The 288,358-nt window shown below is 44.4% G+C and overlaps 8 protein-coding genes and 1 pseudogene across 15 annotated transcripts; 4 read left to right on the top strand and 5 right to left on the bottom strand.

The window, feature by feature from the left end:
- Nucleotides 1-13,768: 13,768 nt before the first annotated feature.
- LOC122482670 (olfactory receptor 1030-like) lies at nt 13,769-14,781 on the bottom strand. Its single transcript, XM_043578984.1, has one exon. The coding sequence runs from the start codon at nt 14,773-14,775 to the stop codon at nt 13,840-13,842; it is 936 nt and encodes a 311-aa protein (XP_043434919.1). The 5' UTR covers nt 14,776-14,781; the 3' UTR covers nt 13,769-13,839.
- Nucleotides 14,782-33,594: 18,813 nt separating this feature from the next.
- LOC122484288 lies at nt 33,595-36,653 on the top strand (annotated as a pseudogene).
- Nucleotides 36,654-44,841: 8,188 nt separating this feature from the next.
- LOC122482669 (olfactory receptor 10T2-like) lies at nt 44,842-45,786 on the bottom strand. Its single transcript, XM_043578983.1, has one exon. The coding sequence runs from the start codon at nt 45,784-45,786 to the stop codon at nt 44,848-44,850; it is 939 nt and encodes a 312-aa protein (XP_043434918.1). The 3' UTR covers nt 44,842-44,847.
- Nucleotides 45,787-66,002: 20,216 nt separating this feature from the next.
- On the top strand, nt 66,003-66,959 carry LOC122482668 (olfactory receptor 10T2-like). The gene has a single exon (XM_043578981.1). The coding sequence runs from the start codon at nt 66,003-66,005 to the stop codon at nt 66,939-66,941; it is 939 nt and encodes a 312-aa protein (XP_043434916.1). The 3' UTR covers nt 66,942-66,959.
- Nucleotides 66,960-81,773: 14,814 nt separating this feature from the next.
- Nucleotides 81,774-87,957, bottom strand: LOC122483523 (olfactory receptor 481). The gene has a single exon (XM_043580556.1). It carries the CDS (start codon nt 85,249-85,251, stop codon nt 84,319-84,321), a length of 933 nt encoding a protein of 310 aa, XP_043436491.1. The 5' UTR covers nt 85,252-87,957; the 3' UTR covers nt 81,774-84,318.
- An 8,709-nt stretch (nt 87,958-96,666) lies between these two features.
- On the bottom strand, nt 96,667-99,863 carry LOC122484287 (olfactory receptor 481-like). Its single transcript, XM_043582267.1, has 2 exons — nt 99,839-99,863; nt 96,667-97,373 (listed from the first exon to the last, which is right to left on the bottom strand). Exons 1-2 carry the CDS (start codon nt 99,861-99,863, stop codon nt 96,667-96,669), a joined length of 732 nt encoding a protein of 243 aa, XP_043438202.1.
- A 1,126-nt stretch (nt 99,864-100,989) lies between these two features.
- Nucleotides 100,990-117,270, top strand: OVCH2 (ovochymase 2). Its single transcript, XM_043580555.1, has 14 exons — nt 100,990-101,234; nt 103,549-103,658; nt 105,312-105,403; nt 107,354-107,526; nt 107,897-107,992; nt 108,237-108,388; nt 109,010-109,199; nt 110,295-110,318; nt 112,424-112,514; nt 112,628-112,752; nt 113,501-113,641; nt 114,019-114,149; nt 116,469-116,562; nt 117,029-117,270. Exons 1-14 carry the CDS (start codon nt 101,147-101,149, stop codon nt 117,217-117,219), a joined length of 1,698 nt encoding a protein of 565 aa, XP_043436490.1. The 5' UTR covers nt 100,990-101,146; the 3' UTR covers nt 117,220-117,270.
- A 15,173-nt stretch (nt 117,271-132,443) lies between these two features.
- Nucleotides 132,444-141,137, top strand: LOC122483521 (NADH-cytochrome b5 reductase 2). 2 transcript variants are annotated; one of them, XM_043580553.1, is made up of 9 exons: nt 132,444-132,595; nt 133,439-133,579; nt 134,096-134,168; nt 136,728-136,834; nt 137,111-137,240; nt 137,839-137,922; nt 138,650-138,735; nt 139,853-139,952; nt 140,858-141,137. In XM_043580553.1, the coding sequence occupies exons 2-9, from the start codon at nt 133,505-133,507 to the stop codon at nt 141,028-141,030; spliced, it is 828 nt and encodes a 275-aa protein (XP_043436488.1). In that variant the 5' UTR covers nt 132,444-132,595; nt 133,439-133,504; the 3' UTR covers nt 141,031-141,137. The 2 variants fall into 2 exon arrangements, with proteins under 2 accessions (XP_043436488.1, XP_043436489.1); XM_043580554.1 differs by lacking the exon at nt 132,444-132,595 and adding an exon at nt 132,806-132,939.
- Nucleotides 141,138-144,145: 3,008 nt separating this feature from the next.
- On the bottom strand, nt 144,146-287,007 carry PPFIBP2 (PPFIA binding protein 2). Of its 7 annotated transcripts, none has more exons than XM_043580544.1 (27): nt 286,639-287,007; nt 255,377-255,473; nt 236,946-237,148; nt 207,098-207,190; nt 202,504-202,617; nt 191,388-191,519; nt 177,857-177,949; nt 173,421-173,532; nt 172,148-172,209; nt 170,909-170,984; nt 169,772-169,875; nt 167,750-167,817; nt 166,104-166,161; nt 165,156-165,197; nt 161,641-161,779; nt 160,409-160,441; nt 159,842-159,983; nt 159,068-159,196; nt 152,948-153,098; nt 152,581-152,692; nt 152,250-152,338; nt 151,820-151,942; nt 150,540-150,665; nt 149,690-149,878; nt 148,183-148,359; nt 145,887-145,952; nt 144,146-144,618 (listed from the first exon to the last, which is right to left on the bottom strand). In XM_043580544.1, the coding sequence occupies exons 2-27, from the start codon at nt 255,438-255,440 to the stop codon at nt 144,547-144,549; spliced, it is 2,769 nt and encodes a 922-aa protein (XP_043436479.1). In that variant the 5' UTR covers nt 255,441-255,473; nt 286,639-287,007; the 3' UTR covers nt 144,146-144,546. The 7 variants fall into 7 exon arrangements, with proteins under 7 accessions (XP_043436479.1, XP_043436480.1, XP_043436481.1 ...); XM_043580545.1 differs by lacking the exon at nt 286,639-287,007 and adding an exon at nt 265,921-266,016; XM_043580546.1 differs by lacking the exon at nt 160,409-160,441 and having other exon boundaries at nt 286,639-287,005.
- Nucleotides 287,008-288,358: the final 1,351 nt, after the last annotated feature.

The following is a 288,358-nucleotide window of genomic DNA, read 5'->3' as shown; positions in this document are numbered from 1 at the left end:
GGGGTTGTGGGAGGGGGGATGGGCTAAATGGGTAAGGGGTATTAAGGAATCTACTCCTGAAATCATTGTTTCACTATATGCTAACTAATTTGGATGTAAATTTAAAAAAAAATTAAATAAAAAAAATTCATGTTATTGACACACTGTAAGAAAAAATGGAAAGAATTATTCAATATTCGATATTATTACAATGCTCATTCTGGGCAGATGAGATTATAGGTCATTTATATCATTTAAAATACTTTCTGATATTTTCAAGTATTTTCCAGCAAACACAGGTAACTATTCCAATATGAAGTAGAACTTCAAGCAATACAGACAAGAAAGGGATGCAGAGTAACTGAGGGCCATGGGTGTGGTGAAGACTGAGGCATTTCTGGAGCCCCATTGACCATACAGCTCTTTCCCTGTCACTTTTAGCTCCTCTCAGAATATGTTTGGGTCCATTTCTCCCCTTTCCTCTCTGTCTTGATATTTCCCTCTGGCTCTTTGATTTCCTTTTTCTTTGATTCTTTTTTCTTTTTGTTTTTCACTTACACCATTGTCCTTTCCTTCATGCCAGTCCCCCCGACCTTTCCTTTCATTTTCTTTTGTTTTAAAGCTTATTTGTTTGAGAGAGAGAGAAAGCATGAGCAGGGGAGGGGCAGAGAGAAGGAGGAGAAAGAATCTCAAGCAGACTCTGCACTATTAGTGCAGAGCCCAATGTAGGGCTCGAACCCACAAACTGTGAGATCATGACCTGAGCCAAAGAGGGACGCTTAACCAACCCACTGAGCGACCCAGTGGGTGATAAGGCAAGAAGGCTATGCATTAAGTAGCTTTATCTTGTGTTCTGTAATCTGCAAGACTACAGAGGCCAGCAGCCACCCTTCTGTGTAAAGTGGGCACTTACTGAGGGCTTACCATGTGCCAGGTTCTTCTGTGCTTTACACATGTTCTCTCATTTAATCCCCAGGACACCTATGCAGTTGGTACTAGTGTTGGCCTCATTTTTTGAAGCTGAAACACAGAGATTACATGACTGGTGGACCCAAAATTCAAACTCAGGCCGCCTGACTCTAGAGCCTTTAACCACTATGTAATCCCAGTAATACCATCCCTAATTCTGGCCAATGGGCTGCTGACTCCTGGCCCCACGCCTGGCCAAATGTTGTGGCATTATTCCTCATTACGGAAAAGAATTCTACATTCTTACTTTTCTGGGTCCTCCATTCACGTAATAAAAAAAGGTGCTCCAAGATTTAAAGGCATTTAGAGACTCCAGAAGTGTATTTACTATACATAAACCCTCTAAATGCTTTCTGAGGTTATTTGAAACATTCACATTCTATCAGTCTTGTAAAACCATTATTTGATCAATAAAATCAGTGAACCTCAAGGTTTCCTGGTATTTTCAGTGGCTCCCTATGTTTTCTTTAGTTAGTACCTCCTCCTGATTGCCTTCTAATGAATCTTGTCCTATTTCTGGAGGGTGTTTATGGGAAACACACCTTTCTCCCAAAATGTAGATGGCTCCTCTCCTACACCCAGATAGAACAAATGGTTTTCTTTTGCTCCCACGGTGCCCATACAGTCTTCTACCATAGCACACAGGACATATTTCTTCCACTTTTCACTTGTGAGACTCTTGCGATGTGGGATCATGTCCAATCCAGCCTATCCACTCAGCACTGAGCCTGGGGCTGAGGACATATGAGAGAGAATGGTTTTGGAGGTAGGCATGTTATCCAAAAGGGGCCAACTTGTGAATGCACTATCATCCTTGCATAGGAACTCTCCCTTTGTCCCAGAGTTGATCTGATTTGTGGATTCTGAGTCACTCTAATAAAGCTCACAAAAGGCTTATGGATATATGGTCAGATGCCACTTTACTTAATTACAAGAAGGAAAATTTGAAATCTAAGTTCAAGTAACCTGGAAACCTTCCTCTCCCCTAAGGCTGGAATCAGAGTAGGGGAGTTCTGCTATGATGTAGCCATTAAATGGCTAGAGGTCCTGGTGTCTTGATGCATCCATTCTTTAAATCAGGAGGACCAGATATTAGGGTTGGATCCACAGGGCTCCTCTCCCATAGATGTTCTATGTGTTGTTGTTGTTGTTTTGTTGTTTTGTTTGTTTGGAGAGAGAGAAAGCAAGCAGGGGAGATGGGCAGAGGTGGGGGGAGAGAGGGGTAGGGGTAGGGGGAGAGGGAGAGGGAGAGGGAATTTCAAGCAGGGTCCACACTGACTCTGAGATCATGACCCAAGCCAAAATCAAGAGTCAGACACTCAACTGACTGGGCCATGGATAGTTTTTAGATGGTACTATTATTGGTGGCTCTGAAAACCTTTTTTCTTCCTTTGCTGATACATTCTCCTTTTAAATGGCACACTGTTCTGAAGTAGGAACAATCCTGTGTACTATTCATTAAGGACCAGGACCATAGGATATGAATGGAGGATGATGTAAACATCAACAAAAATGAGAGAAACTGAGCATCCACATGAGATTATGATGCATTTCTTGTCCTCAAGGAGCTCACAGTCTGGTGGGAGCCACAGGCACGTCAATGACCATTGCAACGTAAGTGGTGGGTGCAGTGGGGGAAGCCTGTGGAGGAGAGAGTGGACAGTTTTCTTCTGGCCTGCTCAATCTTTTGTTTTTGTATTATTTCTACTGGATTCTTTTAGACTGTTACTGCTTTTATAACTAATAAAGGCATACAAATAAAACCACTTACCAAAAGCAGAAATAACATGTGACTTGATGTAGAGTTTACAAAGGCTACAAAGACCAGGGGCGCCTGGGTGGCTCAGTTGGCTAAACAAAGGCTACAAAGACCAGCTCCTTTTCAAGAGGGTCCAAGTGCTGTAACTTTCCTAATGATATCCTCATAATTTTCTCAATAGCAGGATTAGTATTAAATCCCGGGGGAAAGTTACAAGAACCCATTTTCTCAAGTTATTTAAAACTCAGACTTGACAGACTCCCCCCATTTATACCACAGTATGAACCTGGAGACCAGACATTCAAGGTAGCAAGGACATGCATGTACATGGCTGCTAGCTACAATGCCCCAGATCTTTTTTGAAAAGTTAATTTAAAATTATACAGCCCATAGGCATTATATCTGGCTTAAAGAAGATTAAAAAGTTAGATTTGAATTCATCAGAAGGAATGTGTAATATATCTGACACTTAAGCTCAACTTGAATTTTAAATCAATATTTTAAAATATTTTTATTACAATATGCTTGAATTCTACAAAGTTTTTAAGTTATCATAACTTGGAACATTTTTTAAACAATGCTTTAAAGGCTCTTAATTAAAATGTTTCTTCTTAGTTATGGGTTTTTTTTTTTTGCAGGGGCTTATGAATTATGTGTTGCTGCTCTACTAATCAAGCAAAGGTTTGTAAGGTTTTAGAGGCTGTTCCTTTCTTTTCTTTTATTCTTAGTCCAGAATGTTAGCAATTGTTAGGTGCTCATATATCACATCTCAAAATTTGATTTTCATTACAAAACTGGGAGGTTTAAATGGGATTTAAATTGTCAAAAAAATTGGGTCCACTCTCATGCTTTTTGAATCATGCCAGTAATTTGATCCTGTAGCTTAAGAATATTGAGAAAATGAGAGTATAAAGAAATATAGGGCTCAGACATCTCCTCTGAGGCCAATGATTTACCAGAATGGCCCATAAGAGGAGACCCACCTCTTACCATAAGGAGCCTGAAGTGAGTGTTCTTTGGAAGAGAGGAGGTAAAGCCTTCAAAAAGCCTGCAGAATATAATAACTCCTTATTATATTTTGGTCCCTGAGAACACTTGGGACAAAAGAACACTTCTGGAGCAGAGGGCGGACTGTGTATGGAAAGCTATGCTGTGCTAGGGTAACCACCAAGAACAGTCTCTGGCCAGGCCAGCCGGGCCTCAGCTTTCCTGTGTTCTCAGCACTAGGCTCTCCCACCTGAGCCGTGGGGAAGCAGGTCAGTCCCACCAGGCAGGAACAATATGTCACAGCCCACTACCACGCTTCCGGAAAGCAGTATGGGGTCCAAAACCAGCACCACCCTTTACTTTTGGGTTATACCCAACCAGCATTCCAATAACATGCCTGCCATACTGCTAGATTTCTTCTCCCCACATTGGAATCTGACCTCCATCAAATGCATGCTCTGTGATCCAGGATATGTCACTTAGCTTTTCTAAGTTCGCTTAAGTTACATCTGCTATTGTGATGATGAAGGGAGACAGACCCTTGCAAGCAGAGTGTCAGCGCTGCCTGAGAGCCCAAAGCAAGGTAAGTGCAGGGGGTTAGACCCTTGAGAAGGGCCCACCTCTTTGAGGCTGATACCCTGGGCATTCTGAGCAGACTTCTTGGTGCATTCTATATGTTAGTTAAGTCCAGCACACAATAAGGAAACGAAATATGCCAGTGACAAGTCCAGATGAGAAGGGCAGAGATTTGTGCTTTCCTAGGCACCAGCTGAATTCTGACAACTAGACAAGTGAGAACAGGAGGACTGGACTTCCTTCTTTTTCTTGAACGTGGAAGTCAGGGAAGACCTCTCTGGAAAAGTGGCATTGCAGTCCCAGGGCAGAACCCCCAGACAGAAGAAAGGCTGAGGTGACTGAGTAAAAGAGATCCGATTCCGATTGCAATGTTTTCTTTATTGTTTTGAACTGCCTTGATCAGTCTCTTCTTGGAATCTCCAGAGAATATTGCCAATAGAGTACTGATACATCAAACTATAATAAGGATCATATGGAACCACGTTCATCCATTAAAGAAACATTCAATCACCACTATGTTCAAGGTTCTGTGTTAAGTGTCTAAATACCCAGCATCTTCCAGCTAAACCATCTTCTCTTTTGGCCAAGGGCCTCCCTGTCAGACAGATATGAAACTCCAGCATCATCTTTAACTCCTCCTTGTCTAATTTCCCCCTTTTCCTGCTATCCTTACTCACTATATATCTAGACTGTGGTAGCATCCTTTAACTTGGCTCCCTGACTCTGAGCTTGAAATTGGGTATTAGAAAGGTAATTTGGAGTTAAAAATGTAGGATAGAATCTTGGCTAAGGGTTTAAGACTATATCTGAATTCTTATTTTTTTATTTCTAAACAGCCAGTAAAAAGAACCTGGAAATGACCAATACCAACAACTGCTAGCAGTTTGTATATCTCTATATATTTCACATAATTTTTAAAAATAAAATGACATCATGTGCATAATTGTAAATCCTTTATACATAAACCATGAGCATTTTCATGAAAATAAACTATACCCACATTTTAATGGATACATTATTATATATACTATTGTATCACTATTCCTTAATTTATTTAGCAAATCCTTCATTGATTTACCTTTATATTGCTACTGATGTTTTACTGTTATAAACATTATTATAGCAACTTAAAAAATGCATAGATATTTGTACATTTCTTGGTGTATTTTCATCAAATAAAATCTCATATAGGAAGTTGCTGGATCAAAGAGGTATTTAAGGCTTTTGGTAAATAATGTCAAATGGCCCTCTGGAAATTTTATACCAATTTACACTCCCAAAAGTAGACTAGAAACATGGCTCTTTCCTATACTATCACCCAGTTATTAATATTCTTTAATATCTTTGCCAATCTGACAGGTGACAAGTGATCTCATTATTGTGTTAATTTTATATTTCCTTGAATACTAATGAGATTGAGCAATTTTTGCATATTTTAGGCTATTTATATTTCTTGTTTTTTGAGTTTTCTGCTCATATCCTCTCATTATGCTGTATTGATTTACCTGATTTGTCTATATTAATTCTGTTATGTATATATTAAATATTCTCCCACTTGATGTTTGTGTTTACCAATTATTGGAATAGAAATTTAAAATTTTGATTTCACCAAAACTGTCACACCTTTTATTTACAATTTGTGACCTTAGGCTTTTCCTATTTCCAGACTAGCAAATAGTCATCTATTGTTTTATTCCAGTATTTTCAAAGTTACATTTACTATATTAAAATCATATTGATATTGGATTTATTTTGATATAAGGCATAAGACAAAAAAGTATATGTATGGCATCATTTGTTCTAATTTATTGATAAATCCATCATTTCCCCGCTGGTCTGAAATGCTGATATTATCACTGACTATACTCACGCATCTGTGAATCTGCTGAGGATCTTTGAGGTGGGCAATTAGAAGCAAAGACACAGGGAGGTTCAGATACGAAGTTATGATAAGGGCGGTAATAGGAATGAAAGGATGGGGATTATGAATGAAAGGATAGATTAATAATAGATAAATCTTATCTTCTCTTTGAAATGTGAAGATAATAAGGAGAGCTAAAGAGTAACAATAGCTTTTTTTGAACCAGGAAAGTGTCATGCATAAAACTGTGAAAAGCAGGAGTTGGTTGTGAAATAGAAGATGATGATTATTTGATCATTAAGATTTTGAGCTTGTGGACTCCATGGAGCATCTATGTGATGGTGATGATGATGATGATGATGAGAGAGAGAGAGAGAGAGAGGAGAGGGCCAGGGAGAGAGTGAGGGAGAGAAAGTAAATTAAACTAAGATTCAGATGAATTTTATTGAGCATCTCCTGTATTTCATAGGTAGTGCTGCAATTTCCTGGATGGTTCATGGGCACTTGAAAGATTTTGCTTTCTTCCTCAGAGAAGTAAAGCAATAGCCAGGGGCACCATGGAGTCTGAGAAATGGCACATCAGCTACTCCCTAGTCCTCCCTCATCCTCCTCCCTCCCCTCCTGCCCAGCCTTAGAGCCTCACATCTCATGTCCCTAGTCACCCTTCTCCTGGTCTGAGAGGAGGTGGAAATCCCATCCTGGAAGCCCACATGGAAGGTAGAAAACACTGGAGAGGAGATGGGAGGGGAAGAGGACTGGCACTCTGGGGTTATCTCCCCTAAACTTCCTCCAAGTCTACGGCCAGGGCAAGCAGAGGTTGAGGAAAAGGAGGAGAAAGTGAGCGAGAGCCCCAATGCTGCTCCACCACACAGTCTGGCCTCCACCCCACAGCTCACTCTTAGTTGCTCTTTCACAGGCTGGGGTGCAGCCAGAGAAGCTCAGGGCAGCCACATTCGTGGGCATGAGAACGCTGCCTTCCACAACAGTAGGTGTAACAAGTAAAAGTGGAGTTCCCAGTGGCCTGATTTGGAACGTCAGACCTTTGTTCTATGGGAACATGTGAGCTGAGTCATTCAGGGTCAAAGAAATGTCTGTGGAGATTTATATGAATGAAGAAGACTTTCATGGTCTGCTCCCACACGCAACTGTGTTTCCTTGGACAGTGTGTCCATGTTCCAAGTCACTGACTTGTGAACAGACATTAGGACTGAGGCTCCTGGAAGTTGGAAATGGGCTGTACTAAGTTTCCCAAACAAGCAGATGAAATAAAGAAAATCAATCATTGGAGACATACGCAAACTTCCATACTTCATAGAAACATTACAGGCAAGGATTTTCCAAATTCTTGCTTCAAATCAGAGATCCTTGAAGTTGAATACTAGTCAGAAGTAGTAGAATCCGGTTATTAAAAATAAATGCTTTATACTTTTAAAATGTTTTTATTTTTATTTTTGAGACACAGAGAGACAGAGCATGAGCAGCAGAGGGGCAGAGAGAGAGGGAGACACAGCATCTGAAGCAGGCTCCAGGCTCTGTGCTGCCGACGTGGGGCTCGAACTCACAGACTGTGAGATCATGACCTGAGCTGAAGTTGGACGCTTAACCGTCTGAGCCACCCAGGTGCCCCTAAATGCTTTATACTTTTAAACATTTCAAATATACTTTAGCATACCTCTACTGTTTTAACCCATGGTGACCCTGCAAGAGATGATTTCCCCATTTTCTAGATGAAAGCTGAGACTAGGATGGACCAACGCACTTGACTAATACCATGGTTCAGAGCAGACCTAGGACTCATGAGGACCTTGTATTCTATCCCCACTCTCTATTACCCCACCAACAAGCTGCCATCCTTGAAACTCTGCCTTTTGAGGCCACTTTTTTTTTCAATAGCAAATCTTCACCTCCCAGACCATACATTTTTTTCAGGCCTCCGCATGGTTTATTTTGCTTGTTTGGCATGCAGGCATCCGTTACATATCCCAAATGTGAATTTACAGATATGATCCGAAGTCTGTTATAAATTTAGCGAAGTGGTCACACAGACAGAGCCTCCTTTTGATAAATGTAACAATTTAATGTCCTGGGAACATGGATAGGCCTGGATATAAAAGCTTAGCAGATCATGTTTTACTACCTAATCAATGAGAACAGAGAACGTTGTACTCTTAGATAAATGCGTATAGTGTTCTTCTGTGCCTATGGACACTTTAGGACATACTTGTGATTTGTGGTAAATATAAGAAGGAAAGATAGCCCAATGTTTGTGAAAGATACTTTAACATTTTTTATAAAAATCACTCCTCTCAATATAAATAGCATTAATCAGAATTTCTTTTCAAGTTGCTCCTCTATGGCTATATTAATTTTGCCATTAATTTAAACTCCACTCATGAAAGATTTTTTAGGCAGGCTTCTCCCTAGTTTTGGTGAGCAGATGATAAGGAAAATATACTATTTATGATATCAGCCTTCAGATGAAATAGGAAATGATATGATAAGGAGAGTTAAAAGTGAGTCTACTAGGAAAGACACTAAAAATGGAATAAAAACTTATGGGAAATCCAGAGATTAACCTAGGAGTCCTCCCTAGTCTTGCCCAAGTATGAGAAGCCTGTGTTCATGCAGAGTTGAGTCAGACATGGGCTGGAGAGTGCAAGCCTGGCTGGCCCCTTGCCCTATCCCTTCTCCTCATACCATGTCCCATGTGGTCAGAAACAGGACTTCCTGTAAAGAGGGGAAGATGCCGCAAGTTGTTAGGTGTCCAGGTGCCAGAGTGGTCAACACACCCAAGCGAAGAAAATGATCTTGTAAGCATAAAACATTCTCTTTCAGGACACAGAATAAAACCATCTGGGAAGTGTCTGTTAGGGCAGGTAAGCTGTTGCAATGGTGAAAGAGATAATTATTTGACTTTTATTTAATTTTTAAAAGTTTACTTATTTATTTATGAGAGAGAGAACATGAGAATGAGCAGGGGAGGAACAGAGAGAGAGGGAGAGAGAGACAGACAGAGAGAGAGAATCCCAAGCAGGCTCTGTGCTGTCAGTGCAGAGCCCAATGCGGGGCTGGAACTCACTAACTGTGAGATCATGACCTGAGCGGAAACCAAGAGTCAGAGGCTTAACTGGTTGAGCCACCCAGGTGCCCTGAGATAATTATTCGTTTTTTAAAACAAAAGATTATCATTTCCTCACTGCAATTTGCATTATATCACCAGAGATGGAAGTTCTAGTTATTTTTAGAACATTTGTAGGGGCGCCTGGGTGGCGCAGTCGGTTGAGCGTCCGACTTCAGCCAGGTCGCGATCTCGCGGTCTGTGAGTTCGAGCCCCGCGTCGGGCTCTGGGCTGATGGCTCAGAGCCTGGAGCCTGTTTCCGATTCTGTGTCTCCCTCTCTCTCTGCCCCTCCCCCGTTCATGCTCTGTCTCTCTCTGTCACAAAAATAAATAAACGTTGAAAAAAAAAATTAGAACATTTGTATTTTTACAGCAAGAAAAGAGCTTGGAGGAATAGGCTAAATCTGTCACCTTCCCAGGAGCCTAAAGTCCCTAAGTTCTGACATTAGCGGTTCCCTATCTCTCTGGTGGATGTGCCACTTAATTGTAGGCAGAAGCCACTCTGAAGCACTGAATTAACATTTTCCTGTCTCACCTTGCTCTCCAAAGAATGCTGGAATTGCACATCCAGGGCAGAGTTGAAGATTTGGGGGCACACATTTGAGATTTTAAAATTCTAAGTTTTTGAAATACTTACTATACTTCAAATAATACAAAAGAAAATGAATAGTATTTGCCTTCTCATATTTCCTTTTTCATGATCAACATCATAAAAAATCCTCTTGGTATGTTTCTAAGTATGATAAATTACTAGCATAGTAAATGATGATAAATAAGACATCTAAAATTAAGCTGATTAAAAATTCAGCATTTTATATGTGAATCAGTATAAATTTATAGACACATATGCAGGTGTCCAATGTTTCGGTAACATATTACAATTATTAATGGAAGTTGTCTATATGGTAAACGTTGGCAACTAATACGTTTTTAGGATTACCATGAAGAAAACAGATTTCCATTTTATTTATGTGTGAGAGAAGTTTTATTTTCACTTTTAATGAAATGTTGGACTCTGAAAATCCAATGAAGATAAAACATTTTTATTTTGGCAACATTACATATTGAGTTATTTATTTTGGGCTGAAAAATTAGTATAATTATTATGAGTATTGATTGAAATAGTTTCACTTTATAAGTGAACAAAGATCGTATTGGTTTCTTATATGGCTTAAATATTGTCATGTTAATACTACACATGTGTATAATGTGCTATATATATTTTTTAATGTCACTAATTGACTAGAGAATTCTGCATCTGAGACTTTTCTTACCATAAGGCCCAAATCAGGGAGATAAACTTTTAAGAGTAAGGAGCCCCAATGAGAAAGGAAATAGAAAATAGTATCTCAAATTCAACTAATTCAGACCCTTCTTCATAATCAACTCTTTGTTTTATAGGTCTTCAGGAAATTTGTGAAAACATAGATTCATATCCTTCATAACCTATGAATATATTATTAAAATTTTTTTAATGTTTACTTTTGAGAGACAGACAGACAGACTGTGAGCAGGGGAGGGGCAGAAAGAGAGGGAGACACAGGATCCAAAGCAGGCTCCAGGGTCTAAGCTGTCAGCACAGAGCCTGATGCAGGGCTCGAACTCACAAACTGCAAGATCACGACTTGAGCCAAAGTTGGATGCTTAACCGAACAAGCCACCTAGGTGCCCCACTATGAATATATTATTACTAATTTTCTACTTTGTTTTACAGAAAATCAAGGAAGTACTTTGAACAAAGTCCAGAAATTCAACAGCTGGGAAGGCATTATGGAGAAAGCAATTATGATGGGTTTTCTTCAATTTTCTCTAAAAAGAGCCAAAGAACTGATGAAATTTACTCTTAGACCAAATATTCCTTTAAAAACATGAGTAAAATACATTCTCCAAGAGACACGTGTTAAAACATGATATCTACTTACTATTTTTTTGGTTTCTAAACTAAACTGACATGAAACTAGTTCTAAAAATATTTAAGAAATGGGTATGATTTTTTATAGGAAACATAATTTTCTCATTTGAGTGTTGGTACCTGCTCATTTTCTTCACCTAAAAGCAACCTCTTCCTATTGTAACGGTCCCTTGCCTGTCACTGTCCATTGTCAGCTCTAGCTATTGCCATCTTCCCAACAGACCAACATCCTGGATGCATCTTTTTCACTGGCCAGGATGTGTTGCATTCATACATCTTTCTGCCTTAAAGATGTAGCCTCCTTGGGGGGACATTAAAAAACGGTGTTCCTGTCATGACTGCTGTAACTTCCTTTTCTCTGTTGCTTCCCAACCACAGGGCCATTACTGGGCACCATGTCCTCCCATCCACCAGAATCAGGAATAAGTATGGAAGAGTTCCTTTTGGTAGAGCAAACAGATACGGTGTTTCTGTTCTGCGCCAGGAACTGTGGTAGGTGTTGGGGTGCAAAGTGAAGAAATAATGTTTAGTCAGTCTCAAGGAGCTTATGGTTCAATAATCTGTCTCAAATTATCCTTCAGTGTGATCCTATCCACTTTGCTTGCTCCTTTCTTGTTCATTACCTGTGCAAGCTCTCCTGGGCTTGTTTCATATCTTTCCTCCCTTTGTTCTTTAATCCTGTAATATCTTTCTTTTTAATCCCATTCCCAAGTGTTCAGGAATACAGCTTGCAATGGAGGTCTCAGAAAGGCTTTCTGAGCTAAATAAAAGAAGCTATAAACATTTAACTGTTTTTTTTTTCTCTAAATTACCAGATCAAAAGCAGCAATAAAGTAAAAGTTCACATCACATTATCTGAAGTGTTAATCTGGGGACAATAGGAACCTCTTAGTTTCTTGATTAATTTAAAATTTCTATGTAATTGATTGACAATATATGATCTTAGCTACTTAAAAAAATTTTTTTTAATGTTTATTTTTATTTTTGATATAGAGACAGAGCACGAGCAGGGGAGGGGCAGAAAGAGAGGGAGACACAAAATCTGAATCCGAAACAGGCTCCAGACTCTGAGCTGACAGCACAGAGTCCAACGTGGGGCTAGATGTGGGGCTGGATGCAGGGCTCGACACAGGGCTCAAACCCACAAACTCAGATCATGACCTGAGCCAAAGTCGAATGCTTAACCAACTGAGCCACCCAGGTGCCCCTGGTCTTAGCTACTTTTTAAAAAATCAAAACAATAATCACATTTGAAAACAATTGAGGGAGAAAATCTAATGGTTTATGGAAGATTTGTACATCTTAAGAATTATTTTGGATGAAATATTAAAACTGAGACTTGGAAAAACCAGAGAATGCTCATATCCTTGCTTAAATAAAAAAAAACATTAAAAGAGATTTTTCTTGTGCCTATCCCCAACAACAGCAAGAACCTGTAGATTTATAGTTTCAACTCTAAGGAAATTGGACTGTCAGATCTGCAAAAACAGAAATAAAGAACATGGAAAATGTTGCAAAACTAAAGTATTTCTCTAAGATTATTCAAATTATGTAAGACAATAATTTTATTTCTCAGAAACATGTATACTCTGGCCTGGTACCTTAGGAGACTCTCTCTCTTTCCCTTTCTTGAACTCAGGTAGGACTCCCTCCCTTGCCCTGTAAAATCACTGTAGCTGTGGTTTCCAGAGACTAGAAAAATTAAGCCCTAGATGTTGAATAAATGACCACTTATAGCATCTCTGAAAGTAGCCTAAACCTTATCTCTTCTTTTTTTTTTTTCAAGTTTATCTATCTTTGAGAGAGAGAGTGTGTAAGTGCACATATTCTAGCATAAGCGGCAGGGGGTCGGGTGGGGGGTGGGCAGACAGAGAAGGAGACAGAGGATCTGAAGTAGGCTCTGGGAAGTCAACACAGAGCCTGATGCAGGGCTCTAACTCACACACCATGAGATCATGACCTGAGCTGAAGCCTGACGCTTAATGACTGAGCCACCCAGATGCCTAAAACCTTATCTCTTCTAATTAAACAATTTCACTGATTTCCCCATATTCCCCCAGTTTCCCCATATTTCACTGATTCATGGTTTTTCTGTTCTCCTCTCCACTTATTCTTACTATAATACTATTATTTCTATTGTTCATTGTAAGCATGTAGTATTTCAACTACATTTAGAATAAATAAGCTTCTCGCAACCTGGTCTTGAAACTTAACCACGATCTATAATAATACATTATGAAGAAGTATATTTAAGACCAACAAGTGATTTGCTACAAAACAGTGTTTTCAGCTGGAAAATATTTCTAGCACTATAGATATTCATGTATGGATTTTGTACTTAGGTTCATTAATTTATAGTTTTACCCAGAATATTGCTTCTTAGGATCCTTTAAATTTTAGAACTCATATTATTATGTAATTGGTAATAAGTCACTTCACATTCAACATACAAAAGAAGTAGCTGTTAACAGTATAGCATGTAAATCAATTCTGATTAGTCCATGATAATTGGTTGGATTCAATATTACTACATCAAGCAAGTGGCCCAGTACATTTGCTCTTAAAAACATGCAAATTGGATTGACCAAATGGGAATGGGCTGCTAAATTTCCATCATGTTGGTTATACTATGTCAGAGTATCACACTTCCCCAATGCTACCTTATGACAACTCACTCACTATGGCTCTTTGCCTTCTAGCATCTTTTTCAGGGTGTCCTTTACTTCTGTGTTCCTCAGGGTATAGATCAGGGGGTTGAGCAGGGGAATGACAAGACTATAAAACACAGAGACCACTTTGTTGTACTTCCATGAATTCCCTGCTTTGGGTTGCTGCATGTACATGAAAAACAGCGTTCCATAGAAGACGATGACCACAGTGAGGTGGGAGGCACAGGTGGAAAAGGCTTTGCACTTGCCTTCAGAAGACTGAATTTTTATAATGGAAAGGAGGATGCAAATGTAGGAGATGAGGACAGTCAGGAAGGATCCACTGAGATTCACTGCAGAGAAGATCAAGAGCTGCTTCTCTTTGGTGCGGGTGTCAGAGCAGGAAAGGGCAAGGAGAGGAGGGTCAGCGCAGTAGAAATGGTGGATGATATTGGAGTCGCAGAAAGACAACTGAAAAGTCAGAATTGTTTGTATTACAGAGTTCAGGAAGCCATAGGTATAGACGCCTATCACCAACTCCTTGCAGACCCGCTGAGTCATAACGGCTGGGTAAATCAGGGGGTTGCAGATAGCCATGTAGCGGTCATAGGCCATTGTGGCCAAGAGGAAGCATTCAGTAGTGGCAAAAGCACTGGAGAAGTACAGCTGGGCAAAACAGCCTGAAAAGGAGATGGTTTTTTTCTTTGCCAATAAATTTTGTAGCATCTTGGGCCCAATGGAAGATGAGTAGCAAACATCGATGAAAGCCAGGTGGCTGAGGAAATAGTACATGGGGGTGTGGAGCCTTGGCTCCACCTTGATGAGTAGGATCATGCCAAGGTTTCCTACCAGGGTGATGAGATAAATTACCAGGAATACCACAAAAAGGGGAAGCTGCAGCTCAGAACACTCTGTGAATCCCATAAGGACAAATTCTGTCACTGTGGTACGGTTGCTTCTTGCCATTTTGTTCTCTCTCTTGTTGGAAAAAAAAAAAAAAGAAATATGGCTTCAAAATGATTAGACTAAACAAAAAGGTTCTTACCTCTTTGTTCCAGTACCAGATGACAAAAATTTGGCTTCACAATTCCAGTGGCTAAAGGCTGTCATTAGTCATGGGGCTTTACTCTGTTCACTCAGAGGGTTGGAATTCATTCACTTTCTTTTTTGATGGAAATTGACCAATTGACCTCCACGTAAGTTGCACCAAGTTACACTCCCAAAAATGTTGTACAAGAATGCCGAGTTTCCCACCAACCCAAAATCTTATCAAATTTTAAACCTTTGCCCCCATGATGGTGAATACTGGGCAACTCAGGTACTCTTGATTTTTAAAAATGATGAGTAGGGATTAGTATTTTCTCAAACAATTATTTGCATGCGTATTTCTTTTCCATGACCGGTATGTTCAGTTCCTTTGCTAATTTTACTATTAGGTTCTTGATCTTCTAAGCATTTTATTTACAGGGCCTCTGTTTATTAAGGAGATTAGCCATTTGTTTGCTACATGTATTGCAAATTAATTCTTAGTTTGTCACTTAACATTGGTATGGTATTTTTTTTTCTTTCTGCTACGCAGTAAATTTTAAAGGGTTTTTGCCAACTTTATCGATCTGCTTTTTGAATTCTGATCTTTGTGACATAGTTAGATACATTTTTCTCTATTTAAACTTATTTTAAAAAATGATCTCTTGCTCTATTCTAGGGCTTTACGGATTTCATTTTTACATCATTATCTTTGCTTTATCCAGAGTTTAAGTTTGATATAAAGAATGAGGTAGTCAACTCATTTTACTTATTTCCCCAAATAGCTAGCTGGGTGTCTGTCCTAAGGCCGTTCGTTAGTGAAACAATTTTCTGGTTGATTCTGCTTATTTAAAACTCCAGCCTTAATGTACAGTAAAACATTCATAAGTACTTGGGTCAATTTCTGATTCTTTTTCTTTGTCCTCTCTTCTAGAACAAGGACCAAACATTTAAATCCGAAGCTATAAATTTAATTTTAATATCTGGTAATACAATTTCTGGCTATTTTCACACGTATATTTTCAAGATGAGCTTTGGCATTATTTTATCAAGTTCCAAAAAAAAAAAAATCCTGTTTTCACTTAGAGTGCTATTGCATTGAATCGATATGTTAATTTGCTGAGAATTGACAGCTTTACAATCAAAACTTCTATAACTAAGGAATGTATGTATTTATTAATGATGTCCCTAAATAGTCTTTCCTTAGAGTTTTCTTTAAACTTTCCAGATAAATATCTTATATTGTTCTTTAAAGTCTATTCACGAATGTTTTATTTTATTAACTATTGTAAATGAAGCTTTTTTTTTTCATTTTGTGGTTTATTTAAGTACTGTTTACATATGGAAAAACTACCAATTTTTGAAAAATTGATTTTATAACTATCTTCTTTACCATAGTTTCCTATCATTTAAAAATGGTTCTTAGTTGATTCTTTTGGGTTTTCAAATATAGATTCATATAATATGAAAAGGATATGAACTTCTTCCCTCATTTCTGTAGAGCATCTCTCATTTTTTTCACTTTTCAACTTGTATTGGCTAGTACTTCCAGAGTATTACCTTTCAACCTTTTAAAGCATGCTCTAAAAGTGCAAGGAGACCCCCAGGTATATAGACATACAGCATAGCCTATGTAATATAACTGATGTTTGAGAAAGACAAGGCTTTAAAGAACTGCACATATTTGGTGTGGTTAAAAAACTGACTCCCCAGGAGCAAGCCCACCTTTGACACTGGAAGAGCCCAGGGCAAGAATAACAAATGGGGGCTCACATATCTACGCCTTAGTAAGAAAAAGTTAAAAATGAAAATAGCAAATTAATAAGATATGTTCTAGATTTCCTCCTCAACAAATATACCCTCATAATAACCTGGATGATGGAATCCTCAGAATTCCATGCTGGAATGAGGTGGTGGGAGAACTTGTCTCCAGCTCACATGTGCACAGCCACACGTGTGTGTATCTGTTCACACCCCTGCAAATAGCCATCCCTTGGTTACCCCTAAGGCCTAAGCATGTGAATATCAGCACTGTGGTTTACCCTTACAAGGGTGATCTTGGAAAGTGACTCTTGTAGACTCTGGAAATAAGTTGAGGGCCATCTGGGCAAGGAATTTTAGGGTCCTGTTACCTGGAAGATGGTCTAGAAGGGGTGGATAGGATGAATGCTGTGTGGGCACATCCCTTTGGCCTTGTCCATTGGAGTGTGGTACAGTAGGAAGAGGCCCAGAATTTCCTTAAAGAATGTGATCAAGGCAGTGTCTCTTCTCTTTGGCTCGAAGGGTAACCAAACTTATAGGTTTGCCTATAAGTAAACGCATGTCTGGACTAGATAATTGAGGGTCTCACTCATTTTAAGGAGTTTGGTCTGTATCCTATAGGAAGTGGGAAGCCTTGAAATGAACTGAGATGGTGACTGGAAAATGAAAAGAACCTCAAAAGATGAAAGATGGATTCAAGGAAAGCATTTTAGGAGGGGGGTTGAGTCAGAGCAGCTCAGAGCATGTTTGGGAGACTGCGCATCCCTTCTGTTAAGAAAAGTACATCTGATGGGGCGCCTGGGTGGCGCAGTCGGTTAAGCATCCAACTTCAGCCAGGTCACGATCTCGCGGTCTGTGAGTTCGAGCCCCGCGTCAGGCTCTGGGCTGATGGCTCAGAGCCTGGAGCCTGTTTCCGATTCTGTGTCTCCCTCTCTCTCTGCCCCTCCCCCGTTCATGCTTTGTCTCTCTCTGTCCCAAAAATAAATAAACGTTGAAAAAAAAAAATTCTTAAAAAAAAAAAAAAAGAAAAGTACATCTGAAAGAGAGTACTGAGAAACAAACTGGAGGGGGGTAGGGGGTGCCATATTGTTCAGAGCTTCCCATGTCAGGGAGATTTTAATGACTAGATCAGCAGTGAATGTGGACACAGTGAACATCTGAGCAGTAGAATGACTTGGCCAGTGTTCAAGGGAGTTACTGTGGGAGCATGTGCAGGATGGGTTGAAGGGAGAGAATAGTCAGAGGGATACCAGCTAGGATGTTAGGAAGGAGAGATAGCCCAAAGGCAGAGTCTGTGTCACTTGGCAATTAACTGGGATTCAAGTTTTAAGTCTGAAAGACCAGGATAATGGTAACCTGATAATTGGTAGTTTAATTAAATTTTATCTTTTATCTAAGGTGATCTGACACAATTTAAATACACACACACACACACACATGCACCAATAATATTGAGAACATATTAAGGGGAAGATAAAAAGATTTCCCACTGTATTTATAACAAGTCCACTGTGAGGTGGTGCTTTTAGTAGGAACAGAAAGTCTGGGCTAGGAGTGGAGTAGGAGGGAAGGAGGTTGAATTCAAATTGAGAGGATTGTGGATGGCTATCACACAGACACAGTTGGTGACATTGATTTGGGAGTCATCAATGGACAGAGGATGGTAAAAGCTAGGGAATCAACGAGATGGTTCAGGGATAGGGAAAAAGGTAACAGAAGGTTCAAAGACAGACCTTTGGGAAAATTGTATCTTTAAGGTTTGGGGAAAGGAACAGCAGTCTTAGATGCCTGAAGATGTTCAGGTTAGCTCATATCAGGAAATAGTAAGGGGTCTTTTAATATGGCCTTTCTAGCTCTCCTGGTGTATTTATAGTAGACAGGGCCTGTTTGGTTGTGGTTTTGCTTCTCTCATTAAGAGCTTAAAGCAAAACCAGACATGGAGATCTTCAGGAGTTACACATAAGCAATTTTTTAAAAATATGATTTATTGTCAAGTTAGCTAAAATACAGTGTATACAGTGTGTCCTTGGTTTCAGGGTTAGATTCCTGTGATTCATTGCTTACAGACAATACCCAGCACTCATCCCAACAAGTGCCCTCCTCAATGCCCATTACCCTTTCCCCCCCCTCCCCATCAACCCTCAGTTTGTTCTCTGTATTTAAGAGCTTCTTATGGGTTTGCCTCCCTCTCTGTTTCAAACTGTTTTTTCCCCTTCCCTTCCCTTGTAGTCTTCTGTCAAGTTTCTCAAGTTCCACATATGAGTGAAAACATGATTATCTGTCTTTCTCTGACTGACTTATTTCACTTAGCATTATACCCTCCAGTTCCATCCACGTTGTTGCCCATAAGCAATCTTGCTCAGTAAAATGTTTGTTCTTCTGGATTCCGTGCCATCTAAAGGCAGGAAGACACTCTTGCAGATTTCTAGAATCAGTCAAGACTTTCCGCCTCCATTTAAAGTGTGACCGTTCTCACTTCAGCTGTGACGCAAAGCAGTTTAGTAAGTCTGGAAGAACCCAAAGAGCCAGTAGATTGACTCTGGCTTTATTCAACAGCTATTGTGTGATAGAATATTTTTCCTATGTTAGCTATCATTGATATAATTGCACATTTGCCTATGAAGTTTCTAAAACATGGTTCATGCATTCTAATTTCTAGATTTAAAAAGTTTTCTTTTTGAATAGCCATATATTTATTCATCATTTATCCTATAGAAATTTTTTTTTTGCATCCAAAAGACCTCTAATTGAATGCTTTTTTTTTTTTTTTTTTTTTTTTTTAACAGTTTTCAACCCAGTACATACTCTGACTTTCTTCCTGGACAATTAAGTTTGAGGCTTACTGATAACATCATTGTTTAGCCTATTAGTTCTTAGAATATAACTAGACCTTATGATAAATTCAGGGAAAAACAAAATAATAAATTTCTCATAAAAAATATTTGACCTGTAATTTTCTACCTAAGAGAAAACGTATGGTCCTTTTAAGAAATAAAATACTAATGGAGCACCTGGGTGGCTCAGTCCGTTAAGCGTCTGACATGGGCTCAGGTCATAATCTCATGGTTCATGAGTTCAAGCTCTGTGTTGGGCTCTGTGCTGATGGCTCAGAACCTGTAGCCTGCTTCGGATTCTATGTCTCCCTCTCTCTCTACCCCTCCCCCACTCATACTCTGTCTCTCTCAAAAATAAAACATCAAAATCAAAAATAAATATAATAAAATACTGAGGATTCTGATTTAACTACTCTCAAATTTGGTGAAAATAACCAGTGATTAAATACTTTTTCATGTGCCAAGAATCATTCAATTTTACACATTATTTTATTAAATATGTCATTATCATTTCCCCATTTTCCTAATGAGGAAACTGAGACACAGAAATATTCATTAGTTTTTTCCAAATTCACAAAGTAGAGAAAGTAGATGAGCCAGGATTTGAAACCAGGTAGGCTGATTCTAGAGCCCTCAGCCTAAACTATACTGCGTCCCCATTTATGATTCCCTTATGATATATGTATATATAACATTTATTGTGTTTAATATATTCAATGTCTGATGATTCAAAGTATTGGTTTGTGTTTTACCACTCATTATTTGAGTAATTCAAGTAACTTTGTTGAATGACCTAAGAAATCTTCTTAGCCCCTGGGAAGGGAGGGGCACATGAACTACTTTGAGAATCTGGTAAAAAGTAAGTATCTGATCCTAGGAAAGTTTCACTCAGACAACATCCTGCATGCAATTTCAGAGGTTTCATGAGTTTATCAGGTCTAGCCTATGGTTTCCTCATAGAATGATACACTGACAAAAAATCCCAGCTTTCCTAAGAGTCAACCAATCCTCTCCCATTGGCTTCTCCGACAGAAGGAAAGCATACCTGTCCTAAAGCCCTGTACTCTTCACAATCCCAGAACTAAAACCCTTCTTTTCACTGCCTTGCTTTTACTATAGCAGCCTTGGAAATGAATACAACGTACCAAGCACCTATCGGGCAGTCAGTCAGGGTTTCCAACCTTCTGGAAGCATCCACCTCGAGTATTTCCAGTGAGACAAACAGACTTCTTCATGTCTGCCTGGAGGACTTGGTTTCTATGTTCCGCACCGGCAAACCTATGAGTATTTATAAAATGTAATGAGTCTGTTATGTCTTGTTATTCCAGAGCTTCCTGGGTACCAAGGGAAAGGTGTATACAGAGTTTCTATGAGATACTTTACATTTGATTGAAACCACCCTTGGGAATGAAATCCCTGAATCATCCTGGTAACATAATGATGGCCTGGGTTATGATGCTTTGGTGCATGTACTCAGGATGACTCTCAAGTCCAGAACCTTCGGTGTGATACTTGGAGACAGCCTTTCTGCCCTTGGCAGGGCATATGCAGTGGGGTGGCCTTGAAACTGTGGCTGGGGTGGGTGCCCAGGGAATGTGTTTTAGGGGACAAGGTAAGATTATGCAGATTGTAGGACCAGGTTGCACATGAGACATTTTTTGCTCTCAAATAAAAGGTGGCCTTGGCTAGCATATTTATCACAACAGACAATGAAAGGGAAAAGCAGTCTTCATTTTCCCTATGGCTATATATTTCCTGTTGAACCAAATTAAGGAATAAAATCATATGCAAAGCCAGGTCAGCAACTAAATGTTCTAATGGCTCCATAGACCTCCCTCCCTTTCTCTCTCCCTTCCCCATTCCCCTCTGGATTGAAATTGGGGCAATCAGCACACCTGATATGGCCAGAGGCAGTTTTCCGGTTTTTGGATCCTGGCCCTCTAGGTCATTAATTGTAGTGATTTGGTACATTCTGTAAACTATTGCTGCAAAGAACATTGCCCTCAATGTTGGCACTCAAAGCAAGGCAGAGCTAATGTGAGAGTGTTCTCCAACTGGAAAGTGCATTTGCTGTCTCCGGGCATTTCCCAAGTTCATTAACTCACCACACAGGAGGAGGAAGCTGGAAGAGAAATGTGTTTGTGTCAGACCTAGAGACATGGTTCTAGTGGCCATTCCTAGTCAATTTTTGCCATTTTAAGTAACTTACAGCAGGTAAATATATGGCTTTTCATTCTGGTTAGAGGAGAAAATTTCTAGGCTATAGAGGGCATAGACTGAAACAGAAGTTTGATTTGGTAATTGAAGTAGTCCATGATTTTGCAAATGCCATATCTGATCACAAGCAGGTTACCCTGACACTAAGAAACCAGACTTCTATTTTGAGATTCCCTAGGACTGCTCCCCTATGTAGTGACCAAGAGGGCTGGAGAAAGGAACAAAGCAAGAGTCAGCTGAACTACTTCCTGTTCTGTCACATCTCATGTTTGGTTCCAGTTCAAATGATAATCAGTGTCCTTTTTATCAAGAATTGTTTTTTTCTAAGGATTTCTCATTCCCAAATGAGCCAATTACAGGAATTAAATATCTGGATGTGGGAAAAGCTAGGCCTCCTAAAGGCTGTTCTTGCAGAAATGCAGGCGACATTGTACATCTTGTCTGAGCAAATGCCTAGCAGGGGGAAGGTGAGGAGAGAAGCCAATACTGACAGAGCTGAGGGAAAGTGGGTCATGGCACTTTTGAGCCAGAACTTACACTGTGCCCCATTCTTCAGCCCAACTGGGAAAGAAGTTCTAGATCTAAGACTAGCGGATAGTCTCCAGTGAGATTCTGAAGGGGAAGGCATCTTGAAGAATCTGAGTCATGAGATTTCATTGCAGTTTTTAGGAAGGACTCGTATTAAAGGAAGGTGCACATATGATTCATGCATTCAGCTGGGGACAAACTTTAAGAAAGAGCATTGTCTGGGTGGGCAAGAATCTTGGTAACATTTGGATCTAAGGGTGGTGACTAGTAAGGGCATCAGAGGCATAACTCAAAACCGTTCATATTTTTTGTTCTACCACAACCAGGAATCATACAGGTTTGTCGATTCTTTCACCGAACTGTGAATCAGTGGGTGCTCTGACTTACCATGTTTGCCTCAGAGTAGCGTTGCACTTGGTTTGAGGCTTAAGTATACATTTAGATTTTCCTTGGTGGAAAGTCCCCATGTTAATAGGGTGGAGTAAGTTAAGCAACTGGGAGTGTTCACTTATAATTCTGTCCTACTGTTACTAAAAATTTAAATAGGCCTGAAAGAAATGTGGGTGTTATCATCTGAGTGGAAAAAGCTCAGCTTTCAGAGTAAAGAAAGGCTTCTTCACTCGTATATTTACTTTCTTTGTGAGTCATGCTCGTGCTGCGACTTCCCATCAGTTTGGCTTGCTTGGCCTTTTTACGATCTGAGGAAAGAGACACAGTGGCCAGTGATTCTACTGGGGGTATTGCAATTCAGGTGCCTGACTGATGACATCCACCTGTGGCCAATTTGAGTGGTATCAACATATTGACCTATAGGATTTGTTCAATAATGTGCTATCAAATAATTTTGCAATAAAATGAGAACCCTTGGAAATGACAATTAATTTGATATGTATTTTCCTTCAGATAGAAAAGCCTGCAGATGAGAGTAACTCAGGATTTTCGCTGTTTACTTTGTAAGCTCAAAATAAACAAGGTACGTTCCACAATATGAGAAATGAACCCCTTCTGTATTTACTATCCACAGACCCCACAGTGTGCAACAGAGAAAAAAGGAGTGGTATAAAGAAAATTTTTATTTGAGAAAGTAATAAATAAACAACCGCTAACCAAAATTTCTAATATGGACTGTTACTCTTGTTTTATGCACAACATTTTGGTTTTCTGCATTTGATAGATTTTGTAATTCAAACATTGTATCCCAGTTTCCAAGGCCACTGACACCAGTTCAGCTTAATTATTAGCGGCAAGAACTGCTTTCCTTTGAAGTACACTTAACAATCTTTCTCTTTGGTGCTGTCCCTGAGAAATTCCTTCCCTAAGAAAGCCTTGAGGTGTGTGACAGGGGAGCCAGAATACTTAGGGCCAGAGTTACCTGGTCCAAGTCAGGACAAGATTTGAGCCAGTTTGTTTTAGAATCTCAAAGAAGAAAGTTGGATAGACCCAGGAATGAGAAGTGGAAGATGTAGCTAAAAAAAAAGTTTCAGATGGGAGAATTGTTGGGACTAAAGCCAGGATGGATACCTGAGAGATGAAGACAGTCCTAATAGCACTAGGGATCTTTACAGAGACAATAAAAAAGTAGGTTTTCTGTTGAGTAAAATTCCTAACATCCAAGAGCTAGAGTCTGTGGGACTATATAAGACAAGAGGTGGATGATGGTCCAGTCAGCAAGCAGCAGTAAAAAAGGCTATGATTGCATGTGCCCTTGAACTCAAGTGAGCCCTGGCCAGCAAGTTATTTTGGATTTCTTTAGACAGCATGATTGCATAGTTCATAAGGTGACCGATGGACATGCATTTCCCATAGGATACTCTGGCCAGGAGACAATCATTCCTGGTGAGGGGAGCATGTAAGAAATGACATCTGTGTGAAGGTGCCCATAGTAACAATGGTTGTTCTCTGTAACAGGAGACTGTGCAGTAACCTGAGGGAAAGGCAGCGCCCCCTGCAGACTAAAATGTGCATAAGACAAGAGAAATTCCAACCAAAGGGGTTTATCAGGATTGTCTCCTGTTTCCTTGCAAGGATGATGACATTCAATGCTAAGAAAAACACAAAGAGGGACCTTTGATGTTCTTGATTTTTCTGGGAACTAATGTGGGAAGTGTTTGGGTCTGGTACACTGAATTTCTTCAGTCATTTTGTTTGTTCTTGAATTTTTTTCTTCTGGAGGGGAGAATGAGAAAATAACAGACATTAAGGGAAACAATGAGTGATTAGAAGAATTGAGATTAGATGTCAACAGCGATCCCTCACCACCCCTCCCGTATCGTTAGTGTGGATAAAGAACATTGAACATAAACTTTTAAAAAATGACATTTGCTCCTATGGATCTTCTCAGTCATATTTTCTTCACTCCTTCCTTGAATTAAGCACTACAGGCTTGCATTCAGATAACATCCCACTTACATTATAGACCAATTGTAGCAATTGATTTCTGAAGAATAAAAATGTCCGGGTAAAGAGATGATCTAAAAATCTTCAATGGAAGGAATTCTGATGATAGATCATGGTTTGATCTTTACCCAAGAAGATATTAAAATAACAGCTACCCAGCATAGTAAGTGCAAAAAAGCCACACACCAAGTTATACCACCATAAAATTTCAAATCCTAAAAACTTTTCAGAGAGAGAGATTTTTAAAAAGGTGTTAGAAAAGCATCAACACACCTCACAACAGCTATGCTGAAAACTGGAAGACAATACATTGGTTCAAAATGCTAATGTAAAAGTATTTCTTTCCAGCCAAGAATTCAGTAACTAGCCAAATTGTTGCTCAGTTGTGAAAGATAGAATGTATTTTCAACCTCGAAAAAAAGAGGATATTAAGATATAACTGGAATGGGTACTGTTGACATCTTCATATGGTTTAAAGAGCGATGGTAAGATAAATAAAGATTGAATGAATCAGATAATAAGATGTTGGTATTTGGTACTCCATTTGTGTCCTCCTCCCCTACGGATAGATACTCAAAGAGCTCACAGTAGAGTTCATTGCTAGACTAAACCATCACATCCGTTTCTTTCTGCTCTTTGCAATACCAATTTATGTGAAAAATGTCCCATATTGACCAATTGAATTCCTAGAACTATAACATTAAATAGCTAATTCATATTTCAAAGCTATTGTTGCATACTCAGCTCTATTGTCTCTAGCCATTCCTTTTTTCAGAGTTATTCTAGCTTATTCACAAGCACATGGAGTTAAATAAGAGGAACGTTTTGCTTCAGTCCATGTACTTACTTGTGCCCAATATGAAATTTCAAATTCCTTTTTTGTGCGTCCATATTGCTTTTGCATTTGTTATTGTACTATTACTATATGTTTGGATATTCTTCCCCCAAGTACTTAAAGTTAAGTAAATGGACAAGCTTAAAAATACACTTTGCATGTATTTTGAAAAGAAAAACAAAAATTAAAATATTCATCTCCTTAATTGTGAGAGAACCCAGCTGAGAAAGGCAATTTGATAAAACAGGGCAGAATATGACATCTGTGAGGACAGAATATGAAGATGTCAGTAATTCTTTTAAGCGTTTTATGGTGCAACAAAATGGTGAAAGATTCGGTATCTTTTTGGCCATGGGTTATTTCTACAAAGGCTTTTTTTTTGAGAGAGAGAGAGAGAATGAGAGCATGCTAGTGGGAAAGAGGGGCAGAGGAAGGGAGGGAGGAAAGAGAGAGAGGGAGAGAGAGAATCTTAAGCAGGCTCCATGCTCAACACAGAGCCCAATGCAGGGCTTCATTCCACACCCTGGGATCATGACTTGAGATGACATCAAGAGTTGGACGCTCAACTGACTGAGCCATTCAGGCGCCCCCAAAGGTAATATTTTTATGTGAGTTTTCAAATGCCTTCGTTAGCCTCATTTATGCTCTTCTAGCTTCACTGTAAGTCAGATTGTATTTGCTCGAAACCTAGATCCTACCATACCTAGAATCTTTCTCATCTCTTGTTTAGTCAGCATGCACACATTTGCCCAGAACGTGGCTGATGTAGGAGAGGATTTTCAAGCCTGTGTTGATTCCTGAATGAAACCCAACCGGGTGTCCCCTCTCAGTGGTGGGGCAAGCTTCAGGTTCAGATGGTACTTACCAGTCATCCATGAAGTCGTTAACAGAGATTTAAAAAAAAATTTTTTTTAATGTTTATTTATTTTTGAGACAGAGAGAGACAGAGCATGAACAGGGGAGGGGCAGAGAGAGAGGGAGACACAGAATCCAAAATGGGCTCCAGGCTCAGCTGTCAGCACAGAGCCCGACGCGGGGCTCGAACTCACAGACCGTGAGATCATGACCTGAGCCGAAGTCAGACGCTTAACCGACTGAGCCACCCAGGCGCCCCAGAGATTTTAGAGATTTTACTAGAAATGCTAGTTTTGGGGGCACCTGGGTGACTCAGTTGTTTAAGTATCCAACTCTGGATTTCGGCTCAGGTCATGATTTTACAGTTTGTGAGTTCGAGCCCCATATCTGGTTCTGGTATTCTGTCTCCCTCTCTCTACCCCTGCCCCACTTGCTCTCTCTAGCTCTATCTGAAAAAAAAAAGGCCAGTTTTGTTTAATTCCAAAGAGCCAGGTACTTTCAGGCCTCAAGAGAAGATGAATTTCTCTAGTATTTGTAATTTCTGTTTGAATACATACACATATATGTCTCTTTCTGTGTGTGTGTGTGTGTGTGTGTGTGTGTGTATATATATATATGGAGAGAGAGAGAGAGTTAAGAATTAATGACATCCCCTGTTGGTCTAATGCCCCTGTTATCTGGGTAAGTGCTATGATTTGTAGATGTGTTACCTTGAACTGCTGGGGAGACAGAGATAGGCAGAGACTGTGTCTCACCTATGAGGCCTCTGGGACCAGTCTTCAGTTCTGTACCTCAACTTCAGCTCCGAATATAGGAGATGTGAATCCCTGAACTAATCCTCAGACACAGCGTGTTTTCTAAAATTGACTATGAGCAAAGGCTGCCCTGCTCCCCGAGGAGTCATTAAAGCCATCTACTCTGAGCCATCTAATCCAAACCCAAAGTCTAGCTTCAGGAAAACAACTTCCTCATCAAAGGCAAGTTGTTGTTCTAATGAGCTTGAAAACTTATTTGCTTATAATTGCAGTAAGTAGGCCTTGGTTTCAGATCCGAGCCAGCATCCTTGTAGGACTGAATAATAATGCTAATAAAAAATAAGAGTAGCATCATAGGTAGTAGTGGTAGCAATAAATTAATTCTAGTGCAAACATTCTTTCTTCCTTTGAGAGTGGAAACCAGTGAGTGACAGGCATCTGTTACAGCTGGAGCAGTGAGGGGGCCAGGGTCCTAGAAGCAGAACAATGCCCATTATAAACTGGGTTACTTCTGGCACGCCTGGCTGGCTCAGTAGGTAGAGCATGCAACTCTTGATCTCAGGGTTATAAGTCTGAGCTTCACACGGGGTGTAGATATTACTTAAAAATAAAATCTTAAGGGGTGCTTGGGTGGCTCAGTCGCTAAAGTGTCCGACTTTGGCTCAGGTCATGATCTCGCAGCTAGTGAGTTCGAGCCCCGCGTCGGGCTCTGTGCTGACGACTCAGAGCCTGGAGCCTGCTTTGGATTCTGTCTCCCTCTCTCTCTGCCCCTCCCCAACTTGCTCAAGCACGCGCTCTCTTCTCTCTCTCTCAAAAATAAACATTAAAAAAATAAAATCTTGAAGAAATTGAGCTATTTGTATTAAATTGTAAGTGTTCTTTATAATTTGATACAAGGCCCTAATCAGATGTATGACATGCAAATATTTTCTCCTCTTCTGTGTGTTGTTTCTTCACTGATTGATAGACTCCTTTTAAGCACAAAAGTTTTAACTTCAACAAAGCAAATTTACCTATTTTTTCTTTTGTTGCTCATGTTTTTGATATCATCCCTACGTGTCCATTACTAAATCCAAGATCATGAAAGATGGAAGGAGTGGACGATATAGGAGCGTGTATGTGTATTAACGTGAATGGCAGAGGTGTTCAGAATGTCAGTTGATGACTATATAAAAACTTTGGCCCAATTAAAAAAATGGCATAAGCTATAGAAATACAAATTTTAACCTCCAAGCTATTTAATTCAGCCTTGACTAAAGTTAGAGTTACAGTCAGAGGGCTCATATCACTAGCTGCAAACTTGAAAGATTAAGAAACTGAAGTTTTAAGTAACACAGACTTTGAGATGAAAATGAACTGAACTAGCCATTACATCTTGCTGTATAGATATGAGTAAAATGTTGGAAAAATACTTTTTACATATACATAATTAAAGAAACTAAAGACCCATTTTGAGGGAGTAAGATTTGTATTTCTTAGCTAGAATAAAGTTGAGATGCTTATAGGATAGGGAAAGATAGGATATAATAGCCAAGAAGGGAGGCTGCCTGGGTGTTGAGTGTCTGACTTTGGCTCAGGTCATGATCTCAGGGTTCATGTTTGAGCCTGCATCGGACTTGCTGCTGTTGCCCTGTCAGCACAGAGCCCACTTCGGATCTTCTGTCCCCACCCCTCCCCCACTCACTCTTTCTCACAAAAAATTTAAAAAAATAGGCAGAGAAGGAAAGGTTAGAAGTTGAGGTCTCTGGGTGGGCAAAAACACATATTTTGAAACAATGCTGGGAGCATCTGACCACAGTAAGCTTAAGGTTCCTCTTTAGAATGTAACAGTCACTCCTTGGAGGATGGAAAAGAATGAAATCTTGCCATTTGCAGCAATGTGGATGGAACTGGAGGGTATTATGCTAAGCAAAATAAGTCAGAGAAAGATAGATATCATATGACTTCACTCAGGTAGAATTTGAGAAACACAACAGATAACATAGTGGAAGGGAAAGAAAAATAAGATAAAAAGAGAGGGGAGATGGATGGGGGGATGAGCTAAATGGGTGATGGGCAATAAGGAGGGCACTTGTTGGGATGAGAACTGGCTATTACATGTAAGAGATGAATCACTGGGTTCTACTCCTGAAGCCAAGACTACACTGTATATTAACTAACTTAAATTCAAATAAAAAAATGCTAAAAAAAAAAAAAAAAAGAATGTACAGACAGCACCTACTCTCCCTCCCCCCCTCAGGTTCCCCTCAGGAGTTTGACAATCAAAATATCTAACCAAAATAACTAAACCATGAAACTCATGTTATACAAGGGACGGTATGACCACAGTGTGACTCCTCACACAGCGGAGTCAGGCCAATCAAGAATGACAACCCAGCACCTAGAGTTATCAAGCCAATAAGGGTAGAACCTGAGAAGGAACAAGGGGGAAGGGAAGTGGGGGCAGGGGGTAGCTCAGAACCTTATAAAGCAAAGACCCTTGCCTATAGTTGGGGGTATTCAGCTTCGAAAGCCCCCCTCTCTGCAAAGAGAGCTTTCATACTATTCTTACTTTCTAATTTTATACTCTAATAAACTTTTGCCTGCTACCATTTTGTTCTGTGTCCACCTCTTTGTGGGACCCAAGGAATTTAACAAAAATCCCCTACCCCTGGACAAACAGAGCAAGACTAACTCCATTTTATGCTACACCCACCATCTCATGTATAACCCCCACATGACCTACTTATTGCTTAAGACACTCCCCCACCCTAGTCAAGCTGCTGAGCACACCCTTACTGGAAACCGGCTCATATAGGAATGTGGAACCCCTAACCGCCAAAGAATGTAAACCCTGCATTTTGTCCGCCAAACTTGCACGCCAATTCTTAAACCCCACCTTTTGCCCGCCAAACTTTCAGGCCAATTCTTTTTTTTTTTTTTTAATGTTTATTTATTTTTGAGACAGAGAGAGACAGAGCATGAACGGGGGAGGGGCAGAGAGAGAGGGAGACAGAATTGGAAGCATGGACTTTTTCGCGCTAATTCTGACCAGAGTGATAGGCTAGTTCAAACAGTTACTATAGGGTAAATTGTAATTCAATTGGCCACCTGCGTGTGGACTGACATGACTATGCAACTTTCTGTGTGTGTTACAATCCCATTGGCCACTGGCCCCTATAAAACTGCCATGCCTCTTAACCTAGGGGTCCAAGTCCCTGCTCCGCTGTGTCGGGTATACTTGGGCCCAAGCTCGAGCTTGCAAATAAACCCTCCTGCGTTTCCATCGGTATCGGCTCCTTGGTGGTCTCTCGGATTCAAAATCGGGGACATTACACTCTTCATTCTTTGAAGTGGTGAGACAACGAAACCCGGGTATTGAGGTAAAGGATCCTGCAACACTTGCTTTTAATAAACTTGCCTGTGAGATTCATTTTACCTCGACTTATTGATTGCTATGTATCTTTCAAACTTGACACCACCCCATTCTAATGCTTGTCAGCTGTGAGAAATTATTTTTGTGTTTTATCTTTGAAAAATATTGAACTAAATGTATTCTTTCTTGATATCCAATCCTTGATTACTCTTGTCTGACCTAGTTTTAATAAACTTAATGTTAATAATATCTGTAATAATTCTTAGACTTGGAAAAACCACTGTTTTTCTTCTTGTAACAATTATGTTCAAATTAAATAAGTAGGGAAAATAGCAGTAAAGGTTCTGGTCATGAATTCCAATGTAGTGGGTGGGGGAGCCCCCATAACCACCAAGTAATTCTCTGGACGTTGACTGAGTGTCATACAATTCAACTCAATTCTGACACTATCTACCTGGAGGTAACATCAGATCCTACAGTTTAAGGGCTCAGTCCCACAAAACTACTGCCCTATTATCCAACTTCAGCTGCCAATACCAAGCACAGGTTATCATCTGTGCTTCTGACCCACCCACTATAGATTAGAGGTTCCTACAACCCCTGCTTGGACTTCAGACACCAGTCACAAGTTCAGGTTATTACCTGTATTTCTGTCTGACTGGCTCTAAATTAGAGGTACCCACACCCCCATCTTGGATTTGATCACTTTGCTATAGCACATCACAGAACTCAGAGGAACATTTTACTTATGAGATTACTGATGTATTATATAAGGATACAACTCAGGAACAGCCAGATGAAAGAGATGCATAGGGCAAAGGATGGGGAAAGGGTGCGGACCTTCCCTGCTCTCTGAGCAGGCCAATCTCCCCAAATCTCCATGAGTTCACCAACCCGGAAGCTCTCCCAATGAAGCTTTTATGGAAGCTTCATTTCATAGGCATAATTGTTTATGGTGGCTAATTCAATATCTCGCCCTCTCTCCTCCCCAGAAGTCAGGGGGTAGAACTGAAAGTTTCAGTTCCATTCCTCCGTCTAATCACAGGGTTCATTCTGAGGGCAATGAGCGCTAATCCCCACTCAATCCAAAAGTCGCCTCATTAACATAACAAAAGGCACTTGGTTGCTCTCACCATTTAGGAAATTCTGAAGGTTTTAGGAGCTCTGTGCTAGAAACCAAAACCAAGAAATATATATATTTCTTATTATTCATCACAATATCACAAACAAAACACAGAAATCCTAATTATTCTTTAGGAACGCTCTGATTTACAGACACTGATGAATCTCAACCATGAAGTAGTTTAAAGAGTCCAAAGTGGTTTCCTACTGGGAGTGGGAATTTGGATTTGTAAAGAACTGGTCAGTGGGCCATTGTTTTCTTTATGAGCCATTTTAACTAAGCGCATGTAATTATGTGAAAGTACAAAAAATGAATATTAAATTCTTTTAATAAATAACTCTCTCTGGCTGCTGTGTGGAAGGCCAGATGTGCATGTCGGAAAATCAATAAGGACAGCTAGTGTAGTGTTGAGATCCAAAGGGAGTGGACACATTCGATAGGAATTTAGGAGGTAAAATCAACAGGAGGTGCCCACTAATGAACACAGGACAGGAAATGAGGGTCCTGAGTTCTGGCCTGTAGGTCCCGCCAGTTTTAGGGAATTGGACAGAGTGTCAAGGGCAGAGAGAAAAATGTAAATGGAGGACTAGCTTGGAACCAGTGGTCATCATTGAGGCACTCAAGTCTTGAAGTTCACTAGATGACAATCCTATTAAGAGTGCACATTTTAGCATTTAGTCTGACCTGGATTTTGAACCTGGGTTTAGTTTTACCATTTGAGCACATTTGGACAAGTGGCTTAATTTAAACCTCAGTTCTCTCTTGGTGAAGTTGAAATAATGCAAATACTTGGTTTACTAAATTATCATGAGGATTAAATGAGAAGAGGTAAGTAAAAAGTAAAGCACAGCGCTTGGCAAGGAGTTAAGTCTGGATGAAAGTTGGTTAGTATTATCACTGGAAACCCATCAAGGTGCATCAGGAGAGCGAGATAGGACTTTCTCCAGTTAGGATTAGCAAGAGAATTAGAATGAGTCTCAGGTTGAAGACAGCTGTTTCTACCATTATTCTTCTAGTCAGATAAGCCACTAGCCAGCTCTTTGAGGCATGCAGGCTAAATCCAATCTGGAAGTCATCCCAAACATCATCTTACTTCACAGCTCCCTGTGTATACAATTTTAAAAGATACTCATTTCATACTTTTTGCTAGAAAAAAATGTATACATGTCTTTAAAATTGTGTTATTTAAAATTCAACTTTATATGGCATTCCATCCCAAATTACCCTGGGTAGCTAATGGAGTGCCTTACCTACATCACTATAAAATGCTTACAAAATGAACACATGTTGAATGAATGGAGCTAAAGTTATATATTTTTTAGTATTCCTTAACCTGAAATATCAAAGTAAACTTAGAGCCAATATTTAGCCAGGAGATTATTTATTATATTACACTCCCAGTAATTATCAAATGAAAGTGCACCAATACCTAGATAAAAAGAAAAAAAATAAAGAGATCATTTGAGAACTGACAGAACCTTTAAAGATTAGCTGTGTCTGTGTGAAGGGAACTGCTCAATATTCACTGGAGAATGTGATAATGACCCTGGTGCTTGTGAATTCACATTTGAAACTTCAGAATCTTCTGAGAGATTTATCCCCAAAGACAAACAATAATATAAGATAGCATGGCTGCTAAATAACAATGACTTTGAATTTATTGCTCTAGGATGAATGAATTCTTATTTCAAGAGGTGAGGTTTTGGCTTTTACAGCTTAATACTATTTTCTAAAATTGTATCATTGTGGAGAAACAGGGCAGATGTAACCCAGCAGTCAGCTAACAAGTGACCTGAGCTGAATTAACCTAAATTTCTGTGGTCTATTTAGTGCATATAAACAGGCATACTTCAAGGTACCGGGATTCATCATTTATCCACTCATAAGATCAGAAACTCACAAGGTCTTTTTACTCTATCCAAACTTGGAACTCAGCCATAATGCTAATAAATTCACTAGATTTGTGATGCTTTGTGGACTTACTGTTTGTAAATATCTCGTGGAAAGATTTCCTTTGTTTATTGTTCTGAATGCTTTAGCTTACAGGAAAACAGATACTTTGGACAAAGTCTAGAATATAAAACCAGAAAGCAACGGAGATGAGGTTCAACCTGACCACCGGCTGGGCAGACCTGGGTAAACTTCTTAACTTTTCAGGCTGGAAATTTATTCAGGTGTTTACTATGTCAAAAATAAAATTATTTCATTCTATAATTCTCCAGTGAGAAAACATTGCTACATCAGGAAACGATTTGATTTGTTTGAATAAATGTAGTTTAATTATGTCCTAGATATTAATCATCTATATTGCATAGTAATTAGGTTGATATATCAATCTACTTGGTAAAACAATATTTTAATGGTGATTACATGTACATAACAAATTTACAATAGATGACTTCATTTATAACCTTAACTTGAAATTCCCTTCTATTTCTTATTTGTCCTATCAAGAAAATTGTATTTCTCCTTTAAAAAAATGGTCTTGTTTGGGGGTGCCTAAGTAGCTCAGTCGGTTAAGTGTCTGACTCTTGATTTCAGCTCAGGTCATGATCTCACAGTTCGGTTCATGAGTTCAAGCCCTTATTGGGCTCTGTGCTGACAGTGCTTGGATTCTCTCTCCCTCTCTCTCTCTGCCCCTCCTCTGCTTACTCGCACGCGTGCACGCATTCTCGCCCTCTCAAAATAAATGTTTAAAAAAATGGTCTTGTTTTACTGGCACTGTAAACTTTGTGATTTCCTAGTACCTTTTTTATACGATAAATAAATAGGCCTATATCTACATATTATTATCGTTTCTGTTATGCTTACCATTCCTTTTGTTCTTTTCATAAATCTTACTTTTTTTTATCTTTAGCTTTAAAGCTACTTTAAATACATTTTATAAATATATAATATAAAGACAAGAGTGTACCCTGTTTGGAGTTTCCCTAGTATTTCTGCTGAGAACTATTCTTAAGATATAGAATACTCATATAAATATATAAACTTTTGACTCTAAAATCATATATAAAGTGTATACGTTTTGTACTATAAAATAAAAAAAAAGTCCAAACTTAGCTTCAATTTTAACTTTGTTATTGAATTTTTTTAAATGTTTATGTATTTGAGATAAAGAGGTATGAGAGAATGTAAGCATGAGTGGGGGCAGTGAGAAAGAGAGAGAGAGAGAGAAAGAGAGAGAGCGAGAATCCCAAGCAGGCTCTGAGATGTTAGCACAGAGCCTGGTGCTGGGCTCAAACCCATGAACTGTGAAAACATAACCAGAGTGGAAATCAAAAGTTGGACACTTGGGGCGCCTGGGTGGCTCAGTCGGTTAAACGATTGACTTCGGCTCAGGTCATGATCTCACAGTTCGTGAGTTCGAGCCCTGCGTCGGGCTCTGTGCTGACAGCTCAGAGCCTGGAGCCTGCTTCGGATTTTGTGTCTCTCTCCTTTTCTGCCCCTTCCCTGCTCATGCTCTCTCTCTGTCTCAAAAATAAATAAAAACATTTAAAAAAATTAAAAAAAAAAAAAGTTGGACGCTTAACCAACTGAGCCACCCAGGCGCCCTGAATATTTACCTGTTTATAATAACCTCTTGGTGTCTTAACAAAAATGAAACCATCAAACTTGTAACTTCTGTAATGTTTTCATCAGAGCTTCAGTTTGGTAGCAGCTCTGTGGCCTCGTGGATTCCCTGGGGGATGGGAACCACACTGCAATGACAGGGTTCATTTCATCGGGCCTAACTGATAACCTGTCTTCTGAGCCATCCTCTTCATAACCATCCTTTGCATCTACCTGGCGACCATATCTGGCAACCTCAGTACAATCATTCTTATCAGACTCGCCTCTCAGCCCCACCACCTTAGGTAGTTTTTTCTGAGCTGCCTGCCCTTGGCTGATATAGGCTCTTCATCTTCTGTCACACCTCATATGCTTGTAAACTTCCTGATGGAAAGACATACAATCTCCTGTCTTGGACGTGCTGTCCAGGTGAGTTCAGCTGTTTTCTTTGGGTCAAGTGAGTGCCTCCTTCTGGCTGCCATGACGTCTGATCGCTTCATGGCCATCTGTGACCCGCTGCTTTATTCAACCAAAATGTCCACACAGGTGTGTGTTCGCTTACTCACGGTGGCTTGTGTAGGTAGTTTTCTCAATGCTTCTCTTCTACTATTTGCTTCTCTTTTTTTACTCTTCTGTGGAACAAGTCAAGTCCATCACTTTCTCTGTGATTTTGCTCCTTTAGTTAAACTCTCCCACTCTGGTATCAGCACCTCTGTAAGTGTCCCCTCGTAGACGGCTGGCTCCATTGTTGTGGTCACTGTGTGTCAGAGCTGCCTCCTACATCCGTATCCTCATCACCATCTTGAAGATGTGCTCCACCAAGGGACGCCACAAGGCCTTTTCCACTTGTACATCCCACCTCACAGCGGTCACTCTGTGCTATAGGACGAACACGCTCATTTATGTGATGCCCAAGTCCAGCTACTCAACGGACCAGAACAAGGTGGTGTCTGTGTTCTACATGGTGGTGATCCCCATATTGAACCCCCTCATCTACAGCCTCAGGAAGAGTGAGATGAAGGCGGCTCTGAAGAGAGAGCTTGGCAAAGCTTATTTTATGATACTTGATATAATAATATGCTGTAAATATAATAATTAAAAGGATAGAGAATGTTTGTGGTCTAAATATATCAGTCCGTATGTCAGCCAGCATGCAGCTTTTTAGTCAAGTAAAATTTGTAAATCAGAGGCTTATAGTGAGTTACCTTTAACAAAATTAATTTAAATCTAAGTTATAAACACAAATTGGTTCACATGAAAACATAATCAACTGAAAATCCTTCATAACTTGTATTCATATTTCTTCAAAAGTTGTTCTCTGCATTAGTTAAGGTTATTGTACCTCTGAACCTTTAAGACTATGTCCATTTCAATCACAGCTTATCTTGAAATGAGCGTGATAATTACTAGGACTGAGTATATTCTGAGGGGAAATGACTAAGGGGAACCAGACAGTAAAACAACTGGAAACATTTTTGCAGTAAGGTTATCTGCTGGGGACGGGCTCTGTGGACCCATAAATGCTGGCCTGTTTGTGGACCCTGGCTCCAGCCTAGCTGCAGAGGGCCTCATAAAAGAACAGGACGAGATGCCCCGGCCTAACCTGTGAATGCCTCTGTCAGGTCAGACAGGTGACTTCTCTGTGGGAGTGAGTGTGACTCCTGAACTCCTCAGAGACTGAGTAAACAAACAACTCTTAGAGTGACTTGTTCATGGAGAGACTCACAGCCTGTGAAGGCAGCTGGAAGCGACTGGGTTGTGTTTCCCCCCCCATAAAGCTTAACTTTCCTTTATGTGCTGACCACTATCATGCTTATTTCTCTTTCCTAGTCCTCTCTTTAATGTTTTAGACAAAAATATTTTTGTCTAATAAAAGCCAAGCACAGCTTATCTCAAACTAAAGTATTATTTCCCACCCCAAATTGCTCCCTCCGATATTCTGTAACCCAGTAAGAGGTACCTCATTCAATCAGCTTATGGATTCCAAACCCCAAAAAGAAATTGAATTCTTTCCCCACCCTCACATTCCTACATCCGATCACAAAGTGTGATACATTCAGAGTCCAATATTTATTCCTACGTCTTTTCATTTCTGTTGTCAGCAATCCTATTTCAAACTACTACCTCATACATTTATTGTACAGTAGAACTACTGTGATAGCTTACTTTTACCTGGCTATGGTGATCAGTTGTTTGGTCAAACGCCAGTCTATGTGTGGCTGTGAAGGTATTTTTAGATGTTAGTAATATTTAATCAGTAGAATTTGAGTAAAGTACATTACCCTCCAAGGGTAATTCAATTAGTTGTCCAATTAGGGTTGTTCAATTAGTTGAAAGCCTGAAGAGAAAAAAACTGAGGTCCTCTGAAAAAGAAGGATAATACCTTTGGACTCAAGAATGCAACATCAACTCTTATGGAATTTCCAGTCTGCTGGACTGCCCTGTGGATTTTGAAACTGCTGATTGTAACAACTGTGTGAACCACTTCCTTAACATCTTTCTCTCTCTCTGTATACGTACTTACATACTCATATATATTTTTTTACTGGTTCTGTATCTTTGGTGAATCCTGACTAATACAACCCTGACTAGCTTTCCTCTACCATCTTTTACTCTCTTCCAATTCATTCTCCATACACCAACCATGACCATAAACCTAAACAGATTACTTCTTTAATTAATATCCCCCAGAGAGCTTAGAAAAGAGGCAAAATTTATCCGTTTAATTTTAATTCCAGTTTGGTTAACATACAGTGTTATATTAGTTTCAGGTGTTCAATATGGTGATTCAATACTTCCATCCATCACCCAGTGCTCATCATGACAAATACACTCCTTAATCCCCCTCACCTATTTCACCCATCCCCCACCCATCTTCCTTCTTGTAGCCATTAGATTGTTCTCTATAATTGAGGCTGTTTCTTGCTTTGTCTCTATTTTTTCCTTTGCTCCTTTGTTTTGTTTCTTAAATTCCACATATGAGTGAAATCATATGGTAGTTGTCTTTCTCTGATTGACTTATTTCACTTAGCATTATACTCTCTAGCTCTATACATTTTGCAAATGGCAAGATTTCATTCTTCTTTATGGTTGAAAAATATTCCACTGTATATATATACCACCTCGTCTTTGTCCATTCATCTATCCATGGACACTTGGGCTGCTTCCATAATTTGGCTACTGTAAATAATACTACTGTAAACATAGGGTTGCATGTATCCCTTTGAATTAGTGTATATCTTTTGGGTAAATATTCAGTAGTGCAATTACTGGATCATAGGGTAGTTCTATTTTTAACGTTTTGAGGAACCTCCATACTGTTCTCCAGAGTGGCTGCACCAGTTTGCATTCCCACCAACAGTGCAAGAGGGTTGTCCTTTCTCCACATCCTCACTACTACCTGTTGTTTCTTTGTGTTTTTGATTTTAGCCATCCTGACAGGTATGAGGTGATATCTCACTGTGGTTTTAATTTGCATTTACCTGATGATGAGTGATGTTGAGCATCTTTGCATGTGTCTATTGGTCATCTGGATGTCTTCTTTGGAGAAATATCTGTTCATGTCTTCTTCCCATTTTTAAATTGGATTATTTGTTCTTTGGGTGTTGAGTGTTATAAATTCTTTATATATTTTGGATACTAACCCTTTACCAGATGTTATTTGCAAATATATTCTCACATTCAGTAGGTTGCCTTTAAGTTTTATTGATTGTTTCCTTCATTGTGCAGAAGCTTTTTATTTTGATGAAGTCCCAATAATTTATTTTTGCTTTTGTTTCTCTTGCCTTAGGAGACATATCTAGAAAAATGCTCCTACGGCTAATGTTAGAGACATTTCTGCCTGTGCTCTCTTCTAGGATTTTGATGGTTTCCTGTCTTGCATTTAGGTGTTTAATCCATTTTGAATTTATTTTTGTGTATGGTGTAAGTGGTCCAGTTTCATTCTTTTGCATGCAGCTGATCAGTTTTCTCAACACCATTTGTTAAAGAGACTATCTTTTTTCCATTGCATATTCTTTCCTGCTTTATCAAAAGACTAATTGACCATATAAGTGTGGGTTTATTTCTGGGTTTTCTATTCTGTTCTATTGATCTATGTGTCTATTTTTGTGCCAGTACCATACTGTTTTGATTACTGCAGCTTTGTACTATAACCCAAAGCCTAGAATTGTGATGCCTCTGGCCTTGCTTTGCTTTTTCAAGATTGCTTTGGATATTTGGGGTAGCCAAATTTTTGTGGTTCCATATAAATTTTAGGATTTTTTTGTTCTAGTTCTGTGAAAAATGCTGCTGGTATTTTGATAGGGATTGCATTAAATGTGTAGATTGCTTTGGGTAGTGCAGACATTTTAACAGTATTTGTTCTTCCAACCCATGAGCATGGAATGTCTATTTGTGTTGTCTTCAGTTTCTTTCATCAGTGTTTTACAGTTTTCAGGGTACAGGTCTTTCATCTCTTTGGTTAGTTTTATTCTTAAGGTATCTTATTATTTTGGGTGCAGTCATAAATAATACTGTTTTCTTAATTTCTTTCCGCTGCTTCATTATTAATGTATAGACATGCAACAGATTTCTGAATATTGATTTTGTATCCTGTGACTTTACTGAATTCATTTACCAGTTCTAATAGTTTTTTGGTGGAATCTTTAGGGTTTTTCATATAAAGCATCATGTCATCTGCAGATAGTGAAAGTTTTATTTCTTCCTTACCAATTTGGATGCCTTTTATTTCCTTTTGTTGTCTGATTGCTGCGGCTAGGATTTCCAGTACTATGTTGAATGAAAGTGGTGAGAGTGGACATCTTTGTCTTGTTTCTGACCTTAAGGGAAAAGCTCTCATCCCCCCTCCCCCCCCCCCCACTGAGTATGATGTTCTCTATGGGTTTTTCATATATGACCCTTATTTTGTTGAGATATGTTTCCTCTACACCTACTTTGTTGAGGGCTATTATTCTAAATGAAGGCTGTACTTCATCAAATGCTTTTTCTTCATCTATTAGATGATCATATGGTTTTTATCCTTTCTCTTATTGATGTGATCACATTGATTTATTTGCAAATACTGAACCACCCTTGCATCCCGGGAATGAATCTTACTTGACCCCTCGGTCTTCTTTTAAATCCTTAAACAGGTGCATATTATTTTTTCCTTTTAATGTTTATTTTATTTTTGAGAGAAAGAAAGAGACAGAGCATGAGTGAGAGAGGAGCAGAGAGAGAAGGAGACACGGAATTTGAAGCAGGCTCTGAACTGTCAGCACAGAGCCTGACATGGGGCTTGAAACCATGAGATCATGACCTGAGCCGAAGTTGGACGCTTAACTGTCTGAGCCATCTAGGTGCCTCAAATATGTCTATATTCTTTGCTGCCGCAGGACCCTCTTACATGCAGTGCCTCTACCTGAATTCATTTTTCCTCTCACCTTGGTAACACCTACTTATGCTATAGATACCAACTTGAATGTTGTTTCTTATCCTGAGAAGCCTCGTTGAGGCTCCAGAACAAATTAACTATACCTGCAGAACTCTGTATATTTTCTTCAGAATACTCAGTGCACTTACAGTTACAGATTTAATATTTGCTTTCTCCACAATGCTGGAAGCTTTCCACAGATACTACAGTGTCTTTGCTCTTCCTCCATGCATCTAGTTTATACACAGCCAGCCTAAATGCGTATTTGAAATGGGTGAATGAAAAATTAATAAGTGAATGGATGACTGAATGAGCTTTTGCTCTGGCATGAACCGCTGACTCCACTGCCTTACAGTCTTGGCCACTGAGCTGCTGAATGCGTCACACCGGCTCAAGTAAGTGAACATCTGGGTCAGATCCTGCTACGGTCATGAGAGGCTTTTACACAAACTCATGCTCACCACAATTATGCCACTGCCTCCGCATTGTTTAACAGACTGGCAACTAGAATCTCATCCTAGTTTAGTAAAAGTTTTGTAATCGCCCTCCTCAGTCAAATGATATCTCCCTCATGTATGTGCATGGCTGCAGAGTTAGAAGATCTAGAAATCAAATGTTAGCGAAAGAAGTAATACCAGCTACGGCGGTATTTGCAACAGGAGCTAACACGATGGGATTGTTTACTACACTCCAGGTACTGTTCGTGATTTACACGTATTCACCCAATTAATCCTCAGAATAACCTTATGAAGTCTTTTTTCTAACCTGTTTTGTTTTTGTTTTTGTTTTTGTTTTTTTACAGAGGCTGTAACTGAGGTGCATAAAGGTTAAGCAAAAGCTCAAGGTCACAAATATCCTCTAAATATTTTGCCTTCTTTTAAGGCATATACTCTCTGGAGGGCTGGAGTGAGGGGCTCCTTGAAACATCTTCACCGCTAGAGGATTTTTTCATCTGTCCCAGGTACATTCCTTTCCAGCCAACTCTTTCTGTTCAGAGTTTAGGGTAGACATTTCTGTGTTAGATATGTCAGGCTAGCTTGTATTAGACCAGCTTGTCATCACAACATAAATAAGAAGGTGGATAAATATCTTTAAATGTTTGAAAGCATTGACTTCTGGTTCTCTTAAAGATGAAGTAGCTCCATTCCTCTCAGGGCCTCCCTCTTGTTGGCAAAAACAAAAACAAAAACCCCCCAAAAACAAAAACAAAAACAGAAAAATCCCCCTAAACACTTACAGATAAAACAAATAAGCAAAGGAACTGAGTAACAAACAGCAGTGAGTCCCTGGGTTTCCTTCTATCCTGGACAGGATGCTACAGAAGCCTCCAGTCCAGAACCACCAAGAGACTCAGACAAAAAGGACGCTAAGAAAACCCAGGTTCTCCTAGCCAAAGTGGAAAAGAATGGCCTTAACAGAACAGAAAACCTTTTGGCAATACCTGCCCTACTCCAGACAAATACCTGTGGAAAATCATACCTGCTACCCACCTCCAGGTTTCGGTGGGGCCAAGCAGGTTGCTGATGTTCACCCCACCCACCCTCTGAATCCCTTGCCAGGGTAATGTCAGCGGAGTCCAGGGGCAAAATGAGCCTCCACTGTCACCTGGCAGCATGAGACTTAATGAGGGAGTGTGAGGTGACTGGTAATGGTATCTGCTCCTTGTGCCTCCAGCCCTACTTGGGAGTGCACCAGTGGGTAGCTGAGCTTTCCCCCATACCCTGCAACAATAAGGCAGCGTGAACCAGCTCTCTGCTCCCCTGCTTAGTAGCAGTGGAGCCCAAAAAAGAGCTGAGCTTACCTGGAGGCAAGGAGGCATGTGCCAGTGTCAAACTCTCGAGAAAGAGCCATCAGGGCTGAAGATGGCTTCATCATCAGGGATGAAGATCAGGGCTGAGATGGATCTCAGCCATGTGTAGGCAGGCAGCGTGAGTTGGCACTCCATTTTGCTAGAGTTGTGTCAGTAGTGCCCAGTAGGAAGCTGAACACACACACTCACATAGTGCTTGCAGCTACACTTCAACAGGGCTGAAAACGCGTTTCATATGCCTAACTGCTGGAAGCCAAGCTATCCAACCAGCCTGATGGCAGAGCCCGGGCAGTGGACGGATCGGCACTGCATGGCGGCCCACTGACAGTGAAGCTTCTTGTACTCCTGCTTTTATGTAATGTGGCCTTAGCGTTGGTCAGGGCAACCCCCCCTACCAATGAAAGTACCTGGGGATCTGTCGGTTGGGGAATTGCCCATGACAGACCCCCCAGGAAAAGAACCATCGGGGAAAGAAGAAGATTACGCAGGGAAATTATGCGGCCCTACATCCAGCCCTTGCCACTCTCCTCTACCTAAAGGAAGGATAGCCCCATATATTTCCCAGCCAAGGAGGGGGACAAATGGGTTCAAAATCCCCACTCAGCAACAAAGGAATGTATCTATGGATACAAGTTACTCCAACCCCTAGGCCCACTTGGCCCCCAGGAGGCATTCCAGATGATAACTGGACCTGGTGGGTTAAGGTACAGAATGATTCATTAGTTCCTAGGTATACATTGTCTCTCTGGGAGCACATAAGGCGTGGGTTCCCAGGACCCTCCTGGCTCCCTCCCGGCACCCCAAAGTGAATACTTTTGTCCCTTGTACTGCAAATGGTACAAAGGAACAATTAAGAAGTCATGTCCTTGTAAAACATTCCACTTGAGGTGTTGAGAGCTAGATGACCTTGAAAGGGCAGGAGGGAATGTTACAAGAAAATAACTATGTTGTTCCCTAATGGGTGACTACACAAAGGAACATTTTTAGAATTAGGTAATGACGAGAAACATAGATAACACATGCTACAAGGATTTTGCTAACAAATATAATGCCACGCTTGCCACAATAAAGCGGCCAGTCTAACACACTGCTGTTGTCTGTATCCATTTATTTTATTTTATTTTATTTTCGCCAATGCTGTTCATCATTCGGGAACCCCTGGACCTGCTAGGGCTGGACCCCGGCACCTAACCTACAGAACACCTAGCCCAGCCTTCCTTACACATGCTCAGAACACTAGCATTAGCCTACAGTTGGGCAAAACCATTTGACACAATCCTATTTTATAATAAAGTAGTGAGTATCTCATGTAATTTATTGAATGCTGTACTGAAAGTGAAAAACAGAATGGTTGTGTGAGTACAGAATGGTTTTGAGTGTTATCGGTTGTGTGTTCTCCTGTTGTAACTCCATGCCGCCACCCAGTATCACAAGTGCCAGGAAAAGGTCAAAATTCAAAACTGAAGTATGGGTTCTGTTGAATGAAAATTGCCTTCACACCGATGTAAAGTTAAAAAAAAATTACAAGCCAAAACTGTCGTAAGTTAGGGACCATCTGTACTAAAAGCAAAGAATTGGCAAATGTATTTACAACTGGCAAGATATAGCCTTCAGAAACGAAGGAGTAATAAAGACATTTCAGATGAAGGAAAGCTATGAAAATTTGCTCTGTTTAACAAAACTACCTTTGAGTGATTGCTAAAGTAATTCTCTAAACAAAAAATAAATGATAAAAAAAAAGACCTGGGACCTCAGTATTTAAAAAATAACATACAACAGAATGAAAATAAAAAGGCAAATATCAATACAAGTGAGACTCAACTAAAGCAGTACTAAGAGGAAAATTCACGGCACTAAATGCTAAGCACTAAAAAAGAAAGGTCCTAGAATATATAAAATAATTTTTAAAGAGAAGAATAAAGTGAAGGATACTGATGGAAGTGTGGTACTGATGAAAGAATAGATGTATAAACCACTGAGGCTGAAGAGAACCCAGAGAAAGACCTATACAAGTGTGTTCAGCTGATTTTTTTAAAAGGTACAAAGGAATCCAGTGTAAGGAAGGGCTTTCAACAAATGGCTCTGGAGGAATGAGACATCCATGGAGGGCAGAAGCACCTCAACATAAAACCTCACAATTTATATAAGTATTAACTCAAAACACAATAAGGACCTAGATGTAAAATGTATAACGATAAACCTTAAGAATAGGAGAAAAGAGGAGAACATATTCAAAATGTACAACTAGTCAAAAAGTTCTTAGAAATGACACCAAAACAATAATCCATTAACAGATTCATTCAGCTCCTACTGTGAAAATACTGTGTCACAAAACATGTTTTGATTCACTCATGCATTCTTGTATGTATATATGCATACACACATATTTACACATATTTTAAAACTATATATAGTTTGTACTAGAAAAAATGCTGGTGCCAGGATATATTAGGTAATTAGTTAATACTTCAAATGTTTTGTACACAAAGGGTTGATTTGATTAGAAATACTCCACTTTTTCCACTTATATTTATCAACAGTCTGTACATTTTTAATGTCCGGTATTCTTCTACTCCCCATCTAAGGGATGAACCTATTTGTCTTGCCTAATACCTTCCTTAGGGCTGTCTGCATGTCTTTGTTTCTGAGACTGTAAACGATGGGGTTAAGCAGAGGTGTCAGCACTGTGTATGTGACCGCCATCAGCATGTCTTCACGGAATGAGTCCCTGTCCTTGGGCCTCAAGTAGACAAAGCCAGCAAATCCATAGTGTATGCACACCACAGTGAGGTGGGAGGAGCAAGTGGAGAAGGCCTTATACTTCCCCTTGGTAGAGGGCATCTTCACAACTCTGGACACAATGAAGACATAGGACATCATAATGAAAACAAAGCTGCCCACCAACACGAAGGCAGAGAGCACAAAAATAGCCATTTCGTGATGGGAGGTGTAATCACAGGCAAGGCAGACCACAGGTGAGATGTCACAGAAGAAGTGCTTGATGATGTTGGAGTCACAGAAAGACAAGTTGAATACAGTGATGACGATGCACAGAGAAACCAGGAACCCAGCCATCCAAGAGGCCATCATGAACTGAAAGCAGATCTTATGGGTCATCAAGACCTTATAGCGCAGTGGGCTGTGAATGGCAGTGTAACGGTCGTAAGACATGGCAGCCATGATGAAGCAGTTATTGGCTCCCAAGCCAAAGAAGAAAAACATCTGTGTGGCACACTCAGGAAGAGAGATGGCCTTGCTATCTGATAGCAAGTCCACTAGCATGCGGGGGATGATTGCCATAGTGGTACAAGTTTCTGAAAAGGACAGACCACAGAGGAAAAAATACATGGGGGTGTGAAGGTTGTGACTCAGCTTGATGGCCACCATTATGCACACATTTGCAGCTAGGATGATCACATGGGAGAAGAAAATCATCACAAAGAGGAGACCCTGCAAGTCTGGGAAACTGGAAAACCCCCACAGAAGGAATGTGCTCGCTGTGGTATGATTGCCCATCATCCTAATGCAGGCAGCAACTTTCTTCCAAAGATGCAGAGCTTCTTGAGGTTAAGACTCTGAGATGGTTATAAAAACCTGCCACTGCACAGATCTCACCTAGACTTTAATCAGGGGAACTGGAGGAAGTTTCAGGCAACTCTTCAGGGGAGAGTCTGAGAAAGGGATGCTAAATACACTGGATTGATGTCAAGTTCAGGAGTTAGAGTGATCAGAATGATTCTAGTATGAGAATCTGTATGAATAACTGAGGATGGGCCCAAATATCTTCTTGGATCCTACTCACAAAAGCACTCTTATCTCTCTCTTTTCCAATCAGGATCTGAATGTAATCAGGAAAATAGGAATAAAATTGCTTTGTTCTCACCGACTGGATTTTGTGATGACACATTTTCAAATACTTTTTGAGATCTACTGGTAACTTGGTAGTTTGGTGTGCTTAGTAAACTATTGATTCAGTGAGCAATATAATTCAAAAATTTAAATTGTATAAAATGAATATGTCATTTAAAAAATGTAAGGAGGTTAATGCAATACTTTTTCATCAGTACATCACCATGACCCAGCTCCAAAGGTGATAACTGTAGCAATGACTAGACCATAGAAATGAAGATAACATGTTGTAACTTCTGCTAGATTTCTATCCATAGCAGTATTCAGTTTACAAAGATTAAAAACAAAGAGATATACAATATTATTTGCTTTTTAATACATATCAATAATTTTAAAGTTCTTAAAAACTTCTCATTGAAGTTTTTTTCCATTGTGTATATATAATATAATGGAGTAGTTTGAACTTAACGCGATTTTGAAAGTACTGTCTCATTCTAGAATGGCATATTCTGGTCATAACATTCTAGTCAACTTTTGAGTGTTTAGCAAAACATCCAGGATATTTTCTAGCAGGTATAGTTGTTATGTGGTTTGCTCTGAACTGCAGATCTGAATAGAATCAGCTCAAATTTCTCAGATCAATTTGGGAAATCATATTTCTATTTAGATTTTTCATTAAACATCTGGTCTTATAACAGGTGAGGACAAAGAAGTGATAGGAAGACACTTGATAGAATTTTAATTAAAAATTTTTGTATTATTACGTTTATTTGTTTTGAAATGGGGGGGAGAGACAGAAAGACAGACAGAGTACAAGCAGGGAGGGGGCAGAGAGAGAGGGAGACACAGAATTAGAAGCAGGCTCTAGGCTCTGAGCTATCAGCGCAGAACCTGATGCAAGGCTCAAATCCACAAGCTGTGAGATCATGGCCTGAGCGGAAGTTAGACGCTTCACCCAGATGCTCCAAGAGAATTTTAATTTAACTTCAGTCACTGTTAAAGGTGAAGGGAAAGAAAAATAGTAAAGTATCAGCAGTGGAAAATGAAGGAGTGTACAAGAGAAAGAAATAAACACTGTCTGGAAATTATTCCATCGGGTTCACAAAGATTAAAAACAAAAGAAGACAAGAAGAAAACAAATATATTGTGAGTTGAAGAGTTGCTGTTTTCTATTTGCATTGTCGTTTGTAGGCAAAGAATACAAGAGGAGTCAGGCCAGGTAACCAGTACCTGCTTAATACTTATAATGTACTGGGGTTAGATAGAGCTGTCTCACATAATCCTCACCAGTCTATATGGAATTCTCATTCTGATTTCTAAAAGATGAAACCAAAGCACAGAGTGGTTAAATGACTATAGAAGTCATGAATTCATTCAATACATATTGACTAAATGCATATGATGTGCCAAGCATTTTTCTACATGGGAAACAACATGGAACCAGACCCATAGGATCTCTGTGATGTGAGAGTGAATGACTGCTTTTGTCTGTGGAGTCAGGGAAGTTCCCTCTCTGAGAGGGTGACATGCTTAAATGAAAACTAGAATGGCAATATGCCACCAACAGGTGAAGTCAGGGGAGAGAACATTACGGGTACGGTTCAGAGCCAACACAAAGATCCTATGTGGCAAACTCATCCACCCAAGCGATCTTTAACCTAGACCCATATGGCTTGTCTTTGAGACCACACCATGCTGCGTTTCCTTGGAAGGTTCCCTGTCTATTCACCTCTAAAGGAAATGTTTTTCCATTCTCATTGCTTCAGCTACCACTTACCTTGTGTGATTCTCCAATTTCTGCCCCCACCAAAAAAGAATCCCCAATGTCCTCTGGCACATTCCCAGTGCCAGTGTCCCCTCTAAGTATTGAATGCAGAATTTTCATATTTCCCCCATCAGACCCAATTTTGACTCTTTCCTCACCTTTATTTACCGTTAAGCCACTTCCAAAATTCCAGATGTCTGATTGCCCTCATCTTTTTTTTTTTAATTACCCCTGCTATTGTTCTGGAACTTTCCCACAGGGTGGATATGGTGCCTGCATAGTTGTTATTAGGTGTAAATCTGTTGCATCTTTATTTCATTCACCACCCTGTAACCAGATGTTAGATTCCTAAACACAGGATATGTTAAGTCACTGATAGCATCAAAAATAGTGAATAGCTGTGTATTGGAGGAAATCAGTATACCCCAGCATGATGTCCAATCCTCATCACAGTTGATCCCCAAATATTGCTCCTGCCTCAGTTTCTATCATATCCTTCCATCTACCCAATTAGGCAAAGTACCCTCCATTTTCCATGCACCTCACAATCCTTATGCTGCTGTGCCTTTTCTCTTTTTCAAATTTTTTTAAGTTTATTTATTTTTGAGAGAGAGAGAGAGAGAAAGACAGTGCACGTGCATGGGAGAGGCAGAGAGAGAGGATCCCAAGTAGGCTTCGCACAGTTAGCACACAGTCCCACCTGCCAGTTGAACCCACCCACGAACTATGAGCCAAAATCAAGAGTCAGACGCCAAACCCACTGAGCCACCCAGGGGCTCCTGCTCTGCCTTTTTTACATGGTGTTCTCTCTGCCTCCATTTTCCCTGCACCATTTTATTTCCTATCAGACTTTTGCTCATTTTCCAGGCCCTAGTTTAGATTAATTTGACTCCTCATTCTCTCTTGTTGTCCAAATTTTCTAGGTTCTACGATCCTAACTAAAAAGTGTCTCCTGCATTCTACTCTACCTCTCATTTGGATTTTTATAACAGCCTCACGTTTTCCTCTCCCAGTTCTATTCTTCGTCTACCGCCAGCTTTTCTATGTTCTACCTACAATCATGCTACATCTCTTCAGTGTAGACTTTAGATCTCCTTTGCTTACACACCAGATAATTCTAATAACTTCTAATCTTTATTGCACGAGTCAGTTACACAACCTCCTACAGCCTCATAGCTATCCTAAGAGATAAGTACTATTACTATGATCATGTTTGCAGTAATAAAACTATGGCTTAGCAAGGTACGTAATTTGCCAAAGGTGATAAGGCTGTAAGTGTGCACGTACAGTGTGTTTACAGCAAGGCAGTGAGTCTGGAGACCTATTTGCTTGATAATAGGGCTAGTTGATAATAAAGCCTCCCTCACGAAAAGTGCCCTGGCATGGCATTCAAGGTCTTACCTGTCCAGCCTCATTTCCTGCTGCTAACCTTCTCCATATGGGGAACATCCCACTGTTTCCAATAGTATGTCCCTCAAGGCTCTCCTACTTTGCATATGTTTTTTATAACCTGTAATGTTCTTTCTTCCCTTCTCTGCCTGCTAAAACTTAGCTCTCAGGAGCAAATGATTCAATGTCTCCTCCCTCTTGAAGCCTCCTCAGGCCTCCCTGGTTGTGTTGGTCATATCTTCTTTCAGATTCACATCTCATTTTATTGTGATGAGATGAGGCTTTTTTACATTTTAAATTAAAAAAAAGTTTTAGCTTGACTCCTATATTTGATAGGGCAGAGATTTATTCTAAAATTTTGTCTCTGCCAAGTTACAGGCTAAGCCTCATGAATGCAGTTTTTGCTAAGATTTGTTCACAATCTGAAGGAACAAATGGAATAGCATATTCTCCAGAAAGCCTCCATGGTTACCACTTCAATGTACTCATCAATACACTACTTGGCCGACTCAGTATTTATTTTATTCAGACATGTACTGAAGATAATTAGTTGCTCTCTAAATAGATTTTAAGAGTAATGTTACCTAGTAGTGTGAGTGCATATTTAGATGCTTTATACATTCTTATTTTAATTTACAAGAGGTGAACAAAAAATTTCTCAAAATTCTAGCAGTGATTGCGGAAAGTCCAGGAGAAACCACCATTTGTGAAGTCTGGACATAACCCCTATTTACTGTAGTATTGAATCACATTTGACCCACATAAGTGATCATCTACTAAGGGGCATCCCAGTATTGCTAGAGGAGCTTTCTGAAAACAACACATCTCCACTCATATCCACAAGTTTTTTGCAAGCTTCTCCGAGAAACGTCCAGGGTGTGAGGGTATATGTACTCTGCACAATCTTTCTCGTGGTTTTTGGTTGAAAAGTTTTGACTTTCATGATACATTGTTTTAATATATGTTGATGGTAAATTCTGTTTTTAAAATACTATTCTAGTACATTAGTGGTAGAAAATTATGTCAATATGACATTATTTCCATTCTTCCCGATGACTTTGTTAGGTGCTGGAGAGCAAGACGCCTATCCAATTTCTCAGCCCTTCTGTTTGTTTTCCCCAAGCCCTACCCTCTTTATTAACCTGGCTTTTGCCTTGAGTTTACTATCCTATTCTCTGTTTTCAGTTCTCCAAATCTTCCCTTGTGGGGTTTTTGGATTCCCTCTCTACCCAGAAGTAGGGAGTTGACATTTTTGATTTCTAGCTTCTCTGAGGCCACAGTTTCTTTAATACCTCCTAACATGCTATTAACCCCATGGGTACTTAATTATTAAAGAATATAGAAAAATGTTCATTATAGGAAGTAAAACAACTGTAAAATTCCTACCTTCCACAGAAAGATCACCTCCAGTCCTTTAAAATCACAAGGTATTAAGCTACAAGAACGTACAGTCTTGCAACTCAGGTGATTTTCTACAGTTCTTGCTGTGAGTTCATGTGTCTCCAAATTCAGGAATAAGTTTTAAGGCTATTTTTCCCTTTGAATGCCTGTGATGAGTCCCCTCTGACACTAGAGTCTCCTATAACATAAAAGGTTGAGTTTTCTCCATTCCTTAAGAATGGAACTCTGTACCATGAAGATTTTAATGAGAGTTCTTGGGCCACTGGAGACCATTATCTTGAGACCACTGTTTTTGACACCAGGAGTCTCGTGCTCTATGTATCTAGTACCCAGTGTGATGTCCTCAAAAATATTTTTAAATCTCGACATACCATAGAGACTTTCCAGTGATGTGTACTTCTTCTGAATAACAATCAGAATGATGGAAATCCAACATGTTGAAAATATATCTTGGGATATAGATATTCCCTCAGGGATGTTTTACTCCCTGTCAAATATCATTTATTTTGTAATTCTGAAAATTTGCCAAGTTCCTCAGATCTCCTCTGCCCTATACACAGGGCAATGGGAGGACAGGTCTGGAGAAGCTATTGCCTGGGGAAATGTTCAGAGGAAGGGGAGTAGGAAGAAAATGAACACACAGCAGGAGCACTGTGATTTTCTCTCATGAGGCAACTCTGCTGGGGAAAAACTTGCTAAAAAAGAAACTCCCAAGCACTAACTGCTATTCATGATATTCACAACAGCTCCTAATTGCCTCTCTCATCAGCTTGGACTTCCAAGTCTTCTTCCACCATCAGTGCCATTGTCCACCTAACGTGCAATCAAGTCTTTTCTCCAATATCTGCTATCATAACCCTCAATAATTGTGGCAAGCCAGTCACTACCCTGTCTCTTGATTACATTCTGTGCTTTCCTCATTCTGAAGTCTATTCTGTCTGGAAATTCCTTTCCTGAGTTTACCTATCCAAACTCTTGCCCATTCTTAAAGGTTCAGAACAAATACCTATCCAAGAAGCCCTTTATTTGTATAAAGTTAAAAAAAACAAGAGAAAAACTAAGGTCATTAAGAAGGAATTCTATTAGGAGAGATATTTTTATTTCCAAATTTTTATTTAAATTCTAGTTTCTTAGCATATAGTGCAATATTGGTTTCAGGAGTAGAATTCAATGATTCATCTATTACATACAACACCCAGGGCTCATTATAACAAGTGCCCTCCTTATTACACATCACCCAGTTAGCCCATCCACCTCCCTCCATCAACCCTCACTTTGTTCTCTATCTTTAAGAGTCCCTTATAGTTTGTCTCCTCCTCTCTTTTTTCCCCCTCCCAATATGTTCATTATCTGTTTTGTTTCTTAAATTTCACTTATGAGTGAAATCATATGGTATTTGTCTTTCTCTGAATGACTTATTTCTCTTGGCCTAATACATTCTAGCTCCATCATGTCATTGCAGATGGCAAGATTTCATTCTTTTTGATGGCTGAGTAATATTCCTCTGTGTGTGTGTGTGTACACACATACATACCACCTATTCTTTATCCACTCATCAGTTGATGGACATTTGGACTTTCTCCATAGTGTGGCTATTATTGATTGTGCTGCTATAACCATCAGGGTGCATATACACTTTTGAATCTGTATTTTTGTACCCTTTGGGTATATATCTAGCAGTGCAATTGCTGGATCACAGGGTAGTTCTGTTTTTAACTTTTTGAGGAACCTCCATACTGTTCTCCAGAGTGGCTGCCCCAGTTTGCATTTCCACTAATAGTGCAAGAGGGTCCCCCTTTCTCTGCATCCTCAATCTTGTGTTGTTAATTTTAGCCATTCTGACAGGTGTGAGGTGGTATCTCATGGTTTTGATTTGTATTTCCCTGATGAGGAGTGATGTTGAACATCTTTTCATGTGTCTCTTGGCCATCTGGATGTCTTCTTTGGAAAAGTGTCTATTCATGTCTTTGAGAGGCACTTTTTTTAAAATTTGTTTTATTAAAAATTTTTTTAATATTTATTTATTTTTGAGAAAGAGAGAGAGACAGAGCACAAGCAGGGGAGGAGGAGGAGGGGGAGGAGGAGGAGGAGGAGGAGGAGGAGGAGGAGGAGAGAGAGAGAGAGAGAGAGGGAGACACAGAATCTGAAGCAGACTCCAGGCTCTGAGCTGTTAGCACAGAGTCTAACACGGGGTTGGAACTCAGGAACCGTGAGATCATGATCTGAGCTGAAGTTGTATGCTCAAATGACTGAACTATGCAGGTGCCCTAAGAGGCACTTACTTTGGATGTCCTCCACTGCATTCCAGAACCTCAGTCCTAACAGATGTGATGCAACAGTCTAGTGAGCTGTAGATAACAGTACGATGGAACTTTTAAACCAGAGAGACATTTTTTATGTCTTTCCTATATGTCTCTTGCCAAGCCAGTGAACAGCTTCTTTGAGAGCTGGCTGCTAATGTTCACAGACACACTCTTTTGAAAATTGCTCCCCGCTGAAAGGAGACTGGAAATATCTGGGGGTGCATGTTCTCACTCCCAGGGTGGCCCATAGCCAACAACTGAATGAAACAGTGATTTAGGAACAATAATGACAAACACACCCTATTGCTGCAGGGTAGGACAACTCTGAGGTGCCATTCCTTGCTCCAGTGCTCCCTGTGGGATCAGAATGAAGCTACACTTCAGCAGAGCCCACAGCTTTATCTGGCTTCTCCTGCTTCTCTCATCCTTAATAGTTTTCCCTAGAGATCACTCCTCACTAAACCACTTGCATAAGAAGTGGTCTCTAAGGCTTTGCTTTTGGAGAACTTGTCATAAGACAGTCTCGATGCATATGCAGGAATGAGGGCTGTATATACTTTACTATGCACACATAAAATAAAAAAATATAAACATCAGGTTCTGATTGCTGCCTCAGATTCCTCCTCCCTGAGAGACTAGTTCTAACACCCATCACTGACAGTCATGTCGGTGGAATTTCTGTCTATGAGTCTTTTTGCACTTGCTCCTTGCTGTGGGGATTTCTATTTGCTGCAAACTGGCTCTGATTAGTAGAGTCTGGACTAACTCAAGTCAACCATTTTTTCTGTGATTTTGTTCCTTTAGTTTAGTTCTCCTGTTATGATATCAGTATCCCTGCAGTTATCCCCTCATTGACAGCTGGCTCCATCATTGTGGTCACGGTGTGTCAGAGCTGCCTCCTACATCTGTATCCTCATCACTATCCTGAAGATGTGCTCCACCAAGGGATGCCACAAGGCCTTCTCCACCTGTATGTCCTACCTCACAGCGGTCACTCTGTGCTATGGGACCATCACATCCATTTATGTGATGCCCAAGTCCAGCTACTCAATGGACCAGAAAAGGTGGTGTCTGTGTTCTGCATGGTGATGATCCCCATATTGAACCCCTTCATCCACAGACTCAGGAACAGTGAGATGAAAGGGACTCTGAAGAATGCCCTTGGCAGAAAAATATTTTCTCAATGCAATCTGTTATTTTATGGTATTTGATATAATAATATACCATAATAATAAAAGGAGGGGTGCGTGGTGGCTCAGTTGGTTGAGCATCCAACTTTGGCTCATGTCATGATCTCACAGCTCGTGAGTTCAAGCCCTGCATCAGGCACTATGGTGACAGCTCAAAGCCTGGAGTCTGCTTCAGATTCTGTGTCTTCTCTCTCTCTGTCTCTCCCCACTTGTGTTCTGTCTCACTCTCTCAAAAATAAACCAACAGTAAAAAAATAATAATAAAAGGAAATAGTGCCTATGTTCTAAATATATTGGTCCATATGTCATAAGCCAGTATGGAGTTTTCTAGTAAATGAAGGGGGTGGATTTTTTTTATATCAAATTGTAAATCAGAGGCCCATGGTGAGTTACTTTAATGAAATGAGATTCATAATTAGAAACACACATTGATTCATGTGAAAAATACCTTATCAAAGTTGAAATTCTTTCAAAATATAATTCACATATTTTCTTCAAAAGTTGTTCTCTGCCATAAGGTAGGGTTCTTGTACCTCCAAACCTTTAAGACATTTTCTATAACATTTTATCTTGCAATGAGTGTGATAATTCTAAGTATGACCGAGTACCTCTGAGAGGAAATGACAAAGTGGAACCAGATAGAAAATTGATGGAACTGTTTTCTTACAGGAAGGTTATCTGCAGAAGATGGGCTTTGTGAACCCATGACATTCTGGCCTGTGTACCTGATCTCTGGCCCCGTAACCATATGGTGGTACCAAGAGAAGAAGAGGAAGGAGTGTCCCTGACTGACCTGTGAATTATATCAGGCCAAAACAGGTGACTTCTCTGTGGGAATGAGCAGGGTTCCTGGCCTCCTTAGGGACAAGGAGTGAACAAACTCTTGGAGTGACTCATTCATGGCAACCCTATCCTGCTCAGGAAACTGGAGAGAACTGGATTTTGACTGCCCCCTGCATAGACTTAACCACTTTCATAGGCTGAAAACAACCACACTTATTTACTTTTCCTGTCCCCTCTTTAGCGTTTCAGACACACAATCTCTTTTTGCTGACAAACTCAAAGGGCACTAATCATTTCATTCATTCATCTATTCTTTCATACATTCAAAAATTATATTGAATGATCTTTTTGAATGCATGAAAGAAATATAATTATACTGAATGATCTTATATTCCAGGGATTGTCCTAGGCTAGGGAATATATATGGCAAGCATGCAGAGATACCTGCCTACCTGGAATGTATCTTCTAGCATGGGAAAGGCAATAACATAAAGAAGTTGGTGATACAGATTACTAGAAGGTAATACAGATTATTATAAAGCAGAGTAAGGAAGACTAATGTGTTAGGAGATGAGAAGGGTCAATGCAGGTCTCACTCGGAAGATAACATCTAAGCACAGATGCAGGAGGTAAGGGCATTTCTTGTCTTGTCAGGCCATATGGTTACCTGTGTGCATATGTGCAAGTTTAGTCTTCCACTCATATGCATATAGTTTACCTTTGAGGCAATGACTAGCTTGACCAATCCAGTGGTGAGCACAACCAAAACAAATGATACAATGTTAAGCATATCTTTAACACCACATTAGAGGATAACAAGGAATTGCCTCACCAGCGACTGTGAGAACCCAGAGAAGTAGACCTAACACTCAAAAATACTTTTGGGGGTGCCTGGCTGGCTTAGTCAGTGGAACATTTGACTCTTGATCTCAGGGTTATAAGTTTGAGCCCCACGTTGGGTGTAGAGATTACTTAAAAAAATCTTTATTAGGGTGCCTGGGTGGCTCAGTCAGTTAGGTGTCTGACTTCAGCTCAGGTCATGATCTCACAGCTTGTGAGTTGGAGCCACATGTCCGGCTCTGTGCTGACAACTCAGAGCCTGGAGCCTGCTTCAGATTCTGTGTCTTCCTCTCTCTGCCCCTCCCCCGCTTACACACTCTTTCTCTCTCTGTCTCAAAAATAAAGAAACATTTAAAAAATCATTATTAAAAAATGCTTTTGCCATGAGAGAATTTGACAAGTCAGAAGGAAGTGTTGTTATCAACCCAGGCTGTGGATTTAGTGTTCTTTTGGGACGAGAGGAGGATAAGTCAACATCTAGGACAACGTCTAGGTGACAATTCTGAATGAAACACCTCACCTGTATCCTCAGGATAAAGGGAAAACTGAAGTGAACAAATTTTGTGCAGATCTGCAGCCCTGGAGATGTAGAGTCTCAAGCCTTGACTTGGATAGAAGATGGCCAAGGGCAGGTAGTGCCTCAAGGTGAACTGAATAAGCAAAGAACTCAAGCCTCAATTATTCCTATCAATGACTATTCAAATACGATAACTAGCACACAATGAAAGATAACGACTAGCAAGAAAGGAAACAAGGTACCAAACGTGGGAGGCAGTGCAAACAACAAACAGCAGAAACAGAACCACTCAGATTTAAGATATGGGAATTAATAGACACAGACTGTAATAATACTTTCTTTACAAAAAAAAAAAAAGATAAAGAAGACGATAGTAATGTCAACATCCTAGATATAGTATTGTACTATAGTTTCACAAGACGTTCCCATTAGGAGACATTGGGTTGAGAGTACACAAGGGCTGGGAAACGGACAATGTCCTCATTAAAAATATTGAAGGCATACAAGAGCTACAAAAGCAAAAATGGCTTGAGTGCCCATGATCCTGGAAAGCAGAAAAAGCCCATTCTGGGGGCTCACCATCCTGTATCACTTTTCACCTTGAGGAATTGGCTAAATGTAAAGTAGTGTCTGAGAGGCTAAAAAGCATACAACCAAGATTACTTGCTGATAAACCAAACAGAGATTTTTGAAGCTGTAAGAGGCTGGGGAAGTTATAGTTCAAGCTCAAGCAAGGAGGGAGGGTCCCAGTAAAAATCCTATGTTTTCAACTGGAATACTCAGAGCATTTGACTTCGGCTCAGGTCATGACCTCACAGTTTGTGAGTTTGAGCCCCATGTCCGGCTCTGCACTGACAGATCAGAGCCTGGAGCCTGCTTCAGATTCTGTGTCTTCCTCTCTCTCTGCCCCACCCCCCTCACACTCTATGTGTCTCTCTGTCTCAAAAATAGGTACACAAACATTAAAAAAAGAGTTCTTAAAAAAATAAAGAAAAATTAATAATGAACAGTGATTTTATAAGTACCACCTTTCAAAGTTCTCTGCACAAAACCCAGAACTCTTACTTCATAGACAGACAGAACACAGAATTTTTCATGACTGTTCCTTGTTAGCATACAGAGACACAACTGATTTTTGTATGTTGATATTATACTCTGCAACTTTCTTAATTTGTTTATCAGTTCCAACAGTTCTTTGGTGGGTCTCTCGGATTTTCTATATGTAAGATCATGTTATCTAAAAACAGTGACAGTTTTGCTTCTTCCATTCTGATTGGATGCCTTTTAATTCTTTATGTTGCCTAATTGCTCTGGCCAGGACTTCCAGTACCATGTTAAACGAGGGATACTAAGAGCGGATATCCTTTTCTTATTCCTATTCCTGGAGGAAAGCTTCCAATCTTTCACCATCGGGTATGATTTTAGCTGTGGTCTTGTCATCTATGGCCTCTATTATGTCAGGGTCCGTTCCTTCAATTCCTAATTTGTAGAAAGTTTTTATTATGAAACTATGTTGAATTTTGTGGATTCTTTTTCTGCATCTGTGGAGATGATGAGATTTTAATTTATTTTATTAATGTGGTGTGTCACATTTATGACCTGCATATGATGAACCATCCCTATACGCCAGGGATAAATCTCAGTTTATTATGGTATCTAGTCATTTTAACATGCTGTTGAATTAGGTTTGATGTTATTTTATTGAGAGTTTTTGCTTCTGTGTTCCTTAGGGAACTGGCTTCTAATTTTCTTTTCTATAGTGTCCTCATCTGGCTTTGGTATCAGAGTAATGCGGGCCTTGCAAAATGAGTCTGGGAATGTTCTCTTCATTCTTTTGGGAGAGTTTGAGGAGAATTGGTGTTAACTCTTCTTTAAATGTTTGTTAGAATTCATCAATGAAACCATGTGGTCCTCAGTTTTTCTTTGAAGTGATAATCAAAAACCTTCCAACAATCTCTTTACTCATTATTGGTGTTCAGATTTTCTAGGTCTTCATGTCCAGTTTTGTTATGTTCTTTCTAGGAATTCATCCATTTCTTCTAAGTCCTCCAATTTGTTGGTGTTTAGTTGTTCATAGTAGTCCCTTATGATCCTCTGTATTTCTGTGGTATCAGCTGTGCTGTGTCCTTTTTCATTTCTAATTTTGAGTTTCTCTTTTTTTATTAGTTACTCAAAGATTTGCCAATTTTGTTTTTACTTTCAAAGAAGCAGATCTTAGTTTTGTTGCTCTTTTCTATTGTTTTTTTTTTTTTGTCTCTTATTTATTTCTGTTCTTATCACTGTTATTTCCTTCCTTCTGCTAACTTTGGTCTTAGTTTGTTCTTCGTTTTTTTAGTTCCTTGAAGTGTAAAGTTAGATTTTTCTATTTTCTTAATCATTTTTTGTGGAGATGTAATTGACATATTATATTAGTTTCAGGTATACAACATAATGATTAGATATATGCATGTATTGTGAGATGATCATCACAATAAGCCTAGTTAACATCCAGCACCACACATAAACAAATTTTTTCTCTTGTAATGAGAACTTTTAAGATTTACTCTAAGCAAATTTCAAGGACACAATACATTAACGATAGTCACCATGTTGTACATGAACTAATAGTTTGTACTCTATGACCAATATTATCCCATTTCGAACACCACTTAACCTCTGATAACCACTCTTCTACAATTTGTTTCCCTAAGTTCAATTTTTCTAGATTCTACATAGATACCATGCAATATTTTTCTTTCTATCTCTTGCTTATCTCACTAAACTATATGTCCTCCAAGTTCATACACAGTATTGCAAATGGTAGGGTTTCCTTTTTTGAAGGCTGACTAATATTCCATTATGTATATATGTAAGTTTCTTTATCCGTTCATTTATCAATGGATGTTTAGGGTGTTTCTTCCACAGTTTAGCTATTGCAAATAATGTGGCAATGAACATGGAGGTGCAGATACCTCTGTGAGATATTAATTTCTTTTCCTTCATATATATACCCCAAAGTGAGATTTCTGTTCTATTTTAAATTTCTGAGGAACCTCTATACTATTTTCAATAATGGCTATATGAATTTATATTCCCACCTACTGTGTACAAGGGTTTTCTCCACATCCTCACCAACACTTGTTATTCCTTGTCTTTTTGATAATTTTCATTCTAATAGGAGTAAGATGATATCTCATTGTGGCTTTGATTCACATGTCCCTGTTGATTAATGTTGAGCATTTTTTCATAAACCTATTGGCTATTTGTACATCTTCTTAGAGAAATATCTATTCCATTCCTTTAACCCCTTTTTAATCAGTTTGTGCTATTAATTTATGAGGTTCCTCATATATTTGGATATTAATCCCTTATCAAATACATGGTTGGCAAATATTTTATCCCACTCCATAAGCTATCTTTTTGTCTGATAATGTAATACACTACACCAAAGTAATGGATAAAAATCATATCTCAATGGATGCAGAACTAGCATTTGACAAAATACAACATCCTTTCATAATATAAAACTTCCAAAAAATTATGTGTAGAAGCAACAATCAACATAAGAAAGACCATGTATGACAAGCCCACAGCTAACATCATTCTTACTAGTGAAAAGCTGAAAGCTTTTCCTGTAAGATCAGAAACAAGTTGGAGATGCCTAAACTTGCTACTTTTATTCAACACAATTCTGGAAATCCTTGTCAGAGAAATTAGGCAAGGTAAAAAAAAAAATAGAAGGAACATGAAATGAAAGATATAAAATAGTCTGTTTTTAGATGACATGATCTTATATAGAGAAAATCCTAAAGACTCTACAGAAAACTGTTAGAACTAATAGATGAATTCAGTAAAGCTGCAGGACACAAAATCAACATACAAAAATCAGTTGCATTTGTATACAAAAAAAGGAAAACTAAAATCTTATAAAGTAGAGGGCATATGATTTGATTCCATTTGTATGAAATTCCAGAACCTACAAGACAAGCCATGGTGAAAAAAATAATCAGAACAATGGGTGCCTCTCTTAGGGGGAAGCTAGGACTCGCTGGGGAGGGGTATAAGGGATACTGTTCCCAGGCTGATACTAATATTCTTTTTTTAATGTTTATTCGTTTTTGAGAGAGAACGAGCGAGCATGGGTGGGGGGAGGGGCAGAGAGAGAGGGGGACAGAGGATCCAAAGCAGTATCTGAACTGATAGCAGCAAGCCCAATGAGGGGCTCAAACCCATGAACTGTGAGATCACTACCTGAGCCGAAGTCAGATGCTCAACCTACTGAGCCACCCAGGTTCCCACTAATATTCTATATAATGAGAGGTGTTTGAGTTACACAGATGATGCATTTACCAATTCATAGTGATCATACATTTAAGATTAGCATATTTTACTTTATATAAATTTCCATAAAGTTGCATAGAATAAAACATGTAAGAGGTATTGAACTCTAGTTATTGATATGTGTACAAAGGTATTAAGGAGGAAGTGTACTGATGTCTGCAATTTCCTTTGTACCGTAAGATGGATTAATGCATGGATAAGGTACAAAAAGACATGTGATAAAGCCAATATAGTAAAATCTTAATGTGTGGCATAATGTATTTTCCAAAAATGGTGACAGCAATAATTCCAGTCCCACATGTTCTTCCAGAACTTTGTCACTGTCCCATCAAGGGCCGTAATCTCTTTTTACCTTCTAGAACCTGGGTATTACTTGCAGGCTGTCTGAATGAAAAGAATTCAGTACAAGTGAGGTGGAATATAAAAGTTGATATGGCATCCATTTGGCTCTCATGGAATGCTCACCCACTGAACCCAGCCACCATGCACATGCAGAAAGGTTCAATCCCAATGTAAGGTCTCACACAACAGCTAACCATCAACAACCTGATTAGAGTGTGCAAGATGTTTGAGATCTCTGTTAATCCCTGTTGAACCTCTCTGCATGAATTTAGTTAGACCCACTAAGATTTGGGTTTGTTTAATACAATAGTGGATACTAAGAACAATTTAGGTCCTGGATACACAGATGCCAACAAGATAATTATTGTAGCATGGCTTTGTGTTTCAAAAATTTCAGGGATCCTGGGTGGCTCAGTCAGTTAAGTGTCTGACTTCAGCTCAGGTCATTGATCTCGCCTGAGTTCAAGCCTCCAAGTTGTGCTCTGTGCTGGCAGCTCAGAACCTGAAGCCCACTTTGGATTCTCTGTCTCTCTCTGTCTCTGTCTCTCTCTCTCTCTTTGCCCCTCCCCCTTGTGTTCTCTCTCACACAAATAATCATTTAGAATAGATAGATAGATAAGAATTTAATTACATACTGGGAAAAATTTTTGAGTGGCCCTGCAGTCAATGGAGGTTTCAATTACAGTGGATTTTCCTCTTCAGCAAGAGTTATTTCACAAGGAAGCAGTCACAACAAACGTTCTGTGTTCATTATTTTTTTCTCCACCTTTCTTCTGGCCAATTCCCCAGGCAACAGCCTGTATGACAGGCTCCTCTCCCTTGCCTTGCTCATAGGACAGAAAGACTTCCAGGACTTGGCACATTTTCAAAACTAAAAAAAATAATGGTATTGAATATGAAGTAAAATACTTGAGGGACTCCTTCATATTCTAAAATGTATTTGAACAAGTTGAATTTCAAATACTTGATTTGTTTTTTCATATAAATAAGAGCAAACTTCCCTGAATAATCACTAAGTTATATCAAAATAAAAACAAGGTTTTGTGGACATCACAATGAGTTCTAGGTCCACAGAGAACAATCCTCCTGGTATCTAATGGAAAGGAAGAAACTCGGAGTAGTGTCAAGGGGTAATGGTCTCAAGTGACCACAAACCTCTCACTGGAATGTGCATGGAACTCAGCTCCGACCATAAGTAATAGAGAAGATGCTGCCCTAAGGTTATAAGAGACTTTGTAATTTCAGACAGAGTGAGCTCATCACAGTCATTCAAAGGGCAAAATGGCTTAAACGCTAATCTTTAAAGGGCACTAGAGAATTATAGAAAACTGTACATGAGCACAAGTTCCTCATACAGCTTACTGTTTTCTTCTTTTTAAGAGTTTGGAAGTGATTCCTCTTTGACATAAGGTGGGAATTTTATTTTATATTTCTATTTATCACAAACATTGTGCTCTATCCACTAATAATGAAGTAGCTGTGGAGGTTAATCAGCAGTTAAAAGTAATGAATATACTAAGGGTACAACTGGATGGAGAGAAATGCTGTAGTTTTCCTATTCCTGGCACAATTAGCACACAGACGAAGCTATGAGAGGTTAGAAAGCTGCAGAGAACAGGACTGCAAACTCCATCCCAAAGCCAAGTGCGCAGCCAAGAGGGAATGACTCCACACAGCCAATAAGCAGAAGGGCAAGTACAGCATCACAGGGGACTTGTGAGCAGGCAAGTGTTGCTGAGCCCCTGTTGGAAAAGTTGTCTCTACGCCATGTGATGTTTTAGCAAACGGGAATGGAACCAGCAGGTACTTGTCACTTATTATCTGATAAGATAAGGATATGTGCATAGCATTGTAACCCTGCTAGGAGGCATATTTAGGGCCATGGATAAAAGTAGCTACTTACACATATGTAACAGAACAGGGTTTGGATGTGAACACAGGTCCCTCTAATTCTGCTCAATACCCCACCCGCCCCCACCGCCGCCGTACAAAACAGACCGCAATATAATTCCAGGTCTAATCTCAAGGCTAATTTGGTGTTTTCATTGTATCAAAAGAATTAGGCAGGAAAGAGTAAAGAAAAACATTTATAAAATCCTGCATTTTCCATATTTTACACATTATTTCATCATAAATTTCACTGTGAACCATTGGCAATTTGATTCTTTGTGGGACTCCCCCACCCTACATACCTTTTTCCCTTTGACTACTTGGTGGACCATTTGATTTCATATTTAGCAGTTGTGATATTTAAAAACAAGTATTTCTTTGGTGGATCTAATATATAGCTTCATTAAAAGAGCCAAGGAGGGGCGCCTGGGTGGCGCAGTCGGTTAAGCATCCGACTTCAGCCAGGTCACGATCTCGCGGTCTGTGAGTTCGAGCCCCGCGTCGGGCTCTGGGCTGATGGCTCAGAGCCTGGAGCCTGTTTCCGACTCTGTGTCTCCCTCTCTCTCTGCCCCTCCCCCGTTCATGCTCTGTCTCTCTCTGTCCCAAAAATAAATAAACGTTGAAAAAAAAATTAAAAAAAAAAAAAGAGCCAAGGAAATAAGTTTTCTCATACACACACACACACACACACACACACACACACACATATATGAACTCAGAAAGCCATTTACAACTAGAGAAAACATAAGCCTTGTGAAACTCTATGTAAATCTTGTTAATTTCCTATAAGAATTCAGACCTATAAATCAATAAAGCACTCCTTTATTTTCCCATTAAAAATATCAGGGGTGCCTGGGTGGCTCAGTGGGTTAAGCATCCTACTCTTGATCTCAGCTCAGGTCTTGATCTCAGGGTTGTGAATTCAAACTCTGCGTTGGGCTCTGCGCTGGGCATGGATCCTACTTAAAATTCTAAAAATATCCCTATCTTCTCTGAAAATTGTTGAAAACCTAAAAGCTGACTTTTCTTCTGATTGGGTTGAAAGAAACTTAAATGCACTTTTCCAAACACTTGGTTGTAAATATTCACCTTTGAATGTTGCCCTATGATCACAAATTAAGCGTAGCTGTCAGGAAAATTCTCCAGTTCAGGCTGGTGAGGAACAATAGTGACATAGTGATCCCAGCACTCCCCAGACTGGCCAAGGTTTTGATGTACCTCTTGGGAGGTAGATTGGCTTATGGTGTCCACTGTGCAGTGTTTTGAATGGTAGTGGGACAAAAGAATCTGCCAGGTGGCTTACATCGAGATGCAGCCTCAAATTATGTAGGCCTCACTGCTAACTCAGAGAAATTAGACATACTAAATCCACCTGCAAGGGTGGGAGCACGGATAAACCAGAAAATGGGTTTTTCAGAAAAATAAATCACTTAGGTCCCTTTCAGTCTACAGAAGTGTTATAGCCCAAGGAGGGTGAGTTGATCACAAAACATCTCCTTCGAACTCTGCCCTTGGAGAGTGATTGGAAGTAATGAGAATGATGTCATACTGACGTATTCTCAATCACTAGCTCCCTTGAGTATTAGGAGGAAAGCAGGATTTATTATCACTACAAAGGAAAAAAGAAAGTAACAGAGTCATAGAGTTTCAAATAATCCCAATTTCTCCTTATGTTTTTCTTTTCTCCTCTTTGAAAAACATGCCAGAAACCTGGGATGGATGTGAGTGAGGTTATATAACTCCCAAGAATGCTTCCCTGATGACCTAGATATGTCCCTATTATAGGAGAAGCTGTGACAATTGTGTGCTATTTGATCAAATAAATATTTGTGGAATTCATGAATTGGCTTTGGATAGCCAGTTAAGCAAACCTATACCTTAGAGTCCATGTTTGTAACATTAGGACCGACATCCCTACCACAGAGTCACAGGAAGAAATTTAGTGAGAAAATTCTATCAAACGCAAAGCATATTGACCAGCATATTTCAGATGTGAGTAAATACTGGTTACCTGACTTGCCTCCTTGTATATTTTTGTCCCAGTAACTGACTACACAAGGATTATACAAACTTTACAGCTAAAGGTATATTTTCTTTTTTTTCTCTTCAAGCTTTGTGGATTCTACAAAACAAGTGTCTCTACCATTCTTTCCCCAAACTTCAACTGCACACCAATGTCTTCTCAATGTTTTCCTTTCCTTTCCAGACAATAGTGCCTGAAACCAAAACCCACAATGTGTGGGAAGTACCTGTGTTACTTTCATCATGTCATCTAAAACACAGAGTGGATAGTTTAAGAAGCTATGGAAATGACCTGAAGAACTTGAGTTCCTCTAAGAGCTGGGCTGCAAAGAAGCTCTTGCCACCAGTGAGCCCATTAGAAAATGTCCTGGAAATTTTCCTGAAAGTTCAAGAATTCAACAGGGTATCATGGACACAAATGAGCCATCCAGGATGGCATAGCCTCTCCATAACCATTTTGTCTCTAAGATATGCCTGAATGGGAGACAGGGATTGGACACCTCCAGCCTCAACTTACTGTCATAAATAGGAAACCAACACAAATTTCAAAATGGTAAGTTCATTTATTACATCTATTCATTGGCATAATTGTTAGTCAAGCAGCCACTGCCTTCTGGGGAATAACTCTAGAGATTCCAGGAATGTTTGGAAGCCATTCAAAATCTTTTCCTTACTTCTTAAACTAGTAGTGATTCAGTCAACATTGTTAGGCACTTCCGTGTGCCAAGCTAGGACTAAACCACATAAGCATTTTACGCCTGTTACTTCTCATACTCCTGTAGGTGAGAAAGTAACATTTTTTCCTTCATATTTCCCTCTTTCATGCAGATTCTCACTGTACAGGACAGAAAGGGGTGATATGAGGGCGTTCCCAGAATATATTTTAGCCTACTCTGTGGCATTTAGGCAGATTCTTCTACTAGAATCTTTCTCCTCATCACTCTGAACTTGAATTCAGCCAGATGCATTTAGCTCCCATTGCTTAGGTTCTCTCATTAACATTTGTCTTGCTGTTGCCCAGGAGCCCTTGATTAAAGGTCAGGTGACCTCAGTGCTTTTTATTATCTTGAGTATTGACCTCAAGAATGTCTGCACCTGTGGGAGAAAGTTACTGAGCCTAATGAATGATGGACAATCATACCACAGTGAGCACATTCCTTCTGTGGGGGTTTTCCAGTTTCCCAGACTTGCAGGGTCTCCTCTTTGTGATGATTTTCTTCTCCCATGTGACCATCCTAGCTGCAAATGTGTGCATAATGGTGGCCATCAAGCTGAGTCACAACCTTCACACCCCCATGTATTTTTTCCTCTGTGGTCTGTCCTTTTCAGAAACTTGTACCACTATGGCAATCATCCCCCGCATGCTAGTGGACTTGCTATCAGATAGCAAGGCCATCTCTCTTCCTGAGTGTGCCACACAGATGTTTTTCTTCTTTGGCTTAGGAGCCAATAACTGCTTCATCATGGCTGCCATGTCTTACGACCGTTACACTGCCATTCACAGCCCACTGCGCTATAAGGTCTTGATGACCCATAAGATCTGCTTTCAGTTCATGATGGCCTCTTGGATGGCTGGGTTCCTGGTTTCTCTGTGCATCGTCATCACTGTATTCAACTTGTCTTTCTGTGACTCCAACATCATCGAGCACTTCTTCTGTGACATCTCACCTGTGGTCTGCCTTGCCTGTGATTACACCTCCCATCACGAAATGGCTATTTTTGTGCTCTCTGCCTTCGTGTTGGTGGGCAGCTTTGTTTTCATTATGATGTCCTATGTCTTCATTGTGTCCAGAGTTGTGAAGATGCCCTCTACCAAGGGGAACTATAAGGCCTTCTCCACTTGCTCCTCCCACCTCACTGTGGTGTGCATACACTATGGATTTGCTGGCTTTGTCTATTTGAGGCCGAAGGACAGGGACTCATTCCATGAAGACATGCTGATGGCGGTCACATACACAGTGCTGACACCTCTGCTTAACCCCATCGTTTACAGTCTCAGAAACAAAGACATGCAGACAGCCCTAAGGAAGGTATTAGGCAAGACAAATAGGTTCATCCCTTAGATGGGGAGTAGAAGAACACCGGACATTAAAAATGTACAGACTGTTGATAAATAAAAGTGGAAAAAGTAGAGTATTTCCAATAAAATCATTAGTTTGTGTGCAAAGCAATTAAAGTGTATTCTAATTGTCTGATATGCCCTGGTCTCACTTCTTTCCTATTACAAAACCAGAGGTAGTTTTACAATATTTTAAAATGAAAAAATATTTTAAAATGTTATTACACGTATGTGTACATATACACATATAAATGCATATACATACAGGCACACACGCATGTAGTAAACATATCAAAAAGCAGTTTGGAAAACTATTTTCATAACCTTTGTTGTCTTTGGAAGAAAAAAAACTACTAAAATGGAAAAGGAGAAAAAATGAAAGAGCAATGGAGAAGGAAAGAAAAAACACGAATTTACTTAGTCAAAAGAGGAAAAACTATAAGCACACAAACTTAGACTTGAAATGAGTGAAAGGCTACAAATATAGAGAAATTTCCAGGAATTTTAAGAAATACCTTGCTCAATTCTATTCAAAGAAATAAGGAAACTAGATGGGAATGGAAGAATTTCTGGAAAAATAAACTCATGAAAATTGCTGCAAAACAGACATTTTTAACATACCAAATTTCAGGAATAATATAGAAAAGTCTGTCAAAGAGCTATTCTTCCTATTGCCCAGCAAAGGAGTAGGCCGGATGGTTTCATAATTAACTTTCTCAAGCCCTCAAAAAGCAAATAATTCAAACGCTATTTGAGTTAGAGCATAAAGATAAATAGCTTCTAATTTATAAAAATCAGAGAGGTGGAAGGTGCTATATATAACTGAAGAATCTAACTGAGGCCATTGTGGTAAGGTTCTCATGTGGACTGTGGAAGATGTTAGATGATGTCAGGAAGTCTAAGCATTTTGAAGTCACATTGTCTGATGGCACAGCCAGATGATATGAAGTTGCCAAAGCTGAAGGTCTGAGATGGGAAAAGATCAAGAGGTTGGTGGCAATTTGCTAATAAATAACAAGAAGTGGGGTGGTCAGTAAAAGACTCTGAGGACAACAGTGCAGTTGACCCTTGAAAAACATAGGTTTTAATCCACTCAAATGTGGATTTTTTCAATGTAGTAGAGTAATGTAAATGTCTTTTCTTTCCTTACGATTTTCTTAACATTTTCTTTTCTCTACCCTACCTTGTTGTAAGCATACAGTATATAATACATATAACATGCAAAATATGTGTTAATCAACTCTTTATGTTATCAGCAAGGCTTCCCGTCAACGGTGGGCTATGAGTACTTAAGTTTTGGGGGAGTCAAAAGTTTTTGACTGTGTGGGGATCAGTGCCCTAAACCTCTGCATTATTCAAAGGTCAACGATATATTATTTCTTAGCTGGGTAAGATTGGTGCCAATGAGGGAAATGTTTTGTCATAAATATGCAAACAAATGATTTAGAAATATAGTAAGAAGCGAGGAGAATGCCAAATTGTGGCTGGCCTATAGAATAAGGAAGTGAGAGACTTCTCTTCAACAGAGCTGAGAAGCAATTGTGCCCTTCTCAGACAACAAGGTTTAGTTAAAATGAAGAGATAGAGAATGAGCTCTGTGTAAAGTCGATGGGTAGAGTGGAGAGAAGATTCTGGAATGGAAGCAAAACGTCTTGGGAGAAACCCCTGAAAAGAAAGAAGAATCTCAAGAGAGGAAGCATGAGGTTGTGCTACAGTGAATACAGGTGAGGAGAGTTCCTGCAGGGCTTGAAACTGAGACTCAAATCACAGCTTCATTGATTATAGGTGGTGTCACAGCCTATTGGGTCTCCAGGTCTCAGTCTTTGTTCAGCACTGAATTAAAATTTGGCTAGAAGTTCTCTGACCAACCATTTCACAAATTTCACCATTGCATCTTCACAAATGTCCCCTAATTCACACGAAAGTCTCTGTTTCCTCATACGATCATCTTTACCTTTTTCATCTCATTAATTAAGTCTCAATTTTGACTAAAAGGGATTTACCCCTGGGATGCAAGGTTGGTTTTTTATTATTATTCTTATTACTAAAGTTTATTTTGAGAGAGAGAGAGAGAGAGAGAGAGAGAGAGAGAGAGAGAGAGAGAGAGGGCACTCATGAGCAGGGGAGGGGCAGAGAGAGAGGGAGAGAGAATCACAAGCAGGCTCCATGCTGTTAGCATGGAGCCCAATGCAGGGCTTCATCTCATAAACTAGGAGATCATGACCTGAGCAGAAACCGAGAGTTGGACGCTTAATCGACTGAGCCACCCAGGTGCCCCAAGGCTGTTTTAACATATGCAAACCAATCAATGTAATACACCACATTAATAGAATGAAAGATGGCAGAGCAGCATGGAATTTTTTTTTTTTGCCTCTCTCATCCCTGAATGCAGCTAGATCAACACAAATCACCTTGCACACCTAGAAAACTGATTTGAGGATTAACATAACAATCTGCATAACTTGAACCACAAAACTTGGCAAGTACAGTACAGAGAGGTGAGCTGGGGGAGAGAGAAGGCTCAGAGGGTAGGGGGCTGTTTTTGCTTGTGGAGAGAGAACAGAGACAGGGGGGAGAGTACAGGAAAAGCACTCCCCCTCAAAAGCAGCTGGAGAGAAAGAGAGAGAGTGGACTGAACAAAAAAGGGAGAAAGGAGAAAGGGACTGCAAGGGAATGAACAGAGAAAGGACAAAGGAGAGGGTTTAAATTCCATTAAAATGCTATAAACAGGGGAGTGCAGAGTCTGAAACTCCACAGCTCATACCTGGTGGAGCTCTGGTGGGAAGGGCGAATCCCCCAGGAGCAGACAGCGAGATCTGAGGGGTCCATGGGGAGAGGTGGTTTCCCTGCTGGGATGACATTTGGTAGAGGCTGTGTGGTGTCCCCACAGGTGAAGGTCCCAGCGGACCTGGAGAGCAGCCACATTTGGTGGCGTTGGAACAAGGACGTTAAGGGTTTGCTGAAGTCGGGATTTACCATAATCTCTGAAACACTGCTGCTACGTGATTGCACAAACTTTTTCTGGGGCGGTCTGGCACCTGGCTAGTCTCTGGGCATCAGCAGCAGCACAGTCGTGCAGACTTTCCAGGGGGCGGTCTGGCAGCAGCCACTGCCTGGCACATCTCTCCCCGAGAGGGTCTGCCCAGGTCAAAGCTGCAGAAGCCTCAAAAGTGAGGCATTTGGAAACACAGTCCCATCTGAGATAAAACTTTGGAGGAAGGTACCGCCTGGCAGACTAACGACTTGATCATGGACAGTGTAGAAGCAGGGAGTGGACAGAAGCCGGAGACAAAGGAGGAATACTTGATTGCGGGTCAGCAAGAGCACAGAGTTCTGATACCAGAGACTAGAGAGTAGATGACACCATTTTCACCCCTCCAGCGCATGCACATACATGCCTTCACACACCAGAATGATCCACACCAGTAAACTAAGCAGCACCATCTAGTGGAGAATGGAGCTGTTACACTAAGTCCTGCCCAACTGAGCCAAACTTTCTCTTGAGGAACACAAGTCTCTCTGCCTGCTAAGTTTACAGACTACAAAGTTCTTAATAGTTTGATTTCTAGGGGAAACTGGATGTAATTTCAATCGTATTTCATTCTGTTTGCTGGTCCATCTATTCAGTTTTTCTTTTCTTTTCTTATTCTTGAATACAGAAATAGAAAAAATTTATTTTTATTTCCGGTTTTATAAAAAAATTTTTTTTCTAATTTTTCTACTATATCTTTAACTTTTTTGTAAATTTTTATTTTTTTTTATTTTTTATTTTTTTTAAAATTTTTTTTTCAACATTTATTTATTTTTGGGACAGAGAGAGAGCATGAACGGGAGAGGGGCAGAGAGAGAGGGAGACACAGAATCGGAAACAGGCTCCAGGCTCTGAGCCATCAGCCCAGAGCCTGACGCGGGGCTCGAACTCCCGGACCGCGAGATCGTGACCTGGCTGAAGTCGGTCGCTTAACCGACTGCGCCACCCAGGTGCCCCTTTGTAAATTTTTAAAATTCTATTTTACTTTCATCATTTCATTTTATTCTATTTTACTGTATTCATTTTTTTAAATTTTCAATTGTTTTCCTTCCCCCCTCTTATTTCCCTTTTTTTATCTATTCTATTATGCTTCTTTCAACAACCAGACCAAAACACACATAGGAGCCAGCATCCTTTATTTTACTTTTTGTGTTGTTTTTAACTTTTTAAAATTATTATTTTATTAACTCTTTTTCTTCTTTCAAAATGATGAAACAAAGGAATTCACCCCAAAAGAAAGAACAGGAAAAAATGACAGTCAGGGACTGAACACAGATACAAGCAAGATGTCTGAACCATAATTTAGAATCACGATAAGGGACACCTGGGTATCTCAGTTGGTTAAGCATCCAACTTCAACTTGGGTCATGATCTTGCGGTCCATGAGTTCAAGCCCTGTGTTGGGCTCTTTGCTGACAGCTCAGAGCCTGGAGCCTACTTACTTCAGATTCTGTGTCTCCCTATCTCTCTGCCCCTCCCCCACTCACACTCTGTCTCTGTCTCTCAAAAATGAATAAATGTTTAAAAAAATTTTTTTTAAATCACGAAAATAAGAATACCAGCTGGGTTTGAAAAAAGCAAAGAATCCCTCTCTGTAGAGATAAAAGAAGTAAAATCTGGTCAAGGTGAAATTAAAAATGCTATAACTGAGCTGCAATCTCAAGTGGTTGCCATGGCAGCAAGGATGGATGAGGCAGAGCAGCCAATCAGTGATATAGAGGACAAACTCATGGAGAATAATGAAGCAGAAAAAAAGAGGGAGACTGAGGCGAAAGAGCATATAAGAATTAGGGAACTCAATGACTCATCTGAATCATAGGGGTCCCAGAGATGGAGAGAAAAAGGAGTAGAAGGTTTATGCGAGCAAATCATAGCAGAAAACTTTCCTAATCTGGCAAAAGACCCAGACATCAAAATCTAAGAAGCATAGAGAACTCCCATTAGATTCAACAGAAACAGACCATCAACAAGGCATATCATAGTCAAATTCACAGAATACTCAGGTAATGAAACAATCATGAAAGCAGCAAGAGAAAAAAAGTCCTTAACCTACAAGGGAAGACAGATCAGGTTCTCAGCAGACCTATCCACAGAAACTTGGCAGGCCAGAAAGGAGTGGCAGGATATAGTCAATGTGCCGAATTAGAAAAATATGCAGCCAAGAATTCTTTATCCACCAAGGCTGTCATTCAAAATAGAAGGAGAGATAAACATTTTTCCAGACAAACAAAAACTAAAGGGCATCGTGACCACTAAAGCCCTGCAAGACATTTTAAGGGGGACTCTCTGAGGGGAGAAACGATGAAAAAAAAAAAAAAACAACCCCAAAGCACAAAGTCTAGAAAGGACCACAGAATACCACCAGAAACTCCAACTCTACAAGCATGATAATGGCAATAAATTCAAATCTTTCAGTACTCACTCTAAATGTCAATGGACTACACACTCCAATAAAAACATAGGGTAAGAGAATGGATAATAAAACAAGATCAATCTATATGCTGTTTATAAGAGATGCATTTGAGACCTAAAGACACCTTCAGATTGAAGGTATGGGGATGGAGAATCATCTATCATGTTAATAGTCACCAAAAGAAAGACGGAGTAGCCATACTGGTGTCAGACAATCTAGATTTTAAAATAAAGACTATAACAAGAGATGAATAAGGGCATTATATCATAATTTAGGGGTCTAGCCACCAAGAAGATCTAACAATAGTAAACATTTATGCGCCAAATGTGCAAGCACCCAAATATGTAAATCAATTAATCACATACATACAGAAACTCATTGATAACACAATAATAGTAGGAGACTTCAACACCCCACTCACAGCAATGGACAGATCATCTAAACAGAAAATCAACAAGGAAACAATGGCTTTGGATGAGACACTGGACTGGATGGACTTAACAGATACATTCAGAACATTTCATCCTTAAGCAAAAGAATACACCCTCTTCTTGGGTGCACATGGAACATTCTCCAGAATAGATCACATACTAGAACATAAATCAGCCCTCAACAAGTACAAAAAGATCGAGATCATACCATGCAAATTTTCAGACCACAATGCTATGAAAGTCGAAATCAACCACAAGAAAAATTTTGGAAAGATAACAATACTTGAAGACTAAAGAACATTCTACTAAAGAATGAATGGGATAACCAAGAAGTTAAAGAGGAAATTAAAAAGTACATGGAAGCTAATGAAAATGACAAGACCACAGCCCAAAACCTTTGGGACACAGCAAAGGCAGTCATAAGAGGAAGTATATACCAACTCAGGCCTTCCTAAAGAAGGAAGTAAAGTCTCAGATACACAACCTAACGTTACACCTTTAAAGAACTGGAAAAAGAACAGAAAATAAACCCCAAACCATCAGAAGACAGAAAATAATAAAGATTAGAGCAGAAATCAATGCTATTGAAACAAAACAAACAAACAAAAAAAACCCAGTAGAACAGATCAATGAAACCTGGAGCTGGTTCTTTGAAAGAATGAACAAAATGGATAAACCCCTAGCCAGTTTGATCAAAAATTAAAGGGAAAGGACCCAAATAAAATCAAGAATGAAAGAGGGGAGGTCACAACCAACACTGCAGAAATACAAATAATAGGGGAATATTATGAGCAATTATATGCCAATAAAATGGGTAATCTGGAAGAAATGGACAAATTCCTAGAAACATATACACTACCAAAACTCAAACAGGAAGAAATAGAAAATTTGAACAGACCCATAACCAGTAAAGAAATTGAATTAGTAAGAAATCTCCAAAAAACAAGAGTCTAGGGCCAGATGGCTTTCCAAGGGAATTCTACCAAACATTTAAACAAGAGTTAACACCTATTCTCTTGAAGCTGTTCCAAAAAATAGAAATGGAAGGAAAACTTCCAAACTCATTCTATGAAGCCAGCATTACCTTGATTCCAAAACCAGACAAAGACCCCACTAAAAAGGTGAACTACAGACCAATTTCCCTGATGAACATAGATGAAAAAAACCTCAACAAGACAGTAGCCAACCAGATCCAACAATACATTAAAAGAATTATTCACCATGACCAAGTGGGATTTATACCTGGGATGCAGGGCTGGTTCAATATCCACAAAACAATTAACGTGATTCATCACATCAATGAAAGAAAGGACAAGAACCACATGATCCTCTCAATAGATGCAGAGAAAGCATTTGACAAAATACAGCATCCTTTCTTGATAAAAACCCTCAAGAATGTAGGTATAGAAGGATTGTACCTCAAGATCATAGAAGCCATATATGAAAGACCCACCACTAATATTATCCTCAATGAGGAAAAACTGAGAGCTTTCCCCCTAAGGTCAGGAACATGACAGGGAAGTCCACTCTTGCCACTGTTATTCAACATAGTACTGGACAATCAGAGAATACAAAGGAATAAAAGGCATCCAAATTAGCGAGGAGGAAGTCAAACTTTCACTTTTCACAGATGACATGATACTCTATATGGAAAACCCAAAAGATTCCACCAAAAACCAACTAGAACTGATTCATGAATTCAGCAAAGTCACAAGATATAAAAATCAATGCACAAAAATCGGTTGCATTCCTATACACCAATAATGAAGCAACAGAAAGAGAAATCGAGAATTGATCCCATTTACAATTGCATGAAAAATCATGAAATACCCAGGAATAAACCCAACCAAAGAGGTGTAAAATCTACATACTGAAAATTACAGAAAGCTTATGAAAGAAATTGAAGAAGACACACACAAAAAATGGAAAAATATTCCATGCTCCTGGATTGGAAGAACAAATATTGTTAAAATGTCGGTACTACTCAAAGCAATATATATATTCAATTCAATCCCTATCAAAACAATACCAGAATTCTTCACAGAGCTAAAACAAACAATCCTAAAATGTGTATGTAACCAGAAAAGATCCCGAATAGCCAAAGGGATCCTGAAAAAGAAAACCAAAGCTGGAGGCATCAGAATCCTGGACTTCAAGCTGTATTACAAAGCTGTAATCATCAAAACAGTACGGTACTAGCACAAAAACAGACACTAAGATCAATGTAACAGAATAGAGAACCCAGAAATGGACCCACAAATGTATGGCCAACTAATCTTTGACAAAGCAGGAAAGGATATCTTCTGGAATAATGACAGTCTCTTCAGCAAATGGTGCTGGGAAAATTGGACAGCAACATGCAGAAAAATGAATGTGGACCACTGTCTTACCCCATATACAAAAATAAACTCAAAATGGATGAATGGCCGACACATAATACAGGAAGCCATCAAAATCCTAGAGGAGAAAGCAGGCAAAAACCTCTTTGATCTTGGCCGCAGCAACTTCTTACTCAACACGTCTCCAGAGGCAATAATGAACTGTTATGATAGCCAACCACTCGGACTATATGAACTACTCGGACCTCATCAAGATAAGGTGAGGCCCAAGGATGCAGAGAAAGAGGATCTCTTTTGCACTGCTGGTGGGAATGCAAACTGGTGCAGCCACTTTGGAAAACAGTATGGATTCCTCCAAAAATTAAAAACAGAACTACCCTACAACCCAGCAATTGCACTACTAGGTATTTATCTAAGGGATACAGGTGTGCTGTTTCAAAGGGGCACATGCACCCCAATGTTTATAGCAGCACTATCAACAATAGCCAAATTATGGAAAGATCACATATATCCATCGACAGATGAATGGATAAAGAGGATGTGGTGTGTATACACACACACACACACACACACACACACACACACACACACACACTGGAGTACTACTTGGCAATCAAAAAGAACGAAATCTTGCCATTTGCAACTATGTGGATGGAACTAGAGGGTATTATGCTAAGCGAAATTAGTCAGTCCGAGAAAGACAAATATCATAGGATTTCACTCATATTAGGACTTTAAGATACAAAACAGATGAACCTAAGGGAAGGGAAGCAAAAAGAATATAAAAACAGGGAGGGGAACAAAACAGAAGAGACTTTTAAATACAGAGAACAAACTGAGGGTTGCTGGAGGGGTTGTGGGTTTGGGGATGGGCTGAATAAGAGGCATAAGGGAGGATACTTGTTGGGATGAGCACTGGGTGTTATACATAGGGGATGAATCACTGACATCTACCCCTGAAATCATTATAGCACTATATGCTAACTAACTTGGATATAAATTAAAAAACAAGTTAAAAATAAAAAAAAATAAAAATAAAAAAACAGAATGAAAGATTAAAAACCACACGTTATCAATAGGTGTGGTATACATACACAATGGAATATTATTCAGCCATAAAAAAGAAGGAAATCTTGCCATTTGCTACAGCATGGGTGTTGTAGACATTATGCCAGGTAAAACGAGCCAGACAAAGAAATAAAAGTACTTCCTGATCTCACTTAGACATGGAATCTAAGAAAGTCAAATTCATAGAAGCAGAGAGTAGAATAGTAGTTGCCAGCACTGGGGAGGTGGCAGACATGGGGAGATGTTGGTCAAAGAGTACAAAATGCAATTATGTAGAATGAATTTGTTTTAGCGATCTAAAGTACAGCATGGTGAATGTAGTTAAAAATACTGTATTTAATACTGGAAATTTGCTGAGAGAGTAAATTTCAGGTGTTTTCACCACACCAGAAAAAGGTAACTATGTGAGAAAATGGGTATGTTAATTAGCTTGACTTCATTAATCATTTCACTATGTATATGTATGTCAAAAATCATCTTGTACACCTTAAATATATACATTAATAAGAAAATTAAACATTTTTACAGATTAAAAAATGGCAACTCGTACTTTATTCACGTCATCTGAATGGAAACTATTGTATTTTTAAGAACCATTTCTTTGTGAACTTCTTGAAAGAAAAGCAAATGGCATACTCAACTTTGTGTTCTCAGTTCATAATCTAGTGTCAGGAATAGAGACTAAATAAATATTCACTGAATTCGAATTAATGTTTAACCAACAGATATTTGTCAAATGCTCGCTCTGTACCAGACATTGTACTTTGAGCTAAGGATAATTCATTCAACCTCCCACATCACTACTTTCACCCACCCAAGTTTCTGCAACTGCATTTCCAACTAGAAATAATCATTCTACTCCTATCTTTCTGTATGTCTCAGTTTAAGTGTCATTTCACCAGTAAATCCTTCCTTGAGCCTCACAAACAAATGCATTTGCAAAATGATATCAAGAGGGATAGAGACTGAGCAAAAAGCTACAGCCTGGGGCTTTAGGCGGCATGGCAGGGTGAGTACATAGAAGTTTGAGGTCGGGGCGCCTGGGTGGTGCAGTTGGTTAAGCCTCCGGCTTCAGCCAGGTCACGATCTCGCGGTCCGTGAGTTCGAGCCCCGCGTCGGGCCCTGGGCTGATGGCTCAGAGCCTGGAGCCTGTTTCCGATTCTGTGTCTCCCTCTCTCTCTGCCCCTCCCCCGTTCATGCTCTGTCTCTCTCTGTCCCAAAAATAAATAAAAACGTGGGAAAAAAAATTAAAAAAAAAGAAGTTTGAGGTCAGAGGGGCGCCTGGGTGGCTCAGTCAGCTGAGCGTCTGACTTCAGCTCAGGTAATGATCTCACAACTTGTGAGTTCGAGCCCTGCATCAGGCTCTGTGCTGACAGCTCGGAGCCTGGAACCTGCTTTGGATTCTGTCTCCCTCTCTCTCTCTCTGCCTCTCTGTCTCACTCTCAAAAAATAAATAAACATTAAAAAAATTTTTTTAGGGGCGCCTGGGTGGCGCAGTCGGTTAAGCGTCCGACTTCAGCCAGGTCACGATCTCGCGGTCCGGGAGTTCGAGCCCCGCGTCAGGCTCTGGGCTGATGGCTCAGAGCCTGGAGCCTGTTTCCGATTCTGTGTCTCCCTCTCTCTCTGCCCCTCCCCCGTTCATGCTCTGTCTCTCTCTGTCCCAAACATAAATAAACGTTGAAAAAAAAATTTTTTTTTTTAAATTTTTTTTTAAATAAAAAAAAAGTAGTTTGAGGTCAGAGATGCCAAGGTAGCTAAGACTTTCGAGGCCAAGATCCTGGAGAGGAAAAACTGAAGAGATGTGAGCCCCAAATCCTTTGCGTAATTTCTTTTTAAGGAATGTGACTACTTCCAAGTTGCTCAAGGGCTGGCGAGAGATCAAAACACCAAATGGAAATCAGACTGTGGGAGGCAGAAGATCTTACCAGAGATTCTGGCATTTTGTAGTGCTGGCTTGATAGGCTGTTTAAGGTGGAGGGGACCTATAACACCCTTATGCTTTTACTTGAGAGTCCTAAAAGACCATACCTTAGGGGTAATTGCTACATGCTAGAAATAAGGTCAAATCAGAATTAGGTCCTTCCCAACAAAGCACAGCGCCTAACCTACACCGGGAATACCACCACTGTTTTACTACGATGCAAGTTTAGAAGCTATTGTATAAGACTACGTAGAGTTGTTTTATTATGTGAATGACCCATTTGGGGACTATAATTCCATTTCTTCAAAGGGATTAATCCAGTGCTCTATCTGCCTGCTAGAAGAATACTGAATACACTTTGGAGGAAGATAATCTCATCCAGAAACTCTACAATTTTTTATCTATATTGCCTATCATTCAAAACAAAACGATAAGGTATGCCAGTGATTTGCCAGGACCAAATGAATAAAAAGCAGGTATTTCAAAATAAATGTTAATAACATATTTAAGAAAAACAGAAGAGTAACATGAAGAATCACACCAGAGAACTAAACGCAAAAACTTTTTTTTTTTTAAAGAAAAACAAAATAAAAAGAATCAACTTTAAATCTTGGAAATGAAAAATAAATTAGGACTTCAGCAGATGAATTCATAGTAGATTGGATACAGCAGAAAAGAGGGTTAGTAAACTGAGAGGTCAGCAGAGAACATATATGTTACTGGATGAAGAAAAAATAATAATAAAAATACAAAAAGTGTGAGAGCTATACTGGAAGTTGTGAAAAGATCTAACGCATGTGCAATGAAGTCCAAGCCAAAAGGAGAAGAAATTTCTGAAGAAATATTCAATGATAATATTCCAAACACAAAAGACCATGAGCTACAAATTCAAGACATCCTGCATCTTTCAAATATGGTAAATGTAGGAACAATCACACTTCCGGAAATCATAAGGTCGCCAAAAGCAAAATAAAGTGTGAAAAGCTTGAGGGTGCTGGTTTGCAACCCCCTCCTGGGAACTTTCAAGGTAAGATTTGAAGCCAGCCCCCTAGACAGAGGGCAGGGAGAAACCAAAGAAAGATTGGACGCCACGTCCAGGTTAGAAGGTGGCAGTTGTAATAAGCAAGGGGAATTTACATACCAGGCTTGTCTCTGGCGGCAGCAAGACGACGAATGGATCCCCACACCCACCAGAGGAACTTTAACAGCTTGTAAATAGGCCTTAAATGGGTGCAGTCACGCAGACCATGCAGGTGTTTTCAATACCACGTTACTATCTCAAGGCTGTGTTCCTTGGAGCAGCCTCTGGGAGCGAGAAAGGAGAGCGGAACCCACATTCCAAGGACAGGGAAGGTGCGAGCAGCCCCTGAATGCCCGGGTCCAGCTCCAGGGTCAGTGGGAAGTCATCCTTTTTTGATGACTTTTGATGTTCCCCAACAAGAGGGAAATGAAAGACATATTCCCTTTGAAAAAGAGGAGGGGAGAAGGAGGGAGGAAAACTGAAAGCTAAACTTTTTAGAGAAATGGTAGAAGCACGAGAACAATTACATCTTAAAGGTGCTTGAAGATATTTCACGGATAACCTAGAATTCTACCCAGAGTTATCTTCAAGAATGAAGGTGCACAGAAGGTTACCAATACATTGTATCAATGTCCGTTTCTTGGTTTTGTGCGGTACTGTAGTAAGCCCTGGGTGAAATTAGATAAAGGGTTCACAGGACCTCTCTGTACTATCTTTGCAGCTTCCTTGAATCTAGAATTACTTCAAAATTAAAAAAAAAATTAAGGGGAAAAAAACGAAGGTGGAATAACTTTTTGTGACCAACCCCCCCCAAAACAAGCAGACAAAAAACCCCCAACCCCAAACCCACCTGAAACTGTTAAAATTCATCACCAGCAAACCTGTATTAAAAGAAGAAATAAAGTTTTTTAAGAAGAAAGAAAGTCAATGCTAGTATAGGCGTAGTGCTAAAGAAAGGAATGAAGGGCACAGAAAGAATGGATGTCTGGGAAACTCGAGCAGGTGCAGTAGTTGAGGGAACAGCTTTGGGAAATAATTAAGAAATAGAGTTGGTCTACATTAATAGGCAGATGATAATCCTATCACCTCCACTGCCTGAAGCCTCAGATTAAAATGAGAAAGAACTGAGTACTCTCTTGTAGAATCTTCCAAAATAGCAACTTTATTGAAGTATAATAATCTACATACACACAATTTAAATCTACAGGTTGATGACTTCTGACAAATGTAAACACTTATATAACCACCACCCCAATCACAGTACATGATGATTTCCTTACCCCCAAGAAATGATCTCTTCTCTTCCCCTTTGCCTTCAATCTTCTCCAATACTCCACTACAGGTAAGGTTCACAGAATGGCAGGAATGTCACTGACTTGCTAAATCCCAATCTACTGCAGAAGAAAAATTTCCTGAAACTTATATAGACTATTTTAACAATACAACAGTTTTGGATCTTTAAAATTTTTTCCCAGGTCATACTTATTTTTTTTAAGATATTATTTTTAAGTGATCTCTACACACAACATGCTCCAACTCACAACCCCAAGATCAAGAGTCCCATGCTCTTCCAAATGAGCCAGCCAGGCGCCCCGCCCAGTTCATATTTCTGCCTTCTAAGTAGCAAACTACAATCTATAGTGATCAAGAAGCTTCCAAAAACATTTTTTTACAAAAGGAGTTTTTGATTGTTCCCAGTCTACAATTCATAGTAATCAGGAAACTTAAAAAAATAAAATTCTTGGGGCGCCTGGGTGGCGCAGTCGGTTAAGCGTCCGACTTCAGCCAGGTCACGATCTCGCGGTCCGTGAGTTCGAGCCCCGCGTCAGGCTCTGGGCTGATGGCTCGGAGCCTGGAGCCTGTTTCTGATTCTGTGTCTCCCTCTCTCTCTGCCCCTCCCCCGTTCATGCTCTGTCTCTCTCTGTCCCAAAAATAAATTAAAAAAAAAAATTAAAAAAAAATAAAATTCTTACAAAAGGAGTTTTTAATTATTTCCACAGGGATATTCTTTTTTTTAATTATTATTTTTGTAATGTTTGTTTTTATTTTTGAGAGAGAGAGAGAGAGTGCACGAGCAGGGCAGGGGCAGAGAGAGAAGGAGACACAGAATCAGATGCAGGCTCCAGGCTTCGAGCTGTCAGCACAGAGCCTGATGCAGGGTTCGAACTCATGAACTGCAAGATCATGACCTGGGCGGAAGTTGGATGCTTAACTGACTGAGCCACTCAGGTGTCCCGCCACAGAGATATCCTTGATCCTTATTTTTTGATGTGCTGTTTGGGGAAAATGCTTTTGACCATTCCTAATATTCTCTATCCCCCTTTGGAAGAGATATCTACTAGCATAACACACTTAAAAAATTTTTTTTAATGTTTATTTATTTTTGAGAGAGAGAAAGAGAGACAGACAGAGAGAGAGCACAAGTGGAGGAGGGACAGAGAGAGAGAAGGAGACACAGAATCCAAAGCAGGCTTCAGGCTCTAAGCTGTTAGCACAGAGCCTGATGTGGGGCTCAAACTCACAAACCGTGAGATTATAGCCTGAGCCAAAGTCAGACACTTAACCAGCTGAGCCACCCAGGTACCCCCATAACACACCTTTCTTAGCCTTCACTCCTTCCTTCCCTAGAAGTCATAAATTAGCTGATGGTAAGTTTGGAGGGGAAAACTAGATATATAGTAATATTAGCTCGGTAACTTAAAGTACCATAAACTGAGTGGCTTAAACAACAAAAATTGTTTCTTTCACAGTTCAGGAGTCCAAGATCAAGGTGTCAGCAGGGTTGCTTCTTTTTGAGGACTGTGGGATTCCTTCCATCTCTCTCACTTAGCTTCTGATGGTTTGTGGGCAATCTTTGGTGATCCTTGGCTTGTAGAAGCATAACCTACTTCTCTGTTTTTATTTTCATATGAGGTTCCCCCTGTGTGCTGTCTGTATCCAAATTCTTCTTTTAAAAAAAAAAAAAAATAAGGATACCAGTAATATTGGATTAGAAGCCCAGCCTCCTCCAATATGACTTCATCTTAACTAATTACACCTGTAACAACCATATTCCCAGGTAAGATCACATTCTGAGATACTGGTGGTTAGGATGAATTTTTGAGGGACACACTTCAACCCATAACAGAAATCCCAGCCTTTTGCCTTCCCCTTTCTCTTGGGAGTGAGTCTGCCCTCAGTGCTCTGGGCTGCTCTTGGCCATGCTATAAATGGATGGAGACAGGCCTACTCTCACTGCAGAGACCAGGGACAGGGAAGGAGAGTGTCAGAGTCTGGGATTCAGAACATGAAAGCACGTGTCCACAAATATGTGTCACATACTCTAATATCAGCTCCTTCATTGATATAGGTTAATATTTTTGCTCTCCCATATGCCTTCTCTTTTTGTCATCTCCTCGGTTGATTGAGAACTTGGGAGGGAAAAGATAAGTGTTGACGCCTATCCTCTCCACTAAAAGTTGTAACAGTGCCACACACCCTACATCTGGGTGATTGGATTATTGAATCCCTTCAAGTGGAAATATGAAGGAAAAAATCTCAGTATGGACTTACCACAATCAACTGGGGAGTCTTTACGTGCCTAGACAGAAGAGACTTAGATATGGGAGACGCCAGTATGCAACATGTCTTCCATCTGACAGAAGGAATGGGGTGGAGGGAGGCAGACTATTTTGATGGGTGTGCGGTGAGAGTTGCCCCAAATCTCTTGCAGTACTAGGCCTTACAAAGAGTTGTCACTAATTGGGAAAGAACCAGAGGAAAAGGAATAATTTTGTGAGAAATACGATAAATACAGTCAGGGCACACTGAGTTTGAGAGTCTTGGGGGAAAAGGCCAGTGAAGAAGTTCATCTGTCCTTCAAGGAAGGTGTGTAGGGACTCTCACCACACCAGTGGCAGCTGAGCTCATGGGAGAAGATAAGATTACCTATGGGGATCATGGGGAGGAGGAGAGGGAAGAGGGCTGAAGATGAATCCTGGTGAAAAGCAAAGTATAGGAGGAAAGAAGAAGACAAAGACTTCCAGAAACACTCAGCGAAAAACTTCAACCACCAGAGTGCAGATCTCCCACCGTGACTCGAACATGACCTTTTCCAAGACTGAAGTCATACCTTTGGGAGCCCTCTCTTTGCAAAGGGCTGTGTCCGTGCTGACTTTGGCGCTTTACCAGCTCAGCTCGCAAAGTGGTCCCTCCAAAGTGTCTCAGAATTTGTCTGACATCATTCATATGCTAACAAAATATATCAGCTAAAATATTAATCATAAATCATTGTGAAAGGCATACAGGAGGCAGGGAATCAATTTAGAGGCAACTGCCATAACCAGACGGGATCATAAGTGCCAAAAGTTCAGTGGAAGAAGCAGGGACAGTGGACGCCTCCTTGAGAGACATTACAAAATGTGTGGCAAACGTATTATTTGCCTGACCCATAATTTTGTGCCTCCTACCTATAAATTATTGCTGAAACAAAGTCCCAATGTCCCAGTCTCCCCCTCCAAAGAAACCTCAGCTTCTGAAATCTTACCCTAGACTCATCTGGTAAGACTTACATTGTAAAAAGAGTCAGCACAGGTGTATACAAGGTCTCTTCTGTGTTATCTGGGTTGGATCTCTTAATGGCCAAGCAGAGGAATCATGATCTTTGCTCTAGCTTCAATAAAGTGGACATAGAGGCTTTCTGGAGACATGAACATCAATGTTCCCAAATGTTTAAATATACATTGACAAAGGCAGGGCAGTACCTTTAAAGGAAGTGGCCTGAACATCCTGACTTGTCAATATTATCTTTTATTACAGATCTGTTGGGGACAAATTTTTTTCCCAAATGTTATTTAACTAGATGGAATTCAATTAAATTTGATCTTTGGTGGAAATAGCTCTCTGTATTTAATATAGGACTCACAACTGATTAATGAAACTATTTTGCAAGCAGGTATTCTTACCTTGAAAAGTTCATATTTAATTTGAATGAAACAGATTTCCACATTAAATGATACATTTAACTTTCTATATGGAAGTAAACATTGGCTTTTTACATTTATAGGAGTTCTTCACTATCAAAGTGATGAAGTTAATGGTAAATATCATTAAAGTATCCAGCACAAATGTTTCCCCAAATCATTGCTTTGTTATTTATGGATTTATATCTGATCTGATTCAGGAAAACCAGTGTGTTCTGGCCATTAGTTTTCTCATGGCCCCTTTCACCTCCTTGTTCCTCAGACTGTAGATGAGGGGATTCAACATGGGGACCACCACTGTATAGATGACAGAGGCCACTTTGACCTGATCAGCTGAATAACTGGACTTGGGCATCACATAAACGAACAAAACTGTCCCATAAAACAAAGTGACGGCAGTGAGGTGGGAAGTGCAGGTTGAGAAGGCCTTCTTCCTCCCCTCAGTAGAGCGCATATTCAGAATTGAGTGGAGGATGTAGCTGTAGGACACAATTATGGTAAACAGTGTGCTTATGAGGACGGATGCAGAAGAGATGGCGGGAGATATTTCAGCAATAAAAACATGGCCACAAGAAAGCTTCAAGAGTGGAAAGAGGTCACAGAAAAAATGGTTGATTTTATTTGGTCCACAGAAAGATAGATTCATCAGACAGCCTGTAAATGATGAAGCGTTCATGCATCCACCCAGGTAGGAAGCCCCCAGTAGGAGGAAGCAGACCACTGAGGACATCTGGGTAGAGTAGAGTAAGGGAGAGCAGATGGCCACATAGCGATCATAGGCCATGGTAGCCAGCAGGAAGCATTCTGTAGTCCCAAAAGTGACATCAGAGCCAAGCTGGGCTATACAACCAGTGATAGGGATAGTTGTTTTCTCTCTTAAAAAACTCATTAGCATGATTGGCGTGACTGACGTGGAATACCCAATGTCCACAAAGGCCAAATGGCTGAGAAAAAGGTACATTGGGGTGTGCAGCTGTGGGCTGCTTCGGATTAAGATGATTATACTGATATTTCCCACTATGGTAACTACATAAACTCCCAGAAAAATCACAAAGAAGATGGCACATAGTGTGGGATTATCTGTTAATCCCAGAATAATGAACTCTGTCACTGCTGTGTGGTTTTCCATCTATTCATTTAATGGTGGCTATTGAAATCAGAACCAGAGATTAAAATGGTTGAAATTACCCCACATTAATGGGGTATCTTAATTTAATGAAGATACCTGTAGAGAACCCTACAATTAAAATTTTTAAATGGTAACTTTGCCTCACTTCTAGAATACTTTGTGCACACAAATTTTCTTTTCAAATTCCATGAATATATTAAAATTAGAGACTCGATTACCTTAGAATTCAGCTATTTTACTCCTATACTGTATAAAATACTGTAGAGTAAGTCTTCCCCATGTGTACAAGAATATGTAAAATGATGTTACAGCAATACTGATTGTAATAACATAAACTGTAAATAACCTGATTATAGAAATGTCAGCTCTTGATTTTCTACCCTCATCCCAAATGTGCCTCTGCACCAGTATTCTCTTTTCAGTAAATACTATCACCATTTATCCAATTACTGGACCAAAAAGTATCGAGTTGATTTTGACATGTTTTTCTGACTTGATCCTTTTCCTGGAATGAAAAAAAAAATCACATCCTTAGTTATCATTGATACCAAGGGCTGGAAAGTGTCTATGTTCAAGCTGAATGGGCCAAACACAATTTTTCTTATTGTTATGAGCTAAATCCAGTATATTTTACAAAATCTTCCAAGATTTATCTCTCACATCATACTTTTTCATGCTTCTTGGATTACATGAAGCAGAGAAGAGTCCAGGTATTTTTATGGACTGGGATTAATTGGAAAGTGAACTGAAGCATTTGGAGACCTACATTGGTAAGTGATGGTTTCATCGGTTGTAGTATGAAACTATAGGGAAATAAGAAGTGGGGGCATATGATGGTGATGGGGGGAGAGAGTAGTTAGAGAAGTATGGATGGAAGTAGCCAGCTAGGGAGGCTAGGAAATTGGATTGGAAGAAAAACGATCATTTCAGAATAATATTCCCTTGGTTCAAATTAGAGCACATAATCAAGGACAGGGGAGAGTATGTTAGTTACATTCGGCCATTTCCATGGCTTTTCTAGATTAAAGAGCAACATATGCTTCTGAATAATTTGATTTTTCTTGAAGAACTTCAATCTGAAGAATTAAGAAAACATACATACATAACTATCAGCAAGCATGGACATTTCCCCAAAAGTTGTGTGTGAATCATGACCATGATATCCTACAATATGAGCAGTACTAGGGTTATGTGTCTGAATTCTCACATTCTGATTTTTTTTTTTTAAATAAGACAAAGCCTCAGCCTGAAAAGAATTACTTTAGAAAAAATAAGTGTATGAAAGACACAAAAGCTTTCAAAGTTGGATATGAGTGCCAGGAGGAAAGGCAAAGTGATGTGCACAAAGACCATGGACTTTGCAGCCACACAAACTTGATATCAGTTTCTAGCTCTGCCTCTCACTATCTATGGAATCATAGGCACATTGAAAGACATTGTTGACCTTCTGTTTCCTCTCCTATAAAAAGGAAATAATGATACATACCTTATGTGATTCTTGTGTTAAATGATATGATGTGGATGAAAATACCAAGCACTGTGCACACAACAAATAGATGCTCAATTACTAGTGATGAACTTGAAATAATCGACTTGTAACTTCTGGTACATATAAGAGAATCAAATATTTCAGTATCCCTTAACAAAGAACAGTATAAATTAGGGACACATCCACTACAACACTAGGGATAGGCTCCAAGGAGTTGTCACTGTAAAGCAGTGCCATATTTAAGTGAGGCTTATGTCATTTGAGATAAGGCCCAAATCACTTATGTCACTTGTAATTACAAGTTAATTTCTTTATTTGTCCTGGAAAACTACACTGAGAATCCACTGGGATAGAGAAATTACATGTGCATATCTACTGGGACAGAGAAATAGCATGTAAACCTGATTATGTAAAAGTGTGTGAATGAAATACTTTCTCAATACTCTGTGGTTCCTTTTATTTTTTTAATTAAATATAATAATTAAACATTTCAATTTAAATAAACTTAAAAATATTATAATATTTTACTACCATTGAAATTGATTATTAGATCAACATGACTAATATGGCTGTGACAATTTGTGACATTTCTGAAGTATGGCTATATTCAGTGGCCCAAGTTTTCATGTCACCTATGTTTAGAGATAATGTGGGTTTCCTAGTACAGTTTAACTTATAAACATGAGTCCATTGGAATTGCAATATTATTTTCAACATAAGTGATGTAACTTTTAAAAAATCATATGTATTTTTTACATGTAATGTGGATCTAGGACACTTCATATACATCCTATGCTTATTGGTGGCAGAGATTCTCACGCACATGCTATTCCCTCTCCCCTTTGCCAACCTTAATCCATCAACTCTTAATAAAACAATGAATCTCACACTAACATTTTTCTTAGAACCCTGCCTACCACAACTTCCACATTGACTGGCAGATTGTCAAAGATACATGGCCACAATCAACTCTGGTTGTATTCTTGAACCATGGCCACATAGCAGAACATTCTCTAAGGTTGAAGGCCAGGTACCTTTGATTCTGGGCTTGAAGAGCCCATTAGTCAATAACCTTCAGAACAAAGCTAAATGTGATAATTCATATTAGGAGGTTCTAACAGGTCAAACACCTCAAAGCCACCAAATTAGGAAATGGGCATACTATGAGACTCCCTCTGTCCTAGAAAGATACTATTCCTTTAGGTTTTTTTTTTAATATGAAATTTATTGTCAAATTGGTTTCCATACAACACCCAGTGCTCATCCCAAAAGGTGCCCTCCTCAATACCCATCACTCACCCTCCCCTCCCTCCCACCCCCCATCAACCCTCAGTTTGTTCTCAGTTTTTAAGAGTCTCTTATGGTTTGGCTCCCTCCCTCCCTAGCTTTTTTTCTCCTTCCTCTCCCCCATGGTCTGTTAAGTTTCTCAGGATCCACATAAGAGTGAAAACATATGGTATCTGTCTTTCTCTGTATGACTTATTTCACTTAGCATAACACTCTCCAGTTCCACCCATGTTGCTACCAAAGGCCATATTTCATTCTTTCTCATTGCCAAGTAGTATTCCATTGTGTATATAAACCACAATTTCTTTGTCCATTCATCAGTTGATGGACATTTAGGCTCTTTACATAATTTGGCTATTGTTGAGAGTGCTGCTATAAACATTGGGGTACAAGTGCCCCTCTTCATCAGCACTCCTGTATCCCTTGGGTAAATTCCTAGCAGTGCTATTGCTGGGTCATAGGGTAGGTCTATTTTTAATTTTTTGAGGAACCTCCACACTGTTTTACAGAGTGGCTGCACCAGTTTGCATTCCCACTAACAGTGCAAGAGGGTTCCCATTTCTCCACATCCACTCCAGCATCTATAGTCTCCTGATTTGTTCATTTTAGCCACTCTGACTGGCGTGAGGTGATATCTGAGTGTGGTTTTGATTTGTATTTCCCTGATGAGGAGTGACATTGAGCATCTTTTCATGTGCCTGTTGGCCATCTGGACGTCTTCTTTAGAGAAGTGTCTATTCGTGTTTTCTGCCCATTTCTTCACTGGATTATTTGTTTTTTGGGTGTGGAGTTTGGTGGGTTCTTCATAGATTTTGGATACTAGCCCTTTGTCCGATATGCCATTTGCAAATATCTTTTCCCATTCCATCAGTTGCCTTTTAGTTTTGTTGATTGTTTCCTTTGCTGTGCAGAAGTTTTTATCTTCATGAGGTCCCAATAGTTCATTTTTGCTTTTAATTCCCTTGCCCTTGGGGATGTGTCAAGTAAGAAATTGCTGGGGCTGAGGTCAGAGAGGTTTTTTTCCTGCTTTCTCCTCTAGGGTTTTGATGGTTTCCTGTCTCACATTCAGTCCTTTATCCATTTTGAATTTATTTTTGAATGGTGTAAGAAAGTGGTATAGTTTCATTCTTCTGCATGTTGCTGTCCAGTTCTCCCAGCACCATTTGTTAAAGAGACTGTCTTTTTTCCATTGGATATTCTTTCCTGCTTTGTCAAAGATTAGTTGGCTGTACTTTTGTGGGTCCAGTTCTGGAGTCTCTATTCTATTCCATTGGTCTATGTGTCTGTTTTTGTGCCAATACCATGCTGTCTTGATGATGACAGCTTTGTAGTAGAGGCTAAAGTCTGGGATTGTGATGCCTCCCGGTTTGGTCTTCTTCTTCAAAATTACTTTGGCTATTCGGCGTCTTCCGTGGTTCCATACAAATTTTAGGATTGCTCATTCTAGCTTTGAGAAGAATGCTGGTGCAATTTTAATTGGGATTGCATTGAATGTGTAGATTGCTTTGGGTAGTATTGACATTTTGACAATATTTATTCTTCCAATCCATGAGCATGGAATGTTTTTCCATTTCTTTGTATCTTCTTCAATTTCCTTCATAAGCTTTCTATAGTTTTCAGCATACAGATCTTTTACATCTTTGGGTAGGTTTATTCCTAGGTATTTTGTGATTCTTGGTGCAATTGGGAATGAGATCAGTTTATTTGTCTTTCTGTTGCTTCATTATTAATGTATAAGAATGCAACTGATTTCTGTACATTAATTTTGTATCCTGCAACTTTGCTGAATTCATGTATCAGTTCTAGCAGACTTTTGGTGGAGTCTATTGGGTTTTCCATGTATAATATCATGTCATCTGCAAAAAGTGAAAGCTTGACTTCATCTTTGCCAACTTTGATGCCTTTGATTTCCTTTTATTGTCTGATTGCTGATGCTAGAACTTCCAACACTATGTTAAACAACAGCGGTGAAAGTGGACATCCCTGTGGTATTCCTGACCTTAGGGGGGAATCTCTCAGTTTTTCCCCATTGAGGATGATATTAGCTGTGGGCTTTTCATAAATGGTTTTTATGATGTTTAAGTATGTTCCTTCTATCCCGACTTTCTCGAGGGTTTTTATTAAGAAACGGTGCTGAATGTTGTCAAATGCTTTTTCTGCATCGATTGACAGGTTCATATGGTTCTCATCTTTTATTAATGTGATGTATCACGTTGATTGATTTGCGAATGTTGAACCAGCCCTGCAGCCCAGGAATGAATCCCACTTGGTCTCCTTTAGGTTTTAAGGAAGCCCAACTGTGGCTGATAAATGACACAAGTAGGTGGCCATCAATTCCACAAAAATAGCTCAGATCATATCTGCGAGAATTAAATTCCCTTCATTCCTGTCCTCCTCTCAACATTTTGTTCACACCATTTGATTGGTATCCATTATAGTTGGAACATCTTGCTCTTTCCTTGTTTGAAAGTGCAGTGTCTATGACTATTTTTGTATCCTTTAACGGTGCAATGCTGAGAATGTAGGAGGCACTGAATACGTTTGTTGAATTAGTGTTAAACAATTTTTAGAAAATCTTTCTGTGTATCAGATACTATACTAGGACCTAAAGATAAATAGGTACTCCCACAACTAAAAACCATCTTATGGTTATATTCATCACTCCACCCCCTTTCAACAGAAGATCAATTCCTAGTCACCTTAGGTCTCAGGTTTAAATTTATTTCACCGTTCAAACTTCCTCTGACACCCTGGACTAAGTCATAGTCTCATGGTGTATAGTTTCAGAGAATCCCGAAATATGTTCTGCATCTATTACACTTTTAATTATGATGATACTAGTGTAAATAATTGCTCCGGGTCTTTTTTTTTTTTTTTTTTGGACTACTTTCCTACACTTACATGAGGGAAGGATCATGTCTGCTTTGTTCCACACTTTATGCTTAGGACATTGCAGAGTGCCTGGTACATAGCAGTACCAGACTTGACACGAGACATCTCAACAGGCTTTTAGGTGTACAATACGGTCTTGTTGACTACAATACAATGTTCTGCAGCAGATCTTTAGAACGTATTTCTCTTGCTTAACTGCAACCTTATGCCTGTTGGTTAGCAACTTCCCATCTCACTCCAATTCCAGCCTCTAACAAGCATCATTCCACTCTTGAGTCTGTGACTTTGACTGTTTTAGGTACGCCATAAAGTAGAATCATGTAGTGTTAGTCCTTCTGTGACTGGCTTATTTCACTCAGCATAATGTCTTCCAAGTTCATCCATGTTATCACATATTGCAGAATTTCCTCTTTTCAAGACTAAAAAAGATTCCGTTGTATGTATATATACCAAATTTTCTTTATCCATTTACCTGTGAGTAGACATTTAAGTTGCTTTCTCATATCTTGGCTATTGTCAATAGTGCTGGAGTGAACATGTGAGTGCTAATATCTCTGAGGTACTGATTACAGTTCTTTTAGATAAATATTTAGAGTTGGGATTACTGAATGATACGGTAGTTCTATTCTTAATTGAGCAACCTCCATACTGGTTTTCATAGCAGCTGTACCATTTTGCATTCCCAGCAACAATGTATAAAAGTTTGCCCTCTCTCCACATACTCACCTACAATTACCTTTTTGAAAAAAAGTTTAAATTTTTTAATGTTTTTAGTTATTTTTGAGAGAGAGAGAGAGCGAGCGAGCGAGCATGAGTGAGGCAGGGGCAGAGAGAAGGAGACACAGAATCCAAAGCAGGCTCCAGGCTCAGAGCTTTCAGCACAGAGCCTGACGCAGGGCTTAAACCCACAGATCGTGAGATCATGACCTGAACCGAAGTTGGACACTTAACTGACTGATCCACCCAGGTGCCCTTCACCTACACTTACCTTTTGTTTTTTTGATAATAGCCATCTTGACACATATGAGGTGATATTTCATCATGGTTTTGATTTGCATCTAGATGATGATGAGCGATGTTGAGTATCTTTCCTGGTACCTCTTGGCCATTTCTTGTTTTCGCTATTGAGTTGTCTTTGCTGAGTTGTTCCTTATATATTTTGGAAATTAATGCCTTATCAGATATATCGTTTGCAAATATTTTCTCATTCTGTAGTTACCTTTTCACTTTGGTGATGGTTTTCATTGCTGTGCAGAAGCTTTAAGTTTGATGTAGTCCCACTTATCTATTTTTGTTACCTGTGATTTTGTTTGCCTGTGATTCCGTTGGTTTTGTTGCCTGTGACTTCAATGTCATACCAAAAACATTATTGCCAAGACCAATGACATGAAACTTTTCCCCTGTTTTCTTCCAGGGGTTTTCTTCTTGTAGTTTTATTTCTTACATTTAAGTCTTTAATCCATTTTGAGTTGATTCTTTTGTTTATTTTAAGATAAGAGTTCAAGGGACGCAAAAATAATATAAAAACAGAGAGGGAGATAAGCCATAAGAGACTCTTAAATACAGAGAACAAACTGAGGGTTGCTGGAGGGATGTTGGGTGGGGGCATGGGCTAAATGGGCGAGGGGCATCAAGGAAGGCTTGTTTAGATGAGTACTGGGTGTTATCTATAAGCGAAGAATCACTAAATTCTACTCCTGAAGTCATTATTTTTTTTTAATTTTTTTTAACGTTTATTTATTTTTGAGACGGAGAGAGACAGAGCATGAACAGCAGAGGGGCAGAGAGAGAGGAAGACACAGAATCGGAAGCAGGCTCCAGGCTCTGAGCCATCAGCCCAGAGCCGGATGCAGGGCTCAAACTCACGGACCACGAAATTGTGACCTGAGCCGAAGTCAGACGCTCAACCGACTGAGCCACCCAGGCGCCCCCTCCTGAAGTCATTATTACACTATATGTTAACTAACTTGTATTTAAATTTAAAAAAAAAAGAGTTCAATTTCATTCTTTTGAATATGGATATCCAGTTTTCCCAACACCATTTATTAAAGAGACTTTCCTCATTGTGTATTCTTGGTGCCTTTGTTGAAAATTATTTGACTGTATATGCATTAACATATTTCTGGTACTCTATTCTATTCATTGGCCTAGACGTATGTCTTTATGTCAGTACCATACTATTTGAATTAATGTAGCTTTGCAATATTATTTTGAATCAGGAAATGCGATGCCTATAGCTTTGCTGTTCCTTCTCAAGATTATTTTGGCTGTTTGGGGGCCCTTTGTGGTTCCATATGAATTTTATAATTCTTTTTTCCATTTCTATAAAAATTATATTGAGATTTCGTAGGGATGCACTGAATCTGCCTGGGAGTTATGGATATTTTAACAATATTAAGTCTTCCAACCTAAGAACACAGGATGTTTTTACATTTGCTTGGGTCTTATTTAATTTCTTTTATCAATATTTTATAGTTTTCACTATACAAGTTTACAAAGTAAACAAAGGAAGTTTCACCTCCTTCACTAAATATATTCCTAGATTATCTTATTCTTTTTGGCGTTTTGCAATGGGATTGTTTCCCTGTGAGCAGAGAACTGTGACAGGTTGCATACCTGAGGGCAGGCGAATAGTCTGGCTTGCATTATACTGAGAGACCTTGAAGGGATGAGAAGGAATCAGCCAATCCTTAGATGACATCGTGGACTGCCTGGACAGACAGAAATCAGAAGTAACCCTAGTGCAAAAGTAAATCATTTCACCCCAAAATTCCCTTCCCCTACACTCCAAGGAGTTTATCTAAAAAGCAGTCTTTCATGAAAAGACACTTCTCCAAACAACCCATCCAGATGGCCAACCGACACATGAAAAAATGCTCAATATCACTCATCACCAGGGAAATATAAATCAAAACCACAACGAGATACCACCTCACACCTGTCAGAATGGCTAACATTAACAACTCAGACAACAACAGAGGTTGGCGAGGATGTGGAGAAAGAGGATCTCTTTTGTACTGCTGGTGAGAATGCAAACTGGCGCAGTCACTCTGGAAAACAGTATGGAGGTTCCTCAAAAGATTAAAAATAGAACTACCCTACGACCCAGCAATTGCACTACTAGGTATTTATCCAGGGGATACAGGTGTGCTGTTTTGAAGGGATACATGCACCCCGATGTTTATAGCAGCACTATCAACAATAGCCAAAGTATGGAAAGAGCCCAAATGTCCATCGGTGGATGAATGGATAAAGAAGGTGTGGTGTGTGTGTGTGTGTGTGTGTGTGTGTGTGTGTATATATATATATATATATATATATATATATATATATATATATAATGGAGGATTACTCGGCAATCAAAAAGAATGAAATCTTGCCATTAGCAACTGCATGGATGGAACTAGAGGGTATTATGCTAAGTGAAATTAGAGAAAGTCAGAGAAAGACAAATACCATATGACTTCACTCATATGAGAACTTTAAGATACAAAACAGATGAACATAAGGGAAGCAAAAAGAATACAAAAACAGGGAGGGGGACAAAACATAAGAGACTCTTAAATACAGAGAAAAACTGAGGGTTGCTGGAGGGGTTGTGGGAGAGGGGATGGGCTAAACGGGTAAGGGGAATTAAGGAATCTACTCCTGATACCTTTGTTGCACTATATGCTAACTAACTTGAATGTAAATTAAAAAACAAATAATTAATAAAATAAAATAAAATAAAAAACAGTCTTGGAGGAGGAGCTGGTAATACAAGCAAAACCACATAGTTTCACACATTCTCTCAGTAAATATATGTGTTGGCTCTGCCCTTTTTAATTCATACGTGAAACAAAGTAAAATTACAGCCCAACTCTGAGTTTCAAAAGTATAAAACCTTTAGAATACATGAGAGAATATTTTTGTAGCCTTGGATTGGGAAAAGATTTCTTGAACTTGTCACTAAAACACAAAACAATAAGGAAAATGTTGTTACATTAGACTTCATTAAAATTAAAAACTTCCGTTCATCACGAGACAATTAAGAGAGTGATAAGGCAAACCGGAATGGGAGTATAACTTCCAAATGCAGAAATCTGACAAAAGAGTTGTAGACAGATTATAGTAAGAACAAATCGATAAGAAAAGTACAATCTGAGCATAAAATTGGCAAAGGACTTGAAGAGACATTACACGAAAGGAGATATACAAATGGCTGACAAATGCTTTTTTAAAATGCTCAACATAAGAGGTCCAGAGCGATGAGGGGGAATGCCACCTGATTACTTCATTGTAAAACCTGGTGACTTGGGGCGCCTGGGTGGCGCAGTCAGTTAAGCATCCGACTTCAGCCAGGTCACGATCTCGCGGTCCGTGAGTTCGAGCCCCGCGTCGGGCTCTGGGCTGATGGCTCAGAGCCTGGAGCCTGTTTCCGATTCTGTGTCTCCCTCTCTCTCTGCCCCTCCCCCGTTCATGCTCTGTCTCTCTCTGTCCCAAAAATAAATAAACGTTGAAAAAAAAAAAAAAACACCTGGTGACTAGCCTCGGACTCTCTGGTGTTATCTTTCTAAAAAACTGTGGATAAATAACATCATCCACAGGAGACCTGAGTTACCAGGACTTCCTGAAGCTATTCCTTCTGCAAGTTGTCTTCTTATCCCTGACTGTAAAGAGTTCTTCTTTCACCAATTTATATTCTGGGAACAGTGGATTGGGGAGAATTGGAATCCACATTTACTCTAGGATTCATACAACACACATCACTTTTGTAATAATTGGAAAACCATATTTTAATCTTTCAACATGATTAATCAAAAGGTTCTGGAGGCAGGGAAGTAATTCAGGAGGGTGAAAACTGTCCAGGTTCAATCATAAACACCTAAAATAAAGTCGTGACAGAAGTGGTGGCAATGAACACTTCGGGAGATATTTGGGAGAAGGATCGCAGGTAGAGTCCTTGCCTGCATCAGCCTGGGTGTCTTAATCCATAATTTTATACCAATTGGCTTGCTGAAAGAAAGTTCCACTGTACCTTAGCCTCCTCCCACCAATACTCCCCAGTAGTTTTTCCTACTATTCAAAAGCTTGTTAGCAAAGGTTCAAAGACAAGTCTTTGGAGACAAACTTTTGAAAAATATGAAAAATCTACTGGGAATTTTCAAAGGAACTCTCAAAGGCTCAGCCTTCAGAGTTCTTCTGTGTTACCTGGATTGAGTTGCTTTGGTGGCAAAAGTATGGAATAAATTCTTTTGGTCTCTTATTCTAGGTGGAAATAAAAATTTTCAAGACTCCATTTCAAAGGTTATGATAACCCTGTATAAGACAGGCCAAGGCTTCCAGAGAAAGTGACCTGGACTGACACTACTATCAATTGCATTTCCATTGAGTACACAATGCTTTCTAAGATACTAACTTACAAGAAGATATTTTAAAAATAATAACCTAACAGAAGAAAAATAAAACACTCTGTAATCATGGACTCTAACCAATGAGCAAAGCAGAGAAAAAGTAAAACTATATTCTCTAGGTCTCCTAATGCTGAAATGTATACATTAAATCGAACCCAGCAGAATTTCATGAAATGATATATTTTGTGACCTAGAAAATTATAAATTAAAGTTGGTACTAATTAACATACTGGCATTGTGTATTTAAGATAGTTCTTCACATAAAGTGATAAGGCTAATGGACAACATAAACATCTATTACATATGTTCCTGAAACTATAGTTTTTCAGTTTCTGGAATCACACTGAATTTCTTTCAAAATGACCTATTTTTTCTAGCCATCAATTTTCTCATTGCCTCTTTCACCTCTTTGTTTCTCAGACTGTAGATCAAGGGGTTCAGCATGGGGACCACCACTGTATAGAACACAGACACCACTTTAATATTGTCGGATGAGTGGCTTGACTTCGGTATGACATAAACAAATGTGACTGTGCCATAAAACAAAGTGGCTGCACTGAGGTGAGAAGTACAAAAAGAGAAGGCCTTGTGTCTTCCCTCAGTGGGGTGCATATTCAGGACCAAGTGCAGGATGTATAGATATGAAACAGCTATGATAAACAATGTGATTACAATGATTGACCCACCTAAGATGGCAGGAGATACTTCAGCAACATAAATATGGGTACAAGAAAGCTTCACTAGTGGTGGTAGGTCACAGAAGACATGGTTGATTTTATTTGGTCCACAGAAAGTCAAGCTCAATAAACAGCCAGTAAATGATGAAGCATTCACACACACCCCCAGATAGGAAGCAGCCAATAAGACGATACGGACTCTGGAAGACATGTGTGTAGAGTAGAGAAGTGGAGAGCAGGTGGCCACATAGTGATCATAGGCCACGGCAGCCAGTAGGAAACACTCAGCCAAAGTGTTGTCCAAAGTGTGTCCAAAGACAACATCAGAGCCAAGCTGAACTATGTGGGTGCCAGTATGATATGGAAAAGCGTGATGTACTGTTGCTGCAATGAAAATAAGAGAAGACTTCAGAGCCAAAAGCTCTGGGGATAAATTTAAGGTCTGCCACCTGGCAGGTGACCTTGAAAATTATATAATCCTTCTGAGACTCAATATCCTTATTTTTAAAATTAAGATAATATTTGCCTCACATGGTTGCTGTTAAGTGAGATGCTGTATGTTAACACACTTAGCAATAGATAACAGTAGACAAATAATTCATAACTGAGAATCTATTTCAAATAAACAACTACTAGCTCCTGCTACAAATGCATGGACATTAATAAATCAATAACAAAGAATGACTGTTACCTGCTGGTCAAGTATTATGACAGAGACAAACTCTAGGAGTCATCTCTGTATGACAGGGTTTATTTATGCAGGATTTAGGACCATTTAGAATATAAAACTTTTACCTCAGGTCAGAGAGGCACAGGTTTGTCAACATCCCACTGAGAATCCAATGGGAGAAAATCCAATGAGACTGAGAAAATTAGGTGCGTTTATGTATGCCTACACCATTATGCTGTCTGAGGTTCATAAAGGTCTCAGGGGCTTCGTTTAATCTTCTCATTATTTGTATATAAGTATAACAATGGAAAACATCAAATTTGTTTTGAAACTTGATTTGGACAACACAATTAATGTGGGCTATCCTTTGGTCATCCGTGATATTTCTAAGAAGCAGCCTAGAACTATTTTCTTAAACACTATCTTGTGACTCACAGTTCCTGAGGAGTTGCAGAAGAGCCACAATGCTCCATGTGAAAGTGACCCATGATTTAATGCAGCATTGGCATTTCCCACTTATTATATAGATCCCCCACCACATCTCGAACTCCTTAAATAGACAGAGATGAGGTTATTGAAGATGCTTCTTCCTTTTCCTGCCCCATATTTTTCTCTACCCCAGTCCTCCCTTTGAATAACCAAGAATCTCTTCCTTGTTCCTGATTTCCATATGGTTTTTCATGAGTGATGTTACTGTTTGTATTGCTCTGAAATTGCTTTCTTTTACTCAAAAATATTTTTTAGATAATTCTCTGTGGGCATGCACTAATCTCCTTCAATCTTTGTAATGATTCATAGCATTCTAAGTGTTTGATCAGTATTTATTTAGCTATACCCTGTCAATACTTACATACCAGTAGTTCTCTTGGGTATGCTCTAAGAAGTGAAATTACTGGGTCAAAAGCTTTTCCCAATTTAAATTCTGATAGATAATGCTAAATGGCACTTTTTCATTTTTTTGCATAGATAAGTATATGATATTCTGGGTAATTCCTAAGATCTATCTTCCAGCTCATTAATTCTCTCTTTAGTTATGTATAATCTACTATCTAACCTATTTTTTCTGGGTATATTTTTTATTTCTAGACTATCTCTTTGTTTGTTTGTTTGTTTGTTTTTTCAAATTGTTGTGGTCTTTTCTAAAACAAAAACCCATCTGAGGTTTCTTATTCTTTTATTCCTTTGAAAATATTAACCAATATGTTATACTGTCTTCTAGCTCATTCTATTATTACCTGATGGTCTAAATCTGTTCTTTGATGTGTCTACAAACATACCTTGTTTTTTACTGTTTGCATTTGGGTTTGTTCTTTTATAATTTCAAATTTTGAACACATCTTTTTTTAGTAGGGTTTTGTCTGCATTACTCTTGTCTAGCCTGGGTTAAAAGTATGTCCTCCCAAATAAGTTTTGCTCTTTATTTCTGTCACTTGCTTCTATATCACGGGTTCAGGATAAATTGTGATGCCATTTTCTCAAATTGAAGGTTTACAGATGAGGAAGACAGTGTAAGACAGTATACTGACAGTATAAAGACAGTATTTTGAACCCCAAACCCATATTTGGTACAGATTTTGCCCCAGAATTCCCGAGAGACATTTTTATCTCCAAAAGATTTAACAGTTTGATGGATGAAAAATTGACTTTATACTACCATGTCAAGCAACAACACTTCAATATATCCCTTTCTGCAAGCAGCTACAATGTACAGTTATTATAATCCTTGGAATTCTGGGAGGCTTGGGGACCTGGCCTTATGGAAATTTAGTGTTCCAGAACCTGATACAATCTCCCTAACGATTTTAACAGCAAGGAGTCACAGTTTACACTCTCAAGAGATTAGATTACCAAACTTTTAATGACCAGCTTCATGTTGGGAAAGACTGTGTTGATAACACTGATAATTATGATATGTGTTGATACAAGAGCTTAAAGGGAATGTCTTCCTCTGAACTGCAGGAACACGCAGGATCCCATCACATTTCTGTGTGGCAGTCAACAAAAATACCCGACTCTCACACGGCAAGGGAAATCTCATCATTTTTCATTTTGGATTTCTTTTTTCATTTTCATTTTCATTTCATTTTTCATTTTCAATTTCTTTATTCTGTGGTACTAGAAACTGACATTAGTTTGAAAGCTCAAACGCTCTATGGTTTAATGGGGACTCCATGCCTACTTGAGGCCTGTCCGCCCAGGCACATCCCTGGCACATCCCAGGCACGTCCCAGGCTAAGTCTTCCTGCAATTTTTTACACTAGTATCACACAATAAGTAGACAAAATATAATGATTTAAAGTCAGGAAGGCCATATTCCTAGTCAAATTAAATTGGTCTGGAAAGTGATTGACAAAATATAACAGGACCTGAAAGATCACTTGTACAAAAAAAAAAAAGATTGAGATTTTGATTATAGTTTAGACATGGGTTGACCACTTCTTATTGTTGATACCAATCCCCATACCAACAGCCAAAATTTTCCAGCTTCAGGATTAATGTATTTGTGGAAATGTCTCTGGGGATTTGAGTGTCCTTCATTTTGCATTTATATTATTTGCACGTGATGTAGTTTTATAGAATTGTGTGGTACAAGGTCAAAACTTGTCACAAGGACGTTAAAGCCTTCTGATTTGGCATTTGCTCTTTGGGGCAGTTAATTTGTAAAAGCTGACAGAAAAAATCTCATATTCCCGTGTGGGCACACATGGCACTGGCCAATCCACAAGGGTTTCTCACACACTGACGATGTGCCAAGAACTCAGTCAAGGAAGAGGAAGACTTGTGTGTAATCAGAGCCACTTTCCTGTGCCACATCGTCTACCAGGTGTAGAAGTGAAAGCGATTTAGTGTTTGCCTTCTACAAATATAAAACACGGTGAGAAAAATGTAGATTCACAAATGCCCCAATCGACAGTACCCCAAATGACTGTTTGGTAGCTTGACTTGGTTCCTGAGTGTGCTATCAAATTATCTTTCCTCTCCTCCCCTCTCCTTCTCTAACACATAGCTATAACTACCCATTTACAATTGGAAAATAAGAGAAAGAAAAATGTTTTAGCATATTCTGACAGGTTGTTTGCAAGCATGTAGTATAACCTTGCAAATAAGGACAACTTTGATATTCAATCCTCTTGTAGAAAGTGGTAACCTATATACTAAGGAGCAAGTAATGTTTGCATATGAAACCTTAGACACCAACCACTTGGCTAGCCAATAAACTCCGGGGGAAGCAACATACTGATGTGGGTGTAATGGGACATGTAATATTGCTGGATCAAGACTATGCTTCTGTGGTCGACTCCCCACATCTTGTGAAGATCTTTGCAAGAAACCACATTTAGAAACATTGTATGGACATGGTTGAATGACTCAAGTCTTGGTTAATAAATAACTTTCTTTTAAGCTGGTTTATTGCTGGTCTTACAGGCTTTCTATTTGGTGCTCTTTCATCTCTCTAAATTTTCAAGGAAAAACTCTGAGTCTCAAAATGCCTCTAAGCAAGAATAGGCTGATTTTACTACTTGGAATGCTCTGTGTGGAACAATGTAAATCTGCAACTCTCTCTCTCCCCAAAGGTAAGTTCCAAACAAACACTATCACTGCCTTTGTCTGAAGGAATAACCTTTGCTGGCAATGGACATCACAACCCCAACTCAATATTCCTTTGGGAAAATAGAAGCATATAAATTTTGGAGATCTAATTGTTTTTCATGTAATTATTTTGAGCTTCTGTCCTGTAATCAGCATATGAAACTGCATAAAACATTCACGGGATACAATTTGAACAAGATGCATTGATCTGGAGAGAAAACTGGGATGATTCACTTATTTGGACATATCCCACAATCCCATCTTTTTTCATGGAGCAAATTCTGGAAATCAGCATCTATTGGTACATCTATTGGGAAGCACTGGAAATCTTTTGGAAAATTCTCCTATTGGGAAATATGAAGTCTATTTACTGTGGTGCATTATGAATGATCTTTTTTTCCTTCAAGTACCATAAGGTGAGAGTAGTTCTTGGCAGGCTTCTCTATAGTCAGAGTCGTGCCAGCCCCAAGAATCATCCTGTTTTCTGTCTTTGCTTCAGCGAGTTCAGGAAATAGTCAACTTTGTGTCTAATTTACTTATGATCCACTCAACTGAAACAGTTAGAAAATAAGTTTTTGATTCAATGTCATGCCTGCATTGGGTTCAGAACCAAAAAGGCTCAGTATTACAGCCATACTTTGCTGTTAATTAGCTGTGATTTTCTTTGATTCTTCACTTTCTCATCTGTAATGCAGGGGCGATAGTGCTTGATTCACAGGCATTGAATGGGGATTAAATGAGAAGTTATTTGAAAGAACTTTGTATATTTTACCATGTTAATCCAAATAGCTATGTTCTCAAGGATATGCTCTCAAGAAAAAACATTTGTTCATCTATCCAACTTTTCTTTTTTTTAAAAAAAATTTTTTTTAACGTTTATTTATTTTTGAGACAGAGAGAGAGACAGAGATGAATGGGGGAGGGTCAGAGAGAGGGAGACACAGAATCTGAAACAGGCTCCAGGCTCTGAGCCGTCAGCCCAGAGCCCGACGCGGGACTCGAACTCACGGACCGCGAGATCGTGACCTGGCTGAAGTCGGACGCTTAACCGACTGCGCCACCCAGGCGCCCCCATCCAACTTTTCTAAGTGTCTACTGTATGCTAGGAATTGTGCAAAACCTTGGAAATACAGAGATGAATAAAACATAGGGGTTTTTCCCTCATGTAGTTTATAGTCCAATGAGAGAGACAAACAACTCGTTATCACAATACTGCATGGCAAAGTCTATAAAGGTGGGGAGGAAAGTGTACTACACAATACAGGAGAGATACTTACCACAGCTTGAGGAAACGAAGGAAGACTTCTCAGTTGAGGTGTTGCCCAAGTTGAGGAATAAGGATTAGAGGGTTCAGCCAGGTAAAGAAGCAGGGTGATTATCAGGCAGGGCTTTCTAGGCTCTCCTTGAAAACATGCTGAAAAGAATGACCTGCAGAAGGGACAGAATTACCATCCTCGAATTACCAGGGAGTCCTAAACATCTTTAATCTATCTCATCTGCTAATTGAGGAGTCAAAAAACACATTGAGGTTAAATAAGTAAATGAAACCTTTTCAGGGATAAAGTCTTCTCCACAAAAAGGAAAGAGTTCTTTTTGCCATTACCTGGCAACCCTTCTAGCCTAACACCACTGTGGTGTGTGAATCAGGACATCTTCTCTCCACCCCACTCTTCTCGAACAACCTGCCACTTTCCACTTGCATAAAGATTTAAATCCAATATCTGACAATGTGTCAGGCAGCATACACCATGGTCTCCACTCAGTTTCCTGGGTGGAGCAAAGAAGATGTACACACAATTACAATCCAAGGCAGAATATGGCATCATCCACTTCACTACTTAACTGAGCAACTTCTATGCGTAATGAACTGTTCTAGATATTTTGAATTTAGATATTTCTAAGGTTAAGCTCCTATATTTGAGAAGACCACAGCCTAGCTGGGTTGAATGATGTAAAATTAACCATAATGGCATGTGATAAATCCTATAGAAGTACAGAATGCTGTAAGGAGCCTCTAAGAGGGCAGGTTGCTCAAAACCAAGGGGGCTATAGTCCTGCTAACCCAGTGGAGATCTACCTCTGAGTCCCTTCACCTTCATATTAAAAAAAATAGGTGTCTTCATAATGTGCCCGTTCTATGTGAGAAAAGCTGAAGCAAATCTCACAATTAACATAAAGCCATTTTATAATATATCTACATGCTCAATGTCCTACAGTTGCTTGCTCAGTAAAGTTTCCTGTATCCCTCATTTCCAGGAGCTATCTAACCACTAAATTTTTGTCTTCTCTCATTCCCAGCTCCCACTTGTGGGCAGAGTTTGGTGAAGGCACAGCCTTGGAATTACCTTAACATTTTCAGTCGCATTGTTGGGGGAAGCCAAGTGGAAAAGGGTTCCTACCCCTGGCAGGTGAGTCTCAGGGAACATTCTCTGGCAGGTAGACTATGAGCTGTCTCAGGACTAGATCTCCCAGAAACACATGCTACTCATCAGTGAACTCCATTCTGCCTACCTCATAACCAGATATCTCATGAGTGTGGGCCAGGATCCAAGTCCCTCAAGATGTCCATCGATCGAGTTCCAGAAAATGTGTGTTCAGAATAATCATATGCACTATTGGCTTGCTCCAAAAATTGGAAATGCCATCCCAAACTTTCAGCCCCTAAGACAAAAATTGCACTTCAATAAGCTAAAAAAAAAAAAAAAAACACCTCGTGAGTTTACAATTAAAAAAAACAATTTTCTTAGTCAATAAATATATTATATTGTTATAGTTAAAGATGCTCAGGAAAGTCAAAGCTGTCATATCCATAGGTCTAATTTCTGTTTGGAGATTTGTACCTATACCATAGGACATCTTAGGGATGTCCTTAGAAGCTGATATCCTAAGAATTCTCTCTCAATCTAATTTCCTGGTCTTCCCATGCCATAGAAATGCCTTTGTGTTTCTGTCTCTAGCCTACAGTGTTCGCATTTATTGTCTTTGACATTCTCCCAGCTTTCTTTACCCTGAGAGCCATGTTGTATTCTTGCCTCTTAATTTTGTGAGCAATAGCCCCTTGCTTTTACTTTAAGTCAGTCACATCAATTTTTGCTAAGTGGCTATTTAGTAATGATTGGTTGATTGAATTTGTGCTCAGTAGGTTGACTAAACAGCTGAGTCATTGTCATTTGATTAACTGATGAATTAATTACTTGGTTGAAGAGTCGATTTGATCAGTTGCTTATCTGGTCAATCGGTTGACTAATCAATTCAGAAGTTCATATTCAAGTCATAGTGGTTTTACTTCCTTTTACTTACTATTCTTCACTGTATTAAACATTTTAATAGTTTATTGAATAATTTTTGGTCAAAAAGAGACAGTTCTAATAAATTGATTTTTTTCTAATTTTGACAATGGAATTAACAGCATATACTTGTACCCATTTTAGAGTCAAATCAAATATCATGAACAAGATAAACCAAAGATAGCAAGTAATTTGTAGAGGCAGATTAAAAAATAGGCTTGAAGCAGTGGTAGTTAAAAGCAAATAGTTAAAAGCATGAGGAAATTGTAGATACACACTATTCTCTAAGAGGCTTGGAGGAATTGAAGCATGTGTCGAAAGATTACCTTAGCCCTCACCTTGTTTTTCTCCCAAACCTCTTCATCTGGACTCTGCTATATCTTATACTTTTCTTTCTTTCTCTTCACTCACAGGCATTGTTCATATTATTAGGGTAACAGTCTGGGCCAACAGTATTATGAAAATAAACAAACAAACAAATAAATAAATACCACCAATTTTACTACCAATTCTACTAAACTCTTACAGCCAACCATCTCAAATTAACTACCTCTTCTGTAGACCAGGGTTGGAAGTATTCTGGTTCCAACACTACCCTTCTGAGCTGTAATGGGACAGGTTTTACTCCTTCACACTCCACAACTTCTAATATTTGTATATAAGACATCTGGGCCTATTTTTCAGAATATGCTCAGTCTCCAGGTTTTGTGTGTGTAGGGGGGGGGGCGGTCACAGGGCATTGACTTGCTCCCACTTAAGCTCTTTGTAATCCAGGTGTCTCTGAAACGAAGGCAGAAGCACATCTGTGGTGGAACCATCATCTCTGCACAGTGGGTGATTACGGCTGCTCACTGCGTTGCAAACAGGTAGGAAAGGCCTAGTTCATGGATGAATGCCAGATTATCCACCTTCTCCTTTGGAATCAGCAGCAACAACTCTATTACGACATGGAAATGTGTGATGTATGCATTAGCATGGGAACATCCTAAATGCATGACACAAAAAGGGCTAAGTGACACTGTCAGAGGGTACTTAACTTGATAGAAAACATACTTTCTTTGCAGGAGTAGAAAATTTTATTTACTCAAACATGACTGGAAGTAATTAAAGAATAACATCCAAGTGAAAACAAAGGATCATAAAGATACATTTGTGAAAAGCCTCTCCTACATTTCAGTGAAAAAAAAATCTGGTTCATTATGCATCCTAAAAAATTGGTAAAAGAACCCAGTGCTTCTAATTATGACTTTGTTTCATACAATACAGTCTATATACAAAGTGTGTATTCTGGAAAATATTGCTCCTACCAGTATTTTGCTTTTATAACACATGTCTGATCATACTGATCCCATTTTTGGAAGATTTATTTGTGATTTCTGTCCTTGTAAAGGAGCTGACATTAAACATTAGTAATAGAGAGCCATACCCAGGTAGCCCCTGGCCCTGACCAGCATTGTCCATGTTTAGTCATGGGCTCACTGCAGCTGTTGGAATGCAACTTTATATTTCAGTAACTCACTTCTTGATCCAACTTCTCTTCTTCCTTTTCCAAAAGTGTAAAAACAGTTCTCCCCCAAATGCAAAGGTCATTGTTGTTCTATTTTTTTTTCTTTGAAATCAACTTACAGCATTTAAAGATTAAGACAAAATTGATAGAGGAAACCAAAGGGAGGCCAGTAAAATGTAAAGAAGTCTCTCATGTCCGCTTTTCTACTGGTCATGCCTCTCTGAGCTTCAGTCTAACAACTTCCATCTTTTATCCACTTTCCTGTGTGCTCTAAATGTTCTATTGTTTTTAGTGCTCTGGGTAGTCACTAGGCTGCAATCAAGTCCCATATTTGTCCTCTTTCATTTTAAGTCAGCAAACATCCCCTGGATATTCACTTGGCATTAGACACTTTGGTGGCTACCAAGATACAAAGGTAAGTAAGATGTAATTCCTGCCCACAGAGAGTTGATAGTCTAAAGAAAAGTTAATTGATAATTTCACTGTAGTGTGGCAGGTGGTTAGGCTAAAGAGACGCTGTGTATTAGGTTAGGTACCCAATATAGCCAAGAGCTGGAGGAAGTATACCAAGAGAAAATTACAACCTTTTCAGTTCTATATAAAAAAAATCATTTCTGGGAATAAAGGGTGCCCAAAGACTGTAAGCCCAAAGTTCTTAATACAACTCAATGCATTCTACCGAGTTCCTTTTAGATAACTTTGCTACAGAAAGAATGGCAATAGAGTGGTCTTTCCCATCTCACACTATGTCTCTAAATTACAAACATAAAGAATGTAAGGAGAAGATCCTCACTTCCCATTGTGTTCATCAGTCCCAAAGCCTTAACTGTGCATACTCGCTGAGATACCAGAGTTTTGGTGTTATTACGTCTTTCACAATGTACACTGAGCATTAGATCTCTGATATTAAAGCAACATACTTAGGGGAATCACAAGTAATTCTCACAGAATCTCACTGCTATTGAAGCCAGGCCAGCCAGTTAGGGTAGCTGAATAAAGTCCACTATGGCTTCAGACCTCTGAGTTACAATATAAATGCATTTTTAGACATTTAATGAATAACATTGCAAAGTATTCAATTTATCATATTATTGGCTCCATTTGAGGCCACTCTTTACTAGTTCCCCACTTAAATCGGGAACTTTTGCATTTTTACTAGTAGTGATGGAATCATTCTCACTTTCTCTGTTCAGTATCCTCACACTCATATCATCCATCCATGTGATTTGAAGAGGCCAGATTGTCAACCATTACGAGTATACTCAGAGGCTAAATGAAAGTCAGCCATTTTACCGCTTCTTCTTCATAGAAATATCGCATCAACTTTGAATGTTACTGCTGGAGAGTATGACTTGAGTCATATAGAGCCAGGGGAGCAAACCCTCACCATTGAAACCATCATCATACACCCCTACTTCTCCATCAAGAAGCCAATGGACTATGATATTGCTCTTTTGAAGATGGATGGCGCCTTCCATTTTGGTAAACATTAGAGGTTCACTCTGAATTGTCTATCCCATGTGCTCTATAACTTCTGTTCCATAGCACATTTCCTACAGCGTATGTTATGTAGCATATGTCCAACAGTTCTGGGTCATGCACATTGAGACAGGAATTTGAGGTGGAGGGTCCCCTATGTGAAGCTCTTTTTGCTTGTGGCTTCAAATATAGGATTATGTGGATTCAGGAGAGAGTCTTTCTTTGTCTGATAAGTGGCCCCTGGAGGTGCAAGGCATAGATATCACAACTCTCACAAGGTCTTTGGGGAACCACCTACATACCAAATGGTGAGTGGCTTAGGGTGTCCTCTCCTCCGTGGATGAGACAAACCCTGTCCTGCTCTTTTCTTCAGGCCAGTTTGTGGGCCCAATGTGTCTTCCAGAGCCAAAGGAAGAATTTGAGGCTGGATTTATTTGTACAACTGCAGGCTGGGGCCGCTCAGCTGAAGGTAAGAACTTGTATGCCACTTCTCTTAATCAGATGTCAAAACTTCCTGGTGGGTAATTAGAAAATACAGTTGTTTTTAATCTATTTTAAAAAAACAACAACAATGGTGTAAGCATTTCAAAAGAGAATATTCATTGAACATAGAAATTCAGGTCTTTCCAAAGGACACAAACCTGAATGTAGCATCTTCAATTGAGGAAGTGCGAGGAGTGCCTCACTGGGGCTCTCATCTCTGTGTTTTCTAGATGGCGTTGTCTCGCAGGTATTACAGGATGTGAACCTGCCCATTTTGACCCAGGAAGAGTGTGTGGCAGCTTTGTTAACCCTAAAGAAACCCATCAGTGGGCAGACCTTTCTCTGCACAGGTTTCCCAGATGGAGGGAGAGATGCATGTCAGGTAGGTGGGAGTGGTCAGGCTGAAAGGTCCCTGGCTGGGCTTCCCTCAGCTTTGCCATCAGGTGAGGGGCTGAAAGAAGGCTAAACTGGATTCTTGTCAGGGGTGGCAAGGGAGGTCAAGTTGAAATAAAGTGACAGTTTTTACAATCTGTTTTTACTGGAGAGTGTGAATTCAGAGGAGGTCTTCTCCTTTTTCCAAAAGACCAACTGACAGAGATAGTGCCATCAGTGAGCTTAGGGTTCTCTACAGCTGAAGGATGGCTGGGGTTTTCCTACTTAGAAGTTTCCATCTAGTGGATAATCACTTTCCTTCCATTCCTCCCGCTGACCAAGATCTGGGATCAGTTTCACTACTGGGCAAGACTTCTCTGAGTCTGCAGGATGAGATAGGAGATGGAAGAAAGGGTGGAAGGGGAAGGATGGGGAAGAAAGAGGTGGAATTGATAGGCCCTAATGATATTTGAAGATTTAATGTGAATTGTGCTTGGCTGTTCTCCTGGCCACCGAGTCCAAGTTATTAGAAGTGAAGAAATATCATTGATCCTCCTTTAGCATATTCTTGGGGGGAAAGAGTGAGCACAGACACTGATAATGATGGTAATGGAGGCTTTTCCCCCTGCAGGGAGATTCAGGAGGTTCCCTCATGTGCCGGAATAAGAAGGGGGCTTGGACTCTGGCTGGTGTGACTTCTTGGGGTTTGGGCTGTGGCCGAGGCTGGAGAAACAACATGCAGGAAGATAACCAAGGATCCCCTGGGATCTTCACAGATCTTAGAAAAGTGCTTCCCTGGATCCACAAACACATCCAAATTGGTAATAAATCCAGCACATAAGGTCAAGAAGCTAGGGCCAGAGAGAGCGTCAGCAGAGTCTAGGCAAGACAGGACCACTGAGCAGACAGGCTTGCTTCTGTTTTTAGTGTAGTACATAAGAATTGTGACATTTATGAAATTTAAAACAAGAGTAAAATATGGTGTGCAGTACAGTATACAAATATATAAAGAAACGTGAATCCATTCATCCTAGACTTTGTCAAATTGCCTTTAGTTGAAACAATCAGCTAGAGATGTATTTTCACCATTTACTTCTCAACTGTGCTAGCAAGATTTATCAAGCTATAGAGAAATTTTGCTCCCCAGAGGACAATGTCTGCATTGGTTTTTGGTTCTCACAACGTGGGGGTGCCACCCACCTAGTGGGAAGGAGGTATGGATGTTGCTAAGCATCCTATAATGCACAGAACAGACCCATGACAAAGAATGGTCCAACCCAAAATGTGAGTGATGCTGTGGTTGAGAAGGCCAGGCACAGATCTGGGTACCATACGTCTGCAAAGATCAGGGTCTATAAACACCTTCTACTAGACTGATCAGGGAGTTAATTGAAACTTCGGTTCTGCCTCCACATCCAACGTAATTGTTTTCTAACTAGTAGCTTCCAGCTTCAATAGGGCTTCTGTTCTGTCCCAAAGGAGTTAATTAAAATTCATTTGGTAAGAACTTGGGTTTGTTATCAAGTGTACAGTGGCAGGCATCCAAGCCCTCAGCTCAAGTGGTAGCTACCCCAGTAACTCTTTTTTGGTTGCGGGCCACTTATTCTCATCTCCAGCATCCCTTCTCATCAACAATGGGAGAAGTAGACCAGACAACCTCTTCCTCTGTGTAACCCCCCAGCTAATCATGGCCTGATTAGTGCACTTAATAAAGAGAGTGAAATTTCATTAAAACACCGAGACCACGTTCCTGTTTTGTCAAATTACGCCTTCTGTTCTTTCCAGAGATCAGATTTTCATTAGTTGCATAGTGACTTAAAAATCCCTGCACTTTTGAGCCAGGGAAATGCTAACTTGTTGAAATATTGTTCAGGATACCACAAACCTTGAATAGCACGCTTCTTTTTCTTTCCCAGGGAAGCGGAGGAAGAGCTCCAGAGGTGGGTATTTCTTACAGCCTGCTCCACCGGGAGCAGGAATTAATATCTAGTATTTCTGAATATAAGTTCCTTTTGTAATCGAAAGTCTTAGGAAGAGCTCTCTCTGCTCACTAGGTAGAAAGCTACCCACACTTGGGGCACCCACAGCCATTTCCTGCCAGTCAGGGCAGCCCATCACCCAGAAGGAGCTCTGGATTCTCTCCCATTTCACTTCTTCAAGGCCTCCATCTCAACTCAGCAAACACTTGCCGAATCCTAGCTTTAGATCAGACACTCGAGAGGGAGCGGGAGGTGAGGTGGTGCAGATGGTCACTAAGCTACATGCCTTACCCTGAAAGTGTCCTCATGTGTACAGGGGACTCTCCCCCACATTGCCAAGTCTTCAATGAAGCTGCTCTGTGACTTTGGGAAAGCTCCTTCCTACCTCTGGACCTCAGTTTCCTTGTCCATAAAGAAAAGAATCTGGGAGCACTTGGGTGACACAGTCGGTTAAGTGTCCGACTTCAGCTCAGGTCATGTTTTGCAGTTTGTGAGTTCGAGCCCCGCATCAGGCTCTGTGCTGACAGCTCAAAGCCTAGAGCCTGCTTCGGATTTCGTGTCTCCCTCTCTCTTTGCCCCTCCTCCACTTTGCGCGCGCGCTCTTTCTCTCAAGAATAAATAAACGGTTAAAAAAAATGTCTGGATCAGATAGTCTCTAAGGCACCTTTGGCTCAAATATTCAGTGTGTGTCTGTGAGTCTGTGGAACTAAATACAAAGATAGTTTCAGGAAAAAGAGTACCTTGAGAGCTGCAGGAGTAAGTGGCTGGGGGAAAAAGCCAGAGGAGGCTTTGGAACACAGATGCATTTTAAGCTGAATCACAACAAACAAACAAACAAACAAACAACAAAACCACAAAGAACCAGTAGAATGTTGTCAGGTGGAAATGGGATACAGATAAAGAAAAATACTGCAGCTCTAGGAATCCTCTTTGTCGAAAGATGGATGCTAAAAGATGGAGATAGGAAAATGTTGGGGTAAGAGACCAGCATGTCAGTCAGAGCAGCTGAAGTGAGGGAGATTAGAAAATAAATGGAGACCAATTTGTAGAAATTTTGGATGCCTGTCAAAAAAAAATTTGGATTTACTGAGTAATAGGAAGTTGATTAATTAAATAGATGAGAGCAGTACTCTGGCGGTATAAGAACAGCACATAGGGGATAGGATGGAGGGGAAATCATTCAAGGTGGACTTATGAGATTACACATTAGTTCTAGAGGCTTAGGGCAATGGCCGGGGAATGAAAGGATGGGAATGGAAACAAGAAGAATTGGCACCTGGCAGTCACTTAGATGAAGGGGGGGGGGGGGGGGGAGACAGGGAAGAACCAAGGATAGTACCAAAGTTCTGAGCCTGAGAAACGAAGCAAAGGGCACCTAAAAGTAATCGAATCAGAAGTGGAAGCAGTTTTTTGCAGACCATCTGTAGCATGTTAAGGGGATATCTAGGAGATGGTTGGAAAACGAGGTCTGAAGTTCAGAAGGGTAGAATAACAGTTGAAACTCAGAGTATGGATGAGACTAGTCAGAGGGCTCGTGTAAAAAGAGATGAAAGCTAAGGATAGAGGGGCGCCTGGGTGGCTCAGTCGCTTGAGCATCCGACTTCGGCTCAGGTCATGATTTCACAGTTTGTGAGTTTGAGCCCCACATCGGGCTCTGTGCTGATGGCTCAGAGCCTGGAGCCTGCTTCGGATTCTGTGTCTCCCTCTCTCTCTCTGCTCCTCCCCCACTTGCACTTTGTCTCTCTCTCTCCTCTCCAAATTAAATAAACGTTAAAAATTTTTGAAAAAAAAAAAGAAAGCTAAGGATAGAACCGGGAAATACATGTATTTATAGAAGCAAGTTATGATGGAGTGAAGGAGAAGGAATCATTGAATCTCAAGGTTAAGCAGGATCTAAAAAGAACAAAAAAGAGTAAGGCATCACAGAAGCCACGGCAGAGAAATATTTGGCAAGAGAGGAACCATGCATCATGAAGAACCAGGCACTTCTGTACAGGTTCTAGAAGGAGAGGACTATTGTGGCCAGTCACCACTGTTACCCTGATTCTCGTGGCTCTCTTTCCCAGCCTCATGCAGTGAGCAGGATCGTGTGCTCCGTGAGTCTCAGGGGGAGCTGCACTTCCCAGAAAGCCCCTACCTGTACTATGAGAGCAAGCAGTGAGTAGCCTCCCTGCCACTCTTCCCCCAGCCCCCACCTCCAGTCTGGCTGTGCCCACTAACTGGACACTTTCTGTCTCGAAATAATTCCCTCTTAATGTATCTGCCTGCAGGCTGTGTGTCTGGATCCTGCTGGCACCAGAGAAGATGCATGTGCTGCTCAATGTTTCCCACTTGGATGCAGAGTCTTGTCACCACACTTACCTCTCGATATATTCCTTAGAAGACAGACTTCTTGGTGAGTGGATGCTGACATTGTCAAATGGATGTCGTGCTGCGAGGACTTAATGGGGCCGGGCTGCAGGCTGTCTGGCACTGAGGCATCTGTAAATACCACACTTTCTGTCTGCAAGTTTCAGACTCAGAATTGACAGGAAAGGAACTGATGTGAGCCTGTGTGGTGGTTGTAAGGCCACAGAACACTTCATTGGCTCCATCTGCTTCCCATGGAACCAGACTTCCTAGATTTATTTGCCGGGTCTGGGGCCCGTCAGAGGTAAAATATAGACATACTGCAGGACCTCTCAGACAGAATGCTGCTTTCGTAGGCATGAAAATGACTTTTACTGCATCATCCAGCTAAGAAGGAAAATACCGATGGATAACCATGAGCAGGAAACAAAGGTTATTTAGGCAAGAAACAGAAACAGGGGAGCATTTCTGTGGTTCTTAATAGGAGATTTTGCCCCCAGGAGATATTTGGCAATGTCTCAAGCATTTTTCGTTGTCATGACTAGAGACAGTATTACTGGCATCTGATGAGTATGGCCAGAGATGCCACAAAACATCCGATAAATGCACAGGACAGCCTGAACACGAAGAATGTTCCAGTTAAAAAATATCAGCAGTACCGAGGTTGAGAAACCCTGGTTTAGATAACCCTATACTGTCTTGACAAATCCAGTTCAAGGCCAGTTCTCCTGAAGTCTCTTAATGGATGCTGTTTTCTAGACTCTGAACAAAGACTCTTGATTCTTACATTCCAGGGAAGTTCTGTGGAGAAAGCCTCCCTTCATCAGTTCTTATTGGCTCCAACTCTGTACAGCTGAATTTCGTCTCTGATGCCACAGACCATGCAGCTGGGTTTAATCTCACCTATAAAGCTCTAAAACCAAACTACCTTCCTGGTAAAACCATTTGCTTATATCACGTACTACCCAGGCCTTTTAGAGAAGTTGAGGCCCCGCAGGGATGAAGTGAGGGGCAGGGAGCTCCCCAACAGGGTCTGTTTGGTTTCATCACGGAGGGGGCCACAAGGCAGGTGAGAGGCCATGAAGGTGCTCCTTCTTCTGTCATGCTGACTCGTGTTGATCACATACCCAAGTGAGCTGAGAGGGCTGAACAAGTTCTGGAGAATCAGTGCACAGACGTGTTCCTTCTTATTAGCTCTGCCTGAGGAGTCAGCTGATGAGCCATTTGTGGGAGACAGGTGGAAGCACACAGAGGATTGATTCCTCTTGGCTTGAGTGATGCCATTGTTAGGACGTTTTCCCTTGTGTTTCAGATTCAGGTTGCAGTTCCCTTACTGTCCTTTTTGAAGAAGGCCTCATACAGAGTCTTCACTATCCTGAATACTATAGCAACATGGCCAACTGTGACTGGGTTTTTCAAGCCCCCAAACACTACCTAATGAAGGTACTGACCTTGGTTACCTCAACTTTGCTCTGGTATCTCCACAGAAGACCTAACATAAACACCATGAGGGCAGAGGTTTTGTGTTTTGTTTTGTTTTAATCAGATCTATTCCCTGGTACCCAGCATACAAAGTTCTTTGATATATACGTGTTGAGTAACAGACCAGCCTATTTTCCCTGTAACTACCCACATATACCACTAGATGGCAGCTGTGCACTTTACTCTGTTGAAGGGCTGTCTCCATCTGGATCTGGTAACTGGTTTAATCAGTTCCTGGTCCCTTCTAGAAACAGGCATTTCTTCCTTATTAATTAAACTGCTAACAAAACACTTTGTAAGTAATGGCTAACAAAAGTCAATGCCAATAAGACCTCAAACATCAAGCCTTCGATGCAGAGGGAACAGAGCAAGCACAGAGGAGCTAGCATAGAACAGGCTGAGGGACTGGCTGGCCTCGAGTCAGAGCTGTATTGGGAAGGGTAGTGGAAGAGGAGCTGAGTTAAAAGTACAGAGGTTTTTGAATATCAGGATACGGAGTTTATTCAGCATTTGATTCGTAGCTTTTGTGGTTCGTTAAACACTAGTAGGCCATCTGCGGAGAGATGCCACCAGAGAGTTGAAGGTAAGACTGCAGCCAGAATGAGGTTGGAAAGAGGCATTTATTTAGAAGTCCTTCTCTTAAAATAATAATTGAAAGTGAGAGAGGATATGAAGGAGAGAAAGTAGACTAGAAAACAAAGGGGGAGGAGTAAGGATGGATAAGACCTCCAGGCTCCTATATATATGTGTATATATATATATATATATATATTTTTTTTTTTTTTTTAGAGAGAGAGAGAGAGAGAGACAGAGAGACAGAGTTTGAGTGGGGAAGGGGCAGAGAAAGAGGGAGACACAGGATCCAAAGCAGACTCCAGGCTCCAAGCTCTCAGCACAGAGCCTGACACAGGGCTCAAACTCACGAACCACAAGATCATTACTGCAGCCAAAGTCAGACGCTTAACTGACTGAGTCACCCAGGCGCCCCAGGTTCTCATATATTTAAGAGGCAAAAAGAAGTCTGAGACTCAGGAGGAAGTGTGGAGTTAGAGCAGCCCAGAGAACAGAGCCTTTAATTTAAAACACAAAGCAAGCAAACAAACAAAAAGTTGTGGCCGAGTTTGGATTTACCACAAAGTTAGGGTTTAAAAAGGAGGATTGAGAGTTTCAGCCATCCAGCCCTCAGCTCATCTCCCAGCAAAAAGGTAAAATAATTGGATTGGCAAATGAACAATAGAGAGCAGGTGGGAGTGGGGGGGGGCACCTGAAATAGCAAGTCTGATGTTCGGAAAAGAAAAAAGATCACGCAGGTTTTACACATGACGGGAGAAGAAAACACAGAGGAAATAAGTAGAGAATTTCTCTTTCTAAAAGCTTCTGGAACCCAAACATTCAAAAGAGAAATTTCAGGAGGAAGCAGCACTAAGGGAAGATTGGTTATGAGTAATGGAGGGTAAAAGTTTAAGTATGAGCGGATTTCTGGAAGGAGGAAGACAAAATTTAGTTGAAAATCTGAACGTGCCAGAGCTAGAAGTGATTCAAAAACACACCTATTCAATAAATGCGTACTGAGTGCCATGCATCAGTGAAATAATGATTTCACACCCTGTAGTCAGTGACAGCACCAGTGTGCAGGACCCATTCAAGATAGAAATTTGGAGATTAGGATTACAAGTCAGAACTATGTGCATATCATTTGACTTGGAGAGAAAAGGGTTTACTACTGGAAAGTATTGTAGTAAGGATGTAGAAATGTTTGAATGGAACCTACTTCTGATACTCTCCTTTTCCCTGTGCCTACATTCACCATTAGTGATCACTTACCTCCGCTTTGTCCCATCCATGCAGCTCTGTGTCTTTTGCTGAGTGTTCAGGCTCCATTTAATCCCCATCATCTGTGTGTTTAAAATATACATCCCCACCTCATCAGCCCTATTTCCCACTGCTCCACTCTTCAAAGTCAGTTGAAGGCCGGTACTATCAAATTGCTCAGATTGTTTTTTGCTGTTTCTTTGGTCTTCCTAGGAGGGCATCAGGGAGCTCAAATATTTACACCTTTACATTTGGTCCCTGTTTGGTAGCTTAGATGCGTCTAGAGTTTAGGAGTCTGTGGTACAGCATCTTCTCCTAAGTAATTTAACCTACTCATGAATGCCCCATTCACTTTCCTCTTATGGTCACACCCCAGAGCAAGCTGAGCACTCCACATTTCTCAGCTTACTCAAAATCAGGTCAATGGTTCATTTGATTTCCTGTGGCTGTAATGTGGAGTCTTGTCAGCTTTCCTTTCAGAGTCTGGAAATAGAAGAGAATGGAGATTGTTCTTCTGACTATGTGGCAGTGCACAGGGATGTGGAAGGACAGGAGGAAATAGGTCTGTGCCCCTGGAGCCTCGGCTCCCCTGGTTTGCCTTTGGACCCAGTCCTTTGTGGGGAATTGTTCTTGGGAGTAAAAAGGGTCTGGTTCAAGCTTCCTTCATTCCCCTACACCCCCTCTTTCCCTCCTCCCTAAGTGGTCACTACCACCACCCCTTCTCCCAGGTCAGGGGCAGGAAGGGCCAGAGGGAGAACCAAAGAGCTGTTTGGACAGAAGGTGTGGAAGGTCCCCAGTGATCTAAGGGTCAGAAGGGGAAAGTGCCACTGAAATAAGCCCATTGACTCAAACTAGTTCCCTAAGGGGCATTCTCAGTGGGAGTCTTTCTATTCTGAAAATGAACTGTGACACCACAAAAAAGTTTATTTCTCAACAATTGCCTAAAGGTTAATTTTTTTTCCCTATCCAATGTCATGCCTATTTGCTGGGTCCTTGACCGTGTCTTGCCTGGGCTGGGCTTTAACCAGCAAGGTTTTGTGGTTTCGTTGCTCCTGCCCCTGTGCTGAGCAACTCTGGTGTAATGCTCATCAGCTTCCAGTCAGATAAAAATGTGACCTACAGAGGCTTTCAAGCTACAGTCTCTTTCATCCCTGGAACAGGTAAGAAGACAGAGGCATCAACATCTTGGGTCCCGATTCCCATCCTCGTAATGCAGTAAGAATGGGAAGCCTTTACAGCCCAACATGGATGCAGTTGGTCCTCAGCATTTGCAGCATCTCTGTCCTATAAAGTCACCCTGAACACCAAATTAGTGATTACTGAACCTCTGCTCCGAGGAGTTAGGTTCCTGGGAGCCTCTGGTTTTATGGGTGTTTCTGTTTAAAGTCACCTTACATATTGTTGGTTCATTAACACTGAGCTCACAGCCAGTGAGCCTGTGCCTGTGCTTATAGCCTGTGCCTCAGCAAAGCTCATCTATCACATATATTTTCTCCATAAGGCACATCACAGCCTCCTTGCCCTTACGAACACTAGATGGCACTGCAGCACAATGTCTAGGGCCATTTCAAACAGCAAAATCACCAACAAAAGGCACAAAAATGCAAAAACCTCATGGCATTCGAGGGACCATGGAAAGGACACTTGTTTATAGTATGAGAGCTAAAACAAGAAGGCAGAGTGCCGCCTCATTAGACCTCAGCTAGGAATACGTGCATCAGGTGACTCAAATTGGTCACTGTTCTGCAGGTGTCCTTGAATGATCATGAAAGCACCATTCGTTCTGAGTTACAAATAAATGTTAGGGTGTAGGTGAATTTGCAAATGTGGAATCCATGAAGAATGAAGATCAACTCTATGCCTAAATCATGGCCTGTCCTTACTATATGTGTGATCTAAGAGTCATCTGAGACTCATTTACTTCAGCCTCACCATGGAAGAATAATACATGCCTAGTAAGAAAGTAGAATTAAATCAGATCACCCTTGGCCATGAGCAAGTGTGTAACACATAACAGAGGCTCGGAAATGTGAAATGTCTTCACCAGCTCTCAGCCCCTAGATATACGAGCAACACAACTCCCCTCCAAGTCCTCACACCCATGAGCATTCTGCCCAAATCCTACAAAGCCATCTGTTGGCTTCTCAAGTTGTTTGTTCATTCTTGTTAGACAAGCAGTTCTTTATGGCAAACCCAGGTTATAGTTAAAATACTCCACTTTTCAATTAAAACACCCATGGTCCAGCCGACTGAGATGCTCCAGAATTCTAACAGTAGTAATTTTCTGGTAAGTTCCAAACACTGGCCCTGTGTGTGTGATCTGAGAAGTTGTATATGCTTACACTCAGATTTAAACATCTCCAGATCAGAGGACAAGTCATTGTTTTTGGAGACATGGAATGTACTACCTGAAGATCACAATGCTTCTGGTAAGATGTTGTGGGGAATGTGACCAAGAGATACCCACAGAGTGTATCAGCCAGGGTTCAACCAGAGAATCTCAAAAAGATATGTTGGAGTCCGAACCTCCAGTAACCCAGAATGTGACCTTATTTAGTGCTAAAGTCTTTACTGAGGTAATCATGTTAAAGTGAGGTCATTAGTGTGGGCCTTAACCCAATATGACTGCTGTCCTTATAAAAGGAGAAATTCGGACGTGGAGAGAGACACCCGCACAGGGAGAACGTCATATGGACATGAAGGTGCAGACTGGGGTGATGTACCATCTACAAGCCAAGGAACACGGGTGATCACTAGCAAACCACTGCAGGCTGTGGGAGAGGCACCATCACCACCCACAGAAGGATCCAACCACACTAACACCTTGATCTCAGGCTTGTAGCCTCCAGAACTATGACACAATAAATTTCTGTTCTTCTAAGCCAGCCCGTTTATGATATTTTGTTACAGCAGGCCAAGCAAGCTAATACACCAGGAATTGGCTAACATGGTTGCAGGAGATGACCAAGCAATTAAACCTATCTGGCAGGCAGTCAGAAAGAGAAGATCACAGGGGACACCTGGGTGGCTCAGTCGGTTAAGCGTCCGACTCCTGACTTAGGCTCAGGTCATGATCTTACCCTTTCCGTGGGGTGGAGCCTTTCTTCCGGCACTGCATTGGGCGGAGCCTACCTGGGATTCTCTCTCCCCTTCCTGCCTCTCAAAATAAATAAACATTTGAAAAAGAAAAGAGAAGTTCACAGGACACTGGAATTCCACAGGCATGGGCTGAAGGTATTCTCCAAAGGCAAAATTTCTTCTCTTTTTCGGGGAAGCCTCAGCTCTGTTCTTAAGGCCTTTGCAACTAATTAGGTCAGGCCCACCCAGATTATCCAGGATGATCTTCTTTACCTCAAGTTCACTGATCGGGGATTTTTATTACATCTGCAAAATACCTTTACAGCAACACCTAGATTATTGTTTCATTGAATAACTGGAGGCTGTGGCTTAGCAAACTCCACACATCAAAAAAGCCACCACACAGAGTTATATGGGATGCAGTCATTGTCCATTTTGCTCAAAGCAACACTGAAATCTTTCTAGTCACAAGAAACAAAATTCCCATCTAAATAGATTCATTTCGTGGAAATGGGTAAACAGTGTGTCAAACTGGGGTCTGACTCACAAGATCTGTGCACTAAAAAAAAGTGAGTCCACCACTACGTTTTAATGCCAATGAGCATTGAGAAGTGCTGGACTTTCTCTTGTCCTTGTTTGCTCTGTGGCACCCAATGACACACATGTGCCACATCCTGGTCCATGTGGAAAACCAGGTGAGCGGAGCAGGCAGAGGAGGGAGTAGGGCAGCTTTTATGCTTTGCCAATTTGATAGTTTGTCAAGAGAAAATGCAAGCACTTTATTTTTATTTATTTTTTTAGTTTTATAATCTGACACAGAACATAATATAGAGTGTGGAGACAATATATTCCTTTTAATGAGAAGTAGAAGTAATCTGAGTCTTTTTGTTCTGTTTTCTTGGACCTCATGATGCATAGATACCCTAGGTAGAAAACCCTTGTAAAGTGTGGCTGCAGTGGCTCCTTCTCTTGACCACCATGGGGGTGCATTCAGCAAAGCCATTTTTCCCAGCCTAAACCAAGTACAAGATTTTCCAAGGAGTCTTATTACAATGCACAGCAAAGATTTATTCATCTTTTACCCACAGTACCTAGTGAAGTGCCCAGAACACGGTAGATGACAAATAAATATTTGGTGAATAAAACTATATAATCCACAAATAGCCCCCGATATAAAACCTCCATGAAAAAAATCTTTCCCGCTTTTCTGTCATAGAACTCACACCTGAGGGCCCTTTTCCTTTATACAAATACCCATAAAAATGTAAGAAGTAAAAGAAAAAGAGTTTACATGTGCCCTGCTTTTTTTTAATGTTTATTTATTTTTGAGTGAGAGAGAGTGGGGGAGGGACAGAGAGAGGGACAGAGAATCCCAAGCAGCCTCCGTCCACGCTGTCAGTGCAGAGCCAGACGTGGGGCATGAACCCACAAACCTCGAGATCATGATCTGAGCCAAAGTCGGACACTTAACTGACTGAGCCACCCAGGCGCCCCTACAGGTGCCCTGTTTTAAAATTGGCATGCCTAACCTGGGTTACTTAAATCATTCAATAAGCAAATTTGTCCTTCACTTTTTCTTTTGAAATTTTGCAAATGTATAGAACAGGTGTTTTATAAGAACAAAACAATGAACATCTGTTTATCCTTCACTTAAATTCATTAGTTATTGACATCCTGTCACACTGGCTTAATTCTCATTTGATACCTTCTTTGTACAAACCTCCATGCAAGAGCCCAGGGCATGGGGAGGGAGGTACAAAAAGGAACAAGATATCGTACCTTTCTTCAAGTGATTTACATCTTTTTTTAAAAATTTTTTTTTTTAACGTTTATTTATTTTTGAGACAGAGAGAGACAGAGCATGAATGGGGGAGGGTCAGAGAGAGGGAGACACAGAATCTGAAACAGGCTCCGGGCTCTGAGCTGTCAGCACAGGGGCCCAATGCGGGGCTCGAACTCGCAGACCGCGAGATCGTGACCTGAGCCGAAGTCGGCGCTCAACCGACTGAGCCACCCAGGCGCCCCAGTGATTTACATCTTAATAATCAAAATTATGTGTACAAACCAGACATGCAAAAAGATACTGTGTTACTTCTATTTACATAAAATGAAAATTACTCAAAACTAATAGATGGTATTAGGTGTCAGGATAGCGGTTACCCTTCCAGGGAGAAGGGTCTAGAGCAGCTGCTGGTGGGATTCTGCTAGTCTGTTTCCTGATCTGAGTTCTGGAGTTACTTTTTGAAAATTCAAAGTACTTTATCACTTGAGTGTTTTTCTGTGTGCGTTGTATGTCAATAAAATTCTCAACAAAAGAAAACAAAGTGTGCAGAAAAACTTAATACAAAATATACTGGACTTCTGGAGGAGACAATTAGAAAACTGGCATTTGAAAAAAAAAAAAAAGAAAAGAAAACTGGCATTTGATTTGGGCCTACAAGAATAATGTCGCCATTATTCTATACCCTGTGGGGAGCCCTTGAATGGTTTTGATCAGAGGAATCACATGGTCAAAGAGCATTTTCTGGTGGTTGATTTGGAATGTGTGGAAGCTAGGGAAACATTACCTGCAGGGGGAGTAATCCTGGTGAGCACTATGAAGGACTCAAACTCAAAGTTAGGAGATGGATATGAGATATGTTGTGGATTTAGGGTCCAATTATCTGGTTTGGAGACCAGATAATTGGAGCAAAAAAAGGGGGGGGGGGGGAAGGGTCAAGGTGAGCTTGATATTTTACTCGTGTGAAACACCCACTTCCAGTACTGTATTTATTTCTCTCTGTCTGGAATACAATAAGCATTTCTCATCATTCCCAAGTGTCTACTAAAGTGCCTGGCACAAAAGAGATGTTCAGAGAATATGATCTGGGCTTGATGGTGAGGAGGATCCGTGGGTAATAAAGATGAGTTTTCTTAGTCCCTTCCCAGGTGGTCTCTGCAGAGCCACTCCCCGCCCCCCCCCCCCCCCAACCCCGGACCCTTCCAGGTTCCTTTCTAGCCAGATGGTAGGAGGTAAGGAGGCAGGTCAGCCTGAAGATTGCCACCAGGCATCTGTGCGAAGGAACCATCTTTGGGAAGACCTGGGTAGTCACTGCTGCCCACTGCTTCACCAGGATGTAAGTACACCTAGAGAGTGGAACATGGGAGCTAATGGTTTAAGTTGGTTGATCATTAATTCTTCAGCCACCACCTCTGATATCCATCAGTGTGACACCACTTCCTCATTCACCACCACTGTGGACATTCCACCTCCCCAGCAGAACCTGAGCTCCTGAGTGCTCAGGAAAGCTCTGCCCTTTCACACTGTGCTCCTAGTTTATTTCAGTTAAACATGAGGCTGGCAATTAGAGACGTATTTATTTTATCAAGTTCCTCCCTAGGACTTTTTTAATCAGAAAAAGTATTACATTTTGTGAAATACTTTTTAGCATCTTTTGCAGTCATGAAGTGATTCCTCCTTTGATTTATCAATATATCAAATCCTTAGTTAATAGATTTCCTAAAATTCCTGCATTCCTAAAACGAATCCACTTGGGCGTGGTACATTCATCTCCAATATACTGCTGGGTTCCACTTAGTTCCACTTAGTTGTTTGCATCAACATCCAGAATTGAAATTGACTGATAGCAGAGGCTCTTAAAATGTGGCCTCGAGATGACTGGCGACCTCCAAGATCCTTTTAGGGGGTCTGTGAGGTCAAAACTGAGACATTATTCTCCCTGTCTACTCTCATTCTCTCACAGCATGCAGTGTTTTCCAGGGGCTACATACCACATGCTAGCAGGTAGGACAGGGGTCCCTGGGTGGCTCAGTTGGGTAAGCATCTGACTCTTGATTTCAGCTCAGGTCATGATCTCTTGGTTCATGGGTTCGAGCCCCGCATCAGGTGCTACACTGCCAGTGCAGAGCCTGCTTGGGATTCTCTGTCTCCCTCTCTCTCTGTCCCTCCCCTGCTTGCTTGCTCTCTCTCTCTCTCTCTCTCAAAATAAATAAATGAAGTTAAAAAAAAAAAAAAAACAGGTAGGACATCCTGTCTTCTATTTAGCCAGACATTAAACAGTTTTAAAAATATGTGAAACTGAGGCAACTGGGTGGCTCAGTCAGTTGAGCATCTGACTTCAGCCCGGGTCATGATCTCCCAGTTCACTAGTTTGAGCCCCCTGTCAGGCTCTGTGCTGACGGCCTGGAGCCTGAAGCCTGCTTCAGATTCTGTGTCTCCTTCTCTCTCTCTGCCCCTCTCCAGCCCCTCCCCAGCTTGTGCTCTCTCTCTCAAAAATAAATAAAAAAACATTAAAAAATAAAAATATGTGAAACAATGTCAGTCTTATTTAAATTTTATGTTTTTTTGTTTGAATAAAATAAAATAAGAGGTACAGAAAGGAACAAAATATGGTACCTTTCTTCAAGTAATTTATATCCTAATAATGAAAATTATGTGTACAAACTAGGCATGCATATAGATACTGTATTACTTCCATTTACATAAAAGGAAAATCACTCAAAACTAATATATAGTATTAGATGTCAGGATAGCAGTTACCCTTTAGGGGAGTAGTGTCTGAACAAACATGTAGTTATTTAAATAAACATGTTATTTATGCTAATACTTAATGGTTTTATTGTGGTTATCTTAAATAAATTAGCAAATACATATTTTTTTAAGCTTCTGCTTTAATTTCTAACATTTAACTACTGGTAAATATAACTTGTATAAACAAATATCTTTAGGATTCTCAGTGATTTTTTTTAAAGTGTAAAAGTGTCCTGCGACCAACAAGTTTAAGAACTGCTGACCTATAGCTTTCTTTTTGTCTGCCTTTGTCAGACTTTGATATCAGTGTTCTTCATGAAAAGAACTGGAGAAATTTCCTTCTTGCTCTATACTTTGCATATAATGTATAATATAAGAATGATAAATAATGATGTCATGTAATTACATATATTAAACATCTATTTCTTGGAGCCTTAAAGGTAACTTTCTCAATTTCCTTCATTCTTACTGTCTCTTAGGTTTAAAAATTTCTCCTTCAGGCAATTTTGATAACTTATAATCTCCTACTAATAGCTATAATATTCAGATTTTCCTGCTACTTACTTTATGTTGTACAAACCATTTCCTTATAATTAATACCTCTGTGTTTGCATGATTTTCTACTTTCCTAATTTTGTATATTATATAAATCTTTTAAAAAATATTAGACTATCTAGCGGCACCTGGGTGGCTCAGTCAGTTAAATGCCTAACTCTTGATTTCAGCTTGGGTTATGATCTCACAGTTTGTGAGACTGAGTTGTAAGACTGAGCCCCATGTTGGGCTCTGTGCTGACAGATACCCTGTTTGGGATTCTTTCTCTCCCTCTCTCTCTGCCCCTCACCTTCTCTCTCTCTTTCTCTCTCTCTCAAATAATAATTTTAAAAAATTAGACTATCTACTGTTCGGTCATTTTATAGAGACTTTCTTTTTATTTGAGAAGATAGATGCTTTTTTTTTTTTTTTTTTTTTTTTTCGGAACCCTTGTCCTCTGTACCCTACTGAATCATTTTAGCTGACCTAGATAGGCAAGCTGAACAGGGGCAGGGGACCGTGCCTCTGAGATAGTTCCTGCAGATGACTGATGGGCACAGATATACTCCATGCTGATATTACAATGAAGCTGCAAGACTTGATTATGTTCTGATTAGAGCTCTTAACTCATCGAGTGATGTCAGAGAGATTGCTTCATGTTTCTGAGCCCTAGAATCTTTTACATACAAGGAAGAGAGAACATTCTCTGGAGCCTTGCCCTGAGACTGGAAGGGTTGGCTGTTGCTTTCATTGTGATGGCCAAAATGGTAGCCTTGCTATCTCTTTGATTGCAGGGCTCCTTAGGGAACCACCTCCTAATCCCACATATTCTATTTATTTTTTTAGTATTTATTTATTTATTGAGAGAGAGAGAGAGAGCACGAGTGAGGGAGGGGCAGAGAGAGAGAGGGAAAAAGAGAATCCCGAGCAGGTTCTGTGCAGTCAGTGCAGAGCCCAATGTGGGGCTCGAACCTATGAGCTGTTGGATCATGACCTGAGCTGAAATGAAGAGTCATACACTTAAGGGACTGAGCTACCCAGGTGCTCCATAACCCCACAAATTTTAATGAAGCCATATCTGAGATTCTTTTTCCTCTTATTTTCCAAGGAGCAGCATGCAGCTGCCTGAGTGGTGAATGGAAGAATCCATGATCTGGCCAAAGACCCCCCTCAGGTAAGAGCCCTAGGGGAGGATTCAAGAGCCAATGCCAAGTTTGTCAACCGGGTCTAGCTTCACAATGGAGGCCCTCTTCTTTTCCTGGAAGCCTACTGCCGAAGATTTGTCTGTAGGCCAACCTTTCCTTGTTTCCAGCCCCAACAAGACTGTAGAATGAACAATAGTTACTTAGGAAATGCTCCCTGAGGCCCATGTCCACCTGGTGCCATACTGGGCACTTGCAACACAAGGGTGAGTCAGACACCATCCCACAGGGTGACCACTACCTGAACTTTAGGTTGTTTCCTCCTTTAGGGGAGTTGAAGCACCCACACTCCATGCACCTCCCTTCTTCACTGGGTCTATTTAAGTCTCCTTTTCTCTTATCAGAAAACTTCCATCAAGCACGTGGTACTCACTCCACCCTGCCTCCTACAGCACCACCTTGGAATAGGATTTGGCACTACTGTAGCTGGCCAATCTGCTTCAGTTCAATGAATATGTTCATCCCAACTGCCTGCCTGAGAGAGACTATGCACAGTCACAGAATGGGGGCCGTCATCCAGGTCTGGGATGAGCCCTCACACCAGGGTCCTTGGAACTTTACCTCTCTGCAGTATTTCACAGACTCCTTCCTCATGCACCTTCTGTCAGTTGCTTCTCACACGGCCAATGTGCTGTGAAAGGTGAGGACACTTACCCCACGCCCAGAAAAATAAAAAGAAACTGAGGCGTATAAAATTGAAGTGACAGAGTGACACAAGTGCTAAGTGAGACAGAGCCCACACCTAGTTCAGAAAAGCCTAGTGATTTTTTCCCCTGCCCCTACACTGCCTGTCTTAGAGAAGCAGTGGCTAATTCGACACCATTCTGGTGCTAAGCCGCCCTTCCCTAGCGAATGATCATTTTTTCTTTTAAATGGTCACATGCAAGTCTTCAAGGAGCACCATCTTCTTGCCAGACTTGCAATTAGGCTCTGGGGATGCGAAAGCAAATAGAAGGCAATCCTTGATTTCTCGAATAGGATTTGAGAGCCATGTTCAGCTGCCCCAGTACAAGGGGATAAATGCTGTAACAGATGTGGGCGCTAGTGTAGAGGGAGCACAGAGTAGGGAGTGATTTCCCAGGAGTATCAGGGAAGGCTTAGCTAAGGATTAGACACTTATGCTGGGTCTTAAAAGAATCATATGATGTTCAGGTAAACAGAAAAGGGAACACATTGCATTCAGGGGAACTGATATGAATGAAGGATCAGAACGGCTAAGCAGAGGGATATTTACAGCAAAAGGTGCCGTTCTGTGTGGCCAGTGCTTTGACAGGGGGAACTGGGGAGATTGTTTAAAATTACAGCCTAGGTCTCAGTTGTGAAGGGCTTTCTTTTGGTAGAAAGGAGGTTGGACTCTATCTTGCAGTCAGATGAAGGGAGTGATTGCCATTTCAGTGTAGAGGAGAACAAAATCAGACCTGACTAAAGAAGAAGTCAACAGGATGGATGGAGAAGGAGAGAGAGTGGAGGCCGGAAACAGCTGAGGAGAGGCACAGATTAAGAGCCCAGATAAAATATGATGGGGACTACAAGAGTGACAGGAGGGAAAAAACAGGTTCAAGAAACACTGTGTTCATGGAATCAACAAGACCAGGTGACCACTTATGTTTAAAATGGAGGAAAGAAAAAAATCACACAAAAATGATTCCCACCAGGGCACCTGGGTGGCTCAGTCGGTTAAGCACCTGGTATCGGCTCAGGTCTTCATCTCAAGGTTCTGTGAGTTCAAGTCCCATATCAGGCTCTGAGCTGACAGGGTGGAGCCTGCGTGGGATTTTCTCTCATCCCCTCCCTCTGCCCTCCTCCACTCACTCTCTCTCTCAAAATAAACAAATAATCTTAAAACATGACTCCCACCTAACTCTAATGATTGCATAGATAAAAGCTAATTCTTATTTACTCTAGGCCAAATCCTTTCTATGCATTATCTCCTACAATCCTCTCAGTAAATCTGAGAAATAGGTACTATTATTAACCCTAATTTTGCAGAGGAAAAACTGGAGCTCAGTGACCAAGTCCTTTGGCCCAAATAAGTAGTGACGGCCCGCTCTCTGATTTCACTTCTTTCAGGCTGCATGCATACGTATATCATGTTAACTCTATCTTTAGGATAGACTATAATACAATGGCTCAGACCATAGTTTTCCTAACCATAGCCACATGGTACAGCCATCCACAGAATACTGCACCCTAAACAATGTGATCAGACTCCAGTGTTCCCTACTATCCTCAATCGTGCATTTATAAACAATGCCCTGGGTGGTACTGAGGCCCACCCAGTGTCTGCACGTAGTAGTAGACCCTGTGTGTCTCTGGAAGTTAGTAAGCCAACAAAGTCCTGGTTGTGTTCAAGGAGGAGAAGGGCATGCTTCCCTTCATTTCTCTCTTTTGGACGTTTTCCCTTCCCCCACTTCCTAAAGGCCAGCCTTTCTCCAATTATAGATCTGAGGCTCCCAGCCCCACCCATCTGCCCTGGAAACTGCATCTGCTGCCCCATTTACTCCCTGTTGCCCCCACAGTCCAAGCTGTGAACTCACGAATTGCTACCGTCTGGACACTCTAGCCCAGCCCCTGCCAGAACAGATGCTGTTGGGGAAGAGTTGAAGCAATTGCTGTAAACACTGGAGGGGGACTTGACTGGCATTGCTGGGGTAGCTCTGCAGATGTAGCTGCTCAGGCGGGACTCCTCTGGGGGTGGGCGGGACAGTGGGCATAGCACTCTGCAAGCTATTTTTTGCCTCTTCCCAAACACACTGTGTCTGGCAAATTCTGCTCATTCCCAGCGTCTGGACACTCTTACCTTTCTACCATCTTACTCTGCAAGGCCCACGTCAGCCCCAGATCACCAGGTAAATGCAAGGTTTTCCATGCCACATTTCTTCGGTTCTACAAGTCGAGGCTGAAGATGGTCCAGAAAGCAAGGCGCTGCTATCGTTCTCTGCCCACCTGCAGGGTGCAGAATTCTGATTCTGCAGGGTGGGAAATTCTGATCAGGTGGTATCACGACACTTTAGTTTGAAATCCTGAAACAGGAAAACCAAGGAAACTCCAATTCAAGCAATGTTTTACACTGGTCATGGCCCTGGGTGCTTGGAATGGGTGAGGTGCTCCATCAGTGTTCTCTCATAAAGCTCACCCCAGTCAACTAGGTTTGTCTGCTGAGACCCTTTGTTCAGGATGACATTTTTGCACAATGCACAAAGGACAGGCCAGAGCCAGGGTGAGGAGGAAGGGATGGAGTGGGTGGGCCGCTCATATGGTCTGGCAGAGAAAACAAGCTGAAGATGTGAGTAGCAGCAGGAGGCTGCTGAGGGAGGTGGTTCACGGGAGAAAAGAGTCCCAGGGTTAGAGCAACAAGAGCATCAGCACCAGAGGGGAGGAGCACTTCCTGGCTTTTCTGATCCAAATCACAGGAAATATATTTCTGGAATAAAGCCAAGTATAAACAAACAAGCCCTATGAGACAAAACAATTATTAGTTTCCCATTGTTGCTACAACGAATTGCCACAACTTTGCTATCTTTGAACAGCACAAATGTATTCTCTTACAGTTCTAGAAGCCAGAAGTATAAAATCAGTTTCACTGGGTTAAAGTCAAGGTATCAGCAGGGCTGGTCGCTTCCAAAGGCTCTCGGGGGAAATCCTTTCTCTTGCGTTTTTCCGATTCCAGTGCCTGCCTGCATTCCCTGGTCTGTGGACCCTCCTTCCATCTTCAAAACTGGTCACTCCAGCTGCTGCTTCTGGCATCACACTACCTTCTCTATTTCTTCCTGCTTCTGTCGTATAAGGAATACTGTGATCATATCAGGCCCACTGGACAATCCAGGACAGTGTCCCCATCTCAAGATCTTGAAGTTAATCATAGTAACAAAGCTGCTTTTGCCACATAAGGCAGTGTTCACAGGTTCTACAATTTAGGATGTGAGTCTATTTGGAGAAATTCATTGTTCAACCTACCACAATTTAGGCTTAACAGCTAGGACCTCAGAAGTGGCCATCCGTTCAGGAATAAAATGGAACTAAATCATTTTCAAGGTCAAAAAGCAATCAAAAAGCCCACAACAGCCTGGAAATTGTTTAGAGAGCATAGGCTCCTCAAGCTTTGATTTGGCCACAGCATCAGTCCTCCCCAGGGGAATCTCGGCAGTGGAGGTGGCTGGTCCCCTCACCGGAGAAGGTGTTTTGTGGAGGCAGAGCCTCATACAGGCCAAAACAGTGACAGACGTTCACTCTTTCTTTTTTTCAGCATTTTGTGAACCCATACTCGTTGTCAGGCCTTAGGACCACAGTGTGGATTTAGAGAGTGAGACGTGTGCTCATGGTGTGTTTCGGGAGAGCAGTAAAAGAGGAGCCAAACCCGGCAGAACGTGAACATGCAAAGGGTGCATCTAGAGTGCGCAGGGGTGCTGAGGAGAGAGGGGGAGGCATTGCCTTCTAAGAGTTACTGGAAGCCCAGACAAATGCCTGCCTTTATTCTGCTCCAAGATTAACAAAGGGGGCTGCCTCTCTGGTAACATGGAGGGAAAATGAGAAGGGAGAACGGAGGGTAGAGGCAACTACTAAGAGAGCCACAGGAAAAATGATTCCAGAGCCCACCCCCCCCCAACCCAAAAACAGTTGATTGAATCAGATGGAGAAAATTAAGTTCATTCATTCATTCATTCATTCATTCATCCAATACATATTTACTGAGCATCCACCACTTGCCAGGCACTGTTCTGAGGCCTGGGAAACAGCAGGAATTAAAACAGAGCAAGTCCTGTCCTCATGGAGCTTACATGGTAGTAGAGGGAGAGAAAGAGTAAGCAAGTAGGTAAGATATGTAGAATGTCATCTGAGGACATGTCTTACGGAGACAAAGCAAGTGAAAAAGGGGCACTGATGGGAAGGACTGTTCTCTTAAGCATTATGGGGCTCACTACCATGTGCCAGGCAGGGTGTTAAGTGTTACAGGGCAGAGAGGAATACATTCATTCATTTGCTATGTATATTCATCCATGTGACAGTCACTGTGCTCAGCCCTGGAGAAACAAGGTCTCTGCCATAATGGAACTTCTAGATGAACGTGAGAGTCAGCCATTTACAATTAAATAGTCAGCATGTATATTACGAGCTGAAGTAAAAGCCATGAATAGCATGTAATGTGTACATCTACTTAAATTGGGGGGTTGGATCAGGCATCTCTAAAGAACTGATATTTGAACTGAGACCCAATGAAAGTATAAGTGAAAGATATAAACAGTTGTAATAAACTATTGTAATTAGAGCAGTATGGTATTGGCAGAGGGGCTGGGCAATGAGATCAAAGGGAAAGCTGATATATGACAGGGGTGGCGTTGCAGGTTAGTGACCAGGTATGAGCAATTCAACAAATACTACTGAGACAACACATAACCCATATGGAAAAAATTAAATTGGATCCCTGCTTCACATCATATACAGAAATCATTTCCAGGTGGTTGAGAGACTCAAATGTGAAAGGAAACACTTTAAGTGTGTCAGAGAAAATAGAGACTATCTTTAGGATCTTGGGTAGGAATAGACAGGTCATACAAAGCACTAGCCATAAAGGCAAAAGATTGATACATTGGACTACACTGCAATTACAAATTTCTATTCATCAAAAGACAGAGAGAGAAGAAAGAGAGGAGGGAGGCAGGAGAAAAAGAAAAGAAATAAAGAAAAGAAGACAAAAGAAAGGAAACAAAAGAGAAGAAAGTTGTACAACAGGGGAAAATATTGTAACTGATATAACTGGCAAAGACGTGGTCTCTAAAATATATATAAAAGACTCCTAAAAATTAGTAAGAAAAAGAACAACTCAAGAGAAAAATGGGCCAAGGTCATGAGTAGGCATTTTTATTTTCCAGAAAAAGAACTGCCATGGGGAAAAAAAATATGAAGAATGTTCAACCTCCTCAGCTATGATATTTGGTTCACAAGTTATCATTTTCATCAATAATAAGATATATTAATTATTAAGATATAATAATAATATCAATAATAAGATATCCTGCGATAATATCTCAGTACCTGCAAATGTTAGAAGCGTCCACCATGTACGTGCCTGTGCCGGTGCGTGTTTGGGGGCTGGGGTTGGGGTGGGAATTACTTTCTCAGTTTCCCTGTCTCCCTTCAGGTCCAGGAGGCAGGGATTTACCTTTGCTACCGGCAACGGGAGAACTGATTGGGGGAGAAGGGTTACCAATGTTCTGAAATGTGCCGCGGAGAACCCCCATAATCTATGCCTGCCATTCTGTCTCCTATTGGTCTGGTGTTGGGTACCTATTATCTGTCTCTTTCCCAATGGAGAATGAATGAATGAATGAACGTTGCAACGAATGACCTAACTCCGTTACATCTCCGCCTCGGGGAAACGCCCAGCACTAGACCAGGCTCAGAGTAGGAGCTCTTTACGCGCGTCAAACGGATATATTCCTGTGCTCTTTGAATTGGCCTGAATTCCCTTTTCCTTTATCAGCATACCCTTCTTACCACTCAGACGCCCCTCCTTTCCTCCAGCCTTGGCAAAGTTTCCATAAGGTGCAGAGAGGAGGTTCTCCATCCGCGCTGCTCAGAGGGTGCAGGAAGGAGGGCAGGATGGAGAGGGGGCCACGAATAAACAAGGGATGGCCCCTGGGAACGGGGACCCCGCAGCAATGGCAGCCCCTAGTCGCGTGCAGCCCCTAGAGGCAGGGCGGGGCAGAGAGAGAGTCACGCGACAGGGAACTCCTAGGGCGCCAAGGGGGTGGGGGGTGGGTGAGCGGTGGGGGGTGCAGGGGAGGGGGGTCCTGGGGGGGGGCGCGCGGGCGGGGTAGCGGGGAGGGGTGCGGGGATACGCGAGAGGCTCCCCGGGGGTTCGCGCGGGGGATGGGGAGCGGTAGGGGGTGTAGGAGGGGACGCGGGGGGTTTCCACGGGGGACGCGGGGGGGGTCCACGGGGAGGCGCGCGGGGGGGTGGTTAGTGGGGAGGGGTGCGTGGGGGGCTACGCGAGGGGCTCCACGGCGGGGTCGCGCGGGGGACGGTGAGAGGTGGGGTACGCGGGGGGTTCCCGCGGGGGGTGCGTGGGGGGCGCGCGGGGTGCTCCACGGTGGGGCGCGCGGTGTGGGGGTAAGCGGGAGTGGCCGGGCGCGCGTCGCCGGCCGCGGCTTCGAGGCCTCCGCGTCCGCCAGGCGGAGCTGCGGGAGCCCGACTCGCCGCGGCCTCGCAACCAGCCCCACTTCGACGACCTGTTCGGAGTCTCGTTCCGGGTGGGTGCCCAGGGCACGGCAGCGGGGCGAGGCCGTGGGAGTCCAACGGGGCCCCGGGCGGGCCTGGCGGCCGAGGGCGTGGGCCGGTCGGCGCCGCGCGGGGCGGGGAGCGGGGCGGGCCCGAGCGGCGCCGGGGCAGGCGTGGCGCGGCGGGGAGCGGGGCGTCAGGCGAGAGAGGGAGCCCGCGGCCCTTCCCCGGTCCCGCGACGGCTGGCTGGGCGATGGCCAGGCTGGCAGTGCTGGCGGCGGGGGCGGGGGCGGGAGCCCGGAGGAGTGGCTGCAGGTGAGAGTCCAGGCCTCCTTCACCTGCCTTGGTGGGTGCTGGCGTGTCCCGAGGCGCTAAGGTAAGCCCCCCACCCCCAGATCGAAGGTACTCACCCCACCCCAACCCCGCCTGGATAGGGAAGTAGCGGGGAAGTGAGCCCCATCCCTGCCTAGCCGCAGCCACCTCCTGGAGGAGTCAACGCTTATCCCCGTCTAGTTCTGCCATTGGGGACTGGGACCATGTTCCAGATTGTGGGTTAGAAGCAGTGTCATCACCTCAAGGAGGGGACTCCCAGGACTTGCACCCTCGAATGTAACCAGGATGGAGGCAGATGGGCAGGAAGGGCTGGCCTGGTGACATTAGCACTCCCCGGCCATTTGCTTGGCGTGGTCTGATGTGCAGCTGACCCCTCCCTACCCTCCGGGTCCACTGTAGGCTCAGCCTGCATTGTTTTATTACCTTTCCCTCTGTCTGGTTTCTTCTGTGCCTTTGGTGTGGGAGGGTACTGCTGTGCCTGAGCACAGTCCTTCCCCCGGGGCCGGCGGGACCTGAGGTGCCCTGTTCACACTGTCTGCTAGGACCCAACCCTGCTCCTTGTCATCACTGTCCTTGGAGTCACAGTGCTCCTGCTGGCCCTGAGGAACATGAACTCAAGGAAGAGATGTATCACCCTACAGGACTCTGAAACCAAGTACCCACTGCCTTTGATTGAGAAAGAGGTAATGGAGTCAGCCCACCCTTTCCACTGTCAGCCTGTGAAAGAGAAGAGCACAGGAGTGGTGGGGGATGTGCTGGCTGCGAAGGCAGGGCAATGGGACAGGAGTTTCAGGGCCTCCAGTTTGCTCCTCACTGAGTGTATGTGTGTGTGTGTGTGTGTGTACATCTGTGTGTTCCGGGGTAGTCCCAAATAGAGCTCCTTTCCCAGGCATCTTAGTTGCCCAGAAAGGCTTCTAGAAAGCTGACAGTCTGCCTCTGTTTTTTTTTTTTTTTTTTTTAAATTTTGTTTTTCAACGCTTATTTATTTTTGGGACAGAGAGAGACAGAGCATGAACGGGGGAGGGGCAGAGAGAGAGGGAGACACAGAATCGGAAACAGGCTCCAGGCTCTGAGCCATCAGCCCAGAGCCCGACGCGGGGCTCGAACTCACGGACCGCGAGATCGGGACCTGGCTGAAGTCGGACGCTTAACCGACTGCGCCATCCAGGTGCCCCATGCCTCTGTTTTCTATTTTATAGCAAATCAGCCACAACACCCGGAGGTTCCGCTTTGGACTGCCCTCACCAGACCATGTCTTGGGGCTTCCTGTAGGTGAGTGGGGTTTAGTATCATCGCCAGGACTGGGCCTTGCAGGCACTCTGCTCCTCTCAAAAACTCAGCTGGTGTGCAGCAGTCTCCTTGTTATCTTTCCTGACACGTGAGCTCAAGAGAGATAGGGAGATGGGCTTGGGGACAGTCCATTTCTTTTCTCACTGTTTGATTTGGGCTGACACAGAAGTGATATCTCAGCATTGAAAGGAAGTGCATCTAGAATCAGAAGGTCTGGGATCTCATCACAGGCTCCTTGCTGGGCAACCTGAGTCAAGTCCTTCAACCTCTCTGAGCCTCAGTCTATGAAATGGGGTTTCCCAGGCCTGTCCGCCGCTTGAGTTGTTGTGAAGGTAAAGTGACTGATGGATGAGAAAATTCAGAAAGTGCCAAGTGCTGTGTACATGTGAGGGGTAGAAGGAACTGATGTTCCCCTGAAGTCAGGAGAAAGGCCCAGAATGTGTGGAGAGGCAGGAGGGAGTCAAGTGTGTCTTCCCCACATAGTGTGGCTTTTCAGCAGGGACCTCAGATCCACACAAGGAGGGACCCATTGTGAATACCAGCCCTAGAGGTCTTAGAGTTCCGAGTTACCCCCTTTCTGGTCTGTACCACCACCAGACACCCAGTTTCATGTTGATGAGGTAGAAATCCTCTGCTAGGTCCACAGCCTGGGGATTCAGAGCTTTGTACAAATTGCTAGTGCTGCTTGCCAACCTGGTGGAGATCCTAATCCATGACCTACTTGTCCTACAAAACCTTGACCTCTCCGGTGACCAGGCAGCCAGCCTGGCTCCTGAGCCTCCTTACTGCTTCCTCTCTCTGTCCCCATCCACAAGAGCTCAGTGTCCGCCTGCCTTCCAGCCCTCTGCCTAGTCTGTGGGGTGAGTCCTGTTGGCAAGAAGGCTAAAAGAATGAAAAACTTCGAGGAATAGAAATTTCATAGAATCTGCCATGACCCACCCTCTCCTCTGCCCTGGTGTAGGCGGTGCAAAGTTAGTGTGACAGGTAGTTTAGAGGCTTCTGGGAGAGTCTGCTATGAGGACTCGGCGATCACTGATGCTTTCCAGGTCAGAGGAAATGCAGCAGCTTAGAAATGGGGCCAGCTAGGCAGCCCTGTTTTCCCCGGGGACGGACACTGCCAGGCCAGGCCCAGGTTGGCTGCATCTGAAAGAGCCTATCTGAGGTCTCCAGGTTCAGATTTGTTCTCAGAAGGAAACTGCCTCAGGCATATATTTCTGCACATCCCTGATGCCCAGCCAGGCCACAGCCAGAGTCATTGAGCCTGTCTTTTCTTTCTTCCCTTCCTTTCTCTTCATTTGAATTCCAGTATAGCGCCTGTCCTTTTTTAACCCCGAGTGTTTGCACCTCAGGCTTCAGGACCTCCTCACAGACCCTGAGGACTTTCAAGGCTTCCTCCTCTCCTCCTTCTCTTCCTCCTTTCTGTGTCTCCCCAGGTCTCCGCTTCTGTCTGCACCTCTGCTCCATCTTTCCTGTGCATAGTTTCTACTCCCTTAGATGGCACAAAGCTTCATTTTGCCTCTGTCTCTTAGCATCTCTTGATGGCAGCTCCTGCCCTCACCACTGCTTGTCTTAGTCACTGAAGCTCCCACTTTAGATCCAGCAACCATCTGAGTCACCATACCCACTATGTGACACTGGGTTGTCACCATATGTAAGTCTCTGGCCATACCTGGTCCATTCGGTTCTACCCAGGAGGGGCAGAATTCCATGGCTCAAAACTTTACTGCTGCCCCTCGAGCAGAGCCATTGGCCAGAAAGACACAATACTCTTTCTAGAACTCCTGGTCTGCAGTATCCAAATCCCGGGGCCCAGCATGCCTGTGAGTCTAGGGCGGCTCAAGCAGCAAGAGACAGATGAGGGGGTCGTGATTCATTCACAGACCCCACTGATCCACTCAGTCTAAGAAGAAATGACTTTGTGAAGGCAACATATTTTGCTTTAAAAGGGAAACACTCCTGGGATGCCTGGGTGGCTCAGTCGGTTAAGCGTCCGACTTCAGCTCAGGTCATGATCTCTTGGTTCGTGAGTTTGAGCCCTGCATCGGATTCTGTGCCAACAGCTCAGAGCCTAGAGCCTGCTTCGGATTCTGTGTCTCCTTCTCTCTCTGGCCCTTCCCCACCCCCCCACCCCTCTCTCTCTCTCTCAAAAATAAACATCAAAAAATATTTAAAAGGGAAACACTCCTATTACTTTTAATACTCAGCTTCCAACTTTAATGAGGTCTTCCTGTTCCACAGAATATTTTAATGAGTGAGGTGCATTCACACGAAGCTCACAGCTCCCCTGGGATGGGGGCAGGGCAGGCATATCGTCCCCACTCACCCAGAGAGGTGAAGTGACTTGCCCAGGGTAGCATGCAGAGTGACAAGGGTAGGCCTAGGACCCAGGCCTCCTGGATCTGGACTCCTCCTCTGCTTGGCCGTGCTCCCATGCACCCTGCCACATGCACCCACTTCCCTGAAGCCAAGTCCTTTATGGGAATCCTGGGTCCTGTTTAGGTTGGCTGTGCTCACATTTAACACTGGATGCTTTTTCTGCAGGTAACTATATCCATCTCTTGGCCAGAATTGATGGTGCTCTGGTGGTCAGGGCTTACACGCCTGTGTCCAGTGATGATGACCAAGGCTTTGTGGACTTGATTATAAAGGTAAATGGTGCCTAATGGGTCCACCTGCCTCACCCCCACAAGCCTATTAAAGGTGGTAGGGTGGAGAGGGGACTCGGGTCCTGGGAAGGGCTTTCCAGCACTGTCATTTAACAGTGAAGCTGTTGATTTGGCCAAGTCTTCAGGGGGTGCTTAGAGCAACTGTGAGCACAGAGGATTTTCTCTGCAAGGTTTCCAGTGGCAAATGGAATTTTCAGTTGTATGCAGCTGTGACCTCAGGTCTGCGTGTGTGAAAAACAGGCTGCTTTATTTTTTCAGATCTACTTCAAAAATGTACACCCCAATTATCCAGAAGGGGGGAAGATGACTCAGTACTTGGAGAACATGAAAATTGGGGACACCGTCCTTTTTCGAGGGCCCACCGGTCGCCTGTTCTATCATGAGCCAGGTACTAGGGGGTTTATGCTGGACTTCCTGCTGGGAGGAAGATTCCTGTGGTTGTTCTAGAAAACGTCTCATGTTTGGGTCATGTGCACTTGTCCTTAAAGTCTTCATACGTTCATTCAACACACACACTTTTTGAGATTGTAAGCTTTGTTATGTTAGGGGAGTGCTGGGGTTTTTCCTCATCACTGTCTGTCCAGCACAACGCCTGATACATAAGAGGTGCCCGCTAATGCTGAAGAATGGATAGATGGATGCCATCCACACTCGCTTACTTACTCACATGTTCACCACTGACTCACTCTTTCACTGCTGTGGCTCGGTGCTCTGCGAGGCTCCATTTAATTTCACTGTGCCCCTCTCCTTCCTCAGAAGAAAAGGTCTAGTGAGTCCTCAAAGAAGCCCAGCCTCTGTTTCCACTTTGTGCACCAGGGCACGGGGACTGGTGGAACGGGGCACACCGACTTGCTTTTCTGGTTTAGAATGGTGTGGCCACTTCCTCAGGTGGACTTTCCTCCTGGGGGTCCCAAGGAGCATCTGGGATCTTTTGTAAGCTCTCAGGCAAGAGCTGCAGAAGTCAGAAGTATCCTCTGTGTTTCCAGGAACGTTTTCAATCAAACCATACAAAACAAGTGAGCCTGAAGAAAAGGTAGTCAGTCACCTGGGAATGATTGCTGGGGGCACAGGTAAGAGGCTTCTGGGGCTTCAGCCACAGGGTGGGTCCCCAGACCTTTTTAACTTTGGACTCATTTGATGCTAGAAGGGGTGGTGTGGGAGACCCTTTCCTAGCTGTTTTAGATGGAAGTGCAAGGTTGATGATAGGCCTGGAAACCAACCTCGTGTGCCCTGCTCCCCTTACTCAACATGGTGGCTGCCCCAGGAAGTCATGCTGGGGACCATAGAAAGGTCTGGGGACCGAGCTGAGTAGGCCCACACATGGTCCCCCAAGGGCTCCTGGATCCAGGTCAAGCCTGATGCTCCCCATCCCTTGAAAATGAATGCCTGAAAGAATGGAACGTGGGAACACCTACAATGTGCCAGGCACCACAACGGGCACTCGTAAAATGAACACATTTACTTGTTCTCTTTTACAAATGGGGACACGCAGCCAGGCACGTGACTGACCACGGTCAGACAGCAAGTGAGGGAGCTGGGTGTGCAGCCCACTTTCAGTTCCGAGCCAGTCTCCTTCCATCTTGTCACAGGAAAACAGGAAAGGGCCTTTTGATTTATTGTTGCATTGGAAGGGGAAACCAAAAGGAGGGGTGGTTTTCCACTTTGAGTTTTGGGGGCAGACATGAGAAAAGTAGGATTGTGGCTAAGGAAGACTGTTAAGGGGCTGCAGACTAGGGACTGTGGGCAGCAGAGAGGGAGAGAGCGCGGCTAGCTGTGTCCCACCTGCTACTATTCCAGGGATTACGCCCATGCTGCAGCTCATTCGCCACATCACCAAGAACCCCGACGACAGGACCAGGATGTCCCTCATCTTTGCCAACCAGGTCAGCTCTGCCAAATCAGCCCTGAGCTTGCAGGGGTGGGATGGAATGTTTGCTGAGTGGGGCCTCTGCCTTCATACCTCCCCCCGAAGTGAGCTCTCTCGCTGCTGGGGTGCCTGCGGCCTTGGGGGAGGGCCTGGTTTTTCGGTTGTTTTTTTTTGTTTTTAACTGTTCCCCCAGCCACTTTACATACTAAGCTTTCCTTCCTTTCTTAATATGTCATTCTGGTTTTCTAAGTATAAAGTCATAGATGCCCTCAGTAGAAATTTCAGGAAATACAAAAATAAATATGACTTTTTTTTTCTATACATGCCATATATTTGCAATTACATCTGTAACACAGTTTTGTTTTTTCACCCAGCATTACCACACACTTTCTTCTCGTCAAAACTCTTTGTACATATTTTCATCAGTCTGTACCAAGTTGCACCATAATTTACTACATCTTCTGCCTTCAGATTGTTTTCAGTTTTCCCAGTTGTCAAGTATATAGTGATGAACAATATAGCCTAGGCTTGATGCCTTTTAGATTATTTTCTTAAACAGAATCCCAGGAGTAGGATTGCTGGTGCAGGAACTGTGAAGAGTCTTGAGGTCCAGGTCCTCTGTGTGGTACCTCTGGGCCTGGCACAGGTTTCTCGTGGCTTTGGCTCCCTTTCCCCAGATGAGCTCCAGCCTTTGCTTTCCTGTCCCGTAGTTCTCCAGTGCTGTGGTGTTAGGTGCGATCTTCTTTCCATATTATGGCCTTTGCCCCTTGCACTCCCTGGGCCCACACTAAGCTCGGTCCAGCCCGGCAGGATAGCCTGGTGCTCAGTGTGGATGGGGGTGGGGGTCTGGGCCGTCAGAATGAGGCCACCCAGCCTGTGCACCTGTGCTCAGCTGTGTCCTTCCAGCTGAGGACAGTCACCGCCTCTGCCACACAGCCCACCTCCTCCACCCATGAGAGAGGGTTGGTAGTGCAGGAAGTGCTGCAGAACCTTCATTTGCCCCAGGAGCCGTGGTGACAGCATCCAACTAGAGCAGTGGCAGCTTGGGCAGACGTGTGCTGACCCGTGTGCCCAGTGTGGGGGACAAGCAGGATGTCCCTGGAGGGGCTTTGCTCACGTTCCTTATTTTCTAGACAGAGGAGGATATCTTGGTGAGAAAAGAGCTTGAAGAAGTTGCCAGAACTCACCCGGAACAGTTCAGCCTGTGGTACACCCTGGACAGGCCTCCTGTTGGTACGATCCCCATTGTACCCACTGTGGGTTAGCTCCAACCCTTGACCCACCTCAGGAACTGGTCCCTGGGTTTGGTTTTTGGATCTGTGCTCGATGGCTGAGACCTTCAGCTCTGTCTCTGCATGGGAAATGGAGGGATTTGAGGGAGAGAGGATTTGGGATGACCTGTTTGTGAGAGCACTCAAGGACATGTGTGTGATATCTCAGCAGCAGTCCATACACGCGCTGAACCTCAGGAGGGACTCAGAGGGACACTGAGTCATTGGGTCAGTCTGAACACTCACTCCATGCTACACTTGATACAGCATCCCACAGAGATAGCACACACGTGGCATCTAATATGGCCAGTGACCCCTTCTCCCTTACCACCCGGCCTCTCCTGGATAGCAGTCATCACGTGCTAAGCCCCAGCCAGCTGCTGCGACCCTAGCCAGCACGTGGCTGCCAGCACGTGGCTACCACCACGCACAGCCCACCATCCGTGGCTGTCACTCTCCTGCTGTGCTGAACTGCACCTGCCTTGTCATATAGCTCACTGCCCAGCAGAGGGCGCCCCCAACTGAGCCGCAAACCTCAGTCTGTAGGGCCCCAGATCTCTGCCGTGACTCAGACCACACCCCACTATTGTGTTCTCCATCCCTGACAGTGCAGGCAGCATCAGACACCTGCTGGGGGCCTCAGAGTCCCAGCAGTGAGCCTGGGATCTGGGGGTAGACACTTCTGAAGGCTGCCTGAGCCTACCAGGTCCTTGACTTTGCAGCTTCTCTGCAGAGAACAGCAACGCAGGCTTCTAAGTCTTGGAGAGCAGCCTGGGTTCCTTCTCTAGGGAGGCCAGGCAGGAGGCTTGGGGTCAGGGACTCCACCTGGCACCCCCACAGCTTTTTTCTACTTCTGCTTCATTTCAGGCTGGAAGTACAGCTCAGGCTACATCACCGCCAACATGATCAAGGAGCACCTCCCTCCTCCCGGGCAGTCCACGTTCATCCTGGTGTGTGGACCCCTGCCCCTGATCCAGACAGCCGCTCACCCTAATCTGGAGAAACTGGGTTATACCAAGGACATGATTTTCACTTACTAATACCTCCCTTGCTCTTAGCAAATCTGCCTGGTCCCTTTCCTCTGTTTCAGAGTGAGCTCTGCCTCAGCACATTAAAGTGGCGTGTGTTCACAAATGCCTGTAATGCACCCTTGGGCACATCGCTCCTTTTCTGGGTGTGGGCCTACAAAGCAGCATTCACAGGGTTGGAGATAAACTGGTTTCTGAGACCGCCTTGCTTGGGAGGCTCAATTCGTAGCTTTTCCCATAGTTTAGTGAGATAAGCTTCAGTCCAAAGCAGACAGCTCATGAGATGGGGCTTGTGGGACACCTGCTAGGCAGTTTTAGAAGGTTAGAAGGCCTTGGCCAGCCCTACATGTGAACTGTTCTCTGTCCCAAGGAGGTCAGGACTGGCAAAAGTGCAGGGGCAGAATTCCAGAAGAATCCAAGTGGGGTCACATCAGCTTCCAATCTGTCTCCTGAACACCCCTCTTCAGAGTGTCCTGTGTTTAAGGCCAGACCTACTGGAGGGCCTAGGCACCTTCCACGTGCATCCTTCCTTCCTTTGTGGCAGACCCTTGAAGTGGGAATGATGTTCAAATGTATTAGGGTAGTAGTAAATCCACAGGGTAGGCAGGCTCCAGGAATGCTGGACTCCTGGGCTTTATGCAACAAACACAGGCCAGGGCTGTGGTTTTCCTAGCATCCCAGTATGGTGCCCAGGGTGGTTAATATAGCAGCTTCTGAATTTGCAAACAAGAGTAGGCTCCAGGAGCTATTCCTTAAATCCTTCACGTTGCTAAACCCAAATCATACAAGTGACCACGATGGCCTCTGCTGTTCCTGGCCAGGCTGATATGCTTCTCTGTTACTGTGAGTGGGTAGAACCTTTCTGCACTTTACTTCTCATCATTCTCATAACAAGCCAGAGATTCTACGGGGGGAGTTATTCTCCAAGTTACAGAGGAGAAAACTGAGGCTCCAAGATGAAGTTCTTGCCCCTAGGTCATTCCAACAGGAGGTGGCAGGGGTGGGCTTCAGACCCGGCTGTGTTTAATCCAAGACATTGCCTTTCTACAGAAACTGGATGGTAGTGTTGCTGCAAACTGGTGTCACCATGTGTGTGTGTGTGGGGGGGGGGGGGTTGGGTACAGGACAAAGGAAAACGGCTCTAGAGATCTCACTGAAGTGCAGCTATGCCCTGCCTACAGGGATGATCCCCTGAGGGCCAGTAGGGGCGCCACGGTGGCGGGGCTGGGGGCGGTGAGCCTTCACTCATTTGTGTGTTCAGTGCCCCCTCAGTGAATCCCCTACTTGGGGAAAGATACTCTGCCAGGCGCTATAGGGTGAGGAAGAGCCTACTCGCAGATATTTTTCTCTAACACACATCTTCCCATGCTTGTCCCTGCTTTCACTAGTCCCCATCTGGCCACCTGTGTCTCCAAGATAAATCACAGGGACCTGGCTCACAGGGCCTTTCCTGATCTGACTCCAGCAGACTTCACCAGATTTTTCCTTCCCTGGGCCTCCAACTTTTACTCCATTCTGTGGCCCAGTGGTTCTCAGCTAGGGGGCAGTTTTGCACCCCCCCCCCCCCCCAGAACATTTGGCAAAGTCAGGAGACATTTTCGGTTGTCACAACCAGAGGCGGCAGACAGGGGTAGAGGATGCCGCGAAACCTCCTACAACACACAAACCAGCCCCCATCACGACAAATTATTCAGCCCTAAGTGACAGCAGCGCAGAGGTTGAGAAACTGTTCTCTGGTTTTAGCAACTTTGGGCACTTCCTGGGATGTGCTGGCATGTTCCATGTCCATCTGCCTGGAATGCCTTTCCCCTCTGGCACCCTTGGGGAACCTGATTCATCTCTGAAATCCAAGTTGTTTTCAGTCCCCTCCCCCAGCTCTCCATTAAAAAGGACACCTTGTTCTTTCAGGCTGTAGAGACTTCTACTGGAGCCTCTGTAACTTTCAGCACATGCCTGTTTGAAACAGATGTACACCCCCCACTAGACCATCAGCACCCTCAGACAAGGACCTTGACATTCATGCCTGTCTGTATCTGTAGCCCTTCTTAGAGCCTGGCATGGAACATGCTTAACCTGCACATATGAAGGGGTGGGTGGATGGGGAACTTGGCAGCATGGAGCCCCTAAGCAGTCTAAGGGCCAGCATTGGCTCTTATTCCGGTCTGTACAGGAGCCCACGCATAGCAGGTTGCTTGGTGAGTTTGTGCTGAGAGGCTATGGAAAGGAAGACACAGTACTTCAGGGTGAGCCAGGAAGGGCTCGGGCTCAAGGGCAGACTACACAGTGGGACACAGGGACCTCTAACCAACACATCAGTGAAGGTTTCCTGAAAGAAGTGGTGTCATGCTGGGTCTTGTGAAGGGGACCACGGGGGAAAAGTAGGTCCCACGGTGGGGGAAACGCAGAGACACAGGCTACAGAGTGGCTTCTGAACGGCCTTGGGTGCTAGCAAAGGCTTTTGAACTCTACTCTGGCTTCTGGAACTGAGGCGTTCTTAGCATAAAGGTAACAGGATCAAAACAGTGCTTTGGGAAGGCCACTCTGGAGTAAGGTAGAGAACCTTTGGAGGGACCAATTGGGAAGGTGATGGACCAAGGAGGAGACCAGCTTTGGAAATCAGAGGAGAGAGGAGGCCCAAGCCACCACAGGGAGGAAGAGGACGGGGCTCTGCCAAGTGGGGAGACCGTTTGGGCGGGACAGTATGGCTGGGGCACGTGGGGTGAGGTAGGAGACACCCCAGGGGAACAGGCTGCTCTGGGAAGATGGCGAGTGGCGGTGGAACCGTTGGTTTGGGGTAAGCAAGCACTGTCCACTGGGGGGAGCCATTTGATCAGACAACCGCACTTTGGAGCCTGTGCTGCCTGTCAGCTAGGGTGAGCTTGAGTGCCTGCACGTGTTAGAGCAGCCTCTACTCTGGAGGAGGCCCAGCACTGACAACCTCTGTTGCAGAGGAGGGTAGGATGAGGGCAGTTGGGGCAGTGGGAAGAGAGGCCCATCGCTCCTTCCCTGCAGTCACCCTGAACACCAACGCCCTGGCCAGGTTCCTGTGGATGAAGTACTCCCTGTGTGTGGAAGCAGCCCAGGAGGGGCCCCCTTTCATTCCAGCCACTCCAGTACAGCCAGAACATTGTCTTCAGGATTTTCTTAACAGCAGAGCTTTTATGAACTCATTGCCCTTTCCCTTTGGTGTAAGAACCTCCCAACTGTCTCAGGGAAGAGCGTGAGCCATTGAATCGAGTCTGTGCTGATGTCTCACTGCCCTCCCCACAGAAGTGGGGTGCAGTCCACGTATAAAAGTACAAAAGGTATTAAAGCTGTGGTGAAGAGCACAGTACAGTTGAAAACACGGGGCCCCCTGGGCCCACCCCCTGACATCTGTTCACCACTCTGCTCGCTCCTGTCAGCACCCACGTTCCAAGATGTCCTGCCAGCCCGTCTGGACTCTGCGGGTGGCTGTGCCAGCCCCCCTTGAAGCAGAGACTTGGGGCCCCCACACGTGCCTCTCTGGCCTCTTGGCCATGAAGAAAGTCATCTCCAGTCCTCAGGGTTGGGAGCCGCCAGGAGAGAGTCGTTCAGCAGCTGGTCCTGGCTCAGCATAGTCTGAAAGGACACGGGCCCAAGGGGTAGTTGAACAGGGTTTTGGTCAGGGCTGCCCTGTGGCAGCTACATGGGAAGCAGTGGGACACATTGGTGTGGTCCCATCTGACACTAGCACCCTCTAAGTTCATGAGATCCAGGACCCCCACATATTGAATCAGAACAGACAGCACTATCAAGGATATGCGTTGCTCATACCTTAGAGGTAAAATTGCTATTTCAAGACCACCAAAGGCCTACTAGTGGTAATGAGGGCAAGGTTGGGTGCGTTCATTTCAGCGTATGAGCCAAAAAAAAAAAAAAAAAAAAGTTAAATAAAAATGGTCCCATTTGGATTCAGGGAGATCACCCTGCCTCCCCCTCTACTTCAGTCTTGCCCTTGGATACAGCCTTCTTAATGTGCCTCGATAGATAAGTGAAGGACAGTGACAGGAGCCTCAACATGGACAGATGATACACTAGTGGCCTCAGTGATGGGACAATCCAGGGACTAATGGGCAGTTGAAGGCACAGGGCCTCAAAAATGTGAATCTTCGCTGTGGATGGTCTTTTACTGCCAGCTCTAGCCTGCCTACAAAGAGGATATTATGAGCTCTGCTTTACAGATAACTAAGCTGGGGTGTGGAGAGAGAATGCCTTGCCTGAGGTTCCAGAGTTAGTAGGAGGCAAAGCAGGGCCTTGAACCAGATTGGCCTCACTCCAAAGTGGCTCGCTCCTCCCCAACACCATGCTGCCTCCCTGTGATACAGCTTGTCCTCATGAGGCACATCAGGACATGTCCACATGCCCATGATGTCCACAAAGTCAGAAGCCTGACAGGAAATACATGTGTCAAGGGTGGAGAGGGCAGAACAGTGTCCAGCAGGTCTGAGATGAGGCCCGGGCACCAGGCTGATAGGCAGGTGACCCAGAACTGCCGAGCACTGTGGTTTCCTCACCAGCCCTGAGCCTGGGAAGACGACTGAAACCCGGCACACTTCAGCTGGTTTCAGCTCAGGGCCCAGGACCTGTCTCAGTGCCCCTAGCAACTCAAGGCCCAGCTCAAGGCCCAGCAGCAGGCCCATGGAGAAGCTTCTGGGCTGCTTTCTACCACAGAGCTGGCTCCAGCTCAGGCCACCATGCCTAGCACCATCCTGCGGATTCCTGGCAGAGGCACTGATGACACAGGTTCAGGGTGGGGTGGGGGTCTCAGGCCTTGTGCACCACTGTACCAAACTCACGGGGCCACCCCGGCACCTGTCCTGCTGTGGAGAGAGGGGTCAGAATCCTACCGTGAGACGGTGAATGTCTTGGGAGAGGAGCCCTATCTGCGTCACAGTGCCTTCCGAAGGCGCCATCTGTAAAATGGGCGGCAGCCTGGTCAACACACGTGGACTCAGCTTGTGATTCACAGAGATGGCATGCAAGTCCTGTCCTGGGGGAGTGGGTGAGGAGAGGGCCAGGCCTGAGGAGTGGCAGGTGGGCAGAGCACATGCTGTTTCTGTCCCTGGGAAGGGCAGGGCTTCTGGTCTCCCACACAGCCGTGCGCACACACTCCTTTGGGCCACGCCAGCACCGGCACTGGGGGCACACGGGAAGAGGGCACAGATGGCCTGTGAGAAGCAGCCCTTCCCTTCCGCACATGCTCAGTGCTCCAGCTAGCTCCAGGAGCAGGGAGCGGCAGGGATGAAGGCCTCGGGATGCCGAATACAATCACAATTTCCGGTGCCAATGGGACCCTGGACAGGTACAGGTGGGCACCTTCAGGGAGCTGCTCATAGACCTTCCTCACTACCAGGGGCCTCCCTCGACCCCTCCTCCTCAGGTAATGCTGGTCTGCTCCTTCCTTAAGCCTAGTTAGACACCATAGATCTAGAAGCATCCTCTGAGGGATTTAAGTACAACCCTTCATTTTCTAGGTGGGAAAATTGAGGCCCACAAAGGGATACAGGCCTTGCCTGAGGCTGCACAGAGATCTAGTGATCTAATTCCATGTGGGGTTTGTGAACAGGCACATGCAGAGATTCTCTCACCAGAAGACTACAGGAAAAAAGGACCTAAGCCTGCCCTGGGGCTCTATGACAGCAAGGTCCAGGTACCCGTCCTAAGGAGCACCTGTCATTTAGTGTCCTGGGTACTGGGATCAAGCACCAGCCATGCCAGCTGGAGAGTTTGTCCAGTTCTCACTGGTTGACTTCAGTGAGGGGGGCGGGGGGACGGCGGCAGGAGGTCATGGCCTGTGGTCATCAGCCATCCCTGGGGCTGCTGGTAGTTTCAGAAGCAAATCTTGGCATTGTCTCCATCTGGGACAGAAGCAGAGTGCCCTCAGTGGGACCATCAAGCCCTGCCCCTGCCGCCAGACAGTTACGATGCCACTGTTATTCTGCAGACGAGGTCCAGGGGACCCGGCAGGGCCAAAACCTGCCCCAGGGCAAACTGGAATCTCATGAGCAGGAATCCAGACTGGCAAGATGTGTCTTTCCCTCAGTCCCCGTCCAGACAAGGCCCATCTGGAAGAGCCATTATCAGTTAGCCAGACTCTAAATCAGGAGGACAGGGCTGTTCCATTTCTGCCAACAGACAGACCATCCCCCACGCTTGGTTATGGGCCCAGCCAGGCCAATAACAGAGAAGCTGACAAACCACACAAAAGAAAAGAGGCTGTTATCAGCGAGGCCACTTTCTTGTCTCCCCCCCTCCCCCCAGGTGGCTCATGCCTCTGAAACAGAAACCAACTTTGGGGTCTGCATGACAGATGTGACCTACAGTCAGCACAAGGCTTTCCATGGCTTCATAGAGGGAGGTGGGTGGAGCCTGAAGTGAAGAGGCCATGGACCCCTCTGAAGAATACGGGGTCCCTCCTTGCTCCAGCCCCCTTGTCCATGACACTTAGCAAAGGCCGAGTGCACCTGGCCAAGGACTGGCACGGTGCCACCAGCTCTCAGGCCATGCCGTACACAGCACTCCCTCTCCAGCTGTGCCCAGCTCTCATCCCCCAGTGAGGTTAGAGCTACACGGCCCTGTTTGCTTTCTACATAAATATTGTTTTTATTACCAGAAAGAAGCGACCACCTCTGTATTAAGGCACAACACAGTTACACCATCACTGTGGCAGCAATCCCTGCTGCTGTCCCTTGGATCTCAGCCAAGACTCTGTGGCCACAGGCCTAAGGCACTTGAGATCGCCCCTCAACTGGAAGCACAGTGGAGGGCCCGAGAGCCAAGCCTCTGGGAATCATCTGTGACCTCTGGACCAGTGTCCAAGTTCGTGTGTTTCCACCGGTGCTGAACATGGCCATTAAGAATTACAAAAATATACAAGCATCTTTGTGTCTTTCCTCCCGAGTCCACCTCTGGCAACAGTCCCCAAAGCCTGGCCCCTTAGCAAAAGTGCAACTCCGTACCCTGGCCACCCTCAGAGTTCAAAGACACTGGCCTGGGGTACACAACAGCTGGAATGTTCTCTGCAAGGCATGCACAGGTGCAGGGGGTGAGGTGCAGTTATATGGTGACACACACAGTGTTACTGTGAAGTTCTCGGGTGCACAGAGAAGACAGGTAACAAGGCCATCAGCTAATCTGTCCCACCTGGTCCAGCCCATCCAGTTCAGGGGCATCGAGGGGGCTGAGGGCCCGGTAGCCACTGTAGACCCTGTGACTGTCACCAGCACTGTCGCTGGGCTCCATTGGGCAAATGTAGTCTGTCGATTCATCGAATTTCTTTTTTCTTATGTTTCCAAAATGTGAAAATCCCAGTTTCCTTGGCTAAAACACAACAAATGCGAGATTATCAAGTCAGTGTGCAGACAGGACTCACAATATGGTTAAGAGCTGGCCCATGAGGAAAGGAATGAGGCAAACTACTTCTAGAAAAATTCTCAACAAAATAGAGCTCCCGGCTAGGGACAGGCAACAGGTAAATAATCTCGAACGAGGAAGGAGAATCTTGCTCCTTCAAGACTGTGTGCAAGAAACCCAGGTCCTGCTGTCCCATGAGTGACATTCTACTTCCCCCCGGGGGTGGGGAGGCGCCTAGGAGCTTCTAGAGGGTGCTGAGGCGGAGGACCCGTCTCACACAGCTGCTGCATCAGCTGCTCGCAGAGCCCCCTGCCCTGGGGAGGCCATGCTGGAGAGCCCCAGGTGGCCCTTCCTGCTTGCTCTAGCTTCACCCAGTGCTACTTCTGCTGGTATCCCCCAGACACACTTCTGGTCCTGCTCCCTTGGGGAAGGAGGTCTGTGCATGACTTGTAGCTAAATCTAGGCATCACCGTGCTGCTGCGGACAGGGCCAGCCTGGCCTCCAGAGATTCTGTCTGTGGATCTGCAGTCTAATAAGGACACGGTCTGAGGACAGTGCGGCTCAGGCAGTTTCTAACCGGCTTTGTGAGATTCAGAGACCCCCAGTGAGTGGTGCTGGTGCCTGCATAATCTCTGGCCCCCTGGACCGCTGTGTGTTGGCCACCTCCACAGCACAGGCAATCACGGCCAGTTGTGAACAGGAGCGCTCCCTGTGTTGGCAGGACAGCTGTTGTTCTTCTTTTTTAATGGTTTTATTTATTTGGTGGCAGGGAGGGGAAGAGAGGGAAGGGGACAGAGGATCTGAAGCAGGCTCTGTGCTGACAGCAGAGAGCCCGATACGGGGCTCAAACCCATGAACTGTCAGATCATGACCCGAGCCGAAGTCAGATGCTTAACTGACGGAGCCATCCAGGTGCCCCAGGACAGTTCTCAGACCCCATGGCACACAGATGAGCCTGACTGAAGGGAACTCAGAATCATGAACTCATCTACTTGCAAGATGAGTCAAGGTGGCATTGGGGTAGAGGACAAGTGCCAGCTGCTTGAGAAGAGATGCTTCCTGGACATGGTGTCTGTGCAAAGAAAACTGTACTCTCTTCCTTGGACCCGGGTATGGCAGGCAACTGGCCTAACAAACACGGACAAGGACACCGAGCTCTCAGGGCAGGACCCGAGAGAGCCTCCTTGTCCAGGCGGCACACGCTGGTCTGGCTCCAGGCACTGGGCCAAACTCAGTACAACATGGGTGCTAGAAGGCGGGCCCCTGTGACCACCCCAGAGAGGGTCTGGCAACTCACCCGGACTTTGGCTGTGGTGGTCAGTGGTGTGTAAGCCGGGGAGGCCATTTTCTCTCGCTTTTCCTGTTCAGCCTCAGGACCAATCAGGGCATTGAATTTGGTGGTTAGGTGACGTCTGAGGAGCGTCTTCTGCGGTGGAATATTGAGAAGCATAGCCAGGGTGTCCCCAGTGAAGCGGGGCTCCAGGATCTAAGAAGAAAGCACAGACAGAGCCACGCAGTGATGACCACAGATGGCTCCAGGTGGTGACAGTGAGAAACAGGCCTCTGTGGGCCCAGGGGTGCCTCCAGAGCAAGGGCTGAAGCTTATCCACTTGTCCTGTATCCCACTCCCCTCTCTTTTCCTGGCACAGGGCCTGGCTACCACATTTGTTGACTGACAACCTCATTTTCACAGGCCAGCAGAGAGCTGTGACTCTTTGGATAAGATGGTCTCCCAGGGTCCACTCTGACGTCTGAACCATCCCTTCATTTCCCTACTGGCTTTACCACTTGACAGATCTGAGTGACCATCATGATCATATCGTGGCAAGCAGGAAGTTACATTTCGGTGGCCAGCCCCTCACTTCCCCAGCCACTGCATCACTCTAGGTACAGTCTGACATGCAACTCATTTGTCCTTGGAATCCTCTGGGTCTATTGCTACGGAAGTTCTTCCAGAAACCATCCTGTTTCCATGAGGTATGTTAATTCCCAATTGCAAATTATCAAATATTTTGAGATTTCAATTGATGCAAGCAAGGGCTTCAGATGAGCTACCAATATTTTTTACTAGGAATTATGTCTGGCCATTGAGAAATAAGTTTCTGAATAGCCCAGTTTATGCCAAAGCAGGCTAAAGAGCCACTCACAATGAGGCCTCCATGGACACCACTCCCACGAAGATTGGGTGCGTACTCCGCCAGGTCCACAGATCGCAACCACTCCATCACCCTGTGGTTAGACCACTGTACAACTTCTGAAGGAGAAAGGTTACTCTGTGAGAGGGAGAAGGAGAGTGAAAAAGTTAGGTCTAATAGGTCCTACCTGTGGTCTTCTCTGGGGGCCAGCCCCTGCAAATAAGCCTGCCCCAGATGCCTGACCAGAAGGCAGCCCTCATGCCCAGAGACCCAGGCAGCCATCCCAGCCATCCGAGAGCCTTCCCAGTTTCCAAGTAGTAGAGCTCTCACAGAATCTTGCAAGCTCTTCTACACTGAAATATCTGATGGCCCAGAATCCTGAAACTCCCTAATCATCTGGTTAACACTGGGACCAGTAAATGAAGGCATGGAGTCATTCATTCAGTAATTCAACAAAACTTTAAAGAGGACTATCATTTACGAGCCAAGTGTTTAACAGACAAAAGATCTCCATGGCGTGGCCAAATGTTTTAGGGGAACACACATTAAGACGCTTATACCTAAGTGGCATCTTGGTCTTCAGAATGTCCAGCACCGTGCCTGACACACAGAAGGCATCCAAAACATATTTGTATTCGACAAAAATGAAATGGAAGGTAGGGGAAGGAGTTTCTAATCCCTCAGGAAGCAGAGTTAATCTTACAGCAGGGTTATACTAGATCCTAGGAATATAGCAGACAGGGCCCAACAAGCGCTCTGAGGTACATAGAACATTATCAGGCACTTCTCCAGAATGAGGGTTGCTGTGTTTACCTACGTGACTTCTGCTCTAGCAAAACCTGCGCAGGGATCCCCTGTGCACCTGGATTGGAGGTCAGTTAATTTCATATCTGCAAGTAGGGGGATCTGTTCTGAAACATCTGGTTCCTTTTGCCTCTGTCTACTTTGACCCCATCTGTCTGTTTTGCTTTCCCCTCCTTCTCCTTTGCTCCACTTGCTCATCATCTTTGATCACTGCAATGGCTTTGAAAGACTTGCTGTTATCGCCTCTAGCCCTGAGCATGTGTCCCCCCAAGAGCGGTGGGAGCTTGGAGGTCTAATGTCCGTTGTGGGACACAAAATGCAAGCAACGGGTATTTGGGGCACCATGTGGCACTAGCAAAGGGAAGAATCTTAAGCGCCCTGTTCCGAAAGGCAGCCATGTTGCGCTGAGGTCATTCTTGTTTTCTCACACCCAATCGTGCACGTGTCCTGACTCAGGGTTACTGGGATAGGTACTGTCCTACCCTTACCTCATCAGCTGGCCGCCGGTGTAGGCAGTGGGGGTTGAACTTATTGACATGTAGCACATGAATGGCACACTTGATGCTGAGATGATGTAGTTGGCTCGTGACTTTTAAGAAGAGGAGATCATTCTGGAAGAGAAATGTTTTGGTTAATAAACCCGAGTTTCCAAAATGACTAAGATCCTTCAGTTTCCTTCCCAGACCACACACAGACAAGTCTACCACATCTCAGGAAGGGGCATGTGGACACAGCAGCTTTTCGTAGCATGGTGTTCATACTCTGCTACTTCCGACCTCTTCTGTGATGAACAATACTATTTAAAGACCCTAAGAATATGAGGGAGGAGGTGGAATCAGGTTTAAAATAACTGCTGTGGGGATACCTGCGCTGAGTGCTTGCAGGGACAACTGAAACACTGAAAGGGAAAATCCTCACCACAGTCAGATATTGTAGCATTCGCCCATCAACTCTGGATTCATGAAATTGATCTTTGTATTGGGGTAAGCCAATATCATCAAGCCAACCTACAGAAACCAGAAGAAATGGGTGTGTTAGGGCTCCTAAGAATGGGAGACTATACACGCAAATAAATAAATAAAAAGCAACAAATCATCATCTTGAAGTGCAGCTGTATTCCCCATAAGGTTTAGTAATCTACGTGCCTTTCCCAAGTAGACTGCAGTCTGTGAGCCACATACTCCCAGGGAAATGCTTTTTTACCCTTAGGAGCTGCTGGAAACATATTACATCTACTGCCTGTCCTTACGTGTCACCCAGATGTGGTCGAGCAGTGCGGACTTCTCCTCCTGCTTGGTGTTGATGGCTTTCACTGCTAAAACCAGCTTCTTCCGGTGCAGAGGTTGCTTAATTCCTAACTCCTGAAATTGAAAGATGAAGACAGATATGAAATTCCAGCTGGCAGTTTGACCCTCAGAGGGCGTCATGGAAGTCCACCTGGGGACCCCTGCACAGTGCAGGGGATCAACCTGCAGTGACAGAGGAAATCTCAGCCTCTTCCACCCACCCTCGTGTGTGTGTGTGTAAGGGCAGGGGATAGAGAAGTGGGGGCCTCACCTCCCCAGACATTGGTTTGAGGAGAAATGGGAACCTCCTTCCCAGGGCTCAGCCCTTACCTTTTCCATGTCCTGAGGGGTAGCTGACAGTAAAGTGTGGCCAGAAGTCACCCACTGCCTGGCAAAGATCACGTACTGACCCAGGCCGAAGTCCTCCAGCCACGCACACACACGCTCTGTGCTCCACTGGGCAAAGGGGGCACCGGCGTCACTGGGAAGCAGGAAGACAACATGTCCCTGTTAGTGGGAGAGCCGGAGGCTGCATCTGAACACAATGGAGCCACATAAAAAAGGGAACTAGGTTTTAAACCATCCCAACATGGGGTCTAGTTGTACAAAATTCCACTATAATTCTCATTTGCGGTAGACTCTAGAGTTTCCTTTGATAACACCTGGTCTGAATTTCAAGTCTGCAGTGACTGTCAGCAGGGGCCAGTTCTGCGATCCCCAGGAGGCTGTGTTTAATCGCCATCCGTCCACTTACTGGGCACCGTGTGCCACAAGCCCAGAGTCATGCTCCATTTGGAGGACGATCTACAACCAATCATGTTATTGACAAGATTTTTGTGCATCAACAGTGTTTTTAGGGAAATGTATAGAAAACTAGGAGAAGGGGGTCAGTTCTCTAACATTAAAAAAAAAAAACAACAACATTAAAAACAACTTCCAAACAACTAATCCTTTCTTAATGAAACACTAGGGACATTCACATTAAAGTCAATAAAAATAATGTTTTTAATCAGGACTAATCACACTGGTCTGAGAGTGCAGCCAGTTCAGGAAGAGAGAGAAAGGAGGATACAAAGTAGAAGGAAAAGCAAGCCACTCTTCTCAGATGAGGTAACTGCCTACCTGGAAAATCTAAGAGGACTCAGTAAGGTGGCTACTTATAAGACACATACATAGTATTTATGGGACTTACAAAATCCGTAGCACAGATACTAACATTTCTCTTAAGGTAATTTAAAAGTCCCACTTATAGTAACCAGAATGCTAAAATGTCCAGGAGTTGCTTTTACAAGCAATGTGTATGTGTTGTGTGCTGATGGGGGGGGGGGGGGCAGTGCAGGGAGAGGTGGCGACTGTAACACTCAACTGAGCAGCATCGAGTCATGAATAAATGAAGAGCTAGCTCGTGTTCCTAGACAGGATGACTGGGTATTACAAAGCCATCAGTTCTTAAAGACATTAATTTTTCATTTAAAGTGTGACTATAATGGTACACTCAAAACCTCAATGGAGTCTGGGGTGAGGGAGGTTGACAAAGCGACTCTTATGTTCATTGGGAAAAAACGAAGCAGGATTTATGGAATGTAGAAAACCGGAGAGCCTGTAAGGTTCCTTCCAGAAAAGTACCCCCAACACACTGGTTAAAAAAAAAAAAAAAAAAAAAAAATATATATATATATATTTGAATGCCTGGCTGAGTTATTCTTAAAGTGAAAGAGTTAGAAGACCAAAATGACAAGAAAATGTGATTCTAGGTGCCTTGGAGTAAATGCCAGACAACTGGGAGTCTGGAACCTGGATTGTAATGGGACACGAGTAGGTATAGATCCAGGTTTTGTGAGACCTAGAACTTACAAAATTTGGGGGGCCCTCTAAGAAAAGTACAAAATTTGAGTATGGAATTGGGGACCAATTCTCATTTAGGATGAGAAATCACAGAAAAATTATAAATTTAATGAAACTGAAAACCATTATGAAATCTAGACATATTTTTATTAATTCCTTTATGAGTTTGTTACCTTTGTCGATATATTCCATCCCATAAAAATCAAGAAATTTTCAGTTTTCCAGTGTGCTCATATGACTCACTTTATAGGAACAATAATCTAGGAAACTATTCACGGATTTTGTTTGGAATTTATCTTTTGCTTTCAACGAATTACCGCTTTTGGTATGATCTGGAATTTTGTTGTTGTTTATTGTTAATGTGAGAATACTTTCAATTTCAAATGTGCATTTTATCACTTTTATTTCACATTCTATTAGTTTTTTATTGCATTCCTTTTCTGGTTTCTGGAAATTGGTAAAAATGGGTATTCGATATACCAGAGGAATATTTCAGTTCTGAAGGAAAAATAAGTGTTTTTGAGATAATTTGAAAATCTTGGTCTTGTACACATGTTCAGAACCTTCTAAAAATCTGGTGCTTGTCTTCAGCAGAATTCCCATGTCCCTCTTTGTAAATGGTCTCCACCCTCCCACCCCTGGGTTGTTCTCACAGTAGCAGACCCTGATTCTTCTTCACCTTCTTCCCCCTTCCCAGCCCTGCCCCCACCCCAGGTTCTCTCAGTTCCGGGGTCGCCCAGGGCCTTAGCTGAACAAACTTTTAAGTCATTTAGAGAGGACAGAGAAGGTACCTTTCAGACACAGCCAAATCCCTTGCTTTACTGACATGTTCCTAAACATCTTTCCAAATCGCAGTTAAAACGATGTAACAAGTTATCAGATATGCCTTCCCCGTGAAAGAGGGAGAACATATGAAGTATAAGCTTCGTTAGTGCATTTCTGCCTAGACAGAACTTCTCTTTTCCCTAAGTGTCCAAGAGAACTGAATCCCTTGCCTGGGATTTTGCAGATCTAACAACTGGAAAAAGTTTTCACAGAATAGCTTCTGGTTTTATACATCTGAAATGTTTCTTTTCCACCACCCCATCCTTCTGATACTGAGTGCCAAAGGACACATTTATACTGGGACTCAATCTCCAACTCTGCCTTTTTATATCAGAGTGCACGTTCATACTGGGACATGATCTCCAACTGTGCGTCTTTGTATCAGAGTGCTGGGCAAACTGGCACATTGGGAAGTAGCAGTAATCCTGGAGCCATTTTTATATTGGACAGCTAGTCAACTAAACATGAAGTGAGTGCAAACCACATACGCACATCCCAACAAATCCAAACTAAATGGATACCCAAAACTCAACTTTCCCTTAGCCAGGTCCCCAAAATGCCCATGCTGCTCCAACGTCATTTGACAGAAGGCAATATGTAGACAATGGGAAGGTTGGAGTTGAGTTGGCAGTCCCAAACTGGACGTGTTAAAATACCTTAGGAAAATTTTGTGAAACCCATGGCAACACCAGCACATTGACTAGACTCTCTCTAGATACTAGAAGACACTCAGGTGCAAGTAAAGGACCTTGAAGCTAAGGCTTTCTCACATTCAGGATAAACCGGACACTGACCATGAATACAGGAGAAAGGCAATAAAATAGTCTGATTAGAAACCCTCATAAAGCTACAGTTTCAAAGGGCAGTAGACTCAGGAGACCAACTCAGAAAATCCCTGCACAAAGATGAGATCCAACCATGTGATGGAGTCTGCCTGACTTATACATTACACACTGCTGCTTTTTCTTGGAAAAATAAAATTACCTTTCACCACATACCAAAATAAATCCCTAAGAGAAGATGTGAACACAGTTTTTTGCTCAGTTAAGCATCTGACTTCAGCCCAGGTCATGATCTCGGTTCGTAGGTTGACAGCATGGAGCCTGCTTGGGATTTTTTCTCTCTCCCTCTCTCTCTGCCCTTCCTGACTTACCCTTTTTCTCTCTCACTCAAAATAAATAAATAAACTTGAAAAACAAATCGTCAAAAACATTTAACATGGAAGAAACCACAAAGGAAAAGTTCACAAACCTCAGTTTAAACATAAAAATTCCATATATCAAACTGTCAGAGAATAAAGTAAAATTCTGCGAGAAGCCTAAAAAATAATTTATCACAATGAGACATAGCTTAATATCTTAATATAGAGAGAGCAGACAGAAATTTGTCAGACAGACACTAACAAAAACGGGCAAAAAAATGCAGACAGCTCAAGAAAAATGACAAACATATGCAAACGAAATTAACAATAAAAATGTAGTATTTTGTGGGTGTGACAGGCACCCTCTATAGCAGTGCCTCCTGGGATGCAAATCAGTAAAACCTGATACCAGAGGAAAAAAGACAATAAAATTCCTTCTTCTATAACCTCAGAGAGGAGTCCTATAAAGTGTCACTATCAAATATGATACTTAAAAAAGAAATATTTCATTAGGAAAAGAAAGAGATTGGGGCTGGAGACTTGCTGTAACAAAGTGTTTTTCCTACAGGGATATTGTTGGCGATATTTTATAAGGCTATACCGAAACATCTATAAATACCAGCGGACCTTAGCTTCTATCAAGTTTCTGCTTCAGAGTAATAAAGTTCTTTCTTTTCTACCGGCCAACACATGTTGTTACCACCAGCACTGGTAGCATAAATGCAGCAATCTCCTCAGGACGTCATTTTCTTTCCCTTCATCATCACTGTTCCGGTTAACAAAGCACAAAGACATTCAAACAAAGCAGCTCTGTGGGTGGAAATGCCATTTTTCCTTCAGCAGAGAAAGTTCCTGACTTCGGTTACCCCATCCCAAAATGGTTGCCCAGAATGGCAAAATGGGCCCCCTAACTATGCAGTCCTATGTTAAGAAAAAAGGGCTGAAGGGTCTTAGAAAATTTCTTCTACCCCTGCCAGTGATTTCCCTTCAAGAATCAACCCTAAAGAAATTGCCAGATTTGGAGCCAAGGTTCATCATTCAACCTTACTGCAGATTGTTTTTTCATCTCTGAAGAATCAAAGATGTTGAAGTCTACATTTAAAAATTGCTAGTACATTGGAATGCTCTTGGAACGTGTAAGCTTTCTCTGGCTCACTTTTTAAGGGCTGTGAATTGGTCTCTGCCTTCTCAAACCACGTCCTTAGATTCTCCTGCCTTGGAAAGCTAGCATTTACTGAGCATTTACATTTGATTAGAAGGGTAAACACCAACACCCTGATCCTCAGAGAGCAGAAACAAGTCTACACACCCTCACACTTCTCTGCAAGGCACCTGGAGAAGACGTCTGAGGACGCCACCAAAGTGCGAGTGGATGTGGAAAGGCCCCGTGTGCACTTGCAAAGCCTATAGAAGCCTGAGGGTGGCAGGGTGGGGGGAGTGTGCATTGGTGGGTTCCCTTCCTTGGGGGTACAGGTCTGCCAACAACATGATGCTTTAGGGAAACGTTCTTTGCTCATCATTGGGATCTAGGCTGTATTGTTTCTGAGAATTGATATCTGAGTTGTGCACATCTTACCACCTGCACTCAGCATTGGTGTGTGGTAATCTCAGAGGGATTAAATATGAGAGTTAATGTTACTTTTCACTGGTCAGATTTAAAATGGCACAATCCAGTCTTGAGGAAGGCCCCCAGAGGCCTGATCTTGGCCAAATAACTCAGACTTTAGGAGAACATTGCTGGAGACAATACACTGTAGAAATTGTCTGCTGGGAACAGAGGATATGGGAAGGGATTTTCCAAAAACACAGGAGTAAAGATTTGCCTGGGCAGATCTGAAGGGGGGCATGCTTTCTCAGAATAGGGTGACCTAAGGAAAGGGGGTAAAGCTAGTAACTGGAGGGTATCTACTAGGGCAGTCCAGGAAAAGTGTAACTTCTTTTAATGCTTTTTCATTTGGGCACGATGGAAGAGTCATGTGAAAGTTCCCATTTTGATTCCAGTGCCCCATCCCCTCTGCAACCCCCTTTAGCTAACACCCTTCAGCAAACTGCGGTGCTTTGTCTTAGGAGGGATAATGGCAACAGGCCAACACCCTCCTGTGGAGGTCTGTGTGGGAGGGGGACTGACCCAGAGAAGGGTGGGAGACAACGCCCTTTCTCAGATTTCCTAGAAAAAGTGGACCCATGAATGGCAGACCACTGATGCTTGGGTTAGATGGGCAGTGGTGCATGTGATCCTCATAAGAACTTTAAGAAAATACTTCTTTTTACCTCTCACTTCACAAATGAGGAAAATGAGGCAGAGAGAGGTTATATAACCTGGTTGAAGGCTCACAGCTAGGAAGTGGTTGAGCACATTCCAACTTGGGTCTATAATTCCAGAATCTGTGCTCTCAATGGCTGCACCAGTGTGCAAGGCACAGAGCTGCTGAGGTCCTCAGGGAGCCCGGAGAGCCCCCACCAGCCACCTTGGTTTTGTAGGGAGCCTTTTGCCTTTACCTTAGTGTACCTGTAAAACATGAGCAATGTCTACTCGTGCCAAGTGGGAAAGGTTGAGAAGTTTTGCACTAGAAACTCCTGCCTTCCACCTCTGGAGCATTCAGCACCCCCTTCCCACTCCACCCTGGAGGGAGGTTTACCTTTTCTGACCCTTGGAGTCTCTGGTCCTAGAAAGCCTTGGCCCTGCGGTTGCCCGGAGCCCACCGCGTCGAAACTCTGCCATCCCCGGAGCATCAGTGTTGAAATTTCCTGACTGAGTTCTTCGGATTCTATGTGGAGAAGAATCCATGGAGACTGTCAGGAACGGCCTGAGAGCATGCAGCCAGTGTACCAGCCCCCTACACAGGGCCACAGCAGCTGGACCCAGGACTCTCCACAGCACTTGTCCCCAGTGCCTCCCCAGAGGTTAAGGATCATGACTTGTGACAGCTCCCCAGACCCAACCTCCATTTTAATTCTGCCTCTGGGTTTCAGGGCACACCATGTGGAGTCAAAGTGAGGAATGATGCTTGGTAGGAGGCCCCAGTTTCTGCCTCATTTCACAGACTGAGTCAACTGGGACGGCAAATCTTTCTTAAGACACAGACTGACCCCTCAGAAAAAAGAAATTGGTCTCATCCAAGTGTCTCTCCCAAAGTACATTGTAGCGTAAACTACAGAGAATGCACTCAGGGTTTGTGGGACAGACAGATGCCTGGAATGAAGGACATGTAAGGCAACTGCTACATTTAATGAGTGCTTTCATAGTTCTCCTCCTCCGGGGGCCTACAAGATAACTCAAATCCTTCTAATGACCATTCTGTTTTTACTGCTGTTTCAACATCTGATTAAACAGGGGGTTATGCAGTTCTTTGCCCATTCAAGAAGAATGCTAATTCTAAGCAATGTAATTATAATCACCACCACCAACTTACTTTCCCCAGAATTTCCTGATGCCTTTGGGGCTCCGTTTACCATCTGGTGTCAGGGGAGACTGGGGGCTTGAGTCAGTGCCCGATGATGTGGATGAGAGGTCATTGGCCACAGCAGTGTCGTCCCAACCACTTTCTGTGTCTCCTGAGATGGGAAGAACAGAATAGTGTATCAATGAGAGGAAGGAACGGGTCCTCTGGAGACCTCCTCCCCAGGCCCGGGCCATCCTTCAGTGGGAGTGGGGAAGAGTCTGCCCTGCTCTGCCTTCAGGGAAGCACTTTACATCCAGATCTCAGAGACCAGCAGGGGGATCAGGCACACTCCAGGTTCTCTGAGGACTGGCGAAGTTAACATTTCAAATTTGGGTGAGCTAATGTCTTCAAGTGCTAAAGGTTTTGGGGGTCCAAGTACTTATGGATAACTCCAACAAGGAGCTTCCTCTTTTTCCAGGGGGAGATGCGGGAATGCAGGCAGGAGGGGGACGTGGCTGAATGTTCCAGAAGGGGAGGGTGTTAGGGTAGGGAAACTAGGGCATCTCACTCTCCACCTCACCTGGAAGGGTACAGTACCTAATACGGGGGCACTGACACTCCGGCCACGATCTCCAGCCAATCAAGAAGTAGAGAAGCCACATGAAGAAGCAAGAGAGGCCAAAGTCCAGCCCAACAGAGTTATAGGGAAGCAAAGAAATAAACAAAAGAGTCATCGAGCAAGAGAGAAAAACTCAAACAGAAAGAAAAACAATCCCATAAGAAAAGAAGGGGGGAACAGGGCTGAACTTGGCCCACAGGGTCAGTGCAGTGAACGGAGGCCTCACATGAGGGGCCAAATACTCCTGGGGCCACTTCCTGGCAGGCTGAGGTATCCACACACACACAGGGATGGGGGGGACAGTGGCAGGGGCTGATATACTGGGCCACGTGCACCTCTTCTCTTGTGTGGGTGCCAGTCTGATCACTTAGATCAGACTAGAATGGTCCAAAGCCTTTCCAAGTCCAGAGTCTCCGTATTACTAGGACACACTCATTCAAGAGCTTATTTGGAGTTCCTACAGCCAGAGGCAGAACTGGCCAAGGGCAGAAGCTGACACATGGGCTGGCTCAGGGAACAACCAGGAAGGAGAGGTCGGGTAGGGAGAGCTCTGCAGGGACCAGAACGTTCCCTCCTGGGCTCCACTGATCTGTTGTTGTTGAGGAAAGATGGCCTACTCTGCATGAAAAGCAGCAAAGACCTCCATGGTTCCAGGCCCTAAGCACCAAAACGGTACCTGTGGATGGAAATCCTTGCCCATTGGCCACTGACTCCATTTCCCTAAGGAAACACTCTCCCTTGGAAGAGCACATAATATCATCCTAATGGTAATAGGGAGGCTGCAAGAAGAAGGCGGAGACAGGAGAGCAAAGATCAGGATGACAGAGGAGGAGGGGTAGAGTGAGGGACAGGAAGGGTGCAGAAGGGGTCTAGAAGGGAGGGAACAGAGGAATGATGGGATAAGAAGGGCCAAGAAAGGAAGATTGGAAGAGGGAAAATGGGGGTGGGGTGGAGTGCTTGCGGCTGGAAAGAATGGGTGGACTCCCAGCCTGGGTTTCTGGCACTCTACAGTGTTTACCAAAGGAAATAGTGTGCCCAGACAAGGAGTCATTGTCTCAGCAAGTGACGCCACCCAGAGGGACAACTTATCTCGTCCACCCAACCCCCGCTCCCACATTCTCCAACCGTGGGTGCAGGGACCTTGGGCAATAACGGAATGTGCCAAGGCCACTGCTCCAGGGGCCACCAACCCCAGGGCTTGGACACTCACTCAGCCTGAGCAGGCTGCCCCCTGTGGGGTCGGGCTGTGAGGCCATGGGAGTTGACTTGGCAGCCTCTCCATTGGGCGTAGCTCCCGAAAGCTTCCCAGGTAATGTGGGGTATTTGTGCTCTGCCAGAAAAGGGCCGTCCTATTGGAAGGAGAGAAAGAGACATGTTGAGTCAGCTTATCAGGCTCAAAATCAAACCCAGTTAGGAAATCTCTGGATACAGGCACCGCTTGGCTTTCTAAGGGCCATTTTTCACTCAGGTCAACTCAGAGACCTTTCAAAGATCAGTCAGTCCCGGAAAGGGGACCAAAGTTCTGAGAAAGGGCCATGCAATGAGACAGGGACAGAGTCAAGCCCAAATCCAGGGCCGACTGCAGCTGACTCCAAACAAGAAGTGGAAGCATCTTGCAAAGGAGGCCTTTGCCATTTGGCCTAATGCTCGGAGGCTCAACGAATTACAGCCATGAATTATCTTTTGGGTGTTTTGAATATACAAACCCAAATTCTAATAAAAGTATACCTATTACATATATTGATAATACAGATCATATATATTAATTATATCTATATATTACAATAAGTTATCTTGAAAAATAGCAGATTAAGGCAAAGTGAGAAGGTACACACAACTCGGGAGAGAAAACAGATCAGGGGGCTCCATGCCAACAATTCCCTTAGAAACTTAGGATCATAGTTTGCCCGAGGTTCAGCCCCGGTGCAATGGGCTTGCGCACGCACCCTGGCCATAGAAAGGGTCCCAAAGAAACAAGATAATGTAAAGGGAAAGAAGTGTACTTATTTGGTTAGGAAGGACAGAAGGCAGTCAGAGAAAGACAAGCACCATATAATTTCACTCATACGTGGAATTTAATAAAACAAATGAACAAAGTAAAAAAGAGACAAAAGAAACAGACTCTTAACTATAGCCAACAAACTGATGGTGATGAGAGGGGAGGTGGGTGGGGGGATGGGTGAAATAGGGATGGGGATTAAGAGTCCTGTCATCGTGGTGAGCACTGAGTATCATACAGAAGTGCTGAATCACTATATTGTCTGCCTGAAACTAACATAACACTGTATGTTAATTATACTAGAATTTTTTTTTTAAAAGAAGGGCATAATGCCCCCTAAACCCACAAACCTAAGGGAAACCCAGTCGAATGCCTGTCAGTAAGAACAGAAAATGAAGCAACATTACCAAGGAAATCAACTGTGGATTACTTGATCGGGCCCAGAAGAAAAGTAATATGCAAAGTTTGGATTTCACAACTGACAAGTCAGAAAAGTAATGGAGGGTTTAATGGCTGGGACATCTTTTGAAGTTTCATTCAGTTAGAAGCCAAATGTCCAATGAATTTCTGAATTCAGTGTGCTTATAAATACATCATCCTAGAAACTGTTTGAAGTCTGATTCCCTCACTGAACATGGAGTGGTAACCCCTTATAAATAAATAAACTCAGAAAGGAGACATGTGAAAAAAGTAGACTATATTTCCAAGGTATTCTTTTTGTTGTCGTTTTTAAGTTTATTTATCTATTTTGAGAGAGACAGAGACAGTGAAAGTGGGAGAGGGGCAGAGAGAGAGGGAGACAGAAAATCCCAAGCAGGCTCCACACTCAGCATGAAGCCTGATGCAGGACTTGAATTCATGAAACTGTGAAATCATGACCTTAGCTGAAACCAAGAGTCAGGTGGATGCTTAACTGACTGAGCCACCCAGGTGCTTCTTTCCAAGGAACTGGCTCGTGAGGTGGAAATAACCAGAGCCTTAAGAGAGGGACAGTGCATGCTTTTTACGTTCACGATGACCCACAAGGTAGAGACTGGACCTGATCATACACTGGCAAGACCAACAGTTTCCAAATGCTAGTCTGTGCACCAACTGCTCCACAGTTACCTGGGACACTAATGAAAACACCAGAGATCTCGGGTGTACCCGGTCCTGGGAATCTGCCCCTGTGGGACCATACCCCAAGTGACAGTATTTTTAAACTAGCATTTGAGATTACTCTGATGCACAGTCAGACCTAGAACCACAGACTGTGGGGAAGGCAATGTTCAAAAGGTTTCGTGAACTGTGACTCCAGGTTCCCATCACACAGGAAATATGGAGCAAGGAACGGCTCTCAAAACCAGATTTCTGGTTGCACCATCACATATGCTCCCCGAAGATAGGGCAAAGATGACCACGGCTGCAGATGTGGGCTGCCCTGGTTGCTTGATGGGGAGCTGGGAGGAAAGGGACACAACCTAACTCAAGGATGGGCCATGCAGACCTGTAAGAAATACAACAAAGGAATCAAGGGTAACAGAAAGGGCTCTCAGCTCTGTTCACCCAAGAAGGAAACCTGGGAAGGAAGTGCTCGCTGCCAGAGAAGGTCAAAGTCAAGATAGGCCACAGAAGGAACAGAAGAATAAGACTGGTTGTGGGGGTAATGGAAATCCCAGACAGGGGGCAGTGTATAACTGCTCAGCTGCCTTAAGTTAGAACAGAGAGGGTAGCACACCAGAGTGACACAACACAGACTTCACATCAGACAGGACTCAGGCATCTCTCTCTCTCTCTCTCTCTCTCTCTCTCTCACCTCCCAGAAACTGTTTTGTTGCTTCTAAATAGGGAATAATTCCTGCCTCAGGCTGAGCACACCAGGACAGTACATAAACAAAGGTACAGAAACTATCACATTCCTCAGGGTCTGGACTGACAGCAGGAACTATAAGAGCAGTCCCCAGCTCAAGGAAGGCACCAATTAGACACCATCTAGAATATCGTGCTCAAGAGTGGACCAGGCCACAAGCTAGAGAAACTAGTGCTGACCCTAAGGAGACGGAATAGAAACTTGGAAGACTTGTGATCTGTGCACGTGAGAGGGTGTCCAAGTCAGAGAGGGCCTGAGGGACTTTGATTCTGGAGCAGTCAGCAGCAGGGGACACTGGTTCCTTCCATGGGCTCCAGGGGGAGAGCTGGGATCAGCGAATGCACGTTCTAGGGAAGTCCAGAAGATGTATCTAATAGAGCTGGGAAAAAACACAGGATGTGTCTTCTGATGTGATGAGCTCTCAGTCACAGAAAGCAAGTGCCAGACAGCAACATTAGGGGATGTCATAGGAAGATTCTTGCACCGGTGGCTGAGTGCGCCCCTGTGTTTAACCATGACACATCAGCACAGAAAGGATGAGAGCTGTCACACTCCTCTGATTATATGTGGAAGTCATAACATTCCCCCTTCCTAGCAATCAGATCTACAATGCCTTGTTAAAGATGGGTTTTTTCTGAGCCTGTAAAACGGAGGAGATAATAATAAATCCTATCCACAGTCAGTGAGGTGAAATCACATTACACAGTGGGGTGCACATAAACAGAAAATGATAGAGGAAGCTTTGTCTCTCCTCCCACACTCTTACCCGTTATGATTAACACACTTTACAGTTACAAAAGCTGTAACCTGCTAAATGAAAACACACCAGCAGACATGTGACCACAGATGCATGACAGGGGGCATGCAGTTAATATACCTTGGGTTCTATCACTGGGGAGAGCTGGTTCCCATCGACACACTATGCAGTGGCAAGAAGGATTTCACACATGTGGAGAAAGAGAGACCAGTGTTAGTCGCAAACAACAACTCAGGACCAGCTGCCTGCTTATATCTGCAGGGCTCATTCCCTCCCTCCCCATCTTTATGTCAGGTAATCACCAGCCATGATGGAAACACAGGCCACTGTCCAAGTCACAGACAGATGTTCTGGACAGCTGCCAGCAATCTGACCAGGAGGAGCAAGAGGCACAGGACCACAGGAACAGAGCCACTGAATGGGCCCAGTGGCCCCTGCCAGCTCCAGCCTTCATGGGTTTCCACTGTAATTACCAGCACTGGTACACTGATCAGACCAAGGGACTGTAGGCAGCAGGGCTCCATTAAGGTGCTCCGTCAGGGAAGGACCCCCCTGGTCTCCAGTGACCTTGCTCAAGAACCAGCATAGGGGTCACCCACATGGTCAAGGGCCACCCTCATATATGGGGCCACAAAGCTCTCCTCATATCTTTCTAGACTCTCAAAAAAGCTTCCTCTCCAGTCTTCTAAATTATCTCATAACTCACTCCTGGGCTCATCAACTTTAGTCACATTACTTCCTCATTCAAAATCTCTGCAATGCTCCCAAGTGGCTCTGGGGATATAGAGTCAGGATTCAAGACCTTCCATGGTTTGATCTGACTCATGGCTCTAAACTGACATCTTCCTGCTCCCTATACCTCAACATCTCCATCAACTCCAGGAAGCATTTCCTGTCCTGCCTCTACAATGCCTTGGGCCACACTTGACCGGTTTTCTCAAAATGTTCATGTAATTCCTGTCTCCCCATCAGCTTTAGAAAAGCCTCTATAAAGTGGGACCTCTATGTCCCAGCACTGCTGGGTAAGAAGTGACTCAGGAGTCTTTACGGAGAGGCTGACGGGCTGACCTTGTCCACAGGTTCACTTCTCAGGTCTTCTAGACTACATGAGAGCTTTTTCTGAGCCCTGGAAAAAACACAAAGGGAACAAAGAAACAGTTACTGGAGAAGGAGGTGCATGGTGTCAGTCATGCAGAGGACATTCCAAGTGTTTTACCAATGTCAAGTGGGTTTAGGGTCAAGTTCAGAAAAAAACCACCCTCTAATCATAACCATTACATAGGAGACTGGCCCATTTCAGAGGATAGCCTGGTCAGACAACATGTTGCTGAGGGCATGAGAGCATCATTTAAATCCAAATCAAAAGGCCTTGGCATTTCTGAAAAATCTAGAATACACTCAGTTCTATTACATCAATGGGAGCTAACTGTTACGTAGTCATAAAAGACAACCTGCAGGGTCAAAAGAGAGGAAAGGTGCCAGTACTGTCTTGTCTGTGAGTCTAAGATGGAATCCAGGGAGGAGGGCACTGTGCCACATTAAAGATGAGCACATTAGCCAGCCACAGCTCCAGAGCACCACCTGCTAGGATCTTCTCACCCTTTGCTCTGGCTCTGTATGCCCTGACTAGTCTGCTCAAGGGAATTTGCTTTCTCAGAGGTTATTTTGCAGCAAAGGGCAATTATACAGAGAAGAGGCAATGCCACTGGTGGTCACAAGGGTTACCTTGTGATAAGTCTCCTCAGTAATGATAGTTCTCTGTTTAGGCGAATAAAGCAGAATCTCTTGGTACATTGGTTTCTTGTGAGTCTGGTCAGTGTGAGTTAATCGGTGTTGACTTCCTCTTGAGTGAACTCATAAACTGACTGGCCAACTGCCGTCGCTGACACTGACATTTTTCTCTAGGGCTAAAGGCTGAGGGAAACAGTGGCTCTCTAGAAAGTGGGGTCCTGAACACATACATTCTGGAGAATTAGCAGCATTCTAGAGAAGCTTCCGTCATACTTAAGGCCAATGTCTCCAGACACCTTGGCTGAAAGACAGCCTGCTCTTGACAGTAGAGCCTCTAGATCTCCATCACAGGGGGCCCAACTTGGAAATGTTCTAAATTGTTGACATAGGGAACTAGAAATAGGTTCATTTTGGGGTGAACCAGGCAGATGGCAGCCAGGTAACCCCACAGGCCAGTGCATTATAAGCTCATTGCCATGTGAAGCTTCCCCAAAGCAACTGGACCGACCTCCCTATAGGAGAAATGGCTCTCCCTGGGGAGCCTGGACTGTCACAGGGCTCTAGGGCTCCTGAGAGCAGGAAGGACATTCAAGAGGGCCTGATAAAAATGAGACACACGTGATGGGATGCTCCCAGCTCTGAGGAGCTGCTGGAGGGCACAGATGACCTGCAGCCAGCTCTCCTTTGAGAATCCAACCCCCGGCCAGGTCTTTTCTTAGTCACAATGGCCCAGACCCTTAGCCCACAGGAAGGAAAGCCCCTCTGTGGCCAGAGGAGGTAGGCACAGTTCACGACTGCTCCACGGCTTGGGCCACATTGTGGCCGCTTCTGGGGCCTGGCATGCTTCTCTGACAGTGAAAGGGCAGGTGTGCCCACGACATGGTGGCCGTGCTCACCACCACACATGGCCAATTCCTGCCATGCAGGAGCCCCAAGAGGGTGTGAGGGCACAGCAGCTCTGGAGAAATGATCAGGCCTCCTACCTGGTTTCCAGTGATTTCTGCGGGAGTGGAGGTGGCCCCGCGGTGGGAGAGCTACATCTTGGAGGCATCTGCACCAGAAACAGAAGTCACCGTAGAGGACGGTTACTATCTAGAGACCTTTCCCCTTCTTTGGACAATTCCCCTTGGGGAGTTGCACTTCCTCCCTTGGGCACAGCCACGGTGGCTGTGTCAATACGGATGCCTTGCTCTTTCAAGATGCCAAGGAGAAAGGAGTATCGAAAACCTAGGCCAACCTGTTCCTCCTTCTCGGGCCTACGTCCACATCCCTGCAGTAGCGTCCTGACACCTGAACCCCTGGGGATCCTGCTGTTCCTGCCCTTTCTGAGCTCAGTTCTTCAGCTTTTCCTTTCATTCAAGGAGCCACCACACACCCTTTCAAAAACGTGCCTCTGTGGTGTAGGCTAGCCAGAGTCGATTTCTGTCGCTTGCAGTGAGAAGCACTACAATTGTTATGAGCAACATCTACTGCCGGCCAGGCCCCATGGGGGTGTGGGGGAAGCGCTCCCCTCATCAGACACGCCATTACGATAAAGATCAGCATGCATGTCCTTATGGTCCTGATACCTACTGCAATATTGGGGTAGAGGGAAGGGAGGGGATACCACAGAAGAGGGTTTCAGAGGGGAGAACACCTGAGAAACAAGAATGGGCTTAGTGAGAAGGCAAAAAGGGAAGAGCATTGCGGGTGGACCAAACATGAGCTAATGGTGGTGTCTAAGGACAACACAGTCTGATGTCTTCAGTACTGTACTAAGTGTAAAGATGGTCTTTTCTCTAGGGCCCAGGAAGTACTTTTTTGGTCTACTATAGGGAGAACCCTGGCATTGTATAGGGCTGTTAAAAGCCTGAGCTTTTTGGCCAGATAGATGTGGATCCAATTCCAGGTTCTGCCATCTACCCACTGTGTGACCTGAAGCAGATTATTGACCCTCTCTGAGCCTCAGCTTCACCATAATAAAATAAGAATCCCAGTGGGGTGTCATGAGGAGAAACGAGGTGAGCCTATGTACAGGGCTCATCACAGGGACCCCATTGAGGTACTTGAGTGTCAATCACTGCTATTTTATTACTGTCAGCAATCTGGAATAAGCTCATTATAAGCTCATGTTGGTATGTTTGTCTGACTTAATAACTGGGTCACTCAATGACAATTTGCTCCTCCCTTAATTAAAAGGGTTGAGCTAGACCTCTGAGACCCTTTTCGGTGTGGCCATTCTAGAGTTTCACGAAACTTTTACATCCTGGGCCAAAGCCCCTTCTCCACTCCAGATCTGGATCTATGAGTTTCTTTGCTTATTTGTATCTCGTCTAAATGCAGAGAGGTTTGTATAAGAGGACCAGACTTTAAACAAGCAAAAGGGAAAGAAATCTGTATGCTGGTTACAGAGGCTGGAGGGGAGGGCTGCGGAATAGGAACGTATCACAGCAATAGGTGTGTTTATTCCCCTCAACGAGCAAGACACTTTCACTCGACAAATACTTGCATTCTCCTGGGCGTCAGACATTATTACGGACACTGGAGAAACAGGGAGAAATAAAATGAAACCACCTATGGTCTCTGCTTACATCCCAGAGAGGAAGGACCAAAAGAAACAAGGAACTGGATTGAAAAGAAAAGTCCTACCCTTGAAAAGTCCAGTATCCACTATGCCACCCCTTGAGTGCTCATACAAATACTAACGCTGTCTGCATGTTGCATTCAGCCTGTGCTGCAAATACGACAGACAGCCCTCCCTGCCCTGTGACCTCCTACAGGAGACTCAAAGAAGGCTCCCAGTGTGCCCCAGAAATCTGCTGGGGGAGCTTTTAGAACACAGGCCTGTGCCTGGGCCCCTCTCCACCCTCGATGCTTTCCCCCAGGCCTCGGGGGCCACTCCATCCATTTAATTTCTCACCTGTCAAGATTTGTACCTGACAGGTACCTGATTTGATCCTCCCCCAAGCTCAGTGCAAGCTCCTAGGGCCTGCTGAAACCCCACATCACAGATGGAAACACAGCACCTCTGGCTTAAGTAATTCGTCAGGGCCTTTGTTTGCACTGTTCCACTTTCGGAAACTTCCCTCGAGTTCTTCTTCATTGATTGAGAGAGTTCTGTCTGCAGGCCCTAGAAGCATTAACGCAGAAGGAGGGGTCATTCCTGTGGGATTCATCTGAAACCTGTGATTACACCACAGATTTCTAACAGTGCTTCTTCATCAAGAAAAACTAAGACATATATAAAGGGACATTACAGGTGTAATTCGTAAGATTCTTCGGGGAATCTGAGAAAGGGCTGTCATGAGGGTCATCTCAAGGTCAAAGGTCATGGGAGGAACAGAGAGAAGGCAGCCCTTACTATTCCTCCCTAACCTTCTCATACCTTGGTCATGGGTCATGATGCTCTGACTCGACCCCAAATACCAAAGGAGGAGGGAAAATAGGGCTGTGATACATGTGCAGGGCCAGCGGAAGCTCAACCAGAATGAGGTCCCTGAACACCCTCAAGGTGGCCCTCTCCTGTGAAGCAGCTGCTTTCCAGGGATCTGTGACAGGAGCCCGGGTCAATGACATGAATGGTAAGGCGGGCAGCCTGGCCCAGGCCCCACTGTGCTCACACGAACACTAACGCTGCCCGCACGGTACGTTCAGCCTGCACAGCAAATATGAAACACAGATAGTCCTCCCTGCCCTGTGACTTCCTACAGGAACCCAGGTACCCAGAGACTCAAAGAAGGCCCCCAAAGTATCCTGGAAATCTGCTGGGGGAGCTGTCAGGAGGTGGACAAGCTCTAATCCCCAATGAGGGTATCGAACTGGTTTTTGGTCCAGGTTGACTGCATTCACTGCCTCTAAAAGGTATCCTGGAAAAACACACAGGAGATCCCCAAGGATGGGGATTCCTAAGGGCTCCTGTTAAGGGCTCTATTTTCTTGATAATATGCTTAGTCCACAGGAGCTCTGGGCTATCATTAGACATAGTTTCTAGAAACCAATAGCTGCCAGTTTCCCACTGTCCAGGACAGTCTAACCAGCTCCATTATCCAGCAGAGGATATTCTCCAAATGAAGGTTAAGAACCTTCTAGCGAAATGCCCCTGGATTTAACACAATAGATGGAATACCTTTGGGAGAAAACAGCAGAATCCTCCTTTCCCTCACCTTGAGTTGCCATCACGATCTCCTTCACCCGCCGATACTGGTTTAACAGCCCCGTGAGCTCCTCTATCCGACGGTCCTGTCACGGTGGGAGAGCAGACTATATGTAAACACCACCACTGGCCCCACAGAGGATTTCATTTGGGGGCCCAGACTACATTCTGGGCACACTGAGAAGAGATGCTATGTGGAAACTAAGGGACACTTCGACGGGAAGTTCAGTGTCCAGCCTCCTTCCCACAGAGACTGGGTTCCCAGTGGTCTGCCCCCTAGGCAGCTGCAAACATTCTTGCCTCTACCCAAAGGCTAGGAGTCCAATCCCTAGCCGTAAAACAATCCCTTCCAGACACAGCCTTCGAGGGGCTTAAACATTTCAGAGGCAGGAAAAGCACTATCTCCCTACCCTCCTGAGGTAGCTTTTGGAATCTGTCTCCTGGATCGAATGCTGTCCTCTGGAGCTACATACAAAGAAAGATTAAAATAAAGCTGTCCTATTTATCCCCAATACCCTCAACCTGTTCCTTAGGAGCCCGAGATTCCTTGCACAACAGGTGAAATTACCAGAGGAGATCAGTTCTTTCAGCAAAGGCCTGGGGACTCGGGAGGCCACGCAGATTTGGGCATTAGACAGACCTGGGTGGGAACCCTGGCTCCACTACCTACTGTTAACGAACCTTGGACAAAACTACTCAAGCACTTTGAAGGTCAGTTTCTTTATCTGTAAAATGCAGGGTTATGATCCTAAGAGGTGATGGCCATCCCAGGTAAGTGCTCTATAATTACAGAGGTGGCTACTTTAGGATTACGCTGGCAATCAGATGTGAAGAATGGAAGGCGGTGGGGTAAACACATCACGTGCTGCCTAGTGTCTCCGTGACGGGTCTGTCACCAGATTGTGTGCATAGGAGATTGGTGGATTGCTCTCAAGTTTTGCCAAGAGTCTAAGCAGCAGTTATGGCATTTGGCAGTAACCACAGGGGTATTTTTTTTCCCCCTGCACCAGCACGAACAGGCATGATTTTATTCTGCATTTGGGAGATTTCGCTTAGGCAAAGTCCCCAGGCATCAAAGCCAAAACAAACGGCTGAGGCTCAGTCTCCAAAAGGCAGAAGCCATTCTCCTGACACGTCCCTGGGTCACTGGCCTGATGGGCATGACCCTGCCCAGAATATCAGAGACCAGTAGGGACGAAACAGCCTGTTAGCAGAGGAAGAATAGGGCTGCCTTGATGGACCATCTTACCTTATCTTCATTGGCAACAAGCAAAGTTTCCATCCCCATTTTCAGACGTTGAATTTCTTGGTCTGAAAGAATTTAGGTGTAGGGAGAATTATTTACACACAGACAGCCATCCCCACGTGCTAAGCTGCTAAGACTTCCCTTGTGAATAAATTGCATGTGGGCTCCTTTACTTCTTTAAGAGCCCATGATGGTGTCTGGTGTAGTCATTCTCATTAAATATTTGTTGGATTACTAAATGAATGTGCAAACCTAATCTCTCATGTTCTCTTTGTAGAAATTAGTGGGGAAAATACAAATTCCATTGACTCGAAGTTGACACAAAAGAACCCAAAAACCTTTCAAAACCAACATCTCAGAAGAATACAGACATTATTACTTGAGTGGGCATGTACCTGGGCTGCTAGCTAGTTTTAGAGAAAAATAATACAGTCCCATGGATTGTAGCAAAGGAGAATTTAAAATAAGAAAGAAAAAAAAAAAGTCTACAGCTGAATGAAGAAAAGAATGATTATGTAAAAGAGCTGGGTACTTGGCTTAATTTAAAACACTATAGTCAGAATTGACTAAAGAATATTTAGACACATCTATAAATATATTAAAACAAATTCTACAGTTAAGGAAAACTATCTTATTTCAGAAACCCACAGAATATCTCTATGGGCCCAGGCACTTGTGTCAGTCTGTGGTGGGCAACCTAAGGCCTGCTCTCACTCTGGACCTAATAGGGGCTCTTGATTTCTTCCCAAACTGGTCTGAAGGACGAGGTCAAAGGCCAATGCCTAAGGGAGCTGGAGGTCAGTCTGCTACATATTTAGGTCTAGGGAGTGGCATATAGTGGAATATTCAAAACAAGGACCTATCCCCATTCCTAAACTGATTATTACAAAAGGAAGAGGGGGTGTCTATATGAGAAACCCACTTAGGGATTGCTAAATAAAGCCTCCCCTGTGGGAATGACACAAAGACAAGTCCTTCCAGTCAAGTGCAAAGAAAAGCTCCAGAGCTTAATGATCAGACTACATGTGAGAGAAGCCTTCAGGGTGGAGTCTTCTGGAATGGGGAGGGGCTCATGGCAATGGTTCCACAGTAGAACTGTGCTTTCTAGGCCCTTTCACGCACACTCATGCATGCATCTGTTCACTTGGACGCGTTTGCACACACAGGACATATGTGCACATCAGTAAGCCTGCTCACACAGGCACACACATAATCATCCATAGACACACATGCCCAGAGGGCCCAGGGGCAACTCTCTCCCAGTCAAGCCAGTTACCTTTTTCTGCGTGGTCGCTGTGCAGGGCTGCAGTCCGGGAGAGCTGGCTGTGCAGGCGCTCAATTTCTGCATCCTTCAGGGCCACCTGCTCTTGCAGCTGGGCTACCTCAGCCTGAAAGAGCAACAGAGGATCCCCACCAGCTCAGAGGGACTACCAGACTGTGATGAAGTACCTCAAGTCATTCATAGCCCGGGACGAGTGGGTCCTAGAACATGCTGGGAAGTCAGGAGCAGAGGCGCCAGAGGTGAGCAGTTAGAGGTGCTTACCGCTGTCCCCACCACATGAGGCTCTGCAGACTGAACTCATTCTCCCTGGCCAATCCGGCCCTGCCCTCAGCTCCCGCTGGTCACCTGCATCCTTCTACCTGACCAGGCTCTTACCTCCCCTGCCCTCTGAGGCCCAGTCACCCCTGAGGCCCGAGGCGCTGGGGCTGGGTGCAATGGGAGAGCTGCTGATGCACATTCTCTTTCCGGATGTGGTCTTCCTTCTCTCAGGGGATTCATGCAACGGCACAGATGTACATCATTGCAACGAGTGCATGCATCTTTCATTTATCCACACCCATACAGGAAACATAGTGGAAATCAAATCACTACTGGTAGGTAGACAAAGAGTGAGCCAAGAGTACCTCCCTTATGTACTCTCTTCATGCACAGCCACGGCCTCTGCCCAGCCTCCATATGAGCACCTATGCACGCTCACCCATATGTACCTCTATACAAGCGTTCAGATGTGCTGAGCAAATACACTTTTGCAAATAAAGTATGTAAGTACAGCCACAGATGTGATACATACATTCATACGTAGACATGCACGGGCAGTTGTGCTGGGTGCTTCACACACCTCTACTAGGCACCGCAGGTTAAATCTCACATGTAACAGTAGGTGTGACCGTCCGCACCTTCCCACGCTTGTGAGAAGATCAGAACCGTGTAGGTCCCATCCCAGGGGCCACACTGGCTTTGGAGCCAAACAAACTTGGATTCCCTCATTTCCTAGTTGGAGGACCTTAGGCAAGTTAACCTTTCTGAGTTAACTTCTGAGTCTTGCTTCATCTCTAAAATGGGGAAAACAGCATTGACCTCAAAGGGCTGTGGGGAGGATTAAATAAGATAATGGTCACGGACAACTTAGCCTAATGCTTGTTACACAGTAAGGGCTCAATAAATGCTGCTACTCTTGCTTCTCTCGTCTTATTCCTTTCCTAAGGGTAACCAGGTAGTTCTCTGAGCATCAAACCAGACAAAGAAAGGGGCCAGCCAACATACAGGAGCCAGCCAACATACAGCAAAGGCCTGTACTCTGGCCATCCCTCCCCATGTGGTAGCCCAATCACATCCCCCCTTCTTTCCTCAAGGTCATAGAATGGGATGCCAGAGCTAACCTTCGAATAGTTTCAAGTGACCGAAAACGAGCACTGAGACTCTTGGTGGCTCCTCTGCCAACAGGCCTTGCGTTCAGTTTCAGGCACACTGACTGAGCGTCCACTCTGCCTCTGACCCAGTGCTCACTGATTTCTCACGTCCAACCTCACTCAATCCTCACAGGATCCCATGAGAGGAAGCAACATCACTCTGTGTCTCTACCAGGGAGACACCAGGAAGAGTGCAGGATGCGATGCGCAAGTCATAGGGCCACTTAGTGACCAGGACACAAACCCCACCTGCTCGGGAGCCAGCTTCTGAATCAACAGCACAGATGAAGGCTACTATTATGGGCCGAGAGCTCTCTGAGCCCACCTTAGGGGTTCTGAAAGAAGCTTCCCTAACATCCCTCAAATGGGAAAAGAGAGGGCCATGTAAAGAAAAAAAGAGGCAGCAAGGGGTAGGCTCTCCTTCTTCTGAAGTGCCCTATGGAGCCCTGCCCCTCTGCTCTGTGGCATCTACCCAGAGAGGCCAGAGAGCAAGCCCAGTGGTGGCAAGCTGCTAGCTGAGACCTACAGCCACGCAGCACTGTCCCCTAGCTCACTCAGGGCCTCGGTGCCTGCGGGCCTACAACTAACAGCCTCGGTGGCTTCTGAATACCTTAGCCTTGAGCCTTTCGGTCCAAATGCCTCTTATTTCTACAAGGACCATACTATTCTTAGAAGATCTTCTCCTAACCTTTCTTGGACCTTCCACGACCATTTTTCCCTTTCTTTGCAGACCAAGTGAGAGCTGGTCTCTGTTAGGAATCTGCATGCCTGATGCTGGTCTCTGGGACCCACAGTGGATCTCAGTGATATGGGTGAGGCAGAGCCCAGCACAATGAGGTCCCTTGTCTCTGAAGCCTGCCTCTGGGTGAGATCATCTATTTAAAACCCTGTAGACTAGGGGCGCCTGGGTGGCTCAGTCTGTTGAGCGCCAACTTCGGCTCAGGTCATAATCTCACGGGTTCGTGAGTTTGAGCCCCGTGTGGAGCTCTGTGCTGACAGCTCAGAGTCTGGAGCCTGCTTCGGATTCTGTGTCTCCCTCTCTCTCTACCTGTCCCCTGATCATGTACTGTCTCTTTCTGTCTCTCAAAAAATAAAACATAAAAATAATTTTAAAAAATTAAAAAAATAAATAAACTAAGTGGCTGAGTCCCAGCTGCCAGGTGTCAATTTCCAGAGGATAGGACAGAAATGACAGGTGCTCTGCTGTGCTTAGCATAGTACCTGTGCCCATAGCTGGGAAGTCTACAACAGGCTACAAGCCCTCTACCTGACCATGAGGGCAAAGGATGCCACTGCCATGGCCACAGAGGCTGGAGCTGTGTGGCCAGAGGTCTGAGGCAAAGGTGTGCGGGCTCGTGCCAGGCAGAGGGGTGCTCCAGCTCCCTGTAAGTACTCAGCTTCGTTAAATCCAGGGATCACCCCTGATTGCTGCCCTGGACGATGAGTTGCCTTCAGGGGCTGACAAGCTTTATGCAGAAGACTAAAGAACTTTCAAGAATAGTACAGGCTTTTACTTGCAGGGCATCAGGATTTTATAAGAAAGAGAGCATGGATTTTGGAATGACACAGATCCAGGTCTGGACCTCACCTTGGCCACCTTGGGCTTTGGTTTTCTAGCCACTGAAATGGGGATAATAAATCAACAGACCTCACTAGGTTATTTTTATGGATCAAATGAGAAAATGTGGGAAAAGAGCTTGATGCATTCTGGCACATAGGAGGTGCCCCTTACCCAGTAGTTACTGAGTAACCTGTAGTATCTCAAAGGTCTCTATGCCAAGGCAAAGAGCTCAGGTGACCTAAAAAGAGTTGTTTGGTTTTATAATACATGGTTGTACAACTTCAAAGGCTTCCCCAAGACAGGACTCGCCTGAGTGGAATTCTGTGACAGAAGGCTCTGAGCTATTTGAGAAAATCACTGCTGCTGGAACAGGTACAGCACAGTACACACAAGGGTGCACTTAGATAAAAACAGGGCTGGAGACAAATGTGCTGTGATTGCCTAGGTTGGTGCTGACTTGGTAAGATCTCGGGAAAGTTACTGAACTTCTCTGTGCCTCGGCTTCCTCGGTAAACGGTTAAGAAAATCATTTTATACAAGCAATTACACAGATATTAATATCATGCTCAGAGTTTTAAGAGCATGACATAAATTGCATATAAATTATCAACACTAGAAATTGGAGAAAGAGCGAGCGAGATTTCCCCCAAAGAGAAATTCCTAGAAGTAAATATTAATAGTGGTAGCTCCTAGGTGGTATAAGGGTGACTTTTATCCATTTTTTTATGGTTTAAAGATTCTCTGTGATGAGTATTGTTTTCATAATCATTAAAAGTTAACTTACAGAAAAAAATAAAAGTATAACCAGAAATTAGGAAAACTCTTAAGTACTTTTTAAAACCCTAGTAAGAAATAAAAATGAAAATCTAGTGAACACCTCTGGGTGGCGCTACAGAGGCCTTAGTGAAATAGCAGGTGTGCTTTCAGGGGGCTGCCTGGACCAGGCTCCCTCCCGCAGGCAAGAATGCTCCTCCAGGGCTATTCCTTCCCCAGCCCAGGCTGCTGAGCTCCCCAGTTCCATAGAAACATGGTTTAGTTAAAACAACAAAGTAGTGGAGTGCATTCAATGCTAAAATACAGCATGCCTATTTAAACCAACCAGTTATTAAAAGGGACCGCTAAATTTAAAGCGATGCAGCCGAGGTAACATCGACGTTCATCTGCCTTAAGACTTCTCACTTGCTCACAGCCCCTTACGGGTCCCATGTCAGCCTAGGGGTGCCACAGGACACAGCAAGACGAAGGAGCTCAGCTATTCCAGCAGTGCATGATCTCAGGGGGCTTTCCCTAGGAGAAGAGCCTTCCCAGATCAAAGCTATCTACTTGCACAATCTGTGCACTATTGTGTGTGCACACAGTAGGGTCAATCTGCACTTCTCCAGCTCAGATCCCGAGCTTGAACCCAGACCCTCCCCACTGGGCCTCAGCACCTCTCCATAAATATAAGAATTGCCTTTTACCTTAGTGGCCTTCAGCTTCCACTCATACTGATTCCGTTCATTCTCCAACTCTTCTACCTTGATTTTGAGGTGCCTGAGCTCTTGCAGTAACTCCTAGAAGGATAAGGGACAAAACAAAGTTCTGATGGTTACAGAGCATGATGTTCCCTGGATAACCCTGGTTAGGCTCATGCAGGGGATGCCATGGGCAAGAGATCCCGTGTCATGTTCAACACTGCAGCTCAAATCCTTAAACATGGTCCTGTTTCAGGAAAAGCTGTGGGCCATTCGAAAACAGAAGCCAGGGCTTCCAGGCATACGAAGAGAAAACTTTGTGTTTTTTTTTCTTTAGAACTAGTTCTGCCTGCCCCTTTCTGACATCCATGTCCTCTGTGGGGTGTGCCCAAATCATGCACAAATGTGGAGGTGCAGGACAAATAGGACTTGGGAGCCAGAGGAACGGAGATACAAAAATGAAGCAGCTTCTTACAGACAAAGTAGCAGGAAGCAGGCTAGGTGGGAGCCCCTCTCTGTGCTGGGGCGTAGGGCAAGGAACCCCAAGAGGGGTGTGTGATCCTGGAAGGCTCCAGAGAAGAAGGGGCAGCCAGCAGGACAGAAAACACTAAGATAACAAATGCCAAATGCAGAGTGTTCTGGGCCAGGAGCGGGGTTCGGCTTGAAGAAAGGAGGGAAGGAGAAGGCAGACCGGCGGAGGGTGGATGCAGGAGGCACAAAGGGAGACAGTCTGTTGGGCTAGGGCAGAGGACAGGTGGCACGAGTGGGAGGTGAGGCCAGAAAGTAAGGTGCAGCCCTACCAGAAAGGCTTTGGATGAAAATACAAAGAGCTCTGAGGCCATTCTTTGGCAGTAGGGAGCCACTGAAAGTTGCTGAGTGAGGAAGGGATGGTTGACCAACTTGCCCGGGGTGAGTTGGAAGTCAGGTTTGTTTCTTCCAACTACAGGGACCTTGCTCCCTAAACTACTCTTTCAGCAAAGACGACACCACTGAGCACCCTTGTCCCAAACCAAGTTTCCTTTAATGGATAATTGGTCCTGCCAACTGGCTCCTATCAGAAAAATTAATGTGTATGTTGATCACTTCCAGACTTCTGAACTCGAGATTCCCACAGACTCCCGACCTAACACGTCTAGGCAGGCATCTCACGACTGTCATGGCCCAAGTGGAACACTTAATTCCCCCTTTTAGACATTCCAACCTCACTAAATGGCAGCTCCATCCACCTACCTCCCTGTGCCAGAAACCTGGGGCCCATCCTTGGCATCTCCCTCTCCCCGACAGATGCAATCTATCCCCAAGCCTTGTTAAGTCTATCTCCAAGGAAGTGGACCTCTCCTTTCTCTCCAACTCAACCACCACTACTCTGATCTAGCAGTTCATGTCAACAGGCCGGGCAGTCTCTCCAGGGGTCGCTCGTCTGTCGTCTTGCCCTTCTTAAAGCCACTGTCCCCCGCGGCATCCAGGGGAACAACACAATTAAAGGACAAATCTGATCCTGGCGCTCCTCTGCTCCTCAAAACTCATATGCTCTCACCAGCACTGCCTGGCCTGACCCGGTGCCCTGCCTGCCTCTTAGATTACTCTCTCCCCCCAGTGATGCACCAAACTGGATACTTTTTAGTTCCTCATCTACTTGGGCCTTTACACACACCGCTCCCTCTTGTCTGGAGCAGTCTGCCAGGTGAATTCCCACCGATCCTTCCTCAGGCCTCCTCAGCAAAGCTATCCCAACCTCTACACCATATTCGGGTGTGGCAGAGTATATCCTTTCTGGTGTGGCACCCTGTATCTCTCCTACGTCATTTGCAATTAGATACTTACTGGTCTGATCGCTAATGCCTGGTTCTCCTCCTGTGTGAACTCCAGGAGGGGTTTGGTTAACTCCGAGCATGCTTTGCTCACCACTGGCACGTGGTAGGTATGTATTATTTCCCAATGAATGAACACGTGAAATTCAGTTCATCGTTTAACTGACCTGGAGTTCTTTGTGTTCTGAGATAGTCTGCCAGAAAGTTACACTGCTTACACTTGAACTTTGTAGGGTAATCCACTAAGATTTTCTTACAGCCAAGGTAAACATTTATTGATGCCTCTTTTCAAAAATATCTTCGAAGCTAAGGTCATTGTACCCATGACCTGCAGCATTAGATTTTAAGGCCTGGTGGGACTTCCAGCCGACCCAGGATGGTTTTCTGAGAAAGTTTCCGGCCCTGCCTGAGAGGCTGCCACCATGGAGACACAGAGCATGATGACGGCCAGGCTCTGATGACCTTTGGCACATCCTCCTCTTTCAAGGTTGTCTGTGGTGCCCATCATCGGCTATAAACACTGGTACAAACGTTAGCCTCTTTTAGACGTCTTTCTGGGTTGACCCACTCAACATGGGGCACTCCCAGGACTTCCCTATTCAAATCCACATTTACCTCTGGGCTCTCATTTCTCCCCCTTGTCATTTAATGTAGGAGGAAATCTCCCCACCTCAACCCCCACCTGCCCCCAAGCTCCCCCTCTACTGTCTGATTCTGGGTAGAGTTTCAGCATGTTCCACGGTTGAGTATGGGTTGTGATAATTTCCCACAGAGCTGAGGCGGACCCTCTGTAATGCTCACAGCTACTATGAACTTGACCTTTCTTCAGGCTTCCAAGTCCTCTTCGACAGTAGGTCTCAGAGGCACAGACTCCTCTCTGTGCAACTGCCATCACCAGGTCCAGTCAGGTCACGCAGGTCCCGGTCCCACCAGGATGAGGGGACAAGTCCAGAACACCGGTCAGGTATACCCCATAGGGTCCAGAGGTCATGAAATCCCTCTAATGCGATTAGGTGGGGAATTTTTCCTAGAAATTCAGATGATGACCTAACTGTCATAGCAAAAGGAAACTGGTGTTCTATTTTCTCACTAGGGATTAACTTCCTTAAAAATAAACTTGAAAGGATTAGCTCACGATGCTATTTTTTCTTTAAAAAAGAAAATAAAAATCACATGAGATAAAACTTCATTTAATCTCCCAGCCCAGGAGGAGAATCAACGCCTGAGTAACACCTGGGAAGGGGAATCCTGAGTCTTCCTTTTGCATGAATGCCCGTCCCTCAGGGCACCTGACACACCTCATTCCCAGCCCTGAGGAAGGCCAGTGCCACCACCTGGCCAAGGGTTGGCCTCACCCGCTCAGACCCTGCTCTCTGAGGGTCTCAGAGCTCAGCTCAGACCCTGAGGGGAGTGCACCAGTCCCAAGCCCTGCCCTGAAGTAACAATAGAGCCGTGTTAAGCCACTGCACTCGCTTGTGGTTAGGAGAAAGCCCAGCCCCTCCACCAGTGAAATGCCCCCACACGCATGCTCTGATATACTTAAGTGTGGTTCCTACAGGTGACCCCTCCCAACAGGCACAGTCCTGGCCGCAGGGAGAGGGCTCGGCTGCGCTGTCACCAGCCGCCACCTCCTCAGGGCGGCCCCTACTGAGTAAGAGGCGCTCTTGAATCTGCCTGTGGATGTCCAGCTGCAGCCTACACATCTGCTCCTGCAGCTCACTGATCACATTCAGAACCGACTGCAGGAAGGAAGAGAGAGGAGAAAAGAGCACTCAGGGTCAGTCAGCTCTCAGACACAAAGCTCCCCAGGAGAGCGGCCCAGAGAGAAGGAAGCATGCAGGGGGCGAGCTGCAGGGGGCGAGCTGCAGGGGGCGAGCTGCAGGGGGCGACCCAGAGGTGACCGCCCACTTTCTTCACGGGAACCAAAAGACCTGGTATTTTTCCTGAACCCTCCCCCTCTACGGGGTGGTCCTGCAGTCTGAGCAAACCCCCGGCAGCTCCTCTGTGCCACGCAGTGGGGGTGCGGTGGGGGGGGCATCCTTGCACACCAACGAGGCACCCGGCCCGGCGGCAGCAGCAGAGACAGGCGCACAGACACGACCCCTCTTACACACGCCCGGGTATAGCTGCCCCTCTCCCGCCCCCCAAACACACCGACACCCACGCGGTGACGTGTGGCATATACCACGCTCGCACACGCTGGTACGTCCCCAACTCTAAACTCTCCCTCACACCCATACCAGACCTTACTCCTTCACTTCCCATTCCAAACCAGACTTCCTCTGTAGCCTAGAGAACATCTTGGCCCTTATATGGCCACTTTGAAAAGCTGCAGCCCCTGGAATTCATGCCTACTCAGTTCTGAACCCCTGTTGCCCACAGGTCTGCTGGGATCTCCTTTTCTACTCCCTAGACATTTAGTCACCGTGTAGAGGCACACACGTAACCATGACAGTCTGTGAGTGCCACCATCCTGAAAACCATGGGGCTTCCAGGGAGTAGTGAGTGGCTAGTTCTGTGTGGGTCAAGAGGAAGGGGCGGCACGAGTCTAGGTGATGTCAAGCAGGCACCTCCGGACCCCTTGCCTGAAGGTGGGAATGGAGAAGAGAGCGCCACACGCCTGGGTAACACGGCTCACGACAGTGCTGTTTGTGGCAGCCAGAAACCGGAAAGGCTGAGGGAAACTATGAGCAGCCCATGGGCCAGGGATGCGGACTTAAGGAAATATCACAACAGAGTGGAACAGAGACCTGGGTGGACAGGGTGGCAGCCAATGAACCTGTCAGGCCTCCCTGCCCACCTTTACTGATATTCTAAACACATCTGGTACTGGGGTCAGCCACCGGCACTGTGGGGCCTGCCCAGGCATGCTGGGAAGAAATTGCCCATCCCCAGTAGTGACAGCGGGGTCTAAGAAGAAAAACTCCCATCTCATATCTTGTTTTGTACATCCCCTTCTCCAGTGTAGAAGGGAAACGGGGTCTGAGCGGCAGCTCGGGGCTGAAAGGATGCTGGGCGAAGGTGCCCGCCCTCCTGTCTGGTGATGCCATTTGGACTCGGAGCAGCAGGGCAGTCCTCGCTGTTGTCAGCAGGCCTGGGGCCTCCCAGCCACTCACCCTTTGAGCTAGCTCACCTGAATTGGCCCAGACAGCCCAGGCTGTCTTCCTCCAGGGTCATCTGTATTTTCCTACCAAGATGAGAGGATTGGGCTGAGAGGTCAGGGTGGCTTTTCTGGGCCTAATTGCCCTGGACCTCAGATCTCTACCCAGCTTCATTGTTACTGGTCCCTGCACCCTGATGGGCCACTTACCAACGGGCTGGGGCCATACCTGCCGTCTGTGTTCTCAACTGCAGTCCTAGTGGAGACACTGGGCTCTGACGTGGCCTTTGTTCTGTGTGCCACTGGGTTCCAAACCCCTTGCTGGCTTAGCACACGTGCCTGACAAGGGTAGAGGATTCACGCCTGACTGGCCTGAGCTACTAGGCATCACAGGCCAGCTCTATCTCCTGTTGTGGATTTGCCACCATTGGAAGGTGCTAAACAAAGACGGTCCACATTCAGTTCGTTTGTGCTTTTTCATCTGAGAAGTCTCAGTCTTTTGGTACTTTAACTACTTAGCATACCTGCTGGGTGGCAAGAATTAAGAGGGAGGAAAGGAGCTAGAATTGGAGGCCCCAGCAGGGGATGGGGGTTGGGGATAGGGTTAGCTAAGCACAAAGCACATATGGGGGGTTCAGGTAGACCCTAGATGAGCAACAACAAGTTAACAGAGATCTTTCCAATGGTCTTGATCTTTGTAAAGTAGGTAAGGTTGCCCTCTCAAAAGACGTAGCAGCGAAACAAAAGGGGGCACAGATTTAGAATGTGTAGGCATGAGAGGAGGAAAGGTAGGTATGGATAAAAGCAATACTAAGGAAAGGGGAAGATTCAGCTGGGAACTCATTAGCATGGGGGCAATTAACAGAAAAATTATCTAATCCTCTGACCAAGAGCCCCGGGCCGGAAGGAAGGATGGCCAGTTAATCAAGGATAGAGCTAAAAGCAATCCCCCAAGGTAAAAGATCGGCATTTACGTCCCTAGAGAGGGAGGTCAGCCTGTTATGGGCAACTAAGCCACGACGGGCATAGGCATGATGCTGTCGAAGCGTGCAGGCAGCTACAGACTGCCTTTCACTTTTGTAGAATGAGGGTCCATCTCATCAGGTTACCTCGAGGGGTTACCCAGGTGAGCCTTAGGTGAAGCACCTGGCACGGGGCCTGGCACACGGGAGGCATCCGACAAATGTGAGTTCACTTCCCCCACTGCTGCTCCTTTACCAGGTGTTTGATCCGTAAAAAATGAACCAAACTGGGAGAACAGAAAACACCCAGTGGTGACCTAGTTAAGGCCCACGTGACATTGATGGCTAACAACAAAAGCCCAGGGGCTCCGCACTCTTCTGGAGTGTTCACCTTATTGGTCACTCTTTCCCAGAACCTTTAGTCCCTAAGTCCACTGGCCTTGCTGGTTTTCAGACCTGCTTGTCTCTCTTATAGAAGCTTCCCTCAATTGTTAAACCTCTCAAATGAGGAGTCTAAACTTGCTGCCTGATTTCATCATCGCATTCATTCCCTCCCCTCCCCCTGCATCAGTGGCCTCCAGGCAGACCAGCTCTGTCCCCAAGACTGATGAGGGACAGGGCTCTTCCTCATGGCCCCAGGGCCCTCTTCCTGCTTAAATCACAGGCGAGCTCCTGTCCTCAAACTGCTTGCCTCCCTCTTGAAGTGTTTCCTTCCCTACCTTTAGCGATTTTCCACCACTCAGGTTCTTACCTCTTTTACCCCTTTTCTGACAACCTAGCTATTGCTCAAGTCTGTGTAGGTTTTTATGGATCCTGATGCCGGCTGGTCGAGTTGATTTTTCTTTGGCTTCATGTCATCACTGCTTTATGATTTTCTAGATCAGCATCCACGTTACACATTAAAAATGCTCAATTAGGGGCACCTAGGTGGCTCAGTCAGTTTAGGGTCCGACTTCGGCTCAGGTCATGATCTCACAGTTCGTGGGTTCCAGCCCCATGTTGGGCTCTGTGCTGACAGCTCAGAGCCTGGAGCCTGCTTCGGATTCTGTCTCCGTCTCTCACTAACCGCTCCCTACTCACACTCTGTCTCTGTCTCAAAAATAAATAAACATTAAAAAAAAATAAAAATAAAATGCTCAATTGGTAGGAGGAGTAAAGGCAGAGGACTCTCACCCTCTACAATAAACCTTCCTAGACATGGTCTATAGATGCTATTATCATGGGGGTACCAATATGCCTATCTTAGCATCCATCCTATACTCCTCCAGCTCATCCACAAGACTCCCCAAGCAGGGCTTGTGCAATGCCTCACAGAAGTATACATTTACCAGGTCTATTCCACCGACGCGTTCCCAGCCAGACACAGGAGGTCAAGCTGATGTAACTCACTATATTTTTTTTGTTTTTAATTTTTGAGAGAGTGAGAGCCTGCAAGCAAGAGAGGGGCAGAGGGAGAGGGAAACAAAGGTCCAAAGCAGACTCTGCACTGAGAGAGCACAGAACCCGATGTGAGGCTTGAACTCAGAAACTATGGGCCAAAATCAAGAGTTGGACGCTTAACTAAGCCACCCAGGCACCCCAATGTAACTCACTCTTAACACAATCCCTACTTGATCTTCTGGCCTCCCACAAACCATCATAGGGTTGGCCCCAGCCTCAACAGACTAAATTTTATGGAACCCATCTAACTTTCTTTGCCATCTGGGGAAAAAAAAAACCGGTTCACTTCTAGTTTGCTAGCAACTCACCTGATTTCCCTGATACCTTAAAATTCACTTATAGCAAGCAGTTTGGGGACCACTGTCCTAAGTTCTTTGTGCCTGAGGCATCAGAACAGAACCCATTCTTTCTTTGATCTTCTTATGGAGAACATAACTTTAACAAAAAGTCTCTCTCCTGTCCTCAGCATTGTCCTTTTGTTTGGGGTTTGCCCCTGCTGCTATTGCTTGTGCAGGTGCACTTTGTTCAGTCCTCTCTTATATTTTTTATTATTTTTTAATGTTTATTTATTTTTGAGAGAGAGAGAGAGAGAGAGAGAGAGAGAGAGAGAGAGAGAGATCAAGAGCCGGCAAGGGGTAGAGAGAGAAGGAGACACAGAATCCGAAGCAGGCTCCAGGCTCGGAGTGGTCAGCATAGAGCCCAATGCAGGGCTCGAACTCACGAACCACGAGATCATGACCTGAGCTAAAGTTGGACGCTTAACCGACTGAGCCACCCAGGCGTCCCTGTCTTTTCTATCTTTTATACGAGCCCCTTTGAAAACAAGTTTCTCTCAGGGTACTTCCAAGTTTCTCCTTTTTATCAGTAGTATTTTGAGATTGCACAGAGTTACATTATTTTTTAGTTCAATATTCTTGAGTCACCTTCTATGTTATTTCCGAACTTTCCAAGGTATGATTTATGAAAGTCTTGGCCATGCCTGGCTTTCCCTCCCTCCCTGTCATGGACTCACAGAACGGCCGCTCTCTCTCAAGGTACCTGTCACTTTTCCCTACTAAACTAGTCTCAACATTACAGCCAGAGCGGCAGTTTCCCAGTTTCTTTCTTTGTCCTCTGGGCAGAAACAAATAGGGGGGTGGGGCACCAAGAGCCAACCTCTCAAATACTTAGGTGTTAAGCTGGAGGAGATTTTTAGGAACCATCCAAACTGCTGCACCCTTCCATTTAAGCCCCTTGTCTGCTTCCATCTTTCTGGGGATCTGAACAGGAGTGCATCTATTTTCTTCCTCTGCTTGGGGTGACTATGTGGTGCATCCCAATGTTTCAGGGACATTCCCCTCTTATTCTCCCAACCCACGTGTTATTTTCCAGTATGTCCATCCTCAGGCTCGGCATTTCAACTTTCTTTTATACTTCGTTCTCTCCAGGGCTGGCCCACCTCCCGTCTTAACAGATCTGTTTCTCCCCCATAGGGCAGACTTGTAGCTGTGTCTCATTCTTGGGTCCCCTATCACGAAGTCCAGGTGACATTTATGAGGCTCTAAATGCCACTCTGTGTTGAAATCTCAGCTGGCTTTATGACTCCTGATTCACTAACCATCAAAGTTCTTCTTTACGGTTCTTTTCTATGTGAACCACGGGGCACCTCCCATAACCATGTCTTTCCCACTCCCTCCTACCTGTTAAACTTGTTCATGATATTACTTAGTTCTTTCTCTCCCTCCTTCATGCTCTGCTTAATACTGGCCCAGCACTCTTACCCATCACTGATGGGAACATAACCTCTACATTCCACGAGACAAAGTGGAAATATCGGTCAGAATTTCAACTGCATGTACCATTTGGCCCATTGATTCCACTTCAGTATCCCCACGTGTGCAAGATCATTCACAGCAGCATTATTGGAAGTAGCAAACACTTGGAAACCACTTACATGTCCATCAAAAGAGGACAGGCTAAATTAAGGTACGGTCAGATAATGAAATAATAGGTATTTCTATCATATAAGTCTTTTTAATGCACTTGGTGTGAATAAACTCCCAGCATGCTACATTAGAAGGTCTAGAATAGTGTGCATTTGCACAAAAATGAGGGAAGGAATGTGTGTGCATATGTGCATATATATCTGTCCACATAAGTTTGCTTGTCCAGGGATAACTCTGGGAGGACACAAACTGGTCAGGGTGGTTTCTGACTGTGGGCCTGAGGGGCGAGCAGGGAAGGAGACTTTTTGCTGCATATACTTTTATGAACTCTTAATTTTTGAACTACTGGAGATTTCCTAGGCTAATAAAAATCAGTAAGTAAAACAAAATCAACAAAACAGTAAGAATCTCCCGGTCGACTTCTCTGAACAAACACAATCTTCCCAGTCTCCGCTCTGTGCTCCATATCCATCATTCTGGTTATCCCAGTTCAGAAATCAGAATCCTTCCCTTCCAAAGTGCTATAACCACAGGAAGGAAGAAGGAAGTCAGCACCACCCGTGCTGTAAGACACTCCATTTTCTGCCAGAAATCCTGAAGACTCTTTCTGGTTCTCTTCTTCATATCTGTGTATAACCCTGATCAACTGCACGAACGCCACTTTCCAGGACATGCTGGATCCCTGCTCCCTTCTTTACAGGATGCTCTGGTTATTACATGCAGAGCTCTTTAATCCCATAAAGAGATCCAGCTGTGGGGCCCCCTCCATCCCCAGGGCTCGGGGAAACCAGACTCCTCTCCATGGAAGACGCCTCTGAGGGACGTGCCTGTGATATAGTATGCCACCCAGACATTTTCCTCTGCCTCTGGATCTTTTACATTCCATCCTCCTCATTCTCGTATTTACTTTCCGCACCAGCCACTCCTCTGCAGTCCTGCTTCTCAGGAGTAAACCTAACTGATTAAGCTTGGGTCTCCTGGAATGACCCGGAGCCACTGCGAGAGGCTCAGGAGGAAAGGTAAACAGGAAACCCGGTATTCACCCACATCTCACTGACAGACTCCTGAGTGAGGCTGGCTGTCAGGATGGTCTCCATTTGACAAGAAACCTGCATCTTGAAGTCCTTAGGTTTATAGACAACCATGTATAATCACGTCCGTAACTTTCTACAGGCAGCAGGATACAGGCTTCGGGGGGATCAGAGTCCGACAGAAAGAACAGCCTGCAATGCTCTTGTTCACAGTATCCTTTTTCTTTCTTTCTTTTTTTTTTTTTAATTTGCACTGAAACATAAAATGGAATTTGGGGATAAAGCCTGAGCTACATAGAGGAAATTTCAGATCCAGCTACCCCAGAAAACAAACAAAACAGAGAAAGATCCTGCCTTTCCAAACCACAAGCAATAGGCCTTGGGCTAAGTATATTCACTGGAAAAAACCCAGCAGCAATGCAGGCTGGGAAGCTGCATTCCCCTTGTTCACGGAAGTACAACCCCTGGTGACCTTAGCTCAGTGCTGCACTCACACACGTCCACGCACATGACAATGGAGTCCCCACAGCAGTACTCGCCATGGTTTCAAGCCCCTGGTGCTGCACATATTTGCAAATAGTGGCAGAGGCTCTAAGCATACCAGCGAAGATTATTATGTTCAATTACAAGAAGGAGAAATGCACTTCAGGTCATGTGGCTGTGCATGGAGTGTCACAGGTTTGAACAGTCCTAAAAAAACTTAATGTTTGTACTAGCAACTGGGAAGGGCCATTATCTGGTAGGAATGAAGCCAGCGGCTCAGGGTCTATGTTGCCTCATGCATGAACAGCCTGATGGAAAACAAAAACAAAAAATTCAGATTGAAACATAATCCCTCAGAAAAGGAAAAATAAAGCAAACAGCAAAATGACTGCTTTCGGTATACTTGGCCCAGAATTGGGAGCTCTCCTTTCCATCCTGTCTTCCCTGGAAAGGAACAGAGCTGGCTCAGGTTGGTACTAACTCCGCGTTCTTTCCCAGATAGACTCACGCACACATACCTATGTGCTCCCTAGTGGCTGGCTGGCTCAGAACCAGGCATGTGACTCAAACTGGCCCAGGGAGATGCAAGCCCGAGGCTTTTGCTGGAAACTTTGAGAAAAAGGTGCTCTCTCTGCCAGGTCTCCAGGCCGATAGGATGTGGTGCAGAGACCCTTCTTGACAATAAGGCTAAGTCAGAACCAAGACGTAAGCTAAGGCTGATTTTTAATGACATTGGGAGGTCACATGGATCTAGTGATATTGGACTTTAAACTCTGGACTCTTCAAGCTGTGTGACCTAACACTCTCCCACCTATGCTTCTTTTGTTTTTGTTTTTTTGTTTTTTTTAATTTAAGTGGCGTTGACTTGTCTCTATCACTTCAAGGCGTCTCCGAGTTTACTGAATTCTGCCCCCAGAGCCCTAACCTATGTTCCCATGTCATCACACACCTCGAGATGTTGGTAAAAACACAACTCCAAACCTGGAGAAAATTCAGTTGCTTCTTTCTGAACATTTAAAAAGCAAAGTGTATTTGAGGTGCCTGGGTGGCTCAGTTGGCTAAGCATCCGATTTCGGCTCAGGTTATGGTCCTGTGGTTTGTGAGTTCGAGCCCCGCATCGGGCTCTGTGCTGACAGCTCGGAGCCTGGAGCCTGCTTCGGATTCCGCGTCTCCCTCTCTCTCTGCCCCTCCCCTGCTCATGCTATCTCTCAAAAATAAACACTAAAAAAGTTTTTTGTTTTTTGTTTTTTTTTTTTAAAGCACTCTATTTAACTAACTCCTCACAAAGGTAAGCTTTCATTCTGCGGGACCTTTGCAGTTTATAAATGTATCTTAACCTACACGTCCATTTGCAGGATGCTTTGTAACACAATCAGTAAGTAATTGATAAAAGGTAGCGGTTACTATGTGTCCAGCACTATGCTAAGGACTATACATGAATTATCTCATTCCCTCCTCCAAACCACTGAGGAAATAGGAAGTGTTACTATCTCCACTTTACAGAGGGAGAAACAGGTTGTGTTATGCCTACAATGACAAAGCTAATGAGCAGCTCAGCTTGCATTACAGCTGGAAGATCTGATTCAAGGCCCCGCCCTCTTAATCACTACAAGACAGGGTCTTCAGGTTAATGGAGAGATCTTTTGGCAACTCTACTTACAATGAGCAGCTTCTCAAAAGCAATGCACAGAATTGCCCACCCGTTTTAAGTGTCTCAATCACCAGCATTTACCACTGTGTAAACACAGCAATAGGGCAGGTTTCAGTGCACAATAATGGGGGTGCTTAATAGAAAGGAATGATATCCACTTTTAGATTTTGGAGAGAGCTAAATGTTGCGAGGGAGTATATATGAACCAAGCACCTACAGGATGCCAGGCACTATGATAGGGACTTTTGTGATTTTTATTTGGACTTCACACAGTTACCTATTTTACAGGTAAATAAAATCTCGAGAAATTAAGCAGCTAACTTGTTGAATGAAATTCAAAGACCTATTAAGCAGTTAGGTTAGTGATTGAACCAATGTGCTTCTAAACCTACAGCCTATCTTCCTTCTACATCTTACATGCCAGGTGCAAATATGGGCACTTGTAGGTAGAGACATATGGAAGGTGGTTATCTAAGGTTAAAACAGGATGTTCTTTCTCAACAAAAGCAACTCTGAGCCTAAAATTTACACAAAACATTTATCCTAAAAAGGAGTCTGGCATGTTCTGGCCAATGGCATTATAGAGTGTAAAACAAAAACAGGAACAATGCAGGAAAACATTAACAGAAGGCCTGTACATGGGCTTCCTCCTATGACCTATCAGGAGAAAAGAAACATAATCTAAGGGTTCCATCTAGGTCAGTGAAAAGCACATCAAAGAATGTCTCCAGACTCCTTGGATATAGTGATGGTGGCCTATTGGGCAGCTGACTTCACCCCAGATATATCCTCATTATCTTGGCTCTCACAGAGGACATCTTGGGTCCCTTCACATCTTGCCCGATCCTTCCCCCTCTAATGCTTCCCTTTCTATCCTTGTCAGCAGCTTGAGGGAGGATAAAGCCTTAGAGCCAAAACTGGGTGGTTTGGGCATTGCTGAAATCTGCAGCCACAGCAAAACCTGATAACTTGGTATTAACAGATCATTGTGTCTCTAGTGCATAGATGCTTCTGGCGCCCAGTGGCTGCCAGGCTTGGGGTTGACCAGATGGCCTGAATCCACATTAGGATAGTTTCCTCTGCTCTGAGTTTAGAACTGTATGGATCCCCCAGAATTTGGTCTATCACACTCACCTCTGCTTTTCTCTGCTTCTCCTCCTGCTCTCTCTGCTCCTTCTCCATGCCAACCAGCTTGAGTTTCAGCTCAGAAACTTCAGTCATCAGATCAAGCTTCTGGGTCTCAAGAGATGTGCGACTTAGCAGCTCCTGCAAGCAAAACCAGATGTCAAAATCAGAGCCTCCATGGCAACAAGGACAGCTGTAGCTCCATCCAGAGCATACAAGGCAAACTCCGGTGGACAACAGAGCTGAGACTGCTGCATATGAGCTACAGGGCTATTAGGGACAGGTCTCAGCTGATACTGGGTCACTCAGGGAGAGCACAGCCCCTGGCACCACCCACTGTGCTCTGAGAAACAATGTGAACTATAGCTCTCAAAAAACAAGTTTGCCATTAGAAGCCATTATTTCCAAGTACAGAAAAAGGGACAGTTTTGCTCAAAGAACGAAACTTCTCCATCTCTATTTCCAATGCAAAGCAGCGGGTCCTTTCAACCAAAACAAACAAAAAAACACAAACAAACCCAAGCTTACGTTAACAATATCTTTTTTAAAACCAAGGATTCAAATCACCTCCTGGGCTCAATGTTTAGCCCACATTTTCAACAAATTTCATTTTAAGGTCTCACCGCAAGGAGCCTAGGAGGGAGCTAGAGCATAAAGCAGATATTCAATGAGTATTTACTAAATGACAGAATCCTGTTTATGTGATACAGACTTTTCCTAGCCTATGTGATAATGGATCTTTTCTAGCCACTACGGTATGTAGGTAAGAAAATTGTTCTTCCCTTATTGTAAGACCAGACTCAGGAAGGTTATCAGTCCTGCCCTACCATAATAAGAACAGTAGTAGACGGCAACCTGCCATTAATACATATAATTAATAAGCATAAATAAGACAAAAAACAAAGGTGATAGACAAAATACCTGCTGGGAACCACTAGGGATTATGAAGCCTCAAAAACCAGGAACATTTCTGGTCCAGGGGCAATACTTCTCCATTGGCCAAAGGCCATGGTCCATGAGCTCCAGAGTCTTGGCACATGGGAGACACAGTTTCCAGCAATGAGACTACAGTATGGCCATCAGGAGAGTGACCAGCCAAATCAGCAGACAGAAAAGATACACTATTCCATCTTAGTATGAGCTTTCTATATTAAGTTGGGCAACCTAACCCTCATACAAGAATGGTGATCAACATTCTGACCAATAGCTATGATTTCATACATTCTGAACCGTCCTCAGACTACAAACCAAACCACACAGGACACAGATCTTAACTAGGAAAACATGATTCCCTAGGCCAAGCCCCTCAATGTGTCAGAAAGCCAGTCTACAAATTCTTCATCTGCTAATCTGAAGGGACGGGTACCTAGAAGTTCAGCAAAATGAACTCACTGAGCACTGGGCAAAGGAGGCCGGCTCTTCCTGTTTCAGCTAGACTTGAACTAGCTTATAGCACAGAGGCAGTGACCCTGCCATGTGAGAACCACAGCGTACTTGGTCATGAGTAGTCACCCAGATCAATGTGTATAATGGTGGAGGTGGGGAAGGAGAGAAGACACACAGATTCCATGAGTGCCTCCTCTGTGCCAGACCCCACAGGGTACTTTACATACATGCTTTCAATAAACCCTCCTGGTGATTTGACAGTAAATACTATCCTGACCTGAGTAATAGACACTAAATACTAACCTGGCCCAGAGACTGGCCTTGTCTTGATCAAAGACACATGCCAGTCAACAACAGCAGAGTGCGTTAGTTTGCAAACCAAAGTCTGTTTGATTCCAAAACTCTTTTCTGTCTAACGTATCACATGGTTTCCCAAACAGAGGAAGAAGTCCAAGAATTTTAAGGAAAATAAAAGAAAAAAAAAATACCTGCTGAAAAAAAAGCCAATCAACAAATATTCACGGAGTCACGGAGTGAGGAAATAGTCTCTCAAACTGTTAAGATTTTGTTGAGCATACACTCTCTACCAGGGCCTGGCGCAAAGGCTCTCTGAAGATCTAATCCTCTCTGATACCACCTACTCACTCCCACCTCCTCTCTCTCTCTTCCTTCCTCACCTTCCCCTCTGTTCCACCACCTCATTCTACGTTTCTCTCTCCACCCTTTCATCTACCTGTTTTGTTCCACAAATGACTTGAGGCGGTTTGAATAATGGACAATTTAAATTAAAATGTAAAATCATGAAAGTTAAAGCAGGCAGGAAAAGAAGTTGAGGCCAGAGCCACCGCTGGTATAAAACTCCTAAAGTTCTGTGGGTTGCTATAGATGGACTATACCGTGTACGTGAGCTCTCCAAGCCACCAATGCAAAGGGGTAGAGAAGTAATTCTATAAATCAGATAGCAACAATTGCTTTAGAGTATGGACAATTGAGAAAATGTTGTTCCATTCCATTCCAGACTTCAATCATTTACTCAACATGTTTTTAAGTATCTACCAGAAGTCAAGGCCTAGGGATATGATTATTAAAAACACAGCCCACTGAGTGCTTGAATATCTTACATGCAGTTTGCCCACTAAGCAACATTCACGATACTGCAGCTTTGGTGGGATCAAAAAAAGCCTCAGAATGTATCTCTCCTGAACAGTAGTAATCTATTCCACTTCTGTTAATGCCAAAATCCCTCTAGCTATTTTAGGTTGCCAGGTTGTAATTGGTCACACCAATGTTCCCACTGACAAGGATAATATTCTAATTGGTTGTACTAAAGTTCCAATAGCTGTTCCAGTTGGTCACGGCAGGGTTCCAATTGGTTACACTAACATCCCAAGTGGGAGTTCCAGTTATTAGTGATTATATTCCAGCTATTATATCTATTAGCATATGCCTCTACCTTTCATTGTCCTTACCCCTCATCCTTGTCATTGGTAAGTACTGTCCTACTCCCTGAATTCAAAATCAGCCTTCAACAAGCTCATCCAGTCCAGCTCCACTTTCCATCTCCAGGTACACATGGTTCCCAGCCACTATTACGTGTTATATTCTCTATCATATGTGTCTAAAGAAGGTTTACCCTACCTTTTCAACTGTTCCTTCTCCTTCCAGCATAAACTGAATCCTGACTTCTGCAGCCTATCACATACCCTTCCCAGTCATCTCAAGTGGAGTCCATCCTGTTTCGACAATCCAACTTTACTGGACATGCTTCCAGACCACTACTGTCCTTATTGATCATCTACATCTGCCCTCCTCTTCTAAAGTGGTGCCATTCAGTTACAGCACATTCCAGAACCCAAGACAACTTATCCAGAACCCAAGACAGTCTCTCATTTTCCTCAGGGCTTTTTTCTTTTGAGCAATGGTTTCTCTACCTAGTTTGGGCACATTCCTTCTCCTCAGTAACTTCAACATCCTTGTTCCCTCCTTGTTAGTCTTCCAATATCCACTCTGGTTTCACCTTTCTTGAGCACAACACCAACAGGTTTGCTTCCACCTTGCCTCAGTTTCTCAGCAGGATGGCCATCATCTTAGCCATCATCTTTATCCAGAATGCATTTGCTCTGCTTCTAAAATCTTCAGCTCTGATACAGTCTCCTTTGGCCACAGTCCTCTAACCTTTCAAGTTTCCCATTTACAGACTCAAACAATCTTTCATTTCTTCTACTGTGGCCAATACTTACCTGTTTTCCTAGTTAATAAACTTCCCTTAAGTAGTATTTGCCTCCTTATCCATTCTATACCTGAGTTCATTTCAAGTGTATCATATCTGCACCAGAAAATTCCTCATTCCAGTTCATCCCTACCCTTAGACCTAAAGTGCATTTGCTTTACCAGAGCCCAGTCCATGCCAAACCTCAAAGTCTTTTGTCTATGTTTCTACTCCCTGTGGCCTGAAAATTGCTGGTAAAAGACACTTGATGATGCCAATTGGTTTCCATACAAATTTACGCTATCTAATTAGAGCTGATCTTCCAATACCGCCTGGCACCCTTGCGTTCATCTCTGGTTGGTTCCTTTCAGAGATTGTTCCAAATCTTTCCCATTCTCCTCCAGCCATAAACCTTACCCTTTCTTCCTCTTCTCCTCAAGTAACCTCTCCTGCATACTGAAAAGGTATTTTAAATATTTATTTTTGAGAGGGAGGGAGGGAGGGAGGGAGGGAGAGGGAGAGAGAGAGAGAGAGAGAATGTACATGCAAGCAGGGGAGAAGCAGAGAGAGAGAGGGAGACAGGATCCAAAGCAGATTTTGTGCTGACAGTGGAGAGCCCAATGCAGGGCTCAAACTTGTGAACCATGAGATCATGACCTGAGCCGAAGTCAGACGCTTAACTGACTGAGCCACCCAGCCACCCCCGGAAAGGTATTTTAAAATAATCTGTTCATTTGTTGAGCTTACATCCCTTTTTTCAAAATCTCCTGGAATCATCTCTCATTCATGTCTCTTAAATCCATGTCTTAGAGCAAGCAAGTCCATGTCTCATGTTGGGTTCTTTCACCTTTAAGAACCACTCTCAAGCCTAGTAAGTTTCCAGGTTGCACATAGAAAGCATATGTTCAAGGACACAAAGATTCCAGAGTGTGCTCTGGAATTACCCCATCTGACCCTCCTTCCCATTGCTGACTATCTCTCAGTCTCTAGACTTCATGCCATACCCACATAGCTTGATGTTCAGGCTTTCAAGTTACCTCCCCGGTCAATCGTTAGTGTTTGGCTGTGATCTCTGAGTTCTGGTCCGGCTTCTCCCTCCAGCCAGTAAGTCTGAAGGACGAAGGACGACTACTCACATGGTCCTCGGCTCCCCCTCACCTCTGTCCTGACTGTGAGGAAGTTCCCACCCAGTCTGTGCTTCGCAAGGGTAGGACCATTAATCATCTACTCTGACAGGCATTTAATCTCTTTCACCATCAGCTCCCATTCCTCAGGCTATAAACATGATCAAATTTCTGACATTCAAAAGAACTTTCCCTCTTGACCTTGCCTTCCCCTTAAGCAACCATCATCAACTCTCTTGTGCTCTCGCTAGGCAAATGCATGTTCTGTGTGCACTGTTTCTATGAATGCACTCTCTCCTCATCCCCTCCCGCACCCCTTCCCAGTCAAGTTCTAGAAAGAATAATCTAACCCTTGCTGCCTCTTCTTCCTCACTTTCCTGTCTGGATGCCTGCAACCCAGATTCTGCCTTCACCAGGTAGGGCACACAAACAGTTCTGGTTCTGGGGACCAATGTCCCAACTTTCAGACGCAACCTGTACTTCTCAGCTTTCAACCATTTAACTCTTCACCCACTGATCAGTGTAAGATAACACTTGCCATCCCATCCTTCCTTCCAATTTCCTGATCTTTTTTTTTTTTTCTTCTGTCTCTTTTGCTAGCTTCTTTTACTCCGGTCTACCCCTTAAGAGAAAGGTTGTTGGATCCCTAGCTCTCAGCATAAAGACTGGATCCAGCCCATTTGTCTGGAGCATGAAGGCGAGGCTTGGTCCCTGCTCCAACCTACAGGGTAGATCTAGCTGGGAGTCTCTCTGAATCATGCAGCTACCATAATGTGGGGGGAGGTGAGGTGTGGGGAGACAGGGGGCTGGAGAGAAGGGGGACAGGTTTCATAGGCTGCATTAACTTCTGCTTTCCCAATTGTTTCCGGGTTGCCTAGGGACAGACAGCAAGGGGAGAGGAGTGGGTGGTACATGAGGCAGGTGATTTTTGTTACTACAAACCATGAAACTAGGTAATGAAACTTTAGGGGAAAAAAACAAAAAACAAAAACCAATGAACAAAATCATCACTCACCCCTCTCACTTCACCACTACCAGTAACCTCTTCCAGAAGGGCAAAGACATCTCCTTTCCTGGAGATGGAAAAAAAAACTTACATCTCAGAGAAAACCATCATTTCCTTTTTCCAAAGCTCAGTCTGAGACTGGAGCTGATAAAAAGAAGTGGCCTTTCAATTTATTCTCTCCTTGAAGGGCCACATCTTGAAGCAATTACTTCCATCTTTTTAAGTGTGGAACATGACCCAGGGAGTTACTGACCAATGACAGAGGACTGGAGCCAGACTGGCAATCTGAAACCAGAGTGAAGGAAGGGGCCATGGAAAGACATGAAAGGAAAAAATGCATCCCTTTGCTCTTTGAAGTAAGAGGCCTAGGCTGTGCCAGAAAGCCGCCTTCATGAGTAACACTGCAGCAAGGGGCTTGTTGTCAACCTGGGTTCGAGTCCAGACTCAGCCCCCACTACAGAAACCATCTCTCTGGAACCTCAGCCCCCTCATCCGTGAACAAAGAACACCTACTTTGCATGGTGGTATGGAGATTCAACGTCGAATAAGATCAGCTTGAAGAAAGCAGTTATTTCTGGCTCCTACATCTCCCAGGGGGCAGGTTTGGGGAAGAACTGGCAAATCCTGGTTTTCTTCAGTCACAAATCAGGTGTCTCACCTCTGAGACAGGGTCGTGCTTCCACAGAATCAGGGGTACATAGCTCTGTTTACTATTCTTTTTGAGACAGAGATACCCCTTTAAAGGTACTCTTGGAAAATTTATCTGCCAGGTGCTGACGACACTTTTGAGTTCATCAACCCGGACACATTGCCCTTCACTCAACTCAAGGGCAGGAACTGGGTATCTTAGGCCCTTAATCCGCATGCTCAAGATCTTTTTTTTTTATTTATTTTTGAGACAGAGGGAAAGCGTGAGTGGGGGAGGGGCAGAGAGAGAGGGAGACACAGAATCTGAAACAGACTCCAGGCTCTGAGCTGTCAGCACAGAGCCTGATGCAGGGCTTGAACCCACGAACTGTGAGATCATGACCTGAGCTGAAGTTGGACGCTTAACCGACTGAGCCACCCAGGCGCCCCGTGCATGCTCAAGATCTTAAAACTGATGACTTGTGAGAAAGTTCGGTTTTAACAAAACTGAAATAACAGCTCTAAGAAGCGGGCAATATGGAGCCCATATGATCATCCCTGTTCTCACTATATAAGAACACAGGTTTGACAACTTTCCTGGATCAACAGAAAGGCACGTAGACTGACTCCAAATCCCAGAAATTTGTCTTTCCACACCTCACCTGAAAGATAGCCAAAACAATGAGGATGCCTAACACCTGGGGCTCTAGGTCAGGTGGGAGGTCTGAAATCGAAGCTGTTGTCCTTCAGGATTTCCCCAAAGTTTGGGTTCTTCACAAGGAAGTTTGCATCCTTTACTTCCTCCCCATTTGGCTCTCCTAGCCTGTCCTCTTTTTGACACTGAACATTGTTTCTGCTCTTGACATTGATTACATCTGTAAACAGCTAGTCTCTGGAAAGTGCTCCATTTGGCTGTCAGCTCTGTATAAAGTCTATTATCCACTAAGTAGCATCAGCTTCTTCCTCAAAGTCATCATCCTCTGGAGAAGGGTCAACAATCAGAGGCAGAGAAGTTTGCTGTGCAGGGCCCTAATAGACTCCAGAGGCCACTTTAGAAAAAGTCACCAGGGACCTCAATGCATCAGCAGGGCCATGGAGAACCCGCCCTGTGGTGTAGATTTTGTCGCCAGCACAGTCTGAGCTAGTTACAACAAGGATATGGCTGGTGCATGCCTATATTCTCAGGGTGCTAATTCTAGACAGCCCAGGGGTGCAGCTCTCAGAGATGCTGGTAGGCAATGCCTTGACCTGCTTAGGATACAGAAGGCAGAGGTCAGCCCTGTGAGCTCTGTACCCAGGCCAGACTGTCCCAGACCTATGAAAACAAACCTAGGCTGCGGCCTCTTGGAGACCCATTTATGGATTTCCTGGAAAATCCACACCTGTTCAGGGAGTCTGAGACCATCCCTGAGTAGGTGCTTCCAGAGGCAGTCCCCAAAGAGGCTCAGAAGTTCCCCTTTGCCACCCTGAATTTTGCAGGGGGCTGCAAAAATATTTTACCCTCAAATGCGTCCATCACCTATGTGCTGCTCACGTAGACCGGCGGGTGCTAATACTATTTGGTTCTGGCTTGCCTCTCTAACCCCAAGGCCTTCATTCACGCTCTTCAGATGGGTTAATGCAAAGAAGAAAACAGATGGGACCTGAGAGATCAGCATTCAGCAGGGACAGGCTGAGGGGTGCTAACTCCCTCCCCTCTTGGGCTCCTGCTGGAGGGAGGCAGACAAAGCAGCTGTGGAGAGAGATGGCTCAGTGGGGTTGCTGGAGCCTATGTAAGCACAGGGCATGGGCTATACTGGTTGGGTTTGGGTTTCCTTAAGTCCTCTAGGAGCTATTCCAGCCAGTGGAGGGGGCTAGAGGCTAGAGCAGGGGTTGTAGACTACAGGTCTGCGGACCAGGCTTGGCCTGCAGGTATGCACGGTGTGGTTCACACAGTATTTATTTTTTTCCCTTTAAATTAGTTGCCAATGCTTTAAAAATAGACTTATCTTTAAATCTGGATTTCCCACCTGCTGTGAAGAATGAGACTATCTTACAGCACCGGGCCTACATGGGCAGTCAGCTAAAGGCGGGGAGCAAGTGCCTCCTTTAGACAAGGCCACTCCATGCGTAGGCGTAGTGCTCCCAGGGACGGCGTACCCAAGGGCGGTGGCGTCAATAGGCAGTTGTCAGAAGGCCAGGCCTCACACTGATTGGGAAGGGGCCTCACTCAGAGCTCCGCAGGCCTCAGAGCAGGAGGCCAGGCTTGGCTCAGAGCATGAATAGTCTCCAAGGGCTGGCAAAAAGAGGCAATTGTTTGCGTCCCTCCTCCTCCTCAGGGCTGGGAGTCCTCCTAGTTCCTACCACCAGAAGCCAAGAGCCCTGCGGTCCAGGATATCAGCATCAGAAAAGCAAGTCCCTGCCTGTCCTCAGTTCAGAGGACATATGCATAACATTCTGTAAGCTACAGACGGCATTACCTCAGCACCGTGGGGCAAGAAAGAAGTGCCTTTTCAAACAGCATCAAGCAGATTTCAGGAAAGGACTGGCATGTGCCACAGAGGGTTCAACTTGAGCTTCAGAGCTGGGAACCCAAACGTCTCCAGCTCAGGTACCACCAAGCCCAGCAAACACACAAGTGGGAGCCGAGGCTCAAATAAGTCCCGTGAGTTGAACTCAGGAGGTGCCAAAGAGGAGTCTTCCACACTCCCTTCGTTTTATCCTTGAAAGATGGAGGGAACACAGTGAACGTTATGAGCATAAAAATAACTTGGGTAAGTTCAAGGGAAGATCTTTAAACCTGAGAGGTGACAAATAAGACCTACCACACTCCAAAATATACCAAGCCAAGACATCCACCTCTGTGGCACACACGAACCACAGGCCTGATACCTCACCCACAACACAAAAGATAATTGATCTTAAGACTTTTTCAAAAGTCTAAAATCCAGTCCATGAGCGGATGTTTGAAGAGCAAGACAGCCTAACCAGGTGGAGATGGGAACCGACACCAGACTCCTTGACCCAGAGACGCTGACGAGGGAGCAGAACCACTGCACAGAGAGGGGTGTAGGTCAGCCCTGGAAGAGCAGCCGGGACAGGTGGTCAGGTAGCTCAGGCACCAAATGCAGCCATGCTCTGACCTCCGATCCCGGGGACTGCCACCAGGCAATGCCTTCCTGAAACATCAACCTGACATTCTCCAGACACGTTCCCTTCCACATTCAAATCTTCTTTGTTCTCTGTCTGGGGTTTTGCAATACTCCATCCCCACCTCAAAGCCACACCTCTATCACTCTTTGTGAAAATGCTTTCCCGCCCTTAGAGAGCTTTCCATTTTCTTTCCTGGTTTTCAAAAAGAAGACCCAGCTTAAAAAAATAAACTCAACTCCTGCTACTCAGGGAATAGGATGAGCAAGAGAAATGCACACAATTTAAATAGAAAAATCAAATGGAGCCAAGAATGTGGTAACTTATTAATCAGAGATGAAAAGAAAGCAAACTAGAAAGCATACGGCTTCTGAGCTGTTGGAACTAGTTCCATCTAGTTGAGGACATCTACACAGAAGTACTGACTTAAAAAAAAAAAAGTTCTTGAAATGCACTAAAAACTAAGAAATACTTGGAAGCAAACGTTTCTCCTAAGACCAAAGGTCAAATGCAAAGCCTGTGTTCATTACCATTCTATCAAAATGCTATTTGAATTTTATGCTGATCATGACAACAAAAAACATTCAAGCTCTGGGGGAAAGATTACATATAAGCAGCCATCTACTTGAACCCATGCATGTTAATGGACTGTCATTCTTTAAATAATTAATGAGCACCTCCCATGCAACAAGGACTATTCCAGGAGCTCCAAAGCATAAACCGTGATTGAAGTTTTTTTTTGTGTGTGTGTGTGTTTCCTAAAATTGCTGTAACTATAAGAACCATTCAAGGAAATTAGATCATCTTGATAGATTTCATAAAATTTCTAATCAGCCTCTCAAAAGATTTGGAAAAGCCTGAATAAAAACTCAACACCCCTTTCTAAAAATTCAGCTCATCATTTACCATACGGTAAAATTGTTCAAGGGTAGAAAAATGATTATTTTACTTTCCCTTCAAAAAAAAAAAAGGCTCTCAGTGGTAGTATACAGTAAGATTTAAAAATGGAAAAAACTTCATTCTGATGCTAAGCATACAAAATCAGAAAAGCAAATCGTATCTGTGGTGTGCAGAGAGCTTTGTAAATTACACCTATACCTGATGACAAGGAGGATGAAAAGGAAACAAGACATTTACGAGATTTAATTGAATGGGATGAGAACAGCTCCATTTTTCATGTTGACAGCAATTAAATTACATTAAAATATTATGTGTGTAATACATTTTATCAAAGAAGACTACGCAAACTGGGAGGGGAAGAGGGAGGTGGGAAGGGGGCACGCAGGAAGCTAACCAACTTCCTCAAACCCCAGATGCCGCCAACAGTCAAGCTGTGGCTGGTGTCAGAAGGGTGACTTTGTCAGCACGGTGCCCCTGAACCTGAACCTGCCTAGATCAAGTGCCACCTGGGAATCTGTCTAACCAGCTCAACAGGTTATTCCTCTCAGGCCAGCCCTTCTCGCCCCTCCCTGCAAAGCTCAGTTGGGGCAAGTTTCACCTGCTGTACAAACACCTCACGCAGAGCGCCCAGCCTACCTCCAGGCAGGATGGGGGAGTGAGTAGTGAGAGCGGTGACTGGACACAGCGACTTTTAACACATGAGCTGCGTTATAACCCCAGGGCCTTCAGCCCTCACGCCCTTACCTGTTGAAGCATCTCTTCGGCGGCATTGAGTTTCACCTGGTGTCCTTCCAGGCACACCTCCAGGTCCCGAATCTTTTCTCCTTGTGCTTCCACTTGGTCTGTGAGGACACTCACCTGCCCCAAGAAATAAAGCAATGGTAGAGGAGCAGAAATGGCTCACCTACTGCTGGGAAACCATACTACTGATCCGTACATAAAAATGCCTTTTCTTTTTGGCGGGCAGCAGGTGGGGGGAGTGAGTGTCCTGGATGGAGAAAACTCCAGCTGTTTTCTTACCTTGCCATTGCCTAACTGACGTTGTCACATTTCCTGCTCTTGACACACTCCAGAGAAAAATACCCAGCAGTCAGGAGAGCTGCCTCCGGGCTGGACTCCCGCTCCTTAGTCCTCTTACAGAGCTCGCTCTGGCAGTCCGGACCTCAAGGCATATCTCCGCCGGCAGGCCAGGGCTCTGCCACCTCATGTGGAAGAGCAATCCAAACTCCTGGGGAAACTAACCAATGACCTTACCTCTCTCATAAGGGTGTGAGGGCTGCTCACCTATCAGGCGAGTGTTCTGAAGCAATTAAGGAATGTGGGATGTAAAGGGCATGTATTAGCACTGACAAAACTTGGCTCCAGAAAGGTTTTTGTGCTTTACAGGCCAAAACATGACTCTAAGTCATAACACACACATGCCACATTGCACATAGAGTGGCAGGAAAGTCGTCTTTCTAAAAATCATGGAGAAGATCTCTTGGGATTAATAAAGATCCATTTATAGGAAGTCCTTTAAATTATACCCTAACTACATATGGAGGATTTCCATAGTCTGCTCTAGTAGCAAACTGCCCCCAGATCCTCCCTTTTATTAAAAAGGTGCCTCAGAGCAGGAAGATGAAGAAAGAGAATGGATGGCCTCCCCAAATAAAGAAATCAGTGACTGGTAAATTAAGATCCTTTAGACACTTTTGGTTTTCAACCAATGGTTGAGTCATTGTCATTTACATATAGATTATCCTAAATGATTTCTCAGTCTGTAAAGGAATGATAGCTGGAGCATGAAGAAGGAGTTAATGTAATTCACTTATGAGCGTTTAAATAAACTATCAGTTATAGGGGCACCTGGATGGCTTAGTTGGTTAAGCATCTGACTTTGGCTCAGGTCATGATCTCGCAGTTTGTGGGTTCAAGCCCCGAGTCAGGCTCTGTGCTAACAGCTCAGAACCTGGGGCCTGTGTCTGGGGCCTGGATTCTGGGTCTCCCTATCTCTCTCTCTCTCTCTGCTCCTCTCCCACTCATGCTTTCTCTCAAAAATAAACATTAAAAAAAATTTACAAAGCTCCCTTTACAAAGGAAAAAAAAAACCCCAAATGAATACTGCTACTTTAAGCTCTTCATTTTTATGTTCCCAAATGGATAATGAATTATTGAAACCTATTCTTGGAGTTGATACACAGTGTACAAATATTCCAGTTATAATCAAAAACAGGTGCCTTCTGCCAGTTAGGCCCATCTTGAACACAAACCTTCGTGGTGGTTTTTTCAATCCTCATGACCCAACACTCTCAACAGTCCTGGCCTTTTATAGCTACTAGCTCTACTTTCAAAGGGGTAGGAATCCAGAGGGTGGCCTTTCAGAGCTCCCTGGGTTTCAGAGTTTCTGTTTGGGAAGGTTGCGTTGTGGTTAATCTTATTATGAGGATTAACACATATCATCTGCACCACACCTCAGGGCCATGCGCTGGTGGTACCCACATGAATATGTGGTCTCCAGCGTTCCATGCCCTGTAGCTCAGCTGTGTGTAAGACTCAAGACATGCAGGGCTACGGGCTCTTTACAAAACTTTTTTTTTTTCCTTACAAACTTGAATACTCAGTAGAAAGATCATGGAGAGAGGCACAGAAAATTGGGACAACTGTATAAAGATCCTAGAAGGTGACCTTTATTCAATAAAAACAAATACTTTGAGTCCCTAACTCTGTGCTAGGCATAATTTTAGGCACTGTGGGGAATACAGAAGTGGAAAAAAAGGGAGGGGGTGAAAATCCTTGTCTTAAAAAAATGACATTCTGATGAAGATATAAAAGATTTTGATTTTAGTATATATGCTGCCAAAGTGAGCACAGAAGATTGTGTGTGTGTGTGTGTGTGTGTGTGTGTGTGTGTGTGTGTTTTAAGTATTATGAAAACAAAGTAATTTGTTATGTGTGATTTGCCTCGTTCTTCTCCAAGTAGATCTAGGAAAACATTCTGGGCCAAGTGACTGAATTAATTCAGTCTGGCTGAGCTGCCTTGTAAGTTAAGCAAAAGGCTCTACCATGTTGAGGGTCTAACCGGCTCCATGGGTCACTACAAACAGGGTGGTCACCTACGAGCAGCTCTGAAAGGCTGTTCACAAGCTCCTGGAATAGAAACCACTAGGATCCACTTCTGACTTCTGTGATTAGTTTCCCATGTATGTTAGGACTGGAAATAAGGATTCTTCAAGGATTCAGGGTTTAAAAAAATTTTTTTTAAATATTTTATCTTATTTTTGAGAGAGAGACAGAGTGTGAGTGGGGAGGGGCAGAGAGAGAGGGAGATACGGAATGTGAAGAAGGATTCAGGGTTTAAAACAAAACTGTGAATGCCAAAGAGAACATTATCACAGAGGACTTTATTAAATTGTGTACCTTTAAACAGAATGTGTGGTTTCAGCCACAAAGGTTCCTGGTTCAAAGGTTTGTGAGTTCATACTTTTTGCCACAAAATTTCAAATTGGAAACTCTGATCAATTGCGTCATTGGGATGGAGTTTCAAATTACACATCCCTCAAAATATGTGCGATATAATGTGCTATATAATCTGCCCCCTCCTACCTCTCTGAAGGTAGTTCCTCCCCACCAGATCTCATCACGGTCATCAACTCCAGCCACACAGACCCTTGCTGTTCATCCTATACACCAAGCACACTCCTTGCTCAGGGTGTGTGCGGGGCCAGCCTCCCTGCCTGGAATGTGCTTCTCTGGGCATCCACGGGGATCCCTCCTCCCTAGCTTGCTTCAGGACTCCTATCAGGGAGGTCTTCCCTGACTACATAATCCTTATCCTGCTTTCCTTTTCTCCATAGGATTTATCACTGTCAGAAACCTTTTATGTATTGGTTTATTGGAGAGACACCCCCCCGCCCCCCAAAACACACACACACATTCTGTAAGAACAGCAACTTAGTTTATTTTCTTCACGGCTGCAACCCCAGCACCTAAAATTAGTGTCTGCCAAATTGTAGTCGCTTACATATACATATTTAATGTTTATTATATATTTTTGAGAGAGAGAGAAAGAGAAAAAAATGAGCATGGGAGGGGGAGGGGCAGAGAACAAAGGGGAACAGAGGATCTGAAGCAAGCTCTGTGCTGATAGCAGAGAGCCTGATGCAGGGCTTGAACTCATGAACGAACCATGAGATCACGACCTGAGTCGAAGTCAGATGCTTAACCAGGTGAGCCACCCAGGTACCCCTCAAATATTTTTTTAATTAACAAATTAATGGGAAAAAAAGATATAAATTATATAATTGCACATTTGGCCCAAGCTTATTTAAAATAGGGACGGGGAAAAAAAGAAAAGGCTGGGGAAAAAAGAAAAGGCTAGGGAAAAAAGGCCAAAATGTTAAACTCTCTTTTTGACTTCCAAAATTCCTAAAATAATCATTCATTACTCTTACATTCATAAGATGAATAAGATGAAATAGAAGGAAAAAAAGCCAAATAGCCTCTTAATTCCAGTGCTCTAAGCTAAAGCCCACAGTGGAGGGTTCTAGAACCCTACCCTGCCCCCTCTCCCAAAACACTACCAGCCCTGTCTACCACGCTTCACGATTTTGAAGGAGCCAAGACTGGAATATGTCCTTTCTGATCCTCCAAATCATCAATCACAGTGCCTGATACATACCAGGCACTGAACAAATGCTTGACTTATGCGTTTGAGAGTGAACACAGCAAAGAGCCCCTATTGCAACAAAAGGCCTCATGTAAGAATGCTCAACTTCATGTCCTGCCAAGGAACAGGAGTTTTCAGAACTGAAATGTTCCTTTGACTATCTTTCTCCATAACAAGTTTTGGAGTTCCTTTCTTTGAGGCAAGAAAGTCATCAAAGGCTCATTAGCCCATGTTACCAGCTCCAGGGGATTTGGCCTCAGAGTGATCAGTCTAGATCCAGCTCCAGACGATTTGGGCCTGATCCTGTCAGCATCCAACCTTACATCCATATTACTCACGGCTGTTTTATTAGAGACATGAGGACACATCTTATCTCCCTTAGAAGATTCCTGGGCTCCTAGAGGACAGGGCCTCATTCATCAGCCTGGCCACAGAGCTTCCAGTGTACAGGCTCAGTAGTACAAGATGAGTAAAGGAACACATTCACGGCCCGAAAGCCAGTCCAGCGTTTCACTGTGGCCTCAGTGACTTTCTGCTTTGTTTCAGGAAAAGTCTTTTAAAACAATATACACTTCAGGAGCAGGATAAATCCAACAGGGAAAAAAAAACCTCTTGTACTTCCCTTCCACTTAGGGCACCTACAGAGGCGGAGGTAACAGGATAAGCCGTTTCCCATGAAAAAGGACCCACCTGTAAAATGAGGGACTCCTTATCTCCTTCTAGACGTGCCAAGCGTTCCTGGTACGTTTCATTACTAGCAGCACCGTGGTGATTCACCTGGGACTAAAAAGGGGGTGGGGGGGGGGAAAGAATTACACTTAAAAGGTTGGGAAAACATCTTACCAACTTTAAAACGAAGTGTGTAATTTGTGAGGACAGCACATGCTGGTTGCATGTGCAAAACCACCCACCTAAACAGGAAGCCACAGGATTTCAAAACTACTACGAGGAGGACCATTGAAAGGTGCGCCTTGAAAGCTGGCAAAATCATCCCCCCACCCCGATGACCTCACCCTTGGCCAGGAAGGCCTGAATGGAACTCCAGACCCAGTGGTGCTTGACTTGACTGGGCGTGTTGGGTCTGGTTTAGGTGGAGGCACAGCCTGCCAGATGCACCAACGGCAATGAGGCTACTCTTTGAGGAGGCCGGGGAGCTGGTACCATTCACCAAGGAGCTATGTGGGAACAAGTTCCGCACAGATCTCGGTCTCTCCTAACTCTCACACCAGAGTTCTCCAGACCCAAAGCACACCTCACGGCATGGAGGCCCATCCTGAGCACCGCAGGGAGCACAGAGGATGGGGGACGCCAGCCACAAGGCCCTTCATCCACTCACACATGCCTTCCAGGAGTGGCCAATCCCTCCCCTTCATAAGGGCTCTAGCAGGCCAGGCTGGCATGCTGCATGCTTACTTTTCTCGGTTCTCACACTACAGGGGAAGATGAAACATCCCAAGAAGACCCCAAATGATAGCCAGAGGGGCCTCAAAGGACTAACAGGAAACAGAGAGATCCAGAAACCAGAAAACAGCATAAAGGGAGAAGAAATAAAATGGCAGATGGGAGGCAGAGTTCATAAAATGCTCTGAGCAAGAGACAGGAGGCTTCAGTCACTTTTTGGGTGTATCTGACCTGGTTGTAGGCAGGGAAGAGGGAGAGAGGTGGCTGCTAATGTGACTGAGCTGGCCCAATGCCACCAACACTCCCTTCCTCCATGCTTAAAGGAAGACAGAAACCTAGAGGCCCCGGGTAGGCCATTCAGGGGCTTGGCAGCCTGAAAAAGCAGATCTGATTGCTAAATGGGGAAGTGACAATCATCAGAATCTGGGCTAGTCCAGAGGAGTAAATGCTCTGAGGTTTATGAGGCAGTCTCCTCATTCCAGAGCCAAGTCATGGTTTGCAAAGGAGTGGGTCAGAGAGGAACCCAGGCCGAGAGGTGGGCCCCTTCTCCTGAGCCCATTTCCCCACATTCCAACCTTCAGAATGGGCTTGCCAACCCCAGGCTAGCCAGGCCTGCAGCACCCGCCTCGGCACCACTGCCTTTCACTCCAGCCTCTCTCCAGTGTGCATCTTGTTCACGGTTGTGGAAGCTCTTTCATACCAGAGACAAAGGGCCTTAACAATCACAAACAACTTCTTTGTGTTCATGGCAGTTTATTGTTGCTACATTAATTCTGGTCCTCATATGGTCAAACTCTGACTAGTACACAAGGATATAATTATAACCGAAGTATTCTCAGAACCTAAAACGAGAGGAAAATAATTCTTAACAGCAGGTCAAATGCTTCTCTGTCAAAGAACTCACATGATGGTGATTTTCAGGGAATAGCGAGGAAAGGACCCAGGCACCCAAGGGAAGCTGTGCACGTCTGATCCCACTACCAAAGTCGACACATGTATAGGACCACCCACCCCTGGTAGCTGCCATTTCTCCAGCAGGAGGTGAAGGAGAGAAGACCAAAGGGAAGACTGCAGCAAGCCACCACACCACTGTGCCTAAGTAGGACCCATACAATCACCCAGAGGCACAGCTATTTTTACTAACTGGCCAAAAAGCAAGTTGATGCCATAAGTTCAGTTAATACCCAAAATGCACGCCACAGAGTCTATAACAGATGACAGAAGTAGATTAAAAAACAAACAAACAAACAAAACAAAAAACGAATCTGGATCCACTCTAGCAGCCGAAGGAAAAAGACGAATATGGTAAATAAAGTCAAACTGGAAGAAACAGAACTATTCCTACAGAATGGAGAAACTTTCAGATTTTCAGAGACTCTATGCAATGGGATAAACATCCCAATATCCATGATGATATCCTCATAGTAAACAAAGCCCAGGAGAACTCACTGCTTTGCTATGATACCCTCTAAATAGATCAAAGGTTAAGGGATCATATAGGCTAAAGGCCAAAGCAATTCAATGGAGAACCAATGCAATGTGGCCCAAGCAAAGGACAGCAGATCTATAGCAAGCACTTATATAGTACTAGACATGAGCCAGGTGCTATTGACAGTACTTTACATGCCTTAACTCTTTTAATACTTCCCATAATCCTGTAAGATGAATATTATTTTGATTCCATTTTGCAAACGAAGGAACTGAGGCACCAAATGTATGAATGAGGCATACGTGGATATTTTGCCTAACTGACTATGTGGGAACTTAATTTTCTGTTGTAGGTTAATTAAAGAGATCAAGTACAAATTTTGTTTTAGATATTGAGACTCTATGAAATTTCACTTAAAATAAGTTTTAAAACACTATCTGAACCTAAATGTCCATTAATAAAGGAGTGGCTAGAAAAACTATGGCTCATCCGTATTGTGGACAATTTGTGGCATTTCAGAGCATGAGGTAGATATTTATGAACCATCACAAAAATATCAGGTATCTTGGAGAGTGAAAATAGCAAGATCCAACGAATCATACAGTGTGGTATTAGAAAACAGTACTACACAGCTCCATGGGTATATGGCAGATGTATGAAAATAAATAGACCAAGTGTCTGGAAGGCTACACAACTCAGAACAGTGCTGTCTCCTGGGGATGTGTTTGGGCTACAGAAAGCTGGGGGTGGGAGGTTTGGTCAAGGTGGGATTTTACTTCATCCATAAACATTTTTGTAAGAAGCTCAAATATTTTCTTGAATAGTTAAAATACATTTTAAGATCTAGGAACACTGAGTACCAACAACAGTGGTTTCTGGTACTTGCTTCCTCTCATAGCAGCCTTGAGGGGCACACCCTCTCCCCCAGCAGTCACGCTGGTCCACGTGATGGTAATCCTCATGGCAGAAAGGCACCTCCCTTGTCTCAAATCGTGGTTCTAGAGTAATAGAGCATCTTCCTATCTTGTTCAGTCTACCAAAATCACTTCTGCTCTCTAGCAAGCTTTCAAGAAGTATTAAACAGCAGTGAGATGGAGATAACATCCTAAGACAGAAGTCTGCAGTATCACCATTCTTTGCTTTTCCTGACATACAGAGCCAGGTCTTCACAATACAGAAAAGATTGAGATCTTGAAAACTGCAGTCCCTTAGAAAGGCACAGACCAGGATAAAACACCAACTCCACTTGAAGAGCCTGAAAAGCATCTGAGAACAGAACCAAGAAGAGGATTATTTTAGAACTATCTTGTTGAATGCCAATATTCATCAGCCGAAGGTGAGGATTTCATTATAGCATAAAAGACACGTGGTTATGAAAATGTCATTCCAATTATTCAGAAACATGTTCAAAGAGAGATGGGGAGCGCCTGGGTGGCTCAGTTGGTTGAGTATCTGACTCTTGATTTCAGCTCAGGTGGTGATCTCGTGGTTCGTGAGATTGAGCCCACGTCAGGCTCTGCACTGAGTATGGAGCCTGCCTGAGATTCTCTCTCACTCCCTCAGTCCCAACCTCACTCTTACTCTCCTGGTCTTTCAAAATAAACAAAACAAAAAAAAAAGAAGAATTAGGACACAGTTCTGTCTTGTCCTACTTTAAAAAGAGTTTGTAGGGTGTTGGGGTGGTTCAGTAGGTTAAGCATCTGACTTTGGCTCAGGTCATGATCTGGTGGTTTGTGGGTTTGAGCTGCATTGGGCTCTGTGCTGACAGCTCAGAGCCTGGAGCCTGCTTCAGATTCTGTCTTTTTCTCCTCTCTGCCCTTCCCTCACTCATGCTTGGTTTCTCTCAAAAATGAATAAATCTTAAAAATTAAGAAGAGCTTGCTTAATCAGAGGGTATGCCAGTTTCCCTAATTCTAACAGTGGAATTGCAATAGGAGACTCAGATCAATTTGCAGATCTGGGTCCCTGAGTGACTCAGGTTTGGGTGTCTCTGAAAACTCTTGTCCATGTTCTCTAGGAGTAAATCAGTGATAGAGTCGCTGCTCAGCTCTCCACACCTGAGGTTGGACTGAGAGACCCATGCTGGCAACCAACCAAGGGAAGACAGTCAAGTCAAATTCTGAAGGGTGCTACATGCTAAATTTCTATTCCTCCACACTCTGGCATGGCAGGGGAATTTAAAGGAGAGTTCTACCCTGTTCTACTCTATCAAGGATGCTCACACTATTGATGAGTAAAAACGAAATATTTCTTATTTATATTCAACTAATGAGGTTAGCCCCTAGGCTAGATCTAAAAGACTGCTCATGTACTACTAGGTAGGATATACATCAATTTGATTTTCTCTTTTGTTTTATTATTTCTACAAATGTGACAGAAGAAAAATGGATCTTCTCATTCAAATTTGCTACAGAGATGTTCCTGAATCTATAACTGAGGTTAGTTACTTGGTACATTGTGTGGGACCAAGAGATACTGTGTGGAAGCAAGGTATCTGTGTACTCTATGGAGGTGAAATGGCAAGTACAGATTGACATTTCCATGTCCTCTTGAATCTTGACTGAATGTCACAGTGAAACATGCTCCCTCTCTCGTATCACAGAACTTAACAGAATGGGGAATTCTTCTTGTATGTATGTTGTCAATAACTGAGTAACTTTAGCCAAGATTATTGAAGCCAAACCATCTTTGCCTTTATCAAGGCATTGCTCTCAAGAGTCTGGGAAATCCATCCTCTAAAATCCAGAACTCTTGAAGGCAAATATGGAACACAGTCCAGAACTTTCAGATCAAGGACTTCCTGAGGCCTTGAGAGTGATGTTACTGTGAGTCCTCAGGAACAGAGAAAACACAGCACTTTGACTCTGGCAGGTTATGGATCTATTTTTAGAAGACCCCAAATGCTATTACTTCTAGGGCTGGGCAAGCATAGTATAGAGCTCTAACAATCAATAGTCTAAGGTGGGGCTATTTCCTAAGCCATTATGAAGTGGAAAAGAGAGGCTTTAGGATGATTTAGCAGCCATGTGGGTTGTTCTATGGTTGGGGCTCATGGAGTTGATCATAAAAGTTAATCAGTCTCAGTGATTAGGAGGGCAGGGAGAGGCGGGAGAGAGGACTGTGTGTGTCCAGGAAGGAGAGCACTGACCAGACAAGATTCCAGCATGGATAGTCTCTACATAAAAGGAAGTTTGGGCCAAACAAGGACACTAGTCTAATCTAGACTGAGTCCTGCCTCCACCTCTCCCAAAGGTTGGTGAATAAGCCACTTACTCTTAGTAAGTTCCTCATGCACAGAGAGCTGAATACCAACAGACCCAAGAAATAAAATAGGCTTTCCATATCTTGGGGGTCACTGCATTTTAATTAGGGATGAGATTATCTGGGGACATTTAGAGCCCTCAAAAGAAACTTATTAGTTATAAAAAACAAAAAAACAAACCAAAAAAACCCTCCAGACTAGTCAATTTCCCTCTTGTTTTCTTGTTCAGGGGGGAATAAAAGACCAGTACAGAGAATTCTTCTGAACCCTGGAATCTACCGTCTGTCTAGAATAGGCTAGGCCATTGCCTTTACTGTAACCACATGGCACAGGTGAGGGCTGCCACCTTCTTAGAGATATTCTCACCCCTCCCAGCCACCTGATCTAAAGCGTGGATGGTTGAATCCTTTTAAACTGAAATTTTAAACTTGGGAATAGAAAATGGTAGTGGTTGTGCTAGAAGGTTCTTACGTTTGTTAGTAGCCATGTCCTCATTCTGTGGAAGCAGCTGGTTTGCAGTAGAAGTCAACAAAGAAACCAACATGCATGGAAACACAAATAAAAGCCAAGAAAGAGACTGGTGGCATTCTCATCTCAGATTCACGTGGTCTCAAGGCAGTGAGATTTCTGCCCTTCCTGTTGGTTCCCTCTTAACCTGCACTGGGTTCAAACTGAGTTTCTGTTGCTTGCACCCGACAGCCCAGTCTCATGCATTTGTCTCAAAAGGTGCTAAATCAATTGACCGAAATCTACTCCTTTGAAAACAAGAAAGAATTCCTGTGTTTTGGATAGAATACTAAGTTACAAAGAAATTCTGCCTCCTGCTGATTTCCTTGAATGGGCAGTTGAGGAAAGAATGGTCAGTTCTGAGCCAACTATATAGTTAATACCAGGATCATTAGCGAAAGCCAGTGTGGCACAGAGTATGTCTGTGGGATGCACTGGGATAAAAATGGCACTCAGTCTCCTTCATGTGTGAAATGGAAGACTTCCTATCTACCATCTGTTGGCCTCCATTAGTTCGCATGTAGAGAAAGAAGGTTAAGGCAGGAGATAATACAAGATGTGATAGACCCATGGGTATCAACTGGTGTGTGTGGGGGGGGGGCGGGTAGTAAAAATAAATTAAAACACAACAATAAATAGGAAGGTAAAGTAGAGCTAAAAGATGTAAGGGTGAATGGGAAATGAATAAATAATGGGTAATAAGAACATGAAAACACCTAACTGCCATTTAAGAAGTTATATTGAAAGACTGACATGTCTGTACATGCTGTACAAATGTGAGGTCTGGGAGCTGGGGGGCCAAGAGCTGGGGTACCCACACCCACCCTTTGCCCATCTGGAATTCAAGGCTGGGGATCCCTGAAGACTTTGTTGTGGGCTTCCATATGCATGTGCAGAATTCCTATAGCCTCCTCCTACACAGGCATGACCTCTGCAAAATGACAGCTACGAATGTCTAGGAGGCAGGGCTGTACTAACCATGTGTACTCTTAGGTAGGTCATCTCATTTCAGGTTTTCATATCCTTTAAATGGAAAAAAATATACCTCACAGAGCAATGTAGAGGGTCGGTTAGGTCATTAAGCCTCAAAATCTACAGGAATAAAGGCACAGAATGTTCTTTATAGAGGGATGCTCTAATATTTCCTGTCTAATACAAACAGCTTTTGAATGATGGTGGAAATATGGAAATCATTTAAACGGCTTTGTTTAAGCTAAAAGACCAAAGTACGGTTACAAGCAGTTCATCCCTTGTATTGACAGTTTTAATTAATTCATTCTTTTTGTTCAAGAGAACAAAAAGGCAATGTTTCTGATTAGGACACCTATGAAGTATCTGTAAAGATCTGTACAAACAGCCCAGGGGAACAATAACCAAAATATCTTCAGGCTATAAAGAAAGAAAAAAAAAAAAAGCCCAAGTGACAACATAGAACTCACTGCTATCTAAGAGCTCTGGAATCATGCTTGTGGTGTAAACAGCTGAGGATGTGTCACTTTTCCATCGTCCCTGAAAAGATGCCCACGCTTTGAGTCAGATCTATAGGACCACAAGTTTTTCTTCCTTGTGAGCATTTTACTACATACTGTAAGTAATATGTACTACATACATTACAAAGGAGCGCAATGAGAATTTCAATAGCTGATAATCACCAATCATAAAAACTTGAATTTTTATTTCTGTTCCAATCTGGAAGTCAGGTCCAATTTAAGTTAAACATTAGCATTCTAGCCAAACCACCCCTGGCGGCTTCCCCAGAGCCATCACCCTCTGACTCTAGTGGCTGGTTAGATTCCATGATGCTTGCTCACTCTTGGCTGGCCCCTCCATTGTAGCTTGGCCAAGGAAGAGCCATGTTAGGTCTCTGCAGAGGTCTGGAGAAGAGTGCTTGATGCCAAGGCCAGGAGCCATGCAGAATCCCCAGGAGGACTCTTTCTCCTCCTGGCCAGATTCTACCAAAACGGCATGCCCTTTGCATATGGTATGGTCCACTCTCAGGAATGCTGGGTAGGCCACTTGTACAGTATTCCCCTGACTGGTACAGGCTAGAAGACCTCCTGTCAGCACCTCACTTCTCTGAACATGGGGAAAGAGCTGGTTCCAGAACAGTCAAGTGGGGCAGACAAGAGGTCACATGGGGGTATCATGGGGCATGCAAGCATGGAGTGTGGGGAAATCCTAAGGCTGTATAGTGTGACAGCTCTAGCCATCACAGTGTTATTCAGAGCCAACAGCTACTTCTCAGAGCTGCTGCCTTGGGCTCCAAAATACATCTGCCCCCCATGTTTTGATACCAAGATCTGCAGTCTTCACAAGGTAAAGTCACATTTCCTTCAGTGCTTCTAATAAGCTGTGAATTCCAGTCCCCTCAGGATCCTGGCCACATTTCAAATACTGTCCCAACTGGTCAGATCATTTTATATGATGGCCTCTTGCTTGTAAATACATGAAGATTTTGAACAACATACTGGATAAGGTTCTCCCTTCATTAGTCATTAGGAATGTGAGATGACGTGTTTTTAGCTGAATAAGAAAACAAGGGAAAATGTGTAGTATTTCCAGGCTGCATAGTCAAGAGGATTTTATCAAATCCAGAAAACAAATTTTAAGTGAGTCACAGCTGCCAGGCACAGAAGAGAGGTCAGAGTCACTCAGGCCAGACTTCAAGCTCAGAAGTACCACTCACATACCAAACTTTTTAGAAACTTGAAAAATGTAGACCTTAAAAATAAGCGGACCAAAAAAAATAAAAAGTTGGTCATGAGGCAATACTCAATTCCTGTTACATAGTTCAGGTTACCTATCACCAAGGGAACCAAGCAGTAGGAGTGTAGGTGGGTGCTTCTAAATAGGAAAGTCTCCCTAGATTTTTTGGTTAGGGAGTTAAAGGTTTTCTGTCAGTTATTATAAAACCAACTGTTCCCAGGACCAGTTCCACCTTTTCTAGGCAAAGAATAGTCAAGCCAGTTTACAATCTTTGGCACAGAGTTAAAGAAGTTTCTTCCAGATGCAGTAGGAGTGGAGTGCAATCAGCTTCTTGACTACTCAGAGTCCAACAAGAGAAATCCTATCCTGACCTTGACCTCTTTAGGCCTTCCACCTCCTGGTTTCAACTATATCTAAGAGGAGGATAAATGTCGCTGGTAGAGGTGTCACTGTCAAATGATCTAAATGCCCACCTTCAAGGGAAAGTAAAGCAAAGTTCATAAATAGCAAACAGGTTGGTCGACTAAAGTTCATGTAATCACACATTCTTTCTTCACTTATCTATTCAATGACTCAAATATTCCTGAATACCTATTAGGTGCCACACTGTGCTAAACAAATGATTCATTCCCTGCCCTCAGAGAGCTTTGTAGTCTGACAGGGAGATGTGAGAAGTATGGTCATAGAATAAGCCAGCAGTGGTGGTACAGGAGAGGGACAAATGGATTATACCCTCAAGGGAGAAGACAGGCTTTAGAGTGGAGTCACTGCTTGAATGAGCCTGGAAAGCTATGAAGGAATTCCCCCAGGAAAATGGGAAAGCAGAATCTTTGGAAAGTTTTCCTAATAAAGACTACCCATAAAGCCATGACCATCAACTACCCTTCAGACACTCTGGTTTCCCCCAGACTAACACAGAAAACAAAAGATATGGTGAAGACCATCTACCTATAAGCTCCCTAATCAAGGAGTTGGTGTGATGTGCATGATGGCTCCTAAATGATCATCCTAAGGATGATCTGGAGTGAAAGAAATGCACTGGATTTACTAAGATCTTGTTCCAAAAGTATAGCCTTGGAGAAGCTTGGTCCCCACTACAAGCTCTTGATCAGGTGGCTGGATACAGAAGGGACCGACAGTGTTGGGCTGCAGGAGAAGTGGCATTTGTAAGTGCGCTGGTATCTTGTGAAGGGAGGACATTAAAGCCAGGGGGATAGTACAAACAGGAGGTTCTATGAGTGGTGCACTTTCCTCATCTTGCCAATACCAACAGACACACTGGCTCATTGTTATTAATAACATTTCAGGGACAGAGGGGTAGCATCAGGTGCTGGGGCTGGGGTGGAGAGGGTGCTGTGACTGGAGACATTAGAAGTAAGTGCCCAGTGCTTCTTGGACTGTCTGGACACTCTGAGGAGCCAACAGTCAAATCGGCATGAGAGAAAGATCCATAGGTGGAAAACATGGGATTAGGTGGAAGGCCAGAGTGAGGAGCTGGTTCTCTGGTCACAAGAATCCTGTTAACCCTATGAAATTCTCAAATGGGAATGAATCCTGGGGGAAATGGATACTAAAAGTTGCTAGGGAATCGGAGGCAGTAAGAACATTATAGAAGGAATTTGAGACAAGTCATTTGGGACAAAGCCAGTGTGCAGTGGGTTTGGAAATGGTCAGGAAAGAGTAGAATGGTAAGCTTTCAGCCCACTGTTTCAAGATTTCTGATGGGGAAAGGCAGACACGTTATCAGGCAGCCTGGAGAAGCAAGTACGGGGCCAAAGACAGTCGTGATTTGTTTTGCTGTAAGAACAGAGGAGAAGCATTTTCTGCCAAGGACATGGACGAGCAGGCAGGGCAGAGAGGAGAGAAGAAACGATCAGAGGCACAAGCGGCTGCGGAACCAGACTAGGTCAGGAGGACAGGATCCCAAGTTAGCCTTGGCCCATGAAACAGAAGTTGAAAATGTTGGCTGTGAACACAGTTACATTTTGTGGTGAAGGGGAGGGAAGGGGAGAAGTTCATCTATGGGTGGCTATTTTTCCCCCAGCGAAGTAGGTGGTGACATCAGTTGAGAGGGGAGAATGCAGGGAGGAGTCTGCGATCCCCAAACACTGCTGCCCACCAGGGAGCTACCAATGGCTGTGCTGCTCTACATGATGCACGAGCTTTTTAGCAAGCGGCCCCAGTATGATGTCACCTTGTTAAACCCTGCTGGGAAAAAGGCCTGAGGGCCTCTCCAAGAAGCTGACAGACAGGAGTCACAGGTGCCAGATGTCAGAGATGATAGAATTCCAGCTCTTATACTGAAGAATAGGATGGTTGGGCATGTTGGGTACATTGACTAAAAACGGGATGTACCTATACAAAATTGCAAACAGCTAGAACCCTTGAGTAACCATACCCACTGTTATCCTCCTCGTGGTCTTGAAAAACTTCTCCACCAGAATCATGGTGGGCATGTGGCTCTGGAGTAACCAAAAGCTGCCAGTTATGGTCCAGATCATCACCACCATAACTAATGCTTATGATGCATTTCCTAAGCACTTTACCTACATCGAATTATTTATCCATATTTTATGGTCAAGGTGATTAAATCCCAGGGAGGTTAAACCAATCATCTAAGGTCACATAGAGCAGAGATGTGAACCCAAGGAGCCGGACCCAGGGTGGGTGTGGTCAGCCAGTAGGAGAGACTTTCACAGAGGCTGCTGCTCACTTCTCTCCCTTGCACTGCAGTCCAACCACAGTGCGAGGCAAGTCAAGGCCTAGAGCTAGGATGCCTGTGTGTCTGTTAATCCTTGGAGCCTGTAGCGCTTCTGGCCCAGGCTACTGCATCAACCATTTGAGTGCCAGAGGACACAGAGTGAAATCTCACATTAGCAGTTTGAGTTCATCCCATATCCTACTCCAGAACGCAAGCTAACTGCATAGGGGAGCCACGGTAATTCCTCTTCCTTTGTGACTTTGGGCTGGAAGTTGGCTTAAACACTGAAAGTGCTAGAAGCCAGCAGCAGCGTGAAGAGGCCGACAGTGGTGGTATTTCTGTTCCTGGGAAAATAAGCTCCACTCAGAGGGCAGTGGGTGGGCCCCATAGACCCTGCCTGGAGCTATTTTTAGAGACTCTTTTCACAACGCTGTGGGTTGCAGCCACTGTTCTCAAAGCAGGGCAGGTGTGAGCTGTTTGTCAGTCAATCAGGAACCAAACAGCTGAGGGGCAGAGGCCCTCTGGATGCTTGTGGCAGGGGATTACCTTGTCCCTGGGCTCTGTTGGAGCTGGAGGAGCAGCTCTGGCCGGCCTTCACTTAGCAGCCATGGCCAAGCTGGCCAGAGCCAGCAGCTGCTGGGGCCTCTGGTTACTCACAGCGAGCCGGGACACAGCCGCCCCTCTTAGGTCTTTGGTTTGAGACCTGGCGTGGAATGCAGAAAGGAGTGGAGAGTCATAGGAACCAATGGCCTGACATGTGCTGCTAGAAGAGAACCAAACTGGTGCCCCTGTTCCACTTTCAACCCCCGCCCTCTAATTCCTCATAATGGCCAGTAGGAGTTAATGGTTAGTGAAAGTCTCTCCCATGCATGGTACTATGCTAAGCATTCTACAGACATTATCTTACCTGACCCTGTATGTGGCAGGCACTGTATCTTCTTTATTTCATAGAGGAAGAAATGTAGGGCTTGAGGTAATCTACCTAAGATCACATGGCCAGTAAGTGTGGCAAAGCCAGATTCCAAACTTCAAACTGCACGTTTTTAATGACAATAGTACACATTATCTCCTCCCCCAAAGGCCACAGAACAACACCCCTTTTCCAAGCCCATGCTTCCCTTCTAGCTCTGTGCCTCCTTGGCCATAGGCATCTCCCTCATCGCCCCCACATTCAAAGCATTGGTCTTGCTCCGAGGCACTGACCTCTTAGACTGGTCAAAGGGTGACGGCTGCTAGCTTGTGCACCAGGCCACACCTCATGCACCTTTCCTAGAGTCACCCCTTCTGCATGGGAAGATGAAGGAGACAGTGTTTCCACTGTCAAAACCCCTGGGCCAAGAGAAACCAGTTCTCCAAGCCACCTTGGCTTGAAGACGAGTGGGAAAAGAGGTGTGTGAGCCAAGCAGATGGAATGTACTAGATACCTATAGTGGAGGAGCCCACTAGAGGGATGGGGCCAGCAAAGGAGTGCTGGAAAAAGGAGAGCCTCAATGGAGTCAAAGTGCATGGCAATTAGGAGGATGCTGGGCACAAGCTCAGAAGAGGGAGGAAACACACTTGGGAGCTCAGAGTAGATACACATGATGAGACTAAAAAGGTAAGTTGAAGCAGAGTTGCAAAAAGTCTCAAAAGCCAACCAGGCAGGGGCGCCTGGGTGGCGCAGTCGGTTAAGTGTCCGACTTCAGCCAGGTCACGATCTCGCGGTCCGTGAGTTCGAGCCCCGCGTCAGGCTCTGGGCTGATGGCTCAGAGCCTGGAGCCTGTTTCCAATTCCGTGTCTCCCTCTCTCTCTGCCCCTCGCCCATTCATGCTCTGTCTCTCTCTGTCCCAAAAATAAATAAACGTTAAAAAAAAAAATTAAAAAAAAAAAAAGCCAACCAGGCAGGTGATCCTGGGCTTTCATTTCCAGACTAACAGCAAGTCCTGGGGGCTTAGGATCAAGGTCACAGCATGAAGGCATTTTTTAAAGTAGATTTAAAAGAGAAGAATCTGGGGCACCTGGGTGGCTCAGTCGGTTGCACGTCCAACTTCGGCTCAGGTCACGATCTCACAGTCTGTGAGTTCAAGCCCCACATCGGGCTTTGTGCTGACAGCTCAGAGCCTGGAGTCTGCTTTGGATTCTGTGTCTCCCTCTCTCTCTGCCCCTCCCTTGCTCATGCTCTGTCTCTGTCTCAAAAATAAATAAAAACATTTTTAAAAATTTAAGAAAAAAAGAGAAGAATCTGTTTAGGGGGAGAGAGAACTCTGATCATGCTGTCTAGGTCATATCCAATACCCTATGCTTTGTTTTTTAATGATCCTTAACACTCTACAAGTGGAAGAAAAATAATCTGTCTTACTAGGAGTCATCCTAGGGGTTTCTGAAATCCTCTTGTTTGACTTCCAGCTATGCACAGGAGCCAGTGTGCACAGCCTGGGTCTCAGGACAGAAAGGGCTCTCTTACATCGCAGCACATGCAAGATTAGTTCCTCTACAGACAGAACTTCTGCACGAGGTGTGCAGTTATATCCACTGAGACATTGAACATCACAGCTGGAAGACCTCCTGGTTAAAAAGCTTCATTTTGGATACAAGAAAAACAGACTAAGGGATGAGAAGCGTGCTTCTCACCTATTTCGCCCCAGGGTCTTCAGTGAAGGCTTTTGAACGCTTAAGACAAAGGATACAAATCTTTGCCAAAATCTCTGGTCCCGTCAGCATACTGTCTGCTGGCTGCAGCGCCCCCATCCCAAAGCTGAGCAGGGGCTGAGCACAGACAGGGTTTTCTGCTGGGTTCTAAACCAATAATTTTCTACATATTTGATGAAAGAGAGGAGGCCAGAGAACTGGAGTGGAAGACAGAAAGCAGGGTACAAGGTCAGGCTGCACCACGAATATCTCTAACATTAATAATCATGAGGTCCTTAGCCTCTCCCGGGCTTTGTTAAATGGAGGGTTTGTACCAGTTGATCCCAACAAGCCCCCAAAGCTCTAGTCTTGTTTAGCTGCCTTGCAACACAGCTTGCCCTATGCCACACCACAGCTAGAGTTATCGCCTTAAAATACAAATTGGATCTGCCTGTGTCCCAGGTCATTTCCCTGCCACAAGTCCCTCGTCCTATGAACCACATCCCCCACAACCCTTATCCTTCACTGCCCTATGAGACCAGCATCTGCCAGCTCCCCCATTGCGGAGCTCAGCCACACTGGCTTTCTCTCAGTCTTGAAGCTTGCCTAAATCCTTCTTACTTTAGGACCTTTACATATACTAGCCTCTTTGCCTGGAATGTTCTTCACCCCATCTTCCACCTGAGTCACTCCTACTTTTCAGGTTTCGGTGAAGGGCTCCTTGCTCGGAGGGCTGCCTCACTGCTCCTTCGCACTCATTCAAACCCCTCCATGTGGCTAGTAGCAGTTTTCACAATTCTGTTCCTCAGTGCACTTAATCTGTAACTTCAAGTTTATTTACTGGGATGGTTTAACCTCTGTCTCCCACATTGGATGGTGGATCCACAAGGGCAGAGACAGATTCTGCTTTGCTCACCACTGGACACCCAGTGCCCCCATCTCTATAAATATTTGCGGAACGAGCACTGAAAAGAGTGCACACAAAAGCTGCAGGCCCCGTGTGCAGGGGCTGGAGTCAGGGGCCTTCCAAGCTGGACACCTCCTGTCCCTCCGGCTCCTCTCTGCTTACAATGTCAAATCTCTTATCTGTCGGCTGCTTTCGCCTTTCCTGCTTCTGAGAAACACTCAGCCTCAGTGTGAAAAGAAACAAACGGACAACCATCTTCGCCAGTTTAAAGATGGTCATGAAGGAGTGAAGAGCCTGAATTCTGCGATCATTCATGCTACTCCAGCCCCAACATTCATTTCATTCATTCATTCGTTGCTCATGCCGCACTTGAGCTCGTCCCCCAAAGAAAGGGCATAAAGCTTGCAACCCAAACCCTTGGCTTCAGAGCATTCAGAAGAGAGCTCTCCCCAAGAGCCTGCCTCTGGAAACACAGAAGCTTTCCGGGCTGACAGCAATAACACCATCAGATAACATCAGAGCAGAGAAGTTCAACGAAGTCTGAATTCAGTGCACTGGAAAGGCAGCCGCTTCTCTGTGTCCTCAAACCGAAAGGCAGTAGGGACACCTTTTTCTGGTCACGGTGTTTGGAGCCTCCAAATGTTTAAGTGCCAAAGTTAAAATAACTTTCTTCACCCCATTCGTGCCTTTCTGTACAGAGACTCATTCACCAGAATGTCAGCGGAGAAACAAAGACAGCTGACTGTTTTCTCCCCTAGTGCCTATAATTAGATTCTCATGGAGAATTTGGCCACGACGGGGTTTTGCCGGACAAATACTACCCCCCCCAACCCCCCTCCCAAGCATCTCTCTTGCCCTCATCTCCAGGGAGACCCAGATAAAGCAGCCAGTCACTTACCCTCTTCAGCCACGCAAAATGCTTGTAAACATCAATGTCCCCATCCATGCTGGGCACCCATGTCAGCAGTTAGATTCCTTGGTTGAAAAAGCCCTTTTTCTGGCCAGAGACCAAATTCTCTCCTCTTCCTTGTTTCTGCCCCCTCCCCCTGGGGACGTCAAGCTGTGTTCAAGTTTCCCCACTTCCCTGGCCTGCGTCCTTCAGCCTTTCCCTAAACAGTTTCAGATATACAACGGCTCCGACCGGACCGTGCCGCTCCGGTATCCTCCCCCTCCGCCCCCAGACACACACAGGCACCAGCTCTGGGATCTGGAGCCTGCAAAGCAATCAAACCTAGCAAAAAGGTAGGGAAAAAAGACAGAATTGGACAGGAGTTGTAAACACACACACACACACACACACACACACACAGGAACATTCTTTTTGGTGATAATACCAGAGCCTGCCAGAGGGAAACAGTCCTGAAGAAAATTCCTCGTCTGGCTTCCCCTTTCTGCAGTGGCTGGAACTCATTACCGAGAGACCCCGATTTCCTGTCTCTGCTCCACTCTGCATTTACCCACAGGCTCCCAGCTGCTCTCAGTTTATTTGGGACTGGGGAGAAGACTAAAAATAAGTGCTGCTCTTGGAGGAGCTGCTGGTTCCCACACACAGCCTGACCCCCACCCTGAAGCCCACGCCTACCCCTTTTCCAGGCGGGCGTCGGGCTGGGCCCTGAGGAAAGCCTGTCATTTCCAAAAAAGAACACATTCAGAACCAGCTCCGCTCTGGGTTCCTGGCCCCACCGGGTGTCTGCTGTCCTTGGCGCTGGTGGCACCATCTGCCAGGGGCGAACCTCTGCTCCCCAGGAGACATCTGCCATTGGAGGAGTCTGGCCCGGTGCTGCTGTTGGCCACCACGACCAGGGCTCCCTGGGGCATGTTTAGCACCAGGATGGGTACAGTTCCCGTTAAGTCCCAGGCCTTGCCGGCTATCCCCCACTCCAGACTAGCTGCCTCAGAAGCCAGAGAGGGGGGAAGGTGAGGCCACCGCATGTGTGTGCCCGTGAGATTTAGGGAGAGCTCTGGGTAGGAGCCCTGGGAAGGCAGTGGCTGACAGAGATGGGGAACTGTCAGTCTTCCTTTGCTGGCCTTCCAGGCTGGCCTCCCCAGCACCACTCCCCACCCCACCCCCTGGGCTGCCCTCCACCTTCACACCCCACCCCCACACTCCTTTAAGAGCTCCCCTAAACACAGCTTCTCTCCCTTGCCTGGCCCTTAACATGCGGCCTCTGGCTAGGCCGATTATGAAAGCGGTCCTTGATGTGGGTGCAGTGGGAATGTGGTTACACGCAAGGCCCCTGAGCACTGCTGCCATAAACGACTTGCAGATGTACATCTTGTGATTGTGTGGGCCTTGCCGGTGCCCTCGGAGGTCACCAGGGGGGTTCCTGGAACTGCCGGCCTGAAGAGAAGTCTCTGCTGGGGGTGGGCATGCCCCCTAGCATGGCCTCGGCACCCACCGCTGCCCCAAAAAGAACAGAAACTGGCCTGGCAGAGCAGTCCCCAGCAGGCTGGCCCAGTCACAGCAATCAGAGGCGGCGGGAGGGCTCTGGCCAGCAGCTGGCACGAGGGGAGGAGTAAATTCCTGGAGACACACCCAGATCAGAGGCTAGAAAGGAAAAGCAGGCTCTGCTGTCCACACTGGGCTCTGGGCCCTCCTCGCGTCTGGCCCCACCTGGTTGAATTTCCCTGACCAGAACCAGGATAGGATGTGTTGGTGAAACACCTCTCTATGGTTGCAGGGGTAGGTGAGCTTCCCCCCACCCCACCAAAAGCCTCGGGAAGCTGAAGGAAGAATTCATTTGGTCAACACACATTTAACCAGCATCCAAGGTGAATGAAACCACCTTCCTGCCCTGAGTAAATACAGAATTACCACATGTATGTGGTTAAAGGAGTTTCTGGGGCTCTAGGGAAACAGAGGCAAGAGTGGGTTTGGGGGGCTGGATGGGGAATGGTAGGGCACAGTCCCAGCCCCTGCTCCCCTTGGAGGGGGCTCAGTACCCTTCAGTAGATTCTGATGTGAGGAGGCAAGAAAGGACAAGGGAGCAAGGTGGTGGCCCCTTTCAACCTTGCTAGCTCCCACCTGCCCATGGGGGTTGGCTCGGGTCACACCCTTTCTCCACTTCACCACCTGCTCTCTTCTACTGTTGACAGGTCTGTGCACTGCACTGGACTGGAGAACATGTGTCTGAGGCCTGACATGCTGCTCTGACCTCCATGCCTGGGGCAGTTCTTGGCACACGGGAAGAACTTAAACATTCTTTGAGTGAAAGAGTGAGGCTCACATGGGAAGACTGGCAAGATAAACCTAAAATTCTACTTGGAGAACAGAAGTCTTGAAGGTGTGTTTCCCAAGGGTAAAGATGCTCCACTGAGAGGAAAAATAGGGCAGATTTCCATCTATTAGATCATCTCATGTGATGAATGTGGGGAGGGAGGGTAGAGAAAGGGAGAGAAGAGAAGGGAGGAATCCAAATCACAGCTAAATTCTTGACATATTTTTATGGTATCCTCAAGTAGTAATTCCTACCTCAGCCTTTAAAAATAAAGGTGTGTTTTATAAATCAATGCAAAATTCACAAAATAACACTCCAAAAGACCTAGGAGCAGGGCATGTGTTTGGCTGATGGGCTGAGTGAGACAGGACAGCAGAGCCATACGCACCTTTTTGCTCACTGACCGCAGGTGGCAGTTGGCCCAGGCATGGCCCGGTCATCCCGCTGGCAAGACAAACCATGGCTGCACCACCCCCCTCAGAAGGCCATCCCGGCCAGGGGAATCTCACAGTGGTCCACAGGCAGGCTTAGGGGGGTTAGATAGGCCCCTGGAGAAGTTCGTAAAATGCGTACGAAGTGCTATTTGGATGTTTAAGTCACTATTTTTCTGAAAACCTTATTTTCAGATTATCAAAATGATCTGTGACTCCCAAAGGGTTTCATCTGGCCTATGCAGTTACTCTGAAAGGTTTAGTCTTCCCTGAAAGGGGCGTGTTTGTGTCGGGGGGGGGGTGGGGGGGGTGGGTAGGTCCTCCTTCCAGGATACCTCCTTAGACCCACTGCTGGAGAGTGCTCAGGACCCATAGGGGAGACACAAACAGGGGTCATAACAGCAACCCTAAAAGCCTTTGGGGCCTCCCAAAAGCAAGTCACCCACCAGCAGCCACACTCAGCTCATCACCGTGTAGAACATGAGGCAGCCAGCTGAGGGCAAAGAGCAGGACACGTGAGAGACTGACCATTTGGGGACTAAAAAGACAGCTAAGAGGACACAGTGGTCAGGTTTGGACAGGGAAACTCACACAGCTTGTCCTCTTCCTCATCCGAGGGCCTCGAAGGGGACCCCACAAATGTCCCCTACATGCTAGAATCTCACATAGGCATGGGAATGACTGGGGATGGGTCCTGCGGTGTTCCTCCTCCTGGCCGGCTGCCTGGAGTCGGCAGCATCTGATCGGGCAGAACTGTGGATGGAGAGGGGTCTCGTGGGTCACCTGCGTCCTGAACTCTAGCTCAGCCTTGAGCCTCGGGCTCTGGGCCATGGTAACAAGTGTCAGGATGCCCCTGGTATGCCAGACACAGGTTTGTGTTCCACAGGTATGCTGCACATGGAACCTGCCACTGCGGAGTGGAGGTGGAGGAGTCCAGCCCAAGGACACTGCCTGTAAAGCAAGTCCTGCTTGTAAAACAGCATCGTGATCACTGCAGCCCAAGTCCCCATGGTTCACAGGCCCAGGAACCTACCTCCACAAGGAGTTAGGACCAGGATCGGCAGACTTTTCCTATAAAGGACCAGATGGCAAATGTTCTAGGCTTTGTGGGCCATCTGGTCTCTGTTACACCCAAACTCAGCCATTTGTAAGTGCAAGAACAGTCACGGCTAACATATAAACCAAAGAGCGGGGCTATGTGGATGCTATTCGTGGACACTGAAATTAGGATTTTAGGCCATTTCGCATAAAAATATTCTTATGATTTCTCAATCATTGAAAAACATAAAAAATCATTCTTAGCTCATGGGGCATAAGAAATAGGCAGTGAGCCAAATGCACACCATCGGTTGCTGACCCCTGGCTAGGGCACTACCTCCCCATCTGTAATGAATCACCTGGGTTGGAGGCTATTTCTTATAAAAATGCAGATTCTGACCCAGGAGGTTGGAAACAGGACCTGAAACTGTGCATTATTAAGAAGCTCCCAGGGGATGCTCATATATGAAGAGCTCAGCACCATATTTGAATAGTCAGAGGTTAGGAAACCACTTTCAGAAGCACAAGGTATTTTTTTCTTAAAGCACAAGGTATTGAGCAAGTTTCCCTGGAAGTGTGAAGCTTCCAGAGCCTGTCTGCCTACCAGTGGTGCCTAAAAGGGCAGAAGGTTGCTGGTGGGTGTTTGCATGCTCAGACCCCAAGTCATGCTAACCTGGCAACATGGGCCACCACGTCCCCTAGGTCTGAAGCAGGAAACTTGTAGGGAAGGATTTATGTGCTTTTTCACCAGTGTTTACACATTCATGGCCATTTATAAACATTGGTTCTTAGAGACTGAAATAGTTTCTTCGAGTCAGGTCTGCAAGGAGCCAGACCTCTAGAATTTAGTAGGGTACAATTTACTTGGGGGAGGTCAGGGGTGGGGAGCCAAAACCCCAGGAAAGTTAAAACTGCTAAGTTTATAGTAGCTGAAAGATCCCCTCTCTGAGAAGCTATGCCAGGAAAAATGTATTAAAAAAAAAAAAATCCAAGGTACAGGTGGTTTCTCCAGGGCAGGGCCTGGCAACACAGGGCCAGGAAATGCCTCCTGGAATGGAGGGAGCCATCCTAATAACGCCCCAGCAAGAAGCACTGCACTTAAGGGGTCTGGAGAGGTCTTCTTTTTGACAATGGAAGGCCAGGTCTATGCTCCCAGGACCAGCCCTCAGCCCTCCCATTTCCTCTCCCCCAACACAAAAAGCAGAGGCCTCTCTGGCTTGCCCTTTGTCTAGCAGGTTCCAAGGAAAATGGGAAAGAACTCCGCCAACTGACCCAGGTACACTGCCCACCAGTTTCATTAATGAAAGGAGCTTAGGCCATCTCTCTAATTGAAACAAAGCTATTTTTCCTTGTATAAAGCCTGTACCTTCTTCCTTGGGACTTGGGATTCAGACTTTCTAGCATTTATCCCTGACTCCCACCTAGTGGCTTTATCCAGTACTGCATAGGAACAAAGAACCTGACAGGCACTCGGGCCCTGCTCAGGGAAGGAGCCTCTTGGGAGGGAAGCACGTGGGGGGGTGGGACAGAGTGGTGCCGACAGGTATGACTTTCAGCTCTCACTCAAAGGAAAGGCAAGAAACACACTGGGAACTGGTTCACATAAGCCATTCTTCCCCCCGCCCACCTTGAAATACAAGCACAAAGTTTCCCCTTCGCTCAAGATTCAGAGAAAAAGATTTCCCTATAAAATCCCTGAAACTTTCCAAAATGAAGAGGTTCAACACACATTTATCCTGATCCATCTTAGTTCTAGGCCCCCGGGTGGAGAATAAAGATCCAGAGACAAATCACCTGGCATAAGAAACAAGCTCACAGTTCGTAATTCAGAGAACAGCCTTTTCTCCCTACCTTTTCTTGTAACTCCTCTGGCTTTTCAGTATGGTAAACAGATTTGCCTCTTTGGCCAGAATGAAAGACTGCACACTGAATTTGGCAGGAATGACAGGGCTTTGTTTGAGAAACTGGGAGCTGAGGAAGCCACCATCTGTGACAAGGCAGTGGAACGAGGAGGGGGGCGGCCATGTGCCCTCCTGGGCCCAGGCCACTTTGTTTCTTGAGAGACTAGTGAAGAAGGGACTTGGGGGCACCCAAAGCTACTGCAGGCTGTCAGAGGTGAGCACATGTCCTGGATTTCCCCTCATTTTCCCTGCCATGACATTCCACTGCTTCTGGGAGGTCAGCTTCTACCAAGCCCAGACTGTGGGGCAGCTGCCCCTAGAGAAGCTCCCTAATCTGTTTCCACTTTGGAGACCACAAGGCCTAGGCTGTGGAAGGCAATGACTGGTGCCTACCAAAAAGCCAGCGCTGGAATGCTTGGCCAGATTTGCAGGCAGATTGTCAAAGCAGCGGTCACTTCCAGTAGGGAAAGAGTCCCAGAGGAGGGGAAAAGATTCATTCAAAGCCACATGCAAGTGGCAGAGTGCTGGCCTCTTGACTCATTCCTGCCTCCCATGATGTCTCACCCAAGTTCAGTGTTGCCCAAGCACGCTGACCAGGACACCTGTAACCTTGGGGAGAAAAGTCTGGGCTCCTGCTGGATGGCCAAGCCACTCTGTGAACCCTGCTTCCTTAGTGGGGCCTGGAGAACAGTTCTGCTGTGGGTTCTCTGTCCACTTCCTCCCCTCACCCTGACCTGCCTTCACTCTACTGCTGCTGGGTTTGCCAGCCTTTCCTTAGACTTCACCTTGAGCCCCTGAAGCTCAGGTCTTTACCCTGGATTCCCGTGACCCACATCCAAAGCCATTAAAAAGCAGGACAGACCTAGCACTTTGTGAGAGGAGAGGAGGGGTAGATACTGACCGGTTAGAGAAGCACCCAGAGCTGCTCCATCTGGAGACCCTGCTGGCTCTGATAGCTCTTGGGCCTTACCCAGGGACCAGAGTCACCACCTCGCTAGCTGGCTGTCCCCACTGGAAGCTGGAAGACCGGACCCTCTATGGGCTCCACCCTGCCAGTCCAGCCCTGGATCTACCCAACCAGCCTCTGCCCAGCCAAGGCAAGCAGGTATAGAAGATTAGGGATACCCCTTCTAGACCATGGAAGAGCCTCACTCAAGGTATAGCCAGATTCCTGGAAGTGCCCATGGTGGCACCAGCTCCTGTGGTCAGGTCAGGGCCACTGATGAGCACTGGTCTCCTTTCTGGCCTTCAGGACCATCTGGTGGGAATGAGGAGCTCTTGACCAGAAATGGCCATGCTCTCCCTGAGGGCATCATCAGCACTTCACCACAGGCCGAGGAGGTGGCTGCAGGGAAATGAAGGAGTCAGCCCCTTGGTAGAACTCAGTTCCGTTCCCAGCACAGGAGAGATGCCTCAGCCCTCCAGCCAGAGTCTCAGCTTCATCCTCTGCTAGTACGGACCCTGAAGTTGGCCCTATCTACCCAATGTGAGAGATGACATTTCATCTCCTAAGGTCATATCGTTCTGCTGTACCACAGCACAGGACAGCCCCACAGAAGCTTCTCTGCTGGTCAGGCCCCAGTTCACCCTGAACCCCAGGACACTATCCCTACAAGAGGGCCTTACCAGAAGCTCCCAGGTACCCTACCAACTTTCTAGTGATAGGCCCAGAATTGAGACACAGATACTGCTTCCAGGGCAAGGGAATCTGGGCCCTTTGTTCCTTTCCTTATTGAAGCCCCAGAGGGGGGCCCCAGCTTAGAGAGCCCCACATATACTCTTCTAGGCCTGGAGCCCACTTTTCCTCATTTACTGCCTGCCAAGGAAGGGAAGACCCTGTTTTAGACCCTAAATCTCTGGAAACTCACTCATAACCCAGCACTACTGAATCCTGGACAGGTCTGCTCTCCTTGGTCTTTAGGAGTCTGGCCTGTTTATAACTATCACTAGGCACAGTCTGCTGCCAATCATTATCTGTCCAGCCCGCCAGCACCGGCAGGGGGAGGACCAGCCCCCCTGTAAAGAAACACAGCTGCCTGTGATACACTAGGACCAGGGGCACCTTCTCCACCTGAGACAAAGGCAGGGCCCAGATTCCTGTTATTTGCTTCTATTCTAACCACCAACCATTCTCCCATATCCACCTCTGCCTCTTCAGCGCCTGTTTTCCTTATGCACAGATGCCAACATTGGTGTCTGAAGGTCCACAGTACAGAGGAGAGCATTTTTTTTTTTTAATCACATGGTCCTCTCACCACAGCTAACTGGCCCTTGTGTGACCCAAGGGCAGCTAATCCACAGCCATGCGTAAATGAAAGGTCTTTAATTTCCATTTCTTTTGCACTTAACATTTCTTTGTAGGCCTGGGGAACTTAGCTCAAAAATTAGGAGCAGTCCAGGGCACCTGGGTGACTCAGTCAGTTAAGCATCCGACTCTAGACTTTGGCTCACATCATGATGTCACTGTTGGTGAGCTTGAGCCCCGCATCAGGCTCTGTGCTGACAACACGGAGCCTGCTTGGGATTCTCTCTCTCCCTGCCCCTCCCCTGCTCACACTCTCACTCTCTCAAAATAAAATAAACAAACTTAAAAATTAGGAGCAGACCAATTAGATTCTCTCTTCCAGGAAATGGAGTTCACACACACACACACACACACACACACACACACACACAGCAGGATAGAGTGGGAAAGAAAGAAGGGGGGGGGTAATGAATGCAGGAGAGAAAACATGAAAAGAATTTGTCAACAAGAATAAAAATCAAATCTAAAGGCCATGTGGCAGTTGCTCTGGGCTGTCTTTCTAAGAGCCATTCATTCCCCCTCCCTCCTAGTATAGTTCCTTTCGGACAAAGGCTACCTACCACTACGGTGAATGAATGTGCCAATACTGATTTCCCAGCCTCCCTTGCAGCTAGGGCTTACACATGTGAACAGATGCAAACTTTGGGACTATATGGGAAGTCTGCTGCAGGGCTTCAGAGAAGATTTTCCTTCCTAATTGGCGGGGCAGGGGGTGGGGGGTGGGGGAGAGTGGAAAAAAGGAAAGGACACGTCCTACCTCTGGACATGTGGCCTGGAGCTGCACTAGCCATCTTATAACTGTTAGGTGATAGCCCTGAGGAAAAACCAACCCCCTAAGGATGTTGGGGCAGAAAGATGGAAAGACCCAGAGCCCTTGAGATCATTCCAGAACCACTGATTTGATCCTGGAACCACCCATCTTCTGCCTATCTTGTTAGTGACATATAAACCTCCTTACTGTTTATGCCACTTCTCTGGTGAAGCAACACCAACTGCCAGAGAGGTCACGAGGCAGAACTGGACTATGCCAGGACAACATATGACAAAGCAGTAATGGAGGCATATGGCAAAGCCAGTTGACTAAAGAAGAGAATAGCACAAACACGAAGGGACACAGATATCCTGGATGACAAGGCATAAGCACTGCCTGCCTGACCCTTCAAGCTGCCTTATTAGTTCCAATTCTAAGCCACACATACTTTTAAATAATTTAAGTCTCTGTGGTTTATGGCAGTGTTTCTCAAACTGTAATGTGACTAGGAATCACTGGGAGATAGTTTGATGGGTATAGGTGCGGGGCTTCTGCCCTTTTATAAAAACACAAAGCAGCAAGCAAACGATCATAGAGGGTGGCAAGGTTGCTGGCCCACAGACCACAGTTTAAATGGCAAAGTCTTCTGACTAATGGTACCCATCTAAAACCAATCCAAAATGTACCAGTGGGTTTGTTCACTACTTCGGACTCTATTTCCACACAGGGAAGACCTACTATAGAATGTGTGTGTCCCCAGATTATAAAAGGACTTTAGGTCTGCAACATCTAATATACAGACAGGCGGTCTCTACCCAGAATCAAAACTTAACATCCTGTGCTGGTATCCTGGAATGTTTATATGAACTTCTGACCTGCCCTGAAAGTACACCGTTCATAAGCTGCTGATGGGCCATAATTACTGTAGAAGACTCTGAACACAACTTTCAGGAAAACTCTCTTCAAAGGCAGGCATTCCCCCAACCACAATACCCCCAAAACAGATCTATAGATCTTAATATAAGTGGTTTTCAGCAACACATCTTGAAAAACTGATAACCATGTCGACTGTCTTTGGATCAGAAATATTTAAGAATCCTTTTTAGTAAGTTATCGAAGTTAGAATCCTATTTCACACCACACATTAAGAAATATTGCAGGTGAATTCAAGTGAACTCTAAGACACAAATCAAACCATGAACTTACTGGAGGAGGATACAGGTGAGTATTATTTGATCCAAGGTTAAAAAAGGCCTTTCCAGGGATAAAAGAAAAACAAGAAACCCAAACAGGAAAGATTGATAATTACAACCCTTTTAAAGTTTTGTCTCAAAAAGCAACACAAACAGCATTTTAAAAACAAAGTAAGAAAAATGCCACAAAGTGACCGCTCTTAAAAAGGTTAGTATATAAGAAAAGCACTAAAATCCTCAAGGGGAGAGGGGAGAAGAACATAGACTATGAATAGATGAGGGTAGGGTAGGGAGATCCAAGGTGAACTCCGGGGTGTTGGCAAGAAAATATTAGAACTATTTTTCAACCTGTCCTTTAAAAATCTTTATATGGGGCTATGTTTTATAATTTACATATATTAGGAAAATACTGTGTATATAAATATGCATAAATGGAAAATGAATTTTTCCAGATAGGGGTGGGAGATCAAAACTTTGGATACCATACAAAAGAATACTAATAAATATAAAATGTTTAGCCTTCCACTAAGCAAAGAAATGCAAAGTGGTAAAAAGACACTTTTTCCTAAGAAATTAGTTCAGTTGGTTTTTAAATCTTAGTGATTGTTGTTGATCAGGATGTACCTCAAGGCCTGCCAGTGAAAATATAAATGAGCAAAATCTTCCTGAAAAGTGGTTTGGAAAAAAATGTGTCAAAGGCTTAAAGATATTAATACCCTTGGATTAGAGTTGCCAGATTTAGCAAACTGCATAGGACATACTTATTAGAATTATCTATTGTTTATCTACAATTCAAGTTTAATGGAGTATCTTGTATCGTGTCTGTTTACTTTAGTTCCACCTTTAGGACTCTAAAGGAAATATCTAGAGGTAAAAAATGTTCCTGGACATTCTCTGCAGCAGAGCTATATATTAGTGAAAGATTAAAAATAACGTAAATGTTAATATTAGAGAAATGGCCACATAAATTCAGGCACATCCATACAAAGTACATAATCATTGTAAACTATACAGTGAAGAAAAGAACCCAGAGCTATTTTCTGTACTCTGGGAAGACTGGACTTTCCTGGGGAAGACACTCCAATGAATCTCTTGGTTATGTGATGGTAAGGTCCTGGGCAAGCTGAGAAGGGGCATTTAAAACAAGATGCTAAACTACCCCGCAGCCTGATGCAAGCAAGCGTTCAGGAAACCGTGGAGAAGGCTGTTTGGGAGTTTCCAAGGGGCCCCAGGCACATGGTGACAGGACAGCCCAGGGACAGAAAGAGTCAACAGGGACTTTAGGAGAATTGTGGTAGTGATATCTGACAACCAACATTTGGTTTTAAGTTTTGCTTTCAACGCTGAAACATTCCACGTAGAAGCTCATCATCCCTTACCTACAATTCTGAAACCCCAACAGCTCTGAAAACCAAAAGGTTTGTTTTTAAAAAGATAATGTTGGTGCCATTATTTGTCAGTCTAACTGGAACTGAACTAGAAAAATATTTACAGTCTTTCTTTATCCCACTTCATGTGGACATTCAGGAGTTTCGCTGAAGAAATGTTAATGTGTTCCTGCTCCATATCTGCTAGAGATAGAATAGATTATACAGCAGATATACACCGTCTTACCCTTCTAAAGTTTAATAAGTCCTGACTTCTAAAATGCATCTGGGCCCAAGGGTTTCAGATGGAGGGGCTAAGGACCAGTAACTCTCTTGAGGCGTCATAAAGTTCCCCTTAAACATGGCAGCTAGAGTCAGGCTAGTGGGAACGGAGGGAGAGATGGGGGACCAAACCCGGGGAAAAGTAGGCAAAAGACGGACAGAGGGGATTGGAGAGAAGCCAGGCACAACCTCTAGGGCCAGAAGTTCAGAAACATCCAGAATTCTTGGTGGAACTTAAGGGAGGCAGAGACCCTTCTGCCCTGGGACAGGAGAGAGGAACAAAACTCCCAAAGGCCCCTGCAACTCCTGACTGACCACGGGCTGGAAAGGGTGAGTGGAGGAGTAGGTGTGGCCTTCTGTCCGGTAGTGGCACAAGTCTGAGAGCCCACCAAGGACTATCTTCCTTTGGGGACAACACGAGGCAATCTGCAAAGCTAGATGGTAACAGGCCCACCCACAAGCCATCACACAGCCTTTCTCACCCTCTTCCAGACAGCATCTGGCTGTAGTTTCTACTGCTGCCTAAACAAATTACTACAAACCTTGTGGCTTCTACCAAGACAAACATACTGCCTTACATTTCTTGAGGTCAGAAGTCCCAAGTGGGGCTCACTGGGCTAAAGCAAGGTGCTGGTGGGAATGCTTTCCGTGCTGGAGGCTCTAGGGGAAAGGCCACCTTGCCAGCCCCCAGCCCCTACCTGCGTCCCTTGGCTCTTGATGCTGCTCCCACCTAGAAAGGTCAGCTCCCACGGCTCCCACACAGACTCTTCTGCTGCCTCCTTCCACTTACAAGGACGCCAGTGACTACGTTGGGCCCACCTGTACAATCCACACTGCTTGCTCTTTGTTAAACTGTTAAACTGCTGATTAACCACATTAATTCCATCTGCTACCTTCTCCTTTGTCATGGAAGGTAATATTCACCGGTTCTGGCAATTAGCACAAAGATGTCTTTGGGAGGCCACTACTCTTCCTACCACACTGGTGTAGGTATGATACAGGACACCAGGCAGGCAGCCTACGTAACGAAAATCTTGAGTAACACATATGAATATAATGAATTCTTCAGTGTTCAGAGGAAGGCACGCGTATGAGACTGTATCGACAATGTGCCCACCGCCACTCTGTGTTTTCACCACCAATAACGGCGGCCACCATCAAAGAGACGAATTCCCCCGCAGAAATGTACCGTCCAGCGAACTGCACATCTACACTTGTATGGATGCAACTTTGAAAGAACCGACTAATTTAGTAGAGGTCTACCCAGAAGCTAGAAAGGAGGGCACACACTTCAGTTTTGCAATTGTTTTTACAGATCCTAAAATAGCCTGGCTATCAAGGAAAGCAGACTGGCAGCACCATGTCCGGGAGGAAGGGGACTGATGACTCCATGACACTGCAGTCGCAGAAGTTCCAAACAGGAGACTATCTGGACATAGCAACCACCCCTCCAAATCGGGCACCGCTTCCTTCAGGGCGCACGAGACCGTATTAAACTTTATTTACTATTTCATGAATTATTTTCCATTCAGTTATGTAAAACGAACTTTTTCCTCCCTTCAAAAAAAAGAAGAAAAAATGTCAGCTAGGACATCTGGGATGCAACCTGTCTAATGGCAAGTGACTTAGCCTCTGGACAAGGATGTCTCAACCTCCTGCGTTTCCAACATCAACCTCCCCCTCCCAGTAAAGTGGTCCCATTCCTGCCTTCCCCCTTCTGTGCATATTTTCCCATTTTGGATCAGTCTGCAGGACTCCAGCTTTAGAAGACTGCATTTTGGCTTCAGCTTCAGCTTAGGCAATCACATGCTCCCTCAAGCTTCCATTTCCTCCTTTCTGCCCCGGAATGGTTGCAGTTTCCACACCTCTTCAGCAGGCAAGCTCCTCACCTTACCCATTCCCAAATATCATCAGCTCTTAAGGTAGACCAGCTGGTCTCCATGGGGAAGGAGCTAGGTAACCAAAGTCATATATTTACAGCTTTGGTTACTCGTCTCCTTCTCTTAGAGACTAGCAGGTGTACAGCCTTGATCCAGAGAGAGCAGAAGAGGAGTTAGGAAACCTGCATCCCACTCGGGACAGAATGCACCAGGGGAAAGAGGTCTGAAGAGCAAGGGCAGCAGTGAAGGAGTAGGTGAGGTGACAAGGTTCTATTGCAAGAAACAAGGAGTGGGGGGCACGACCAAGTATAGAGACCCCAGCTGGGGATTATAACTCGGCATGTTGTACATGTAATCCTGCCTGGAAAAACGCTCATCCTTGCTCTCCTTCGACCCCAGATTTCCCCCTTCTCAGGGAGCATGACGGGAGCACACAGGCAGCCTGACTGTGTGGCTTAAGCTGCTTGCCTGGGCCTTTCCTGCTGGAAAGGACCACCCAGTGGGGGCTGGCCAAAGCTGGATGGGAAGCAGGAAGAGGCTGCAAAGTGCACAGATGAGGCAATAGTCCCAGGCAGTGTGGCATGCTATAGGCCTCGTGGTTGTGTGGTTATGTTTCCCAGTGGTTTCCCAAACAGGCCAGGGGCCCACTCACCAAGCTCTCCTTTATGTAGGCAGCTGTGGGGCCCGGGATCTGGCTCAGGAGGGCTGCTCTCTCCTGAGGATGCTCCAGCATCTCCAGTGCCAGTCTCAAGTCCTCAACGAGATGGAGCACTGGGAAAGGGTTCGTGTGGGAGGCCGGAGAGGCCAGTGCAGGCTCGCAGCTACTGTCACCGATATCTGCACCTGTTTTAGTGCCTGGAACGAAAGAGAGTCAGGAACTTTGGTAAGAAGGGTGGATGCCATGGGCAAGGGACTGGTAAAGAGCAAAGAGAGAAGAGATAGGGGAAAGAAGATTGGATAAGAAACCTAGAAAATCACTTCTGCCTCAGCAGAATCATTCTCAAAGTAAACTCGGCAGTAACCATCTTCGATCCTGGGCACGGCATGGCAGGAAGAGACCGGACTGAGGTGAACAACTTGCCCAAGGAGAATGATGTACAGAAGCTCACACCCCTAGACAACTGGGAGAACACAGCCGGCCCTTCCCAGTGACCTGAAATACACTGGCTAAAACAATGAGCTGCCATTCCTCAGCTTTTAGATCCATCAGTTTAAGTTAATGTGGTAGGGCTGTCTGCACAGATGGCACCAAAAATTCCTTTCCTCCCTGTATATGTATTCCTCTCCTCTCCTCTCCATTCCTCCCACAGTGATTCCTGACTGTAGCCTGGCCCAGTGACACGCTCTGTGCAATACAATGCCGTAGACTGCCAGTCTCAGCTCTGATGAGGTTTAGTGAATCGGAATCTTTCTGGATTTTCCCACTTGGGGGACCTCAACATCCCCTAACGTACTCACACTTTAAAGCTGCACTAGTTACGGTGAATCCACATCTCATCCTCCCTTTTATGGACCATGAAACTCTGACGGCAGGGTCCCTGTCACAGTTGGCCGACTTCCTGCCATCACGGCCCTTGCCCTGCAGATGTCGAAGGGGCATCTGACTACATGCACGCATGCTTGGAGGAACAGCTAAGAGGAAGAGAGCTCAGACTGGGTCAGCTCTTTCTAATTTCAAGTGTCCTAAACAGGGGCTGTTTTTGCCTTTGTAAACCTCACCATTTAAACAAACAAACAAACAAACAAACAAACAAACAAGAAGTCTTCTTTGCATAAACACAGTGGTCTATTTTTCAAACCAAAGACTGGGGTGACACAGTCTGACAAAGGATTTCTGTGCTTTTTTCAGCAATAAAAAACACTTTAGAAAATGTGGTGTTGATAGTGGAATTTCTAGGACATTTGGATTGTTTGTAAGGCCAACAGGATAAAATACTTGGAATGCAGGGCTCTGCTGGAAAATATGGGCAATAGGGCCACCACATCCACAGTTACGGGCAGGCCTGACGTCTAAATCTAGGTCCCTCCACCCCGCTAAGAGCCAGCTTCCTAGTTGCCACGGCAGTTTTTGCAAGGAAAAATCCACACAGAAGGAAACAATTACTATTTGATTGCTGGTTTGCTTTCTGAAAGCACAGGATAGAGGGAATTGTGGGTCACAATCCACAAACAAGTTCATGGCTCTGGGGAGCTGGGAAACTGCGGATTACCCACACTCTAGTGTATGGTCAGCAGTTTCTAGGCCCTACAAATCTGATGGAGAGTTGACTATGAAGGGCCACAGCCAACCTCAGGGAAGAAAATGGACCAAGCAGAGGAAGATCCCCCAGTCTCCAATTCACTGAGTAATCCCTGACCATCCCAGACATGCTCCAACACAGATACCTTTATAAACAGAGGATAAGTCAGACCAGTCAGGCCATGGGTAGGTGAAGAGACCAAGATTTTCATTAACTTTAGGTCACTCTGTGGTCTTGGACAAGTCTCTTCCTTTCTCTGGGCCCCTTCTCTGCCCTAAAGCCTTGGGATTCTTCCCTACCATTCAAGGGGTGTGTGTGTGGGTGTGTGTATCTGTGACTATTTTTGGATGTGGTATATGTATACATAAAAGACTTAAATCCCTGTAATTTTTTTTTTTTTGCAATTTATATCAACATACAGGCTCACAAAATGGCCCAGAATGGTGAAACTCCTAAGGCCTAGCATTAACAAAGGCAACAATTGTCTAGAAGACTCAATTCCATACTCCACGCATTCCCTTCAGATAATTAGCTCCTATGGAAAAATTACAACCACAGGGGGAAACAAATCAGAATAGAACTACCAGCTACAACAAAGAAGAAAATATATGCCTTCATACTTGAGGGTAACAGAGCAATATAAAAGAGACAATAACATAACATATAACACAACATAGAAAAGAGACAAGGTGTTATTCCCCAAATTACTTCTCAGAAAAGAGCAATTCACCTTATACTCAAACCCTAATAAAGCTTCTCTTTAGGGGCACTTACTTTATTTTGAACAACAAAGCACTCTTTGGGGAAGATAGATTAGCACAAAGGTTTTCAATTTTATATGCACAGTGAGTTTTACAAACTATAGATGCCTGGGTCCTACCTTCAGAAGTTCTAATTGGTCTAAGATGTGATTTGGAATAATAAAAAGCTCCTTAGGTGATTTTAATGTGAAGCCTAAGTTGAAACCATCTAAGAAACCTGAAACCTACACAAATCACCACAATGAATACTAAATTTTGATGTTTAGGGAGGTCACTTGGTAATTTTTCATTTAAGGAGGCAAAACAGATTTAGTAATTATTAGAGGAAATAAGGCCATGTAAAATGCAAGCATAGGATTTTATTGAAAGCCTTTTAATGATCAATTCCAAAAGCAAGTAAGAAGGTATGTGGTAATAATTAGGGTTATTTATAGATGTTTTGGTTCTCCTCTACTTGGGCTCACAGCGGGATTACATGTCTGCCCCTTGTTTACTTATGGCCACATGACTTCCCTTGGCCAATAAACATGAAAGTTTTTAAGGACCAGTACATAATTCCCCATATCTCTTCCACCTGCTCTGGCCTCTGGTAATGGTAGAGAGTGAATCAGCCCATGTCCAAGAAGGATGATGACATGGACCAGAGCCCTCAGCAGATCTGGAGGGAACTTAGAGTATCAACAAGAAACAAACTTTGCTGTTTCAAGCTACTGATCTTTTAGCCTGTTCGGCTGCAGTAACAATCAGTCCTACTTCACTTATACAAAGTATGTATGTCACACAGTTCAGAAATACATATGTGAAAGATCAAATTTTTAAAAATGATCTTTTAATGGGTTCAAATGTAAGCAGCCATCAACTTAATGTAGACTGTTATATGTGTAAAATGTTAACCATAAAACAAAAACTGGTAACAGGTATGCTAAAAAATAGAGAAAGCAATTCAAGTATATCAGTAAAAAAAGCCAGCAAACCTTGAAAGAAAAGAGCAAGAAAGGAACACAGAAGAAATATAAAAACATCCATAAAACAAGTAACAAAATGGCAATAAGTACATACCTATCAATAATTATTTTGAATGTAAATGGGCTAACCGCTCCAAACAAATGACATAAGGTGACAGAATGGATAAAAAAAACAAAACAAAACAAGACCTGTCTATATGCTGCCTATAAGAGACTCATTTCAGACATAAAGACACATGCAGATTGAAAATGAAGGGATACAAAAAGCATTTATCATGCAAATGGAGGTGAAAAGAAAGTCTTAGTAGCAATACTTATATTGGAGAAAATAGACTAAAACAAAGAGTGTAACAAGAGAAAAAGGACACTATATAATCATAAAGGGAATAATCCAACAAGATATAACAGCTATAGATATTGATGCGCTTAACATGGGAACACCAAAATACATAAAGCATCTAGTAAAAAAACATAAAAGGAGTAATTGATAACAATACAATAATAGTAGGGAACTTTAACATCTCGCTTACATCAATGGATAAATCATCCAAGCAGAAAATCAACAAGAAAACAGTGGCTTTGAATGACATTTTGGACCAGATGGAGCTAGCAGATATATTCAGAACATCCCATCTTAAAACAGCAGAATGCACATTCTTTTTAAGTGCACATGGGATATTCTCCAGAATAGGTCATGTATTAGGCCAAAAGACAAGTCTCAACAAATTCAAAAACACTAAAGTCACACAGTGCATCTTTTCCAACCATAACACTATGAAACTAGAAATGAGCCACAAGAAAAAGTCTGAGAAGAACACAAATACATGGAAGTTAAATAACATGCTACTAAACAATTAATGGGTCAACCAGGAAATCAAGAGGAAATAAAATAAGACATAGAGACAAATTAAAATGAAAATACAGTGGTCCAAAATCTTTGGGATGCAGTAAAAGCTGTTCTAACAGGGAAGTTTATAGCAATACAGCACACATCAATACAGAAGAAAAATCCCAAATAAACAACCTAACCTTCACCTAGAGGAGTTAGAAAAAGAACAAAACCCAAAGCCAGTAGAAGGAAGGAAATAATAAGATTAAAGGAGAAATAAACAAAATAGAAACTAAAAAAACAATAGAATAGATCAATGAAACCAGAAGCTGGTTCTTTGAAAAAAATCAACAATATTAATAAACCTTTAGCCAGACTGAGCAAAAAAAAAAAAAAGAAAAAAATAGAGACAGGGCTCAAACAAACAAAATCATAAATGAAAGAGGAAAAATAACAACCAACACAAAAGAAATATAATGGATTATAAGAGCATAGTATGAAAAATTATATGCCAACAAACTGGACAATCTAGAAGAAATGGATAAATTCTTAAGGGCATACCACAAAAAACTGAATCAGGAATAAATAGAAAATTTGAACAGACTGATTACCAGCAATGAAATTGAATCAGCAGTCAAAGAAACTCCCAACAACAACAAAATTCCCAACAAAGAAAAATCCAGGACCAGACAGCTTCACAAGTAAATTCTACCAAACACTTACAGAAGAATTAATACCTATTCTTAAGCTATTTCAAAAAACAGAAGAGGAAGGAAAACTCCAAATTCATTCTATGAGACCAGCATTACTCTGATACCAAAACAGGATAAAGACACTACAAAAAAAGAGAACTACAGGCCAATATTTCTGATGAACACAGATGCAAAAATCCTCAATAAAATATTAGCAAACTGAATCCAACAATACATTAAAAAAATCATTCACCACGATCAAGGGGGATTTATTCCTAGGATACAAAGGTGGTTCAATGTTCACAAATTAAGTAACATGATGCATGACATCAATAAGAGAAAGGATAAAAACCACATGATCATCTCATAAAAAGCATTTTCCAAAGTACAACATTCCTTCATGATAAAAACCCTCAACAAAGTAGTTTTAAAGAGAATAGATCTCGGGGCGCCTGGGTGGCGCAGTCGGTTAAGCGTCCGACTTCAGCCAGGTCACGATCTCGCGGTCCATGAGTTCGAGCCCGGCGTCAGGCTCTGGGCTGATGGCTCAGAGCCTGGAGCCTGTTTCCGATTCTGTGTCTCCCTCTCTCTCTGCCCCTCCCCCGTTCATGCTCTGTCTCTCTCTGTCCCAAAAATAAATAAACGTTGAAAAAAAAATTAAAAAAAAAAAAAAAAAAAAAAAAAAAAAAAAAAAAAGAGAATAGATCTCAACATAATAAAGGCCATATATGAAAAACCGACAGCTAATATCATACCTAATAGTGAAAAACTGAGAGCTTTCCCCTGAAGATCAGCAGCAAGACAGGAATGCCCCCTCTCACCACTTTTATTCAACATACTACTGGAAGTCCTAGCAATAGTGATCAGACAACAAAAAGAAACAAAGGAATCCAAATTGGTACCTAAGAAGTAAAACTATCTTATTTGCAGGTGGCATGAAACTATATATAAAATACCTGAAAAACTCCACCAAAAACTACTAGAACTGATAAGTGAATTCAATAAGGTTGTAGGATACAAAATCAACATACAGAAATCTGTTGCATTTCTACATACAAAAAATGAAGCAGCAGAAAGAAATTAAGAAAAGAATGCTATTTACAATTGCACCAAAAATAAAATACTTAGGAATAAACTCAACCAAGGAGGTGAAAGACCTGTATTCTGAAAACTATAGAACACTGATGAAAACAATTGAGGAAACCACAAACAAATGGAAAGATATTCCATGCTCATTGATTGGAAGAACAAGTATTGTTAAAATATCCACACTACCCAAAGCAATCTACAGATTTAATGCAATCCCTATCAAAATACCAATAGCATTTTTCACAAAACTAGAATAATCCCTAGGTTTGTGTGGAACCACAAAAGACCCCAAATAGCCAAAGTGATCTTGAAAAAGAACAAAACTGGAGGTGTTACAATCCCAGATTTCAAGTTATACTACAAAGCTGCAATACTCAAAACAGTATGGTACTGGCACTAAAATAGACACATTGATCAATAGAACAGAATGGAGAGCCCAGAAATAAATCCATGATGATATGGCCAATTAGTCTATGACAAATGAGACAAGAATATACAATGGGAAAAAGACAGTATCTTTAACAAATGGTGCTGAGAAAATTGGACAGCTACATGCAAAACAATGAAACTGGACCACTTTCTTATACCACAAAAATAAACTCAAAATTGGATTAAGGACCTAAATGTGAGACCTGAAACCATAAAATTCCTAGAGGAGAACACTGGCAGTAACCTCTTTGACATAAGCCATAGACACAGTTTTCTAGATATGTCTCCAGATGCAAGGAAACAAAAGCAAAAATAAACTATTGGGACTTCATCAAAATAAAAAGCCTCTGGGGCACCTGGGTAGCTCAGTTGGTTAAGTATCCAAAACTTGGTTTCGGCTCAGTTCATGGTCTCGCAGTTCTTGAGTTTGAGCCCCACATCAGGCTCTGTGCTGTTGGCGTGAAGCCTGCTTGGGATTCTCTTTCACCCCACTCTCTCTACTCCTCCCCCACTTGCTCTCTTAAATAAACAAGCAAACAAATAAATTGCTTCCACGCAGCAAAGGAAACAATCAACAGAACTAAAAGACAACCTTTTGAATGGGAGAAGATGTTTGCACACAACTTAACACCAAAAGATCCCCAAATAATCCAATTAAAGAATGGGTAGAAGACGTGAACAGACCTTCAAAGACATCCAGATGGCCAACAGACACATGAAAAGATGCTGAACATTGCTCATCATTAGGAAAATGTAAATCAAAACCACACTGAGATACCACCTCACACTGGTCAGAATGGCTAAAATGAAAAACATAAGAACCAACAGGTGTTGGTGAGGATGTGAAGAAAAAGGAACTCTCATGCAATGTTGATAGGATTGCAAACTGGTATAGCCACTATGGAAAAACAGTATGGAGGCATTTCAAAAAATTAAAAATAGAATTACCATATGGTTCAGTAATTCCACTACTGGGTATTTACCCAAAGACTATGAAAACATTAATTCAAAAAGACATATGCAGTCCTATGTTTTTTGCAATATTATTTGCAATAGCCAAATTAGGGAATCAGCCCAAGTACCCCTCAGTAGATGAAAGGATAAAGAAGATGTGAGATATATACACATATATATGTATATACATGTGTGTGTGTATATATATATATACATGTGTGTATATATATATACATGTGTGTATATATACATATACACACATGTATATATTTATTCACATGTATATATTTATAATTTAGAAAAATTGTAATTTCAGTATAGTTAACATACTTCTCTGAATGACTTATTTCACTTAGCATTATACTCCTTAGATACATCCATGTTGTTGCAAATGGCAAGATTTCATTCTTTTTATGGCTGAGTAATATTCCATTATATATATGACCAATGACCATAAAATATCATCCACAACTTCTTTTTTTTAATGCTTATTTATTTTTGAGAGAGAGAGACAGACAGAGAGAGTGTGAGCAGGGGAGGGGCAGATAGAGAGGGAGACACAGAATCCGAAGCAGGCTCCAAGCTCCAAGCTGTCAGCACAGAGCCCAACACAGGGCCCAAACTCAAAACCCGGGAGATCATGATCTGAACTGAAGTCAGACATTTAACCGAAGTCAGACACTTAACTGACTGAGCCACCCAGATCGCCCCTCATCTACAACTTCTAGAAAACCTGTCACTCAAGATTAAGAATAAAATAAAGATGGGCTCTGCGCTGACAGCACAGAGCCTGCTTGGGATTCTCTCCCTCTCTCTCTGCCCCTCCCCTGCTAGTGCACACACGCGCCTGCTCTTTCTCTCTCTTTCTCAAAATAAATAAACTTTTAAAAGAGAATAAAAAGAGTACATTTTTCAGATGATGACTCATGCAATTTATTACTGAATTAATTTTAAAGGATCTACTTCATGAAGAAAGAAACTATGGCAAGCAAAAAGGTGTGGGATGAAAGAACCAACTGTGTTAAAATTATTTGTTAAACAAAATAAACACTGCCAATTAAAAAACATAATAATTTTGAGGATATGGATGAAGATGACATTAGAACTCTGCACAAAAATAATGTGGACAATGGGGCACTGATAGAAATCAAAGCGTTCTAAGAGTCATGTATTAATGATGAAGCATTACTCTTCTTTAAAGATATTTATCTTTAGCCTTCATGGTAAGGAGGCATGTTAAATATATAAGTATGAGCCTTAAAAGAATAGTAATAGACATTTAACTTTCTAGCAGAGATTAAAAACAACAACAAAGGCCAGCAAGACAAAACCAAAAACAAATTTAAAACACACACACACACACACACACACATTAACTGGATAAAATGATAAAAACAAATAAAAAATCATCTGAATAGTCCTGTAAAATAAATAATTTAAACTATAATTTGAAGCATTTGAACCATAATTTAAATTTCTTTTCCAAAGAACATTTCAGGCCGAGTGTTTTTACAAGTAAGTTCTCTCAAACCTTCAAGAAGTGAAAAATTCTGCTCTATTTTGTTTGAGTGTTGGAAGGGACTGCTCCCAGCTTATATAATACAGAGAACTTGCCAGGACAACCTGTAGTCCGGAGTGTACATGGCACCCCCGGAACCATACAGCTCAGCAGTCCTGAGCACGATGTAGGGGATTTCCAGGCCTTCTCACTGAGGAAGTTGGACGCACAAATCTCAAACACAAATTTTAAAAACCAAATCCCATGGTGTGTAAAAAAGAGAGCATGTTGTGACCATCTAACCTAGGAAATGACAGATCAAGCAGAGCTAAACAGGAAATAAAAAATGAAGTGATACAACAGAACAACAAAGGACAAAGAACTCTGTCCCAAACAACGAGAGATGGCACACCGTGTTCAAGCACATATGAAATATTTTTTCCCCCAAACTGACCACATACTTACTGGAATGACTAAAATAAAAAAGACAAGAAATAATAAGTATTGGCGAAGATGTGGAGAAAAAGGAACCCTCGTATACTGTTGGTGGGAATGTAAACTGCTGCAGCCATTGTGGAAAACAGTATGGAGTTTCCTCAAAAAATTAAAAATAGAATTACCATATGATTCAGGAATTCCACTACTGGGTATTTACCCAAAGAAACAAAAACACTAATTCAAAAAGGTACACGTACCCCTGTGTTTATTACAGCATTATTCACAATAACCAAAATACAGAAGCAACCTATGTGTCCATGGATAGATGAATGGATAAGGAAAATGTGACATGTATAAAGGAATATTACACAGCCATAAAAAGGGGTGAGATCATGCCATTTGCGACAACATGGATGGACCTAGAGGGCATTATCCTAAATGAAATAAGTTAGACTGAGAAAGACTAATAATACCATATGATTTCACTCACATGTGAAATCTAAAAATAAACCACACAAATGAATAAACAAAAAGTAGAATCAGACCTACAAATACAGAGAACAGATGGTTGCTAGAGGTAAGGGGGTTTGGGGACTGGGAAAAATGGGTGAAAAGGAGGGGGAGATACAGGTTTCCAGTTAAATAAGAAGAGGGACACAGATGACTGGGTCAGAGGGACACGACCTGAGGACTCGACCTGTCACCACTCGCTCTGAAGATGGCAGAAGGGGATGGTGAGCCATAAAAGGACAGCATTACATCAGCCAAGGGGCCGGCAGTGGCAGACTAGTTGTACAGAGAAAACCCTCGAAGGACACCCCAAAATTCAAAAACCCATGTGCACACACCTTTTTAAGTAGCTAAACTGAAGGAAATCTTCAGAGCTCAGAACCTCAAAGGAAAGAGAGCATTTGAACTGGTGTTTATCCAGGATGCCACTGCCGGTTCCCTGACAGTCTAACACCTGGGCCACAGACCACTTGGGGGGACAGGAGACAAAGTTTAGGTTGATCCAAGGGAGAGGTCAGATGGGAGACCTCTGCACGAAGCCAGGATACAAAAGGGCAACACCTTCAGTAAAGTAGAGAAGCCTACCCTACAGAAGGAAACTGGGCCTAGAATCTGGAATAAGAACACATACAAATAATTTGATGTTTAAAGAAAAAAAAAAAGAGGGGGGTGAGTGAAGCCCAGAAAGTGTGAGACAAGTAGAAATCAGACAATAAGATTGTTGAAAAATGGTCAGATGAATTAATCATCAAAATAAATGTATACAGACGACACCAGCTGGTTGAAAGACAGGTATTGTTAAACTGGTTAAAAAGTAAAAGGGTACCTATATCCCATTGGCAAAAGATACATCTAAAACAAAAGCACACTGAAAGCTTGATACTGAAAAAGGGTGGAAGAAGGTCAATACCAATATAATACCAAGAAAAACCAAAACAAAGTTGGAATGGACAGATTAACACGAGAAAAAATACTCTTCAAGACAAAAAACATTGCTAGAGATGAAGAGTGTTACTCTATGCTAATAAAAGTGTTCACCGGGAAGGTAGAACTCTAAAAGTGTATTCATATAATACAAAACACAGCTCCAAAATATAAGGCAAAATACCCAGAATTATAGGGAGACAAAATCCACCATCTAGTATAATTTTAATATGTATTTCTAAGAAACTGATGAGATCAAGCAGACCAAAACAATCTGTAATGATAGCAAAGATTTAAACAAAGTGGATGTAATGAACAAATACAGAACATTGCACCTGACAATTGGGAGAATGTACACACCTTTCCAGCACACATGGGACATTAATGAAAGCTGACAGTGCTCTAATCAAGGCCACAAAGCAAGTATCAATAAATTCCAAAGAATAAGTATTAGAGACCACTTAACCACAACACGTGGAAGTTAGCAGTCAATTGAAAACATATTATTATTGATTGGTTTTTTAATTCGGTTAAATTTTTTTTTAATGTTTTATTTATTTTTGAGAGAGAGAGAGAGAGAGAGAGAGAGGCAGAGAGAGAGGGAGACACAGAATCTGAAGCAGGTTCCAGGCTCTGAGTTGTCAGCACAGAGCCCTATGCAGGGCTCAAACGCAAGAACCACCAGATCATGACCTGAGCCAAAGTTGGACGCTTAACCAACTAAACCACCCAGATGCCCCTTAATTTGGTTTCTAAAAGAGAATAGATACATTTAGGTAAGCAGAGAAGAAAATGACAAAAACCATTCAAGTAAGTTAAATATGAATATATATTAAGTATAGATACAGAATGCATATTTATTCACATATACTGTGGTGGTTAATTTCATGTGTCAACTTGGCTAGGCCAGAGTACCCCGGTATTTGGCCAAACCTTAGTCTAGATGTTTGTGAAGGTATTTTTTAGACAAGATTAACATTGAAACTAGTAGGTTGTATCTAATGCAGATTGCTCTCCATAACATCAAATTGGTGAAAGGTCATGACGGAAGAGGACAGATCTCCCTGGAAGAAGAAGGAATTCTGCCAGCAGCTGGCCTGCAGACTGGAACTGCAACATTGGCTCTCCCCTGGGTCTCCGGCCTGCTGCCCTATCCTGGAGAGACTGAACTTGCTAGCTCTCATAATCACGTGAGTCAATTTCTTAAAATCTACCAGTCAACAAGCGTTTCTCTCAGAGATCTCTTTCTCTAAACACACATGGACAGGCACACATACACACAGATATGCACGCACGTGCGTGCGCACACACACACACACACACACTATTGATTTTGTTTCTCTGGACAACCTGGACTAATACATATACATATTTATGTATTTACAGAATAAATAATAAACACGCCACACACATACGATGGAAAGTCATCAGCAAAGTCAGTTCTTTGAAAATAATAATAATAAAGATAACCCTGGTAAGACTGATCAAAAAACAGAGGGCATAATTAAGCACTATTAGGAATACACAACAGGTATAGCAGATCTTTAAAAAATATGATAGCCATGCTTATGCTAACAAAATTAAAGATCTTAGTAAAATGCACAAATTTTTAGAAAAATGCAACTTGCCAAAACTCAACTAAGAAGTTAAAACCTGTTTCTAACCATTAAAAACAGGACATCTTTCAAGGAGAAAATACCAGGTCCACGTGGTTTTGTATGTCAGTTCCGATACCTACATCTAGAGCAGGTATTTAAGGAACAAGTGAGAATTCCAGTTTTACTCAAACTCTTTCGGAGAACAAAAAATGAGGCTGTGCAGCCCTGAAGGAGTGGAGGAGTGCTCTGTAGCAAGGGGAAAAATCAAAACGATGGCTGTTGAACAGTGCTTGCCACCATGGCCCATTCCGACCTCTTTACACAAAGGATAGATAGTCTTGATAGCTCAGGCCCCTGGTCACCTCCAAACTTCCACTCTGACCGTGCCCAGGTCAGAATCAGAGCACAGTGCTCTCCACCTGAATCCTGAGTGGGAAGCAGGCAAGGTTAGGTTCTCCCACCCCCTTACTCATGACTGCTATATGCCGACCTACCTCAGAGAGGACCTGGACCAGACCAGTTAACTGAGCATGTGCAGAGCATGGACTGATCAGCAGCCTTCAATGCCACAGCCATTCATCAGTCAAAGTGAATAATCTCAGTCTTGACCAGAACTTACTCTACCCCAAATCTAAATCTTAAAAAAAAAAAAAAAGAAAGAAAGAAAGAAACACCAGACACTAATCAGAGTTCACAGCAAGGCCCAGAGCAACCTCTTTTTAAAACTGTCACAAAACAGGCCCCTTTTAACTCTTCCTCATCGATGGGTACAGCTTGCAGATGACTGCATGAACGACCCCCTGCTACGGTGAAGAGGAATAAGTGGCCATCTGTGTTCTGACCATGGGCTTTTCTGTACTACTGCAGAAATGGCCTCCCAGAGCAGCCACTGAACCTGTCAGCCCACAAATTAAGCCAGATGCAAAATGAGCATGTGGCAGTTGCCCTGGGTCATGCAGAGCAATGTACTTAAGCAATATGTGGTTCAATTTCAACGGTCAACAGTGTAATTCAATTATAGTATTATTTGTGGGCCGAATCACAGGGATTAATCAGGAGCAAGAGCAAAGGTTAACATTGTACCGGAAGCTACAACAGTGGTCTTTTGTACTAGAAACATCATTTTTAACAAGGGTCCTGGGGTCTTTCAGTCACCTCCTTCCAACTTTCTGGCACAGAATTTTAGGGCTCCAATCAAGCACAGTCATACCCAGGAAACACCCATTCGGGTTTCAAAAATTCAACCATATAAGGAGTTTCATTTAATGGTCCTGTTTCTGCTGGCAAGGGATTTCTTTGCCTCACACCTCCAGAGCCACCAAGTGCCCTGAGATAAGGGTCACCACACCGAGGCTCAGAGACAAGTAAATTTGACACTTGTGCATCAGGATGTCCTCTCAGGGTATTTCTGGCCTGGTTGTTTACAGGAGTGATAATCTCCTATAGTGTTTGCATTGTTTACATCGATTTGGAGGAAGGAGAATATTCTTTTTTCCCCATTAAAGACCTACTTACATAAATACTGAGATCACATGCCCTAAGTATACTCTTCTAGGAAGGAGTTTTGGAAAGTGAACCTGAGCCTAGCATACTACAGAGTAATTAATAAAGGGAAATCTCTTGTCATATAGTGTTGTGCCTAAGAATCATCATTGTTGAAGGAACTGTCCTTTTAGGAGGAATCCATGTTGTTTTCGCATGAATGCTTGCGATATGGGATGTGCAGGGAGCCTACAAAAGTTTCTTCCATTGAAATAAAGTGGTAATTGTGTTTTCAGAAAGTGAGAGAACACAGTCCTTGGGTGCTCATTTGAGCACCTCAATGGATGCAAAAGCAATTGTGTTTTGGTAGTGTTGACATCCCTTGGCACCATTCGACTTCAAATTAATAGGTGAATAGAAATGCAGAAAGGATGATTTAAATGTTCACAGAGAAATGTCATTTCTGCAGGATTTGTGGCATCATGATGTGATACCACGGTTTTCAAACTTTCTCTTAGCTGCCGCCCTTTCAGCAGAGGAACCCTCACTTGGAAGTCGCATGCGTCTGAGAGAGAAGAGAGCAAAGTCACTCTGGCTAGGGGACCAGGAGCAAGCACGGAACCGGACCCCGTTCCCAGGTAACTTTTCTCTCAAATGGCTTCACAGAGCCCCCAGAACTCCACTGCACAGCATCATAAAACCAGTGCAGGCATGAAAGCAGCCCAGAAGAAACTCAGATGGCCCTAGACTGGAAATCCAGCACTGCGACCCTACGTGGTAAAAATCATAATGTCAGTCAGTGCTAACCTCAACAAAACAAACTAACTTATACCAACTGAGCACTAAGTGCCTTACCTCCATTAATTTAATCCTCCCAATAATATGAGATAGGTACAATTATCACTATTTTATATATGAGGAAACTGAGCTCAGAGGGATTAAACAATCTGCCTAAAGATCCCACGGCCAGTCCTAAGTGACTGAGCTGGAATTCAAACTTCAACGGTCTAACCCCCTACTCCACACTAACAAGCATAAAATCTCTTTTTAAAAAATTTTTTTAGGGGCGCCTGGGTGGCGCAGTCGGTTAAGCGTCCGACTTCAGCCAGGTCACGATCTCGCGGTCCGGGAGTTCGAGCCCCGCGTCGGGCTCTGGGCTGATGGCTCAGAGCCTGGAGCCTGTTTCCGATTCTGTGTCTCCCTCTCTCTCTGCCCCTCCCCCGTTCATGCTCTGTCTCTCTCTGTCCCAAAAATAAATAAATGTTGAAAAAAAAAATTAAAAAAAAAAATTTTTTTTAAAACCGTTTATTTACTTTTGAGAGAGAGAAAGAGAGAGACAGAGTGCAAGCCAGGGAGGAGCAGAGAGAGAGGGAGACACAGAATCCAAAGCAGGCTCCAGGCTCTGAGCTGTCAGCACAGAGCCTGATGAGGGGCTCGAAGTCACGAGCCGAGAGATCATGACCTGAGCTGAAGTCTGACGCTTAACTGAATGAGGCACCCAGGTGCCCCACAACCACAAAAACTCTTAAGCTCTTAGGTCCAGTTTGGGCCAACCACCTTGAATATGAGGAGGGTATTAATAATCTTGCAGATAATTCAATATTTATCATTCTTTTCATCACAAATGGCGTAGAATATATACCCTCCAGACATGCACTAATTACTTCAATGTTCAATTATCTGCCAAATAGCTCCTGTCAAATGTCTGTGTGAGCCAATTATTACTTGAGAGATGGTTCACAGAACATGCCAATCATTGAATCTTCAAAAAAAAAAAAAAATTAGTGCTTTGTTATTCCAGAATAATCAGTGAAAGTTACCAAGAAAAGAATAAATGAAGTTCAGCACAGTCAGGTAAAAGGATATATATATATATATATATATATATATATATATATATACACATATATACACTAATAACTGCGCCCTGAAAAGGAGAGCCTATTCACAAAAGTAAATAAAACATGTATGTGACAGATACTTATTAAACACCTAATATGTGCTGCGGACCAATGGAGGCACCAGGGATGGAGCAGCAGAGCCCCTGTCCCCATGAAACTTACAATCTGGTGTGGGAGGCTGACGATACACGGGGAGACAAATGTGAATGTAATAGGTCAGGTGGTGAAAAGTGCTATAAAGAAATATAAACAGGATATGAGGACAGAGTGGTGGGAGGAAAAGATGCTAATTAGAGAGGGTCGGGGGGGGGACCTCTGTGATGTGGTGACATTTCAGCAGCGATCATATCTGAGGGTATCTGGAGGATGGCATTCCAGCTAAGGGGGCAGCACACACAAAGGTCCTGAGACAGCCTAACCTCATGCCTGGAGATAAGCCAGGAGGAAAGTGGTAGGAGGTGTGGCCATACATGCAGTCAAAGGCCAGATCGTGTATGGAAGGGCTGGGTGTACTGAGGACTTCAGATTTTATCCTCAGATGGGAAGCCATTGACGAGCTTTGGAGAGACGAATGCTGTGGTTTGAAGTGAGTTTCAAGGATGGCTCTGCTGCTCTGTGGGAGACAGAGGGTAAAAAGGGCCAGGAGCCTGATAGATAACAGCTAGGACATGTTACAGTGCCACCAACAGGAGCAACAGCACGGAGACCACTCAGAAGACCATGCATTAATCTTGCAAATCCCAGGCGAGTCTAGCAAGGCCCGCACAAGCCTTATGCAATGAAAAACACAAAACACAAATGGGTGAAACAAGGCCCTGAATAAATAAGAACTCTAACATGTCTCTAAAGACGTAACATAATAAAGATTTTTTTTAATCCCTCATTAATTTCTCAAAAGTTAACATTTTATAGGGCTTACTACCTGCCAGGCACTGTTCTCAGCACCTTATGCATGTAAGCGTAGCAACCTTCTAAGGAGGGTACTGTGATTATTCCCATTTTAAATGTGAGGAAACTGAGGCACAGTCAGGTAAAGAGGTTGTTGTAGAGGCAGGATTTGATCCAAACAGTCTGTCTGCAGGTGTTTCTCCTGACCAATCTGCAAAGAATGCCTTAGAATGTAGACTGTTTCAGGCACAGCTGCCCAAGGAGCCCTTCTAGAAGGAAGCAGCCAGTGTGGATGATGAAGGAAAGGGAAGGAGGGAGCAGTTTGTGCTGGAAATGCAGGGGGATGGGCCTCCTGGGTTCTGTACCACCCAGTCCCAGGGCCCTTCCTCTTTGTCCATCCCAGATCCTCACCAGCAGATCCTGGGTTAAGGCAAAGCCCTGAGGGTCACATGCTGCTCTCTCAGAGACAGGGTATTTTGCTAGAGGCTTCATCATTTTAGGAATGCCAGTGTGGAGAAATTAGGAGGCAGGAAGCAGGACTGGCCCCACACCAGCTGTCTTCTTTAGAAGGTGTCCATTCAGCTTTCACACCCATCCAAGAACTTTGAGGTCGGAGGGCCTGACCCTGTGGCTCTGATCCCACTGCACATGAGCCCCTGATGGCTTCCAGATGAGACTCTACAAGGACTGCTAGGAAATCCGTACTCTTGACTGTTTCCTTTCAAGGGGGATTTGGAGGCCCTAACCTAGAACAGGACATCCCAATCTGTAGAGCCTTGGAGAAGCAGAACATTATCAGGCCTCTCAAGAGCTCTTATGTTCACTAAGAAATGAGGAGCCTGACAGATGACAGCTAGGACATGTTACAGTGCCACCAAGAACATGAAGAAGCTTCAACACACAGCCTCTCCCACCCAGGTGCCAACACCCACAACCCTCGGTGAATCAGACTGTCCTCGCAGGGTGGAAGGAAAAGCAATTGCCTGGCAAGGGGCGGTGTCCAGTGCCCATGCACATCCTAGGCTTTAGCCACACTCAGCCCAAGCCCTCGTCCCCGAACTCCTCCAGCCGCAGCTCTGCACAGAGAGGAGCAAAGTCCCAAAGAAGCATGGCCAGTCAGCAAATAAGGCCCCTGACTTGTCATCTGGTCAGGGCAGAAAGAAGACCTTGGAGCCTTCCAGAAAGATTTTCAATGAGAGGTTTATTGTAATCAGTACGGGCTTGGGTTCCCCCCACCCTCCCCCCCACCATCAAAGAGTTAATCAGCCCAAACAGCCCACTGGTGCTCCTTTCCAATTAATCAGTTTCACCGGATCTTTTCTGGGGACTATTCTTAAATGGCTAATGTGGACCTGAAGTCAAACAGTGGCCAAACAGGTAAGAAACAATATGGCATAAGGAACATTCTTTAGGTGAGGAGGTGAATCCATACCAAACTGCCTCCTGATTCCCAAGCACACTGGAGAGCAGCTGAGGAAGAGAGCGGACACCCGCATGAGGCACCAAGGTCTCCAGACTTTGAGTTTTGTCTCAGCTCACCTGTGATAGGTCATGCTGTACTCTGACAAATTTACAGTAAAACCTCGGACAAATTTACAGTAAAAACAGTCTTAATGCACCCAAACTGCCTCTCGGCCAGGAGCCAAAGTGTGCTAACGTATGGCACACCCACACTGCCTCGGCAGAGACCTAACCTCATGCCAGGGATCAAGGTGTTCCACAAGTCTGAACTCAAAAAAAGAGACGGCATGCACAATAAAATCAAATAAATCGACCGAGGGGCTTCTCGCTGTGCCAGAAAGAAAGGTGGAATGAGAGAAAACAGTCTTTGAGATGTAGAGGACGAGCCATCAGTTGTTGGGACCCCCTGACCCCCTGACCGTACCTGCAATGATCCCGTCCATTTGCTCCAGGGCGGCTTCTAGCACGTGACTGGCATCCGAAGCCATGGCTCCTCTCCCCTCAGTCTTCTTCTTGTCTTACTGAAAGTTCAAGCACAGGACAAAGGAAAAGTTGCAGAGAGGCCCACATTACGCAGGCAAGACCGCAAACCCTCCTCTTTCAACATCACGTGGGCCGCTCTAGCAAGAATCCGAGCCGGCCACCCCCCGGTTCTGCTGTCTCTAGAGCCTCTCCCTCCTGGCGCGAGTGATCCATCTCCCGAGGCTTTAGCACACTATCCCATTCACATCTGAGATTAAGAGCCGCCATTATAGTCCCAGGTTCCAGAAGCTGCAGCCAGCACGGGGGAATCTCCCTTACGAGTCGGATAAAGGGACTCAGTGAGGACGTGCCCTGCAGCAAGCGGGCATCAGGAGTCTCAGGAGGCACGTCTGTCTTAGAGCCGCATCTGTCCCGCACCTGCAACGCCTTTGTCGGGTAGGTGTGATCCAGGCCAAGAGTCCTCGGCTGCCACTTTCCTGGATGGTCAAAAGTGCCTGGCCTAGGGGACACACTGTTGTGGGGAGAGCTCTGTCCCAGGAACCTGGAAAATTCCTCTCACCATCTTAGTTCTAGACTACCCAACACCACGCAAAGTGCAGCATCCCACCTCCTCAGGACTGAAGAGCTTCTCCCAGGACACAAAGGCCACCCTCCCCCCAGGCTGAGTCTCCCGTCTAACGGAGATGGCAATTGGTTCTATCTCTGGACAACGCTGCCTCTACGAACGGTCTTTCAGCTAAACTGTCTTCCTGCAGCCTCTTCTCGTTTTATTGCTTCCCACCCACTCTCTGGTGGCAGGGAGAGACAACTGTATTTGTAATCCCTAGTTCACACCTATAAATGGTAGGCAGGAGCTGTTGTTTGCTCCTGTGCATGTGTCCAACGGGCATAAGTGCTGTGGAGAACCGGCCTGGCTCCTCTACCCAAGGATGGCCCGGGTCAGGAAACAGAGGGTCCTGGGGGTCTCGGCTCCTGTTCCCTGTTGATGTTGGACTTTCAAAGGGAAGAAAGGAAAGTGAGAAGCCACAGAGAAGTGGCTTTGGAGATGGTATGGATAAAGATTTTAGGACCACAAAGAACCACATTGGACTATACCAGGCAGTAGCTGTTAAAATAGACGGGGTTCAAACCCTGCTCTACCATTTACTATGTGATCTCTGAGCCTCAGTATCCTCATCTGTAAAATGTGGATAATACCAGCACTTAACACACCAGGTTGATGTCATGATGAAATGAGGAATTAATATTTCATAGAAAGTACTCAGTACATTTCCTTACAGATAGTGAGTGCTCAACATATGTTAGCTGTTTCTGTTTTTGTTTTTGAAGTGAGGCAACGATCTCAGGATGTATTTGTGCCAGGACGGTGCACTGGATGAGAGACTTTAAACTAAATGAGGTAGGCTCAGGAACAGAGAACCCAGGTAAGTCCAAGAGGCTGGTTCCCCTGGAGGAGGTAGGCATGGCAAAGAGAGATAAGCAACTATTTGTGTGGAGAGGGAGGGCAGTGATTCATAGGAGCAAAGGCCAAGGAAGGTCTGGGAATAGGCACTGAGCCTCAGCAGTCCAAGGGCCATTGCACAATCAACGCAGGGGCATGAGAACGGGAGCCTACAGAGGGGGTGGGAGCCTCATCAGCACCTCAAGGCTGTGGCAGGAGCTACTACAGGAGGCTGCAGCAAGGGACAGAGCTGCCACTGCTGAGAAGAGCAGCCCAGGCCACTAGAGACCCCAAACATGTGCAGATCTCATGGGCTGAATAGAAGCAAGCTTGGGGGTTTGGGGGACGAGAGTAGAGGTAGCAGGAAAAGCACACACAATCACACACAATTATTGCAGGTCAATAATCCACACATTCCCACCTGTTCAGAGATATTAAAGGTCTGAAATAGTTCCCTCTGAAGACTTCCCACTACTCCTAAGGAAAAGTCCACACTGCTCACTCACTGGGACCTTCAAAAGAGGCAGTGTAGGATCCGGCCAGGCCAACCCCATATTGCTCTCTCCATTGGTCATGTTCCAGCAGCATTGGCCTCCTGTCTGTGCCCTCCCCCCCCCCCCGATACTCCAAGACCATGTCTTCTTCTGAAACTTCACACCTGCTATCCACTCAGCCCTGAGCTCGCTTTCCCAGCTCTCTGCATGGCTCATTTATTCTCATCTTCCGGGTGTCAGCTCCCATGTGTCATCTGAGACAGGCCTTCCCTGCACACCTCCGTCGATAGCAGCCCCTTCCAAGTGCAGCAGTTCCAAAGTATCTCGTCCGTATACTTGTGTGCTTGCCAACTGGCCTTGCTCACCCTCTCCATGGAGGCAGTGGGGCCCTGTCTGCCTTGTTCACCCCTATATGCCCAGTGCCCAGCACAGTGCCTGGCACAAGGAAGCTTATGAGTGAATACTTGTGAATAAATTGATAGATCCCTTTCACCCACATTCCCTGAACCCTGCTGTGCTGGGTACTGGGGAGATATTGACAAATCAGACCTAGTCTCTGTCCCCACGGAGCATGCAGTCTAGTGAAGACAAAAGTATAAACAAATTAACGATGACACGGTATGGGGTAAGCTGATAGAGGCCGGTATGCAGTTTCTCTGGGTCTTGAAGGATGAGTAGAAGTTTTCCCAGAAGATAAGGGGGAGAATGCTATTCCAGGCAGAGGGGATGGAAGGGTGGAGAAGCATGTAAGGGCAGGATGTAATTGGCAAATATCAAAGTGGTTGATGAGATTACACCAGAGCATTCAGCTGCTCATGATGAGTCAAAACCTTTCACAGAATTCACATAAGTGTAACGAGGGCAATTAATAAGAGGAGCTTGGGAATCACACCCACTGCCAGTGCACAACAAACCAAGTGGCCTCAGATGTAAACATATCAGATCTTTAAGAAGATCTCGTATTTTAATAGGCAGGCCCCATTTGGGGCCTTACTACCAGGGTAGAAGGGAGAGGACAGTTAGACGGTGCCAAGCCTGGAGGGTCCAGGCTACAACCCCCTGCAACAGAAGGGCCATAAGAGGAGGCCCACAGGCCTTCTGCCCAGGGATGAGTTTGTACTTGGCAAAGAGCAGGTTGGGTGGACCCATGGGAGGTGGTGTGAAGTGACACATGAGTCAAAGGTGTATCATATTTAAAACCCAGGAGCCCGGGGCCGGTAAGGTTGTGAGTGCTCAGAAGCCAGACCTGCTTAGGGCAGCTGACGAGCTCAGTTCCAGACCTGCTGGGTCTCAGGTGATGGCAGGACACCTGTAAGAAGGGGCACTGCCAGCTTCTGTCACAGGGAAGCTGTGAGGTATCAGTGGCATGGGGTACAGAGAGACTTTTGAAGGGCCAAACATGCCATCAATGTGAGGCCTCAGGCCCCCATCTGTGAGCACAGACACTCTCAGAACAGGGAAGCCACAAGGTCACCAACCATTCCTATTCTGGCAGCTAGTAGGCATTTTCTCCTCTGACCACTGTTGAGGTTAGAGCTCCTGTCATTAACACACGATGGGACATCACTGCCCTCAGGGAGGTTGGAGCCTCAGAGGCACACATGTCACACACCACATTCAGTGTCTGTTCATCCCTGCAGGGGCACAGCACCTCCACTGGGAGCCTGGGTTCATCAGGGATGTGGAGCTTACGTGCACAAAACTCCAGAAGTTGAATGCCTGGAGGCCTCCTGGAGAGAAGCTAGGTGAAGAGGCAATGACCCAAAGGGGCCGGGAGAGAGTCGGATTCCAGAAGCACCCCAAAGGCACAAGCGAAAAGCAGGGCAACTTCTAAGCAGGTGGTGGGGAATGGAAGTGAAATCATGTTCTCTACCAATGAGAGGGGAGCTATAGCAGCCAGCGAGGGGCCTGTCACAGCGTGGATGCTGGGGCAAGAGATAGTGTGCCTGGGGGACTCCCTGGGGGCGGGGGGAGGTGCCCCCAGCCCAGGAAGGAGAGGAGCAGGCAGAGCATGACATGGCTCTTAAGGAGCTGTCACAACAGTGACAGCTGTTGTGGCCCCAACCAGTTTTCATTCTCTCTGGACACATGGACTATTAACAGAGCCCTGCATTTGATGGTGAAGGAACAGGAGGGCTTCTCTTCTTATCAAGTGACTAGCTCACGCTTAGCTACAAAAAGAAACCGGGAATGTTAAGAAAAAGTGTAGCCCATTCACCATTCACCCTTCCCTTCACCTGCAGGCCTCTCTAGATGCTGTCATCCTCCTATCTGAGATGATGTCCCACCAACATAGGGCTTTACCCTCTTTGCCACCAGCCAGACAGAAAATGACCCTGTAGCTATAGAGAGGAACTGTCTTGTTTCAGAATGACAGCATCTGGTGACAGACGTCATAGCCACATGAATTGCACCACGCAAAGGTCAGTTTGGCACCTCGAAGTTGATAAGGGTGTAGGATTAGGGTTCTGAAATTTAGAAAGTGAGCCTCAATTAGCCACCCGTTATGTGATGCACTCTCAGGCAAGCCGTGATTTAGTGCATTAAGCTTTCATGTTCAGCAAAGTAGAATCAGAAGTAGGCAGGAACTGTTGATTCAGATAAGTCTTGGGCAAGTAGCCTTGACTTATCCCACCCATAATGAATTGCCAGCTTCCATTCCATTTTATAAAGTACTTTTCCTTTAGTAAAAGTGGTTAGAGCTGCAAGTGTTTCGGGCAGGCTGGCACTGGCCAGGACCAAAGAAGGAATCAGGAACAGATCCAGAGTCCCTGGTACCCCTGCTCCTTCAGGGTCTCCTGTGCCATGGACACAACTGAGCCAGATCTGGGATTGGACTCCTTGGCGGCTCCGTCCAGATGAAGGGATGGGGGTGGGGTAGGGTGGGGACAGTGTCCCCAGCTAGAAGGCAAGGCCTGAAGAATGAACCCTCAGCCAAGAACCCACCACCACCAAACTTTGGACTCATCACACACCTCCTCCTTCTGCAAATGGCCATCAGGTGGTAAAGAAGTGTTGTGTTATCACAACCAACCAAAGCCTTTTCCCCATAATTTACAGATTGCCCATAAACCAGAACACTCTTAAACAGTTATTTTAAGAAATCCCTCTTGCTATGCCTCTGCTTGGGAGACAGCTTCTTAGAAGGATATAGGAAATTTATCTCTTTGGGATAAGAGAGCAAGAAGCCATTTTCAGTATTAAGAAAAAATGAAGATGGAAGAAGACACAAGGGAAACTGATGGCGGTGCCTAAAGTTTCAATCACATCCCATATCAGTCAAGAACACCTTTCTTTTCAAAGGACAAAGGAAAAAAGAACATAGTCTGGAGTTAAAACATGCACTCTGCTGCATAATGACTGTGGATCTTTAGACAAGTTATTTAACCCCTCTCAGACTCAACAGTCTCATCTGTATCAGGATAAAACCAATCTCATTGCTACCAGTGAAAGTAAACAAGATAGACCTCAGGTAAATACAGCAGATTGAACCCAAACATCTAAATTAGCTACCCACTGAAACAACAGTAGAGAAATTTATTTTGAAAGACATAAACCCACAGGGACACTGAGAATATGCTAGCAGAGATAAGGGAGATGCCAGGGCAACAGCTCTGCAGCAAACATAAAAGGACAGCTGGTCCATGTTGGAGAGCTTCCAAAAGCTCTGGGAGAGATTTCTCCAGCAACACAAAATTAACAGGACACCTCATGCTTCAGAACACCCAAAGAGATTTATATATGGGGAGGAATTTGTTTAATTCAATGACAAGAAAGTTGAAACTCAAGCCAATGACAAAAGAACTGCATGGAAACCAAAAAGTAAAAGTAACCATGAACCTTACAGTGAAACACCTCATAGCAATCTAACCGGAACTGCAGGGGCAGCATGGGGTCGGGGGAGAGATGAAAAGTGGTTGTGGGCAGTGGAGGTGGGACTGGAAAGGGAGCAGATTCCTCACCTCCTGGAGTGGGCACTCAGAAGTCACTAGATAATGACAACTGAAAACAATTAATAAAGCAGCAGAACAAGCATTTTTTCCCCCAGCAATATAGATAAAAATACTAAGAAATGTAAAGTGGCTGCTTCTGAGGAAGGGCAATGGGGTTGGGTAGGCAGGGAGACAACAGCTGTGTTAACAAATCGTATACAATTATTTCACTGTTTAAATTGTGTAGATGTATAGTAGTGATCAAAATCAAAACACTTAAAAAGTAATATGTGCAGTGCGCCTGGCAGAGAGTAGAGACTCCATGCTCCTTCCTCCTCTCGGGCAGGTGTCTGTTAGCTACTTGCTGGGAGTTTCTCCAACACGGTCTCACGTAATCCCCACGTGCCACTTAGGAATCCTCTCACTTTGCTGATGAGCAAAAAATTAGGCAGCTTGCCTGAGGATGCACACCGTTCTTCCACTTTGCCTCTGAAACGGGAACCCACTGGAGGGTTTTGAGCACAGGAGGATCTAACATACCTTGTTAAAAAGGAACACTATGGCTGAAAATGAACAGGGGTGGTGGGGGTGCAGTGCATCAGTGAACACAGGAAAACCAGGCATGAGATGAAGGTAGCTTGGACCAGAATAATGGTGGTAAATGTTCTCATTCTTGATATATGTTGAAGGCAAAGCTGGTAAGCTATACTGATGGAGTGGACATGGGAGAGAGGAATCAGAATTACTATAAGGTTTTTGCCCTGAGTCTCTGGGAGAGTTGGAGGGACTGCAGAAGAAACAATTGAGGCAGGGGAAGGGGTCATCAGGAGACTGGTTTTGGAAATGTTCAGTTTAAGATGCCTAAGGACACCTAGGAAGATAAACTGAGTAACACATCTGGAAATATGAGTCTGATGTTGGGAGGGAAGTTTGGCTGGAGAGAATTTGGGAGCCATGTGTACGGATATGGAATTTAAAACAACTGCATGAAGTAACCTAAGTAGTGCAGAGAAAGAGACAGAGACAGAGACAGAGAGGAAAGGAAAGGAAAGGAAAGGAAAGGAAAGGAAAGGAAAGGAAAGGAAAGGAAAGGAAAGGAAAGGAAAGGAAAGAAGGAAGGGAGGGAGAAAGGAAGGAAGGAAGGAAGAATGAAAAGGGAAAAGAAAAGCAAGAGGCCCCAGAACTCTCTGGAACACTACAACGCAGCCATCAGGAAGAAGAACCAACAAAGGGGACTAAGGGGGAGCAGCCAGGAGAATTGAGAAAGTGCTGCCCTAGAAGCCAAAGAGAGGGTTCAGGATGGAGAAGGAAGCAATCAGGGGAGCCAAGTGCTGCTGAGTCAGACCAGAAACCGTCTTCTTGCCCAGTGCTCACTGCTGGTGATCTCATCTGCTCCCACAGCCTCACCTGTCCCCGCATTACCTCACCCTAGACTCTTACAAGAGCCTCCTAACTGGCTGCCTGCCTCCAGGCACCCCTGTCCACCCACCTTGCACTGAAGATTCACCTAACTCAGTGGTCCTCAAACACTGGTGTTCATCAGAGTCACCTGGAGAGCCAGTCAAGCACAGAGCCCTGACCTTTGTAACCTGACCTAGCTCCTCTGGTGATTCTGATACTGAAAAAATCCGAGGGGCACCTGGGTCGCTCAGTCAGTTGAGCGTCCAACTCTTGGTTTCGACTCAGATCATGATCTGGCGATTTATGGGTTTGAGTCCTGCATCAGGCTTTGTGCTGACCAAAGCCTGCTTGGGATTCTCTCTCTCTGCCCCACCCCTGCTCATTCTCTCCGGCTCTCTCAAAAATAAATAAATACACTTAAAAGGAGAAAAAAGCTGAGGAGCCAATGAGAGGATGCAAACACAGCTCAGGCACTTTTCTGCTTAGAAAAGTCTCGGAGGCTCACCATCAATCAGCCCCTACACTTCATGCCCTTTACCATGTGGACTCAACCTACTGGGTTGCAACTTTAACTTCCATCCTAGCCCTCAGGCAAACCTCCACCCATCCCAACCAAATGTGTTGTCCTCAGTGGACGGATTCTAATTGTAGGTTAATTGACTGCTCCAGTTGCTTTCCTGCTTTATATCCAACCCAGCAGCTTTCTTTGCTAAATTCCCATCTTCTCTTCAAGATAATTCCTCCAGGAAACCAAACTTGATCCTACCCACCTAAAGGTGGTCTCCTCATCTCTTTATTTTTTTAGGAAAAGGAGGAAAACAGCAGCGCACAGCCATCTCCCCTGCAACTCTTCCCTGTGTCTCAGCCCCTGAGGGCACCCCCCCCCCTGCCTTCAGTAAACCCTGAGGACACTCCCACAGATTCACAACTATTCATTGTCAGTAGGAAACTAAAGCCAGGTGCAGCGCCCCCCCCCCCACATAGTTGATGCCCACCTCCCTCTCCACACCCTCACACTTGGTGGGCCCCAAAAGATGGTCTTCCCCAGTATGCTCCCCCACCCACTTTGGTGATGCCACCACAGTTGCCAAGCCAGAAACCTGGGAGTTTCCCGGGGCCTTCTGGCTTCTCACCCACATCCAGCAAAGTCTCCCTCATCACCCGCTCTCACATCTGTCCCCTCATCTTCCACCCTGCTTCAGGCCACATATCATCTCCCGTCTGAACGACCACAATGGCTTTCTGACTGCCTTGCCTGCCTACAGCCTCACCCCCACACAGCCCTCATGCTCCACCCTGCTGCCAAGAGCATGGGTCTATTTCACAAACCTAACCAAGGCACTCCAGCACCTGTACAACCGTTCACCAGCTCGTACCCCAGAGACAAAGTGAAGAACCCATGAGGTAGTCAAGAGCATTCGCTCTCTAGTCAGGCTGCATTTGGGCCCACGTTCTTCTTGTCATGGGCTAGGTCCTTGGACAACTTCCTCAACATCACTGAGGTTCGTTTTCCCTATTTACAAAGGGCAGGCGAAAATATACACATTGTGAGGTTACAGAGAGTCAGGGAGATAATGTGTGTAGAAGTCCTTTGCATAAAGCTGGGTGTTCACAACCACAGCAACAATAATTCTCTCAGCCGCACTTGGCCCCATTGGCCCCGAGCACTAACCATTTCACCCCACCTGCTTTTGCTGTGAGCTCCCCCCACCCCCGCCAACATGCAACGTTTTAGCCCAAGACCTCCCTTCCCCCTGATCAGTTCCTACTCCTCATTCAAGGTCCAGCTCCAACATCATCATTCTAGGGATCCCCTCCCATCCCCCCCATGAAATGACTGCTCCAACTCAGTACCCCTCTTCATGCCCATGACAGACTTCCTGGACAGTGCCTGGAACTCTCTAGAGCACTGGCTACTCATATGTGCGACTACTTCATCTGAATGTTAAGTTTTTTGAGGGCAGGGCCAGTCTCCAAAGCCCAGAGTTCAGCCCTGGACCTGGCTCAGAGCATGTGTGGATAGACATTCCCATTCCAAAAAGGAGAAAATGGAAAAAATGAAGAGGTCACTGGTCTAAACCGGAAGTTGAGAGGCTCCTGTGGGTGACAGGGGCCCCGGGAGGCCCTGAGGCCTGAGGTTCTGTCCAGTCTGGAGGACTTTGTCCCCAGAGGGAAGGGCCTGCCGATGCAGTAAAGCAGCATGCATGGCCTCAGGGCAACGGCAGGGCCCTGCAGACACTGGCTTTGTATCACGACTGAAGGACAAGGCCACAGGCATTGACTTTCCATCAGGAGAGATCAGGGGACACAGAGACGTCCTGTCACAAGAGAGGGGTTGGAGCAGGACAGAGGGGCCAGGATGCCGAGGAAGCTGCCATCAGAATTACGGAATGCCATCAGTGAATATCGGAGTCTAATAAAAGCGAAGAGGCGGGGCCTTGATTTCTTTTGTCAATGAATAGAAGCTGAAGTAGCCTAAGAAAAACTGCACAGGAGAAATAGAAGAAAGCCTTTGAAGGTAGAAAAAGCCACTTAACTTGCACTGGTCTAATCACAGTATCAGTCATGCCTGATAGCAAACATTTGTTTGATGCTTTCAGCTTCAAACATATTTTTCTCACAGAGGCTTCTCATTCCCACCTAAATATCCCAGATCAGGCTGCTGTGTTTAGTCAGCCAGTTAAGCTGAGGCCGGGGGGCTGAGGTGTGCCAGAACCGCTCACGGGGCGCTAAGCTGAGGCACAGGCTGGCAGTGCTGGGGCCAGCGGGGGACAAAGGCAGTATTTCTTGCTAAGCGTCTCTTTCCCGCTGTGCCAGGTTAGTGAGCTGTGTGCACTGGGCATTCCCAGCCACTCCCTGCGGGGCCAGTTCCAAAAGATCCCTAAGAACATTTGTGCTGGAGCCCAGCTCCACCGAACCTGCTGGAAGGAGTCCTTTTTCTTTCTGGCCCTTCCATTGAAAACCCGGCCCAACTCCTGTCACATGTCACTGCTCCTCCAGCAGCCTCCTTTGGCACATCCAAACCCAGATGCTTCTACTTAAGCTCTTACCCAAAGAGCTCAAGCCCTTCTCATCAAACCACAGCCCGTCAAGCAAGGCTCCGTGACCCCAAAAAAACTCTCCCACCAACACACAATCGTAGCAAGGGACTAGGCCACAGAGCTCAACTCCCTCCTCAGAAGAATGCAGTGAGTAGCATCAGGTGCAGACACCTCACCTCCAGGGACTTCCTCCCAGCTCAGGTGTCCCCGGGACTCAGGAGCAGGGCCGACATCCTCCCTCTTGCTGGGAATGGCAAGCTTTTTAAGAGAAGAAGCACCCTCAAAGATATGAGCATGAGACACAGGATCCCAGCCCAGAAGGAGGAGCACGGGGTCTGGCCAGGAAACGGGTATGAGAGAGCGTGAGGGTGTCGTGGCTCACACCCAAGCAGCACATCTGACCTTCTGGGCTTCGGGAACACTGAAGAGCTGATGTTGGGTTTCCTTCCAGGTCTTTGCTTAATATTTTTAAACACTTGCTTCACCTTCCTCTGGCTGTTCTCACCACCCATTTCTGCTCTTAACATTCTGCCCCCAAGCTGGTCCTTTTCCCCAACCAAGGGCTTGTAGTGAAGAGCCCACAGCAATCTCAGTGACCAGGGCCATGGGCCTCAACCCAGGCCTGAGGAGAAGAGTCCGTCCGGGCAGATCTCCGAAGACAAGCAATGCAGACACTCCAAGTAGGAGAGGGATCGAGGGGCAGGCAGCCAGGCCCGAACCTCTGCCTTTGGGAAGAAGGAGCTGGGGAGCCAGACGGTGTCCAGGGGACAGAGTATCACCAAGCCCCCATCAATGTGCCTCTTAACACTGTGTTTACAACAAATACGTCTGTGTCTTCACTACAGTGGGGCTCACTGCAGCCACTTAGAGAACTCGGGCGGAAGGTTCTCTCGCTTCCTTCTGAGAGTCTCAGAAACACCAAGTCTGGGGAGTAGACACAAATGAGCATCCACTTCCAGGCTGGGATGTGAAGGACCACGCCGCAGCCACAACACCTCACATGCTCGGAGATCTCTCTGCCTGCCCTGCCACTACCACCATCCACAGGGCATCAGATGATGGCACGCTACCTCCTGCCTGTGCGGTTTCCACCTGTGTGTAAAAAGCTGCCTGTGCCAGAAGGAGCAGCCCCTGTGAAAAGACTCCATCCTCATTTCCTCATTTAATCTTCCTGGCCATCCTGTGCGGGATGTATTATAATTATCAGCCCCGTTTTACAAAAGAGGCAACTAAGACATAAAGATGTTAAGACACTGGCTGAGGTCACATGGCTGCTGAAAGTCCTTGCATGGAGTCCAGTGTGTCTGTCACCTAAGTCCCTGCTTGCTGTCCCCACCATACTGCCTTGTCCTGCAGACTTGCTCAGAGCAGTGAAGGCTGGGAGACAGGAAGCTGGCTTCCATGTCCAAACAAACAGGGCTCAAAACACCGGGGGCCAAGACACTGCTAACTTCTCCCCTTCATACAGTGTCTTCATGGGGATTCTGTGCACTGCCCTGACCCCCTTCAACTGTTACAAGATCATATTTTACTTGAAAAAAGAAAACATGGGACAGGAAACTGTCATAAAAGATGCATGACTCCTAAAAATCAATGTATATATTTTTATCTATTTATCCCAATTTATCTATTTAACAAACACTATTTGCCCCACATCATCTATAAAACCCTGGAGTAGATGCTAAGAGGAAATGAATGAATGCTACTTCTTTATCTTCCAAGGGTCAAAACGCTTTCGTCGCTCATCCACGTCAATTAGAATGTGAAGGGTCCATGTAGAACTGGGCCTCTATCTGGGATCTATAAGGCAGAGCCAACAAACTTTGGCTTTACCAACTTCGACTTCAGAAATGGATAAGTTAATGGTCTAATTTTAAAGTCATCACGGTATTCCTTTGTGAGAAGAAAAGCATCATTTCCCTGAAATTCCCATCATCCCTAAAATCAAGTTCAGATAGCAATTCAGTGCTAATGGCAATATTACAATGTCACTAGCTCAGTAACCAAGCAACATGTAAAATATCACACAGAAGGTACTTTCAAAGAGAAGCTGAGTTTTGAAAATTGACCGTTTGCTCATCATTTTATGGATAATAAGGCTCAGTGTGTCACCCACTCATACAAGTGGGGATCAGTCGAGGGGAAGCTGGTAGGTGCCGGGCACCATAGATTGCCCTGTGATTCCAGAAAGACACGTATGCAACAATACGGCACCCGGTATACTCCCGGGAGAGGGAAGCTGAGCATGTTCAGGGTGAGGGGCAGGAGGAAGGAGTGACCAGTGCAAGTATGGGCAATCCCAGAAAGTTTCAGGGAGCAAGTGTAGTATCTCTGATGGGCAACACACAGAAATGTGAACGCACTGCAAACAGAGTAAGGAGTGTACATATCCTAAAGTATGTTGGGGGACAGGTGTGTGTACGTGCATGTGCATGCATGCTCGTGAAAGCATACAGCTTGGTGTGACCAGAGGACTGGGAAAGAATGACAGCAAATGAGGCCAGGACCAGCTTATGAGTGGTCTCTCTCGAACTTGGCTTTTACCCATCAGGCAATGGGAGTCACTGAAGGAATCTACCTGGAAGCTGCCTGTCCTTTACCAGCAATAATGCAGCAGGATGCTAGGACCTTCTCAGGGAAGCTCACTCAGAATTCCCCCTCCCCGAGGACCGGGCCATGGCAGGCTGTTCCTTCCACTGCCCACCTTAGGAACCTTCCCACACTCTCCTCTGACTCCATTTCCCCTTTCAGCACCCCTGGACAGCAGAGATGGGCCCCCTACTGCAGGGGCCTGCTGTATGTCAGCAGTCAGCACACAAGATCATTCCCTGACACCTGCCCACCTCCCTCCAGCCACCTCCACAGCTCATGCCACCGGGTCACTGCTCACCCCATCTCCCCCTGCCTGAGAAGGCAAGTTCAGGAGCTTCAGCTCCACCAGATCTTCCTGCACCTAGATCTTTAATCTGGTGCATCCTTCCTACCAGACTCACCTCGGCAAACTACCACACATCTTTCTTTGGTGAGAAACCTAATCCCTCAACTCCCCTTCTGGCCTCCTAAGACCTCCCCTAATCTAGTACCATTGTGGCCCAGGCTCTCAGTGGTGTCCTCTCTACACTGACTGTGCCTCTGTCCCCTCTCCTACTCCTTCCTCTGGACCACACAAATATCAAAGCCTCTGCTCTCCTAAAACCCTTCCTTCAGCCACCACCTCATGTTTCTCCTTGGCTTCACTACCAAAGCGCTCACCTCCTCCTGTTCTCTCCAGGCCTGCTGCCATTAGATCTCCATTTTTGTGCCTTGATGCTACTGCCCCCCACCCCCCAAGCTATATCCATTCTTATTCCTGTGAGAGGCAGCAAAGGGTGGGCTTAAAGCACAAGCTGAGCTGTAGAGCCGGACTGTGATCAGACCCCGTCTCTAATGCTCCCTGGCCAGGGGTCTCCTGTGCCTCTGCTTCCTCATCTGTCAGATGAGGATAACTTAAGCACCTGTCTCAAAGGTGGTTGTGAAGGTTACAGGAGTTCATACAAGTAAAGCACTTAGACGGGCAATCAGTCAGTGTTGGCTAGGATTGCTTTCCTTGGCATCTCATCCACACAAAACCCCATGAGATGCTCTCCTCCTTTGGCATCGGGGACAAAAAGCTCTCTGGGTTCTTCCAGATCCTCTTCCTTCACTAAATGTCCTATGTCTCAGCTTCCACTCACTGTCCCTGTGCTCAGCTCTCTTCCTGTTTCTTCTACAGTCTCTCCCTGGACAATCCATACTTCACCTCCATATTCACAACTCGTAACACTAAACTACTTTTGTAAGCTCCAGACCAAAGCATTCAAATGCTCTTCAGCTTTCTGGCTATTTCTTAGCAGCCCCAGAGATTGAGCATGATCAGAAACTCTCTCAGCATGGTCCTGCTCTCTCTTGGTAGCTCCTGGCCTGCTTGACCTGCACACTATGCGTTCCCCTGTGACCCGCCCTTGCCTTCAAACAGCAGACAGGCCCCTGTGGATTGCTCTGGGCAGGGAGGCGCTGCTCCATATCATCCCTCCCACAGCAGGCCCAGCTGTGTTCAGGTGTCTGAACCTAGGCCTTGGAGGGCCTCCTCTCACCTGGCCTCTCCCACAGCAATCCAAGCTCATGAGTCTGGCATCTAAGCATCTGTTAGCTTACCCCAAATTGTCCTGGACACATGATGGTAATACTAACGGCTGCCATTTCTTAAACACTCATTCTGCACCGAGCTAAATATTTATGTGTGTCTCATTCCTCAATATTTATAAACTATTGTTATCCAAATTTTACAGACAAGGAAACTGAAACTTGCAGAGGTTAAACGACTGCTCAAATCACACATCCTGGAAGCAGTGGAGATGGGATTGAACCCGGGCAGTACAACTCCAAGGTCATATTCTTAACCACTCTGCAGCACTTCCTCGCCAAGCCTGGCCACTTCCAACTGTACCTTTCTGATTTCTTGATACTCCAGCCATAGGAAGGCCTCATTTTGCAGTGTCTTTCTCATGCCGTCCCCTCAAACTAATGGTCACTTCTCTAGTCTCTACCATCGAAACTAATTCTTCAAGGTGATTCTCCTTCCTTTATGACAGCATCCCTACCCCTACTTGTCTAAGAGCATCTCTGCTGACCCACAACTTGCTCACACTTCCATTTTGGTTGTTTCATGTTGCCATAGGGATATCCAACAGGGGCTGACATCCTCTTTCTTGGACCGCTAAGTATCTGATTGAGGGAATGGGGGGAAGGAACCCCCACCCTTCCCTCTCTTTTTCCAGAGCTGCCTTGTTCCAGATCTCTGGCCTAGGTAGATATGCCGGGTAAGGAAAGGGATGCACTGGGAACCCTGCTGGCCATTCTCAACATCTTTATTAGCCCCAGAGCTGATATGTTAGTCTCCATCTGTCTGATTTTTCAGTTGGTGCTAAAACCAGACAGTGCTTACGCAGTACAAATAATTATCAAACGCGCACCAACCTGGGTCACTCAGTGAAGGATGAAGTGGCAGTGGCCATAGAAGGACTGGTCTGTGTTGGTCTGTATGGCACACTGGTGACCAGTACATCATCTCTGGAGGTATGAGTACTCGTCACTAGCAAGGAGGCCCCACAGCAGCTTGGGTGACCCCTACCATCCACACAGTGCCCTCTGTCAGGGAGCCTGGATCCCCAGCAACCTGCAGATGACCCTGTAATCCACCCGTGGGAAATGCCAGGAGGGCAGTCTAGGAGGACAGGTGTTTGTGCTGTGGCCACTGGGCAATGCCCGCCAGAGTGAATTACTTCATTGCTATTTAGTTTATAGATTAGTCTTGTCAATTTTCTCAGCAGAGACCAGAACAAACAGACATCAAGTCATTTCAGTGCCTCAACCTAATGATAGACAGACTCAGAGAAATGCTTTAAATGTAGCCTCAACATGAATACTTTCAAGAAGCTTCATCACAAAAAATATCCCCTAAAAATATAACCAGCAAGGGCTTATGGTTGAAGCTAGTTGATAAGTAAATTGATTCATTATATGATTTTTTCTACTTTTGTGTGTGTTTGAATTTTTTTTATAACAAAGGTTTCCTGTTTGTTTGTTTGTTTGTTTGTTTGTTTGTTTGTTTTTTAAATCCAGCACTTAGGGATCTGAGCTTCTCCAGAGGGGGGCACAGGATTCCACCTTTCCTTGCTGGGGATCAAGAGAACCAGAACTGGGGTTTGAACCTCAATTCCTAGTGACACAAATGGCACTTCTTGTACAGTGCCATTCAGGCTCTCTGTAGATCCTAACACCCGACCAAATGACCAAAGGCTCACTCAGCTCACTCTCCTTCAGACCCTTATCATCTCTCCACCCTGCCTCCACTCTCTCCCTGATTGCCAAAGCTGCCTCCTCTAGGCTTCCTACTTCTGGACGACTCTTCTCCAACCCACCTTTCCCAAGGCATTACTCCTCTGCTCCCAAACCCTTCATGGTTCCCCATTGCTTCAGGAACAAAGCTGTATTCCTTAGCTCAGCCATCTAAGCCCTCTTATAAGATCCACCTTCCCAGCTGCACTTCTCACCACACTCTTAGTTCAACCCCACTGAGCCAGTTCCTACTCCCTAAATAACTGAAGGATTTCCCTATTCCTCTGTTTGGGGTGCTTTTCTCCAGCTATACTTTTAAATCTCACCCATTCTAAGACCTTATCCAAATGTACCGACCCAAGGAAGCCTTTCCTGACACCATCACCCCCCAGTGCCTGAAGGTGCTGGCTGGCTCTTCCTCTCTGCTTCTGCCATACTTGGTACTCACCTGCATCAACTTGCTTATGGCTCTGGTTGTCCAAGTCCTCGATATGTCTGTCTCCTCTTCTAAATTAAAATGCTTGAGAGCAAGGAGTATGTTCTATTCACGTTCCCATCCTTGGAGCCCAGCCGTGAACCCAACACACAGGTAGACACTCAGTATATGCTAGCTGATGAGAGATGTTAGGCGTGTGCACTGAGTGGAGGGCAAAAGGAGGAGGGGCATGTGAGAAAGAGCACGAGCGAGCTTGGCCACCTTTCTGAATAAAGGTGGGGAGTCGTCCATGGCAGCCTCTCCCCTCTCACTTTCTTTGTACACGAGACCCCCTCTTCGTGGACTAATCTTCAGAGGTGAAGGAGCTCTGCTGTAAGAATGACTTGACCGTGCTTGGCCCTGGCACAACCTAGGGACAAGTGGTGAATGCAGGTAGATTTCCACAGGACTGACGGGAGAAGAGAACGTAACTTCCCCTAACAGATGATAAAACCAGGCATTTCCACTTATTCTATTATTTTACAATGCTAAGCAACAAGAAAAAAAAAAACAGATCTGAATTGGCGAGTTTTCTCTATCATCTAGAATGTTCAGGGGCCTCATACATAACTGTAGCCTGTAGCTGGCTACCTCCTATGTGCCTCCCAAGCTGGCTCGGGGGGAGCACAGACCCCAGAATTTGGCAGGCTTTAGGTAAATACTAACTGGATTAATCAAAGTTTATTCTGTCTTTTGAGGCTTCATTTCAACACTTGTCAATCAGTTTAATTTTGAATCGATGCAACAGTTTTCTTTTTGCACTGGGGAGGAAAACGTTTAGACCAGTAAGAGACCAGGGAATTTCCCTAAAGGCAGGCTGTGTGCACTGGCAAGGACAGCCTGGCTCCCGCCTCTGTCGGGAGAAAGGGGCTTCCTCTGTAGGCCTGGGCTGGAGGGTTTTCATTAGTAGGGTATTAGCAGCTCTGTCTTCACTGGAGGCCTGAGGACCACATGGGAGGCAGATGAAGACGACACACAGAACCCACTGCTGCTAGAGAGCCTAGACTACAAGGGAACTGCCTGGCCTGGACTTTTCGGGGCTGAGCCTTTGGACAAGGCCAATCAAGCCTCCTGCACTGACTGCGTTGGGCCTACCTTCCTCTCCTGGTGCCTCGGCAGGACCGGCAGTGACTGCCTCTCTTACCTCACCAGGACACGGAGGCTTGTTCACTGAGGATTTGGGAAACATCCTGTCATAGGCCAAAGCGTATCCCCCTCCCCAAATTCGTATGTTGAAGTCCCAACACCCAGTACCTTAGAAGGTGACTATCTTTAGAAGCATACTCTTTAAAGAGATAATTAAGTTAAAACGAGGTCATGGGGGTGGACCCTAATCCAACATGACTGGTGTTCTCATAAGGACACAGATGGGTACAGAGGGAAGACCATGTGAGGACACAGGGAGATGACCATTTACAAGTCAAAGACAGAGGCCTCAGAGGAAACCAAGCCCACCGACACCTTGATCTTGGACTTCCAGCCTCCCGCCTGAGAAACAACACATTTCTGTCATTTAGTCCAGCTAATCTGTGTGTGTTGTTATGGCAGGGCTAACAAACTAGGACCCGCCCCGGTCTGATCCCGGACACACTAACCTGCGGACACAGGGCCTCCTCTCCAGAGATGTGGGGCCCTGTTCCCCATCCCTGTCAGTCTGAGGAAGACTTAAACAACATCCAGGTAGGGACAGTTCCTCATAGTCCTTTATCTATCTTTGCAAGTCAGCTCCAAATGGGACATGACCAGGGATCAAGGCCAGACTTTGTTGGGCTTCAAGGAGGAAACTCTGAGACGTGGCAGCTGACTGGCTCTTAAGCTGCATTCAAGGAGCTAAGTGCCCTGGGCCCAGCTGTCTGTCTCCTCTTCAACCCAATTCAACAACTCCAGCATGTGATGGGGGGAAGGAGGGCAAGGCCCAGGGCACTAATCTCAGCTCACCTATCACAAGACATTTGCCCCTGACAGCACTTAGGCCAGAGTGATGTGGGTGTTTTCCTGAGAAAAGTGATCCAGGAATCTGCCATTGCACACATACTCCTGCAGACCAAAGACAAGCCAGCTAGAGAATTCCCTTCTCCCGGTGCCCAAGAGGTCTCACTCCTGGAAGTCAGTCGGTCTGATCCCCGGGTGGTGGGAGCATCTGCAATTGCTCCTGGGGGCCTCTCTCCATATTTCTCACTTCTTGTCCATAGATCAGGGCTATTTCCCATGGGAGATCCCCCAGCAGTTTCTCAGATTCATAGTGAAAGGGTAGAAAGGACCCACAGCAGGGGAAGGAAGTACCAACAGGAGATCCCTCCTGCCCCCTGCCACCCCTGTTCCAAACTCCGAGCTCCTGCACTCCTTCCCATGCCCCTGAGGAAGGAGCGGAGCAGGGGGAGGCAGTAGAATGAGTCCAAGCTTTGCAGTCAGACTTGCGTTTAAATCCTGGCTTTGCTCCTTAGAGCTGGGTTAGTTTTTGATCTTGGGTAATAGATATTAACCTCTCGGGTTACTATGTAACGGAGATAATAATACCTGCCTCACACAGGGCTGGTCAGAGGGTTACGAGAGAGGACAGAGTAAACCACCCCGCTCAGTGCCCGGCCCAGTAGATTTGCAACACGTTGCCTCTCTCCTCTCAGAGAACATGTCCCTAAGTGCACTATTCCAGAAGATGGACTTGGCCAAGACCTTTTATCAGGCCCTAACTGCTAGGGTTAGGGGAAAAAATACATGACACTGACTCCCTTTGAGAAGTTACCAAATTCCCTGGAGCCAGCCCCCAGTTAGGCAGACCCTGGGGCTACAAACACAGCACACGTGCTCCAAACTTTCTGTGATTCTCTAGCAGTATTGGACAGAAAGGTCCAGGCCACCAAGTCTTCCAGAGCAGAAAGTGTCCCACTGATCTTGTGCTTACTCTTAGAGCCCCTTGGCAGCTTTCTCAGCCATTCCACCAGGGTCTCTCAGGCACCTCACTTTGGGACAGTGAGCAGGCAGGGTTTATGTTGTTCATGGGCCAGGCAGGCACCTGGCAGAGAAGTCACAGCCGGGAGATGGATTTGGGAGACCCCAAACATGGAGGCTGAAGCTGAAGCTGGGCTCCTGGGGTTGGGGGCAGGAAGGGCCATGTCCTGACCACATTCATGGAGCGGGAGGTCCCTGGCCCTGGGCACTGGTGTCAGGAGAGCCCATTTAATTCAGAGGTGGCTTTGACAGAAGATGGTCAAGTTGTCCTGGTGGCCGAGAGGCCTCACAGTTGCTCCCTGTGGACATCACACTCTCACAGAACACCTATCTATGGCCAAACGGGCAATTGCTCCTGGGATTACTTAGGAAAGGTTGCCATACGCGGTGTGTGACAGTGATGCAACAAGACGTGGGTCTCATGTAGCCTGTGGAAGCCTTCTCACGCCATCCCTCATTCAACTGTTGCTAGATTTATTTAAAATTCTCTTTCAGGGGCACCTGGGTGGCCTAGTCAGTTAAGTGTCTGACTTCAGCGCAGGTCATGATCTCACATCTCGTGAGTTCAAGCCCCACATTGGGCTCTGTGCTGACACCTCACAGCCTGGAGCCTGCTTCAGATTCTGTGTGTCTCTCTCTTTCTCTGCCCCTCCCCTCTCTTGCTCTCTCTTGAAAATTATGTGGTTTTTACAATAAATTTCATATTTAAAAAAATAAAAAATAAACGTTAAAAAAAGTAAAAAATAAAATAAAATAAAATTCTCTTTCAAATACAAATAACCATGATGTTTGAGGACTAGATTCATGACCCTGGAGCAGCCCTTAACAGTTTTCAAAGTGCCTGATTAGTAGGCAGGACACAGAGGGAGGGCACTGTCCCACCTGAAGTCTCCTGTTAACATGAGATCCCGAGTCTCTGCAGCCCAGATATTACCCAATCTGCACCCAGCCTCCCTAAGGTGGTCTTCTCAGGCTTTCTTTCCAGGCTGAGGGGAAGCGTCCCATTGGGCAGCCCGAAGGACCCCGGGTCCACCCTAAAGAAGAGGCTGTGGCTGGATCTGGGTTCTGAGCTCCGGCTATACGGCCAAGCTGAACAGAGAGGATGGGGCCCTGGGTAGACAGGCACAATCAGCAATAAGGACTGGCTGGCTCTATAGCATACAGGATAAGGAAGGAGCCCAACTTCAGCAGGCAGCCACCACCAGCGCCCACCTGCTCAGAGCCTGAACACGCTTGGTGGAAACGGTGCTCTCCTTTCACACAGGCACCCCAGCCCCCACTCGACACCCCTGCACAGGCAGGCTCCCAGCCAGTTTACTGAACAGTGTTGGCCTCTCTCCACCCCCACACCCCTACCTGGGTTACTGCCGAGGTTTCTCCGACTCTAGTCCCTCACCCCACCTTCCAACCCAATCCAGAGCGCCATCTTACCTATCCCTTTACGGCTGACACCTTGGGGTCTCCAACAGATGAGGTGGGTTGTAGGCAACTTGTCACTAATGATAAAGTAGCTAAGCCAAGAGGCTTTTTGTAGAAATTAGATTAGATTCCAGGTTATCTTGCCCCATTCTCATGTACTTTATAGAGTGGGAGGAATCCAGCCAGGAAATCAGCAATTGCCTATGGTGCTCAGGAAGTAACAGTTTCTATGGCACCACGGAACTATGCAACTTCCTACTATTTTAGAGACTTACTTCCAAATAGGTCTTTGTGTGTGTACATATATACTTATTGGGGCTGGCTGTGTATCCTTAACAATCTGGTCACGTCCACCAAGTGCTTCTCACAGGTTAATGTCATCCGACACGTGCAGACTGACCATCTTCCCACCTCAACATGAAGAATTGGATCTTCATGGTAAATTTAAGACTCTGAATAATCTGACCTCTCAACATGGTGGCAAGATAGAGTGGAAAAAACATGGGTTTGAGGATCAGGTAGACCAGGTGTAAGTCTTATTTCAGCCTCTTGCCAGTTAGGGAACCTTAGGAAAGCCACTTTTCCTGCTGGGTGAAAGCCCTGAGAGGCCCCCGTGAGATGTACATCAGCACAGATGGCTCTGTGCTCGGTCCCTGACGCCCGGCGGGGACTTAATAAATGAGGATTTCCAATCCCAGTTACCCATATAACCCCATTCCTCAGTTGTAGCCAAAGCAAACCCCTGGCTGTTGTCTGCAACCGCCCCTTAATTCACCATCCCCACACCTTCCTTTGTGCATTGCTGTTCCCTGAGCCAGAAATGCCCTTCACCCAGAGGAAGGGGAGTCTCTGTTCCCCATCTTTCCTTCCAGACACATCTCAAATGCCACTTCCTCAGCAAGCCAGGTACCCCAAACGCTTCTTTCTCTGAATGTTCTCTCTGTGGTTTGGTCATTATTGCCTGTTTTGAGAAAGGAGTACACTCCTTAAGTGCTATCCAAGCAGAGGACATGTCTCACTCCTCTCATGTTCCCATCATCCCAGTCCTCAGCATAGAGGATGGTCAAAAATCATTCAGTGCCTGAAATAATAAATGAGGTCACAAGTTTATTGCCTCCAGAGTACTTAGAATTATGCTCTACCTCTGCTCCTGAAAGGGGGACTTTCCTTAGATCCAGTGGGCCAGTTCTGACTTTAGGGCGTCCCTGGCCTCCCTCCTTGCCAACCAGGCCAGGATAGCGTGCCCCACAGGCATCCACGTTGCTTAACCACAACACTCTCCATCCTCCGCCCATACACCCCACCCAAAACCTCAGCCTGCTTGAATAAGGCCCTGCTGCCCACAGCCCTTCCCCGGCTCCTTTTAGGGCTGGAAGCTCGCTCTGCAGCCCAGGCTGCAGACAGACAGTCAGACTTCCCAGTGTCGTGCCCAGTGCCTTCCTGGATGTCTCCTTCCTATACCTGCCATCCCCTCTTGGATGCTGTGAGCTAGTGCCTCAGACCACATGGCCCAGGTTCTTCAGATGCCAGGATGCTGTGTTCTCAAAATCTTCAAGGCGTGACCATGAGTCTGTAAGAAACTTCGAGCCCCGGATAGGTGGCTGAGCCAAGGTAGGCAGGAACAGAGAATGCACAGAGTCTAATCACTTCTTTGGGGTCACAGCTTCAGAGTTTCAGGCCACAAAGCTTTTCTCCCAAACCCTGTTACAGGGCAGGACTTTGGCCTGTGGCTTGGGACAGAGAAAGTCCTGCAGAGTTTGCAGCCACCCCCTCCTGGCCTCCCGCCTTCATCCCACCCTGCGTTTGCTGCAACTCATCTCTGCTCAGAAGCCAACTATCCCCCACAGTCCTGCTGTTCTCTTAGTTAGACCTCCCAGCAAATCTGCCTCCCCTACTATTTTGCAAACTTCTCTCTAACCAATACCGCTTGGACAACGCCCTCTTTACATACCACAACACAGGCTATAAGACTGCTGCCTCCCCCTAAAGATCAGCATGAATTCTGTGGAATTTCTTACATCAGTGTGAAATGAAATCTGCCTCTTCTCTAATTCTCTCTCCCATCACCACCATGGACTCCCAACTCTGCCCTCTGAGCAACACACAACAAGATAGGTCCGACCTGAAAATCAGTCATGGCCCTGGTGTCTTCCTGTCAGTTCTCAAGTCCTTTCAAACCTTGCAGAGCACAGACTCCAGCTTTGCAGCAGAGAGCATCCCTCCTCCACCTACTCCCAGAGTGTGGTGTGTCCAGCCTTGGCCAGTGCAGGCTAGTGGGATGATCTTCTAGCAAGGTCTAAAGCCAGGACTTCTATTAATGCAACCAGGCTAAGGCAACCTATATGGGCTTTTCCACATGGTCAGGTAGGAAACTCACACCATTGATTTTTGGAGTCTGCAGGCAGGACTCTGCACCTCCCTGCCACATGCCACATCTCACAGAGCTGGTTTGGGTGCTCAGCTTTCTCTGCTGCTTTCATCCTATACATGGGTGACCAGCCATCTGAAACCAGGCTGCCATGTACTTCTGCCTTATGGACTCCCTGCTCACCTTCACCAGGGCTGCCCCTTCCGTGTCACACCTAGAGGCCCAGAGAACGCTACTTGCTCCAAAGTTTCAGAATAAGCCCACTAGATGATATAAATCACTCTTCTTGACAATGTAGTTTTTTCCGGGCTTCCTGAGAAGAGGATGACATGGGATGAGCCAAGCACCACAGGCAACACGGTAAGTGCATCCTCTCATTTCATCATCACAAGAACCAAATGAAATAGGCTTATTATTGTTCCCATTTAACAGATGAGGAACTTAAAGCTCAAAGCAGCAACAGAAAATCTGTGTACAGGGGGATTTAAGGGGGATTTAAAGGGAGGCCTGTCTGGTTCAAAGTCCATACTCTAGAGCTAGCAGGGACCTCGGAGATCAGGGAGGCCAGGTCCTCATGGTGGAGAACACCTGCTGCCCGCCATGCTGGAAGGAGGGGGATAGGCAGGAGTCAGTTTCCTCATCTCCAGAAGCAGGACAATAATCCCCGCCCGAGGCACTATGCAGTTCCAGTGAGCTGGCGCGGCGAAAACCTAGACGGACGCACAGGGTGGTTGTTGTTGTTACCGGGTGAGCGGCACTGCATAGAAGAACCAGATGTCTTGGCTGGTCACAGGAAGAGCTTATGTAATAAAACTTTTTCATGACATCCAGTCAAGGTCAGGTGTCAGAGCCAAGAACTATTCCTTTTCTTTGGTAAAATGTTGAATTAAGAAGAATCTTCCTTTCCCGTCCAAATTCAAGTTCTAACGTCTCCCCTCCCCCTACTGCAATCCTCTCTCTCCAGTCCTCCAGCCACCACCACCCCCACCCCCCCTTACCTGACCTGGTTGCTTACTGAATCTGGAGTTCGACACCACATCCCTGGTACACCCAAGATAGTCCTGTCACCCCAGGACCCCACCCAGCATTTGTCTGCCTCCTTTCTCTCTCGAGTGTCCCAATTTGGACAATAAATTAAATCTAAAACTCTGGGTCTTTTTTAAAAAATCACTTCTCTGGCACGTATTTGCCTCCCGTGAAATGGGAATAATATCACCCACCTCATGAGACAAGCCCTTTGTAAACCCCATCAAAGCCGGAAGCCCCCCATATCCTTCTTCTGGAGGCAGCTTTCCGTGGGGCCAGTCTGCCGACACCTCTTTTGCCTTGGTGAAGCCACGCAGTGTCCAGCTAGCTATTCCTGCAAAAACCTCTTTGATTCAGGGGAATCAAGGCCCTGTGTTGGGAGAAGGACTGTTGCCCCTGAAGAGAGTGGAGTTGCCACGAGTGCATGTAAGAAACAAAGGTAACTGATTCTTGGTGTTCCTGGCCTCAGCTGTGGCTCTGCCCTCCTCTCTTCCCTAATCCCTACAACAGACCTTTGGCTCCTATACAACTACCTCTTTCTCTCTCTCTCTTTCCCTTCCTTCCTTTCTTTCTTCCTTCCCACCCTTCCTTCCTTCCTTCCTTCCTTCCTTCCTTCCTTCCTTCCTTTCTCTCTCTCTCTCTCTCTCTCTCTCTCTCTCTCTCTCACACACACACACACACACACACACACACACACACACACACATGGTTTATCAACCTTAAGAGTTCCTTTTGGCAGAGATTTCTGGGCTTTTCTGCCAGAAGCAGGTTGGAGAAGATTGCTAAGACTTCTTGGGATAGCAGTGCAGTCATAAGGGTGGCCCTCCCAGTTAGAGTGGTCCCTGCCCAGCTGAGAGGCCCAGCTACATGTGACTGGTACATTCCAACCATGCACACAACTCACTGTGGATTTATGTTTTCACCTGGGAGTCTGGGCAGGAGTTCTGACTATGCCCACTGAGCAGACTCCCAGCAACCAGCAAGCAGTGGCTATCCCTGAGCAGACAGAGATCAACCCTAGGATTTTGTATGAACCCTTCCTTATGCCTGTCCTCATCACCAGGAAGAAACAGATATACCCAAAGCAGAGCCGCCTGAGACCGGCTCAGCAGCTATAGGCCTGAGGAGAGGCCAGGCTGCCATCAATTCCCCCGAACAGCCTCACCTGGGTTAAGAATCTGTTCTTGGAGATTTGTCAGAAGGCCCTCCACCCACTCACCTCTGCATAAGTCATTCCTGAGTCATTCCTGGACAACCCAAGTCCCAAGTCTGCAATCCATGGCTATCCTTGATTCTTTACCATGGATGAGAAGGCCCTGCACCCATTTTAGTATCAGTAAAAATAAATAAATTAATTAATTAATAGCACAAAAACAAAAAATCAAAACAAGATAAGGTAGAAACTTCCCAGAGATCCAGCTGCATAATTCAAAAGAGCCAGGAGGCTTGACAAGTTTTCCCTCGAAGTTGAACCCCAGGCTTCCTTGTCTTTGTTTTCACTTGGCAATTACCACATACCAGGCAATAATCTAAGTGTTTGACATGCATTAGCCCAGCTCTGTCTTAGCAAACTAAGGTGACGCTGTGCCATGGCAAAGGCAGGACCTGTCCTTGGGAGGCTGGAGAGTGAGGGACCTGGCCAGACAGAAAGGTGTGGAAGGGAGAGAGGAGGAGGAGAGGAAATCCAGCCTCAGGGTCACTGAGTCTCCAGGCATCAGTCAGATTCTAGATAAGGTCTTCTCCCCTCCCCTGACAGCTATGGCCCTCCCCCATCCATCTGGCCCCCTGACACTGGCCCTACTCACAGGCCTCTGCTTGGAGGAACGAGGTCCCTAAGGCTGGATGCCTTCCCCAGATGGGTGCCACCCACCACCCCCCACTCCAACACTGCACAGGCCACTTCTCGGGACTGATTGGATGCGTCCCTAAACTTTGTCGGGGGGGTGGAGCAAAAGTGTGTGGGTTTTGGAATACATCTTTCCACAGAACTGACAGATTGGTGGTTGTATTCCCAGAAAAACCATTCGATACACATGTACCAACATGGAGCACTAACAAGTATGAGTGTCCATACCATAAAACACTCCCTACTTTCCATCAGCCCACATATAGTAGGCCATAGGACAGAAAGGAGGATGCATGAGCCTTCAAACCCCCATTGGCAATGGCTACCAACAGACTCCCTTCTGAATTCTTGACCTCTAAGATTCCAGCTTTAGCTGCTCTGCAGACTGAATTCACCCTAAACCTGGTCTTTTTCCCATTTTTCACTGCCTAATGGAATCTCCATCTGGACCTCTGGCAGCTCTTCTCTGGCCAACTCACAGTGCTACAAAGAGGTCCAGGCCACAGGGCCAGGAGGCCTGGCTTCTGCCACCAGCAGCAGGTGACCCTGCATAGGTTCCTTTGGGTAGCTTCACCATTCGTGTGTGTGTGTGTGTGTGTGTGTGTGTGTGTGTGTATGTGAGTGTGTGTGTGTGTGTGTGTGTGTGTGTGTGTGACATGAGAAACTACTCAAGGCTCTCTTCTGATTCCAAAAGGAATCAACCATCCTCGTTTCCCTTCCCCCTTCCAAGAATCTCCTCCTTGCTCTCATGCTACTAACAATGCCTCGTTCTTCTCCCAGCACATTAGCACAAAGTGTCAGTGTCCAATTTGATGCCTTTCCCTCTCCCTCAAATCCAGTCAGTCACCAAATCCTGCAGGATTTCTGGACAAGATCACTCACTCTCCATCTCTATTGCCATTGCCTTGATTTACACCCTAAGCTACCTCTATGGGTTATTCCAAGAGCATATTCTCACAGGAAGTTGCTCCTTGGTCCTGCAACCTGCCCTTTTCAGCCCTGAATCCTCCTGAAAGCAGAGAGTTCACCACGTGTTTTCCACACCAAAAGGCCTTCAATATCATGAGAAGAAAATGTCAATTCCTTAGCTTCAATACTCAAGGCCTTCCCTGACCTCTCCCCAGCCTAAGACTGCAGTCTCACCTCTCCCAGTGTCCCCTCCCCACTCCACCCTCTGACTCTAGCCATGTGGGACACTCCTCACTGGGCTTGTCCCAGTCTTTCAGGTTCTGTTCTTGTTTCTTCCCTCATCACCTGTGCAGAATAGCCTACTCTTTTCCCCTTTTACTGAAGCAGACATTGCAAAACCAGCCAGCTCCAGGCCCATGTTTATCACAAACTCTTCCTGGACATCTGCTAGATGTAGGGCTGCACACAAGAGTCTGGAGTGGGTGTGGACAGAGACACGCCAATAAGGCACCTCAGGACCATAGCGCAGTTCTCCAGTTGATGCTACATGTATGTACTAGAGAGAAGAGTAAAAGTGACTTGGAGGTGGGGGGAGGAGAGGTGCTTCAAGAGTTTGATCTGCATCCTGAAGTTAATAAGAGTCCGTTCAGCTCACGGGGCAGACAAAAAGCTTTCCAAGAAGAGCAAATAGTGCATGCAAAGACAGAGAGGCACAAAAGATAGGATCTCTTGAGCTACTCGGTTTGGGGAACAGTGGAGATACAGCTGGCGAGCTAAATTATTGCCAGCCTTTGCAGAGCCTGGAAGGCCAAAGAAGGATGTTATACTTTATCCTATCAGGGAGGCAACCTATCCCATCTTGTGCAGACCTTCCATCCACAGATACGTTACAGGGCCAAATGACTACATGACATGGAACATGGTGATTAAGAGCATGGTGTACAGTGAAGAGTCAGTTCTCTGTGTGCATAAGGGCATACGTGACAGACAGAGGAAATGAAAGCAAGAATTATAGAGGAGCACCAAAGTAAGAATTACCTAGGAGCACTAAGTAAAAATCTTAAATTTCCTGAAGACAAAGCTGTGTTAGCAGCCCCCTGGAAAATCGCAAGGCCTTGAGGAGATCTGGGTTTGAAGCTAAACAGATTGCATCTCCCAGATTATTTACTGAGTGGGTCAGAGATAAGAATGGGTGTCTTGAAGCTCTGCAAGGGCTAAGGAGACCTGGCTCTCAGAGTCTTTAAGGGATATAGCCCACCTTTCTGAAACCACCTGTGGGCTCTTTGAAAACCGAGACACCTAGATGCCAGCAAGTGTTGAAACCAAAGACTGATGCCAGGAAACATAAAGTGGAACCACCACAAAGAGGAAGCAGGAAAAATAGTGACTCCAGAAAAAAACAAAGCTGCCAAAAGCTTCAGCCTAGTTGTGCCCGCACCAAGTGGTGACAATGTCACATCTCCCCCCACCCAAGTGTCGCCTCTCGAATGGGAGTGCACAGTCTGGGAACTTAATAAATGTCTAGATACCTCATTAGTTGCATTCATATTAGCTTTTCCTCCTTATATTTTGCAAGAGGGGATCAGCCAGAGGATTCTAAGCAGGGAAGTCATGAACAGGTTTGTATTTCAGAAAAAAAAAAAAAATTCTGACATCCACGTTAAAACCAACTTCCAAATGTTATTATGTCAAATGGTAGAGCCTAAAGGGCATGCCATTCTTCTCCAAAGCTGAATTGTCTCGGAATCATTCCCCTATCCTCACTGCTGGAAGCAGTCCAGTCAGTCTGAAGACAGATACCACATACTCCCTGGCCCCCTGGCCCACAGATTCTATCTTTCCAAAGTCTCTCCCACCTGTCCCACTCAGGCCCAATAGAAGGCCTCACTGCTTCTATGCTGGTGGATTTTCAATGTCCTAACTGGTCCCTCCATCCCAGGGTCTTTCCCCTCTGCTCACTCCTTGCCACAGCCACAGTGAGCTAGAGCAGGCTCCACCTTGGCCTTCAGCAGCATCACCCTTGGGGGAACTTGGGAACACCATCCCAGACCCACTTCATCCAAACAGTTTAAAAGCTCCCCAGGTTTGCAAACCAAGGTCCTTAATCCTTGCCATAGATAGTGAAGAGCACCACCCTGGAATGTGTTAGAAAGGCAGATCAGGTTCCACCCCTGACCTAGGTAGGAATCAGAATCTGCATTTGAATTAAGACCCCCCTCGTGATTCTTAAGCTTGTTAAAGGTTGAGAAGCTCAGCTCCAAAGGGTTGCCTGACCATTCATTCCACAAATATTTACTGGATTTTCTCTCTGTCTGGCTAGGGGTTGGGAGGGTCAAGGGCCAAGGTCCTGGACTTTGAGAAGCTCACAGTCAATCCCTTGATTAAAACCTGTCACTGGCTCCATGCTTTCTAAGTCCAGACTTCTGCACCTGGCTTTCACGGCCCACTGGGGCCATGTTTCATCCTTGTCACCAGCTTTATTGTCTAGCACTTGCTCTGGGAGTCCAGTTAGACCACTTGCCACTTCTCATGACTAGCTGGTGCTTGCCCTGCCTACACAGATCTCAGCCCAGGTCATGCTCTACCCACCTCTGCCTGGAGACGCCCAGGAGAAATCCTCCGAGATGGATCACACACATCACCCCTTTCTTGAAATTATCCCAGATCTTCCTTCCCTGCTCAGGTGAAAGACAGGAATTCCCACAACTCTTTGCTCTTCCCTCCTTCAGGGCATTTGTCATTGTACTTAAAACCAGTGCATAGTCTTAAAACCAGTGCACCTGCCATAGCTACCCCAGTAAAGAAGAGACCATGATTCTCAGTTTGTCACCCCCCCCCCAGTAGCAATAAGCTAATAACTGGCACATCATCTAATTTCTAAGTAAGAATAATAATAATAAATGTATGAATAAAATCATGTATGAATGCAGTAAGAAATGCACTAATCTCTCTCATCTCCCACTTCATAGTTGTTTAAATATGAATTTAAGCAGAATACTAATGGTCTGCTTTCCAACCCCAAGAGAGAAATAATCTCGAAATCAAATAATATTTTGTTTTCCAGATACAAACAATAATCAAAGACTGAACATCTTGAAGATGAATTTTGTGCACAGCCAACTACCTTCCTGTAGTTGGGCATTTAACTTCACAAAATGCAACATACAATTTGGAAACACTTCCGATTTGTATTATAATCAATTAAGTAACTGGGAAAGGAAAGAGACAAGTGGAGAGAAAGATAGGAAGTAGACCAAAATATGCAAAGGGGGACCCACCGATACCAAATATCCAGCTGCTCTGAAAGCAAACTACAACACTCTGTGTTTGTTTTTTAAGAGGATTAAACACTAGTTAGAATACCTGTTTCAATCCTACACAAACTTTGGAAATTCTAGCTTTTAAATACATAATCTTATTTTCATTTGAAGAAAAACTGCGGGTCTGGAGTTGGGATGTCATGAGGGAGAGGAGAAGCCCACTTTTAAGTAGGACCATCCCCATCTGGCAGTCTCCTAGGACTGCAGTGGCTTGAGACTTTGATGGCATGTTGCATTTTTGCAATTAGAGTATAGAGTTAGTCTCAGTCGAGGCGTTGCATCTGACCACACTGAACAGATATGCTTGGGCAAAGAGACACTAAGCTGCCTGACCACCCCCCCCCCCCTTGTGCTCTCTAGTTACTCTGATGCTTCGGTGACATACCGCACAAAACTGAAGTGAATGACCATCCAGCGCATCTCCAGGGCCATGCTGGCACCTGCAGGGGCGCGGATTGTCCATGGATCCCAGGCAGGGTTGGGTGAAAATTCGAAGCAAATCCTCCTCGGGAGTTACACCCTCCTCCCAGTCTTCTGGCCAGAGAAGAGGAAGAGGGTTCCTGCCCTCGCATCTGGGACCCACTCTGGGGCCCTAACTGGCACTGACCCCCACTCCTCGAGTGGTTCTTGAATCTGGGGGCTTTCGGTTACCTAGGCAATGTACCCGCGGGGGGCTCCCGGCCCGGAACGCGCAGGGGACCTGGGGCGTGGGGACAGCCCACTGACCTGGGTGCTGGGCTCCTCTCCGGGCGGCTCAGGTGTGAGGGCCGCTCCCGTGTCCCTCCCACCTCCGAACATGAGAGCCGAGAACCGAGCTGCAGGCCACTGACCCACCGACCAACTGACCGACCAACCAGCGGACCGAGCGGCAGCGGCCGGGTCTGGAGCCCACGTGACGGGGGCGGGACCCACAGGAGGCTCGTCCCGGAGCCCCCGCTTCTCCCCGCCCTCCTTCCCCTGGGACCGCCCCTCCACTCCCCTTCCTTCTCGGGCTCCGCGGCGGTCCGCAGGGACCGGTCCGCCACCGGTTCCCTGTCCTTGGGGACCGGCCTCGTCAACTCCGCCCTTTCGAACCTGCCTTCGCCTAGTCAGCCCAGCCGTGGCCCCGCCCCCTGGACGGTGCTACAAGCCCCGCCTCCCTCAGACCACGCCCCCGTGAGCCCCGCCCCGCTCCTGTTGCCTCCCCGCCCTGCACCCTTCCGGTCCCGGAGACACCGACGGGCGGTTCCTGGCTCTGGTGCTGCCTGTCCCCTGGGCTTCTTCAGCCCTTCAGCACCATTCATTCCCCGGCCGTAGGAAATGAAAACGAGGAAGCAGAAAAGCAATTTGTATCTAGAGTTGCAAAGAGAGAAGCCACGGAAAAACCGATTGGAGGCACACCCAGAGTAGCAACACTTTGGGTGTCCGGACTTTCCGGACCCGTAGGATCCAGTCCAAGTTGAGGTTGGCCTGAAGGCAGCCTCATTCCCTGTCTCTGATCAACCCGTCTGGAAGGCTCTGCGTCCCACTGGAGTCCGGCTGCACTCGAACCCCGCGACCTGGCGTGGAGGTCCCCCTAGTGGTCAGCCCCGACTAAAGACACTTTGCGCCTTGTCTTGTGAACAGCTAAGGACAAGAAGCACTTACTTCTCTGTGCTCAGCACCAAGGTGGGGTTCCATAGGGCCAAGAGCTTTGGCGACTTCTGACCACAGGAATGAATTCTGGAATCAAGGCGGGACTGGGCCCTGGGGACTTAGTCCAACACCTTCCCCTACTGTATGGCCTGAATCCCCTTTGGTTGTGCTGCTAGGTTGTTGCCTTGCCTGGGCCTCCCAGGACCAGTTGCTCAGTTCAGCTGATTAAAATCCCTTTGGGCCGCAGATGGCATCTACACTGCACACTCTGGCATAGTCCCGAGGTCTGGCAGGAGTTACTACAGCCCTGGCCTCAGTTTTTATCTACATTTCTACAGGCTGGACAAACTCCGTAAGACACATCTTTTTTTTTCAAATTACCCTGGTGGTCTGAAATTACCAGTGTGCCCAGAAGGCTTTTACATGTGAACAGAACTGAAGCCACCCTGCAAATATGAGACTCTGGTCACTGCCGGAACCTGGCCAGAAGCAGACTAAAGGCAAAGCCAGCAGAGGAAGGCTGGGGCCCACAAGAGTTGTGTTACAGCAGGACACCCTTCAGTTCTCTTTCACTTCCTTAAAATAGCAGCAGAGGCTTTTGTAGACCTAGGCGCTATAGTTCACATGAGTTCATGGGTGTTTCCAAATCCCACATGTTATTGCCCCAGTGGACACACTGCCCTAGCCTCAGTCCCTAGAAAATGCTAATCTGCTCTCTGAATTATACAATTACTTTTTTAAAATTACCTTTAAAAATGGTGTAAGTCACTGGTTCTCAAGCTTATTCACAGTCTAGAACCATGTTGCTGGCGGGGGGGGGGGGGGTGGGCTT

Source organism: Prionailurus bengalensis, chromosome D1 (genome assembly GCF_016509475.1).
Source record: "Prionailurus bengalensis isolate Pbe53 chromosome D1, Fcat_Pben_1.1_paternal_pri, whole genome shotgun sequence".
Taxonomy (NCBI): Eukaryota; Metazoa; Chordata; class Mammalia; order Carnivora; family Felidae; genus Prionailurus; species Prionailurus bengalensis.
This window is presented reverse-complemented; position numbering and strand designations above follow the sequence as displayed.

Coding starts and splice junctions, on each gene's coding strand:
- LOC122482670 (XM_043578984.1), bottom strand. CDS start 14,775: ATGGCAAGAAGCAACCGTACCACAGTGACAGAATTTGTCCTTATGGGA.
- LOC122482669 (XM_043578983.1), bottom strand. CDS start 45,786: ATGATGGGCAATCATACCACAGCGAGCACATTCCTTCTGTGGGGGTTT.
- LOC122482668 (XM_043578981.1), top strand. CDS start 66,003: ATGATGGACAATCATACCACAGTGAGCACATTCCTTCTGTGGGGGTTT.
- LOC122483523 (XM_043580556.1), bottom strand. CDS start 85,251: ATGGAAAACCACACAGCAGTGACAGAGTTCATTATTCTGGGATTAACA.
- LOC122484287 (XM_043582267.1), bottom strand. CDS start 99,863: ATGTGCCTGGGCGGACAGGCCTCAA. Junction 97,374..99,838: donor CCTGGGCGGACAGGCCTCAA/GTAGGCATGGAG, acceptor TTTTCATTGCAG/CAACAGTACATCACGCTTTT.
- OVCH2 (XM_043580555.1), top strand. CDS start 101,147: ATGCCTCTAAGCAAGAATAGGCTGATTTTACTACTTGGAATGCTCTGT. Junction 107,527..107,896: donor GGATGGCGCCTTCCATTTTG/GTAAACATTAGA, acceptor TCTTTTCTTCAG/GCCAGTTTGTGGGCCCAATG. Junction 114,150..116,468: donor CCAAACACTACCTAATGAAG/GTACTGACCTTG, acceptor GAGTCTTGTCAG/CTTTCCTTTCAGAGTCTGGA.
- LOC122483521 (XM_043580553.1), top strand. CDS start 133,505: ATGAACTCAAGGAAGAGATGTATCACCCTACAGGACTCTGAAACCAAG. Junction 137,923..138,649: donor AATGATTGCTGGGGGCACAG/GTAAGAGGCTTC, acceptor CTACTATTCCAG/GGATTACGCCCATGCTGCAG. Junction 138,736..139,852: donor CCCTCATCTTTGCCAACCAG/GTCAGCTCTGCC, acceptor CTTATTTTCTAG/ACAGAGGAGGATATCTTGGT.
- PPFIBP2 (XM_043580551.1), bottom strand. CDS start 223,687: ATGGCAGATGTCTCCTGGGGAGCAGAGGTTCGCCCCTGGCAGATGGTG. Junction 191,520..202,503: donor CCGAAGAGATGCTTCAACAG/GTAAGGGCGTGA, acceptor TTTTGCTTGCAG/GAGCTGCTAAGTCGCACATC. Junction 161,780..165,155: donor CCCCAGTGATAGAACCCAAG/GTATATTAACTG, acceptor TCCTTCCAATAG/GACGGCCCTTTTCTGGCAGA.